Consider the following 280,598-nt stretch of genomic DNA (forward strand, 5'->3'; position numbering starts at 1 on the left):
GAAGATGCTACAAGTCTGGCGAAGGGAATGGCCAAAGCGGAGGTTTTCCCGTGGCGACGTATGGCTGGGAGAACTGGGGGGGGGTGCGGGGGGGTGAGCGACAGAATGAAAGCTTGTGGCTTTGGGTGCCGGCGGAGACTGGGAAATCCCTTGGCGGGCAAGGAAGTCGAACCAGGCAATACTTGGAGACCTGGGCTCCCCTGGAAGGTCAGATACTGAAGCTGAAGCTTAAATACTTTGGCCCCAGGATGAGAAGGTGGAGTTCTGGAAAAGTCCCTGGTGTCGGGAATATTGAAGACAGAAGAAAAGGGCGGCAGGGGAGGGGGCGGGGGAGTGATGGAAGTGAACTTGGAGAGGCTCAGGAGATAACAAAGGTCAGAAGGTGCTTGTGTCCCTGGTGCACAAACAGCACCAAAGTTCAGAAACTTTCAAGGGCTCCTTTAAAGGTCAGAATCCACCGAAGAAGGGGAGGCTGCTTTGACTTTACAGTCTTAGACGCAAGTCCAGAATTCTCTCGTCTGGCAGGTAAAATAAAGCCCATCCTGCGCTCTATGGTCTGTTAGAAGGGAAGAGCTTGGTATTCTAGAGACCTAGATTCAGTCTCCATAGTGGAAGCTCTGGGGAGGGGCACTCCCCAGTGCAACAGAACCCAAACCGTGAAAACCCAGAGCTGTGGTTCTGGACCGTGGCTCTCCCCACCTCAGTTTCACCGTCTGTGAAATGGGGGTGATCACCCTGCTCCTGCTCCCTGTCACAGGATTATTAGCAGGGAATCATTTTATAAAAGTGTTAAAGAGGCAAGATGGTGATGATCCCCATGTGGCCCTCAGCCCCCAGCTACCTGCCTCTCCTCCACTGCCCAGCCCCCCACCGCTAATGGGGCCCAAACTGTCTGCAAAACTATTCCGCTCGGCCCCTCTCTCCGCTGGAAGAAAAGGAGCAGCGAGAGAGCTGTAGGAAGCCAATTACCCTTGAAGACAAACTGTCTGCAGATAATTGGAAATATAGACTTTTAACTAGTAGCATGTCAGCTCCATTCGGCTGAGGCCCCGAAACTCTTTATAACATTTAATAGACACATTTGTGAATGTGCAAGGTTAGTCTCGTGGCCGAGACCCGATGGAGGGCTTCCAGTGGCTGGGTCATCAGGGAAGCCTCCCTGGAGGACGGGGGCTTGAAGGAGGTTTTTCTGGGGCACTTGGGATGAGAAGGGAATTCAGAATCAGCTTTAAGGAGGAGGAAGAGGCTCAGATAATAACTCCCATTTCTAGAGGGCTTTGAGGTTTAGGAAGCATTTTCTCACAAGCGCCGAGGGAGGGAAGGCTCCGCAAGGATTCTGAGTTCCACTTTACAGAAAAGGAAACAGAGGTTCAAAGAAATAATGTCATCTTATTTCTGCTCGTGTGGCTGGACGGGCTCAGAACGGAGATACAGACCCACAGCTCCTGGCTCAAAGACTGCCCAGGTCCAGGGGAGCCCAGTGAACTCTCCCACTCGGAACCATTATGTCCACACTCAGCGATCTGTCTCTGCCCGTCTCATCTGAGAGAGCCTCGGGCACTACATTCTGCCTTAGTGTGTCCTGGTATAATCTCACAGCAAATGGCCCCTAAATATGTACCCGGGGCCGTCTCCGACAGGCCTTCTCATAGCAGACCCCCTTGGTCCCACAGAAATGGGACCAAGGCTTGTACAGGATACACGAGGTCGGGATGAGAGGCAGGAGGGGTACAGATCCACGTGCTCCTCCCAGGCTGCCCCCCCAGTCACACCCCAGGGGAGATGCGTGCCAGGCAGGCTCCTCTTCAGAGTGAGCAGACAATCGCACGGTGCCCCAGTGTGCCCTGGAGGTTCACCTGGCTCTGTGAACAATCCAGAACATCAAGAGGCACAAAAGTGGGTCAGCCTCATTAAATCCACCAGCCCTGGTAACAGCCCTTCCTCTTTCTTAGATTCTCCCGCACCAAGGCAAGGTGTGTGTGATGCTACTCGGCGGTAAGTGGCTCAGGGCGGTCCGCCCGGCTGTTCTCGGACACTGGCCATAGGGCTACCTCTCGTGTGGCTCCAGGGCCAGTGCCGAGGCCGTCGATCGTGTTAGAGAGGGGACAAGGTAGCAGGGAGGTCCCTCGGGGGAAGACGGTGTTACTAACTGAAGTGGAGACATCCCTGATGCCGGAGGAGCTCAACTCTAAAGCAAAAGGAGGTTGAGGGTGAGGGGAACACTGTGGGCAAAGGTGTAGAGGTTGGAGATCTCAGGGGACGTTCAGAGGAAAAGAGAGCTCTCTATGGCACATGGCTGGACCACAGACTATGTATACATAAAGAAAAGCCAGAGGAGCCAAGATGGCAGAGAGAAGCCAGGAACCAAACTCTGCCCAGTTTCCCTTGGAAACAACATTAAATCAAGCCTCAAAAATAATTCTAGAGTGACGGAATCTACAAAAAGAGCAAGTGAAAGAATTTTCCATCCCAAGATCATTTAGAAGAATTTCAGGAGAGATCTGTCTCACTTGGGTAAGCGGGGAGAGGAGCCAGCATCCAAACAAGCCAGCCAGAGGCTCTTAATCAGCACCCCAGGCCCTGGGTGACCAGTTGTGAAGCCTCCAGCCCCCGCATTACAGGCAGGATTAGTGCATGGGCATATTACCAGTCCCAGAGGCCCCAGTGCAGAAAGGCAGTGAAGAGACCCCTGACCTGCAGTCCACAAAGCTCCTGTACTCTAAGGGCAGAGCTCAACTTATCAAAATGAACAAAAAAACAAAAAAGAGCCCTGACCATAGAAAGCCACTATGGCACCAGGAAAGATCAGAACACGAACTCAGAAAAGGGCAACAATGTCAAAATGTCTATGTAGGAACCCTCAAAATGGGAATGTGAATTGGTCTCAAGCCCAAAAAATCCTCTCGGAAGAGCTCAAAAAGGATATTAAAAATCAAGTAAGAGAGGTAAAAGAAAAACCGGGAAAAGAAATGGCAAGAGAAGTAGGAAAAAAGAGTCAACAGCTTGGAAAGGGAAGCACAAACACTGACAGAAGGAAACAACTCCTTAAAATGGAATTGGCCAAATGGGGAAAAAAGCTACAGAAGAAAACAACTCCTTTAAAAGTAAAATTGGCAAAATGGGAAAAGAGGCACAAAAGCTAACTGAAGAAAATAATTCCTTAAAAATTAGAAATGGGCAAATGAGAGCTGAAGACTCTGTGAAACATCAAAGATCGAACAAAATTAAAAGAAGGAGAAAAAAAAGAAGAAAATGTAAAGTACTTCACTGGAAAAACACCTGACCCAGGAAAAAATCTGGAGAGAGAATTTAAGAATTATTGGACTGCCTGAAATCCAGAATAAAAATAAAAGAGCCTGAACAGCATCTTTCAATAAATTAGCAGGGGAAACTGCCCTGATATCCTAAAACCAGAGGGTAATATTATTATAGAAAGAAACTATTAATCACGTCCTGAAAGAGATCTGACAACAAGAATTCTACAGAATATTATAGTCAAATTCCAGGTGAAGAGGAAAATATTGCAAGTAACCAGAAAGAAACACTTCAAATATCAATGAGGGATTACACAGCTTCTACAATACAATATTCTGCAAGGCAAAGGAGCCTGGATTTCCACCAAGAATTAACCCCCCCAGCAAAACTGAGCATAATCTTTCAGGGAAAAAAAAAGATGGAGATTCAATAAGGTAGGAAAATTTCAAACTTTTCTGTTGAAAAAACCAGAGTTGAACAGAAAATTTGCTCTTCAAATACAAGACTCAAGAGAAGCATTAAAAAGGTAAACAAGAAAGAAAAAAGCATACTTATTCAATAAAGGTTAAATTGTTTACTTTCCCTACTTGGGAAGATGATATTTGTAACTTTTAAGAACTCCTGTCCAATAGGACGGTTCAAAGAAGTATAGTTAGAAAGAGGGTGTGAGTATAAATTGACTTTGATGTGAAGATTTTAAAATATTAAGAGATGAAAAAAAGAATCATATTAGGGAAAAAAAAGAAAGGAGGAAGCAGTAGGGGGTAAATTATATCACTTGAAGTATGAAAGACCTATTCCTGTAGAGGGAAAGAAAAGAGGGATGAGCATTGTTTGGACCTTATTCTTATCATACTTAGCTCAAAGAGGGACTAACGCTCAGTTGGATAAAGAAAATTATCTTATCTTATACAGAAGTAGGAGGGGAAATGGAAAGGGAAAGGGGTGGTGGAGGTGGAAGCAGAACAGATTGAAGGAGATGGTGGTCAAAATCAAAACACTGGTGAGGGGGGGAGGATGAAAGGAAAGAGAGAAAAGTATAAATAGGAGGAAATATGGTGGGAAATACACACTTAGCAATCATAGCTGTGAATGCAAATGGGATGAACTCTCCCATAAAATGGAAGTGAATAACAGAGTGGATTAAAAGCCAGAATCCTGCAATATATTGTTTACAAGAAACACATTTGAAACAGAAAGACACAAAGAGTAAAGACAAAAAGACTGGAGCAGAATATATTATGCTTCAGCTGAAGTAAAATCATAATAATAATAAAAGCAGGGTTAGCAATCCTGATTTCCAACCAAGCAAAAGCAAAGATAGATCTAATTAAAAGAGATAAAGAAGGAAACTACATTTTGCTAAAAGGTACTATAAGCAATAAAATAATATCAATACTAAACATATATGGACCAAGTAGTATAATTGCCAAATTCCAAGAGGAGAAGTTACAGGAAAAAAATAGACAACAAAATTATACTACTGAGGGCCTCAACCTTCCCCTCTCAGAACTAGATAAATCTAACCACAAAATAAGCAAAAAAGAAGTTAAGGAAGTGAATAAAACTTTGGGAAAATCAGATATAATAAACCTCTGGAGAAAATTGTATGGGCTTAGAAAGGAATATAACTTTTTCTCAGTGGTATATGGAATCTATACAAAAAGTGATTGTGTATTAGGGCATAAAATCCTTGTATTCAAATTCAGAAAAGCAGAAATATGAAATACATTCTTTTTGGATCATAATACAATACAAATTATATGTAATAAAGGGCCATGAAAAGATACATTAAAAATTAATTGCAAACTAAATACTCAAACTAAAGAAGGAGTGAGATCAAACAAACAAATCACAGAAACAATCAATAATTTCAATAAAGTATGATAATGAGACAACATACCAAAATTTGGGGGATGAAGCCAAAGCAATATGTGAGGGAAGATTTTTTTTAATCTCTAAATGTTTACATGAATAAAACGAACGAATTGGGTGTGCAATTTAAACAACTAGAAAAAGAACAAGTTTAAAATCCCCAATTAACCAACAAATTAGAAATTCTGAAAAAACTATTAACATAATTGACTGCATCAATAACAAAACCAACAGAAATCATATAATTATCTCAATGTTGCAGAAAAAGCTTTGGCAAAATATAGCACCTATTTCTCTTAGAAACACTAGAAAGCATAGGAATAAATGTAGCTTTCCTTAAAATGATAAATTGTATCTATCTTAAACCATCATCAAGCATTATTTGTAATGGAGATAGGCTAGAAGCCTTACCAATAAGATCAAGGTGAAACAAGGATACCCATTATCACCACTATTATTCAAAACTGCACTAAAAATGTTAGTTTTAGCAATGGGAAGAAAAATAAGTTGAAGGAATTAAAATAGGCAATGAGGAAACTAAACTATCATTCCTTGCAAATGATATGATGATGTACTTAGAGAATCCAAGAGAATCAATTAAAATGTTTGAAATAATTCACAACTTTAGCAAAGTCACGGGAAATAAAATAAGCCCACATAAGTGATCAGCATTTCCATAGATTATTAACAAAAACCAGAAGCAAGAGATGGAAAGAGCAATTGCATTTAAAAGAGTTGTAGACAATATAAAATATTTGGGAGTCTACTTGCCAAGACAAACCCAGGAACGATATGAACACAATTACAAAATACTTTTCACACAGATAAAATCAGTTCTAAACAATTAGGAAAATATCAATTGCTCATAGATATACCAAGTTAATATAATAAAAATAACAATTCTACCTAAATCAATTTACTTATTCAATGCCAAACCAATCAAACTTCCAAAAACCCATTTATGCAGCTAGAAAAAAATAATAACAAAATTAATCTGGAAGAACAAAAGTTCAGCAATAACAGGTGAGTTAATGAAAAAGGTGCAAATTAAGGAGTTCTGGCTGTAACAGATCTAAAATTATATTATAAAGCATCAATCATTAAAACTATGTGGTATTGGCTAGAAATAGAGTGAAGTAGAATTTTCCGCAAAAAATCAGTGGAATAGATCAGGTTCACAAGACACACTCGTAAATGACTATAGTAATCTACTGTTTGATAAACCCAAAGACTCAAGCTTCTGAGATAATTACACACTATTTGACAAAAACTATTGGGAAAACTGGAAAATAATATGGCAGAAACTAGGTATAGAACAACATCTCACATCACATTTCAAGATAAGGTCAAAATGGATACATGTTTTAGATATAAAGAGTGACACCATAAGCAAATTAGGAGAGCCAAGAATAGTTTACCTGTCAGACCTGTGGAGAAGGGAAGAATTTATGACCAAACAAGAAACAGAGAACATTATAAAATGCAAAGAAGATAATTTGATTACATTAAATTAAAAAGGTTTTCCACAAACAAAACCAATGCAACCAAGATTAAATGAAAGCAAAAAGGTAGAAAATAATTCTTACAGCCAATGTTTCTGATGAGGGCCTCATTTCTCAAATATACAGAGGACTGAGTCAAATTTATAAAAATTCATTCCCCAATTGAGAAGTGGTCAAAGTATATGAATAGACAGTTTTCAAAAGAAATCGCAGCTATCTATAGGCATATGAAAAAATGCTTTAAATTACTATTGATTAGAGAAATGCAAAGGAAAACAATTCTGGAGCACCTATCAGATCATCTGGGGTCCCTATCACACCTATCAGAGTGACTAATATGACAGAAAAGGAACATGATAATTGTTAAAGATGTGGGAAAATACCAATGCATTGTTGGTAAGTTGTAAACTGATCCAATCATTCTGGAGATCAATTTGGAACTGTGCCCAAAAGGCAATCGAATTGTGCATAACCTTGAATCTAGAAATACCACTACTAAGTCTGTATCCCAAAGATATCATTAAAATGGAGCCAAATCACCTACATGTATAAAAATATTTATGGCAGCTCTTTATGTGGTGGCAAAAAATTAGAAATTGAGGGGATGCCCTTCAAGTGGGGAATGACTGAACAAAGTTGTGGTACATGATTATGATGGAATATTACTGTGCTATAAGAAATCATGAGCAGGCTGATTTCAGAAAAATCTGGAAAGATTTATGTGAACTAATGCTGAGTGAAGTGAGTAGAACCAGGAGAACATGGTAAACAGTAACAACAACATTGTGCGACAGTCAGCTATGACTGACTTAGATCGTTGCAGGATAATTCCAAAGAACTCATGATGGAAAATGCAATCCATATCCAGAGAAAGAACTAGGTAGTCTGAATGTAGATCGAAGCAGATTATGTTCACTTTTTTATGTTTTCTGGTTTTTGTGACTTTTCCCTTTTGTTCTGTTTCTTCTTCACGACATGAATAATGTGGAAATATGCTTACACTATTGCACACATATAACATATCAGATTGCTTGGGGGAAGGAATGGTGGGAGGAAGGTTGGAGGGAGGGAGGGAGAATAAATTTGGAACCCAAAATTTTATGTAAATGAATGTTGAAAACTGTCTTTACATGTAATTGGAAAAAAATATTATTTCCAAAAGTAAAAAAAAAGAAAAATAGGGAGGTATCAGATTGTGTAAGGCCTTGAATGCTACAATAAGCAGTCTGAACTTTACTTAAGCAATAAGCAATAGCAAGCTTGTGGAAGGGTTTTGAGAAGAGAAGGAATATAGTTCCACAGAAGTGCCTGGGGCTTGGGGAGAGTGCCTCCAGTGACCACCAGAGGCAACAAAGAGCCAAGGAGAGGGCTGGCGTCTGGTCCAGTTCTTGGGCGAAAGATGCCAAAATCGAGGCGTGATGATTCCTGTAAGTCAGGAACAAGCAGAGACAGGAGACGCTGTGGTTGACATCATAGTGGAGACCCCAAACGTGGTTTCAAGTTCCAGCCATGTCACCCAGGGCACTCCTTCCCCTCTCTCCAGCAGTCTCCTTTATGTAACGAGGAAGAGGGAGACAACTTGGAGCCCAGTGGATAGAGTGCTGGACAGGGGCAGGAAGCTCTGAGTTCTAGGCTGAGAGACATCCCTGAGCCTCTCTGGCACTACAGCTGGGTTGGAGGGTTGCAGTCTGTCTTCAGAGGTAGTTTCCACACTGGGAGCTATAGCTCTGACAAAAGCCCAGGTCTTTGATGTATTTTGTGTAAAAGAAAGATCAGTGGGCGAGACCCCTCTCAGCTCGGCTCCTTGTAGTGTCCTTTGAGAGTCAGGTCTCTGGGACTGCACAGGACAAAGGGCTGTCTGACTCCTCTTCCTCATGGATGAAGTCTAGGATTTGGAAGGTCCTGACTTGAAGGTCCAAGATCAATGGATTAGATGAAAACATCGAAGCTCTCAAGCTAGCAGGGACTTCAAAAGCCACTTCATCTAATTCTCTCACTTTACAGATGAATCGATCCATTTGGCAGATGAGGAAACTAAGGAAGGAAAATGCTGTTCTGGTGGTCACACTATTAGGGTCAGTGCCAGGGCCGGAAAGAACCGCAGTTCCCACTCTAGGGGCAAAGGTGTCATTGGGGCACCCAGCTAGGAAGGGGAAGCTCTCCTCCCACAATTTCTGCAGATCTGCCAGTCTGAGAACAGGAGTAAGTAACAGGACAGCTGAGAGCTGCGTTCACTGTGCAGCCCCACACTTTATCAAGGCCATCTCCAATGGTAACAGGGAGCTGCAGAGCAGCCAAAAACTTCCACACCCTCTGATGCCTTTGTGGCCATATTGGGGACATTCAGCAACTCCCCAGTCTGTTCAGTGAAGGGGGAGTGGAAGGGGTATTGTCCTGGGCTGCCTCAGAAGGTAGTGAGCTCCCTCTTCTGGCGAGTATGCAAGAGAATATTCAAGTCAGCCATGCTTAGAAGGGATCCTTGCTCAGGTGTGACTAGGACTAGTCTTCCTTTAAGTTCCAACTAAAATCCCTCCACCTATAGGAAGCTTTCCCTAACCCCTCTTAATAATAGTGCCTTCCCTCTGTCAATTGTTTCCCAATATTGTATCTGTAGTTTGCTTTGAATATATTTGTATGCACATTGTCTGACATTAGTTCGTAAGTTCCTTGAGGACAATCTAATGCCTCTTTTTGTTTTTTTCCCCCCTCTCCTCCACCCATTTATTTGATTTTTCTCAGGTACATCAAAAAATAGATTTCTCAGTTATGTTATATGTAAAAATATTTACATGTTATATGTAAAAAAGAGTTATATGTTAAACAATTTTTAACATTTGTTTTTAAAACTTTGAATTCCAGATTCTCTCCCTTCCCCATCCCATTCCCATTGCATCTTTTTGTATCTCCAGCAATTATCATAGTCTCCAGCACATAGTAGGTATTTGATAAATGTCTGGTGATGGTGATGATGGTGACGATGATGATGACAATAATGATGATGAAAATTACTTCTTTCTGATCCTCAGTTTCCTCACTTGAGGGTATTGAGCTGAATGTTCTCTGAAACGCAGTCCCTAAACTCATGATCCTATAAAGGGGAAATAGATCAGTTTGTATTGTACTCACCATTCACCCCGGCCCCAACCTTCCATAGGATTTGAAATTCCCCATTATTTTCCTCTGACTCAAGGCATTGAAGGTCGTTGCTAAAATTAACCATGTTTCCCAGAAAGAATCTTCTACAGGCTCTTATGGGAGTCAAGACGGTGGATTAAGTAGTAAATTGTTGTAACTCTTCTATATTCACTTCCAAAAAAATATAAAATAGTGCCCCAAACAAATCTGAGAATGGCAGACCCGGCATGAAATGGAGTGAGACAATCTTTTAGATTAGGAACCTTTGAAGATTGGCGAGAAAGGTCTGTCTCACTTGGGTAATGGACAAAAAGCTTTTCAGCAGCAAGTCCCACCTCAGTAAAACAGCAGGAGATTCCAAATACCATTATATGAAGCAGGCAAATGCCAACAACTGGACTCCTTCATGTGCCTCAGCTTAACTGGGGGAAACTGGTAGATTCCAGCTTCAAGAACCACCATGTGCTCCAGCACAGCCCTGGGCAAAGAAGTAGCTGCCAACCCTACCAGTGCCTAAGCAAACAGGCAGCCCGTGGTTCAGCATAGCCCCAAGCAAATAGGAAGCCTCCAGAGGCCAGATAGCCCCACATTTCAGTTTAGTCCCAGGGAAATGCAGAAACAGCCCAACAGCCTCAGCACATGTCAGACAACCTCAGCATCAGGTAAAATGCCAGACCCCCGACAGCTGGATTACAGCATCCAGCAACCCCAGCCACCCCCCCCAATCCCCTTATTGCAGCACAGACACAAGAGTCCCCATGCACCTCAAGGTAACTCAGTGAATAGCCAGGGCCTATAGCCACTGGTACAAGAAGCCTCAGACAGTGTTCCTTTCACCCAGGGAGCAGGACTCAAGTTTAAAAGAAAGGGAAAAGATCCCCCCCCCAAAAAAAGAATGTGACCATAGAAAGTTGTTATAGTGACAGAGAAAATCAAGACACAAATTCAGAAGACAACATCTCAAAACACCTATGATCAAAACCACAAAGAAAAATAGAAAGTGGTCTCAAGCTCAAAAAGGACTCTTGAAAGAACTCAAAAAGGAGCTTAAAATAATATGAGAAGTAGAAAAAAAATCGAAGAAAGAAATGAGTGTGATACAAGAGAATCAACAGCTTGGAAAAAGAAAACAACTACTTAAAAAGTAAAATTAACCAAACAGAAAAGAAGATAAAAACTCCCTGAAGAAAACAACTCCCTAAAACAATATAATTGGCCAAAGGGAAAAGGAAGTATAAAAGCTAACTGGGGAAAACAACTCCTTAAAAGTTAGAATTGGGCAAGTGAAAGCTAATACCACTGATGAGATATCAAGAACCGATCAAACAAATTGAAAAAATAATTGATCTAGAAAATAGATTTGGTAGAAGCAATGTCAAAATCATCAGACTACTTGAAAGCCATAATCCAAAGGAGGATCTGAACAGCATCTTCCAAGAAATTATCAAGGAAAACTGCCCTGGTATTCTAGAGCCAGAGGACAAAATAAGCATTGAAAGAATCCACCAAGCACCTCAGGAAAGAGATTCCAAAATAAAAATTCCAAGGAACATTATAGCTGAATTACAGAACTTGCAGGTCAAGGGGGGAAAATGCTGCAAATGGCCAGAAAGAAGCAAATATTGGTGAGTTATAATCAGGATTGCACAGGACTCAGAAGCTGCAACATGAAAGGATCAGAGACCATGGAACATGATATTCCAGACGACAAAGAAGCCAGGACTACAACCAAGAATCACCTACTCAGTGAAATTAAGGGAGAAGGGATGGTCACTCAATGAAATAGATGAGCTTTCATAAGGAGAACACCAGAATTGAACCAAAAAAATTGATCTCCAATATCAAAAACCAAGAGAAGTCTAAAAAGAGGAAAGAAAGTTTAAGGGATTCAATGGAGCTGAAGTGTTTTCATCCCCATATGGGAAGGTGATACTTGTAATTCTTAAAAAAAAATTAACACTAATAGTATAACTAGAAGAAATATACATTACACAGAGAATTTGGGCATAAAGTGAACTTGGGAAAATGACATTAAAATAATTAAGGAATGAAAAGGATTAGTATGTTGGGTATAGAAGGGAAGGAGAGATAGAATGGGGTAAATTATTTCACATGAAGAGGCACAGAAAACCGATTACAGTGGAGGGAAACAGGGGAGAATGGGTGAAGGACATTGTTTGAACTTTATTCTCATCAGTATTGTCTCAAAGAGAGAATAGTATACATAATCAGTTAAATACAGAAATTGATCTTATTGGACAGGAAAGGGAGGAGATTAAGTAAAGGTTGTAGAGATCGGGGAGAGGGCAGACTCAGAAAAGAGTTAAAAGCAAAACACTGTCAAGGAGGAAGAGGGTAAAAGGAGAGAAGGAAAAAAGAGGATGGAAGGAAATACAATACAATTTGCAGTAATCATAACTGTAAATGGGAATGGGATGAAATATCCCATTAAAAAAAGAAATGGATACCAGAGTGGATCGAAAAACAAAATCCTGAAATATGTTGTTTACTTAAAGCAGGGAGACACACATAGAATAAAGGTAAGGGGACGGGGCAAAATCTATTAGGCTTCAGCTGAAGTTAAAAAAAAAAAAAAAACAGGGGTAGCAATTCTGATCTCAGACAAGCAAAAGCAAAAATTGAGCTAACTGAAAGAGACAAGGAAGGAAACTAAATCTTGCTAAAAGGTACCATAGACAATGAAGTAATTTCAATGATAAACATATATGTACCAAGTGGTATAGCATCCAAATTCTTTTTTCCCCTTAAGTTTTTGTGTTTCTATATATTTTAATGTATTGGTTTTTTAAAAAAATGTTTTTGATTATAGAAAAGAGCATTAGACTTAGAGTCCAGGAGATACTGGTCTGAAATCTATCATGTTTAGTAGTTATGTGAACACAGATAAGTCACATTATTTTTTAGAAGAAGAAAAGTAGTTACCTTCTTTTTTTCTTTCTTTCTTTATTTTAAATTTTATTTTTATTATAGCTTTTTATATTCAAAACATATGCATGGGTAATTTTCAACATTGATCCTTGCAAAACCTTCTGTTCCACCTTTTCCCCTCCTTCCCCTCACCCCCTTCCTCAGATGGCAGGTAGTCCCATACATGTTAAATATATTAAGTATATGTTAAATACAATATAGCATCCAAATTCTTAAAGGAGAAAAGTAAGTTACAGGTTCATGACTAAGCAAGAGATAATATTACAATTTTGATTATATTAAGTCTAAAGTCTCCGCACAAACAAATCAAATGCAGTCAAGATTAGAAGGAAAGCAGAAAGCTAGGAAACAATCTTTGTAGTATCTCTGATAAAGGCCTTATTTCTCAAATACATAGAGAACTAAGTCAAATTTATAAGAATACAAGCCATTCCCCAACTGATGAATAGTCAAAGTATATATGAACAGACAGTTTTCAAATAAAGAAATCAATCGAAGCTATGCACATAGAGAAGGGCTCTAAATCACTTTTGATTAGAGAAAAGCAAATGAAAATAATTCTGGGATACCACCTCGCTCCTATCAGATTAGATAATACGACCAAAAAATAATAAGGAAAATGATAAATGTTGGAGAAGATGAGAGAAAATTGGAACTCTAATGGAGTTAGTAAACTAGTAGAATTGGGAACCGATTCAGCCATTCTGGAGAGCAATTTGGAACAACGGCCAAAGGGCAACCAAACTGTGCCTGCCCTTTGATCCAGCAACACTACAGCTAGATCTATGTCCCAAAGAGATCATAAAAAGAGGGAAGTACAAAAATAATTAAAGCAGCTCTTTATGTGGTGGCAAAAAATTGGAAATGTCCATCAATTGGAGAATGGTCAAATAGGCTGTGATACATGAATGTGACAGAATATTATTGTGCAATAAGAAATGAGAAACAGGCAAATTTCAGAAAAAACCGCCATGCCCTTTTTAGGGCTACTTTTCGCCTTTGGTATCCACCAAATTTACCTGCGGCTTCAAGAAGCTGTAGCATGTACAACAACCACAGCCCAATTAACTGCTTCAGCAGATGGACTAAATCAGGTTGAGTTAGAGGGATGTCTACCCCAAGCAAGTGAAGACTTCCCTCGTGCAATGGGTGGATAAGAACTACTTGTCCCAAGGGCCACGAAGGCAGGTGAAGCGGGTGCTGTGGACCGCTTAGAGCTTGGTTAGACCCCGAGGTCATCCTCTGCATCTTGAGCCATCACCAGTGGTCTTGACTCTGCCCTGCCACTGGACAGTGATGACTCTGGAAGAGAAAGTGAGGCTGGCAACTCTGTCCAACTCTGCCTCCCTTAAATCCAATCTACGTGCAAGTCAAAAGTCATAACCCGAACCATTTTACCACTTTTACCTTTCTCAAAGTCCTGTGGGAACAAACAAATGAGGAAGCAGCAGGTGCAGATGCTCCCAGGCCAAAGCCATAGGGTTGTCTTCTCACGGGACTGGAGCAGCATTGGGAACAGGCAGCCCTTGAGTGGCTGAGCAGCCCACCTGCCTGTGTGACAAAGGAGCTAGAGAAGGTGCCCTGAAAATTGTCTGCTTAGCCTACGGTGACCCGATTACTGAAGCAGGAAGGGATCCCACTCTGCGGTCAAAACAAAACCAAAAAATGCACAAAAACTTCTGCAAAGTTGATTCCACTCAACCCTGGTCCATGGAATATGCGCATATTTATTGACGACACAAAATCTAGTAGACCTGAAAGATGAACAGCCTTTGTTGTGAGAGAATCAGCAGGTAACACATCCAAATAGCAGCCCGGAATGAAACAAGAATGGCAATTGAAGCCCAGCTTCCTGAAGCTGGAGCTGGACACACATTTTGCTAGAGTGGCCACAGTAAATGGGGAGCCCTGGGAAGCTGGCACAGGGTTCGCAATCAAAACTAATGCTGTCAACAAGCTTATGCGTGCTTTCCAAAAGCCATGACAGGATCATGATAATCCGATTGCCACTTGCAGGCAAATGCCATTCCACCATCATCAGTGTCTGTGCTCCCACTGAGACAAACACAGAATAAATAAAAATAAATAAGAATTTCATGAAGACCCAGAGTCCTTTGTCATCAACATGCCAGAAGGGGACAAGCTTATAATTGGACAAGCTTATAATTCTGGGTGACTTTAATGCTAAGAGTCGACTCACGCTACCAGCCATGGCGGGGACTCCTCGGGAGGCTGTTGTTTGACCTTCATCCTTTAAGAGGAGCATGACATCGAGGATGCCGTGACACACAAGTGAGTTGGATGTAAGTGAGGAGGGCTGATGGATTGGAAATGGCCGCTTACTTCTGAAGATGCACTTACTATTGTGCATCTCATATGACCTCATCACCAACACTATCTTCTGTTTACCTAAATGTGGTCAAACTTCATGGATGCACCCTTGCAGCAAACTTGGCATCTAATCAACTGTGCGATTGTTGTTTAGTTGCTATTCTTTTTTTTTTTTTTTTTTTTTTTTTTTTTTTTTTTTTTTTTTTTTTTTTTTTTTTTTTTTTTTTTTGCTGAGGCAATTGGAATTGTGATTTGCCCAGGGTCACACAGCTAGTTAGTGTTAAGTGTCTGAGGCCAGATTTGAACTCAGGTCCTCCTGACTTCAGGGCTTGTGCTGTATCCACTGCACTACCCAGCTGCCCCAGTTGCTACCCTTCTTTCCTGAAGAGAACCAACATGACGTTAAAGTTAATATGTCTGACTGCGGCTGATCAGACCAATGCGAGCTCAGAATGCTCTGCCACAAGCCAAATACAAATAGTCCCCATGAATACTGGAGTGGATTTGCTAACCTTACACATCTGGCTTTTGAGCTACTACAACTCTGCTTTGCTCACAGAGCACAGAGCCTTTTCTGATGACGGCACACCTGTGCCCTCAGTCTTGTGCCAGTGTCTCCCACATCATACACATATGGATGGTGTGAGGCTGACTGATGGAGTACCTGTGTTTTCTTGGAGTTAGTTTTTAGGTCAAAATTAGCACAAGCGGCAATTGATTTTCTGATACGATTGTAAGGAGGAGAGACAGGCTGTGAAGACAATGTGTGGTGCAGAGTGCTGTACTGATCATAGACTTATCCTCTCCAAGATGAACATTCACATTCAACAAAAGCAGAAGTCTCACTGCAAGATGACTGCCAGAAGAATTCATGTCAACCACTTCTCTGAATGGGAACAGTATAATGCTAATTTGGAGGAAAAGTTGACACACACATTTAGAACCAGTGAAGCCAAAAAAGGAGTGAGCTTTCCAAGATTTGGTGTAAAATGCTCTACATTCGCTCATCTCAATCAGATCATTGCAGATATCAAGACTGATTTGGTAAAAACAATGGAGAAATTCAGAAACTTCAAGATGAAAAATGGGAATTCCACAAGACAGGAGAGTTTGTCTCCAAAAAGGCTGCATTTAACTCCATCTAAAGTAAAGTACTATCAAAATAGATGCAGAAGTCTTGACTCAATAAGAAGACAGATGAAATCCAGTTTTATGTCGATAGTAACAATCCAAAGCACTTTTATGTCACCCTGAAGCTATTTATGGACTAAAGCCCTCTGGTGTGTCCCAACTACTCAGTGCTGATGGAGCCACATTGATTAGTAAAAAAGAACATGATCCTAGAGAGACAGGCTGAATACTTCCATAGTGTTTTCAACAGACCATCATCAATCAGTGTTAAAGCCATTGACCTTTTATCTCAGGTTGCAGTCAATCCCTCCCTAGATGAAAAAGAGGTTTTAAATGCCATTAGACTTTCGTGTGGTAAAGCACCAGGTGCTAATTCTGTTCTAGTCGAGATTTCCAAAGCAAGAGGTCCATTGCTCATACAAAACCAATAGGTTATATGGCAGGAGGAGATTATGCCCCACAAGTTCCATCTCTAAAAAAGTAAAGGAAATAGACTGTCCCGTGACAACCACAGAGGGGTCTCTCCCTTAGTGATCGCTGGCAAGATTCTTGCCAATGTTCTCCTTGATAGACTGATTCTTTATCTTGAAGACGGCCATCTACCCGAGAGCCAGCGTAGGGGCTGAGGAACAGTAGATACAGTGTTTGCTGTCTGACAACTACAGGAGAAATTCCAGCAGCAGAACAGAGATCTGTTCACAACATCTGCAGTTTGTTTCTATCAGTCACAAAGGCTTATGGAAACTTGTGCCAAAATGTGTGGCCCAGAGAAGTTCTTCAGTGTAGAACATCAATCTCATGATGGGTGTTTGCCATATTGAATAGGGACCATGCTGTCTCACTTTCCCGATCCACCGGTGATTGAAACTAAGCCGACCCCTGTGCTTTTTCGTTTGATCTTGTCAAACACCTTCGATGAGCACCAACACAGCATCAAGGTCAGCAGCCTGGGTACATTGGTGGCGTTCTTCCATTTCAAGAGGCTACGAGCCAAGACGAAAGTGGAGGAAAGTGGGTGCCCGGTTTTGGTTTGCAGGGGACCACCCGATGCAGCTCCAAGATGCACAAATCAGTTCTCTGCTGCTCGTGCTCATTTTAACTTGACGATTAACACCAGGAAAACCCAGGCATTCTGCCTGCCAGCACCACATCACCCAGATGTGGAACCATCGGTGCAGCAAATGGAGAAGTTCTGGAGGTTGTGGAAAGGCTCACTTACCTTGGCAGGGACATCCACATTGACCAGAGTTTGTCCCACACGCTGCCGGATCTAGGTGTTTGGGAGGTTCCAGAGAATGGAAGAGGAGGGTATCGGACTGACCACCAAAGTGAAGGTTCCGGAGCCGTTGTCCCAACCGCGTGGTCGTGTGCCTGTGGAACCCGGACAGTCGACCAGCACCAGGCCAGGAAACTCAATGGCTTCCATTTGAATTGTCTGAGGAAGATTCTGGAGATCCCCTGGGGATGAGACCAGACACTGGTTCTTTCTTGAGCTGATCTGCCAAGTGTTCCAAGTCTCCTGCAGAGAGCAAGACTCCACTGGGCTGGGCCATTGTTCAAACGCCAAACACACTCTCACCTAACAACTATTTTATGGAGAACTTGCACAGAGCCAGTGCTCACAAAGGGATCAGGAAAAGGCTGGCCCAGCATGGCGGGCCCTCACCAGAGAGAGGGCTGTGCTCCCTGGGGAAAGCAGGAGGGAAGTAGCTCGGGAAAAACTGTGAGATCCGCAAAGTTGGAGCATCCCACCCGTGGCCGAGCATCCCGAGCTCTAGTCGGTCTGATCGGCCACAGTCGAACACCACACCCTACTCTAACGTAGTGATGTCCCTCTGGTCCTCTTTAAGAAGGAGGGACAATCACCTGTAAACAAAGGCGGAAGCTGGAGAAGCAGGGAAGCTCCGGGGAAGCATCCCCCACTCTTTCTGCACCAGAGCATAGACCAGACACTGTTCTCCTTCCCTTGCTGATCCCATCCGCTCCATGGATTTAAGTATCTGCAGATGATTCCCAACTCTCCTTCTCTTGACTTCTAGGATCAAACTCCCAGCTGCCCATTGGACAGGCCCAACTGGAACTGCCACAGTCATCTCCAATTCAACACATCCACAACTAACATCAACCTCTTACCCCCCAAACTCTCCCATCCCCCCTCCCTTGTTGCTGTTGAGCTCCACCCTCCTCCCAGTACTCCCGGGCCCCATCTGGGCGTCAGCGTGGGTCCTTCACCATCTCCCATCCCCCACATCCACTCTGTTGCCGTTCTGTCAAATAATAAAGTCACTAATCTTCATAAAGCCCCTACTATGTGCCAGGCACCATTAAGAGCTTCCCAATTGTTACCTCATTGATGCTTTATAATAACCCTGGGAAGATGGTGCTGTTATCGTCCCCTTTTACAGATGAGAGAACTGAGGCAGACAGGGTTACATGACTCACCCAGGGGGACACAGCTAGGAAGTGTCTGAGGCCAGATTTGAACTCGGGTCCACCTGGGCCCCGATTTCTCTCAGATACACCCTCTCCTCTCCTCTGACCTGGGCTGCAGGCCTGCATCCGACCCCCAGACTATTATGTGGTTCCCCTGCCGACGGGTCCACCCGCTCGAGTCCCCGCTCACTCTAGCCCTTGCTCCCCTCAGTCCTGCAGCGGTTTCCCCAGGGTGTGGCTCCCTATCACCCAAGGAGCCCAGGCACAAGGCCTCCAGCAGGCCTTCCCCCCACCCCCCCGCCCCCGCCCACCAAGCCGTACTGCCCACCCTCATTTGGGCCTGGGTCTGTGCTTCTCTTTCCCAGAGGATGATGACGTCAGACTGACGTCCTGACTTGGGCGTGGGTCAGATTTAAGTGGGGCAGAGCTGGGCTTCCCTCTCTTCCCGTACTACTGAAGGCCAGTGGCGGGGCACGGGTCAGGACGCCCAGAGAAGGCACAGGATGCAGGGGCAGCCTCGGACCCTTCCTGTGTGACCAGTGAGCGCCACCGCCTCCCTCACGGTCACGGGAACAAGTGGTTCTCGCCCTGCTGCCCCGAGGCGGCTCCATGCTTGGGGCAGACACCGCTAACCCGCCAGCCACTCCAGGCCCCCAGCTCTCCCCGGCTTAGCCCACCTGCTGGGAGGGTTCCCTGGGCGCGGCTGCTGGGTAGGCTGTTGAGGGGACAGCTGGGCCCAAAGGTGGACGAGCAGAGTCCCCTCTGAAGGGCTGCTCCCCCCCTCCGTTATCCCCGCCCCCTGTGTGGCTGTGGCTGTTTGCCTGCCGCCTCTCCCGTTAGTCAATAAAGCCTTGTATCCTCAGCACTTAGCACAGTGTCTGGCACACAGTCAGTGCTTAATGGATGCCTGTGTGTCTGGCACACAATGGGTGCTTAATGAGTGCCTGGTAACTACCTGTCTGACTGGAAAAGCGCTCTCTGGACCCTCGGCCGTGGGACCCTCAGTCTTCTCGTCTCTCCAATGAGACCCTCCCCCGTGACCCGCCTCGCAGGGCTGTGGGGAAGAAGCCCCTGCCTGGGGGCAGAAGAGATTTGAGGATCCTCGCCAGGAAGGGCCGCCTCAAGCTGCTCCTGACCCCTTGCCCGGGCCCAGCTGCCGCAATCATGTAAAAGGCCTTGAATGCCAGGCTCAGGCCGGGCTTCCTGCCCGGGGCCGCTTGGGCTGAAGCCAGAACCTTGGGGCCGGCCAGTGGCAGAGGCGGGATCCGGCCCCGCTTCCCTAAATGCCCTGCGCTCTCTGTGCCCTCCTAATGCCCACGGGCCGCAGAAATTGGGGGCCTGACCCCCTCATCTTCCGGGTGAGACGGAGCTTGGCCAAGGTCTCGCAGCAGGCGCTGGAGGAGAGCGTTTACCGAGCGGGGGGGAGGCTGGGAGGAGCCTCATTTTACAGCAGGGGAAACTGAGGCAGGCAGCATGACAGGACTTGCCCACGTTACACGGCCGGGAGGTGCCCGGGGCAGAATTTGAATCTTGGGCGCGGGGCTGCTGGGTGAGCATTGGGGGAGGGGGCTGTCACTCTCCCGAGTCGTTGCCAGGCTGCCCGTCCCCGCGGGGCTCCGGCTCCCCAGGCAGTGCCGGGAGATCCAAGGCTGGGCCTGTCAGCGGCCGCTCATTAGGGAGGCCGTGAGACAGCCCGGACTGGCGGCTGTCACACAGAAGGGAGGCGGGGGAGGGCAGAGCCTGCTGACAGCTGCCTCAGAGGGGGGCTTCGGAGCCTGAGCCGCAAGCCGGGGAGGCAGCCCCTCCCCCACGGCCACCCCCGAGCCGGCTCGGCAGCATAATGCCTCCCTCTCTCCCTTCTGACGTCCCCGTTCCGGGAGTAAGATGTATTTATTAAGCACCTGCTGTGTGCAGGGATCTGTGCCGAGCACTCACGGGGAGAGGGCAGAAATGAAAGTAGGGAGACGTGGGGAGGTGGGCCAAGTGTGCGCACTTAGAATTGCCGCAAAAGACCGCCGAGGGGGATTTGATCCTCACAGTAACCCCGTGAGGCAGAGGCTATTATTGTTCCATTTTACAGCTGAGGAAACTGAGGCATCAAGTGACTCGCCCAGAATCCCACAGCTAAGAGAGAGCTGGAGCAGGATTTGAACTCAGGACCTGCTGCCTGCCAGTTCGGGGCTCCATCCCAGTAACCGCATCTTCATGGGGACATTCTGGATTTCACTATTCACCCGAGTGCTGGCTGAGGAGGTCGGGGGCGCTTGGGGCCTTTTCCGGGGAAAAGCTCCAGCCCAGCCCTGAGGTTCCCCAAAAATCCCAATGCAACGGCCACAAGAGCATCCGTAACCAAGGACAGTGGGAGGAGGGATCTGACCCTTCCCAGGGGCTGGACTTCTTCGTCACCGTGGCCAGGGCCTCTGATGGGCAGCTTTCCATCGCCCGGCTTTATGTCTCACCTCCTGTTTATGACCAGAGGGTCCCAGCGAATGCTCGCCTGCCTTTGGTTACGTCTCTAAGAAAGCTTGAATGAAGATACATAAAGGAGTATATAAATGAAAGCATGCACGATATCAAAGAATAAAAATCTAGGTGGAAGAAATACACCTAAAAAATATATTATAGTATAGAGAGATATAATAAAAGAAATCTATATAAAAAAATACTTATAAATAAAAATCTATCTAAGAGAAATCTGCCCATTCCCAGAGAAGATTCCAAACTTCCTAGGAGATTTTTTTTTAAATGATAGCTCCCTATCCTCGGTTAACACATCATAATTTTCAGGCCCAGTACCACCAGCTGGCTCCTAAGTTTCCCAAAGAATTATGGCTCTTATCCCGATGATACTCCTATATCCATTTTGGGATTCACCCACACGGATCTAGCCACTCAGGAGTCCTCCCAGCTAGGTGGTGCGGTGGAGGGACCACCAGGCCGGGACACAAGACCCCAGGTCAAACCCAGCCTCAGACACCTACCAGCTGTGTGATCCTGGGCAAGTCACTTAATCACTGCCTCAGTTTCCTCAACTGTAAAATGGGAATAACAGCACCTACCTCCCAGGGTTGTTGTGAGAATCAAATGAGATAATGTTTGTAAAGAGTTGGTACCTAGGAGGCAGTCCCCCTCCTTAGGAAATTAGGGAGGCTTCTCTGGGCCCTGGAGGTAGGTTCCTGGAGCCCCTGCTCCTGGGAGGCTGAAGCTGCAGGAAAGCTACAGCTGATTGTGTGGGAAGTGGGGGAGGGGTTACAGGGCCCCCTGAAGGGGGACATATCAGCCCAGGTGACAATGGAGCAGGTCAAAGCTCCCACACTGGTCCATACTCGGGTCTGGCCAAGAGCGGCTGCTGAACTTCCAGCCTGGGTGGGATAAGGAGTCTGTCTCCAAAATATGGGGGGCGAGTGAAGGCTCCTTCTAACTGATGACAAATCGGGGGCTTTCCATCCATGGCACTGGGCCGTCAGGGCCGGGAGGAGCCTGGGAAGACACCTAGTCCCTCCTAAAAGGAGCCCCCATGGGGGCATTTAGCCTTTGCTGATTTGTTTTTTAAAAAGTCAGTGTCACAGAACGGATTCTATAAACAGCTGACATTTATGTAACACTTTTGCCAAATCCTTTATATTAATTTTCTCATCGGACCCTCATAACAAGCCTGTGGAGCAAGTACCACCAGGGTATGGTCTCCGTTTTACAGATTAGGAATTCTCAGAGAGAGGGAAGTGATTTATTTGCTCCGGTTCACGTGACTTTTCTGCATCAGAGGCAGGATTTGAATTCAGGCTTCCCCGATTCCACTGTAACAGCGTGCATCTGCGATGTGGAGGCGCTCTGTGGGGCTCCCTTCCGGCACGTTAGGCTTCCATCAATCTCTCAGGAGCCCGGTCTCACCACTGGTAGAATGGGTAGCTGGACAAATGACGCCCATGGTACCTGCTGACTCTGACGACCTGCCAGTCTGTGATTCTTGCTGATGCTGTTAATGTTTTTAGCCAAGACATTATTTATGGATTACATCAAAGTAACTTTCAACCTTGGCCACATCTGAATCCCCACATATACCCACCGAGTAGAGTCCAAATTAATGAGGTTTTTCCAAAGGGCAGATGACCAGAGCGCCTTTGAATTTATCTTATAAGCTGCTTTCCAACAGGCCATCCATCTTCTTACGTGTGTGCTTTAGACCTCCGGCACAGCCAACAGCTCTGATTCACATGGGCATCACTGACTGCACCGGCATCATCTGTGTGAACAAATTCTAGACTAGATTGTCGCATGGGAAGGTGGGAGTGGCCTGTGAGACATCTCTAAGCATGGCGCTCCGAGTCAGAGGTCGCTTTTATATGGGGATAGGTCACTGAATCTTTCCTAGCTTCTCTTTGCTCATCTCTAAAATGAAGAATTTGAACTCAGTGACTTCCAAGGTGGAAAAAGAAGCCAAGAGCCTCTGGGAGGACAGAGGTGAAATCCTGGGAATGAATGAGCTGCCCAAAGAAAGGGTACAGAAGGTGAAGAGAGGATGGATGGTCAAGCTCTGAGCTTTAGGGAAGATCATAATTTGGAGATCTGCATCGGCAAAGAGACTAGTAAAGGAATCAGGACAAGGGCATTCAGAGAAGCAGGAAGAGATCCAAGACAGTATGGCAGCCTGGAAGGCAAGGCCGGGGAGAGTATCATGTGTGTGTGTGTGTGTGTGTGTGTGTGTGTGTGTTTATAAAAGACAAGCAGGCAATAAACATTTCTTAAGCACCTATTACTGTATGACAGGCACTAGACTAAGCACTGAGAACACAGAGAAAGGCAAAAGACAGTTTCTGCTCTCAATGAACTCATAGTCCAATGGGGAGACAACGTGCAAGCCACTACGTACAAACAAGCAATTAATGGGAAAACCAGGAAATGATCTGCAGAAAGAAGGCACTAGAATTCAGAGGAATTGGGGAAAGCTATACAAGGTGGGGTTTTAGCTGAACTAGGAAAGCCAAATGAGGAAGGGGAGCATTCCAGGTGGGGGGGGGAGGGAGAGAGAGGGCCAAGAAAATTCCCAGAACTGAGAGATGCCAAAAGTGAAATCGATCAGAGATGTTGCAAAGGTGAAATGGACGAGAGATATTGCAGGAGTGAAATCGACCAGAGATGCTGCAAAGGTGAAACTGACCAGAAACGCTGCACAGGTGAAATTGATCAAAAATATTGGGAAGGCAGAATGGACCAGAGATACTAACAGAGATGAAATTGACCAGAAATGCTGCAAAGGTGAAAAGGACAAGAAATGTAGCACAGGTGAAATTGACCAGAGAGGTTGTAAAGGTGAAATGGACAAGAAATGCAGAGGCGACACTGACGGGCTCTGCTGCTCACTACTGTGTGGCAGTGCAATCCCTTTCCCTCCCTTCCCCCGTCTGAGCCTCAGTTCTTTACAAAATTCTAAGGCCTCTGACAGCTCTTGGCCCTCTGAGCCTCCTCTCTCCATCTGTCCATGCCGGAGACGCAGGACCTGAGACTGGTGAAGCTAGGCCCTGGGTAGGGAGGGGCTTCCCCACAGACTGCCAAAGCAAAGCAGAGACTTCTGTGAATCCCTTCCCAAGAGAAAGTCCTAACCAGGCCTCCCATTCCACACTCTGCCTAGAAAACCTCCTCTGGTTGATGTCTGGAAATAAAAATACAACACAATTACCCACTTTTACGATGTGCCTTTTGGAGCTGATCACCAAGGTTCCCGTGTTTTTTAAAAAAATGAATTACATAAATTTGAAAGACCTTTCAGGCAGGCAGCTACAATCCAGCGGCTGAAGCTCTGAGAAACAAGCATGTGCTTAAATAGAGATTTAAGCCTGGGCCATGAGCGTCCCAAAGGGAGTGGCTGGCAAGGAGCTAGCCCGGGCTGGCTGTGTATAGAAACAGGGACAGGTCTTAAATCGTGATAGGAGTAATGCAGGCACCTGGAGAAGAGGAAGGATTGGATGGCTGCAAACAGCTACGACCTCCATGCTCTGAGAGAAGGTATAGAGTGGGCAGGGTGAGGGGCAAAGGCAGGCAAGAAGAGGGGAGTAGAGAGTCCCACCCCCTGCCCCAACCCTGGCCCCAGATTTGGAGATAGAGACAGAATATAGAATAGAACAGGATGAAAGCAGCTCCTCCCTCTGGGGGACTGATCCCACACTTACAAGGTAGTCAGTCAATCAACAAGCATTTATTAAGCACCTACCATGTGTGAGATAAGGTGTCAGATGCAGGGATACAAAGAGGGGCAAAAACACAGTTCCTGCCCTCGAAGAGCTTACAAAGAAGAGGCAACATGTAAGGATATAAGCAGAGTAGGTGGGAGGTGATCTCACAACTTTGCGTTCTAAAGGGCAGAGATATATAATACAGGGATGATAATCTGAGAGGAGAAAGCACTAGCAGTTGGGGGGGGGGGGGCAGGAAAGACCAAGAAATGCTTCTAGCAGTGAGAAGACTTTGAGCTGAGTCTTGGTGAAAAGCAGGGAAGTAGGAAGTAAAGATGAGAAGGGAAAGCAGTTAAGACAAAGGCATAGAGGCAGGAAAGTGTCATAGGTAAGGAACAGCCCATAGGCCATTGTCACTGCATCATCGTGGAGGAGTTGGCTGGTTATTTGCTGTCCTTTGTGCTCAGAGAGGACCCGACATCACTATGCTGGAGTCAAGGTTCATTGTGAACAACTGAGGCTGACTGGGCCAATGCTAACTGAGGAGACTTTGCCACACATCAGGTAAAATTAGTCCACATGAACATTTAAGGCGGTGATGTCTCAAAATGTGGGCATCTCACATTTCTTTTGAGATACAGCAATTCTGCTTCACTCCTAGAACCCGGCGCCTTCTCTGCTCGGGGCACACCATGCTGGTGGGCCTTATCTCGCCTGTCTCACAACTGATCCCAAAGTTCTCAAGACAGACCTTGAGAGTGTTCTTCTGACCCCCCTCTGAGCACTTGCCTTGGGCGACTTCCAGTCCTTCCAATAATAGGGTCAGTAAAGGAGGGGAAGGGATAAAAGCAGTAGGAACTCCCTCCACCCCCCAAAAAACCCTTTTGGTCATTTATCTCAGGTTGAAATCCTGACCTGGGCTGGACTCCCCCAGCTGTTCCCCAGCTGGAACCCCTCTGCTATCTCCAGCTGCTCCAAAAAAGTGTTTGGTTAGCCAGGTCTACTTTTCTCTCCTGGCCCAGTCCAAGCCTGGCACCTTAGGGGGTAGACAACCTCATTTGCAGATCATGTCCATTGACTGATTGATTGTTTCTGGATTCAACTGCGGAGACTTTGCCACCGATAATGGCCTGGGCCATCTTGGAAACGGGAGGAGGGCTGTGAAACATCACACCGCTGGAGAGGGGGAAAGAAAAGCTTGGAATGGGCTCTCTGGGGAAGGTTGGAGGAGTTGGGAAGGCTCCCGTGGGCCAACAGCCTTGGGGCTGGGCCAGCTGCTTCCATTTCTCTGAAGCCCCAATCCCTTAGTTTTCAGAATTAGGGACCGCTTCCCAGTCTGCTGTGACGCCGAGCCCTGAGGTGTCGGCGGGGAGGGGGGACACCTTGCTAGAGTCCCAGTTGCTTCAGAGAGGGCTTTTCAACTGGCCACCAAAAGTTTGTACACCTGGGGAAGGATTTGGCCAGCCAGAGGCGAATCAGGTGCCGGCTGCCCAAAAACTAAACAGGTGGGTCGAGGTTGCTGGATTCAAAACCTGTGTCCTGTGAGGGGGTGGGGCTCGTCCTCCACTGGGCACCAGCCATTTACCTGGAGCCACTCAAACAGGTTATGCCTTAGGGGGTGCTCAGTACCACCTTTTGTTTTGGGATTGCAGTGTCTGGGGGCAGCTGGGTGGTGCAGTGGATAGAGCACCAGCCCTGAAGTCAGGAGGACCCAACTTCAAATATGGCCTCAGACACTTAACAATTTCTACCTCTGTGATCCTGGGCAAGTCACAACCCCAAGTGCCTCAGGAAAAAAAAAAAAAAAAAAAAAAGATTGTAGCTTCTCACTCTGGAGCAACTGAGACTCCCATGAGATCATAGACTTAAAGGCATTTTAAGGCCATTTAATCCAATCCTCTCATTTTACAGATGTGAAGACTGAGGACCCGAGAAGCTGAAATGAGTCACCCAGGCAGTAAGAGAAAGAAGCAGGATCTGAATCCAGACCCCGGACTCCAGAACCAGGGCTCTCTCCCCATTATTATACTATCTCCATAAAGGGCACCTTCTAAGCCCTGCTGGGGAGAGCAGCTGGATGAACTGCAGCAGAACCCAACACCTTTCAAAGCCTGGAGGGGATCACCCCACGTCCATGGTTGGGCCCCCAAATGGGCACAGCCGGTGCTAATCCTCCCTGGCTCTGGGCCGCAGGTATACGTGTTTGTTCTAGTCAACAAGCATTTATGAAGCACCTACTATGTGCCAGGCGCTTAATGAAAATAAGCACTGGCAGAAAAGATTAAGAGAAGATGGAAAGCGGTCTGGGAGAAGGCGGCTGCACACCGGAAGCCCCCAAACTGTGCCCGTGGTCCTTAACTCCCTGAGCTCACGAGCCTCCCCTTCCCGCCCACCACTCCTGCCCTCCAGGCTTGCTCAGAAAGCCGGAATCACTTATTGCTGTTACCTCTAAAATGACCCGCCCTCCTGTCCGCCCAGGAGCCCTTGCTGAGGTGACTTCCCAGACTCCCTCCTTCCCCAGGCTCTCCCTCCCCTAGAACTAACCGAAGCTCTCCGAGGGCAGGCCCTGCCAGTGCGTTTGGGATTTATGCCCCAGCAGCCAGCACCGGATCTGGCCCAGGGCAAGCAATGGACAAGTGTTTATTGACCCGACCCCAATCTCACCCTTCGAAGTTCTTGTACATCAATAATGACGCCACTAAGCGCCCTGAGGGCAGGGGCTGGAAACAGGATTTCGGATCCTCGCCTCTGGGAACGGGGCCTTGAACGTCCCTGTTAAAAGGCTTTTTTTTCAGGGAATTAAATTACTTCGTTTGATCAGCGAGATCTGACTCCTCTAGCTCCTCTCACCCGTCCAGCCCAACGTCGCCTCCTCAACTAGGGGTCCTCGATCAAAGGGAGGGGGCAGGTGGGGCGGGTGCCAACCTTTAGAGACCCTCCCAGGCCTGAGCTTCAGCCCTCCCCCCATCCTCGGGGGAGAGGCCGATGCCATCGAACGTGACCTTCAGGACCCAGAGCCGGCTGTCTCTGCCTTGCCCCGCCCCCCCAACCACAGATCGATGAGCCTGATTAATGAACTCCTAATGAGTTCATCGGAGTCCGGGCAGGCGAAGGCCGGGCGAGGCGAGCGGCCTGCGGGGAGCCGGGGCCAGGAGGGATCATCCATCCTCCCTCTGCCAAGCCCATCTGTCACCGGGGAGCGGAGACCCCCAGGGAGGGCAGGGGAGCTTGGCGGGCGGGGGAAGGTCCTCGTCGGGGCGGAAATCGCCCCCAAGGGGAAGGACGGGGCCTCCTGCCCGGCCCAGGGCTGGCCCCCGTCTGGCCCGAGCAAGCAGAGCGGAGAAGGAAGGTCCCGGCCAGGGAGGCGACCAGCTGGCCCCCGCAGACGCGACCTTCGGCCATGGCGCCTCGCTGCTGCAGGACGGGCCCGCTGACCTCTCCACAGAACTAGGGGAGACCCTCCCTCAGGATTAGTCCCTGGACACCTCCTTCCCCCTCACTGGAACCCCCTAAACACGGCCAGGGCTTCCTAAACGTGGTCAGGGCCCCCGAAACGCGGCCAGCGCCCCCTAAAAGCGGCCAGGGCCCCCGAAACGCGGCCAGGGCCCCCGAAACGCAGTCAGCGCCCCCTAAAAGCGGCCAGGGCCCCCGAAACGCGGCCAGGGCCCCCGAAACGCAGTCAGCGCCCCCTAAAAGCGGCCAGCGCCCCCCAAACGCGGCCAGGACCCCCCAAACGCGGCCAGCATACTAGTTTTGACGCGTGTAGACAGGGCCGCTGCCTGGACTTAGATGTTGTCCAACACTGCCCCCTGCTGGCCTCGGGACCCAGCACACTTTCGGACAAGCGAGTCCAGGACTGAGCCCCGCTCGGGGGCGGAGGCGGGGAGGCTGCGGCCTCCGCTGGCCCAGGGTCCGGCCGCTCGGAGCCCGGGGCCTCTGGGAGCGCGCGCCAGCCTCCCACGCTTGGGAAGCCCGAGCTAGGCAGCGGCTAAGTGAGCCAGCCGGCACCCAAGCCTGGGGCTCCCTGACTCCGGGCCCAGCCCAACTCTCTAGGGCTGTTTTCAGCTCCCTGCCGCAAAGCCCGCGCTGGCCCGTGGCTCTGCCCCGTCCGCTGGCGTTATCCGCAGGCGGGGAGGCCCGCAGAGCAGCCGCGCGTGCTGAGGCCCCGGCTCCCGCCACGGAGGCCCGGGACGGCGCCGGCCGGGGGCCGGGCACTGGGACTCCCGTGGCCTCCAGGACTTGGCCCCAGACCCGCCCCTCAGACGCGGCCGCTTGGGGACCGCCGGGCCGGGACAAAGAGCGGCCTTAGGCCCGCGGGAGAGGGGCTCCTGAGGCCACAGCCGCTCCGAGGCTGAAGGGCCGGCCCCGAGCTGAGGCCGGGATCTCACGCGTGGCCCCGAGCTTCCAGCCAGAGGGGAAGGAGGACCGGCACGCTGTGGGCCCGGGGAGGGGCAGGGAGTCCCGGGGGGCTGCGGCCGGGCGCGGCATCCGCCGGTTCTCCCCGAGGCCGGGTTCCCTTGGCCAGTCTGCAGGGCCCGGGGCCAGCCCCGCGCCGGGAGGAGGCCGGGCCGGAGGACAGGGCGGAGAAACCGGCGGTAAATGCGCATCTACGGGAGCAGAAGTGCTTTGCGCAGGGGCAGCTCTCGCTGGCTGCCGGTGACGCGTCCGTGCCTTTGCCCGGCATCCCTGAGAAGGAGCTCCGGGCCCGGGCCCAGGCTGCCGGGTGACCGGCTCAGGCCTGGGTGTGCCCGGTCCGTCTGACAAAGGCCCGCGGGGGGGGACCGGGGGAGGGCCGGGGGGGGTCTGCCCGTCAGCCCCAACCGCCCTCCCTTGGCGCCCTGCCAGAAGAACCCTTGCGGTACCTGAAGGAGTCCGGGCCCCCGGGCCAGCGTCCAGGTGAGAAATTCATCTCCTCGGGCAGATTTCCATCCCACGCGCAGAGAACTCCAGCTGGCTTCGCTCTGCGGCCCCAGGACACTGGCTGAGGCTTCTCACTCCTTCCTTCATTCGCTCAAGCCATGGCCCTTGGGGTGGTCCCTGTGTCGGGAAGTGAGAGAGAAGGGGCACAAAAATTATGGCAAAAATAGAACGCCCCTCGCTGTAGCATTAACCGTGTGCTCTATTCTACAGATGAGGAAACTGAGGCTCAAAAAAGGGAGCCGAATTTCTCATGGTCACCTGTCTGTGAACGTTGAGCTAAGACCAAATCCAGCTTGAGTCCAGAGCTCTTTCCACGGCACTATCCCTTCTTCTCAAATACAGCCTGGGAAAAGAGACAAGGAAAAGGAGGAGGAGAAGGAAAGAAGGAGGAGGAGAGAGAAAAGGAGGAAGAGGAGAGGAAGAGGAAGAGAAGAAAGAGGAAGAAGAAAAGGAGGAGGAGGAAGAGGAGAATCGACCCAGTGAGGCTTTCTAACGGAGTTGTCTGAGGACCAGCCTAATTCCTGCCGAGAAATGAAAGATTAAGAATCTCAAGGGATATAATGAAAAAAGGGAGGGAGGAGGAAAACTGGGGGCTGGTATTCAATCTCAAGCTGAACAAGTAATTATCGAAATTACTGGTACCAGATAAGCAGAGGGGAGGGTGGGCAAAGAACAGGGGCGTAAACTAGATAAACTGGCCTTAGAAACAACTTGGGTTCTCTAGAACGTGAACCCCCACAGAAAAGGACGCCTTGGTCTCCCTGCTATTTCCAAACGTTACTTCTATGTACGAAGCACCCCCTACCCTTTCCAGGTCCCCTCTGTATCTTGCCATCCTGCATTAGAATGGAAGGATCTTTAGGGAAGGAAAAGTCTTGCTTTCTTGTGCTTGTATCCCCAGCACATATCACAATGCCTGCCATTAACAAATGTCCTGTTTTATTTATCTCAATCATCTTTCATTCACTCAAGGAATTCTGGGAAAGCTGGAAAGTGGTCTGGTAAGAAATGGGCAGAGATTAGTACTTTATACCATTCACCACTAATAAATCCCACATAATCTGGAAAGAAAAAAATATATAAAAAGTTAAAGGCGAATAGAAAGCTATATTATTCACAGTTGTAGATAGAGGGATTCATAGTGAGGAACCAGATAGAAGAGATCTAAAAAACAAAGAATACAATTTTATAAAATGGAAATGCTTCTGCACAAGTAAATTCAATGTGACTAGAAGCAGAAGAAAATATATTAATTCAATTTCTAGGTCAGGTGAGCAACAGATGGGAGGCTGATCCCCACACCTTTTCAAATCTCCCCAAAATAGAAAATATGCACAAAGAATGAAGCAAAACCAACTCTTTACGTGATCTAGGACACCAAGAATCCAAAAGAAAGTTCAAAAACTCCAGGAACTGACATTCACTGACCTTAAGCTCATTTACCATCCATCCCTCTGGCTACAACAAGGCTGCACTAATAGACCCAACATCATGAAACAGGCTTACATCAAAACCCACCCCATTGCCCTGGTCCCCCCTCTCTCCTTCCAGAACCATAAAGACATCAATTCCAGGCTATAGAAGTTTCCTTGGGCCTCAACAACCAGCTTAGCCATAGTCCTTTAGAAGTAAAAGCCTCTAAGATGACAGGAAAAGATAATGATGAATGTTGGAGGGGGTGTGGGAACACTGGGACACTGATGCATCGTTGGTGGAACTGTGAACGGATCCAACCATTCTGGAGAGCAGTTTGGAACTATGCTCAAAAAGCTATCAAACTGTGCATCCCCTTTGACCCAGCAGTGTTTCTACTGAGCCTATATCCTAAAGAGATCTTAAAGGAGGGAAAGGGACCCGTATGTGCAAAAATGTTTGTGGCAGCCCTGTTTGTAGTGGCCAGAAACTGGAAATCAAATGGATGCCAATCAATTGGAGAATGACTGAATAAATCATGGAATATAAATGTTATGGAATATTATTGTTCTGCAAGAAATGACCGGCAGAATGATTTCAGAGAGGCCTGGAGAGACTGACATGAACTGATGCTGAGGGAAGTGAGCAGGACCAGATCAAAAATTACCCATGCATATATCTTGTAAATAAAAAGCTATAATTATAAAGAAAAGAACATTTAAAAAAAAAAAAGAAGAACCAGGAGATCATTATACACAACAACAAGAAGATTATACAATAATCAATTCTGCTGGACATAGCTCTCTTCAACAATGAGATGATTCAGGCCAGTTCCAATGGTCTTATGATGAGAGCCATCTGCTCCCAGAGAGAGGACTGTGGGAACTGAGTGTGGCCCACAACATAGCATTCCCATTCTCTCTGTTGTTGTTCGTTTGCATTTTGTTTTCTTTCCCAGTTTTTTTGCCTCCTTGATCTGATCTTTCTTGTGCAGCAAGATAATTGTACAAACATATTTACAGATATTGGATTTAATAGAACATATTAATAAGGTAATATTGGATTACCTGCCATCTAGGGGAGGGGGTGGAGGAAGGAGAATAAAATTTGGAACAAAAGTCTTTGCAAGGGTCAATGTTGAAAAATTACCCATGCATATGCTTTGTAAATAAAAAGCTTCAACTGAAAAAAGACAAAGTAAAAGCCTGCCAGGGGCTGCATCCCAGAAACATCAATGCTGCAAAGCTTTCAGTGCCAGCAGACTCTGAACTGCTAGTGAAGAGATGAATTCAGGAAGAGAAGAAGTGAGACAGGTCACCAGAACAGGACACTGTGCATGTGAAGGCCATGCAACACTCTATCCAGCCAGGGCTGGTTCTGACCACCCAAAAGTCAGTGGGGACACAAACCGAAGAACCGCTTTGGCGGCATCTCATAAATTTTGGCATGTTGTCTCACTATTGTCATTCTTTTGGATGAAATTATTGTTTCTATGACTTGTTTGATGCACCCACTCTTTAAGATTAGATTATTTCCAATTAATTTTTGTTCTCTTTTTCCATGGCCCTTTGTTATTTATTGCATTATGAGCTGAAAGAGTGCATTTAATATTTTTGTCATTCTGCATGTGGTTGTGAGGTTTTTACGCCTTAATATGTGGTCAGTTTTTTGTAGGTGTAATATAATTACCACTGAGAAAAAGGTACGTTCCTTTCTATTCCCATTCAGTTTTCTCCAGAAGTCTATCATATCTAACTTTTCTAAAATTCTATTTACCTCCTTAATTTTTTTCTTGTTTATTTTGTGGTCAAATCTATCTAGTTCTGAGAGAGAGGTTGAGATTCCCCACTAGTACAGTTTTGCTGTCTATTTCTTCCTGCAAGTCACTTAACTTCTCGAAGAATTTGGATACTATACCTCTTGGTGCATATATGTTTAATATTGATACGTCTTCATTATCTATGGTAACTTTTAGCAAGATGTGGTTTCCTTTCTTGTCTTTTAATTAGAACTACATTTGCTTTTGCTTTATCTGAGATCAGGTTAGTTACCCTTGGTTTGTTTGTTTTTTTACTTTAGCTGAAGCATAATATATTCTGTCCCAGCCTCTTACATTTTGGAAAAGAGTGCAAAAAATGAAGTTTTAAAAACTAATGAAGAGGATTAGCAAAAGGGAAGGAGAGGAAGGGAGAATCTATCTGATTGGTTGAAGTGGGGGGGGGGAGAGGGGGAACAAAAAGAGAAAGGAAATAATAAACAAAATTCTAACAGGAAAGGGGCAACTAATGAGAATTGATGAGAATAAGAAGGGAAGGGAAGGGAAGAGAGCCAGTGGAAACAGGGCCACATTTAAAGAAGAAGAAGAAAAAAAAAAAGACTAAAGTAAAAGTAATCAAAAGAACATAATGCTATGTTTACAGAGGGAAGGGGGGAAATCATCATTTGAAAAAAAATTTTAGAGATAGATGGAGGACCTAAAACCTAACTCTTATAACTTCAAATGTGAATGGATTAAACAATCCAAGGAGATGGAAAAGAGTGACAAATTGCATAAGAAAATAAAACCCTACAATCTGTCCATTACAAGAAACATATTTGAAAAGCAAAGATATTCATAAAATAAAACTGAAGGGATGGGGGAAATTTTACTATATATCAAGGGAATAAAAAAAAAGTAGATGTTGCCACCATGATATTAGACAAAGCAAAAGCAACAATTCAAAGAATTAAAAGGAGTAAACAAAGGAACTTTATGTTGAATGGAACCATAGACGATAAATCAATGCCAGTAATAAATTCATATGTTTCAAATGCTTAACATTCAAATTCATAAAAGAAACATCTGAACTTCATGAAAACATAGACAGTAATGCAATAGTGACATGAGACTTAAGTATTCCTCTATTGGCTTTGGATAAGTCTAACAGAAAGATAAATAAAAGGGAAAATATAGAACTGAACAAATTTTTGGAGAAACTAGAATTTTTAAAAGCTTGTACTATCTTCTAAATGGACCAGTGAAACAATATATTTCTCTGCACTACATAGAACTTTTACAAAAATTGACCAAACACTAAGGTACAGAGATTTTGTAAACAAATGTAAAAAAAAATAGACATGATCAATACATCCTTTACAAACCACTATTCAATAACAATAGAAATTGATTCAGGAACCACAAATAAAAGATGCAGACTCAAATGGAGACTTAACAATGAATTTTTAAATAATGAGTGGAACAAAGAATAAATCACAGAAAAAAATTAATAACTATGAAAAAGAAAATGATAATGATGAAACAACACACCAGAATTTCTAGAATGAAAGTGGAGCGGCCTCTGGGGGCAGGGAGATCGGGGAATCATAGCCTTTTAGTTATACATTAACAAAATAGGAAAAGAGAATATTAATGAGATTAATTAAGAGGATGTATTTTTAATTAGAGAATCTACAAAGAGATCTAAAGAAGCAAAAAAGAAGAGATATTAAAAATTAAAGAAGCAATACTTTTTTAAACTGGGTTTTAAAAAACTAATCAAATTGATGATCCCTTAGTCAATTAAAAAGAAGAGAGTAAAAAAATCAAATCAATAGAATAGCAGATGAGCAACAAATCTAGCAGAAATCAAAAAGAATGATCGGAACAGATTATACATACTAACAAAACTGAGAACACAAAAGGAATAGAGAAATATCTTTGAAAATGCAAAATACCCAATCAATCAGAAGACCAGATAGAGATTTTAGATAGCCCAATCTCAAAAATGGAAATAGATCTACATATAAAGGAACTACCAAAGAAGAAAATCCTGATGGATTCACAGGAAAATTTTATCAAACTTTTATTTATTTATTTGAAGCTAAATACAAAATAAGAAAAGAAAAACAAAACATTGTCTTGTACCCAGCAGAACATCAGGGAGGATTCAAAATATGTAACAGTAGATTTGCATCTCAAAAAATCATATATAATAATAGAAGAGATTATATATTCATGACTATCCATCTTTTCTTTGCTTCTCTATAGGTTATTCTTTTGTTCTCTGCTGTGCACTTTTTTAACTTCATTCTTTTCCCCCCCTTTTCATCCTCCTCACCTCCCCTAAGCAGGCTACAGTTAAGCATGGGTATATTCATATATGTGCATATATATGCCACCCATACCCATACATATATCTATATACACACATACCTGCATAGATACACATGTATGTTTACATATATGTAGACATGAATACAAGAATATTAATATGCCTAATGTAGATTTCTCTCTTGATTGAATCTTTAAGTTTGACTTTGAGACCAATGATTACTAGCCCTATTTTTTCCTTGTGAATGCTACTCCTGATCCTTGTTATAGTGTCTGTTTATGTCTCTAATTTCCTATCCCTGTTAACTTTTCTATTTTAATTCTACTTCTTAACTTGCCTTGCTATTACATAGCCTCCTCCCACCTAAGGATCTCTCCCTTCTCTTCTCCCTCCACCCTTTTCCTCTGTCTTTATCCTCTCCCCATTAATCTATATACTTTATCTCACTCCCTTATCTAAACACTTTCTGTACTCCCACCTTATCCTATGCCCCCTTTCCCTCTCTATAAATCCCTTTCCCATTAATCTACACACCTTATCCCACCGCCATTAATCAACATCCCCTTCTATATCCTATGTTATTTTTATTCCCTTCCCCCTTATTTCTCTATAGATTTTGGAGGGTGCTATACCGGTACTTCATGGTACATGTATGCGTATATGTGTGTATCTGTGTGTGTATGTATTATTGCCTATTTAACTCATTCCCAACATGAGTATAGAGTTTTGAAAACTACCAGCTCTCTTCCCCTCTCTAATGGTTCTGTTTTGGTTCTTCTGCATTTCATTTATATAGCATAATTACTATTTTTTACCTTTTCTTAGACAGTTTTACTTTCTAGAATCAGATCACACTCAACTTTATCCCAGTCTTTCTTTTGAGCTATCCATTTACTGATGTCAATCTTAGGCATATGATATACATTTCCATGTAAAAAACATAAACAAGTTGTCCTTTTTGAGTCCCTTGAAATTAATCTTTAATGTTGGCTCTTAAATGTTAAATTTTCTATTGAGTTCAAGTCTGGTTGAGGCAGAGTTTAAATCTCCAATTTGTTGAATGTCCTTTTTTGCCTGTTTAATATTATGGCTAATTTTGCTGGATATGCTGGTTTTGGCCACAGGCCTAATTCTTTTGATAGTTGTTATATATTTTCCCAGGACCTACAGTCCTGTGTAGCAGCAGTGTAGCTGCTGATAAATCCTAGACAATTCTAATTATAGCTCCAGCATGTTTGAATTGGGTTTCTTTCTTATATAATTTTCTTTTTGATCTGGGGATTTTGAAGTTTAGCAATAATATTCCTATATGTTTTGCATGTAGAATCTCTTTGAGGTGGTGTTCAGTGGATTTTAGCTATTTTTGCTTTCCCCTTCAATTCTATCACTCTAGGACAATATTTGTTGGTTGTTTCTTACATTATTGTGCCAGGGTTCTTTTTTTGGTTACAGCTTTCATTCAGGTAGTCCAATTATTCTTAATATTTTTTCTTGATCTGTTCTCCAGATCTGTTGTTTTTCTTATGTTTCATATTTATATCATTTCTCTGTCTCTTATCACTTCACTGACTTCCACTTGCCCAAGTCGAATTGTCAAAGAATTACTTTCTTCTTTAAGATCGTGTCTCTTCATTTCTAGTTGGTTAATTTTTTCCCCATAATCTTTTTTGTTTTTCTTGGATTTTTTTCCTCATTCTCTCTCATTTGATTTTTGAAGTCTTTTTTGAGGTCTTCTATAAATTTTTTTTTTTTCTGGGCAGATAACCACTTAACATTATTCTTTGGGATAAAAAAGCTATTTTGCTCTACTGTCCTCCTCTGAAGATGAACCCCAACCTTCCCTATTCCCACAGTAAATTTCTGTAGTTGGGTTCTTTCTTCTTTGCCTGTTCACTTTTTTAAAAAGAGAACTATCAGTGTAAATACCACTAATCCTTGGGTGCCTCTGACTTCAACTGTCTCCTCTGACCTGGAACCCCAAACCAAAAACTCCATCCTCCTGCAAATGCTTGCAACCAGCAGCATCCCTTGACACTGCTTCTACACTTATCTGCTGTGCTGGTTCCTTCTTGCCCAGGGCCACATCTCAGCGACATAGCTGGGTCTGGCTTTCCTAATTAGCTAAGGTTCTCTCGGTTTTCCCAGACTAAGACCTCTAATTCCCAAGAGGTGAAACTTCCTGTCTTTTGGGATATGGCTGCCTTTGAACCCAGCTAGCCCCAGGGCTTCCAACTTGCCAGTTTCTGGAGAGGTAGTCTGTGAAGGTGTTTACACTCCACTTGGCTTAAAGCTAGATTCTGGGATTTCTCTTAGAGTCTTCTTGGTTGTCCCAAGAAGACCCCTGTTCTGCCCCAAGTTTTACTTGTTTTTCACCAGTTTATATTTGCCTTGAGACACAATTTTGTTTTGTATGGGGGAAATCTGGAGAACCTGTAATTTTCTGACCTATTCCAGCATCTATAGTATTCATATTAAACACATTATTCTCAAAAATGGAGAAAGAACTCTACCAGAATCCTTTTATGAAATAAATATTATCCTAATACCTAAACCGAGGAAAGATAAAGCACAGTGAGAAAATTCCAGACCAATATCATTAATAAAACAATAACGTCAAACAAAATTCTATCAGCAACTACAGATAATTTATCCAAGAAATTATTCATTATGATCACTTGGGAATTGTAACAGAAAGGTAAGAATAGTTCAACATCAGTAAAACATGAGTACAGTTAATCATATTAAAAACCAGACCATTTTAAACTACATGATCATAATAGATACAGAAAAGGCTTCTTTTATGCTTCTTTCATGCTAAACTCGACAAAGTATAGGCATCAAGGGATCTTTTTAATATCATAAAAATAATTTATCTAAAATCAAAAGTAATCATCATACATAATTGGAATATATCATAACATTTTCCAATAAACACAGAAGTAAAACAAGGATGTCTCCCCACTGTTATGTGATATAATTCTGAAAAAGCTATCGGTAGCAATAAGACATGAAAAAGGAATTAAAGGAAAAAAGATAGGTAAAGAGGAGACAAAATTATCTCTGTTTGCCAATGATATGATGTTTTATTTGGGACACTTCAAAGAATAAGCAAAGATATTAATTAAGACTGGATAATAGCATTAGCAAAGTTGCACCAAAATAAATCCTAAAAAAAATCAACAGTATTTCTATATAATAATAATAAAATATAAGAAGCAATCATAGAAAGAGAAATCACATTACAAATAATATAACAAGCGTAAAATATCTAGGAATCAACATCCCAAAGCAAACAAAAGACTTGTGTAGATTAGATTACTAAGCACCCCTTAAAGAATGAAAAGATAACATATATATGGAAAAATATTCAATGCTTCTGGCTAGGCCATACCAATATAATAAAAGTGACAATCCTACCCAAATTAATTTATCCTTTTATAATGACCAAAAGGTTACTTTATAGAGCTTGATAAAATAAAATGACAGAAATGGTCAAATGGAAAGAAAATTATATTAAATTTTTCTGATAAGATCTGGTATATGTATATTTCAGGGCAGTTAGAGAATTTGGCCTGGAGTCAGGAAAAACCTGAGTTCACATGTGGCTTCAGACATTTTACTAACTGTGTGACATTAGGCACCATGGATTATCTAGTTCATGGGCTCATGAAAAGTCAGACGTGACTGAACAATTCAATAACTCTGCCTCTGTGTGTGTGTGTGTGTGTGTGTGTGTGTGTGTAACAGCCATTCCTCAATAGATGAATGGTCAAAGGATATGAATAAATAGTTCTTAAAAGAACTGCAAAGTATTTTCAACCATATGAAAAAATGTTCCAACTCACTAATACTAAGAGAAATGTAAATCAGAACAAAGTTTCATCTCACACCTTGCAAATTGGCAAAAATGGCCAAAAACGGTATCAACTATTTTGGAGATAAGCCCAGTTCCCAGAGCTAAGGCCCAAGTAGCAGACTATGTCCTGAACTTAGCATAACCACAATCCTTTGCACTCAGGTTTGATATCCTTTTCCTACAGGACCCAAGAACACTTGTGTTGTTCCAAGAAATGCCAACCATGAGAACGATCTCAGGACCTAAGAGTGATTGTGGTACGACAATCCCTTTCATATATTAGTGGTCCCAGCATCAGCAGTTGCAGCCCTTCTTGGGGGAGGAGAGGAGGAAGAAAAGGATGGGACTTCCCTCACTCTGAAATAAATTAAACTTCTGTTTGTGTCCTAATTCTCCTGTCTCTAACCTGATGTTTTGTCTCCAGTCACTCACAGGTTAAAGGCTGATGTCTGGACCACTTGAGCGTTTCATCAGTCAGTGTTAGAGGGGTGTATAGAAAGATAGGAACACTAATACTCTGTTAGCAGCACTGGGAAATGAAACAACCATTTTGGAAAGCAAATGCAAATAAAGTGACTAAAATGTCCACAATCCTTTGAATTCTATTACTTCAAGAATCTGTTATAAGAAAAAGGAAAAAAAGTCCTCATATACTCCAAAAATATTTATAGCAGTTCTTTGAGTGATAGCTAAGAATTGAAAACCAAATAGATTCCCATTAATTGGGGAACGACTAAGCAAATTGTGTTATGTGAATATAAGAGAATATTCCTGTATTGTGATAAATGATATATCTGATGAATCCAGGGAAGGTCTTCATTAACTGATGCAGAGTGATGTCAGCAGAGACATGAAAACAATATTCACAGTAACATCAATATCAGTGGGAAGAACAATGACACCAAAAAAATCAAAAGTAAATGTAATGAAATTATAAAGATCAAGTGAGACTCAAATGAAGAGAGATGAAGAGCTACCCTCAATACTTTCTCTGTGAAGGTGGAAGATCCACGGGAGGTCACGTATTATACATGGTTTTACATTTTCTCAATGGGTTAATCAAGCATGATGACTATCCCCCCCAAAAAAACTCACTCTGTTATACGGGATAGCTCTGAGGAAGGGGCAGGGAGAGGTATACATAAGATACTATGGTGATATAAGAAACAGAAAACATCAATAAAAATGATTTTTTTTACTAGTAATCATTTCTTTTTTATTTTATTTTTATTATAACTTTTTTATATACAAAACATATGCATAGGTAATTTTTCAAAACTGACCCTTACAAAACCTTCTGTTCCAACGTTTCCCCTCCTTCCCTCCACCTCCTCCCCTGGATGGCAGGTAGTCCTATGCATGTTAAATATGTTAAAGTATATGAATAAAAACTATTTTTTAAAAAAAATCTATACACTGAGGAAAATTTCTACCTTAAATATCTATGATAAAAAAAACATATCCAAAATCTGTAAGAAGTAGACACAACTCTATAATCTTAAGAGCCATTACCCTATTATAAGTCATTAAAGGATATAAACAGTTAGTTTTCAGAAGAAAAAATACAAACTATTGATGGCCACTTTTTTAAAATAAAAAGTTCTTATTTTAATAATCAGAGAAAGTTAAAACAAGTCTGTGAGAAGGGACCTCAGATGGGAAAACTCATTTCTGGAGGGGGTTGCAAGAATACAAGCACTCTAATTAACTGCTGGCAGAACTATGAATTGGCTCAACTACTTTGGAAAACAATTTAGAATTATTCAATAAAACTTACTAAATTGTTCGTATCTCTGATGCCAGCCTATGTATACCCCAAGGAGGTTATTAAAGTGAAAAGAGACCCATATGTACAAAATTTTTCAGAGCTGCATTAGTTGTAATAATAAACATCTGGAAGCAAAATAAAAGCCTAAAGATTGGAGAATTGCTAAATGAGCAATGGCATTTGTAGGAAATGGAATATTACTTCACTGTAAGAAAGAACAACGAAAGATCCGGAGAAACGTGGGAAGCCTTGAATGAAGTGATACACACTAAAGAGAGCACTAGACACAGTGGTTGAAAAACAGAAATTAAGTCACATGTTGCAAGGTCACAAGAGAAGTCAACATAACATTCAGTGATAATACCATCGACAAAGATACGCCATCTCTTCTTTTTCTTTCTTTTTTTTTTTTTTTTTTTTTTTTTAAAGCAACAAGTAAGCTATTTTTAAGGAACATGTTTTCCAGGAAGGTGTTGTGGGCCAAATCTAATTCGGCTGGCCCAGTGGTTCAAGCTCAGAATCGCAATAAAAATAAAATAATATAATCATAATAAAATAAAATTATAAAATTATACTTGTAGATCATCCAAACCTTAAATATTAAAAATAACCCACATTTATATAGTGTTTACTGTGCCAGCCCCTGTGCTAAGCTCTTCAGCAATATCATCTCATTGGATCTTCATGACAAGACTGGGAAATAAGTGCTATTATTAAGCCCATTTTCTAGGTAAACAGAGATTAAATGACTTGCCCAGGATCACATAGCTAGTAAGTATCTGAGGGAGGAGTTGAACTCAGGTCTTCCTGATTCCAATAATTTATGCAAAATGCTACATTTTAAGGTTTGCACATATTATCTCACTTATAATTGTTGTTTGTCCCTTTGTTCTAGAAGACAACCATGATATCAGGGAGGTCACGTCCTCCGTGCAAGCAAAATGGATATAAGTGTGAAAGGACTGTGCAAAGTCACCAGCCTCACTTTCTCCTCCAGAGCCATTTGGGTGCAGTGGCAAGAAATAGATCAGGACGACTAGAGATGGCCCCATAGAGTGGGAGACCTTGACCTTTTTAAGCTAAGGTCTTTAACAGGCCTCAGTTTGACTGAGGCAATGACCATTCAGTGATTAAAACTAGCTAAGAAAGAAGGCTAAGAATGGCCCCTTTTATCTGGTCAAACAAAAATCCATCTGGGAGAGGAAGACCCTTGGGATTCTGGCCAGAACAGAAACAATTGTTATTTACGTTCATTCTGACCCAACTGGGACCCAAACCAAGTGGAGCTTGGCCAATCAAAGCCAGAGTGATTTAGATTTAAGGCTTGGTCCTTAAAGAGATCAGCCTGTAAACCCCAAGAAATGCTGAGGTTTCAGCAAACAAAACTTCTATTCCTTTGGGCAGAGCACTTGCAGGTAAGGTTATGATACCCCATGTGGAGAGAGGGAAAGAAAGGAGGGGAGAGGACAAGGAAGGAGAAGGGAGAGCTATGTTGCCCAAATGACTAGTTCCAGTTGGGTCCCCAGTGGGATAACTCATTTATAGCACTGGTTTAAGTAAGTGCAGCCTGTGGAAATCCACTCACTCAAGGGGTCCAATGGGTGTGATGACTCACATGGCAGCAGGATGGCTATCAAGAGGAGAAGAAGCAATGATTCTTAGTGGGCTATCATTTTAAATCCCAGGAGACTGGGAAGCCTCATCCAAGGCTCAAGTTCTAGCTCCCTGGACCAACGAGATCTTGTCTTTTAGGAGAAAAAATAGCCAGGTCTCCATGGGAGGAACTCTAGTGGATTGTTACTCCTACTGCACTTCACCCCTTGGTGGCAAGGTCCCAAAGGTCTTCTAGAGCAGGACTTCTTTTTTATTAAAGCTTTTTATTTTCAAAACATATGCATGGATAATATTTCAACATTAGTCCTTGCAAAACCTTGTATTCCAATTTTTCCCCTCTTCCCTTCCACCCTCTTCCCTAGATGGCAAGTAATCCAATATATGTTAAACATGGTAAATATATATATATATATATTAAATCCAATACATACTTACATATTTATGCAATTTTCTTGCTGCACAAGAAAAATCAAATCAAAAAGGAAAAAAATGAGAAAGAAAATAAAATACAAGCAAACAACAAAAGAGTGAAAATGCCATGGTGTGAACCACCCTCCGTCCCCACAGTCCTCTCTGGGTGCAAATGACTCTCTCTATCACAAGACCATTGGGACTGATCTCAATCATCTCATTGCTGAAGAGAGCTGCGTCCATCGGAACTGATCATCATATAATCTTGTTGCCATGTACAATGATCTCCTGGTTCTGTGGAGCAGGGTTTCTTAAATTTTTTTCCACTCATGACCCCAAGGCATTTTTATGTCGCCCCGTCTCGAGTCTGAGCCGAGGTTTTCTGGCCGTACCCATGCATGCACAGTGCAAAGTGCGCATATCTGTTCAAAACCAAAACTGCAGTGAAGTTGCCAGGGCATTGTTGTCAGAAATACCTTGGATTCTTCACGCATTTGATTCTGAATTAACTTTGTTCCCTGTTGCACAGTTTTTCATGAGCCTCACACTGTTACATGACCCTATATGGGGCTTTGACTCACAGTTTAAGAAATTTTGTGCCAGAGGACTTTTCATTACAAGATGGCCTCAGGGATGGTGCTGCACAACATGGCTTTGGGGTGTGAAAAATCTGGCCAACGCAATGCTAAACGTGGGGCTTAATGTGGGTAAAAACAAGAACTGGGAAAGGCAAAGGGAAAAGGCAAGCAGTACAGTGTGAGGGCGACTGGACATGGAGGAGAACAAAGACAGAAATCCTGAGCTTCGTGTCTAGTAGGACCAGATCCCATATGTGGCGTGTGGCAGGGGATGGGTGGGGAGGAGGGGTCGTGGAGGGATCTCCTGATATCAGGTAGTAAATGATAAGCAGAAGCAGCTCCGGGATCCCAGAATCACAGCACAGATAGCATCACATCCAACACAGACCAGCAATCTCCGTCGTGGACAGGCTCATCTGGAGTAAGGGAGCTAAGAGACCCTGAGTCTCTTGCACTATCTCTGCATCACTGTTAATACAAGACCACCCTGTACCTGTACCCTCTCAGTGTTCCCTAGCTCAGCTGCTAGGTCTTCCCCTCTCCTCAAAACCCACGGGTGAGTGGGAGGAGGGGTTGAGAATGTAAAACTTTGAGCATAGGCCCTGGGATGCAAGAGCTGGGAAGGACCATAGAGCATAGAACGTCAGAGTTTGGACACAGGACAGAGGTTGGGAGGACCATTAGAACAGAAGGGCCAGAGCTGGGAGAGTCCTTAGAACATAAGATGACAGGACTCGGAGGACACAGGACAGAGTAACAGAGCCAGGAAGCACTTTAGAGAACATCCACGGACTAGATTCTAGGGCAGTCTTCTCGTGGAATAGACAGAAGCCAGTGATGGTCCGGGACTTAGGTCTCCTAACAGTGCAATGCCAACCAGAATTTGGAGTCTCTTTCTGGGGACCTGTCCTTCTTTTATTCACGTGCCAGGAGCCTCCCAAACTGGGGACCGTCTTCGTCTTGGCAGATCGGATGCAAGGATTCATCCTGGGCCCGTTCCTCCTTTGAAGAAAAGTGCATTTTTTTAACCAGACAAAATGAACATCCCAGGATCACCTTGGGATGCTTTCAGTTCAGACACCTACATTAATTATTGTTCATCCAAACAGTAATTAACTCAGCTGGATAACAACTTTTCAGAAGGAATTTCAATGAACAATTTTCAGCACTACCACAAGCTACCATCAGGCAGAGATGTTGCATAGACAGGAGAGAGAAAGATGGCGATATGAGAAGGAAAACAGACTCTCTCTGTCTCTCCCCTTCCTTTCCTCCCTTTCCCTTTTTCTCCCTCTCCTGCCTTCTCCTTCTCTCTCCTTCCCTTCCTCTCTCTCTCTTTTTCTCTCTCTCTCTCTCTCTCTCTCTCTTGCTCTGCCTCTCTCCCTTTCTCTGTCTCTCTCCTTTTCTCTCTCTGCTTCTCTCCTGTTTCTCTCTCTCTTTCTGTCTCTTTCCCTTTCTCTTTTTCTCTCTCTCCTTTTCTCTTTCTCTTTTTTCTGTCTTTCTTTCCTGTAGTTGCAAAAGCTATAGAGCTCCTCCATCCATGCTGATTGCAGCCCTTCTTTACCTTTTAGACAACATATTCATGAGCTTCTTTGGACAACAATCCTCCGTGGGAGAGCACCCTTCAGTGGATGAGTTTCCCAGAACACACCGAGGTCACACCCAGGTGACCCAAGTGTGTCTGGCCCTCCTCCGGCTGCATTTCCATGCTGCTACCCCTCCAAACCTCAGGGCCTATGCTTCTGTACAAGTGGATCCCCCATGTCTGAAGAGCGCGGCCTCCTCCTCTTCCCTGGCTGTTAGTGCTCTTTTCTCTTGAAATTTCTTTGTGTTCACATGATTAATGTGGAACTGTTTCCATAACTGCACAAGCCTAACCTCTGTCAGACTGCTTGCCATCTTGGAGAAGAGAGATGGGAGGGAAGGAGGGATGAAAATCTGATACTCAGAATCTTACCCAAAATGAATGTTAAGCTGGCAGCTACGTGGCACAGTGGATGAGCACCAGCCCTGAAGTCAGGAGGACCCGAGTCCAAATCCAGCCTCAGATACTTAACACTTCCTGGCTGTGTGACCCTGAGCAAGTCACTTAACTCTAATTGACTCACCAAAAGCAAAGAAACATTTTTTAAAATGTTGAAAACTGTCTTTACATGTGAATGGAAAGATTTATTCTTTTTTGGAAAGTTTTTGTTTTAGGGGGGGGTTGCTGAGGTAACTGGGGTTAAGTGACTTGCTCAGGGTCACACAGTTAGGACATGTTAAGTGTCTGAAACCAGAACTCAGGTCCTCTTGACTTCAGGGCTGGTGCTCTAACCACTGCACTACCTAGCTGCCCCCCAAAAATATTATTCTTAAAAAATAGAGGCAACTAAAAAAATGCCTTCATGCTGACTTGCTTGTATACATGGTCCCACTTGTGCTACAGCAAAAAGAGTTCTGGTTTCTGAGTCATCGGACACACATTCAAATCCTGCCTTTGTCACCCGACAGCTGCGTGACTTTGTGCCAAGGGACTTCCCCTTTCACAACTCAGTTTGCTCATCTGCAAAATGAGGGACTTGAATTGGATGGCCTCCAAGGTCTCTTCCAGCTCAAAAGCTTTAATTCTAGGACCCCTCTTCTCCTCCATCTGATCCTGCTGGACCCCATGTCCCAGGTCACAGAAGAGGGTCACCAGTGTCCCTAGTTTAGTTGGTTGGGAGATGGTGGGAGAGGCCATCCAATCACATCGCAGGAGCCGAGTTTATGGATTCTGACAACTACCATAGACCTCATAGGATCATGAGTCAGAGGTCAGAGGTGGGTTTGCAGGCCTAGACAAGGAGGCTACAGGCCTTCCAGGAAGAGGAGGTCAGAAGGAAAGCTGCTTTTCTCAGGAAAGAGCCTTTTCTTTGGACACTTAGTAAGGAGCTTTGAGATGGCTGCTCAAGGTTCTTTTTGGCCAAAGGCAGGGGGTCTGAAAGAACCTTCTGGCCAATAGAGGAGCTGTGGGTACGAGCCAAGATGCACAAGACGCCAGCAGGGGCGGGACATGAGGCTGAACTGAATGGGTTTTCCTAGCCATGATTTGCTGGCAAGCCAAAAAGAGAAAGAGACCAAGAATATGGAGGAAGAGTGCCGACAGATTCTTGGATCGGGGCTCAGGCCCTGGGTTGCGCACATGACAAAGGGAAAAAGGAAAAAACTAGGATGAGACACTCAGCCCTCACCCAGAATCTGGGGAGGACTGTTTCATCCAGATGTTGGTTGTGTCTGGGCCCAGATGCACCTTGAGGTCCCAAGAGGAGGAGGAGAGGGAGGAGGACTGCTCAGGAGCAGGGGCTTTCTTCAGAGGACCCAGGAACCCACACCCATAGGTTTGGCAGCAGTCAGAAGGACCTAGTAGGGGCTCTCAGAGTTTCCCAGCCATACAGGGCTAGGTTTAAACAATGCAATAGAGCTTTTTATCTCCACAATTCCCATAACTGCATAATTACATTAAATCAAAAACAGATCAAATTACTTAGAGGGCTCACGAGTCCATTGTGAGAAGATTTACACGTTACCAAGGTAAGCAAGAAAACAAACATAAACCACACAAAGCAACAGAAATGGGGGAAGGGAGGTGACTAAGCTTCTAGACTTAACATAAACATACTGAGCTCAGGTAGGTCCTGTCACCTGCTGTAAATACACTGACTTGGGGCCCTCCCTCAGTCTGTGAAATGTGCCCTGACTTGAGTGGGTATCGGGATCACAGTTGTGTGGAAAGGTAAAGAATTTACAGATTAAGCACATATTGATCTGAGACTTTAACTAAAGTAGATCAGGCCTATAGGCCCCCGTCACATGATTTTAGATGAGACCTGGACTGCATTCCATTGTCCAAAGAAGGAATTAAGTGGCTGAAGCTGTATATCACCTTTTTCACTGCATTACACTGCAAATAGGGAGCTAAAGGTTTATATAACCAATCACAACCTATAGAGGGGGGGATTTGGGGGGTTCTTTGTCTGAAATGTATAAAAGTTGTAAGCATCTTCAAGTGAATGACTCTCCTCCTGTGGGTATCTTTGCTGTCCTTTCGGGCCCACAGGCCAGGACAGTCCACTTCTCAAGATTCTAATAAATTCTTTCTGTACATCATTTGGAGCAACTCCTGAGTAGTCAGTTTGGGTAGGTGCAATTGCCCCAAAAAGTTTTGGGGGCTTGTCTGGGATTGGTGTCTTTTGGGGAGACAGGTGCGCACCTCGCAGGCGCCCATGGAGGAATTTGTCCAGGGGTCTCTGACTCAAGCGTGTGAATCCTCCCTCCCTATCAGACAAAAGACCGAAGCAGGGGGATTCAGTGATGTACAGAAACTGATACTTTGGAAGAAACGAATGTCCTGACTGGCCAGCACAGTTTTAGAATCTGCACGTGTGGCTCGGTAAGCTCTTGGAATAGTTTGAGGATCTTATTGGCGGGGTTTTAGGGAACCCGAGGGAATAGCCCTCGCTAAATTTTGTTGAGTGCTGGACTGTGACAGGCCCCAATGTTAAAGAACTACCAGGGGAGGCTTCTGAGAAACTGCTGGACTTAGTTTGGGAATTAAGTAAAGATGGGGAAATCACAGTTCAAAAATGAGTGTCAGGACCCTAGTCAGGGAATTCCAGTCCATTAGGAAGTCGACTTAACGACTGGGAGGAACTTTCCAGATACAAAGGAAAGGACAAAAGAAAGATGGTTAAATATTGCTGCTTTGTTTGGAGCGGCCAAAATATTGGTGGGGGAACTATTTGGCCAAGATTTGGTTCCTCCAAGGAGGATTGGGTATGCCAACAATTGAATTTGTCTGTGAATTGTAAAGACCCTTTTAACCCAGAGGAATCCGCTTATGCTAATCTCTGGCTTGACTAAAGTCTTTTTGAACCAACCCCAGAAACCGGAGTCAGAGAAAACAGAAAGAGAGCCAGGGGCTAAAGAGAAAGTAGTGAAGGAAGAGAAGCAGGATTGGGACCCTTTAGAACTCTGCTCCCTCCTTACATTCCACCCCCAGGTGAGGTACAGCCAGTTGAGTCCCCATTTATGGCTGAAGCTCCCGGAGAGCAGATAAGAGAAGAACCGTATGCTCCTATTTCCAGGGAATTGCACCAGGTGCAGAAGGATAGTCAGAGCTTCCCCTTCAGGATCACTCCCAAGAAAGACACGGAGTTCAGCAGGAGATATATGTAGAGAGGTCCCCCTCCCAGCTGGGGATGCCGCTATGTTTCCCCTCAGGGAAGTCCCGTTAGGTGGGGCTGGGGGGGGGGGGCATTGGATATGTGAATGCACCCCTATCAAGAAGTGAGGTCAGGGCATTTAAAAAAAAAATTGGTTTCTGTTATGGAGGACTCAGTTGGGGCATCAAAACAGATCAATTCCTGGGCCCCAGTTTATATACTTGGGGGGAATTAATGCATGTATTATCAATATTGTTTACTCCTGAAGAGCACTGCTCAATTCGGGCACAAGCCATGCGGGAATGGGAAAGGAGGCACCCACCCCTGAATGACAAGGCTGTCCCAGCTGAACAGAAGTATCCTGTGAATGACCCAGGGTAGGATGGTAATAATCAGGCGCATAGACAGAATATGCAAGATCTGAGGGAGTTAATAGTTGTGGGGGTGAGGGATGCCTTCCCAAAGAGGCAAAATATAAACAAGGCCTTAGCTATCACCCAAGAAAAGGACGAGCCACCTGCGCAGTACGGAGAAAGAATTAGAGAAGGAATAAGAAAATATTCAGGAACAGATCCTGATAGCCCAGAGAATGAACAGATGTTAAAGGTGCAGTTTGTATCTAATTCCTGGCCAGATATAAATAGGAAGTTACAGAAGATTGAAGGGTGGATGTGGTCTTCTTTGGAAACTTTATTGGAGGAAGCTACTAAGGTTTATGTAAGGAGAGATGAGGACCGGGCTAAGGAAAAAGAGAGGCAGAGAAGGGAATGGGAAAAGCAGAGGGATAAGAGAGAAAGAGAGAGAAATAGGATCATGATTCAGCAGATCCATAACTCAGATGCTGCTAAAAAGGAATATAAGGGACCTAGGAGGAGCTGGGAGTCTGCAAGAAACAATAAAGGAAAGGGTACATTGAGGAATTCAAATTTAGAATGTTGGACATGTGGAAAACAAGGACATTTTTCTAGGGAATGCCCAAGGGGGATAGAGGAGGAACAAGTGGCCTCATTAATGGAATTAGAGGATTAGGGGAATCAGGGGCTCATTGATAAGCCCCACCCAGAGCCCTTGATAAATCTAAGGGTGGGCCCCTTTAGGGAAGAATTAGTATTTTTGGTAGATTCGGGAGCAGCTAGGATGTCAGTTGTCCAGGTACCACAAGGAACAAAATTATCATCTAGGACTCTGGTGGTATCAGGCGTTAAAGGAGAGAATTTTACAGTTCCCATATCTGAAGTAATACCCATAGAATATGATGGCTTACAAGTGTGAGGACATCTGTTAGTAATACTGGAGGCTGGCTGGTGTAAATTTATTGGGAAGGAACTTAATCACAAAATTGTCAGTTAACCTTATAATTAGAGACTCCATGCTGGTACCTGTGCAAACTTACATTATGAAAGAAGTAGATAGGAATCAAATTGACTCACAGGTATGGACCAGCCCTGAAAACCCCAGGCGCCTTACCATTCCCCCATTCGAATAATGGTTAGAGAATCGTCACCTATTATTCGGGTGAGGCAATATCCCATTCCTCTGGAGGGAAGAAAAGGTCTCCAACCAGTTATAAAGAGGTTGTTAGAAACGAATCTGATTGAACCCTGCATCTCACCATATAACACTCCCATTCTGTCAGTAAGGAAAAAGGACGGAACTTATAGAATGGTACAGGATTTGAGGGAGGTTAATAAGATAGTTCTCCCCTCCTACCCAGTAGTTCCAGATCCCTATACTTTGATGGGGAAAATACCAGAGGATAGCACTGGTTCAGTGTAATAGATTTGAAAGATGCATTCTGGAGCTGGCAGAGGAGAGCGGGAATATTTTTGCCTTTGAATGGGAGGATCCAGACACAGGGAGGAAGCAACTATATCACTGGAATGTACTCCCACAAGGGTATACGGAGTCACCCAATTTGTTTGGACAAGCCTTGGAAAGGATATTGGAGGACTTTGAATATCCTGAGCAGGGAATTAAAATACTACAGTATGTAGATGATTTGCTCATAACAGGGAGAAAGAGGGATTGTGTAGCACAAACTACCATTGATCTGCTTAATTTTCTGGGCCGAAAGGGATTAAGAATATCCCCAGAAAAATTACGGTTTGTAGAGCGGGAAGTGGAGTATCTAGGGCACCTGATAAGTGAGGGACAGAAGAGATTGGATTCGACCCAGATAGAGGGAATACTGCAGATGACTAGACCCAGACAAAAAAGGAACTTAGGAAATTCCTGGGATTGGTGAGATATTGTAGAAATTGGATGAATGAGTATGCATTGTTCACTAAATCTTTAGATACATATGTTAGAGGAAAAACCTAATCAAATAGAATAAAACTCTAAAACACAAGAAAGTTTTGAGAGTTTGAGAAAGGCTTTACTATCAGCCCCGATGTTGATATTGCCATCTCTAAAAAAAACCCTTCCATCTATTTGTTAATGCTGAACAAGGGGTGGCCTTAGGACTCTTAGCACAAATAAGGGAGGCAGAGACATCCTGTGGCTTTTCTGTCAAAGTTGTTAGACTCTGTGGCAAGAGGTTGACCCACATGCCTACAGGCAGTACCTGCGAGAGCTGTACTAGTGGAAGAGAGCAGAAAATTGACATTTGGGGGAAGTCTTATAATGAGTGCTCCCCATCAGGTTCGATCCATCCTAAATCAGAGGGCAGGAAGATGGCTAACTGATTCAAGAATATTAAAATATGAAGCAATCTTGTTGGAAAAGGATGATCTAATATTATCACAAGATTCAAATCTAAACCCAGCTAGTTTCCTCTCTGCATCCCCGGGAGAGCACGTGCAGTTAGAGCACGATTGTATCAATGTGGTGGACTTACAAACAAAAGTCAGGGAAGATTTACAAGAGGAGCCCTTGCTAACAGGGGCCCCATGGTTCATAGATGGATCCTCCAGAGTGGTGGAGGGAAGAAGACACAATGGGTAGGCTATTGTTGATGGGGATGGGTTATCGGTCATTAAATCAGGAGCCTTACCTAATAACTGGTCAGCCCAGACTTGTGAATTGTTTGCTCTCAATCAGGCATTAAAAGAATTGGGTGAAAGGAGGGGGACTATCTACACTGACTCCAAGTATGCATTTTTGGAAAGATCTGGGAAGAACGAGGCACGGTCAACAGCAAAGGTAAGGGACTGACACATGAAGCCTTGCTGACTGAGACTGACTAATCCGATGGCACCTAAATTTTTAGCTATTGTTCATGTAAAAGGACACCAAACAGGAAATTCCTTCCAGGCCAAGGGAAACCCTTTGGCTGACAAAGAAGCAGTTAGCAGGGGAGGGAGATTCTGTTAATCCTGAGGAAACGATGCTGTTAATACCTGCTCTGGTCAGCATTTACCTCTACTATCTATACCCTGGAGGAGAAACAGAGGCTCCAGGCATTAGGGGCCCAGGGGATGCAAAGGGACGTTGGTTTCTCCCCGATGGCAGAACTGTAATCAACGTTCTAATAGTAGTGAGGGGTGTGTGAGGAAAATGCCACCTGCCTGTTTAATCTCTGATCCAGAGGGACCCCAGATATGGACATGTATAACCTTGAATAGCACAGTACCCGGTCCAACTTACACTTCGATGGAATGGAAGTGGGAGAATAGAGAAGGCCCTGTTAGGGAAATGTTTAATAATTTCTGGAGCCGTCAGGATCTAACTGGGAAAATGGTTGCACCTGCCAATGGGTAGTTGAAAGTCATCTTTGGAGATGTAATTCTAATACAGGAGGAGGGCCCTTAGGTCCCTGGGATGTCAGGTGTTTTCCACCTTCAAGTGGATCCTTTATATTCTGGTATGAAGACCTGCCCTGAAGGGGTGTTATTGGATCTGTGGTCAGGCGGCTTATACCCATTTACCCAAAAATTGGACTGGGGTTTGTTATATAGGTATAATTAGACCTAAATTTTTCTTTCTCTCATCAAGCGTTGGCGGCAATTGGAGATACGGTTATACGAAGATTTAGAAAGGGAAACACGAAGTGCCGACCGCTCCCTAACCCCCATTGATACTTCCTTAACCCAGACAAATGCTGCCAATGGGTGGGGAGATGCCCGGCCTCTGGGGAGAATTATAAGAGTACAGACCGGCAACAGGGGCCCAGGACGGTAGCTGGGGTTACTGAAGGTCGATATATGTGTTAAATCGGCTGATTAGGCTGCAGGCAGTCCTTGAGGTAACAACCAACCAAACCACTCAAGCCTTAGACTTAGTGCTGATCAGGCAACTCAGACAAGGAAGGGAAGCAGTGTGACAACATCGGCTAGTCCTAGACTATTTGCTAGCAGAGGAAGGAGGGGTCTGTGGGAAACTGAATTTGTCCACCTGCTGTAAGCAGATTGATGATAATGGGCAAATTGTTAAGGAAATCACGAAGAACATCCATAAGATTGCACATGTACCCGTGCAGTTTGGAAATCTTCCTTTAGTACTGGCTGGTGGTCATGGTTCGGTGGAAGCTGGTGCAAACAACTATTGGGATATGGGTTAGTAGCTATAAGTGGAATCATCCTGTTGCCACTATGTTTACTTGTATGATTACATTGGGAACAAGAATAGTTCGGAAGTCACCGTCAAGAATCTGACAGATAGAGGATGGCATTAAAATGATGATTTTACAAAAGGAGGGATGGGAGGCAGTAGCAGGGGATGATCCTGATGAGATTAGCAAGCAATGTGTAGGGATGTTCATTGAATTTGGCCCCGATGTAAGTTCTTCATGAGGAAATATATATACATATATATTTATGAATAACAGGGGGGATTGTGTGGAAAGGTGAAGAACTTACAGATTAAGCACATATTGATCAGAGACTGTTAACTAAAGTAGATCAGGCCTATAGGCCCCAGTCACGTGATTTTTGATGAGACCTGGACTGCATCCCATTGTCCAAAGAAGGAATTAAGTGGCCGAAGCTGTATATCACCTTTTCCCCTGCATTCCACTGACCAAGTAGGGGGATAAAGGTTTATGTGACCAATCACAACCTATAGAGGGGGGGATTTGGGGGGCTCTTGTCTGAAATGTATAAAAGTTGTAAGCATCTTCAAGTGAATGACTCTCCTCCTGTGGGTCCTTTGCTGTCCATTCGGGCCCACAGGCCAGGTCCGCTTCTAGAGATTCTAATAAATTCTTCCTGTGAATCATTTGGAGCGACTCCTGAGTAGTCACTTTGGGTAGGTGCAATTGCCCCAAACACAGTTCTAATCATTGGGCTTCTGAGAGGTCAGAGAAAAGTAGCACGGGGAGCCTCTCGTTTGCCAGGTGCTTCTGAACTAAACCAGGTTTTTCCTAACTGCCCCTCCCCCCACCCCCAATCTTACCAGTTGTAGATTTTGCCTATAGTTGCACTACTGGAACTTCTGACAAAGAGTTTCTCATCTGTTTCTCATCTTTGTGTGTCTCTTTCTCTGTATCTTTTTATATTTCTCTGTCTCTGTCTCTGTCTCTCTTTCTCTCTCTCTACCTCCCTCCTTCTTCCCCTCCTCCCTCCCCTCTTTCTTATCCCCTACACTCTCCCTCTCGTTCCCAGAAGCAAGATGCGACATTTCTCCAGCCGCGAAGCATCCCCTGACCTGATGTTTCCAGCCAGCGGCAAAACCCTCTGCCTGGATCCCACAGGCTGGCCTGAGGCAGGGGGTGCTTCTTTAGGAAGAAAGCCTGCACGGCCTTGGAGGAGGTCAATGGTACGGCCCATTCACGAGGGCCCGGCTGCAGCAGGAAGCTGAAGTTTTTTATCCCTGCAACCTGACCTATGACTCCTGAATTCTCTGAGCTTCCCCTCTTGCTCCTTAAAGACACCGGCGGACTCTCAGCCTCTCACATGTGGCAGTATCTGGGCCTTCTCTGAAGCTTCCCCGCCATCACAGCCTTTCTGCTGCAAAGATTGGCTGTTACCCAAGCCCGGCTTCCCGGCCCTTTGGATGGTATCCAAGCCCTGGCTTCCTGGTCCTTCTCTCCATACTGATAAACCCTACTTCTCTAGCATTTGAGCAAAGAAACCAGCAATTCCAATAGTCAGAGGTAAGGAGGAAGCGTGTTCCGAGCCTGAGATAAGGAATGGAGCATCATGGGTGAAAGCTATCTGGCTGGATTGTGGAGCCCATCATCTGGGGGATGAAATGTGGGAAGCCTAGAAAGGATTTGAAATGGGGCTCCACAGGCGGACTTTCAGCTTCCAAACCCAATAACATCGTCCCCCCACACCTGGTCACCCCCCTGCCCTGCTCCATCATCTCAGCCACTGGAGCTGAAGAGCCATCTGTGACTCACACATTGGAAAAGCAAGGCCACAGAAAGCAGGGGATGGAGGGTCTGTTTTGCTGCTCCCTCAGGCAAGGACATCCCTTCGCCCCCACCCACCAGACCTTGGTTTCCTCCTCTGTAAAATGAGCAGGCAAGGGTACTTAGACTAGACAATCCCTGAGCTTCCTTTAAATCTGAATGGCGAATTCTAGGAGTCTATCCTTCCCCTACAAGTCCTTCCCTATGGGAAGGGGGGGGGGGGGGTCGTCTCAGGCCGGTGCCACGGGTTCCTCTAAAGAATCTGAAGGTTTAGACCTTCTCCAAGTCAAGGGGGAAAGATTTGATTATTCTGCCAAGAGTCAGCTAAATACATATGGGCCTTTTAGCAAAGAAAAGGGGTTTTAGCCATTAATAAGGGGAATGACAAATTTCCTAATTGAGGGAATTAACCATCAGGGAGACACCATTAAGGCAAAGCTAATTCCTAGAGAACCCAAAATGTTTTAAGGCCAGATTAACCTTAAAAGGGGGTTGGAGAAATTTGAACTCAAGTTCTCTGATTACCACATTACTTGCTCTGTGTATATTTTATCTAATTAACTATATTACTAAGGGTTTTTTAATTGATTTATTGAATTGAATTAAAAGGCCTGAGTCAAAAAACGGGGGAGGGGGGCGGGAGGACGGGAAAGAGGTTGGGTCCTAGTAGGAATTAAGGAGGTGAGGGACACTGCAGTAGAAGAGGTCTTTTATAGGGGAAATATCAGCTCTGGGAGTGACATCCTCACTTGGCTTTCTGACTGGATACAGTATGTAATGTTTGGATTAGCTTTCTGGAGGTCCGCGGGACCAGCCTTGATCTGAGAGCAGGGGGCAGGAGAGCCACCAGGAGGGGGTCAAAGTGTTGTGCCCCAGCTCCCTTTTGATGTCTTGACCTAGTTTCTCTAATTGTCCTATTTAGTTAGTCTGCCTCAAGTTATAACCTTTCCCTCTTAAGGTTTGATGAGATAAAGATCTACCTCAGTTGCTCTGCCCCCAAACCCCCAGGCTATAATCATTTCCTCTTAAATGGTTGAATGAGATAAAGGTTTTATATCTTTAGGCTATAATCATTCCTTCTTAATGTTTGACAGAATCAAGGTCTACCTATTTTAGACTATTAGAATATCAGTAACCTCTCCAGTACCTCCCTCCATTGTGTCATCCTAGGGGCCTCCCCCTATTAGGTTAGGTACCTCCCCCATTGTCACTGTTCTTGTTACCCTATAAATAGTCTTGCTGCCTAATACTCAGGGCTGGATTCTTTGAAATGATACTCTTGTCCAGCCCTGGGACCACATCCATTCGGTCCCAATATATCTCTCCATTTAATAAATTATTAAATTGTTCTCTAATCTCTGTCTTGCTCAGTTTCTCCGGCATTACAAGAGATAGAGTGTCTCTCTTCCAGGCCTTCTTAGCCCTTATATACCTTATTGTGATTAAATCATTACAGCTACTGAATATGTGGGAACTAGAGAACCATGACATCACCAGGCTAAGCACTAAGTAGATATGGGAACTAGAGAACTGTTACATCACCAAGCTGAGTACTAAGTACATATGAGAGCTAGAGAACCATCATCTCATCAATCCCACTGAGTTAACACCTTGTTGTATCTTTGCTTCAAGCAGACTTGAAGTTCCTGCCTTCTGCAACAATAAATTAGGGGGTCTGGGTGATTTTGTCAAAGCTAGGAACAAAAGGCCCAGTTCGGGCAGATGATCCCGAGTGCTCCTCCCTGCTTGCCTCTGAGAATAGCCAGGCTTCCAGATTGTGTTCAGTAATTCAGGCTCTCCCTGGCAATGCCCACCTAGCTACCCAGGACCTCATCAAGTCCATTCCCCCCAGTAGTTCTCCCATCAGCCCCTGTGATCCTCTCATCCAAGTCCAGCCCTGTGGTTCCTCCCAAATCTGCACGAGAGCTGGTGTGGATGCCAATTGTAGACAGCTGGCTATGTGACTTCTGGCAAGTCTGTTTTTCTGAGCATCAAATGAGCTAACACTGGCAAGGAAGGGGCTTTAACTATTGTTCTTGTTGCAGACATTCCCCCCCACCAAGAGCCTTGTTACAAGCAGCACCAGGTCAGCTCCTTTTGCAGAGGTGGGGGGCTATGGATACAAAACACTGCATATAACAGATAAGGCCAGACTTTTTCCTGAACTGTTCTGCCCCTCTCTTTTCTGCTTTGCTATAAAGCCGGGCTCTCCGGGAGGGATACATTGGGAGATAGAGATTATATCAAAACAAAGGATATTGATAAAATTTTGTGTGTGTGTGTTTTTAAGTACTCCCAGTCAACATTTTTCTGTCCTTCTCTTGACTTCCCTTGTGTTCTCAGTTTCGGCTCCATGTGCGGTTGCCCAGCACCAGGCCTTAAAGACTGCCCCAGGAAGCCCGGCTAAGAATAATAACTCAATCAACGCCATGGAAAATCTCGGAACAGATGGCTGAGTCATGCAGGTTTGTTTGCGGAAACTAATGGGTTTGTGACAGCAAATACAAGACCAGGTCACTGCGGCCGGAAATTACAGCAGTGCTCCAGAAGCCTGGACTTGGTGCTCAATGCCAGCTTTGCAAGGCTAGCACAGCACAACAGGGTGCAACAATTTACCGCCTACTGAAAACGAGACACAATAGAACAGCCCAAACCAGAAGCTTGCCATCCTTCGTGTGACAAATTTAACGGATGACAAATCCCTGTATTCCCTGCACAGCCTCCCAAATCGCCTCAGTCATTCAGCCATCATGGAGCATCACCACAGAAGAAATGATTGCCCGCCATTGCCCTGATATACAATCCTGACCCTAACCATTTCGGGACGACAAAGGTCTCGGCGTTAACTCCTCCTACATCGCCTATAACATGAATGGAAAGCTCCCAGAACACGGGAAGAGGCAGAGGTTCAAGCTGCCCCTACCATCCTGTTTGGCCCTGGAGATGCTGTAGGGGAACCCCCCTTTCCAGCAAAGCTCACGTCCCAATCCCTTCCTCCAATTACGAAGGACTGTCATTGGCTCCTCAGTGAAACAGTCCCCATTAGATTAAAAATAAACAGCCCAGAGTAGGAGAAAGACCTGTCTTCTGGCTGTTTCTGAATTCCATGAATACAAGATGAGAAGAGTAAGAATAACAATGATGGCAATAACACTTTTTCTCCTCCTGTTCCTCTCGTGCTTTTTGCATTTAGACAGCGGCCCCTGGAGAGAGGCAGGGCCAGGAGATGAGAGCTGACATTTATGGGATATTTTCTAACCGTTATCTCATTGGATCCCCCATAACAGCCATGGGAGGGAGAGACCACTCAAAATAATCATTGTTTAACATTTAGAGGGCACCTGAAGGTTTGCACAACACAACCACCCTAAAGGAAAGGACCGTGAGTATCCTCACTTTACAGTTGAGCAAGTTAAGTCTGAATTGCCCAGGCGCACTGGGCTAGTTAACACCAGAGTGGGGATTTGAGGCCATTCTCTCCTACTCTGGGGTGGCTGGGTGGTGCAGTGGATAAAGCACCAAGGCTGGAATCAGTTTAAATCCCTGCTCAGACACTTCCTTGTTCTGAGATACTGGGCAAGTCATTTAATGCTCTTTACCTCGGTTTCCTCATCTGTCAAATGAGCTGGAGAAGGAAACAGCAAACGGCCAAGAGAACCCCAAATGGACTCACCAAGAGTCGAACGCGCCCAAACAATTCCTTGCCTCTGAGCCCCCATCAGATCAACAACAGTATGCAATCCCCTCTTCCTTAGACAGGAATTGAGCACTTGTGCTGGCTCCCCACTAGCCCACATTCTCAAAGCACGGTTTATCATTTTTGCTGCTTTATGTATTTTTGATGCTGTCTTTATATGTCATCGCTGAAGGAAAAATATTCATACTAATACTGTATTCAGTGATTTAGGTTCAGGACTTCCAGAAACAACTTAATTTATCTTTAATCTATATCTAAGCTATTTCTAGCTTTCAGGAGGGGAGGAGAAGAGAGAAATCAGAGGAAAAGAGCAGAGGAAAGGAGAGGAGAAGAGCACAGCTATGACTCTCAAATAGGCAAGTGATGACGTAGTGTGTTAAATGTGGTCATCACCCTTAATACATTTCCCAACTGAAGAATTTAATCTGCCTGATCTTAATTACCATCAACCAAAAAAGGACTTTTCCCACGAGGTGAAATGGCTTTAGAGGAAACATGTTTCATGATATTTTCAGTTTTCCTACAACCGGGTTTTGCTGACCCCAGGGGCAACGGAGCCCACAGCTCCACCAGGGCAGGGACTATCCGTTTCATCTTCGTTTTCCGAGGGCAGCTCTGTGCCTGGCGCAAGTTCTGGGGTCGATAAACGCTGGCTGCCTGATGGACGACCCCTTTCACAGAAAAGGAAACTGGGGCCCAGACTGAGGAGTGGCCAGCTCGCCTCTGAACACTGCGGCAGGGAGTGCAGTCCGCTTCTCCTCGGTGTAACGGAGCCAGCAGTGACTGCTTTCAGAGAAGCCGGGGGAGTCTCCAAAGGCTCCTGAGAACTGGGAAGAGGCCTCGGATCCAGACGTGGGAAGGCATTCGGGTGCTTACGAGAGGCGTTCCGGGGGGGAACGAGGCGAAGCCAGACCCCCGGCGCGGGGAAGGGAGGGGAAGTGACGGAGGACAGGGCGAGGGCAGGCGGCCGCAGGTGGCAAGAACGGAGGAGGGGCGGAGGAAGTGAGTCTGCGGAGTTCCCGAGGCGCGGGCAGGAGACACTGGAGGGGAGAAAGGGAGAGGAGGCTCCCAGAGGGGAAGCTGGGAGAGCTCTTTCTTCATCAGGGACAGGACAAAGGAGGAGGGGCGGTGCGGGGGGGCCACGGCCAGGAGGAAACCCGGGCCGGGGGGCTCAGCTGGGGGCCGGAGTGACCCCCCCGCACGCACTGAGAGGGGACCCGAGCAAGGCGCGCTTGCGTGTCTGCATGAACCCTGACCCTGAGGACGCCCTGCCAAGAAGTGTCCGGGAGGCCAGAGGGAGGCATGAAAAGGAGGTCTTAAGCCCAAGATTCCTTCCCTCCCCCCAGCGCAGGCTCCGGCCAGGATAAACAGCCGCACGTGGCCGCTCGCCCCGCCCCCGGCAGGGGGCGTGGCCCGCAGAAAAGGCTTTCCCCTTCTCCCACGGGAGGCCCTGGAGCAGGGGGGCGGGGCGGGGGCTGGGGTCCACGACTGCTGCCCGGAGCCCAAGGCCTGAGGGGAGGGCTAAGAAGCCGGGGCAGTGGCGCGGGGGACAGGGGCGCGGAATGGCCAAACGGCTTAGGAGGACTAGAGCCGAGCCTCTCCCTCGGAGGCGGAGCTTCCGCCTCCCCACGCGGCTCATAGGCTGATCCCGAGCGGAGGCTGGGGCCTCGCTCTGGGAAAAGGCGGGGTTTCTCCTCCCCCAGCACAGCTCACAGGCTCATCTCATCCAGGGGCGGAGCCTCACTGCGAAGCTGGGCGGGGCTCCCCCTCCAACACACCCCCAGCGTAGCTCATTGGCTGATCTCCTCCGGGGGTGGGGCCTCGTGCCCGGGGGTGGGGCCTCGTGCCCGGGGGTGGGGCCTGCGGCTACTTAAAGGCCGGGCGGCCCGGCCGGCTCCCCAGCTACGCCTTGCGCCATGGCTTTGAGGTCTCTCCTACCCGCGCTTCTACGCAAGGCCGCCCCTCGGCGCGCTCCGGCCTCGGTCTCCTCGGTGGCGGCCGCGGCTCGGTGCGAGCCGCCCGCCGAGCCCCGCGAGGGCCCCGGCTCCCAGCCCAGCTCCGGGACACCCCGGCGCGCACCTGTGCCCCCCGTGGACTTCGGCAACACGGAGGCGGCGTACCGCAGCCGCACCAACGGGGAGCTGCTCCGCAGCTGGCTCGTGCTGCGAATGTGCGCCGTGGACCAGCTGGTGGAGAAACACGAAGAGGTGCGTCCGCGTCGTCCGCCGAGGACAACGCGCATGCGCACAGGGGGGCCGCCTTCCGCGTGACGTCAGAGGGCGGGGCGGAGCGGGGCTGGCCCAAGAGAGACCGCGTGGGGCGGGGCGGTTAGCAAGTGCCCACTGGGTGCCAGGCTCTGCGCTGAATCCTCAGGAGAGAAGCTCTTCTTCGCCCCCCCTCCCCCGTGTGCGCCTGCGCGTGCGGATGGGAGGGGGTCAGGATGGAGGGGGGGAGGGGGGAGAGGAGGGACGGGGAGGACGAGAGCTTCAGCCTCGGCCACGGAGAGTGTGACGTGGGGGCAGGAGGTGTCGCTGGGGCCGACAGCTCCGAAGCGAGTGGGGGCAGGGACGTCCAGGTTGTGGAAGGTGGGGGCCCCGCTGCTCAGCCAGATGGAAGGGTGAACGTAGTAGGTGCTTTATGCGTTGTGACATCATAGTAGGCACATCGTAGGGGCTTTATGCGCAGTATGACACAATAGTCACGCTTGTGGGCGGAAATCAACAAAGCTTCCCCCCTCCCAGCGCCCCCCCCAGGAGGCCGATGGCTCCGTGTCAGGCAGGGGAAGGAGGCGGATCTTGAGCCAGGGGGGCGGCAGCAGACCCGGAGAAGGGCTTCAGCTACCCTGGCTCCCAGGCTGGAGATGTTGCCTCCGTTTCTTCCCTCCTCTGGCGCCCTGGGAGGGGCTTTGCTACAGCGCGCGAGGGCTGGGTCCGAGCCCGGATCGGCCACTTTTTCTGTGCCAGATGCTCGATCCCTCTGTGCCTCAGTTTCCCCCTCTGTAAAATGGGGATTGGGACAGGCGACCTTTAGTTTCTTCCCTCGTTGGTACGTGGTTGTCCTGGTCCTATGACCTCCTGGTACCCACCGAGGCCAGAGAAAAGCCTTCTCCCCCATCTCCTCCCTGGCTCGGAGGCTCTGTGCGCAGCAGGGCCTGGCTCCTCATCCAACGTTAACAGAAAACAGCTGCTCCCTGAGCGCGGGGAGGGGGCTCCGGAGGCCCCATTGCCCCCTTCCCAGCGTCGTCCTCCCTCCCCCTTCACTTCCTCCGGGCCGGATCCCCCCCGGGAGACGGGAGAGCAGCCTGAGAGTAAATGGGCCATGCGTGTTCTCCCTGAAAGTCCCCAGGGGCAGCTGTGAGAAGGGAGGCCGTCTCCCCTCCCCAAAGGCAGCGGGGCTCCGATCGAATCCGGCCTCAGCCTTCCTGCCTCCTCTGCTTGCCTCAGTCTTGTCATCCGGGAAAGGGGGAGAAAACGGGCGCCTGGGCTTAAATGAGATCATATTTGTAAGGAGCTCGGCCCGGTGCCCTGGGACACAGAAGGTGCTTAATAAGCGCCCAGTCCTCCTCTTGGCTCGGGGTGTCACAGAACACCGGAGGAGGCTGCAGTCGGCCCCCTCAGCTCCGGCTCCGGGGCTCTTAGTGCTTACTCGGACCACTCGCTCTTCTATCTGGGAAGGCGGAGAAGGGGAGACGGGCCAGTCCGTGGCCTTGGGCCCTGAGGGCAGGGGCTCCCTGTGTACCCCCGAACCCCAGCTTCCTCCGTACGGGGGACCCCGGCTCTCTGCTGCCCCATGGCAAGGAGGGAAGGAAGGACGGGGCTCTTCAGACTGAGCCCCCAGGAGGCTTTCTTTGAGGGGAAAGTGGGTCACTTGGGAGTTTGCAAAACGGCGGCAGCATGAGCTCCGCGTCAGGAGACATCTGGGGGCCCCTTTAAATGCAGACCAGACGGCCTCCTTGGGCCCCCGGCCAGAGAAGCGATCCTTGGTCCCCGGGCTCCAGGGCAGAGTCCGCGCCCCCGGCGGAGGGACGGAGCCCCGCTCCCCGGGCCGTGGGCAGCCCGCGTCCGCGCCCACGGTCCTCCCGTCAGAGCGCTTCCCCTCCGCGAGCCCTCTCCTGGGCGGGGGGTTTGATCGCAGACGACCTTTTCTCCCCCGGGCAGGTCGCCGCGCCCCCACCCGCCCTTTCCCGAGATGAGCTCCCCCTCCCTCCCGCCATGATCCGGGCCCCGCGGGGCCCCGGCCTGGCCACGTGCCTCTGAAAACGAGCCCGGTTCTCGGTGTCTCCCCCAGGCCGAGGCCGAAGCAGACCCGGAGCCCGCCGGCCCTTCCCCAGGCCTTGCTTTGGGGCCCTCCTCCCTGCAGGACTGGGGGCAGAGCGGCCCCCCCCCCCCCCGGGCAGGAAGCTCCGAGGTCCCTTCCTCGGCCCCAGAGGGTGATTCAGGGCAGAATTTGTCCCTGCAAAGCCTGGCTCCCGCCCACGTGATGAGCACAAGCAAAGAAGGCTCCGAACGGACCTTGCGCTCCTCTGCCAAGGTGGAGCGCGGCCTCCCAGAGACCCCCCCCGGGGGGCAGCTGCTCCCTCCGCGCCGGCGGCCGAGCAGGCTTGGGAGCCCCGCCTAAAGCCGGGGGTTCTCGGGCCAGGTCGGGCCCCGTGGTGACCAAGGTCCCCTCCGGCCGGTTGGAGCCTGCCCGCCCAGGGCGTCGGCTCCGTGGTGGGACCTCGGCGAGCCCAGCGTGGACGCCTGGAGGGAGGGGCGGCCGGGGCCGGGAGGCCGGGAGGCCGGGAGGCCGGAGCTCATGGTCAGCTCTGCTCTCCCCCCGCCCCGCTGTGTAACTGCAGCCCGCGCTAACCGCTTTCAGAGAGGGAGGGGAGCCTCCCCATTGGGTCTGAGAGGGAGGGGAGCTTCCCCGCGCCCGTCTGAGAGGGAGGGGAGCTTCCCCGCACCCGTCTGAGAGGGAGGGGAGCTTCCCCGCGCCCGTCTGAGAGGGAGGGGAGCTTCCCCGCGCCCGTCTGAGAGGGAGGGGAGCTTCCCCGCACCTCAGCGAGGGGAAGGGGAGCTTCCCGCGCCTTTTAGCCTCCCAGAACACTGGGCTCCACTTTGAGAGGAACACGCGCCGAACCCCTTCCCTGCGCGGTGGGAGAGGGGGACATGGCAGTTTGCCAGAGGAGCTTCGGGCCGGCAGGACAAGCTCCTGAGCATGGGAAACTGGGCTCTCGGCGCCGCCATTGCTAGGAATGATCCGGCAATGAGCAGAGTAACAAACTCCATCCACCCGGGGAAACCGAGGCCCGGGAGCCGGTGAGGCCCAAGGGCAGTGTAGGCGTCCGGCCGGATGGAGCCGGGGTAAAGCGTGGCCAACGGGGGCCGACCTATCCGGGACAGCCGGCAAACCCAAGGCCCAGTGGGAGTGAAAAGGAAGCCAGCGGGTGAAGGTGGGGGAGGGGGGAGCCAGAGTCCCTGCCCCCCAGAGGCCTGGGGTTTCTTCCCAGGAAAAGTGGGGGAAGGGCTGGCCTAGGTCAGTGTCCTGCTCAAGGTGGGAATGTTCGAGCAGATGCTCCCATAAAGCAGCTAGTGTTAGATGGGTCTGCGGGCCACACCTTCGCGCCTCTCTGCGCGCCCTGGGGGCAGCAAAGGAGCCGGCACTCTGGCCGCAGGCCTTTCTCCCTCTCAGGTTCATGGGTAAGAGGGCGACTGCTGGATCCCGGGTCATCTCGGCCTTCTCAGTGACTCGGGCTTTTGGTGAGGAGGCGGCAGGGCTCGTTTTAGCCCCTGTCGGGCCACCTGGGCCTGCCCAGCAGGTCACACTGACTAGCCACTGGCCCAGGGCTGGAGAGAGAGACCTCCGAAGACCTTGGCCCTGCTCACCCAGTAAATGCTGTGGCTCCCTGTTGCCTCAGGAGCAAACGCCCATTGTCCACCGGGCCTTCAAAGCGGACCCGCCCCCATTCTCTGGGGGCCCGCGGTCCTTGGGGGTGAGGGAAGGTCACACTGGCTCGCCGGCCTTGGCGCACCTCGCTCCAGCTGTAGGAGGGGAAAGGCTTTGAAAGCCAAACGGGGCCAGATAACCGAAAGCCCCTGGAGCTTGTGACAGGGTCAGGCCTCCGAGATAAAAGTGCCGTCTGATTGACTGCTGACTATTCTATGGCAGGCATAGGCAGGCTGGGGGGGGGGAGGGTCTGCAGGGATGGGGGGGTCAGAAGGGCAGGGTTGGGGTGTCCCAGAGACACTGAGGAAACAGAACAACAACCCCCTTTGCTGTCAGCAGGGAAGAGGGAGGGAGGGAGGGTCAGGAATCCAGGGTGGCATCAGGAAGGAAGGTGGGAGTTTGGGGGAGAAGCATTGCCGAAGGGGGAGGAGCCGGTCCTTTCCGTTTACAGATCAGGAAACTGAGGCAGGCAGGGGGAAGCGGCTTGCCCAGGGTCACCCAGCTGGTTGCCCCCTGAGGCCAGGTTTTGCCCCCAGGCCTGGCTCTGGCCCTGCTTGACCTTCCTTCTGGAAAGGGGCCACCATGATACACAGGCGAGGTCCCCGGCCTCCGTTCCCCCCAGATGCAGGGCCACACATGGGCCCCTTCAAGCTCTGCTTCCAAGGCAACAGCCATTCAGTGACCCCCCCCCAAGGTGTCTGGGGGGCCGGGGCCAGCAGCATGGGGGGGGGGAATGGAGGCCCACAGAAAGCTCCCTGGGCTGAACGGCCCCCGAGCCTCGGGCCCTGGGAGTCTTGGAGCCCGGGTGCCCGCTGAACCTTTGGGTGTGGCTTCTCCCAAACCTTCCTGGGGATTTTCCTGCAGAACTTGCTGGCTTGGAATCTGGGTGGAGGAGCCAGGGGCCTTGGGTGGGGCTGGGGCCCCCATATGGGGGGATCCTGAGTGGGGGGGGTTCCAGGCCCCTCCAGTGGGAGGGGACGGGAGACTGCGGGCACATGCTGGGCAGTGGCGCTCACCGGCTGCCAGCCACACGGTGCTCTGTGCACACGAGAACAGGCCACACAGAGGGTGCCTTGGAGGGGGGGGAGACCCCCCCCTCCCTCTGCCCTCCCTGCCCCTGGGGCCGCCCCAGCTTCAGTGACTCGGGAGTCTGCTCCTTGGCGCAATCCTGCCAGCCTGAATGAGCCTTCCAAGCCACGGCCGGCTCCGGGCAGCCCCTGCTATGCCCTCCAAACGTGGCTGAGCGGGCTCGGTCTCTGACCTAGCGCAGAGTGGGCTCCTGCCTCGGCAGGGTGACTCAACCAGCCCAGGGACAGTGGCCAGGGATGGGGGAGGGGAGGCCAGGGCTCGAGGCTGCTTCTGGGCTGCTCTGTTGGCTCCATCACAGCCTCTGAGGGCAGGCCCAGCGCAGCCTGGGCTAGCTTGGGGAGGGGTCTGGCACAGCCCGGGTTAGCCCGGGGACGGGCCCAGATGGGGGCCCTCACCTCGGCTCGGGGGGGGGCCTGGGTTTGACAGGGCTGGTTTCAGTGACCTCGGGCCTTGCCAGCTCTTCTCTGGGCCGCCAGGAGCTGCCATCGTGCCCCCTTCCCAGAGGAAACCCCTGTGGGGTCCTGGGGCTCCAAGACACCCCTGAGAAGCTCAGGGAGGTGGGAGGAGCCAGGCAGGGTCCCCTCTTCCATGCCCACCCCCTGTGGAGCCTCCAGAGGGAGAGAGGGAGGGGTACCCTGCCCCCCAGCAGGAGGTGGAAGAGACTGGAGGCCCCAGCAGGTGGGGGGAACCCCTTTCCAGCATGGGGAGCCCCTTTCCGGCGGAACCACGACCTGAAGGCCTTTGTGTCCCACAGCTGCTCGGGCTCTCCCAGAAGCTCCTGGGCCAGCGGCTGTTCAACCGGCTGATGAAGATGACCTTCTACGGGCAGTTTGTGGGCGGCGAGGACCAGGAGGCCATCAAGCCTCTGATCAAGCACAACCAGGCCTTTGGGGTGGGCTCCATCCTGGACTACAGCGTGGAGGAGGATCTCAGCCAAGAGGAGGCCGAGAAGAAGGAGATGGAGTAAGACCCGGGCCTGGCCCCCCACCCCTCCTTAGCCCCCAACCTCGGGCTGACCGGGCCAGCTCCATTTTGCAGAATGGGAAACTGAGGCCCCACAGGGCAGGGGCTTGTGCCTGCCCTCCATCTCCAGGGCCAGGACATGGGGTGTGGGGGCCGGGGGGCGGATGTTCCCAGGGAGTGGGCCCTGGGGGAGGTAGCGAGGATGTCCAAGAAGCCCCCACACCTGGCTCCCCACTGCCCCTTCTCCCCATTAGGCCTCAGGGTCCCCATTTGTAAAGGTGGGGATTACCACCATCGCCCTGACTCGGAGCCGGGCCTGGGGTGAGGGTGCCCCCCTCCCTGGGCCCCGGGACAGTGCGGCTGCCCTGCTCCTGCCCACACTGGGCCTGCCCCCCATCACATGGGAGAACCCCCAGGGCTCTGAGGAAAAGCCTGGCCCTGCTCCCCAACTGGCCTGGGTGGCCTTGGGCTCCCTCCCCCTCCTTCCCCCCCTTTCTCCCTCCCCCTTTTCCTGCCCCTCCTCCCCTCCTCCCTCTCCCCTCATGATGCTTTTCACTTCCCCTTCCAGGGAGCAGCCTTTGATCACTCTATCCCTTCCCTCCCTTGACCCCTGACGGTTGTAAAGAAGGCAACCACCAGTGACGTCATAGGGTTTGGCCCCTGCCCGGGGGCATGTGGAGGGCAGGGGGCAGTGCCAGGCTCTGTGCCACCCAGGGCCCGGTGCCAGCTGCGGCTCCACTTCTAGAAATGGGCGGCAGTTTCTCGGAGGCTTGGGAAGTGATCCTGGCCTCAGAGGCTTCAGAGAGAAAGAAATGAGCGTTTATTAAGCGCCCACTGTGTGCCAGGCTTTGGGACAAGAGCTTGTTCTTCCCTGGGGGGGGGGGACTGGGCCCCCAACAGGGAGGACTTCCGAGGGGGGAGGGGCTGTCACCAGATGCACACACTCAGCCTGGCTTCAGACTCCTTCGGGAGACTCCGGGAGGGCTTGGAGGCAGAGGGGCCAAAGGGGACCGGCTAGGGGACCCCGAGGTGGCCATGCGGGGGAGGGGGCCAGGAGCCTGGGCACGGGGGGCAGAGCCTGGGCACCGGGGGAGGGGGGCAGAGCCTGGGCACGGGGGGCAGAGCCTGGGCACCGGGGGAGGGGGGCAGAGCCTGGGCACGGGGGGCAGAGCCTGGGCACGGGGGGCAGAGCCTGGGCACGGGGGGCAGAGCCTGGGCACCGGGGGAGGGGGGCAGAGCCTGGGCACGGGGGGCAGAGCCTGGGCACGGGGGGCAGAGCCTGGGCACCGGGGGAGGGGGGGGCAGAGCCTGGGCACGGAGGGGGCAGAGTAGAGCCTGGGCACCGGGGGGGCCGGGGTCACGCGGTTCGCTGGGTGAGCTCGTTGAACGAATGTGCCCGTGGTGATCAGAGGAGCCAGGAGGTGGGGGCAGCGCCCCCGGGCAGGCTCCGGCCTTTGGCCCGGGCACAGCCCGTGACCCCTGGGGCTTTGTGCCCCCGCGCGGGCCGGAGTTCTTAGCAGAGGGGGCGGGTTCCAGGGGGCACCGGGTTCCCCGCCGCGGGCCCCTCGGCTCTAGGCGGGAATTTCGGGAGGAGCCGCGGCCGGGCATCGGCAGGCAGCCCCGGAGGCGGGGGCGGGGTCCGGGCAGCGGGCGCTGCCAGGGCCGGGCCTGCGGGGGGGCTGCGCGTTGTGGGGGGGGGGCCGCTGGTCACGAGCTGCCCCGCCCCCCTTGCCCCCCGCGCGGGGGGCGGCTCCTCGGGACGGCCTGACTCGGGCTTCTGCGGGGCACCGGGATCCGGGCCATTGGCTGGCGGGGCCCGGCCTCCCTCTCGCGATTGGCCAGGCCGGAGGCGGGGCTCTGCCCCCTCCCCTCTCCCCCCGCCCCCCCCGCGGGCCCGAACTCGAAAGCAGCTGCCGACATTGCCCAAGGCCGGCACCTGGGGGGGGGGGGCGCGGGCCCCGGGGGGGGGGCCGGCCGGAGCTCCGGCCCGCACTCAGCGCCCCAGGGCCAAGGCCCGGGCTGCCCCTGCTTGGTTACAGGCTCCCCACCCCCAGCCCAGCCCGCCCTTTTCACGGGTGGGCTGTTTAACCCCGTTCTGCAGAAGGGGAAACTGAGGCCCGGCCCCGCGTCCTTCCCTGACTGCTCACGAGGCCCTCCCCGCGGGGCCCCGCCCGCGCTCCCTGACGGGGAAGCGCCCCCTCCCCCAGGGCTGGGAGTGAGACTCGCGGGGGAAGTGCCGAGAGCCGCATTAAGCGCCTGCTGTGTGATACTAGGACTGAAACCCCCGGGAGGGGCCGCCCCATCGGCGGGGGGAGGGGGGGGCGGGCCGGGCGAGGTCTGGGCGCGCCTGGGGTGAGTCAGCAGGTGCGGAGAGAGGGGAGGAGGGGGAGGGGCGGCTGCTGGGGGCGGGGAGCCCCTTGGGGCCCTGAGCAGGCCTGTGCAAGTGGGGGGGGAGGGGCCGGGACGTGGTCCTGGAGAAGGGCGGGCTCCACAGGATGTGGGTTGGGCTTGGAGAGAGAGTGGGGGCTGGGGCAGGAGGGTCCCCGGGGGGCAGGAGGGGATCTCCAGGGGCCCGGGGGGCAGGAGAGGGGCCCCAGGCTGAAACCTGCTCTGGGGGAGGGACCCCTCCGCGAGGGAGAGCCGGTGCGGGGACCAGGACTGGTTCAGTGCCAGGCGCTGCTCGGGCTTCGCTTCTGCAAACAGTTGCGCCTACTGTGTGCAAAGGGTTCAGAGGCAAGGCTCCCGGGAAGCCCCTGAGCACGTTTGGGGGAGAGAAAGTTGGCCTGCAGGGGAGAGGAAGAATCCCACAGAAGGCCGGGTGTCACTGCCAGGAGGCAGGGGCCTCTCACCACGCTGACCTGGGAGCTCCCTCCCTGCCTGGGGGCCGCCGGCCTGTGTGGGCCCCTGGGCCGTGGGAGGCTCGGCCTTGCTGGCGGGCTCGGGCCTGCCCAGCCCCGAAGGACCCAGGATCCTGACCCGGGGGACTTGCTTACCCGAGCCCTGCCCCCCCGTGGGGGGCTCCCAGAGCCGGCTGGGTGGGTTTCAAGGGCCCACAGAGGCTGTGCCCCCCCCGCAGGCCCCAGGCCTCCCAGTTGGCGCCGGTGCCAGGCCCTGGCAGGGGATCCGGCGGCCCCTGAGAGCCCGGAAGAGTGGCTGCCAGGAAGGGGCCCCTGAGACCTGCTGGGGGGAGAAGGGGGAGGGGGAGAAAGAGGCCTGCCCCCTTCTGCCGCAGCCCTGCAGGATGATGTTGGGGCCCTGAGGGCTCCTTCTGCTCTCTAGGGCCCCGTCCTCCAGCCCCGGGGCTCTTCCCAGACCTCCCCCTGTTGCCCCCCCTCCCCTACCCCCCCCCCCGGCCTGGGAAAGGGGCTGCTCAGCTCCAGCTGAACAGAACTTCCACAGAGACTTGTTTTCTGAAGGGCCTCCCGGGGAGCGGGCCGGGGGCCAAGGACGGATCACAAGGGGGGGGGGGGCATCCCTGCCTCCCAAGGAGCTTCTGTTCTAGGGGCCAGGGCAGTCACGCGGAGCTCAGTCAAGGCCCAATGGGGGGGGGGGAGAAGGCCTGACGCCCCCTCCCAGCAAGTTAGCCATGGGCTGGGCAACCTGGCGGCCGAGCTGGTGCCCGGGGCTGGGCAGAGGGAGCTGGGCAGCCTGGCAGCCGAGCCGGCACACGTGGGGCAGCCGAGCTGGCGCCCTGGCTGCTCTTGGAGGGGTCCTGACCCGGCCCCTGATGGGCATCAGTCTGGGCCGGTGCTCAGATCGGAGGGGCTCCGTCGGCGGGACGTCCCCCTCCCAGATCGCCGTGGGGTCCCGAGATAGGGGGCGGGCCCAGTGAGCCCCAGTCAGGCCTAATCGGGACTCCCTGCTCAGCCTGGACAAAGGCTTGGGGGGGTGGAGGGGGAAGGGGGGTGCAGGGAGCTCGGGCTCAGGGCAGGGGATGCTCAGGTGGCCGAGCCTCTTCCCCCTGGGGGTCTCTCCGCCGGTGATAGCGGGCTCAGGGGTCCCTAAAGCGTAACCCGAGGTTCTCCCCCTGCCCCCAGCCAGAGAACCGCTCTGGCAAAAGCAGAAGTTCCGAGATTCTCCCTCCTGGGGCCTCCCCCTGCACCCCATCTTTCTCTGACACCCCCTGGAGATGGCCGCTGTCCCCCGGCTCAAACAGGCCGTGCAATGGAAACCACTCCTGGCCCTCTGACCACGTGTGGCCATGGATCAGTCCGAGCCGAGCCTCAGTGTCCCCATCTGTAAAATGGGAGGGCTGGACTGGCCCGGTAGCCTCCCGGGGCTCTGCTTTGATGGACCGAGGACATGAGTCTGTCCCCTGTGGGGGAGGAGGGGGGAGGGGGGGGTCTCCTGGGCAGAGCCCTCCCCCCACGGCCGGCCCTTCTGTAGAAGAGAGAAGGGCAGGGGGGAGCCGGGGAGTCACCTTCTCTGTCTCTTGCAGCTCCTGCACGGCCGACGCCGAGAAAAATGGCAGAGGTCAGTGGGAAGCGGGGCCCCGAGGGAGAGACCCGGGTCTGAGCCGGGATGGGATGAGACCCTGGGGTAGAACGGAGCGGTGCCGGGACGCCCAGGACAGAGCCCGGCGGGGGAGGATGGGGAGAGAAGAGACAGGGTCAGAGAGAAACAGGAGGAGGGAGAGACAAAGGGAGGGAGGGAGAGACAAATAGAAGAGAAAGAGAAAAAGAGAAAAGAGAGAGGCGGAGGGAGGGACAGAGAAGAGAGAAAGGGAGACAAAACCAGAAAAAGAGGACAGAGAGCGAGGGGCCCCCGAGGGGCGGAGGCAGAGGCCGCGCCCCCATTCCCTCCAGGGCTCGGTCTTGGGGGCTCTGGCCCCTTCTGGAGCCAAGGAGGCCCCGCCCCCCAGCGCGGAGTTCCCCCTGGGGCCCGTCTCTGGCACCTTCCTGACCCGTGTAGGACTGGCGGGAGCCAGGCCTTGGCCCCTGGGTGGGAAGGTGGCCCTCGATGGCTCCGTCTGAGACCCGGCTGAGGGGAAGGGAGAGTGGTCCTCTCCCGGCGCCCTCATCTCAGAGGGGAGGGGTCCCGAGGCCTGCCCCGCCGCCCCCAGCCAGGCCGGGGCTCTGGGAGCCCCAGGGGCCCCCGGCCGTCCCCCCCACCCCCCGGGCCTCGAAGCCCCCGCCGACGAGCCGCTCCCGGTGCAGGCGCCTGCAGGCGGGAGAAGCAGTTCCAGGCCCACCGGGCCTTCGGGGACCGCCGCGACGGCGTCATCAGCGCCCGGACCTACTTCTACGCCAACGAGGCCAAGTGTGACCAACACATGGAGACCTTCCTCCGCTGCATCGACGCTTCTGGTGAGGGGCCGGGCGGGGACGGGGCGGGGAGGCAAAGGCCGGGGCTGGCGTGGAACGGGCTGCCACCGGGCCGGGTCCGAGGGGGCCGGGCGGCCGGGGTGCGGACCTTGGGCGGGCCTTGGCTGGTCCCGGGGGCCCCGGGAGCGTCGTGAGGGGCACGGGGCCCGGCCCAACGGGGAGCAGCCGTGTTCCGGGCGGGCCGGGCTGCCTGGCGGCCGATTTTCCCGGGTGAGGGGAGGGGGGCGGGCGGGCCCAGGGACAAAGGGGGACTTGGCTGAGTGACCCGGCCCAAGGGGCCAGTTTGGGAGAACCCCGGCCAGGGGGGGAGAGGCCCCGGGGCCAGGGGGGGAGAGGGCCCCTCCGGGGGGAGAGGCCCCGGGAGGGGGGGAGAGGGCCGGCCGGGAACCTTTGGAGGGGAAGGCCGGGCCTGGGGAAGGCGACCTTTTGGGTCCCTGGGCTGGGAACCCAAGGGGGGGTTGGTGCGACCAGGGGTGGTTGGGGGGAGGCCTTTGGAGGGTTTTTAGGTAGGGCGGGCCCTGGGCCCAATGTCCCCGCCGGGCCCAACCCTGGCACCAATTGGGGGCCCTTTGGCAGGGCCTGGAGGGACAGGGCTGGCCAAGAAACCGGGCCAAGGCCCTGAAAATCCAACTTGGTTCCCCAAAAGGGGGGAGGGGTTTTCCTTCCCTTTGTGGTTTGGGTTAGGGGAAAAGGTTTTTTACTGTTCAAGGCATGGTGGGCTGGCGGGGGCGCCTCTGTTGGGGAGGGGTTAAATCCTGGGGGTTTGGGGCCGGCCCAATTCCTCCTCTTCCTCATTTGGGGGGGAGGGGTTTTCCAGCGAGGGTTCCAGGGGTTTCTGGCTGGGAGGAGGGGGGATTCCCCCCCAGTCCAGGCATTTTTCCCTCGGGGGAGACAACTTGGAGGATGGTTGAGGATGGGGGGAGGAGGGTTGGGAGAGAAGCCAATCAAGACCGGAGGGGTTGGATGGGGAAGTTAGACCCCCAGGTTTGCTAAGCCCCCTTTCTCTTTCTTGTTCTAGGGTTTCCCAGGAGTTCCTGGCTGCCAGCCCCTTACGGTTGGGTGGGGCCCTGCCCCTTTTCCTCCCAAAATGTCCCAGAAAAGACCCGGAGCCGGGGTTGGGGCCCCCCGACCAGGGTTGGGCGGTAAGGGGGGGGTCCCCTGGTTTCCATGAGGTGGGAGTTTCCAAAGGAAACGGGGAGGACCCTTTGGTTAGAGAGGGGGGGCAGAGAACCCATGATGTTTGTGTGTTGGAGAAGAGTTTGAGAATTTGGGTATTGCCACCAAGGGAGAGATAAGGGGATTGTTTAGGGGGAGATGTTGGGGTTTGGGTGAGGGGTTTGGGCTTTTCCCTTCCCTTTTTTCCAACCTTGGGGAGAGCGGGGAAGTGGGATATTTGGGAGGGGTTTATTTTTAGTAAGGGGTTTGGCCTGGAGAACCTTGGTCCGGGGGGAAGGAGGGCCAAACCCCTTTCCCTTTGGGGATTGTGGGACCTTGTTGGATTGAAAGTTTATTGGGAAGAGGGATTAAGTTTTAAGTGTTTAGTGCCCAAATAGAAGTGAGGGAGACCCGGTTTCCTCCCTTTCCCTTTCCCTTTCCTTTTCCCTACCTTCCCATCATTTATGGTGTTTCCCCAAAGAGCCTCCTTGTTGGGTTTTGGGTTAGAGGGATTTCCCAGGTTTTCCCTCGGGTGACCAGTGGTTTCCCTTGCTCCAAGGTTTTGGCCAAGCCAGGGTCAGCAAGGTTGGGACCCAGAGAGGGAGTGTCCTGGGAGGTTGCCCAGCCTTTCCCCACCCCACCCCACCTTGAGACTAGTTCCTTGATTTACCCCTGAGAGATCCCTTGGGGGTTGGGCCCTCCTTGGGGGGCTGGGTTTCTAGGTTTCCTCCATCACCAGTGTAGAGGGAGGGTTTTTAATGTTTGGGTGAGGTTGGGGTTTATTAAACCATTCCCTTGCCCTACGGGCCCCGGGGATGGCAGGTGGGGGACAAACCGGTTGTTCCACCGAGGTTTGTGGTTTGACAAACCCCATTGGGAAATTGATGTTTAAAAGAGGTGGGGGGTGGGGGGGATTATTTAGTGACCGAAGGAGGTTTGGATTTTTTAAGATGGGCCCTTGGTTTTCTGGAGGGGCTCTTTGGTGGGCCCACCGGGGGAATTTGTTGAAAGGGGTCGGAGGGGAGTTTGGAATGGGGAGTTTTGTTTTTGGGAGTTTTTTCCTTGTAGGGGTTTGGGGTAAAGTTTTGTTTTGCCTTTTGTTTTTAGAGGTTAAGTTGGAGTTTTTCTTGTTTTTACAGAGGAGGAAGATTTTGATGAAGAGGGATGTTTGGGGAGGGAGGGGAATTTTGCCGGGGGGGGGAGGGGGTTTAGAGCAAGAGAGGGGGGTTAGATTCTGTTTGCGTTTTGGGGTTTGCGGTTTTTTCCCTTTCAAGTTTTTAAGTTTTCGTTAAGGGGTTGGAAGTTCCCACTGGGAGGGGGGGAGGGGAGGGTGGGAACCCTTTAGTTGGTTCTTTTCTGAGGGAAACTTGGGAGGATAAGGGGGGTGGGAATGGTGGCCAGGTTTGGGAGAGGTTTAAGGAAAGGTGTAAACAGGAGCGCTGCTGGGAGATGGGGAGAAATAAGCCTCATGTGCCCCCTGCAGGCCCCCGGGGGGGGGGAGGGGCGGGCAGGACCCGCCTGGACGGGAGGCGGGAGCCGGGGGTGGGGGGCGGGGCCGGTGCGCCGGAAGGGACCCCAGCCCCGCTGCCCCCTCCCCCCGCAGAGGGCCACGAAGGTGGGCGTGCGCCTGATGGTGGACGCCGAGCGAGTACTCCAGGCCGGGGCCATCAGCCGCCTCACCCTGGAGATGCAGCGCAAGTTCAACACGCGCGAGCCCGTGATCTTCAACACGTACCAGTGCTACCTGAAGGTGGGGGGGGGCGGGGCACGGGGGGGCCGGAAAGGGGGGCACGGGCGGGGCCGCCGAGCTCGCCCCAACCCTCCCCTGCTGCCTGGGGGTCCTGGAGGGTCTGCGCTCCTTCACGGGTCGCCGGGCCCTCGGTCCTGTTTTGTCCGTCCCGCGCCCTCCTCCCCTCCTCCCCTCCTTTGTCCGTCCCCCTCTCCGCCCCGCCCCGCCCCCCGTGTCCCCGGCCTCCCTCAGCGGCGCCCCTCCCCCAGGACGCCTACGACAACGTGTCCCTGGACGTGGAGCTGGCCCGCCGCGAAGGCTGGTGCTTCGGCGCCAAGCTGGTGCGCGGGGCGTACATGGCGCAGGAGCGCGAGCGCGCCGCCGAAGTGGGCTACGAGGGACCCTTTGGGTCAACCCCGAGAGGACCAACGCCAAATTAACAGGTTTGGGGCGGGGCCGGGGAGGGGGCCGGGGGTCCTTCCCGGGGGCGGGGCCCAGGCCCCTCCCCCTCATCCCCATCCCCCGCCCCCCAGGTGCCTCAACTACATCTTGGAGGAGATTAAGCACCAGGGCCGGGCCAGCCTGATGGTTGCCTCCCACAACGAGGACACGGTCAGGTTCACCATTCAAAAGTGAGCGCTCCGGGGCCCCGCCTTCCTTCTGTCCGGCCCCCCAGGGAGAAAGGACGGGGTGGGCGGGGGGCTGAGCCTCCTCGGCTGGCACAGAAGGGGGGGGTCAGCGCCGCCTCGGGCCAGTGAGGGCTGCGGGCCCCCTGGGAGCCCCTGGAGAAGGCAGCAGGGAGGGGGGGTTCAAAGTTGCCCCGCCCCGGCAGGATGGGGGAGTTGGGCCTGACCCTCCGAGAAGAAGGGTGTACTTTTTAAGGCCCTGGGCATGGGGTGGGCCCGGATTCCCTTCCCTGGGGTGGGGGCTGCCCCTGGGAAGTTGGCTGCCCCTGGGGGTTTCTGGGGTTCCTGAGGGGAGTTGGGAGGCCGGAAGGGCGGGGAAGGGCTGAGGGACTGGAGGGGGGAAATTGAGGAGAAGAGGGAAAGGGGGAGCCAGGGAAAGCCTTGGTGAAGGGGGGGGGTTCCCTTGGGGAGCCTTTGTGAGATTTTGGGAGCCCTCCGGTTCCCTTTCTGTTAGGGGCCAGAGTTCCCTTGTTACCCCCAAGTTAGGGGAATTCCTGGTGGGGAAAGGGGGGCCCGGGAAGGGGTTTTAGGGTTGGTTTTCCAAGGGTTACCTGGTTTGGTTTCTGGGAAGGGAGGTGTTGTTTTCCTGTTCCTGTGGGGCCCTTGGAGAAATTGGGGATGATGAAGGGGGCGTAGGGATGGGGGTTGCCTTGGGTGAGAAGGGGAGGTTGTTGAGGGGAGATTTTTTCTAAAGTTTGGTGGGAGGTTGAAGGGGGGGAGCCCCCGGGGCCGGGAAGTTTGGTTAAAGTGTTTGAGTTCCTAAAGAGAGGGGTGGCCCTTTGGTTTTAGGGTTTGGCCCTTGGAGTTTTTGGCCCTTTGGGGGATAACAAGAAAGTAATTGGATTTGAAGAGACTTCAGGATTTTTGGATAAGGGGATTTCCTTTGGTGTTTTTCTCCGTTGGAGTTGGGGGAGTTGAGGGGTGGACGAGGGGGTGTGGGTTGGAGGAAAGGGAGGTGAGCTTTGGGGTTGGGAGTTTGGGGTTGGGAAAGTTTCCCTTGGTTTAGGAGTTTGTGTTTTAACAGAAATCCTGTTTAAAGGGTTTTTCCATTGTCCCTTGCGGGGGTTTTACAGTTTGGGGAGTTTATTGCTTTGGGGGTTCCCTTCCATCAAATTTCTCAGGGGGACTTTTCTGGGGGCCCTTGGGAGGGTGGTGTTCCCAGAGTGGTTTTGGCCCCAAATTTTCCCTTGGTGTTTCCCGGGTTCCCTTCCTCCCCTTGGCTGAGGGGTTCCAAGGGTTTCTGGAGTTGGGGATTCCCCCACCTGGGGTGTCCGAGGAGGATTCAGGGCCCTTGGTCCAAGTGGGTTTCCCCACTGCCCAAAGGCCCTTAGGGCCTGGGTTCCTCCCAAAAGGCCTTTGGGATTGTTGGGATTATGAAGAAATTCCAAAGTGAGTTTTTGGGGAGGGGGTTGTTGGATGGGGTGGGGCCTTGATTAGAGAGGGTGCCCTCACCAAGAAGCCGAAAAGAGTTTCCCCAGTTTCTTTAGGGCTTAGGATGAGGTCCACTCTGACCACGGGTTCACCACTGGGCATGGGAAGGGTGGGAAAACGGAAGGCCTTGGGCAGGTTGCCTTGGCAAAGAAGCGTTTGGGCCCCTTGTGGTTTGGCCTTGGGGCCCTGTGCCGGTTTTTAGGGAGATGGGATGGATAAAGGGGGGCCAGCCCCTTGGCAGTTTCCCGGGTGCTGACTAAGGCTGCCCTGCCTCCCTGCCGGACCTTTAATTGCCCCATTAAAGTTCTTTACCTTCCCGAGGGTTTGGCTTTTTGGTAAAGGATTAAAGGGTGGGGTTGGGAGGGGTCAGAATGGGGTGGGAGGTTGGGGTTGGGAGGGTTAAAGTTTGCCCTTCAAGGGCAGGAGAAGCGTCCTTGTGGGGAGGGTTCCCAAGGCGCGCCCTTCCTTTATTTTAGGGTGGACCCGGTAAGGGCTCTTTGGGGGTGTTGGGGGGGAAGGCCCCTGAGGTTTCCTCCAGGGCTAACCCGAGGTCCGGGCCCAGACCCCCCACTTGGCCGCACCCCAATAAAGCACAGAGCCGAGGAAGAGACGTTTTCTCCTTGTTGCAGGGCCAGGACAACCCTGGGACAGGAGAGGGGGGGGAAAGGGCAGCCGGTTAGAGGGGAAAAGGGAGGGTGGGGCCTGTGGATTTGGCCAAGGGGCCGGGGCCCTTGGTTCTGGAAGTTGAGGGCAGGGGAGGCCCGGGAGTTTACAAAGGAGGGAGGGGCCTTTTGCTGGGGTGTGTTTGGGGGGCCGGGGTTCTCCCAGCGGGTCCTTGGGGTTAAGTTCCCAGCCTTTGGAGGCCCCAGGGCGGCCCCTCCGGGAGGTTTCCTGGCAGTTTAGGAAGGGTTGGGGGGTTTTGGGGGGAGGGCCCCTGGAGACGGGCCCTGGCCCCTTTTTGGGGTTTGGCTGCGGGGGGGGGTTGGGTTTAGGTGGCGTTTCCCACGGGGATTGGGGTCCTTAGACCGGTTTGGAGAAGAAAGGGGGTTTCCGGGTTTTCCTTGCCAGTGGGCCTTCTGGGGAAGAGAGCCCCACCCCAAATTTGGGAGAGTTGCTGCCTTTAAGTGGGGATTTGTTACCCCGGGCCAGCTTGGGAGAGAGTGAAGGAGAGGGTTTTAAGTTCCCTTTTCTGGTTTAGTGAAGCCCCTCCCAAAGGGAGGAGGAGGAGGAGGGAGGAGGAAGAGGAAGGAAAAGAGGAGGGGGAGGGAGAGGGGAAGAAAGTGGAGGAGGGAGGAGGAAGAGGAAGAGAAGGAAGAAGGGGAAAAGGGAGGAGGGAGAGCAGGAAGGGGGGGGGGATCTTCACCTCCTCATACTTCTCCCCCCAATAGAAAGGGGCCTGTCGGTCCACATAGAGCAGGAGCAGGTCGCAGAGGAAGGTGGCCTGCGGGGGAGGGGCAGTGTGATGCACCCCACGCCCCCTCAAACCATTAATGGGAAGGGGCCTGACTCTCCAGGGGCTAATCCCCCCCCATCCCAGGCCCCGCCCCTCAGGGCCCCGCCTCCTCCCAGGCCCCACCCCTCGTGGCTCCTCCCCCTCCCAGGCCCCGCCCCCCAGTCCCCCGGACTCACCGCCCCCAGCAGGGCCATTCCCGTGCCCAGAGTGATTCCCGTGGAGATGACACTGAACTTCCCGGCCTGGGAAAGAGACGGGCCTCGGGACACCGGCCTCCCCAAGGGGGGGGGGGGGGAAGAGAGGGCTGCCCTAGGGCCTCCCACTGGGCCCGTCTCCTGAGGCTGGGGGGGGGAAGGGGGGGCCGTACCAGCCCGGCCTGGCCCAGAGCCCCCGACCCTCCGGCTTCCGCCCTACCTGGCCGGCCACGAGGATCTCAAACCGGATCCCAAAGAGCTTGAAGAGGCTGCGGGCCTCCCTCCCCGGCGGCCTCCACCAGCGCACAGCTGCCCTGGACGGCGGGGACACAGGCCCTGAATGGCGGGAGCTCAGGGGCAGGGCTCCGGCTGGGCACAGCCTGGGGGGAGCTGGCAGCAGCTGGGGGGGGAGGGGGCACGGACCCCCTGGGGGGGAGGGGCCACAGAACCCTGGCACAGACGGCACCAGGGCCCCTCCCCAGCAGGGAGCCCGGGTGGACGCCTACAAGCGGACCCTGGGACCTCCCCGGTCACTCACCGAAAGTTGTGGCCCTTCTCCTGCAGCCAGAAGGAGTAGCGGGGCTGGCACTCGCTGCCCGGGCGGTCCAGGTCACAGTCCCAGGTGATCTGAATCCTCACGACTCCCCCCTGCCCAGATGGAGAGCCCAGTGGTCGGAGCCAGCAGAGGCCCCTGCTGGGGGGGAGGGGGGCTGCAAGGGGCCCCTTGGATCTGCAGATGGGGAAACTGAGGCGCGGGCGCGGGGACGTTCGGCTTCCCCAAGGCCGCACTAGCAGGGCCAGGATTCAGAGCCCGGACCATTTTACAGATTAGGAAAGCGAGACTCGGGGCCCGGGGGGATCTGGGCTCTCCACTGGCCCCAGTGTTATCCCTGTTTCCCAAGCGGGGGCAGGGGCCCCCAGGGAGGGTCCGGGGACAGACTGGGGGCGGGGCTCCCGCCCCGGGCCACTTGCCAGGAGGGCCAGGTCCTCGAAGTCCCCTCCGGCCGCAGCCACCACGTCCCCCACGCGGAAGACCGGGCAGAGCGGGCTGGCCTGCGCGTGGTACCGGCAGCGCTTGAAGTACCCGCCGTCCCGCGTCTCCAGGGTGTTGGCCCTGAGGGACGGAAGCGGGTCCGAGGGGCTCCTAGAGCTGGGGGGGACCAGCCCCGCACTGACGGGGGCCTGTGACCCCAGAATTCTGCCGAGCTCCCAGACCGGTGGGGCCGCAGAGCTGGGAGCCGGGGGACCTAGAAGCGCCCTGAGAACAGGGGGCGTCGGGGCCGGGAGGGGCCCGGGGACGAGAACATGAAGTCCAAGCTCGGGGGTGTCAGAGCTCCCCCAGATCAGTCCTCTCGGCCCCAGAGGCCCCCCGAGCCCCACCCCCCTTCTCCCCCCACTTACGTGAGGAAGTTGAACTTGGGGAAAGTGATGGAGTTCTTGATGAGGAGGGTGAAGTTCTGCGACTCCAGCAGCTGGGGCTTCCTTCGGGAGGGGGACCCCGAGACCATGGAGGCCGCGGCCGGGGCCGCCCCTCCCACCCACGGCAGCCCCGCCCCCTTTAGGAGGGAGGATCCCCAGGACAACCAGCAAGGGAGCCCCAATCTCTCCCGTCTCCCGACCCTGCCCAGGGATTTCTGCGTCCCTCGTCCCTTTCTCATGCCCGCAAAGGGCTCCGGTTATCCCCATTTTACAGACAGGGAGACAGGTCAGGAGGCCGCCGTCCCCCAGCAGGACTCGATCCCGGGGCTCCCCGGAGCAGGGGCTTGGGGGGGTGCCCAGGGAGGCCCCAGGGCCAGGCAGGGCGGGCAGACCTGGGCACGGGGCCGCTCTCCACGGGGCACCAGCCCCAGATCTCGCAGGTCTGGTAGGATGAGTTAAAGGGGACGCACTTCCCGGTTTTGATTCCTGGAGGGAAGCCAGCCCAGTCCTTGCTTTCCAAGCCCGGGCCCCAACCCGGCCCAGGACCCAGAGAGCCAGCCCAGAGGGACCTCGGACCCAAGCCCCTTCCCTCGAGTTTACAGAAGAGGAAACTGAGACCTGGGCAACTGAAGCCCCACAGCTGCACAGATGACCCTCAGTATTTGGACTCCACCCCGGCTGAGGTCCCGAGGAGCCCCAGGGGCCGCCAGCCCTCAGTGCTCGGCACCCCAGGGCCCATGGATGGAGGCAAAGGCTCTTGGGAGATCGGGAGGGGGGGAGAGGGGGACGTGAGACAGGTACCGTGGCTGTGGCTCAGCGTCTCTCCGGCAGGACAGTCCTCGTCAGCCAAGCAGGGAGCCAAGGGCACTGAGGGGTGCTGGGGGGGAGGGAAAGGACACTGTGAGCCAGCAGCCCCCCAGAATCAGGGGGAAATGGGGAGGAGAGAGAAGGGACCGAGCCAGTAGCCCCCTCCCCCCCAGGAATCAGGGAGAGCCAGAGTAACTAATCCAACCCCCCTGATCACAGGGGGAACTGACCCCCAGAGAGGGGAGGGGGAAGGAAGGGAGCAAAAGAAAGGAGGAGAAAAGTTGGGGGAGGAGATATGGGGTGACAGGACACTGGGGGGTCCCCGCTCTGAGATTCAGGGCCCCTTCCTTTCTCACTCTGCTTTTCCTCCCTTCCCAGTGTTTAACGGTCCAAGCTGGAGCCTAAGAGAGGATGGGTGACCCCTGAACTGCCCGACCACAAGGGAGGCCTCCTGACGGTGGGAGCTGTCCATGGTGGAGAGGCCAGCTCTGACAGGTAGTGAGCTCCCCTCACCACCGGGATGCCCTGTTAGGGAAGGCGAGAAGAGATCCCTGGCCCCGCTTACCTCTGGGCACTTGCCCTGCACCTGCTCCGGGGTAGCGAGGAAGTTCGTGACCAGGAAAAAAACGTTTTCTCCCTGGAGGGAGAGAGCGCCAGCTGGGGATGGTCCTGGGGTCCCCCGAACTCAGAGCTGGACCTGAGCAGGGCCTCGGGGCGGAACTAAGGCAGGGCCTTGCCCTCAGGCACTAAAAATTAAAGGGCGTCGAAGTAGCCTCTCCTGGGGGTGTCTTTCTGCTCACGGCCCAGCCACGGTGCCCCCCTGTCCTCCCTGTGGTGACCGGTCTCACCCTGAGGGTCAGCGCCACCCCCAGAAACAATTGCACCAGGTGTAGACACTCCCAAGACGGGTCACACACAACCCCCTCCGGCCCCGCCTCTTAGCTCTCATTTGGCTCATCCCGGACCTCCCTGGAACGTCCCCACCAGGTGTGTGTATGTGTGTGTGTGTGGGGGGGGGGGGTCCAGCAGGGAGCCTGGTGGGAATGTCTCAGGGAGCGGGAGGAAGGCTGTCCTCGAGGCGTAGCGGGGGCGGGGCCTCCACTGAGGGAAGGAGACCCTCACCTGGGGGGGCTTCGTATAGTCGGCCACATCCCACACGTGGCTTCCCAGAGCCTCCATCTGGGCCACGGAGACGCCTTTGAGCTTGGTGATGACGGAGACGCGGGGGTCAGAGTCCTTCTCCTGGTAGCCCTTCTGGAGGAGCAGGGACCACCTGCCGGCAAAGCCGCAGCGGTGGCCAAGGGGGCTCTGGGGGTCCTCGCCTCCCCCTCCCACACGGTGGCTCAGCGGGCCTTCCCAGAAGCCACCATTGAGGCGTCAGGGAGGGACGGGAAGAGGGGACGGGAAGAGGGAGCAGGCCCTCCAAGAGATAAGCCCCACCCCAAAGAGATAAAGATCCCAAAATATGTCTTCTCCCTAAAGAGATAAGGGTCCCCCAAAATATGTCTCCTCCCCAAAGAGATAAAGACTCCCAAAGAAACAAGTGCCCTTCCCAAAGAGATAGGGGCCCTCTTGGGTTTTCCCCACAAATGGTCTTGGAGAAGGACCCAGCGCTTTGGGGCCCAAACCAAGCCGAAGGCCATAAGGGGTCAGACCCAGCACCTGGGAATGCCTGGGGCCCCGGGGCATCCACGCTTGACCTTACACCCCCACCCACTAGCAATGGAGTGCTCTGCTTTCCGCCCCCCCTCATGTCCCCCTCTGCCCCCCCACCCCGACCCCTCACGGACCCTCTGAGGAGACTTTCATTCCCACCCCTGCTGTCACCCCCTTCTCACAGTGATCCCCATCTTTTACCCTCCCCCACAGTGACCCCCCTCTCTTACCCAATTACATATCCCAGGATGCCGAGCTGTAGGACCCTCTGCAGAGCCCCCACCCACCAGTTCCTGGTGAGGACATATTTCTCTGTCTTGTAGTCCAGGAGCCTCCACCCGCACAGGGACCCCAGCACCCCCATGCTCAGCCCGTGAGTCAGCACAGGAGCCGGGAGCCCGTCTGCCCAGGGCAGGCTGCCCACTTGGCCGGGAGCCTGGAGGCCCGTGGGGGAGGAGCTGGACAGGGGGACACAGCCCCAGGCAGGGGAGGCCCCCAGGGAGCTGAGCCTCTACTGAAGACCGTTTTCCTTGTCTGAGACCCAAGACCCCCAGCTGTGAACTGGGTGATTTGGATTACAAGCCCCCTTCAGGGGCTTGGGGACCTTCCCAATTAAGGATTTGACATCCTCAATTCTAAAGCCCCCCAAGCTTTGATACTCCCCATTCTCAGCCCCCCAGCCCCGACATCCCTGTTCTCAGCCCCCTCCTAGCCCTGACACCCCCCCTGTTCTCAGCCCCCTTCCAGCCCTGCCATTCCACATTCTAGAGTCTCCTAGTCCTTCCAGTCAGCCATTCCTTGCCAGAAAAATCCCTGGGGGAGAACCAGGAGTCCCAGCTGCTGTAGAAGTGAGGGCTGGGGGAGAAGTGGGGGTTGACGAGCCCCCACATTTGCCCCCCTCCCCTCTGAATCTGTTTTCTCACCAATAGGATGATGGGCGAGCCCCACCCTGAGCCCCTCAGAGCTTTGTGCCCCTACTCCCTTAACAATCAAGAACAAGAATCAGCAGCTGGTGGGTTGGGGGGGGGGACTTAGGGAGCAGCCGCCCCTCCTTCTTTCCTTTTAAAAATTCAATTTTGTTTCATGTTCATGGTTCTTGCTTCCCTCACCCCGCCCTCAACCAGAAAGCCCAAACACCTGTAGAGGAACCAAGCAAAAGAAACACCTTCTGCATGTGTCTGCCTTCAGAGCAGCCCCCCTAGAGGGGGACGGTCCGGGGTCTTCAGCCTCGTCTGAGCCGCGTCCATCCCGGGGGAGGGGGTCACCCAGTGTTGCTGCTACAGGGAGCCAGCCCTATTCTACACCAGCGTTCTGTCCCATCCCCTGGCTGTTCCCCACTGACGCTCCTTCCCTGGATTTTCAATTCTTTGCCACCACAAAAAAGAGCTGCTATAAATATTTTTGTACGGAGATCCTTTTCCTTTTTCCTGGCTCTCTTTAGGAGACAGACCTCGTATTGGTATTGCTGGATCTAAGGATACGTACAATTTGATGGCTCTTTGGGCTTAGTTCCCAATTACTCCCCAGAATGGTTGGATTGGTTCACAACTCCACCAACAATGCATCAGCGTCCCATTTTCCCACATCCTCTTCAATATTTAACATTTGCCTTTTCTATCAAATTAGCCGATCTGATCAATGTTAGCACCTCAGAGTTGTTTTAATTTGCATTTTTCTAATCAGCGATTTAAAACATTTTCTATGTGACTATTGATAGCTTTGATTTTTTCATCTGAACACTGCTCCTATCCTTTAATGATTTATTCAGTGGGGAATAGCTCTTATCCTTATAAATTTTGCTCAGCTCCTTATGTGTGTAAGAAATCAGGTCTTTATCAGAGGAACTTGCTGCAAAGTTTTCTCTTTTCTTATAATTTTAGCCGTATTGACTCAAGACAGTGATGAAAGAAACCATGATGGAAAATGCTGTCCCCCTACAGAGAGAAAACTGATGAACTCTGAGTACAGATTGAAGCCTACCTTTTTATAAAAAATTTCTTTATTTTTCTCCTTTTTTGCCCTTTTTTTTTTAAAAACAAATATGGAGATATGTTTGCCTAACTTTACGTGTATAATTAATATCAAATTATTTATCTTCTCAAGAGGCGGAAGGGTCAAGAAGGAAGGAAAAAAATTTAAAACTCAACATTTTGGGGAAATATTTAATGAAATAAATGAAAATATATTTTAAAAACAATAATTTTAGCTGCATTTCTTTTGTTTGTGCAAAAACTTTAATTGAATGATTTTTATACTTTAAAATTATCTATTTTACCTTTTGGGAAACTCAATTTTTTATTTGGTCATGATCTCTTCCCCTACATGGAGATCTGACATAGTTTCTTCCATACTCCACCATTTTGCTTGTTCCCTTATGTCTAAATCATATATCCATTTTGAGCTCATCTTGGTACGAGATGTGAAATGCTGGTCTATGCCTTTTCCTACCAGCCTAATTTTCAATTTTCCCAACAGTTTTTGTGAAACAGTAAATTCTTCCCTGCTTCTTTCAACTGGAATTTCTCTTTCTATCTCTCCCTGATGGGTTTTGTTAGTAGCATATAAAAAAAGGCCGATGATTTTTGTGAGTTTATTTTCTTTCTTGCAACCTTGCTGAAGTTGTTAACGGTTTTGATTACTCTTTCAGTTTATTTCCCAGCGCTTTGTAAGTACCCACCATCATACCATCTACCAAGAGGGAGAGTTTTGTCTTCTTGCCTATTCTAATTCCTTCCATTTCTTTTTTCCTTTTATTGTTATAGCCAGCATGTCTAGCACAACATTAAATAATAATGATGATGGACATCCCTGGCTCTCCCTCAGCCTCCTTAGCTGAGAACATTGCTTTTCATTGTACAGAAAAAAAAAAAAAATTGGAGTTCTCTTATGACCTTCTTCTCCCCTCCTCCTCCTCTGCCTCATAGAATGAAGTGACCTCACCTTTTACCAAGGCTGGTCCCTGTCCTTGTTCAGGAAATGCCCAGGCCATCCCATCTCCTGCCCCCTCTCTGTCGTCCCCATTTTGACTTATTCTCCACCTTTCCCTCTCTCCCGACTCATTTCCTGCTGCCTACCAACAGGCCCCCCGGGCCCATCCTGAAAGAAACGCTCACTTGATCCCGCTAATTCTCGTCCTCCATCTCACGTCCAAAAAAATTGCCCAGAAGAGGAACATCTGCTTTCTCTCCCATCACCCCATTCTTCAGCTCCCACAATCCACCACCCTGCCCCCTCCCGAATTACCAAGGCCCTATTGGTGGCCAAATCCGACGGTCTCTGCTCTGACCTCAGACACTGCCCATCGTTCTCTTGATGTTCTTTCCTTCTAGGTTTTTGCCCCCCCCCCCACTCCCTGGTTCTCCTCCTCCCTCCCTGACCGCTTCTCCTCCGTCTCCCACCCTGTATCCTGCTGGGGATCACCCCCCCCCCATCTGTGGACTCCATCCTGGGCCGTCAGCTCTTTTTTCACAAGATCGTATCAGCTTCCCTCTCTATCCAAACCTACCTGTCCTGCCTCGACCTCCCGCCTGGCCCCAATCTTAAATCTCCAGGGGCTTTTCGGAAATATCAAACTGGGTGTCTAACATGGTCTAAAGCAGACCACAAACACGGGTCTAGAGGGGACTCCCATCGAACCTCGGTTCAGACACTAAAGCGACATTCCTAAAATGGAGGTATGTGTTCGGGGAGCAGGACGTGGGCTCCGGCCAACTTCCCTATTGGGAAAGCTGGGCTCCCACAGAGCTCAGCTGACGAGGGAGAGTCCTCCTTCTTATTAAAAGCCTTTTTATATTTGTAAAGTAATTTATAGATTATATAAAGTATATATTATTTATATTTATACATATTTATAAAGTAATTTACATATTATATAAAGTATATATTATATAATCTTATATATTAAACATAAATTTGCAAGTAGTAATTACATGGGGCTAAGAAAGCCCATACATTGAGCATTACTAATTTACCCAAGTTCCCTGTTCTTGTCAGAGGCAGCTTCCACTACCTTAAGGGACACCTTGTAAGGCCCCGGCCAATCAGAAAGCACACCTGCCGGGTCAGGGTCCCGCTCCAAAGTCTATGATCAATGTTCCCCATTGAAGGGTCCTCATTTATGCCTCTAAAAATGTCCTGCCCGCTCACAGGGTCCGACCAGGCACTCCTGGACCCACTTTATCAGCAAGGAGCGACTCAGTACCGATAAACTGGTCCGGCTCCGAGCTCTCGTGCCTCAGTTTGTCCTGTTTGTACGTTTCTGTCAGGACAGCCGGAGCTGCAGCAGGACTCGGGCCTGGGATTCCCATCTTCTGGATGACCCTGGGAGGGGGATTCCTAGAGAACCCTAAGGTTGATTTTACTGAGGGACCTCTCTTTAGGGGGGGATCTCTGGAGCCCCAACTTTCCCCTCTGACCTCCGGAGCCTTGGGAAAGTCCTTTTATCTTGTCTGGCTGGGAAGCCCACCCAAGTCCTTTTGTCTGCCATGTTTGGGGAACTTTTCTCTCTCTCTCCCTTTATCTACTTTAGCCAGGGAGCTTTTTTAAATGAGGGAACCCCAGCTATTGCCTTGAAAGCTCCTGCTGTGGACAGCTAGAGAAGTCCTTGGAGAGAGGAAAGCCCTTGGGGCAGGATTAATTCTATTTTCTGTTAAATAACCAGGATCCAGTAAAAGAGCTGTAAAGATTTCTCTTGTTTGTTTTTCTTATTGCTGCAAGTGATAAAGATCTAAAGGGATGAAGTCTTAGAGACTTTCCCAGCTAGCTTCTCCACCTTTGGCCAAAGCCAGAGGAAAGGACAACTGCATTGTCTCTGTCTCTCTGTCTCAAGTATATAGTTATCCCTTCCACATCACAACTTTCTCCACCGTGTTTTTGATCTGTCTCAGGCCTGCATAAGAGATTAAATGGGAAGTTGGGGGTAGTTTTGTGGAAACTGCAGATAAGAGAAGGCCAGAAAATGGCACAGAAAAAGTTGAAACTCAAAAATGCATAAAACTATATAATAAATCTATAAAATATATAATAACATATTTTATCTTTTAATATTGTAAACATACACTTTTTTGAAGTTAAAATAAGTAAAAAATTAAAAGTTTGAAAAAAGAACTCAAAAATCAGCAGACAATACAGAAAGGTTAATATTTTTACTTAACATTGACTTACATATAGTCTATGTCCAAATATTTAGCTCAAATTTTACCACAAAATACTCCAAATATCTCAATAAACAAAAAGAAAAAATTCCAATTTTTTTCTCTGGTATGAAGGGAGGGCCAAATAATTTTATGCGAACCTTCCAGGTGGCGAGAGCATTCATTGTTCCCCTCACCACCTGGATGTGGAAGGAGAACCAGTGAACTGACTTTTCCTGTTGAGAAACAGGAACGAGGCAATCTAATTTGCAAGCAGGGGATTCCCTGGCCAAACATCTTTTCTTCCTGTTACCCTCAGCGTGCCCCTTCCTATCCACGCAGAAGGACCCCCACTTTCTCCTCCGGTGCAGGAAGCTCGTTCCACACAGAACCATCATTTGCGAAGAAGAGAAGCCCCCGGCCTCTGGAGACCCCAGAGAGAGGTTTTCTTTGCCTTACTGGTTTGCTCTGGCCTGTATCTGGCTTCCATTTTCCCATTCGAGTGGGGGGTTTCAGCAGTTTTGGAAAGAAGAACCTGGAATTCTTCCAATTAACAAAGCCCCCTCTGTCAATATGTGCTCCATGTGCTTACTCGTTTATCTTCCAGTCTCTCTTGCCTGTGTCCTGAGTGACAGATTCTGGCTTGCCAGCGCCAGAGCAGAGGGGGCAAGCTCTCACATGGCTGGGAGAAGCTTACCCCCTCTCCCCACCCCCCACCCTTTATCCCCCCTGCTCCCCGGCCCAGAACAATTTCTCCCGCAGAGGGAAGAGGAGGGTTGAGTCCTTCCTGGAAGCGGAGCGCTTGCTCATGCGCGCAGAACAGTCTCTTCCACCAGAAGAAAGATCTCCGAGGCTCCTAGGCAAGGAACTTGAAGACAAGGCCTTGAATCTGGTTTTTGACTCTTTAAAAGGTGTGTAGATCAGGCCTGATTTTTGACTGGCAAAGAGCAGGTACAAAGATAGCTCCAATTATTGGAAAATAAGGCAACAGGTAAATTGTGTAATTATGGGAAATACAAATATTTCCTGTTGGAACTCCTTTGGAAAAATTCTCAAGATCTTGGGACCAAGGAGAGCTCCTTGTCCAAGCTAGTACAATCAGAAAACTCCTTCCACAAGGGCATAGAGAGCCCCCCTTGTTCTCTCAAATTCCAGACTTGCTAGTGGAAAATGACTGGGGGAAATGTGAGTTCTATTCTCAGCTCCACATTTCTGCGCCCGATTTACCCGTTTTGAGGAGCCTCTCCATGCCCTTTCTGTTGTGAGACAGGGCCAACCGATGACCAGAATCCTGACTGGTCTTTTATACTGATGGCGCCTCTTTTATAAGGGACCGAAGCTGCCACGGTCTCTGATGGTGGAACTCGGTGACCCGCTTCTCTTCCACCCCCTGTCAGGGCTCAGGAGAGCAAGCTCATCGCCTTGCCCAAGCTCAGTCTCTGCTCTTGAGCCTGCTGCGCTGTCCGATGCTCTGGTGCAGGGGTCCAGCCTCTGCAGGAGGTCCAGGGGGCTGAGCAGGAAAAATAGGGTCGGTGTCCAAGGAAGACAGGAGTCGTGGGGTAGTTTGAGTGAGGAACTGATGGAAGTGATGCTCCCACTTCTCTCAGGCTCCTTCAGGCTTTATGTTATACTATATCATGATCATATACTTTTCTTTAGGTCAACATAGTCTTCAGCCATGTGTCTGACTTATTGGCCTTTATATGTTACGACATGTGACATTTAACATTTGAGTAAGTTTTTTATGGTTAAGTGTTAATCATTGATTACATTACGCAAAGCCAATAATGAAAGGTAAATGTTATACAAGGTTAAATGTCAGTGAATTTTGTTAGTTTACTTATGTCATCTTTGTCAATTCTATGGATTGTTTGATTCCTGACTTGAAACCATATACAAAGGCATTTAGGGTAATTCCTGGTTATACTTTAACCATCTTTTGGTTCCTAGACATACTGATTTTTTCTGAGTCTAAGCTGGTAAAGGCCCCTATTTCTTGGACCTTTAGATTCTCTCCCATAATGACATAATGACTATGGAAAGCATAGTGTTCTCTCCTTTATCATTTGTCTCAGTGAGAGATTAGTTTTATTAGGACAGAAATATGTTTGTGAAATTGTTTCTAGTTAACTTGCCCAAGTTCCCCTTGTCACCAGATTTTTTAGATAATATTTTAGTGTCAATCAAGCCAATTATAAATAATATAGGAAATAGTAGTCTGCTAATGAGAATCAGAGAAGGAAATGTTGTTCCTACACGAGTGCTGTGCACATTTGATCTCGGTGCTAGGCTTTGCCAATCAGCTTAGAGATTATAGTTTCCAACACTCTGGGAGTCTTTAACCTTCCCCAGCAAGGTGACTTCCAAAGCTGACTTCTAACCGTTATCCAGCCACCCAAAGCCCTGGCCACGGAATGCCGCTCTGCCCACTCCAACGGCATCGATCCCAAGGGACCTGCTGAGTGCATGCAGCTGTAACGCTGGCCCCTTGGCGGGCCCAACCATGGGATTCATTTGTCACAATCAACGGCAAAGACTTCTCCCTTCCTGTTCTTTGCAACAACACTGAATCAGTCCAAGACAACACTGAGGTCCAGAAATGGAAACTGGTTTAAGGTAAACCAGGGCTCTGGGCTCCGAGTGACTCCTCCCATGGAACTTCCATTCCCACTCTATTTTTTCATAAGGGGGAGCTGCTCTGGCACTCAGGGAATAGTGGACACAGTAAGGCAGTCCTGGGTGTCTCCTGCCATCACCCATGGGCCTGCTCATTTTTGTCCTGCCTGCCCAACTTGCCAGGCGTTCAACCAGCACACATTTAGTGGGCACCCCTTGACATGTACCACATTTGAACATTTACAAACTGATTTCATAAATATGCCCCAAACTGGCCACTATAAAATTTGTCTTGTTACTGCAAACTAACTCACTCATTGGGTTGGATCATTTTCTGGTTCTGTGCCTACAGCCACCTTTGTTGCTAAAGTACCTACATTGTGCCCCATTTTGGTCGCCCAGATCACACACAAAAATACCCATATCTTCCCCCAGCCTTGTTTTATCCACAAAGGGGGGATTATGGATCACTCCCTGTGAAATGCTAGTTAAATTTCCTCCTATTAAAGTAAAGCCTCTCCCCCCAGGATATACATCCTTGCCAACCTCATAAGGCTTCCTCCTTACAAGATGGCCTGAATCTCACCAGGCAGAGACTTTAATCCAGACTGAGCCTTTGGACTTTTTTTGTTTGTTTGTTTTTGAGCCTTTGGACTTTTCGTGGTGCATTCTCAACCCGGAGATAAACTCTACATCAAGAACCTCCAGTAAACCAGCAGAACCTGGGAAGGTGTTTGTCAAATACTGCCGACCAGTCCAGCCGCATCAGAGGTTATAGCAAAGGGCTCTTGGATGCCCTCCTTACACTAAAGTGGGTCCTCCTTGTGTAATAATGGACAAGTACCAAGGGTTGTTAAGTACTGTGGTTAGACCAAGTAGCTCTCTACCCGGGAATAAATGTGCCTGAGACCCTGTAGGAGAATGATTGCTTTTTCCCCTCCTGCCATTCACTCTTGGTTCCATCATCTTTGGAATCATCATGTGTAGAAATGGCCCTTTCCTGCTCTGCTCTAACACTATTGCCCGCCACCCTCTCTACCCAACCAGATCAGGTCAGGGGACAAATACAGCACGGACACTTGACCTGCTGCATTATTCATTATGATTTGCACTGAATGCTTTTGCATCGTGATGATCTTAACTAGGTTAATTACCCTTTGTCTCTGGAAAGTTTTGACCAAAAATTTTTGTGGTAGAGACAAGGGCTCTCGCACAGGTCAGACTTGTCTGGTAGACAGACCCACTAAGGCTTCACTGGCTCCTCCTCCACCTCCCACATTCCTCAGGCACCCCATCCTGCACCCCAATGATGGCCAAAGAGGTAGGATTTTATGACGACATAGCTTTGGTTCTGGTTGCAATATAACAGCTCCCTGGGAAAAGCAGAGGACAACTGGTTCCCCATTTGTGTAGGAGCAAGGTCTAAGGAAACACTGTCCTTTACTTTAACTTTTGTCTTAACTGTGGTTTTTTTTTCATAGATCATTCTGTTTTTGTTTAATGATGGTTTTAGCATTACTGTTAATATTATTATTCAGTCATGTCCAACACTTCATGACTCCTGAGGGGGTTTTCTTGGCAGAGATACTATCTGGTATACTAGATACCAGAGATACTGGAGATTCTTCTCCAGATCATTTTAGAGATAAGAAAACTGAGGCACAAACAGGATAAAGCTTGCCCAGGATCAGCTAGGAAGTATCTGAGGTGGGATCTGAACTCATGAAGAGTATTCCTAACTCAAGGCCGTGCTCCATGGACTATGGTACCCACTAGTGACCCCCTTTTCCTCTCAGTTTAACCCTTCTTGTAACGTTTGGGTAAGGAATAATGCCATTATTAAATCAGATATAAGCCAGAAAGAGCAAAGGTTAGAGAGGCTGGGATTCTTGAGTCCCATGGCTTTAGAGTGGGTTAGCCCATCCACCAGAGCACGGCTGACTGGAGGGGATCCGCTCCAGGAGAGTACAAAGGCATTAGACTATTTTACCAGCAGGATGATTATTCTATCAATCTGCTCTTCTCCTGCTCCACTCCTAGTCTGACAATTGTAAGCCCAGCGGGGCACATTCTAACATGACAGGTTTCACATAGCCAGCAAATGTTAACCATGAGATTCTACCACAGTCAAACTCAGTTCCTCTATCCCTCTTTGGCCAGAATGACATTTGCCTCTCTAAATTAAGAAAACAAAGACCAATGTTAAGATCATTGTAATTATGTATATATATACACATATATAATATCTATAGGAGACTCATTATATAGATAATCATAATATAAGATTATCAATTATATATATATTATGTATAATATATAGGAGACTATTCTATTATATATAATGTATAGGAGACTCGTATAATCATAATATAAGATTATAGCAATTATATACTTTATATATATAATATATAGGAGACTCATTATATAGATAAGCATAATATAAGATTATCATAATTATATATATTATTTATAAGAGACTATATTATGCCACATATAATGTATAAGAGACTCAGCAGAGATTAACTACTTTTTCCTGTTCCTGATGTAAATAGAGCAGAAAGTCTTAGGACAAGAGCAGCCTCTGGAACATACCCAAGGCTTCCTGAGGTGCTGCGGGGACTGGTGACCCTGGGCCACTTTTTTATTTGTACAGAAGGAGCCTTTGTCTCCCTCCCTCCTGGCTGGCGCAGAATGTGTGGAATACTCCACTTAGTACCACCAGTATCAGTACTTGATCATTCAAGGGGCCTAATAGGAAAAGGATTACTAGAAATTTGGGAGTACAATGGCATGGACATAGAAAGATTCTGGTCATCAGCTGCTAAAGTCTGTAGCTGATCTCTTCCAGAATTTGGGGATGGTCTATGTCACGAAATCAATTATCAGCATCTCTGCTGAAGTTGGGAAACTAACTCAGGACACAGCCAAGGCCATAGCTGAATTGACTATTATCTTCCTCCAGGTGGAGAAATGATATTGCAGCATTCTCTGGTTAGATGAGATTTTCTCACTGCTGCCCAGGGCAGAGCGTGAGCTGATATTATGAACCAAGCTTCTTGTTCCTACATTAACCAGAGGGAAGAAATGGATCAGTGGGTAGAGCAGTGGATCTGAAATCAGGAAGATCTCAGTTAAACACTCACTAGTTGTGTTTAACACACTTAAAGAAGAAAATGGCAAACCCTCTAAAATCTTTGCCAAGAAAACTCCACGGGCAGTAGGTTCTACAGGGGCACAAAGAGTGAAACACGAGAGAACAACAACAAAAACATTAACTAGTCAAGGGATAGTATCACAAATATTTATGAATTTCAGCAAATCATGTCAAAAACTCAATGAAATGCCAATGAAACCCATGCATGTGCCAATTGCTTCTGGAGGATTCCTTCTTAGTTTTTCTAGCTCTTTTACTGGTTTCAAGGAGATGGCGTACTTGTTACTATAATTAAATAGACCCTTATTATCTTAGCTCTTATAATTATCCTTCCACCTTGTATTCAATCCTGCACTAATTATACTAAAGCAAGTTCAAATAAGACTCCTAATCAAGCAGTGAAGTAACAATGAAAATATACTGAATTGTATGGATTCTATATTGCTCTTTTGCTTCTGTAACATGCTTTCTGCCAATATAGATTAAGTCTCTAAATGAAGCAATTAGCAAGAGAAATGTTTTTTCTTTTCTACTTTTCCCCTTTTTTCCCCCCTTTTCTACTCCGTTTTGCTGGATAGATTATTCTTGATTGTAATCCTAGTTTCTTTGTCATCCAGAATATCATATCCCAAGCCCTCTTCTCCTTTATAGTGGTGGCTGATAAATTTTGTTTGATCCTGATGGTGGCTCCATAGCATTTTAATTATTTATTTTCTTGCTGCTTATAATATTTTCTCCCTGACCTAGAAGCTATGGGCTTGGGGCTATAATATTCTGGAAATTTTCATTTGGGAAATTTTTTTTCCAGTTTCCTTCAGTTTCCATTTTGTCCTCTGGTCCTAAGATATCTGAACAATTTTCCTTTATATTTTACTGAAATATGACGTGTGCGCCATTTTGTTGTTCTTTTGTTTATGACTTTCAGGTAGTTCAATAATTCTTTCCTTTCTTTTCTTTTTTTGCTGAGGCAATTGAGGTTCAGGGACTTGCCCAGGGTCACACAGCTAGAAAGTGTCAAGTGTCTGAGGTTAGATTTGAACTGAAGTCCTCCTGACTTCAAAGCTGATGCTTTATCCACTGCGCCACCTAGCTGCCCCTTCAATAATTCTTTCTAAAATTTTTTTTCCTTACAATTTAAGTTCCAAACTGTCTTCTTCCCTCCCTCCTCACCCCACACCATTTGATGAAGATTTATAAATATATGTAAAACCATACTATGCATACCTCTATTTATCAGTTTTTTGTTTAAACGTGGATAGCAGCTTCCCCCATAGGTGCTACAAAACACTTGATTTAAGTGTTTATAGTACTCAAAATAATTTCATTGGGCACAATTATGCCTCAAACAATATTGCTGTTAGTGTACAATATTCTCTTGGTTCTGCTCACTTCATTTTTCATTATTTCATGCATGTCTTTTCACATTTTTCTAAAACCAGCCAGCTCATTTCCTGTAGCACAATAATACCCCACCACGATCCTGTACCACAACTTTTCTAGCCATTTTCTATTTAATGAACATGCCCTCGATTTCTAGTTTGTTGCTACCACAAAGAAAGCTACTATATTTTAAAACGTGGCTTTTTTTCTTTTTCCCTGATCACTCTGGGATGCAGATCTAATGGTAGTATTGCTAGGTCAAAGGGTATAGACACCGTTTTATAACTTTTGGGACATACTTCCAGATCACTCGCCAAAATGATCGTATTAGTTCACAGTTCCACCAACAGTGTAATAATGTCCCAATTTTTCCACACCTCCCCCCCCCAATTTTTGTCCGTTTTCCCTTCTATGATTTTAGCCATTCTGATAGCTGTGAGATAATATCTCAAAATAATTTGTTTTCTTTTTTCTAATCAATAATGACTGAGAGCATTTTTGCATAATTACAGAGTTTTGATTTCTTCATAGAAAAACTGCCTCATGTCCTTTGATTATTATCAATTGTAGAATGACTCATATTCTTATGAATTTGACTGTTATCTATATACAATGAGTTTGGAGTATCTGAGAAACTATAAAAATTTGCCCTACATTTCTATTTTTCTTCTAATCTTGGCCACATTTGGTTTTATTTGCACAAAACCTTTTCAATTTAATGTAATCAAAATTATCCATTTTATGGTGTTTCCCTCTACTCACCCAGAGGGTTTACAACTGGGTTTCTTACCTTACCAGGTCTTCTGCCGTCTCCGGCGCAGCCACCGCCCCGCCGCGTTCTTCCTCACCAAACACCATCACACCAGACTGTTAGGCACAGCAAACGTCTATTGCCACTTCCCTCTCTCCTGCGTTCTTCTCCTCTTATATATCTCCCCATGGCGCCGTTACAATTACTTATATAGACCCCATCTGCGTTATTCCCCACCTGGGTTGCCTTGATAAGTTCCAGGCCACTCGGAGTTAATCATCAATTTCTGTCTTTACTTAACGCGCATATCCTGAACCTCTGGCCTCTCCATGCCATGTACATAACATTTTACATCTCACAATTCTACCTCTTATTCATAAATCCTTCTATTCATAAGTCTGGCAGGTAATGTGTCCTGTGTTAGTCTAGTTTTCTTATGGTCTCTTCCTTTACATCTAGATCAATTATCCATTTTATCTTTGTAAATGATATACGACAGGGATCTATTTCCAAATTTCCTTCAACCACTTTCCAGTTTTCCCAATAATTTTTTGAATCAGTGGATTCTTATCCCCAAAGCTTAAATCTTTGCATTTATCAAACACAGGATTACCATCATCATTTACTGCTGTGTATTTATTGTATGTCTACTGTGTTCCACTGATCCACGTGTGCATTTCAAACACAAGCTACCCCGTTAGCGAAGCAGCCCGTGTGTTCATGTGCACTATTTGTGGCAGCCCGTGGCAGAGCTCGGAGCGCTGATTAGCCACTAACTCGACTCTGACAACGATGTCATTTTGGTCTGGATAATTACTGCCTTACTCTAGTTAAATATCTGTTGCTGCTAAATCTCCTTTACTTTTTTTTCATTAGTTTCTTTGGTGTTCTTGACCTCTTATATTTCCAAAGACTCTTAAATTATGTCTGTTTTGCAGGTTATTTTTTCTATGAGATATTTCACTTTTTAAAAGCCTTTTCACTTTGTTTTGTTCATTCTTGATATTTCATGGGGTCATTAGCTTCCACCGCCCTGATTATTCCGCCGCAGGCCTAAGGTGGGGTACAATGTTAGGGTATAAGGTTGGGAGGGAGTTCCCTGCCCCTCCCCTTCTCCACCTGTTTTTGGGCTCAGGGCCACGTGGCTATGCCCTGGACTGGAAAAATGACTACCTGTCACTGACATGCCATCTAGCGGCCCACAGGTATAGGTACAGGTAACAAGAGAGTTATTGTATGAATGTAGACATATGGGACATAAGGCAGGCTCATCTGCCTGAGTTCAAATCCAGACTCAGACACTTCCTAGCTGTGTGACCCTGGGTAAGCCACTTCACCCTGTTTGCCTCAGTTTCCCTATCTGTAAAATGTGCTGGAGAAGGAAATGGCCAACCCAACTGGGGTCCCACAGAGTCAGATGTGACTGGAATAAGTGGACCACCAGCTCTCCAAAGTCACTTTTAGCTGCCCAATCCGTGGTCTCTTCTCAATCCTCGCTCTCCTTGACCTTCTGGCTCTGCATCTGCTAAGGTATACACATAAGTCATAAGGGCTAGCTCTGTATAAGGGTCAGCTGGACATAAGACTCCAGGCGCGGTGCCGGGGATAGAAAAGCCCCAGAGACGCTGCTCTCGGGATGCTTGCTGTCCACTGAGGAGATAACCCCCAGCTAAGAGTGACACAGGAGAGGGCGTGACAGGGGCCTTTGTGACACTGGAAAATCACAGATTCCCCATGTCAGACACTGTGCTGAGTTAAGTGCCTTATTTTCATTATTTATTTTAATTTTCTAAAAATGTGATTTTCTTTTTGATGACTCACAGTTTTTCTTGATTTTGTTTTTTGACTTTATATCCAAGAAGTTTCTCACCTCTCAAACTCTTTTCTGTAAATAGGAAGTTTGACTTATTTTTTGCTCATTTTTGAGAGAGACAGAGACAGAGATGAGAGTAGTTTGGACCCCCCAAACTTCGGAAACTTTGGAGTCCACCCAGTCCATCCGTCCTGACAAAGAAGCCCCCCTCCCTTCATTGCATGCGAGCTGGGTCTTTAGGCTGCAGGAGAAAGATGGCAGGATCTGGATTCCACTCCTGCATCAGGCGCATGGTAGTGGTGGAGAAATGGACCATCGCGCTGTGCCCGTGCCAAGAACTTCTTTATTTACAGGCACCTGCAGGAACATTCTCAGGGGCCCCGAGCACCGGGGATCAGACAGGACCAGCCTTGGACATCGGGGCTGGCACGGGGAGGTGAACCCCAGTGTCTGAAGTGCTGTCCCGAGCCCCTCTGTCCAGTCAGCTCAGGCTGTTCCAGTTCAAATGCTGGCTGCGGCTTCTAGAACAAGAGGAGGAAGCTCTTCTTCCTCCCATCTCTGCCCACATTTACCCGGTGGGATCCAAAGTTCCCATAGTAACCATGGGCGAGTCATTTGAACTCTTCCAGTCTTCGCTACCTCATCTGTAACAGTAACGATAACAATTCTTCTTCTTAACAGCATTTATCTGTGCCAGAAAATGTGCAGCGTATTTTACATTATCTCATTGGATCCCCTGGGAACATGGTGCTCCATTTTCCAGATGAGGAAACTGAGGCAGACAGCAGGAGACCAGGTCCCCACTCGAGTCTTCCTGACTCGAGGGCAAGAGCTCCCTGCATTGCCCCCCAAAGCTGCCTCTAGCACATTTACGTTACTGACCCAGAGCTGTCTTAAGCAAAGCCCTATGAAAACGTGAAGTGTTGACGTTATCGCTACTGTTATCCTGGCCATGGGTTCTCGAGTTTAACGGCTCTGGCCCTCAGTTTCCCCACCTGTAAAACAGACTGGAGTCTCTTCCGACACTGATCCCGCGGGATTCTGGGATCTCTGCATCCAGCCTCACGTTCACCAGGGACACGAAGGACTGACTGAGATCCAAAACGTTCCGGGCAGGCTCGAGCCTGAAACGTTAAAGCCTCCCCGGGCTCAAGAAAGCGGCTCCCGCTGCCCGGAGACCCCGGGGCTTGTGCTCGAGGGCCTGGTGGCCGCCAGCTCACTAAGGGGCATCACCAGTGAATCCCACCTTGGGCCCCCCTAAGGGCAGCGTCGTGAATGAAGGGCCGGGCCCTGCTCGGGCCACATCGGCCCGTTCTGACCTGTTCTAGGAGAGCACGGCCTGAAAGGGGCCGGGAGGATGGGGCAGCACGGGGAGGACCGAGACCAGGCCGGGCAAGGCCGGGCTTCTCAGGGCCTCAGCGAGCCACGGCAGGCCCGGGAGCCTCGGGGCAGGAACTGCGGCCGCTTCCGGGAGAACTCGGGAGAGCGAGTCTCGTGTGCTGGTTTTCCCTCTTGTCCGGACTTTTCTCTCCCAACGTGACTCACAAAGCCGGGGGCATTTTAAAAATTCAATTACAACAAAGCCCAGGCTGCGGGAGGATGGAGGAGGCTCCTGAGGAGCCAGTGAGTGAGGAGGGCCTGTGGCCGAGCCCGGGCGGGGCCGGGGAGGAGGCAGGAAGGTCCCTGCAGAGCCCCAGCTGAGCTCTGGCCATCCCGTGGAGGGGGGACAGCGTCGGCTCCGGACTAGCGGGGGGACACAGGGAAGGGGGAGGAGGAAGGGTTAGCTCGGTTCTGGGCAGAACCAGGGGGAGGGGGGAGTTTGCAAAGCGTCTGATTTAGGCTGATGCCGGAGCTTTATCGTGAAAAGAGCTGCCTCGGGAGGTAGGGAGCTCCCGGTCCCTGCCGTTATTCCAGCACAGCTCGGGGCTCCTCTGCCGCGGCGGGTAGGGAGCTCCCTGCGATCCTGACGCTCCCGCTCCCGCTCCCGCTCCCTACCGCGTCTCACGCCACGTCCTGCAGGACTGAGGAGCATCTTCCAACACTTCTCCCCCGCCACGGCCCACCCGGGCTGCTGTTGGCAGTTCCCACGGCAACGCAGGACGCGCGGGCCCCCATTGGCTACAGGGGGTGCCCGTCAGCTCGCTCGCCGCGCTGATTGGTCCTCCCGGCCGCAGCCCCGGCTACAGCCCGCACGCAGCCCCGCCTCCAGCCACTTGCCCAGCAGCCCGGGACGATGAGCGGCCGGGGGCTAGGCCACGGGATGCCCCTGCTGGAGGCCTTGGCCGAGCGGAAGCCGGGGCCCTGGGGGGACCCCTCGGGCGGCGGAGTGTCCCAGCGGCCCGGGCCCTGGAGCCTGGCCGCCGCCGCGCTGTCCCCCCGAACCGCACGTGGAGAGGAGGGACAGGAGCCGAAAGCGACCCTTCAGAACGGGGAGAAGGCGCAGTTGGAAGTGGTGCTAAAGGTCAACATTGTACGGCGGGGGAAACTGAGTCCGGGCAGCAAGCCCTGCGCTGCCCCCCAGCCTGGGAGGAGCGTTAAAGGCCTCCTTTTGGCAGGGAGAAGGGAAGGAAGGCGGCTCGGCGCAGGCGGGCGGTGGTGGGGGGGTCTCCGACTGCCCCAGGGGGCCGCTGGGGCCGCGAGGACGCAAGGCCTTCGGAAGCCGGGGGGGATGCAGAACGGCGGCCCTCGCATTTGGCAGAGAGGGAAACTGAGGCCAGCGTCTGCCCTTTGGTCTCCCCGGCGGCCCCGGGCCGGCAGTGGCAGGGGCCCAATCGCAGCCCCGAGCCCCTCCGAGCCCTGCCCGGGGTCTCCCTGACCAGACAGAGTCCGGGCGGCCCCGACACCTTGCTCTCCCTCTTCCAGACGGTGCCGGAGGATGACTCCAGAACCCACTTGCCTCTGAAGTACTTCCTGGTGCAGGGGAAGGAGGAGGACCCAGGGGAGCTGAGAGGTTGCCAGGAGGAAGCTAATGAGTCGGATAGTGAGGGGGCCTCTGACCTGGAAGGTAACAAAGGCCACCACACCCCCCCATCCACTCCAGGCCTGGAGGTTCACCACGGGCCCCTCCCCAAACCTCCAGCAGCCTCACACTGGGGCCTTCCCCAGCTCCCAGGCAAGACCCTCCTCCCAAACATGTTTATTGCAAATAGATTTCTCCACTGACTCCAGCCAGAAGAAATATAGAGAATATATACATCTGATATACTTAATATCAATAACATGGTATATATGATAGTTACATAAATAATACATAACTCAAACTAATATGGGGATAATATAGTATAATAGTATGTTATACATACATAGAACATAATAAGTAATACTTTATATGACATATAGATGTACCCAGAGTACAGAATGAGCATAAATGTAAAATATGGAGCCATTGTGGACTGTCACTTCCCCATTGGAAGGAGGTTTCATCATTAATCTTCCGAAATCGTAGCTGGTGAGCCGCCAAGCAGACTTCCGCTTTCTTTCCAAGTTGTTTCACTTGACTAGATCGCTGGGACTATTTCCATTGTTCTCCCGGGTCTTCTCTTTTCCCTCTGCACCAGTTCATACAAGTCTGCCCAGATTTTCAGAAACCATCCATCATTTCATGCAGCCTGATAATCTGTCATCATATGCCTATACCACAACTTGTTTAGCCTGTTCCCCAATGGATGAGCACCTCCTCAGACTCCCATTCTTTGCTACCTCAAAGAGAGCTGTAAATGTTTTTGTCAATCCTTAGAGTTTGTTGATTACAAATAATCTCTCCCTTAATTTTGCCTCTTTCTAACTGGCAAAGAGACTGAAGTGGTTTACCATTTCCTTCTCCAGCTCATTTTACAGATGAGGAAACTGAGGCAAGCAGAAAGTGACTTGCCCAGAGTCACACAACTTGTAAATGTCTGAGGCAGGATTTGAACTCAAATCTTTCTGACTCCAGCTCTCTATCCACTGCATCACATAGCTGCTCATTTCCCTGTTGAGAGAATCCAACTATATGTACATGTGTGTGAATTCTCCCCTTTGTCTTGTTCAGATGAAAGAGGGTTTAAGTGTCAGTCATCCATAACCTTCTTCTGAGTTTGTATAGACTTTTACTTGAGCACCTCAATTATGTGAGATGATATTCCCTAACCTTTTTTCCCTCCCCCAACCCAGTGTCATCTTTTCCATCTTTTTCTTAAGATCAAGACATAACAGAACAATCCCAGGCTTTGTCTAATCAGATTCCCTCTGTGGTCCCTGATGATGATACGGTTCTGAGGGACACAAATATCAGCTCTATATCAGAAGTAGTTTATACTTGTTTGGTCATTATTCTTCATTCACATTTACCTCTTTATGTTTCTCTTAACTGCTATGTTTGCTCTTCAAAGTTTCAGTACAGCTCTGGTCTTTTCATCAGGATTGCTTAGAAGTCCTCTTATTTCCTTAAAGGGCCATCCACATTCCCCTGCCTTCAGTAGGATTATATTCAGGTTTGCTGGATAAATTGGCAAAATTTGGCTGTAAGCCCGTATCCTTTGCGTATCCTTTAATTTCTAGTATTCCAACCTCTGCGCCCCTTCATCGTGATTACTGTTAAATCTTATATGATCCTGACAGTGAATCCTCAGTATTTGAATTATTGCTTGCTGGCCGACTACACTATTTTTTCTTCGACCAGAACGCTATAATATTCCTGGGAGTTTTCATTTTGGAGTTTCAGGAGATGGCCCTTTGTCCTCTGTTTCTAAAAGATGGACAGTTTTTTTAAAGATGTATTGAAATATAATGTTTAAGCTCTTTTTTGGTCATGGCTTTCAAATAGTGCACTGATTCTTATTTTTAGTTATTTGTTTTTTTGTTTTGCTGAGGCAATTGGGGTTAAGTGATTTGTCCAGGGTCACACAGCTAGGGAGTGTTAAGTGTCTGAGGTCAAATTTGAACTCAAGTCCTCCTGATTTCAGGGCTGGTGCTCTATTCACTGTGCCCCTCTTATTTGATTTATTTTATTTGTAATTGTATTTTATTTTTCCAAATACATATAAAGATAGCTTTCAACATTCATTTTTATAAGATTTCTCCCCAAGACAGCAAGCAATCTGATATAGGTAAAATAATGTGCATGGCTTTGAAACATACTTTCATATTCGTCATGCTGTGCAAGAAAAAATCAGATCAAAGGGGGAAAAACAAAGAAACAAACAAAAAGGTGAAAATACTATGTATGCTTCAATCCACATTCAATCTCCATAGTTCTGTCTCAGCATGTGGATGGTATTTTCCATCCCAAGTCTATTAGAATTGCCTTGAACCACTGTCTTGTTAAGAGCCAAGACCATCACAGTTGATCATCACATAATCATCTCATTACTTTGTACTACAAAGTCCGGGCTAGCTCTCTGGAGGGCCTCGGGATCAGTCCAAGTCCTTGGTCTTTAGGAGGAGAAGTGAAGGAGGCAGGCAAGCTGCCAGGAGGCTCGCCAAAGACAAATCCTGGACTCCGGAGTCTGGAGCCTGAAGTCTCTCTCTTCCTTGTCCTGCAGCCAAGTGACTCTGACCTCCCCCCCCCCCCCCAGCCCTCCAATCCTTGACTATTATTACCTCACCACCAAACATTCAGCAAGCACCAATGGTGAGGAAAGCCATCACATCATCATTTCATCTAAATATATGTATATAGAACCATTCTCTCGCATCCGATTAGCTTTTTAAGTGCTCTGCTGTCTGATTCAAGTACACCTTCTCAGAGTTTCAGCCCTCTACATGTGCAATGTTCTTCTGGTTCTGCACACTTCACTCAGCAGCAGCTCTTAAAGTCTTTCCACAGTCCACTGATTCTGAAATTATTTCTTTTCGATTTGTTTTCCACCTCAGTTGTTTTTACTATAAATCTCTTGCTGCTGCTGCTTCCGTTTCTCAATCTTTTGTCTTTTATCTATTAGAATGTGATTTTTAATATTGGTTCCAAATTTTCTCTCTCCTTATACCTCTCCTCCACCCACTAAAGATACAAGAAGTACTATACCCACTATAAAGTGGTTTTTGTTTGCTTGTTTTAGTATTTCTTATCTCAGGGAAATGCTGGGCAGACCCCATCCCTGATGTCCACAGATCTCTCTGTGCACCAGGGCTGGAAAAATGACTCACCATTATTTTTTCCCTTAGATTTCCCCATGACATTTGTTCTGGTGCAATGTCTAGATCTTTTTTAGAGGAGACTTGCTGGGGCTCTCAATGTATTCTGCTCTTCTCAGTTCTGCCTTTTGGACATTTTGAAGCGGGCATTCCAACATGCCTGGAAAACGCTCTCCAGATACAACCGTGCAGAGGCTGAGGGGTTGGTGGGGTAGGAGGCACTTTCCTACAGGCAGCACGGTTTGTGCACTTGATGTCATGACTGATTGGCGTTCAAACCCCACCTCGGGGAAGTCCTGCAAGCTCTCTGTCAAAGGACAGGAATAATGCTGGCCCTGGTTGGGATTTTTATTTTGTTTTAAGGTTTTTAATTTACTTAGTGAATATTTTATTTTTACCCATTAATAGAGAAACAAATTATTAATTTTTTAAAATTTTGAGTTTTAAATTTTCTCCCTCCATCTGTCCCTCCCCTTCCCCTCATTGAGAAGGCAATTTGGTAGAGGTTATACACGTGCAATCATGCAAAACATATCTCCATATTAGTCATGTGGTGAAAGTAAACAGACCGAAATAAAGTTTTAAAAATGTAGACTTTGATCTCTATTCAGACTCTGATCAGCTCTCTCTGGAGGTAGACAGCAATTTTTCATCTTAAGTCCCTTGCAATTGTCTTGGATCTTTGTATTGCTGAGAATGGCCAAGTCTTTCACAGCTGATTATCAGACAATATTTGTTGTTATTGTGAACGACGTTCTCCCACGCTCACGTCCCTTTACGTCAGTTCCTGTAAGTCTTTTCAGGTTTTTCTGGAATCAGCCTGCTCGTCATTTCTCCTAGCCCAATGATATCCATTACTATCATATAACTATCATATACCCAGCTTGTTCAGCCATTTCTCAGTGGACAGGCATTCCCTCAGTTTCTCATTCTTTGCCACCACAAAAGATGTGCTGTAAATATAAACATGTGGGTCCTTTTCCTTTTTATTTTTTTTTATCTCTTTGGGGATACAGACCTAGTAGGGAGATTGCTGCTCTCCAGAATGGCTGGATCAGTTCCCAGCTCCACCAAATGTGCATTAGTGTCCCAGTTTTCCTACGTGCCCTCCAACAGTATCTTTTCCTGTCCTCTTTGCTGGTCTAATAGGTGGGAAGTGCTACTTCAGAGTTGTTTTCATTTGCATTTCTCGAATCCCTTTTCTGTCCCCTTAGTCGGTCTGTAGATGTTGTCCAAGGATTTTTGAAACAAAGTGCTGAAGTGGGAGCAGAGGGAAGGGGCCTGGATTTGGAGTTAAAGGCCTGGGTTGGAATCCTGGCTCTGAGGTTTGCTGTGTGACCTGAGGCTAAGTCCCTGCCCTCCTGCTGGGCCTGTTTCCTTCTCTGGAATAGGAGAGGGTGGAACAAATCAGAGTCCAGCTCTGATTCTATGACTCTGTGGTCCACAGAGCAGGTATGAAACCAAGGGAGGAAGCTCATTTTTTACTAGAAGGAAGCACCAAGTGAGGATCCAGGAGGCCTTCCTGGAGGAGGAGGCAGAGGAGTAGGAAGAGGAGGGAGGGAGAGGGCAGGCATGGCATATCAAGGCAAAGGCTCAGAGGTGGGAAAGTGTGGAGCAGCCAGACTCACCAACATCAGCTGTGAAAAATGGTTATTATGTGGCATGTTTTGCTGCTAAAGGGTGACCCTATATAACATTGATTTTCTTAATCACTCAGACACAACTCTGGTTCAGACACTCCCTTCTGCCTGGACCCTTCCTACAAGTCCAGTCCTGCCTCCAGTCTCTCCCCTGCTTGACAACCTTCTGTGGCTTCCTAGAATTGGGGAGCACACGCCCAGAACAGGGACTCGGGCCCAAGGCCTAGCACACAGTTGGTGCTTAATAAATGTTCCTGGACTGAAACGGAGGCTAGGTCGGAGAGAGATTCTGGCTTTTGTTTTTAAGGGGGGCCTCGAATGATGGTTAGGCCCCTTCCCTCACACGCCCCCTGCATGTCTCCCCCACAGAGCCCAGGGGGCTGTTCGACCTCAGCGGCAGGTCCCAGTACCTGGCGGCCTGTGAGGCCTACGGTGTGGTGCCCATCTCCTCCTTCCTTCACCACATGCACGATTCTGAGCTCATGCTGAAGCACCGCGGCCTGGGGCCTCAGGTAGAGACACCTTGGCAGGGCTGTGGGCCCTGCAGAGTGCCCCGGGGGCAGGGGCCCCGTCTCTGTGACCAGCCTCAGTTTCCCCTTAGCTTCTGAGCACCACAGGGAAACTGGCACAGTGGGCAGAGCCCTGGCCTGGGATGGGGGGCAGGGAGGGAGGGAGGGAGACCAGCCCTAGGCCCACTCCTCCCATTAACTCGCCGGACTCCGGGCCCAGCTTTGCTGCACTAGAGAAGGGAGCTGTCCGTGTCCTGGAGCCAGCAAGCGCCTGCCTCGCCGCCCCCCCAGCCCCTCCCCCTCCTAGGCCTGTGCTGTGTTGCAGGGGGCCCAGGCCCTGGCCTTGGCCTTGATGAACAACACCTCCATTGTGAGACTGAATCTGAGTGACAACTGGCTGAACGAGGAGGGCACGGTCGCCATCGCCGGGATGCTCAAGGAAAACTGCTTCATCGCAGGTGGGGGCTCGGGCCGGGGGGCACGAGCACTATTAGAACCGCCCACAGATGGGAAAGCTGAAGCCCTCCCAGGATGCCCGGCCCAGCCAGGCCTGAGCCCGGCTCGCTCACCTGGGCCGGGAGGGGCCGTCCCCAACCACCGGGCTCAGCCCCAGACCCTTCGTTACAGGTCATTATAATGGCATCAGGGGCTCTCTGGGTTCTGCCCTTGCCCCGCACGCCCATGCTGAGGAGGGGGCTGTCATCCTCCGGTGTCTGGAGCGAGGGTCTGACCTCGGGGGGCCACAGTTCTGGGCTTGGAAGATCTTGGGCCGGGGGGAGGTTAAGGAATGGGGATCATGGGCTCATAATGGAAATCAGGAAGGAGCCGTGGAGGCAGCCATGTCCAGAAGAGAAAACAAAGGTGGTCTCGAGCAGTAATCGCCGGGGTGAGACCTGAAAGGAGAGCGTCTCCTTCCAGAACCCAGGCTCTCTCCGCTGGACGCCACTGCCCCTGCTGGCTCTGCATTGCTCTGACCCCCTGGTGGGGAGTTGGGGGGGGGGCTGCTTTCTGCCGAACCGCCAGGGATCCTGCTGAACCCCAGGGGACACACACTGTCCATGGGGAGAGCGGACACAAGCACAGAGTCCAGGGTTAGTGAGGCAAACATGTAGGAAAGACACGTGGCCAAGGCCATTCCTAACTCCAAGGCCCCAACATCCTTCCTGTCCTCACGGAGCCCTCACCAAGCTCTGCCCTCCTCCAAGGTACACCACCTCCAGGCTGCTCAGATGGGCTCCAGGGCCCCCCACCTTTCCATGGCTCCAATGTCCAGGGTCAGCCCCCCCTGCAGCCATGGGCAGCTCTCTTCTTCCCTTCCAAAGGCCCCTCTACTTAAATCTTGGTACTAAGTTGCCAGGGCCAGCCCCCCCTGCAGCCATAGGCAGCTCTCTTCCTTTCTCCCAGAGGCCCTCTCTGCTTCTGGCCTCAGCTACTGTCTCTGCCCAGGTGTGTGTGGAACGTGTGTGCCCGTGTCTCAAACTCTCTCAGGATCACCCGGAAGCGCGGCCGCCTTCCTTGGGGCACTGGGATTGTTCATTTCAAATCCCCCAGAGAAGGGGGTCCACATGTTGTAAAAGATGCCCCGAGTTCACACCTTAGGCCTTATCATCTGGGATTAAATGAGGGTAAAGAGAACTAGAGCCTCTTCCGGAGAGGAAACTATCCTGAGCACTTGGGTGATCTTCCCAAGGTGACACACGCACTCAGACCTTCCAGTCAGGGGTGGAGGCCAGTCCCGCCCGGCTCTGCCCACACCCGCTGACGTCCGTCCCCCGGGTCTCTCACATCAGATCTCGATTTGTCTGATAACAAAGTGGGGGTCAAAGGCGCCAAGGCTCTGTGCGCCGCCCTGATGGAGAACACGTCTGTGCGCCGGCTCCGGTTATCCGGAAGCGACCTAGGCACTCACGCCACCAAAGACGTTGCCGATGCGCTGATGGTCAACACCAAGATGGAGCTGCTGGACTTGAGCCACAACCTTCTGGATGAGGAGGCTGGTAGGAGGCCACGGCCAGAGGGGAAGTGGGTGAGGGAGTGACCCTCAAGGGAGGGGCCGGTCCTAGACCAGAGAGCAGGGGCCATGTTGACAGCCCCAGGCCTGGAGTCACAAGCCTGGGGGTCAAACCTTTATGACCTCGGGGCTGCCTTTTCCTCCAGCTCACCAGGTGTCCGATTCCCACTCCAGGAGGCAGGCAGGGACCCTGCTGAGCCACCTGGAGGAGGATCAGACTTGCTCTGTTTGGCTCCAGAGGGAAGAGCCATGACAGGAGACCCCAAAGCAACAAATATGGGCTTCACGTCTGGAAAAACTTAGCCATTAGCGCTCCCCCAAATGGGAAGGCTGCCTCAGGAGGTAGTGAGCTCCCCATCCCCGGAGGCCTCCGAGTGGAGGCTGGCGGTTTTGCATGGTTCAGTGATGTCACAGGATTCTTGGTATGAGTGGGACTCCAGGCCCCAAGTGTCCCGGGCTCACCAAGTTCCCTTAGCAGCCCCCTGCCCCTCAGGAAGGGTTAGCCAGTGACCCCAGGCAGCCATTTTCCGGCCTGACGGCCTTTTTCAGGCACTCCTCCTCCCCTCGGCAGGGAATTCCCTCCTACTAAGGGGCAGGCACATGGCAGAGCTCAGTTTCCCCTCAGACTGGGGACAGTCTGCTCATGCTCCCTCCTGAGCCTCATGGGGCACACTGAGGAAAGCTGGGCCCACCTAACCGTGCTGTTTGTGGCAAGGGTTTTACTGAGCCGGAACCAAATGCCTGGAGAGGTCAAAACTGGCATGAGAACACAGTCTGTGTGACCACCTGCGACTGAGAGGAAGGTAGAGGAAGGGTCCCGGGGCGAGCTCCAGTTTATAGATGGCAGAACTCGCTGAAGGGACACAGTGGAGCCAGTCTGGTGGGGCTCAGGAGAGGGCAAGCCCCTGGGCTGGGGCCCCCATTTGGGGCCTGCTGGATTTTCCTTGACTACCCATCCCCTTGGCAGAAGTGAATGGAAGTCCCCGAGGGGACTGACATTGGGACTCTGTTTCTCCTTAAGGGGAGCGACTCGGGCCAGCCTTGGCAGAAAACATTGGCATAAAGGAGCTCAATCTCAGCTGGAACCACCTGCGGGGCTCCGGAGCTGTGATCTTCGCCCGTGGCATCGGGGTAGGCCCCCTCCCCACCCCCACCCGCCAGCTGCTCCGGGCCCCAGACCCACCCACCATGCAGGCCGGGGACCATGTCGGTGACTCAGCCCAGAGTCAGCTCGGACCACTGGGCAGAAGGCTCCACGTTTGGCCCTGGCAGAGGACGATCTCCTCCTGGAGGCGTTCCCCAGGTGGCTCTGGGTGTGGGCCAGTGGGCAGACTCCCTCACCCGGGCAATCCAAGCAGGGCAGGATGACCATTTGGGTCCTGGGTCACACTGGGGACACTTGGATCAGCGGCCTCTGGGCGCCCTCCCAGCCCCAAGAGCCTGGCATTTGTGGACCCAAGAGCCCAGGCCACCCTCCAAATGGGAGTCCTGCCTTCCTATGTGGTCCCCAGAGCTCCCCAAAACCAGTTGGCAAAGCCCTTCCCTCCCCGTTCCAAGCTGCCCTCTCTCCCTCTCCAGGGCTCAGTGAAAGAAAGAACATACCACCTCCCGTCTTCCTTTTCCTCCTCTTCCGCCTCCCCTCTCCCGCTTTCTCAAACTTCCTCCTCTCCCTCCCCTTCCTTCTCCCTTCCTCTTTTTCCCTTCCCTTTTACTCCTTTCCTTCCTCCTTTCTTCTCCTCCTCCTCCCCTCTTTCCTTCCTCTTTCTCTTCCTTCCCCTACTCCTCCTCCTTCCTTCCTTTTTCTTCTTCCTTTTCCCAATTTCCCCCTTCCCCTCTTTTCTCTTCCTCCTCTCGCTTTCTTCCTTTCTCCTTCCCTTTTCTCCTTCTCTTTTCTTCTCATTCCTCCTTCCTCTTCTTCCTCCTCTCCCTTTTTTCTCCTCCCCTTTCTCCTCCTTTCTTCACTCCTTCCTCCTCCTTTCTCCTTCTCCCCCTCCCTTCCTCCTCTTCCTCCTCAGCGCCCTCACTGGCCAGTCTGTCCTAATTCCACAGCTCAACACGTACCTCAGGGTGCTGGACCTCTCCTACAATGGCTTCGGTGACGAGGGAGCGGCCGCCATGGGGGAGGCTCTGAGAGTCAATGGCGTGCTGGAGGAGCTCAACATGAAGTGAGCGCCCCGCCCCTCGTGGCCCCGCCCCTTTCCCGCCCTCCCGGGGAGGGGCTTACTCTGCAGGATCTGCCCAGACAAAATACGGAGAGTGGCTGGAAGTAGGTGGAAGGATGGTTCAAATCTAGAACCTTTGGACACTTACGAGCATGTGACCGTGGGCAAGTCACTTCACTTGTTTGCTTCAGTTTCCTCAACTGCAAAATGGGAACCATAACAGCCCCTCCCTCCCAGGGAGATACAATGTCCAGGCTGCTGCTGGATCGGGGGCATCCCAGAGGGGAGGGCACAAGCCAAGGTGGGGCGTGGAGGGCAGAGGCAGCTTCAGCCGGCGTTTACAAAGTGCCTACTATGCGCCTGGCACTCGTTGCAAGGGCTGCAAAGCCAGAAACGCTTTGACATCGACATTTCTATATGCCACGTCCCTGCGCTCACTTGCCCTTCCCCCACACCCCCCACCCCACTTCCACCCTCGGCCTTTATCCCTACTTTTGGACATCGCCTTTGGGGCACAAGGCCCGGATAGAAGGAAATAGGAAATCCTGATGTTTTGTGAATATGTCCCCCTTGTGGTGACCGCCCTCCCTGCCCTCTGGCACCCATGTGACATCATCCCCCTCCAGACCTCAGTTTCCCCATCTCGAAATTCCCAGGCCCTTTCTGCCCCTGCCTGGGGTCTCCACCACCCTGTGAGCCACTGAGGGATCAGTAGCTGGTTTTCCTCTTCTCTCTTAAGTAACAACCGCATCTCGCTGCCCGGAGCCCTGCGCTTCTCCGAGGGACTGAGTGAAAACCGAACTCTGAGGAGCCTCTCAGTGAGTTGGGCCCTGACCTCGGAGAGGTCCCATGGGGAAAGGACCGGGCCCTGACCTTGGAGATGCCCCATGAGGAAAGGGCCGGGCTCTGACCACCCGGAGATGTCCCATGAGGAAAGGGCCGGGCCCTGACCTTGGAGGTGCCCCATGAAGAAAGGAATGGGTCTGGGGAGTACCAGGAGAGGTAGTGGGCACCCCCCTTCTCTAGGTCCCGAGAGCATCCGGAGAAGAGGATCACTTAGCGGGGCTGTTCTGTTCCAAACCCTGCTGGAGCTGCCCTGGGTGACCCCCAGATCCCCCTTGCTCCGAGAATCTAGGAGGGGGCGCTATGGGACTGTGGAGGGACAGACCCTGGCTGCCAGTCCGGAGTTTGCTCCTTGAATCCCTTAGTTCACTTGAGCCCCCAGTGAGGCGGGTTGTCTCCAATTTACAAAGAAACCAAGGCTCCCACAGGTTAAGTAGCTTGTCTGTGGTCCCAGGCTGGGCGAATGTCCGAGTGACTGTTGAACCCCGAACTTCCCCTCTACCCGAGACTGATCGCCCCCTCTCTCCCTGCAGATGGGCAGGAACCCCATGCGGAGCGAGGGCTGCCTCAGCATCCTCAGGGCCGTCCAGATGAATCCATACTCGGGGCTCATGGTTTTGGATTTCTCGGTAATTAGGAGGCGGGGACGGGGCTGAATAATTCGGCTAATTCCAACATATGGAAGCGTTAAGTGTCTTGTGTGGTGCTGGGCCAAGGCCTCTGGGATCCCTGAGCAGAGCAGGCGACCCCTGGTGGGAAAAGCCAGCCTCGGAGGGAGCAGGGTAGGAGTGATCTGGGAAGCATCTCTTCCATAGTGGGCCGGGTCAGGAGCATCTTCCCCTCCCTCTCCCTTATGCATAAAATAAAGGGGTAGAGCCAGAGTCACAACCTCAGTCCTGGAAGGGGCTGCAGGAGGGGGTCCCCATTTACCCTCCCCTTTGCCTCTGGATCATCCTCCTCCCCATAACAGCTCCCATGGCTGTGGGGGGCTGAGATGGTACCGACCTTCATCAGGGAATCATTCATTCATTTGCTCATTTGTTCCTTCATCAAGCGCCTCCGAGGTGGCAAGCGCTGTGTGAAGCACTAAGGATTGTTGTTGTCAAGAGCAAACTTAGCCAAGGCAGTTCTTGCCTCACCCCCCACCCCCCAGCTTAGGATCTGCCGAGGGAGCCAGCACACACGCTATGGACGGGAGTCAAGTCCGACTCTCCGTGAGCCCCTTGGGAGTTTTCTTGCAGACACAGAAGTGATTTGCATGTCCTTCTCCAGCCCATTGTACAGATTAGGAACTGAGGCAAACAGGGTCTGGCAACGACGGAGTGTTTGAGGTCAGATTTGAACTCAGGAAGATGTTTCCTGACTCCAGCCCCCCCCCCCGTGCCCCCTAGCGCCAGCTATAGCCAGTCCAAGCTATAATTGTCAGGCCAAGAGGCAGGACCTGGCAAAGCGGGCCCAGCCTGGGGATCCCCTCAGCTCAGACCGGGGCCCATTGCGGTGCCCGCAGTACTCACTGAGCCATTCTCCCCTGCAGGACATCCACCTAAACAAAGACTTCGAGGACCTGGCTTGTTCTATGAAAGAGGTCTCTCCCCAGCTCTGTATCAAGCATGGCAACCCCCGGGCCTAGACCGACGTCCTGGAACGCGGCTGCCATCACCTGCCACCCAGAAGTCCCAGGAATCGTCCCTGTCTCCCGAGAGGGCCCAGCAGCAGCCGGGCCCCGGTGCCCTGGAATCATGGACGTGCCCCTCTGGGCCTCTCCGGGACAGAGCTTCCCCGCGCCAGGACTCAGGACAGTCACCCACCAGCCACCCTTGGAAGTCCGGCCCGCCGTCCCTGGGACCCACTGCCCGCCCCCGCTGCTGTCTGCTTGGGGAAAGCTCGCCCATGGCTCTCGCCTCTGTTCTGTTGTCTGAGAGCTCTGGGCTCCCCAGCCCTCTGGAGGCCAAACCTCCGCCCCTCCCCTCTCCCCTCCACCCCTTTCTCACTAAGCCTTAATGTTGTTTCCAGTACCCTCAGTGTCTGCTGTGTTGACTGCATGGGGGGTATCCCAGCTTTGGGGGGCCCCAAATTCACGGCTCCCGCACTCCCTTCCCCCGCCCCAGCTCCGGCTCTTCCCAACCTGGAGCTCACCGGCCCGGACAGGACAGGGGTCCGTACATCTAGGCCAGAGGCCGGGACGCCGCCAAGAGCTCCCACCCTCACAGCCCCTTGGCACAACCCTGGGGGGTGGGCACCCCAAAGACCAGAGGGCTCCCCCTTCTCAGAGCCCGGGCAGGCAAGTACGGGTGGAGGCACCCGACAGGTGAGGACATGAGGGATGCTCAGGACTGGCAGCTGCTGTTGAGAAGCAAGCAGGACACTGGGCAGGCCTGGAACCCACAGGGAGGGACCAGCACCTTGCTTGCAGGCTTCCATGGGCTCTGGCAGGGAGAGGTAGAAAGGGGCCGCGGCTCCTCCCCCACAGCCGTTGCCATGGCCCGCTGACGGCCCCCAAGGACCTCCAGGCGGGCAGCGGCAGTCCCTGCTCCCCAGTCCCTTTTCCCTTTCCCTCATGGACCTGGACTGAACCACTCCCTTTGTCACCCACTCCAAGGGTGACGCAAACCCCCCAGCCCACCCGTGAATGCCTCCATCACAAGAGACTGTGAGCCCCCCAAGGGCAGGAGCCGTGCCATCCATGCCAAGGGCCTGCATGCAGTAGGCACTGAATGGTTGCTCAGCCTCTGGCCAGAGGCAGCCGTCTCAATGAAGAGAATCCAAGCTCTGCAGTCTGAGAATCTGGGCACTGTGTCCCTCTCCTCTTCTCCCGGGGCCTTGGTTTTCCTCACCTGTAAAATGGGGGTGTCCAAGACCACCCGGGAGGTTCTTTCTGTCTATAAAGCCTGGAAGCTTCTCTCCATAGTCCTCTGTCCCTCCCTCTGACCCAGGCCCATTTCCAAGGGCTGCGACGGCGGGATTCTGGTTAGTTCCGCGCTGAGCCTCCCAGGGCCCTCACGGATGAGGCGAGGCTGACCCTCCTCGGAGGCCCTTTACAACGGCCTGGTGGTGCTTGTGCAGCTTCTACCTGTGGGGATGGGGAGCCTGCCCTGGGCCGCTTGCCTCCGGGCACACCCTAACCCTAAATGCGCTGCTCTGTGGTTCCTAGCTCATCTTGCACTGAACAAGTGTCCCAAGAATGGTGGTTTCCTCTAGAAGAAAAGGGGGAGTCGGCAACGGGGCCCAGTCTGGGCACAAAATGTCACATTAATGAAAAGGCCACGGCTGCCTACCACCAGCGCGGGTTAAGCCCCTCCTGCGTTCAAGGCCTTTGGGGGGGGGGGGGTCCTGGGCCGAGCAGCCCTCGGGGCCTCCTGCCTGGCCCCTGTGCGCCCTCCCCCCTCCCCCCTCCCCCCCAGGGGCCGGAGAGCCGCGGGACGGAAGGGCCGCGGGTTCCAGGCCCCGCCTCCCCCTCGTGTGGCCCTGGGCCGCGCCCTTCTGTGACCCGCAGGGTCGGAGGGGAGGTCCCTGGAGCGGCATTTCCATGGGGCTTTAGATGGGCCAAAGGGCCCAACCCCCACCCCAAGCGTGGGAAAGTGGCCCCGAGTCCGTGCCTCAAGCCGTGGGCGTGGCCATGAGTCTGTGCCTGAAGCCGTGGGCGTGGCCATGAGTCTGCCCCAAGCAGTGGGCGTGGTCACAACTCTGTGCCGGAAGCCGTGGGCGTGGCCATGAGTCTGTGCCCCAAGCAGTGGGCGTGGCCATGAGTCTGTGCCCCAAGCAGTGGGCGTGGCCACAACTCAGTGCCGGAAGCCGTGGGCGTGGCCATGAGCCTGTGCCCCAAGCAGTGGGCGTGGCCATGAGTCTGTGCCCCAAGCAATGGGCGTGGCCACAACTCTGTGTCTGAAGCCGTGGGCGTGGCCATGACTGCGCCCCCTGTCGGAGCAGGTGGCTAGGTTACAGAGGCGGAAGCAGGCAGAGAAATGGGGGAGGGGCGGCAGAGCTGGAAGTAGCTTTCCAAGTCCCGCCCAGCACAGCACCCCAGGGAAGCCCCTCCCTGGCCAAGCTCAGGCCTCCCAGGCCTCAGGGTGCCCACCTGTCAAAGGGGAAGCCGCCTCGGGACACCGGCAAACCCCGGGCCGCGCCTTATGCCTGCTGGGACAGCCCCAAGCCCCCACACAAGCCCGGGCCCGGATCCAACGCCCCCTCCCCCTCCCCAGACCTAACACCTGGGAAGGAGGGAGAGCACGTGACCTCGCGGCCGAGTCCCGGGCCAGCGCAAGGGGGTCCCGCCGAGGCCGCGAGCAGGGAAAGGCCGGGCCTTGTGTCTTCTCCAGGAGGTCCCGCCCAGGACGGACCTTAGGCCAAGGGGAGAGTGGCCCCCCGGGCTGCTTTGCCTGGGGAGCCGGACCCATTTTTTGAAAAACCCAAACCGGGGGAGGGGGGTCGCCGGGCTTCGCCGGCCCGAAGCCACGCGGGTCTTTTGGTTTTTTTGGTTTTTTAAACCACCTCAACGCCCACCCACCGCCACGGCAGAGGGGGAGGGGAGGGGGGCCCCCCCGTGACTCGTCCCCGGCGTCCAGCGCCGCGCCCGGCCCGCGCCCCGCCTGATTCTGGCCCGCCGCCCCGTCGGCTCAGCCAAGAGGGGCCGGCCGGCCGGCCAACAGGACGGAACCGCCGGCGCGCCCGGGCCGGGCGGCCCCTCCGGTTGCTTCGTTGGGGCTGAGGGCGGTTCGCCCCCAGGGGGGCGGCGGGCCCGCGAAGCCCGGCCCGGCGCCGCCGCTTCTTCCCCCGGCTCCTTTCCTCCTCCGCTTCTCCCCTCCCCCTCCCCGCGCCCCGTGGGCGCTGCCCGGGGAGGGGGAGGGGCGGGGGCGCTCCCGGTGCCCCAGGCTCGGTTTGCCGTTAGGGCCTCGCTTCCTTGTCCGGGTCCCAGGGGCGGTGGGAGCCCCCTCCCCCTCTCAGGCCCCCACGTGGGAAGGGGGGGGACGGGCCTTGGCGCCGGGCACCCGGAAGGCGGCTTAAGGCCTGCTTGAGCCCCTGCGGCGGGGGAGCCGGGCCTGTGGCGCCTCCCCTGCGCCCTGCCTCCGACGGGAAGGAGCCGGGCTGTGGGGGGTCCCCGCGGCGCGAGGCACCCCGGACCCGGGTCCTTTTAAACGAAAGGCGCCTGCCCCCTCCCCAAGCGGGGCTGTTGGTCCCATCCGGCCTATTTCCCCGGGGGGCCGCCGCTTTGGGCCCCCCTGGGTTCCTTCGGCTTCAGCCCGCCCGCGGGTCCCTCCCGCCCGGCGGACCCCAGGCCGTCGGCCCCCCGGCGCGCCCCCAGCGGCGCCCCGTCTCCCGGCGCGGGCGCCTTGCCCTCCCCGGGAGGTGGGGGGGGGTCCCCCGCCAGGGAGAGTGACTGCCCTTGTGCTTTGCAGCGTGAGTGCATCTCCATCCACGTTGGACAGGCTGGGGTTCGAAAAACCCGCGGGGCGGTTTTCCAAGGAATTCATGATGGTCAGATGCCCGGATAAGACCATGGTGGGGGGCGATTCCTTTAAGCCTTCACGAGCCGGGCGGGCAGGCCCAGGCTGTTTTGTGGGACCTGAGCCAACCGTCGTGGGTAGGTACTGGCCCGAGGAGGGTTTTGGGCCAGGTGGGCGGGAGCAGCCGGCCCGGGCGGTCTTTCCTTAGCGGCGGGGATGAGGGGCGTCCGCAGCCGCCTCAGTGAGGCCTCTCCTCCCGTAGATAAGCTGGTGCGGGGTGAAAGCCCACTTAACTCCATGCCCAGGAAAAGGAGCGCGCCCTTGCATAAAAGCCCCTGGGGAGCGTCCCGGCCCGAGCTCTGGCCCGCACTCCCTTTGTGGCTTTGTGGCTCTGCTCCTGGCACACGGCCTGGGGCGAGGTTACCCAGCAGAGGCCGCAGGGTGCCCGGGGACAAGGACCCAAAGTCCAGCTGTGGCTCCCGGCAGGACTCGCAGCTGCATCATCCCTAGAAGTCCTTGTAGCCCCCTCCCAAACGCCTCTGGTGAGGAGCGGCTCGCTCATTTACAGCGAGCGCTTTGTTTCTCTTTTGGAAAAAGTGCTGAGATGTTTTAAGTGGAGCCTGAACTTGCCTCCCAGTGGCTGATACCCCCGGGTCCTAGTTGTTCTCTCCTGAGTCCAAGAGACTAAATGTAATCCTCCTCTCGCATATGACAACCTTGCCAGTATTTGAAGACAGGTCTGGCTGTAATTACGTTGTGGTGCGTGTTGACTCTGCTAATTTAAAAAAGTCCATTTAATCCTTCAGAACTGTGAAGGGATTTGTAGTGCTTAGCGCTCCCGCACAGTTAAGTCTTTTATCATCTGGCTTCGAGAAGTAGTTCTTTCTCTATCAGCGTCATGGTGGTCCCTGAGTATGCCCGTTTCAGCGTCTAAGCCCAATTAACATAATATGCTAAATGGAGTAACCAGCCCCCCACTCATTCTCATCGTAGATGAAGTCCGTACTGGCACGTACAGGCAGCTTTTCCACCCTGAGCAGCTGATAACGGGAAAGGAGGATGCAGCCAACAACTACGCCCGAGGCCACTATACCATTGGCAAGGAGATTGTTGACCTGGTCCTCGATCGGATCCGCAAACTGGTAAGAGCCCCGGGACAAGGAGGCAGGAGAGTGGGACCCTGGTTGTTGCCACAGACAAGTGGAAAGACGATTGTTTCCAGGCTGAGAGGGGGCTGCACAAAACTTTGGACAAGATTTAAAGTTAAAGCAGAGGCAAAGGCATTCTCAGGAGTGTCCAGTTCTGTGCATCAGGTTTTGCACCAGCGATGGGACCATCCTTCACTTATGCAGCATACATTTGATTGGATTTGAGGGTCCTGGGTTCCATGATATTTTAGGGTTTTTTGGCAAGAATAAACTCAGTAGAAATACTGATAAGACAACCACCCCTTGTGGGCCCCATGAGAAATGAGGAAGAAACCAAATAATTTAGGTTTTGCAAAACCCATAACGTATATGAGCTGTTTAGGGTCACACAGCTTACAACTTCCTGAAGGCAGATTTGAATTCTGGTCCTCCCGACTCAAGGCTTGGTGCTGTATCACCTGCACGCACGTGCACACACACACACGCTGCCCCCAAATCCATGCCTAATAAGGCTCTGGGAACACAAGGAGAAAACCAGAAGTCCCTCGCCCTTAAAGAGACCTTTTACATAGCAGCGGGCGGGAGGGGGCAGCAGGACCAGATTTGAGAAGGGGGAGACATGGAGGAGGCTGCCCAGAGGAAGTGATGCCCACCTGGCCCTCACCGGAACAAGGCTTGTTGGGGCAGGGCTTAGCAGCTGGTACAGAGGACAGAGAAGCCGAGCTTGGGGGAGCTGGCCCGGCACACACCAGATACCAAGGAGACATCCCTGACAAGTCAGCACCCCTGACAACCAGCCAGAGCACCTAGAATTAGGGGTTGGAATTCAGCAAACACTTGTTCTGAGAGATGCATTTAAAGGATAGGAAGGGCAAGGGTTTCAAAAATAAGCCGCCCCCTGCCTGCAGGATGCCTTTATAGGGATTAAAATCATCCCACCTACAAGAGACACTGAGGCAGAGCTCTGAGCAGTGGCCCTTTATTAAAGGGTCTTCAGCTCTTCCTCACAATCTGAGATGGGGCTTCTTCCAGAGCCCCAATTTTATAGGACCAGATATCCATACATTAAAGAACAGCTCTACCAAAGACAAATAATTCTATTGGTTCACCTATGCTGGATAGGGGAAAATAAGCAAAAGACTGTCAGCAGCATCATGAGTTGGTTGGGCAAAAAGCTTCCCTTAGGTGGTCATGGATAATCGCTTTCAATTGGGGGAGAAAAATAACCCAGTGACCTAAATGGTCATAATGTGCAGTCAGGGGACAAAGAGTGGAAACCCTCCTTGGTTGGCACCAACATGAAAGAAAAATATTGACCCGAAAAGTCAGCTTTTGCTAGAATGACTTCTTCACGGGCAAGATCCTCAGAGAGATAAGGGTGTTAACCGGAAGAGAATGTCTTCGGGGCAGGGGTCCTGAAGGCAGTTTTAAGGAGAGGTTCCTTGAAAGGCGGGTCCTGCTTTGGGCCCCTCAAAAAAACCCCCAAATTGCCCTTTTTAAATAGGAAACTAAAAAAGTTTCAACTAAAGAGAGTACAGTTACTACTCAGTAGACATATCAGATCTGGTCTCCAGCTAAATGAGACCACTAAGTTCAAGCTTAAGTAGGAAGTGGTCCCAAAAATCTTAATGAAACCATGCTGCCCCAAGGGTGGGTATGTCAGGAGAATTCCCGGGCTTAAAAGTCAAGGACAGTTTCAGGGTGCCCCCCCATCAAAGGTAGTCAGCGTTGTATTGAACAGAGATTGGTCTGGAATGTTGGGGGGGGGGAATGAAATTCCTCTGCCTGACGGTCATCATGACTGAAAAAAGGGCAGGCCCCCAGTTAACTTCTTAAACAGGCTTGTCCAGCGGGGGTTCTGAAGGAGGGGCTGAAAGTTGGGGGGATTTTAGACACGCGGGCCCCAGTGAGCATTTGTTCCCAGGCTGATCTGGACGGGCTCCAGGGCTTCCCTCATCTTCCCAGCCGAGGAGGCACAGGCCCGGGGCCTCGTCTGGAAAGGCTCGGGTTATTTGGGAAGTCCAAGCTGGGTTTGCCATTTACCCCGGGCCCAGGTTCCAAGCAGGGGTGGAGCCGACAACTCCATCTCACCACCCCACGACCCTGAACACCCGATTGGCCTTCAGGTCGACAACGGCCATATAAATGCGGCGCCGACATCGGCGCCCCCACCAACCTGAACCGTCTGATTGGGCAATGCCCCTCGATCCGGCCTCCTTGGCCCGCGGGCGGGAACCGACCTGACGGAATTCCAGACCAACCTGGTGCCCTACCCGCGTATCCACTTCCCCCTGGCTACCTACGCTCCGGTCATCTCGGCCGAGAAGGCGTATCACGAGCAGCTGTCCGTGGCGGAGATCACCAATGCCTGCTTCGAGCCCGCCAACCAGATGGTCAAGTGTGATCCCCGCCACGGCAAGTACATGGCCTGCTGTATGCTGTACCGAGGGGACGTGGTCCCCAAAGATGTCAACGCCGCTATCGCCACCATCAAGACGAAGCGCACGATTCAGTTTGTGGATTGGTGCCCCACGGGATTCAAGGTAAGCCAGGGTCCCTGGGCTTGGGGGCAGGAAGCCACTAACTCAGCAGGCAGGGCCTTACAACCAGACCCCAGACTTAGAGCCAGAGCAGCATGAGGAGGCACCCAGCGCACCCTGTCGTGTTATAGACAAAAACTATGTCCTTCCTTGGGCATGTTTTTTTGAGAGCCAGAAATCAAGGTCATTTCCTTCAAGTCCAAAGTTAGCACGTTTTTGGGGCGTTATCCCAGACTGTATAGGACGCTGCAGGTTCCATGTGGGAGTTGCTGAAGAAAGTCGGGTTTCTTTCTCTGGCTTGCCCCTGCTCCTCAGAATCTGCTGAGAACCAGGGTGGCCACCCATAGCACCGCCTCAGGCGCCGGCCTAGCTCCTGTTCTTAACTTGACATCAGGTTGCGGCTTAGCCATTGACATCCCCGGGCATTGGCCACTTAAAAATCATAGCTCCCCTTCTTTTGGGGGCACCGTCTGTCTAAAGAGATTCTTCGGTGTGTCCTCCTGAAAATCTGCTTTCAGAAGAGGCAGATGTTTCCAGGGACAGTGCAGACTGAGGGGCTCTTGAGGGGCTCGGGGAACCAAGGAAAGGAAGCCTCCGCCCCAGGGCTCGGCAGGACCCCTCTCACCCCCAGCTGTCTTTGCTGTAGCTTTGGCCACCCAGTGTTTAATGAGGCCGCAGCAGCCACTGCCATCTGTGGACCCAGAGGCTGACCAGAGCTCAGGGGTTTGGGGCAGCCAAGATCAGATTAGGTGTTTTTAGTGGCCGACTTACCTGGTGCTTCCCATCAATTTACGCCCCCCCCCCCCCAAGCAAGCTATTGTTTTGTGCTGATACGAACACCATTGCATTGCTCCTGTCGAATTTCCCATTCGTGCCCATCATGAGGTGTTCCAAGGATTATTTGGAGTAGGGACAAGGGGGCTGAGCCTGGACTCCCTTCCAGCCCTGGCCTGTGGTGATCCGCGACGTGCCCGCTATTCTGTCCCTGGGGGCGGCAGGGAGTTTTGAGGCATGGAGGGATGGAGGAATTGCCTTTCCCTTCCAGATGGGCCCGTCCTTGCGGGGCTCTGAGCCTGAGCTGGGGGATTGCTATTGTCAGGCAATTTGCTTCTGTTGCCACTATAAGGGGCTTCTGACCCACCTACCCCCATCCTCACCTTGCTGGACATTGGCCTAGCGATGCTTCCCTAAGCCGTCATTAAGCCTTGCTTCCTCCTCTGGGTCACTGTCCACCCCCTACCAGAAGCTTCTGCTCCCTTGGTGAAATCAATAGTGATGGGGCCCGGCCTGATCCACTTGTGGAGACCCCTTCCAGAAGGAGCCACAGCGCTGACCCTCCTGGGCGTCGCCTCCTCAGATACTTAGGATCATGTCTGTTCTTCCCCATGCCCTTCAGCATACCCTGGTCCTGGTCCCGTCCCAGAGACCTGTCCTCACCCTCTGGGTGCCTCTGGCCTGCACTGAGGTGGCTGGGGGGGGGGGCTGCAGTCCTTGCCGGGGGCTGACCTCCCCTAGGGATCTGGGCTTTCAGAGAAGGCAGCCTTGGGAGTGGGAGCAGAGCTGAAGGCAGAGGCGTCCCACAGGCCCATCCTGCCGCACCTGCCTCAGTGCCACGGAGCCTGGAGAGGAGTTTCCTCATGGGAGAATAGGCTGAGCCACAGGCTGTCGTTCACACTGCTCTTCCCTCCCCCCACAGGTGGGCATCAACTACCAGCCCCCCACCGTGGTGCCCGGTGGCGACCTGGCCAAGGTGCAGCGGGCCGTGTGCATGCTGAGCAACACCACGGCCATCGCGGAGGCCTGGGCGCGGCTGGACCACAAGTTCGACCTGATGTACGCCAAGCGGGCCTTCGTCCACTGGTACGTGGGGGAGGGCATGGAGGAAGGCGAGTTCTCGGAGGCCCGGGAGGATCTGGCCGCTCTGGAGAAAGATTACGAAGAGGTGGGCGTCGACTCGGTGGAGGCCGAGGCTGAGGAAGGGGAAGAGTACTAGTTGAAGAGGAATGCTGGGGAGCCTTGCCTCCCACCCCCCACAAGTATAACTGGTTACATATTTGTTTACGAATAAATGTTTCCCTTTTGAAGCAGTTTGGTCTTTTCTGTTACCCACAAACCCCTGGGATCCTGGGCCATAGGTGCCCATCTTCGTGGGAGGAGTCTCCCTCCTGGGGGGCCATTGAGTGGAGGGCTCAGGCCCTGCTTGGGCCCCTAGGACTGCTGGGCTTGGTGACTGGCAGCAGTGACCCACTCCCCCTCAGCCATCATTCTCTGCCCTTGCCTGAGGCTGCTGGAGAGAGGGGGAAGCAGGAAGCCAAGCTAGCTCCTGGCATCGGCCCCGTACCCCTGGAGCCCCTGGGGCTGGGGCTCCTGCCAGGATCGGGCTGGAGACGGTGACTTGCAGTCCTGGTCAGAACCACCAGAGAGCGCTCCTACCTCAAAAGTGAGCGCGCCAGCCTGGCAACGAGCCGCTGGACCCCCCTGGCAGTGGAAGCAAGAGCTGGGACTTGAGGGTCAGCTGAGTCCAAATCCTGGCTCTGCTGCTCACTACCTGTGGGCCCTTGGGCTAGTCCCATTCTCTAGGCCTCGGTTTCCCTTCTGTCAAGTAATGGCAAGCCACGTGATCTTGAAAGTCCCTAAATTCTCTGATTCTTTAGTTCAAAGGAATGAAATTCTGTAGCCAAGTCCCAGAGAATCCCCAATCAGCCGAGTGCCCAGTTGGCATCCTGGGGCCCTGTGCCAGCCCGAGGCCTGCCAGCCTGCAGAATGCTTTAAGTATGGGAACCAGGACCCAAAAGAAGCCCGTCATGCAGGCAAGCTGTGTTTGCAAGTTTGCAGACTCATTAAGATCCCTGGGGAAATGTGCAGGGAACTCAATAACCAACACAAGATCAGTTCCTTGAGTGCAGGAACTTGGCACTTTTGAGTTCCCAGAGCCCGTGTGAGGGTGTTTGCTCAGGCTCCCCTTGAGGGCCCCTCGGGCCGGCTCCCCTTTAGCTCTTCTCTGCCTTTGGCTGGAGCCCTCGCCAGCCATGTCATTGCTTCAGTCATTTCAGTCAACTTTTCATAACACTTTAGGTTTTTGTGGCAAAGACACAGGAGTACTTTGCCATTTTCTTCAGTCCATTTTACAGATGAAGAAATTGAGATAAATAGGATTGATGAAGTCCTGAGTAATTAGGTAGAGTTAGCAGAGAAAGCCCTGCTTACCTCAGAAAGTACTGATAAAATTACTCCCCAAGGCAAGCAGGGAAGGGCGCTGATGGGGATCCTCCCGGGGAAGTCATGGCTGGTCCTGCCAGACTTCTAACTTGGGTCAAAGCCCTTATAAATCAGTCCATCCCTCATGTCATCTTTGTTCAATCCGTGGGGGGTTAGAGGTCATCAGCACAGCCCTCTGCCTCTGGGGTCTCTCGTTCTATTAGCTCACTTTTAGGGTCCATGGAATGCTTCCTTTCTTTTAGTTAGTTGTGAGTTTCACTAGGGAGCTTGTCTTTTCCGTCACTTTATTGTTTCCTTTATTATCCTAGTTATACATGTACGTTAATTTTTTAAAATATACATTTCTGTACGAATCTTGTTGGGAGAGAAAAATCAGAAGGAAAGGGGAAAACCATGAGAGAAAAAAAGTGGACCTAGTATGTGCTGATGTGCATTCATACTCCTTGGGTCTCTCTCTGGATGCAGATGGTGTTTTCCAGGCAAAGTTTTTGGGATTGCCTTGGATCCATCAATTTTTAAGAAAATAACCCTTCCCTTGCTACTTATATGCTCTCCCAACTCATTTCCTGCTGTCTGTTTACCTCTTCATTTTGTCTGTGACCTCCTCTCCTACATAAACCTTTTTGCCAAGAGGAACGGCCATAGTGAATTCTTCACATGACCCAAGCCCAGCATTTAGTGCTGAACCCCAAACACTTCCCTTGGAATTAAGGACTGTGCAGTCTCCTAAAGCACATCAGGACCAAGTGACTGGCCCGGGGCCACACTGCTAGTGTCCGAGGCCAGAGAGGAGAGGAGTCTCCCTGACTCCAGGCCCGGTGCAGCACCACCCACCCAGCTGCCCCAAGACTTGCTCCAGTTCAGCCAGGGCAATCACACAGACGGCTCCCCCAGGTCCTGCTCGGCGTATTCTCCTTGTCCCCCCGGGGTCCCGCGGACTGTTTGCTCCGTGTCCACAAGCCTCATCTCTGCCAGATGGGTCTGGCCCTTCCAGTGGGTGGAGCCCTTCCAGAGCTCAGACCAGCTGGGGCCGGCCTGGCTGCGGGGCTCAGAACATCCTGACCCTGGGAGCCCACTCCCCGGCAGCCAGCGCGGCCTCCAGCAGTGCGGGAGGAGGCGACCAAGCCTCCCAGAATGCCCCCCTCATAACTAAACCGGAGCCACGGGCCCCACCGGCCAGGGGCCACACTGTGCTTCTAGAGCAGCTCCGCAGAGTCCCCACCTGGGGCGACCCCCACTAGATAAGGATGTGAAGATGTGTATGGAAGGTGAAGGCCGGAGTCGGGGTGAGAGAGCGACCACAGGCAGCAACCCCCACGTCTGCAGATGTCAAAAACGGTGGCAGCGACCACTAGGGGGCACCCCAGTGCACAGAGTACTGGGCCTTGAGTCAGGAAGGGCTGAATTCAAATCCAAACTCAAGACAAGATCTGTGACCCTCGACAAGCCACTTCAATTTGCCTCAGTTTCCTCATCTGTAAACTGAGCCAAATGAAATGCAAACTGTGGTGTTCTCTTCTTTCCTAAATTATAATCGTTCTCTGGGTGCAGGTTTCTTAGGGAGCTTCTGGAGGCAGCCTTGAGTTTCAGTTCCAAGGAATAATCACCTCCAATGCATCCAGCTGTTAAAAGTTTAAATTCTTTATTATCTCCTTCAAAATAGCCCGGTTAGTTTTCTTAGAGGCCTATCTCGCTCCTTGGTTCCAAGAGCTCTTGCAGCTTGTCTGCCAGCTTCAGCCTCCAGCTCTCTCTGAATCTTGGTTCTGAATCTCCCGACTGAATTCTGGCTCTCAATCTCTTCAACTGACTCCAGGAGCTCCTTATATATGATCTCTTAAAGGTGTGAACCAAAGGTTGACTCCTCCTCTGAGAGAGTGGGATTGTGGGAGCTGTGACTTGTGAATCTCATACTGAATCCTGAAATCTCCCAAACTTGTGAACTAATGTGTGAGCTAATGTGTGAATTCTTAGAGGTGTAAACATAAGCATTGTTTCTATTAATTCTAGTGACTTAACACCTTGTAAAGAGTCTAATATCTCCCACTTTCTTTTGATTTAGAACACAGGTGGTCATGACCTCCCTGACTTCTTAAGGGGGTGAGAACCCCAAAAAGGTGATCACACCTTCCCTGACTGCTCAAAAAAGAAGTGAAAACATAAAAAGAAGGTGGTCACACCCTGACATCTCAGGAAGGGAGATGAAAACACCAAAGGAAATGGGAAATCAAATCAGATTAGTGGGTTTCTGAAGGGGCTCACTTGAAACAGGTATACATAAATCCATCAGTATGGGAGGCATTACACATAATTACATAAATTATATAAGCACATAACAATGTAACAGTGATGTAACAAATAACATGAATCAACATGAGAATTTATACATGTCCATAAGTCCTAGAAATAGTCCAAAAGAAATCCATTGTCCATTAGTTCATGTACCAGGAATCCAATAATTCCTGCAAGCTCTGAAGTACTGCAATAGTCTCATCAACAATTTTTCATCTCAAGGAATCCAATGATTCCTGCTAGTTTTCAAGAACTGAAACAGTCTCATCTTGTGTTAGGGAATCCAATGATTCCTGAAGATTTTAAAGTTCTTTTAACAATCTCATTGTCCGCCATGCTCTCTCAGTGTCAGATGTTTCTTAAATCTTCTCCTTTGGTGGTAGAAAAGGGGATTTTGAGCTACGGCACACAAACATAGTCAACACAATAGTTCCTGACAATAAGTCAAAACTATAACCTTGTGATTCCTTTCTATCTACATCATAGACTTTTATTATGCACATACATAAACAACAGTTTTCATTTGGCTTTCTTTCATTCAAATTATTAAAATTAAAAACTTGCAAATAAGTGTTTGGGTGTATATACAGTTTTTACATAACAGCAAAATGTCAGGATCAACATGATACATGAACAAGCCTTCCATCAGGGGTGATATGAAAATGGCCCATCCCCAGATTCTCTCACATGGACTCATTTTGCTCAGCAAAGCTCAGAGCATGGTCTTTCAGCAATAAAGTATCAGGTCACTTGGCAGAAGTAATAAGAAACTCCACTTAACAAGTACCTCCTCTAAGTAGGTGCTGGTAAATGCTTTTTGACATTAAAGATGTGTAAGGACAGTAGTAAAACTACATACAACACAATGACCACTTTCCAGTGCTCTTGGGAGGAGCTAGCTACAAAGAAAGTTTGTAAATGTTTCTGTCCCATCATCTTCTTCAATGCTCACTTCCAAAATGCGAACTTTCTCTACACTCACCACACCGCTCATCTCTAAGGGCTGAAAACAATTCAAGATTCACAAAGCCTATAGGTCTGTGAACATAATTTTCAATTGTTCTCAGTGAAAGAGATATTGCAACTTTAGCTAACTATAGACAACCCTGGAAAGCTGGGGTCAGAATGTAAAATTTTCTCTCCTAAGACACTTTGATTAGCAGACTTCTCTTCAATTGCAAACAAACAGCTCTCTTCTCCTAAGAAAGAATCTCCCCATCAAAATAGCTGTTCAGAAAGTTTATGGGCAGCACGATCAGGCTCAGAAGTTTTTTTTTTTTTTTTTATTTAATAGCCTTTTATTTACAGGTTATATGTATGGGTAACTTTACAGCATTGACAATTGCCAAACCTCTTGTTCCAATTTTTCCCCTCTTTTCTTCCCCCCAGATCAAGATACCAGTAGATGTTAAAATATTAAAATATAAATTAGATAAAATAAGATACATGACCAAACCGTTATTTTGCTGTACAAAAGAATCAGATTAAATATTGTACAATTAGCCTGTGGGAAAATAAAAATGCAGGTGGCAAAAATATAGGGATTGGAAATTAACGAAATGGTTTTGAGTCATCTCCCAGAGTTCTTTCTCTAAGGGGCTGGTTCAGTTCATTCCTCCCATTGGAAATGATTTGGTTGATCTTGTTGGAGGTTTTGGTCCATGAACTGGTCATTATAGTATTTTGTTAAGTATATAATGATCTCCTGGTCCTGCTCATTTCACTCAGCATCAGTTCGTGTAAGTCTCTCCAGGCCTTTCTGAAATCATCCTGTTGGTCATTTCTTACAGAACAATAATATTCCATAATATTCATATACCACAATTTATTCAGCCATTCTCCAATTGATGGGCATTCACCCAGTTTCCAGTTTCTGGCCACTACAAAGAGGGCTGCCAGAAACATTAGTGCACATACAGGTCCCTTTCCCTTCTTTATGATCACTTTGGGATATAAGGCTCAGAAGTTTTAGTTATCAGAGAAAGGAAGGGTAGATAATAAAGAAGAGAAAGGGAAGGAGAGAATAAAATTATGGTACCAGATTGTCTCTCCAAAAGGATTTCAAGCAAAATACCACAGGAGATTCCTTATTTCTTTCATTTAGAATATGTGTGACTATCCAGTAGTTTTCAGTTGACATTAAAAAAAATTCCCTGTATTATAATGTCCAGCCAAAACGATATTTAGCAGCCTATGCAAAATTTTCTTTCAGAACCTTTTTTCTGGCCAAGAGAAAAGGAAGAGTTTGGAATATTCTAGTCATAGCTTCCTCAGAAGTTATCTCCTGTTCAGGAGACAGAGATTACAGAGGAAAGAAACAAGGCTTCACCTTCTGTCCAGGAGAAAAAAAAAGCAAAGGGTCATTGAGTGTGCTAGGGCTCTAAGCAGAAAAGCAATTCAACCAGCAACCCATTCCTCTTCAGCCTGGGCTTCTCAGACTTTTACAGGCCATAGAATGAGGTTCTTTCCTTGAGACCAGGGCCAGAAGTGCTGGGGATCTATCTATATAAGTATTGTCTGGAATACAAGTTCCTAGGAGTTTTAACTGGAATAAAAAATGAAATCATTACATCTCCTTGTATCCCACAATACAGACTGCATGGGACATCATTATTAAAAAACTTTTTCTCAAAGGAAACTTAACAATTGATTCCAGTTTGGCCACCCACCCCTTTCTTCCTGGGATCTTGAAATGGAATGGAAATAATGTGCATCCCTTTAACTGAGGTTTTTTTTTTTTCTTTCATCCAAAAGGGAACCAGAAGAGAATTAAAAAGGGGCCTGGGAGACCCTCCCAAAGATTCTAGAGGTTATTTCTATTGGAGGAAAAGGGAACCAAGCTAAATAATGTCATCCAATCTCAAAAAGTTGGGATAGCTTCATTTTTAAGATACCCAAGGTGGAAAGGGAAATTAGAAAGAAAGAGACAAGGAAAATGTCTGCTAAGCTCAGGGAAGACTCTTTTGGCCTAAGTAAATGGTGAATAATCATTTTTCCTTTTAAGGGAGAAGACAAATTCAGAATGGAATGTCCTCATTTTAATTCTTTTTTTAAATCTTGGGTTTTTTTGGTTGTAGATAAGAGTATTAAAGATTCTCCTCCTCAGTCCGGCTCCCTGACGAGGAAGTGTTCTGCTGTAGAACAGAGGCATTCTCTTTTTCTGCTCTTGATTCATCCATACTGATGTGGAGAGGAAGGTTCTCTGTGTCTGTCTGCTCATCCTGTTCAGAAGAATCAGTCTCTTCCATCTGCTGCATCTCCAGTTCAGAGGGCAGAAGGGTGGTTAGGTAGGGAATGGTAGATGGCCGGGCACAAATCAATGGAAATGTGCTGACATCATCTTTGAAGACTCTGTGTCTTGCCTGTCTTGGCCATAAAACTAGTAAGTGCCCGTTCCACATCACGCCTCTGTGATGCAGCCTCTTCCCACAGATCCTGGTAATCTGACACAAGTTCACGGTATGTCGGTGTTTTGATGTACGTGTGGGGATCAGGGAATTCAGGAAAATGGCGAGGGATATGAGGTGGGTGACACTTGTTCTGTCCAGCAGTCAGGGCTTTGGGAGTCAGAGGCCGATTGGTGACTGCTGGTGCTGTGATGACCATCCTCTGGGACCGTTTAGCTTATGCAGGGAGAGTTTCCACATTGAAACCCATCTCAACAACCATGACTACAATATCCGAGAGCGTGGGAGGTGTCCTGGCCATGTGCTCACAATAGGACTTAGCACTCCTCCCGATTTCTGAAAGTAGTTTTGTAACATCTGTTAATGTTTCCACAGATGCTTTCTCAGAACTCTCAAACCCAGCCTCTGTCAGCAAGGAGCTCACAACTACCTGCAAGGTCCCCCTCCATGCCAAGTAGTAGTTGTCTGCAGGGGTGGTGGCCTGCTTGCTTCCTGATCTCTCCAGTGTCATTGCCAAGAAAATCCCAAATGCAATCATGAAAAACCAATCAAGCCCGAATTTCTGGATTGAGGAGACTTTTCCACTGGAATCAGGATCAGCTTTTTCCACTGAGATCAGGATCTTGTCAGTCCCACATTCAGGCGCCAAAATGTAGTGTTCTCTTCTTTTCTAAAATATAATTGTTCTCTGGGGGCAGGTTTCTTGGGGAGCTTCTGGAGGAAGCCTTAGTTTCAGTTCCAAGGAATAATCACCTCCAATGCAGCCAGGTGTTAAAGTTTAAATCCTTTATTGTCTCCTTCAAAATAGCCCGGTTAGTTTTCTTAGAGGCCTCTCTCCCTCCTTGGTTCCAAGAGCTCTTGCAGCTTGTCTGCCAGCTTCAGTCTCCAGCTCTCTCTGAATCTTGGTTCTGCCTGACTATAGTCTCTGGCTTTTCAGTCTCCCCAGCTCACTTTTCACTGAAGCTCTAAGAGCTTCTTATATATGATCTCTTAAAGGTGTGAACCCAAAGACTGACTCCTCCTCTGAGAGTGGGATTGTGGGAACTGTGACTTGTGAATCTCCTCCACTGAATTTGTGAATCTCATACTGAATCCTGAAATCTCCCAAACTTGTGAACTAATGTGTGAGCTAACGTGTGAACTCTCAAAGGCGTAAACATAAGCATTGTTTCTATCAATTCCGTTGAGTTAACACTTTGTAAGGATTCTAACAGCAAACCATGCCAGTACCTGCCAAAAAGACCCTTAATGAGGTCATGAGTCAGACATGACTGATAAAACGATTAAACGATCACAAATGGACCCGAGTTGCTAGTTACTGTTCCCTTGAGAATAGGGGTATCCCCGTGGGGCCGGAGAACCATGAGGGAGAGACGGGCCTGGCCCTGGGAGAGTGGGGCCAGAGCCAGCCATGTTACACCTCAGTATGAGGACTAGGGTCCAGGCCCAGCTGTTTACAGGTTGAGAGGACGGCAACAGAGCCATAGGGAGCAGGAGAATAGCCAGGAAGAAACCCCAAAGTGACCCTATGAGGAAGAGCCAGAGGGATGGGGCGGGATCTGGGGGCCAAGCTCCTCGGGATGAGCTCTCAGGTGGAACCAGAGGTACTGGGCAGGATCCGGGGGCCAAGCTCCTCCGGATGTGATCTCAGGTGGGATGGATTGCCTCCGGTGGAGAAAGCCCCTTCCTCCTCGCTGAAGAGCTTCAGGGCAAAGTGACGTTATCAGTCCAGTCCCCATACGTTTTACAAGTAAGGGAACTGAGGCACAGACAGAAATGACTTTCCATGGGTATTGCGTCACAGCTCGCGTCTGAAGCCGGCGTCTCCGACTCCAAATCCTGCCTCAGCCCAGAGCTGCAGCAGCCGAATGCGACTGGGCCTCTCCACAGGCCTGTTTCCCGGCCACGCCCACCACTCCCGGACCCCTCCCCCAACGTCCAGCTTCCTCTTGTGCTGTCCTCCTCGGTGGGACGGGAAGCTCCCGGAGGGCTTAAGCCCCCAGAGCTAGGGCCCGGCCCGGGCGGAGCCATGTGGCCCGGACAGGGTCCTCACAGCACCCGCCTTCCGGGCATGCGGGAGGAGCTACGTGAAGGCCCGCTCCCATCCTTTTCTCCCTCTTCGGGGCTTCATTTCCCAAGTCTAAATCGGGAATAACAATTTCTTGGGGGAACAGTGTGAGGTACAGACACCACGCCTAGAAACGACCTCGGCCCGCCCCGCCTCTCTGGTCCCGCCCCTCTGGCCCCGCCCCGCCTCTCTGGTCCCGCCCCCTCCCAGTCCGCGCCTTCCTCTGGCGTCTCGCTCTCTCCTTCCGAGGCCGCGCTGCATTCTGGGTAACCCGACCGCTCGCCCCCACTTTTGCGCAGGCGCAGGCTCCGCCTCCTCCAGCTTGTACGTCCTATAACGGTGAGCGCGCTCTCGCGAGACCACGTCCGCGGCGTCGCGATGGAGGAGCCGTGAGTGCGGCCGAGGGGGAGAGGGGCCGGGGGCGGATCCGGACGGGAGGGGGCGAGGCCGGACGGGGGGGGCGGGAAGAGCCGGGAAGACGCGGTTCGAGCGGGCGGAGGGAGGAGCCCCGCGTGGGCTAAGACCACACCTTTCCGTCTTTCCTCCCGCAGATGCCCCGGCACTGCTCGGCCGCGGGCTGCTGCACCCGCGACACGCGCGAGACCCGGACCCGCGGGATCTCCTTCCACAGGTGAGCGCGCCCCCGCCGGCCGGACACGTACGTGCTGCGTGCCAGCGTGCGCATGCGCGGGGCGGGGCTGGTGGCACGGGCGCGTAGCGCGCGTGCGTAGGGACCGCCGACTTCACCTCCAACAGGGGGCGATAGTGTGGCCCGGCGGTGTCCGCCCGCCTGCCCCTCGGGCGCTTACACTCTGGGGCCGGCGCACGTGGCACGAGGGCGGGGCCTGTCGGCGACCATTTAGTGAGCGCCTACTGTGCGCTCGGCCTGCCCTCCGGGGGGGGAGGGGTCTAAGCAGGGAGGTAACCGCGGTAACGATTTGTGAGAAGCCTACTGGGTGCCGGGCCTGGGGCAGAGGAGGAGGAAGCGCCGCTCTCTGGGCTGAGGGAGCTTTGCAGCGCGGCCTGGGGGGGAGGGGGCCCCGGGCCCTCTGCGGGGTCACTTGTTTTCCTGGAAGGGGGGAGGGGCAGATTGGATGCCGGAGGGCCCTGCGCGCTGAGACCTGGGGGGCCGAGGGAACCGAGCGCAGGGCCCCCCCCACAGAGCTGGGACACCCGCAGCGGGGGAGGGGCAGGGTCTGCCCCGCACGCCCTCTGGTGTCGTTCTCCGCTCAGAGCAGGGGCCGGCTCCGCGCCGCCGCCCCTACCTGCTGCCCTGGGGATGCCGGCGGGACCCCTGGGCGCCTTTCAGACCGTGCCCCTTGGCCCCCTCCCGCTGCCCGCCTGGCGCCAGCCTCTGCTCCGGCTGTCGGTCCTCGCCCTGCCCCTTTGGGGCGCCCCCTCCCCCCCCCGGGAAGGGGGCGCTGGGGCCGGCCCGCGGTGGGCAGGTGCGGGCCCTTCCTGCGGGTTCCCCCGTAGGATGGTGCTCCCCTGGGGGGCCGGGCCCGTCCGTGAGGATGTCTCCCCCAGAACCCCCCATGAATCCCGGAAGGACGGTGGGGCCCCGGGCCGGGAGCCGGGCTTGGGAAGCGGCCGAGGCCGCCTTTCCTTTCTCCTCTGAAGCCTGAGCTCCCTCCCATTCGCCGGCTCCGCCCCCGACCTTCAGAACTTGGAAACTTGTCCGGAGAGAGGAAGGCGGGATTGCGGAGCCCCAAGAGGCTTTATCTCAGGCAGCGGGTCTGGCAAAGAGCAGGTTCGGCTTTCAAGGATCACGGAGGAGTAAGAACTTCGTGACGGACAGTCCGCGGCTTGTCTTGCTATTTACGAAACCGTTTTAGACGTCAGCCTTACTAAATGACCTCATGTAAGGTGGTCAGAGATCGGCAGCCAGTTAAAGTCAGCCCTTTTACGCAACATTTTTCAGTTGTTTCCCCTCATTCTCCTCCTTGAGTTTTCACCTATCTTGGGGGAGGGGGGGGGGAGCAATCTTTAGAGACCACTTCTGTGTAACAAGCTTATAGATCCCCGGGAAGCCCGTTCCGTTTGGGGACTAAAGCTCTTTTCCCAAGGCTGGTAAGACTCGCTCACAAAATGGTTTCTAGAAACCTGGCAAGTCTTCAAATCAGGGGAATCAGCAGGGACGCACAGCAGGGCCCGAGCCTGCTTCCCCTACCCGTCCAAGCCCCTTTTCTGCCCTTAGAGTTAGTGTGGGCCGTGTGTTCTTTGACCACCACCACCTGTCTTTTTCCCCCACACACAGCAATTAGGAATTTTAAGTTCCAGTATTGTGGCAAATCCAAGTAACAATTAAGTTACTTTTTTCATTTTTCATCTCTACATTCTAAACTAGATGTTCAGCATATTTTCTGTTTTCCCAAAAGTTTCCAAACTCTCAAACCCCTTTTTGCCCATGGAACCTTATTAACTGTCACTACCTTCTTTCTTTTCTTTACTAAAGCCAATGGGACATCTGCGTATTTTATCAGCACAATCCTGGGAGAGGTGAAGACTTTTCAGTATTTGCTAAAATGCCTGACTGAAAAAGTCAGGGGAAAGGGCAGCCAGCCCTGAAGTCAGGAAGACCTGAGTTTGTAATGTTCTTCTCTAAAATTTAATGTTCTCTGGGAGCAGATTTCTTGAGGGGCTTCTGGGAGTAGCCTTAATTTCAGTTCAGTGTTTCCTTCAAAGTCTTGTCTCTTTCCTGGGGCCCTGTTAGCTTTCTTAGAGGCCTATCTCTCTCCTTGGTTCCCAGAGCTCTTGCCACTAGTCCTTTGCCTCTGCCAGCTTCAGCCTCTAGCTCTCTACAAATGAGCTTCTAGTGGGTTTGTGTGTCTGACCCTGAGAGCTTCTTGCTTCTACACTGAGCACACACCAATCATTATATCACTAGGAAACCATTATTTGTTGTAGGATTAAATCAACGCTAAACTAGATTTAACCACTGTCTCTTATAAGAATCCTAACATGAGTTCAAATGTGGCTTAACCCCAATTACCTCAGGGGAGAAAAAGGTCAGGGGATTCAGTAAAACTAGACAAGAGCAGCCCACCTTAATTGTTGTTTACTCCATTAAAAGATTTTTCCATTCAAAAAGAAATGGATGGCTACTCTCCTTTGCTAAAAGGAAAGCCCAGAAGTTGTCCTTTTTCAGGTGGTCAAATGTGGGGGTGGGACACAACTGGGAGTTTTACTAGAAAAATCTCATAAGTATCTGTGACTATTTGAAGTCTCCTAGGCCCCTCTCAGAGAACGAGGTTTTGTTTTAAACACTCTATTTCTCCTTTTCCTAGTGTTACTGTAGGAGGTCAAGGGGGGAGTGTGGAATTTTCAGTTCACCTTCATTCTCTTCCCCCAGGTCTTTGAATCATTTGCCTCCCATCTTCTTCCTCTAGGACAACCATAGTGACCAGAACTTGTTGATCTTGCACTTTTAGTTCTAAACCAAACTATATAATTAAATTCCTTCCTAACATCTCTTTTTGACCCCACTAATCCTTCCCCTCAAAGTCTTGAGGTGAATGATCTTCTCTTTCTTTAATGCTGGCCTGTCTCCCACACTGGTAGAGCCCAGGAAAGGGGGAGGAAGGGGCAGGCCCCATTTGATTTCACCCCCAATTCCCTCTCACTCCCACTAGCCTGAACCTCACCTCTCTTGACCAAAACTGCATGCGCTCCATCCCACCTTCCTCCACCTTCTTCCATCATCATGTCTCTACCCTCCGAGAAAATCTCTTTGTCCAAGGAATAAAGCAAGACAAACCCCCAAATTCAGAGCAGCCAAACACCTTTGGACGAGACTTCGCAGAACCTCCCCACAGCACCCATTCGGCTGTACGTATGTACACAACTCTGCAAGTTGCACAATATGCCATTTCTCCAAAGCTCAGTATTCAGTCAAATACAGATTCCAATTTCTAGTAGCAATACTTCAATCTCGGGCATTAATGTTCATGCAGTTTCAAAAATCCCACGTACAGACAGCACATGTCTATTGAAGTACATGTTTGGGAGAAAACTACTCTCCCATGAAACTCCCCTCTCCTAGACTCCCCACAAATATTTAAAAAGGCAGTAACCCAAGAGCTGAGAGACATGGGTCTTCCCACATGGCTCTCCAGGGCAAAATGAATCTCCAGTGAGCCTCCCATATTAGGGTTCTCTTTTGTCTATCCCATCTATTTCGCTACAGTTAGGAGGAGAGAAGTGGGGGGAAACTGCTGGGCCTCCCATAGAAACCCAGGTATAGTTCCCACCTTACTGAATGGACCTCAAACTTGTAATTCAGCTGAGTGAGCCCCACTCAACGATGCACATTTCAATCCTTTTCTTTCTGTTTAGGACACATTGATTCCTTCCTGTATTTCCACGTACCTATTTTCACCTCCTTTTAGTGGAGTGTTTCTTGGAGAAGTATTGCTATACAGGAGCCACCTGCCAGTGGCTGCGGGAGAGACCTTAGAATGGATCTTTGTGAGAAAATGATGATACAAGGAGGCTGTTGTGTTGTCTGACCTCTCCCCTCTTCCCGCTGCCTCCAATTGATTTCATTCCCAATCCACAAGGAACATCTGTGAGGGCTGCTTTGTAACTCCTTCAGGTTTATGGTTCACAGCTGTGGAGGCTCTCGGAGAATTGACCTGCCCCTGCACCTGGGCATGGTCTTTAACAGAGAAGTCTCCTCTCCTCCAGCACCTTATTTCTCTAACCCCCCATTCTCTTCCTTCTCCCCTAGAGTTTCTTGTAAATATTCTATTTATTACTTGTCTGTTCCTGACAACAGACTTGTGCATATATTCTTTTAATAGCCTTTTATTTACAGGATATATACATGGGTAACTTTACAGCATTAACAATTGCCAAACCTCTTGTTCCAATTTTTCACTTCTTAACCCCAACCCCTCCCCCAGATGGCAGGATGACCAGTAGATGTTAAATATATTAAAATATAAATTAGATACACAATAAGTATACATGACCAAACCGTTATTTTGCTGTACAAAAAGAATCAGACTCTGAAATATTGTACAATTAGCTTATGAAGGAAATCAAAAATGCAGGTGGACATAAATATAGGGATTGGGAATTCAATGTAATGGTTTTTAGTCATCTCCCAGAGTTCTTTCTCTGGGCGTAGCTGGTTCAGTTCATTACTGCTCCATTGGAAAAAAAGCAATGAAGATTTAAGCTTCTTGTGTGTAAAAGTGAAGAAGCTGTATTAATTTCTACATGATAATAGCTGTTTTCTGATTCTGTGGCTAATCAGTGGGCAAAGAGAGCTTAAGTAATCAAAACACTGGAACAAATGAGCATCTTTACATAAGACGAACACTTCTAAATACAAACCACAGATGTGCTTTTAATTTTACTAAATGAAACAGGTATTTCTGTTCTATTATAACTTGTAATATTTGTACCACATCGTTATGACAATCTGAAAGGTACGTAACTCCTGTCTATTAATTAAATGTACCTGACATAACAAAATTAAATTGTATGAGGCAAGTTCTCTTTTCTCATTAGAAAGCTTAGCCATGTTTCATTATGTCCATGGCAATTATTGCTCCCCTCCTCCTCCCCCCCCCTTGGCAATTGGGGTTAAGTGACTTGCCCAGGGTCACACAGCTAGGAGTGTCTGAGGCCAGATTGGAACTCAGGTCTTCCCGACTTCAGGGCTGGTGCTCTATCCTCTATAGCACCACCAGCTGCCCCAACTGTTGCCTTTCATGGAAACATTAACAAATACTAGTCATTCACGTATATGCCTGACTCAGAAATATTGTTTACTAAACTTTTGATTAATATTGGGGGGGGGGGGAATTCTGCCGTAATCTGGTCACAAAAATGTATTCTCTTGGAGGGGGGATCGATGTGTTCACAACATTTCTAAAACAAAACCCAAGCCACTTCTTTTGCTTTCGGCATAATACATAAAGCTAACAAAGTTCAGAACCTCTGGGGAAAACAAAGCTCAAGGGTCAGTAGAATCCCTTCATGCCTCCAGCCAGCCTCCCCATCAGGGGCATCTCCCAGACAAAATACAAAGGATCGTTCTATGGAGATTTAAGTCCAAGACCGACAAAACCCACAACTATCTATTTTAAAAGAATCCCCAGTGACATGAACACATAGACATCACCTTGCACTGAAGCTGCCTTTTCTGAAAGAAACTTCTCCCCCATTAAAATCGTCGGCCCGGGTACAGGACTTTCCTAACTTTCAAAGTGCTTAAACTTGGATGGTTTGAGGAAATGGTGAATGACAAGGCTCACCATGGTAGGCACGGCAAGTAAAACAGCAGCTTTCTTGACCATCTGGTAGTTGAGTTTGCTCACATCTGCCTCACCCAATAACCCTAATCAGCCTCCTGCCAAAGGCAGATACCTTCTGACCTCCCAAGGGACTGCTGGGAGAAACCTCCGCAGGGCTTCCCTTGTTTTCTGCACCTTCCTTGTCCTAGACAGCTGATCCCCAGAGGCGGGGCCAGAGTCCGACTTCTGATTTCTTGCCCTTGGCTGTTCCTGCTTTACCTTCCCTTTTCCTTTCCCGATTTCCTGGATTCTTTGGAGATCTCACCAACTGGTCCCAGAATCTTGAACAATCTGTGAGTGAGGATGCCTGTAGCTGATCCACAAGACCATTGAAATAAGTGGGATCATTTTCCCATTTTGGGACATTGGCCTTCCATCTCCCCACCCCCCCCCAAAAAAGTCTGGATCTTGGACGAGCTCCCAATGTATTTTCAAAAACATCTTACCAAGATTTCACTGACTCACTGATGAATCTTGCAAGGATTGTATTTAACATTGTAAAAAATTCATTTTTAATACACATAACTTTATGAATCATGTTGAGAGGAAAGTCAGAGCAAAAGGGAAAAACCATGAGAAGAAAAACAGAAAAGTGAACCTAGATGTGTTGGTTTATCTTCAATCTTGGTCCTTTTTCTGGCCAAGATCTTGCAGCCCACCTTGTGCCTCCGCTTTTTCCATAACAGGAGAGTTTGGGGTGTCAGCATCATGTCTCCCCCACTGGTGGAGTGGGGAACCTTCAGTGGCTCCCTTCTGATCTCAGGGCTCCAGTTCCCTCATCTGCCAAATGAGGGAGTTGAGGCAGAAACCCCCCGCCCCCGCCATCGCTCTCATGGAGGTTCTGGGGGGGAGGCAGCCCTGGCTGTCCCCTCCTCACTAAGCAGGGTGGGTCTTCTCTCAGGCTGCCCAAGAAGGACAACCCTCGGCGAGGACTCTGGCTGGCCAACTGCCGGCGGCTGGACCCCAGCGGGCAGGGGCTCTGGGACCCGGCGTCCGAGTACATCTACTTCTGCTCCAAGCACTTTGAGGAGAACTGCTTTGAGCTGGTGGGCTTCAGGTAGGAGCCTTGCAGAGCTTTCCTTGGGCCCAGGGGAGGGGGCTGCCCGCAGGAGGGCTGCGGGACTCAGGCTGGCTCTCTTCCCAGTGGCTACCACCGGCTGAAGGAAGGCGCCGTCCCCACCATCTTCGAGTCCTTCTCCAAGCTACGGCGGACCTCAAAGGCCAAGGCTCACGGCTACCACCCCAGCTCTCCCGACCTCGCCCAGCTCCGAAGACGCAGGCGCCGGTACGTCTCCCTCCAGGGACCGCGGGGAGGGACCAGGGTGGGGCAGTGGGAGACCCCGGGGTCCCGGACCAGCATTGCCCTGAGCTTCAGTCTCCCCATCTGCAAATTGACCACCTTAGGTGAGTCCCTGCATCTCCTCTTTGCCGGTTTCCTCCACAGCTGTTCCACAGGTCGGGCTCCTCCACCCCCAGCAAATGGGCCCACCCCGGCCGACATCCCCTGCTTCCCCGGGGACGAGCTGCCCACCCCCGAAGGCCCCGCTGCCCCAGGGAGCCTACCGGCTCTACCTCCCTCGCCAGCCCCCAGTGGCCTAGTGAGCCCCTTTTCTGACCTCCTGGAGCCCCTGGAGCCCCACGGGGAAGAAGCCAGCTGTGGCACCCCGCCGTCCCCAGAGCGGGAGCCCTCGCCCTCGCCCTCGGAGGCCCGGCCTGTGTCCCCTTCCGCCTACATGCTGCGACTGCCGCCCCCCGCTGGGGCCTACATCCAGAATGAGCACAGCTACCAGGTGGGCAGCGCCCTGCTGTGGAAGCGGCGGGCCGAGGCGGCCCTGGATGCCCTGGACAAAGCCCAGCGCCAGCTGCAGGCCTGCAAGCGGAGGGAGCAGCGGCTGCGGCTGCGGATCGCGCGGCTGCAGCAGGAGCGGGCGCGTGAGAAGCGCAGCCAGGCAGATGCCCGGCAGGCCCTGAAGGAACACCTGCAGGGCTTGGAGCTGCAGTGAAGGGACCCAGGCAGGCACGTCGCAGGAGGACTGGATGGAGAGGGACACGTCCCACGGCACGAGGGCCGGGCTGCGGCCTCAGAGTCCGGCCATGGCTCTATAGTATTTCTGGTGGTTGGGGATCCCGTTTGGCCCCGCTCCTCCCGCCACCTCCACGTGTGGTCTGTCTGCCCACCGGGTCCAGGTCCGAAGCAGGCCTTGGGGCTGCGTCCCAGGAGCGCCCACCCCTGCCCTCCCGCACTGGGACCCCTTCTGTGGCCGTCAGGAGGGAAAAGCCAGCCAGAAGCCAGGGCCTTGGTCCCTCTGTTCTCATGTCAAACTGTTCCTGGTGGCCAGTAAAGACACTGGAGACCCAGCTCTTCCGCCATTTATTGAGTGCCCAGCCTCTGCCTCCAGCCCCATGACAGCCAGAGAGCAAGTGACCAGGCCAGGGGTGCCAGGGAGGGAAGGGCAGAGCACAGGCGCCTACTCACAAAGAAAGAGCAGAATAGAGCACAGAAATCTGTTTATACATACACACACACACACACACACAGCAAGGGGCAGAGCTGAGCACAGGAGCCTGCTCACACATGGGAAAGGGCAGAGAACAGCACGAGAGACTGCTTACACATAGGAAGGGGCAGAATGCACAAGAGCCTGCTCACATACACACCCTGCCCCCCTTTTCCAGAGCCTCCTGCCAGATTCTCTTTTCAGATTTATTTATTCGGAGAACAAGTCTCAATTAAGCCCAAAGGCCCAAATTCATTTTTTCCCCCCAGTTTGGGAGCCCGGGCCATAGGGTAACAAGTGCATTTGCTCATCGTTCCTAACACCGGGCAGCAGGGGCACATGGCTCTGCCATGGTGGCTCCTTGCATGTTTTGTAAACTTGATAACCACTGACCACAGCCCAGTGGGCCAGTGCAGACCGCCTGGAGCCCTCCCGAAGGCAGACTCTGGCCTCGAGGTCAGGGCTGCTCATGGGTGGGCCAGCTCTCACCAGAGGGCTGGCCAAGTGCCCTTTCTTGTGGATGAAATGGGGATATTATAATAACTCGGCCCCTTGGAGCTAAAGCCGAGGGGCCCCAGGGCCAGAGGGCACCCAAGGGCTGCTCCTGGCAGAGGCTGGTCAGTGACCACCGCCACCTCTCCATGTCAATGGCCCAGGAGCCATGGGGCTCTGTGTAGATCTCAGTCCTGAGAAGGAAGGCCCAGGAGGGACAAATGCCACTGGCCTGGAAGGATGAGAACGGGCAGCATCGGCACCTGGGACCCCCCATGGGCCTCCCAGGTAGAGCGGCATGTGCCCGCCAGTACAGGACAGTAAAGTGTGGAGGGGCTGGTCACCCACAAACACACCAAGGGTGACAGCTGGGCTCTGGTGAGCATAAGCCCGGGCCTGATACCCCCAGGACAGGGGACCAGCCAGGCTGCCAACCACCCAGCCTTCCTCCTAGGCTCAGAGAGGGGAGATGGGCACATCTTATAGGGTGAGGAGTGCCAAGGTACAAAACTGCCCCAAATGGTCTTTCAGGGGAGGACTTTTGGTCTCTTAAAACGTCTCCGTCCACGCTCTGGGCAGAGGCTCGGTCAGTCGGTCCTGAGAGGCCGGGGCCTTGTGCACAGGGAGCTCCGGCACAAGGAGGTGGTCCCTTAAGTGCAGATCTGTTCCACAGCCCAGCGAGGGGGTCTCCACCTGCCGGCTCCCTTGCCCCGGTCCCTCCGAGCATCCCTCGGCGCTTCTGCCCAGGCCGCCCCGGGGTGCCGACAACCGCCGATCAGCTGGGCCCCCGCGGGGACGTCATATGTCGGAGCCCAGCTCGGCACACTGCTTGTCGGAAATGTGCGTGGCCAGAGACTCGATGATGTCCACGAGCAGCGGCTGGCTCAGGGCCCGGAGGTTGGGCAGCTTGGAAACCTTTGGGAAAGGAAGGACAGCAAGGGGGTTACGCTCCTCCGGGGCTCGGTACCCAGATGATGGGGGAGGGACAAGACTAGCACACCTGCAAGTGCCCACCCCAGCTGGCAGTGCCACAGACCCACTCACACACAGCTGCACGCCCTCCCAATCCCCCCTGGGTTGTGTCCCTGGTTGGGAGGGTGGGGGCTGTGGGGAACTAGGGCCTGGGTTCAAATCCTGACTCGGTCAGCTCACTGCACCCTCTGGGTCCCTTTCCTTCTCTGTAAAGGTGGGGGAGGGTCCCAGCAAATCCCAAGCCAGTCAGGGCCACTTCTCTGAACTGCAGGAAGCCTTGGCCTCCCGCCTCCCCTTCTCCCCAAGCTGGACCATCTCCCTTGTTTGGGAAGGCCGCAGGCCCCGGCCCAGCCCCGCCTCTGGCCGCAGGCCCCACCAATGACCCAAGGCCCGACCTCAGGCACTGATCTCGGGTGCCCCTCAGGACCAGCGGCTTCCCCGCCCACCTGGTGCCCCTCCCCTCGCCCCCACAAGAGGGACCTCCCTCAGATGCTTCAGGGTGCGGAGGACATTTCCACAGGGAGCCATCTTTGGGCAAACAGCGGCAGCCCGTTTATTCCCAGGATGCCCGGCCCCTCCCTCCTCAGCTGAGGAGCCCGGCCCGGGTGGCCCCTCCCTCCCCTCTCTGGGGCCTCATACAGCTTAGCTCCATCACCCCAACTCCGGCTCCAGGCCCGCACCGGGGGTTGCACAGGAACCCGCTCCGGCCCAGGAAGGAGCAGCTCGGGAGCGGGGAGCCGGCCTGGGCGGGGCCCCTGACATCATCCCGGCCGCCCCCTGACCCACAGCCCCCTGCGGCAGCTCCCACCCCCCCCGGGCCCGCCCCTTCTGGCCACGAGCCAAAGGCACGGCCCACCGCGGGGGGCGCTGCAGCGCGGGGCTCGAGGAAGACTCAGTTTGTCACTCGGGCGGGGGCGGCTCGCGCGGCTCCAGGAACGGGGCCCTCTGGTGGGAGGCGGGGCTGCAGGGAGAGCGGCCCCGCCCACGGCCCGGCGTCGGCGCCCGGCCGCCCCTTGGTCACTCCCGACCCAGCTCCGTTACAGTCCGGGCTCTACCTCCCGGGGAAGCTGAGGCCCAGGGCCCCGCGCCGGCAGGCGGGGCCGCACCTGGGCCCCGGGGCCTCCATGGGGCGGCGGGACGGAGGGCGCGGTCCGGGCAGCGGAGGCCGGGCTTCTGGTCCGAGGCCCCTCAGAGCCGGGGCGGGCGGGGCGGGCAGCAGACCCCCCACACCCCGGAAAAGAGCCAACCAACCTTGGTGAACTGGTGCACGATGATGTGCAGGCAGTGCCTCTTCATGTCCAGCGCCTGCGTCTTGTCGGCAGCCTCTAAAATCTGAGACGCGCGCGTTCGGGTCATGTGTGCGGGAGGGGCCTCCGCCGCCCGGTCCCTGTCCCCGCCCCTGCCCCGCCCTCGCCGCCCGGCCCCGCCCCGGTCCCCGCCCCCGCCCCGCCCCCTTACCTGGAGCACGTTCTCCACCGTCACGTTCATCTCCAAGTTCTGCCGGCAGTAGGCCTGGAGCCGGTTGTTGTAGAAGCCGTAGTAATAGGGCGCGGCAAAGAGGTAGCTGGGGCTCGGTTAAGGAAAGCCCGGGGCCCCACACAGGGGTTCGGACGCCCTCGGCCCCGCCCGCCTCAGGGCCCCCCACGTTCAGGCTGGGAGCGAACCCCGAGAGGAGACCTTGGCGCCCCCTGCTGGGCGCCCGTTCCGGGGGGGAGCGAGCCCGCCAAGCCGGCAGAGAAGGCAGGGATCTCCCCCTCCCGCCACACGCCCAGCCCCACCCCCAGGCCGGGCGGCAGGATACAGAGAGTCTTCCGGGGGCATGTTCACCTCCCCGTAGTAGATGTAGCGCAGCATGGACTCGAAGGCCTGCTTGCTGGGCACCATCTCCCCGATGGAGATGTTGACCTGACCGTCCTCCGGCATGAAGGACCGGAACATGGCTTCAAAGTAACTGCAAGGAGGGGGCGGGGCTGCCTGGGGACCGGGACCGCCCCCTGCCGCCCCCATCTGTCTGCCCCCCCCTCCTGTCTGGACCTACCCCCTGATGCCCCGCCTCCCTCCTTGGCCCCACCCCCTCCCCTCCCCTCCCCTACCTGGAGCGGGCGGCCAGAATGGCCTTATGGGCTGGGCGGGGGTGACCGTCCAGGAGCAGGGTGATGTCACAGAAGTCCGTGCCGGCCCCCTCCAAGCAAGCCTTCATATCCTGGATCAGCGAGGTCCCTACAAGAAAAAAACGGGCATGAGGGTGCCCGCCTACGTGGGTTCCTCAGGGAGGCTGAGGGGCCGGGCACCTGGGGGGGGCACCTCCCCAGCACGGGGCAGCAGGGGGGCTTCTCAGGGCTCCAGTCACCTGAGACAAATGGGGGCAGAGGGGGCCCCGCCCCCGCCCCGCCCTCGCCGCCCGGCCCCGCCCCGGCCCCCACCCGACAGACCCCCAAGGGAGGTTTCCTGTCCAGGAGCACACACTAGCTGGGCAGCCCGGGGCATGGGAGGGGCACCGGAGGGGCACCCTCTAGACCCCGGCTTCTTCCTCTATAAACCAGCACCGTGATCCCTGTAGCCCCTTGGCAGAGCCGTGGGGACGAGAAGCGTGCCCAAGAAGGAGCCCCATGGGGAGAGGAGGGGGAGGGGGCGGAGCCCACCGATGTCCACGGGCTGCTCCGAGTGGGCCCGGACGGGCGGCTGCTGCTTCCTGCGCACGATCTCCACGATCAGGGAGGACGACAGGCGCTCGAACTCCTTCATCATGATCACCTGGTTGAAGTGGGACTCCTTGACCACGAAGTTCAGGCAGTGCTCCTGTGGGCAGACATGAGGGAGGTGAGGCCCGTGGAGGCCGGAGTCAGCCCTCTGCCCCCCACCCCCTTCACCCCTCGTCCCCCTCCTGTTCACCTAAGAGGACCAGGATGCCCCCAAGGCCTTCTTGAAGGAGCCCCCTCCCTCTAGGACCCTCAATGACATGGTTACTCCCATGGGACCAGAAGCAGCTTGTCCTGGTTTAGGCCTTGAAGACCGTTTGTTCAAACTGACCCTCCCACCTGGCCCCGGGAGCCTCTCTGGGAGACCCTCTGTCCCCACAACCCCTCCACCCCCAGGGCCCAGGGCCGCCTCCCCAGCAGGACCAGGGACCTCCTTTGCCCCTCTGCCCCCTCCCCCAGCACACCCCCAGGGCCCGGGGACCTTTCTGCCCCTCCACTCCCAGGGCCCCCTCCCCAGCAGCCCCTGAGCCGACCTTGAGCTGGTCCAGCTGCAGCTTGTTGGCGTTCTCGCACACGGTGAGCACGTTCTGCAGGTCCACCGAGGCCTCGATGTACTGCAGGCAGAGCTGCTCCAGGCGGCTCAGCTTGAAGCTCAGGGCCAGCTTGTACACGTCCATGATGAGCAGCACCTCCTGCACGTTCCCTGTGCCCACCAAGGAGGAAGCTGAGCTTGCCCCCCAGGGCCGCCTCGCTTTCCCTAGCCGTACATCTGGGTCCCACCCGGGAGGAGCCCCTGGGGAGTCGCCATAGCCCAGGGAGGGAGGGGTGCAGGTGGGGCCCCCCGCTGCCCTGGCAGGGGCCCCCGGGCTCACGTTTGCACAGGCTCACCTTTGCGTGGGTACTGGATCTTGTCCGTGTACAGGAACTGCATGAGCACCTCGAAGGGCTGCGCCTCGGCCTCACGGATGGCCACCTCCAGCAGGAAGGGCGGCTTTCCGCCCGGAGTCCCGGGCCCCTCCTCCTCAGGCTCCAGCTTCGATTTCTAGATGCAAATGTGGGGGCGCTCATCTGCAAACAGCCCCACGATCCCCCCCGGGGACTGGGGACGGCCCCCTCCTGCCTCCCCACCCAAGACCGCTCTGGACAAAGTCTCAGCGTCTTCAATTCTGGCCTGGGACTCAGTGCTCACATCCAGGCCGGCATTTTACATGACAGGAAACAGGCTGGGGCAGAGGTGACCACCATTAGCACCCTGGACCCTGGTTCCTGCCGTTTGGGAGCAAGGGCCAGGGAGGGTGCAAAGGCTCGGGAGCAGGAAGAGAAGGGCCAGCTTCCCTTCAGAGCTGGGCAGGGGGAGGGAGCTGCAGGAGGAAAAGAGGGGGGACCCCCTCCCTGGCAGGCGTGGGGAACTCCCGCTCACAAAGGTGGAAACCGAGCATGCCCTGTGTGTGTGGGAGTCGTCCCCTCTCCACCTGTGCGCCCAGGTATCAGCTACCGCCGCCCCAGAGCCCCTCCAACGTGGCGGAGCCTGGGGGAAAAGAAACAGGGTGTGGCAAGAGGCCTCTGGGGGGCCTGAGGGTCAAAATGGCCAAGGGCAGGTTGGGGAGGAAGCTCAAAGCCGGACAGGCTCTTGGGTGCTGAGGCCATCCACACTGGAACAGCTCCCAGAGCCCCCACGGCTTTCAATCTTCCAGCTTAAAGTGCCCCCGCTGCCCTGGGCCTCTGAGCCTGACCCCTCTCTGCGGCCTCTCCCTGCTCGGCGGGGTCCCCTCCCGCAGCCCCGGGGGCGGGAAAAGCCTCAGAGAAGCGCCCCGGCCCCAGACCTGGTCCCTTCTGCAGAAGACTCCCGAGCTCTTGCTGGCTCACTTGTTCCTCCGCCCCCTCACTCGCCCATTCTCGCGGGGTCGCTCCCTCTGGTACCTGCGAGCTTCTGTATTCCTCTCCCCTCGATCACCCCGAAGGGCCCCCCCCACTCTCAGCGGTGGAGCCCTCTCTGGCTCTGGGCTGTCACCCACGGTTAGCTCTCCCCCACGCCCAGCCCCGGCCGTGCATGCAGAGGGACTTTGATCCCAGGCCCTAGAACGACATCCGAGGCCACGCCGGCGCAGACCAGGAGCCCTCGTCTTGTGAGCCCAGAGATGAAGCGGCCCCGAGCCAGCTCCTCTCAGCCCACACCTGACTCCCCTGAGGGTGACACAACCATCACCTGATGGCCCGGGGCCCCAGAAAGGGGCTCTCCTGGCTCTGAGTGGGGCTCGAGGGGGGCCCAGACCTGCTGAGAGAGGGCTCCTGGGGCCTAAGTGTGCCCACCACCATCTCCCAGGGGTCTGAGAAGGGCCTCAGAGCAGGGAGGGGCCTGAGAAGGGAGAAGCCTGAGCAGGGAGGGGCCTCAGAGTGGGGAAGGGTCTGGAGAAGGGAGGGGCCTCAGAATGGGGAGGAGCCTCAGAGCAGGGAGGGGCCGGGCCGGAGGCCCCGCCCCCCTCCTCTGGCAGAGCATCCTCAGGCCCCCTCAGAGGAGGAAGCCCATTTCCCAGGCCTCTAACTGCCGGGTGCAGGATTCATACCCAGGCCGCCCTCCCTCCTGCCTGAGACAGACCCGCAGGGCCAGGACTCCTGGGTGGCAATCACACTAGTGAGCAGCCAGCAGCTCCCAGGGAGTGTGGGCCCTCACCCGACACCTGCCTGACTCTGCCCCCGCTCACCTGGCGCCCACGCTCCCGGGCCTGCATGATCTTCTTCCGCAGCCACTTACAGCGCGCGGTGACGATGGCTACGTGCCCTCGGACCCGCTCTTCCTTCTGTCGGGGCAGAGCCGCCATCAGGGCCCGCGCCGGGTGGAGGAGGGGCCACGCCGGCTCTGCCCGCTCCCGCTGCCTGTGACCGCAGGGGGACCCCCAAAGCCTGGGGCCACATGGGGGGAGGCCCCGCCCCCACTCGCACCCACCTCCCCCAGGATGAACTCCACGTCGCTGAACTGGCGGCTCTCCCACAGGCGGCCGTAGTCCTCATGCAGCGTGCACTTGGGGTAACAGGAGAACTGGAAGGAAGAGCGGCAGCCTCCTGGGTCTCCAGCCGGCAGCCCCCGACCCTCGGCCGCTCGGGAAGGCCCCGTGGCTGAGCCCCCGGTCAGGAAGGACCTCAGAGAGGCCCCACCAGGGACAGGGAGCTCACTACCTCCCCACATCCCAGGCTCTATCTTTAAAAAGTCCTTTTTTCTACCGAGCTGCCACCACCCCCACCTCCCAGCCCTTGTCCTGGAGAGCCCCGGGTCATTCCAGTGCCCCTGGCAGGCCCCCCAAGGACCTGGGTGGAGGAGGGGGCGAGCTTGGCCCTCCTTCAGGGGTTACCACTGCCCCAGGGCCCACAGCAGGAGGTCCCAGGCTGGCACCTGCCGCACAGAGGCCAGGGTCAGAGGGCAGGCCGAGGTCAGAGGGCAGCCCGGGCCTTGCCCCTCCCTCGGGTACCTGGAATCTGTACATTTCACCGCTGCGAATGTTGTTGTCCACTGTGCCCCCAAATATGTACATGGCGTCCGAGATGACGGCTGCCGCGTGGAACAGCCTCCCACTGGGCAACTGGGGGACAAAAGGAGAGAGCAGAAGGTTGGAGGGGGCGGGAGGCGCAGCCAGGCCCCCTCAGCAGGAAGGAGGGGCCGGGCCAAAGGCAGGGGCAGAGCAGGGGCAGGTGGGGACAGGGTCCGGCCCCCTCGGCCACCCGGATGAACCTGGTCTTCCCTGAGCAGAAGGCCTCAGACCCAGAGGCCCCAGGGCTGGCCTTTTCTCCAAGCCAGAACCACCGCAGCCCCAGGCCCACCTGGTTTCAAGAAGGGGAGCGTGTCCAGGAGAGCAGGGGCCAGCCCGGCCCAGGCTCTGCCCCCGCCCTCCGGCCCAGCCCTTCCCGGGTCGCTCACTCGGCTCCCTGGGGCCCTCACTGAAGCCCCCCAAGGCCTCCGTTACCTCACTGTCGGGACTCGGCTGGATGACCTCCCAGGTCTGGAAGTCCACGTCGTAGCAGTGAAGCTCGTTGGGGAGGGTGTTATCGGCCGCGCCCCCAAAGACATACAGGTGCCGGTCGAAGGCCACCATCGTGTGCCCGTACCTTCGCTGGGGAGGGGGCGGCGAGCCCCGCAGCAGGTGCTCCGTGGGAATCCGAGTCCAGCTGGGGGGGCGAGGGGGGGGCCGTCAGTCCTGGGGATGCTAAGGTGGTGACGTCAGCCCCCCGGAGGCAGCCGCTAACCTTCAGCGCCGCCTTCGCCCGGTGGCTGAGCCAGCCCCCCGGGGAGGCGAGGCCCCGTCTCATAGGGCCGGCCTTGGCCAGGAAGCCCGAGGATTTCTGGGAGTTCTCCCGGCCTGGGCGGCAGCCCCCCAGCCCCAGCCTCCCTTACACTTTGTCTCTGAATTCGAACTGGAAGAGGCTGTTGGTGATCTTCGCCCCGCTCTGCCCCGAGAACACAAACATCTTGTCCCTGCAGACGGCCACGGGGAAGTTACAGCAGGAAGGCGGGATCTCGCCGCTCTGCTCGATCTGGGGGCAAGAGGGGCACAGAGCAGGTCGGCAAGCCGGGCCCAGAGGGGGCGGCAGCCACTGAGACGGGCCGGGCGGGAGGAGCCCACACCCAAGGACCGCGGCCACTTTCCCAGGTGGCGCCTTCTGAGGGTGAGCAGCAGGCCCGGACTGTGGCCGCCCAGCCCCCCCCCCCCCCAGGGCTGTGCCATTCCCCTGTCCCCGCCCCATCCGCCTCCTCTGAGCCAGGCCCCCCAAGAGCACAGCGGGGTCCCAGGGTCCTCCCCACACTCGTCTGGCAGCTGGGGGCCACGGCGTTCATCGCCCTGAAGGGGGAACGACAGTGTCTGAGGTCACGCGCTCTGTGTCACCACCGTGGGGGGGAGGGCCCAGATCTAGAAATTCCCTGGCCCGGGAGCCCCAGTGTAACAGGCTCTGCACGGCAGGGGCAGGTGGGCCCCTCTGCAGCATCGGGTCACCAGCTCACCCTGCAGAAGGGTGTCAAGGGGGACTGGAAGCCGGACCTGCCCAAGGCTGGGTCTAACCACCGCCCCCAGGGCCCATTGAGAGGCAGGCTCCTCCAGTGCCGGCCCCGGCTCAAAGCAGAGACCGGCAGCGGCCGCTTATGTGTCCTCCCCTGAGGGAGCCAAGAAAGTGGTTCTGGGGGTCCGGAAGTCGCCCCATTCTCCAGAAAGCCAGCTGAGGCTCCCTCTGGGAGCCCCCCCCCCCCCCATTAAACAAAAGGGAATCGAGTCTCAGGCAACAATCCCTTGTTCTCTTCCCGGCTCTTCAAATAAATTCTGGACCGGCCCTAACCTGGACTGCAGCTGTGTCTGGCCCTGAGCCCCGCCCCCAGCTCCCTCCCTCAGCCCCGCCCAGAGCCCTGCCCCCAAACCCCGCCCCCCTCCCCGCCCCTGTGCTTCTTCCTTCAGCCCCGCCCAGAGCCCTGCCCCAAGCCCCGCCCACATCCCCGCCCCTGTGCTTCTTCCTTCAGCCTCACCCCAGATTTTTCCTCCTTTAGCCCCGCCCCTAGCCCCGCCCCCAGCTCCCCTCCTTCAGCCTCAGTGGCTATCTTGGCTCAGCCACCACCACTGAGGTTCCTGGGCTCCCCAGTCCCCTCCCCCATCCCCCACAGCCTGGCCCCACTGACTGGAAGGCGGCTGGCAGCCCCCACGCCCTCCCTTGCCAGCTAGCCCAGAGCTTCCAGTGGCGCTGCTGAATCCTGTCTGCCTCAGTTCCCTCATCCATCAGGTGGGAGCGTTCCCACAGAGAACACTGACGGCGCCTCCCACGTGACCACCCAGCAGGGGTCCCTCTGTAAATCCCGCCCCCTTCGCTGTTACCTCCAGCACCGAACTGAGGCCCTGGCTCCCTGACGAGCCTCCCACACGTAGCTGTCCCCTCCCCCCCTTGGCCACACCTTGGCCCTGGGGCCCGTGCCCAGAACGCTGCCCCCCCCTCCCTGAGGGCCACCTGAAGCCCCCTGCCCATGGAGCCCCTGTGGCCAGGGCTCTGCTCTCGGACCTCCCCTGTGCTTCCGCCCGAGGACACGGGGCCCGGCCACAGACCAGGAAATGTTTGCCAGTCACAGAGGCACTGGGGGCCCGGTCCCCAGCAGGCCGCCTACCTCCTCCCAGAAGGTCAGTTCTCGGTCCTGAAGGCCGATGGTCCACATGTCATTGAGCCTGGATCGGGAGGGAAAGAAGGGGGATGGTCACAGCTCAGGCCCTGCTCGTGCCGCGGAAGAGACCGGCCCAGGCTGGAGGAAGCGCCCTGCCCAGCTCGGGCATCCATCTTCACAGGCTCCCCAGGTAACCGAACCGGCCCGGGACAGAGATGGTGGCCCAAGAGAGGCTGGACGGCCAGGGCCAAGGGGCCGCTCCCCGTCCCCGCCCCCCACATGTCCTCCCGAGGCCTGAGCCTCCAGCCCAGAGAGAGCTGAGCCTCCCCCCTTGGACAAAGCCCGGGGGCCCCCTCTCCAGAAGGCAGCCGTGAGGGCTCCCACCCTCCCAGCACTGGACCCAGCTTTGCCACTGGCCGCAGGGGCCGTCTCGGGCTGGAGGACGGAGCCCAACCTGGGGGAGCCAGCCGGGCCGGCCCCCGCCCACATACCGCGCGTTGCCATCATAACCCGCAAAGATCCACAGCTTGTCACTGTACACAGTCGCCCCGTGCGCCGACCTCGCCACGGGTAACCTGGGGGGACCGAGGGACTGGTGAGGGCTCGCCCCGATGGCCGCCAGCCCCGTGCCTCGGTTTCCCCAGCTAATGACTGGGGACCCGAGCCGGGCAGGGACAGCCTTGCGGCCTCCTGGTCACTGGGGTCAAGGACTGCTCCTGGTGCAGGTGAGCTCGGGCTCCCTGTCATGGGGCCACCATCTCGGCTCCCTCCATGCTCCGGGCCCTGTCCCCCGGGGTCACTGGGGCCTCCTGGGCACAGACTGGAGCACTCGGCCGGCTCCTTCCCGTGCTCGTTTTACACATGAGGCTCACCCGACCAGGATGCTTGGGCCCCCTGCCCCCGGCCTGGCATTCTGCCACCATGGCGCCTCCCCGTCCTAGCCTTCACAAGCGGGCGCCCTCTGGAGGCGTTCTGCGCCATCCCGAGCCTCAGTTTCCCCTCCCCTCCCACTCGTGGGGCCCCAGGCTGCCACTCACCGCCCCTCGATCTTCCACTCCGCCCACTGCCCGGTGGCAAACTTGTACTCAAACAGGTCGTTCTTGTTCTTCAGATTGGAGTTGGAGTAAATGTCTCCAGTGTAGCCACCTGGGAAGACACAGCTCGGTGAGCCCCGGGCGCCCTCCTCTCCTTGGTGTTCGGGCCCACCCAGGGCTCCTGGGAGGAAGGGAGGGCCAGAGGGGGCCTCAGGCCCAAAGCTAAGGTCGGGACAGACGCGGCAGCCTTGCTGGGGAGTGAGCCCCCTGCCGCCAGAAGCATTCATGGGGAGCGTTTGGGAGTCTGCTCTGGTGCAGCCGCTCAGGTCGGTGAAGAAGGGACGTACCAAGCCCGTGGCCCCAGGGGCCCCTGAGTCCAGCTGATAAGAGCACCCCCCCCCCCCCGGGAAGCCGGCTGCTCGCTGGAGGCATACCCGAGGGGGCTGAGAGCAAAGGCCCGGCGGGGGGAGGGCCCAGAACAAGGCCAAGCCCCCTCCCTCACCCACCTCACTATTCCGAGGTGCAAAATGGGCCGACAGTCTGGGCTTTGCCCCCTCCCGGGGCTGCCCAGTAAGGGGGGCATGGGGGTGTGGGGGAGAGGGGGCCAGGCAGCCTCTCTGATCCTCACCAAACACAAACATGCTGCTCCCGTAGACCACGGCGGAGTGATGATAGCGGGGGGCTGGCGGGGTCCCCGTGGTGAAAGCCCTAGAGAGGCAGAGGCCATTAATGCCACCCACGCAGAGGGCAGAGGGCTCATGGAAGCAGGGACAGAGAGGGCAAAGGGCACACGGAGAAGGGCACACAGAGGGCAGAGGGCTCATGGAGAAGGGCACAAAGAGGGCAGAGGGCTCATGGAAGCAGGTACACAGAGGGCAAAGGGCATGTGGAAAAGGGCACAGAGAGGGCAGAGGGCACACAGAAAGCAGAGGGCACATGGAGAAGGGCAAACAAAGGGCAAAGGGCACACAGAGAGCAGATGGCACATGAAGAAGGGCACGCAGAGGGCTGAGGGCACACAGACAAGAGCACAGAGAGGGCCGAGGGCACACACAAGGGCACATGGAGGGTTCAGGATCCACCAATAAATACTGAAGAGGTTTCTGCAGTCACGTTTCACCTGGGGGGTCTGGGTCCCACAGTGGGTGGGGAATGGGGCGTAACGGGCTCTCGGCACAAAAGCTCGTCCCCCACAAGGGTGGGCAGGGAACGAGGTGGGGCAGCAGGGGACCTCGCGGTGCTTGGGGCCCATGAGGCTGGAAAAGGGGACGGCCCCAGCACCGGCTCCGACCTGTGCCCAGCTCCATCATCTCTAGCTGCCCCCTCTCCCCCATGCAACGTCCGGCCCTGGTGTCCACCCCCTCCCAGCTGCCCTGGGTTCATCCTGCTCCCCCTTAACTCCCACAGGTCACGTCTGGTATAGTCTGGTCCGTCCCTGTGGGACCCGGCAAGGGGGCCAGGAGGGGCCAGGAGGGGGCAGGGGGCCTGAAGGGGGCTGCCTTCACGCTCCCTGCCTCCGCAGAGGGGTGGGGACGGGGCAGGAGCATGGAGGGAGCCGAGATGGCGGCCCGTGGCGGGGAGCCCGAGCCCACCTGCACCAGGAGCAGTCCTTGACATCAAAGCGCAGCAGGTCGTTCAGCATCGTCTTTCTGAAAGGGGCCAAAGGGAAAAAGGAGACTCTGACCTTAAAAAGTCCTGGGGGGGGGGGTCAATTCCAGCTTGGCCACTTTCTGCCCGAGTCGCTCTGGGAGTCACTCCCCGGCCCTGCCTCTGTTTCCTCACCCGCTAAATGGGGAAGTTGGACCCCGGGCCTCGGGTGCTTTCTAGTCTGGAGCCGGGGGACCCTGCCCGGAGCAAACCGACGTCCTCTCCCGGTGTGAGCAACGAGGGCTAAAAGCTGCGGCCTCTGAGGGCCCCAAGCCCTGCCCACGGACCCTCCCTCAGCCCCCCCCAGGCCTCCTCCTCCTCATGAAAGGGGCCGGGCTCGGCTTCAATAAGAGGGGCCCGACGGCCCCCAGCAGGCGGCTCTGCCCCCCCCCCCCCGCACCTCCAGCCCCTGCCCCAGGAAGCGCCGCACGGACAAGTGGGGAGCAGGAGGCGCCGTCCCCCCCCCCCAGGGGCAGCAGCGCCTAAAAAAGCAAACTCCGGGTCACAAACAGGCAGCGGGATGGGCGGGGCTTCAGCCGCAGCTGGGCCGCCCGGGCAATACCAGCACCTACTGTGCGCCGGGGCTCCCGCGGCCCCTGAGGGCCCGTCCCCTAACGTGGGCCACGGGGTCCCCAGAGCAGGCGGCCCTGGCTCACCTACCCATTGTCGCCTCCGAACACGTAGATGGCGTCTTTATAGGCCACCACGGTGTGCTTGCTGCGCCTGCCGGGGAGAGGGGGGTCAAGGCGAGGGCCTGGGGGCTGCTGGGGGAACAGCCCCCTGCCCAGGCTGCCTCCCCTCCCCAAATGTACCCATGGCCCCGCCCCTTCCGTGATGCCCCGCCCCCGCCCCACCCTGTCTCCTCCTCCTTAAACCCTCCCCCCAGCCCCACCCCTGTACCCAGACCTCTCCCCAACTCCACCCCCTTGGGAAACCCTCCCCATGGTCCTGCCCCCGCAGCCCCTCCTCCTTTGCCCAGACCCCGCCCCAGCCCCACCCCCATCCTGCCTTTCCCTTCCTAACCTCCCTTAAGGCCCCCCAGCCCCGCCCCTCCCCCAGACTCCCCAGCCCCGCCCCTCCCCCACGCTGCCTCCTCCCCGGCCCCCCCTCTCAGCCCCGGCTCCCCGCGTTCCCTCGCGGCCCCGCCCCCTCGCGCCCCGCCCCCCAGCGGGCGCGCACCTGGCCCCCACGAACTCGTCGCAAGGAGGGAGGCGGCGCCATCGATGCACAGTCTCGAAGGGCCCAAAGTTCAGGGTCAGGTATTCCACGCTGTCCGAGCAGCTGTGGTCGAAGTCCACGCTCGGGGCCACCTTGGGTCGCGCAGCCGCAGCAGGGCCCGCGGCCGAGCCCGAGCCCGAGCCCGAGCCCGAGCAGCCTCCGCCCGGAGCCGCCGCCATGCCCCCTTCGCCCCGCCGGAGCCCCGCCCCGCGCCTGCCGGTGGCTCCCGCGCTGGGACTACGGCTCCCGGCAGCCCCGAGGGCTTGGCCATGGGGAGTTTCGCACGGACTGTGCGCAGCGGTTGCTGGGAATTGTAGGCCAGTTCAGGATGCGAGGCCCGCTGGGAGGTGGGGCCTGGGCAGGTGGGGCCCGCTCCAAGAAGACACGATTTCTTTCCGGAAATGAAATCTGGCCAGGGACTGCCGGGAGTTGTAGTCAGTTCGTGGGTGCCTGTGAGCAGCCCTTGGCGCTTGCTCCAAGAACCCTGGACAGCCGGGCCCGGGAGCCTGAGGGAACGCGAGGCATGCCGGGAAGCGTGACTGAAGGCTGAAAAGACCGAGGAGTTCTTCCCAAAGTCCGCAGCCTCTCTGCCACTGGCCAGGCTGTGCCCCTCACCTTGCACGCACCCCTTACCTTCAAGGCTCTGCTCTGGCTCCCTCCCGTGGGAAGCTTTTCTTGATTCTGCTCACTTACTAGTGCCTTCTCACAGCCAATTACTGGCTTGTGGTGTGTATGTTGAGTGGGGTAGTTTCATCCACTAATTCGCCCATCCTTTCCATTCTTCCATCTATCCTTCCTTCCATCCATCCTTCCATTTATTCATTCTTCCCTCCATTCTTCCTTCCTTCCTTCTATCCGTTCCATCCTTCCTTCCATTCATCCATCCATCCATCCATCCTTCCTTCCATCCATCCTTCTTTCTGTTCTTCCATCTATTCTTTCATCCATCCTTCCTTCCATTCACTCATTCTTCCCTCCTTCCATCCTTCCTTCCATCCACCATTTATTTAACAAAGTCTCCGAAACAAAGCATCTTCTTTCCCAACGCCTTAAAGGGGGGGGGGGGGGTTGAGACAGAAATCAGCCCCAGGGTCTCTGGGAGGGTCCGGGCTCGCTGACTGGCCTTCGTTCGCCCGGGATTCTTTTGTATCCAAGCCCGGGGCAGGGCTCATTGGGCCGCACAGCCTCTCTTGGGCTGAAGGACGGACCCCTGGCCACAGAGAAGGGAGCTCATGAGCTGGCTGGCTCCCTGATGATGGGGGGCTCTGAGAGGCCGCCCTCCACCCCCTTCCTTGCACAAATAAAGCCCAAAGCTGGAAAGGGCCTTGTCCCAGGACATCCAGTCAGGGCCTGACTCGCGCTCCTGTGGGCGCTGCCTCTATTGAGTGCCTGCTGGGTACGGGCACCTCCCTAAGCACGGACAAAACGGGAAACAAGCCAGACTGCTTGGGGATCCCCAAATCCTGGAGGGGGAGCTCGGTGCCATCCCCGCCCCTGCGGGCCTGCAGAGATGGGGGCTCACTCCCTTTCCCAGATGGGTCCTTCTGCTTTGTAAGGACGCCTCAGGGGTCTCCGTGTGGTTGCAGAGCCCCCGAAGTCACAGGGAAGGATGTCGGAGGCACGTCTGGTCCCTTCCTGGGCTGGGGTCAAGATGCAGCTCCGAGGCTCAGGTGGGACGCCGTGACGCTGTCATTTTCCTGTGCCCTCATGGGGGCCATGAAGCAGAGGCGCTCCGGGGAAGCCCCCGCCTGGCGCTGCGGGGCCTCAGTGTCCCCGTCCGCAGCCCGGCTCCCTCCAACCTCCCAGAGAGACCCCCGGGAGGCCACAGTGCCCGGGGAGGCGCGGAGCCGCAGCTTCTCTGGGGGCAGAGGCCGGGGCGGGGCCGGCTCACAGCCCGGAACCTCAGCTGCCCAAGCAGCGCCAACGGCTCCGAGGCCCTGGCCCGGACTCCGGGGGGAGAGGGAGCCGGCTCTCCGGGTTCTCGGCCCGTTCCGGCTGGGGGCCCGCCCTGACCCAGGGCCTCGGTTTCCGAGCGCGCTGCTTTATAAGTGGGGGGTGGGCGGTGAGCGGTGAGCGGTGAGGTGCCTCGGGACCTCCGCAGGGGTGCAGGGGGGGGGGCCGGGTCCCCACGGGCCCAGAGCAGCTGCCTCCGCCTCCCGCTGATTTCCCGGGCATGGAGCGCCCGCCCAAAGGTGGCCTTTGGGCCACAGCTACCAAAGCGTGTCCCCGCCCCAACGGGAAGCAGAAGCCGCCCCCCAGGAGGCTCCTGCGGCAGCTCCCTCCCCTCAGGGACTGCTCCCGCAGCGGCCCCCCCTGCACTGGCAGTCTCCCGCAGCGCCCCCGCCCCCCACCCCGCACTGGCAGTCTCCCAGCGCCCCCCACGGGCCGGCTCCCGCAGCGCCCCCCCCGCAGTCTCCTGCAGCGTCCCCCCACTGGAGTCTCCTGCGCGTCCCCGCACTGGAGTCTCCTGCAGCGTCCCCGCACTGGAGTCTCCTGCGTTCCCCCGCACTGGAGTTTCCACGCGCCCCCACTGGCAGTCTCCTGCAGCGTCCCCCGCACTGGCGGTCTCCGCAGCGCCCCGCCCCCGCACTGGCAGTCTCCGCAGCCCCCGCCCCCGCTGGAGTCTCCTGCAGCGCCCCACGGGCCGGCTCCCAGCGCCCCCGCTGGAGTCTCCTGCAGCGTCCCCCCGCAAGTCTCCTGCCCCCCCCCATGGGTCTCCGCACCCCCCCCACTGGGCTCCTGCAGCGTCCCCCCGGAAGTCTCCTGCAGCGTCCCCCCACTGGAAGTCCCCCAGCGCCCCCCACTGGAAGTCTCCCGCAGCGCCCCCCCCCGCACTGGAAGTCTCCGCAGCGTCCCCCAGGCGTCTCCGGCCCCCCCGGCCGGCTCCAGATGTAAGACCCCGGGAGTATCCTTGGTTGGGGGCCGCCCAGGGCGGCTGCCGCTTCACACAAACCACAGGCACACAAGGAGAGCCCCAGGCCACATTCTGGTCCGACACAAAAATTAGATTCTTTATTGCCTATTATTGCTTGATTGGTGCGAGGAGGAAGATGGGGCGGGGCTGCTCCGGTTCCCAAACTCAGCAGCTCCGGGGGGAGAGAGGATCATCCTGCGGGGGTTAAAACGTGGCCGGACCCCAAAGGCCTAGTCCGAGTCCTCTCACTTACAGGCGCGGACCTAAGGCCCGGAAACGCACTCGGCTCCATCCTGGAGATGGCCGGGGAGCGGCGCTGGGGGAGGGGCTGGCCAGAGGCGGGCGCGGCCGCTGGGGGAGGGGCTCCCGCTCCTCCTGTGCCACCCGGAAGCCCCGGATGCTGACCCGGAGCCGCCCCGAGCCCCAGGCGGGCTGGATCCGGCTCGGGGGGAGGGGCTGGGAAGGCGGCGGTTTGGCAAGAGTCCGACCACGTCCTGGCAGATGTGCCGCAGCTGCGGCGCCCCGGCCGCCCGGGGCTCAGTAGCCTTTGCCCGTCAGCCACGACATGTCCCCGGTCCTGGAAGAGAGGGTTGGAGGCGCTTTCCGCAGGCCGAAGTCTCGGGCCAAGCATCCAGCCCCGCCCCCCACGCGCTCGGCCCCGGGCCGGCGGCTGCGCCCCCTCCCGGCCAAAGGCCCCGCTGTCCCCAGCGCTAAGGCCCTCCCACCCGGCCCCGCCCCCCGGGCCGGCGGCTGCGCCCCCTCCCGGCCAAAGGCCCCGCTATCCCCAGCGCTAAGGCCCTCCCACCCGGCCCCCGTGGGAGCCTCCCCTGCCCCCTGGCTCCGGGCTCCAGCGCGGGGCCGCCGGCGTTCCAGCCTCCCTCGCCCCTCCCCCACTCTCCCGGCCCTTGCCCCCTCCCACGGCGTCCGCGCTGCCCACAGGACGTTCCGTTGCTCCTCCGCACGGGGGGGACCCCACCCTGCGAGCTGAGCCGGCACGTGGGCCTCCGCCTTCACGGGAAGGGCTCCAAGGACGGGGAACTCACTACCCACTCAGGCAGCCCCTCCCCCTTTTGTTCCTGGCGAGAAGCACTATGGAGCCAGAGGACTTGGGTTCAAATTCAACCGCGACCTTTGCAATAATGAGCAACTCATTTTCCCTCTGGTTTTATCTGCAAAACTCGAAGCTTTTCCTAGTTGGCTCCTCGCGGAAGGAAACCCTTCCAGGCTAATAACGCTGTGCACGCAGATGACCGGGGCTCCCTCGCGCGCTCCCCTGCAGCATCACTTAGCTCTTAGATGCCTCCAAGACGGGCCCCATCCCCCCCTCAAAGGCAGCAGGTCTTAATCAGGGCTCGAGGTCTTCCAGACTCCGAGGTGCTCTGCCTGTGGAGGCCGCCCCCCCCAGCTCCTGATAGCCCCTCTCGCTCCAATCCCCTCCCACGGGATTCCCACAGTGATTTCCCAGGGCCCAGGCTGCCCCCGGAGCTCCAGGAGCTCCCTGAGGGCCTCGGGGACCCCACATAATCCCTTTAGCGACTCCCCTGCCTGCTCTCCCCCAGCCAACTGGCCTTGCCCTTCTCCAGAAAAATTCTCCGCTCCAGATCTGCAGCTTGGAAGGGATCTCGGAGGCCTCGGGAATAACGCTTCCCTTTTTACAGAGAAGGAAACTGAGGTCCAAGAGGGGAAGCGATTTGTCTCGAGGTCTCACAGAAGGTGCCAGGTTTTCACTGCAAACTGTGCCCACCTTTCACTGATCTAAGGTTCCAGCCGTGCATAACCCCCTCCAGTGATGCAAATGGCAGCCCATGATAGGGCTGGGGGCAGCGGCCAACTCTGAGAGCTGCCCCCCTCACCCGCCTGCCTGGGCAGGGCCCCCAGCATTCGTCCGGCTGGTTCCCAAAATTCGGACTCCCCTGGCCCTTCCATGGGAGGCCTGGGGACCACAGCCCCTCCCCCAGGGCCCCATGGGAGCTGCCCCGCTGCTCATGGGCATTAGTCAGGAAAGTGCCAAGAAGGGAAACATACTTGCCAAGCCGAGCAAAGAGCCTTTAGGTGTGAAGGCAGAGGAGAGAGGCAGAGAAAGAAAGGGAAGAAAAGGGGTTATTAGGAGTCCCCGCATCAACACCAGGGCTCCGGCCTGAGTCTCGGCCTCCCTTGCCCTGCCCCTGCCTGGAATCCTGTCGTAGCCAAGGGCCTCAGAACCCCCCCCTGCCCCTCCCCCCCCCCGGGCCTGCCTGGCATGGGCTCAGAGGGGAGGGATGAGTCAAAGCCACGGGGTGGGGGGGGGAGGGCGGGGCCTTGCTGAGGCGGGGCTGCCTTGGGGGGAGGGCGGGGCCTGTGCTGAGGCGGGGCTGCCTTGGGGGGAGGCGGGGCCTGTGCTGAGGCGGGGCTGCCTTGGGGAGGAGGGCGGGGCCTGCGGCAGGGCTGCCCAGGGGAGGGGGGCCTGTGCTGAGGCGGGGCTGCCTTGGGGGGAGGCGGGGCCTGTGCTGAGGCGGGGCTGCCTTGGGGAGGGCGGGGCCTTGCTGAGGCGGGGCTGCCTTGGGGGGAGGGCGGGGCCTGTCGGGGCAGGGCCCCTTGGGGGAGGGCCAGGGCCTGTGCTGAGGGGGGGGCTGCCTTGGGGGGAAGGGGGGCCCTGTGCTGGGGGCCCCAGGGCCCTTGGCCCCCCTTGGGGGAGGGCGGGGCCTTGGGGGGGGGCTGCCTTGGGGGAGGGCAGGGGGCCTTGCTGAGGGGGGGCTGCCTTAGGGGGGGGTTTGTGGGGGCGGGGGGGGGGGCCCCTTTTGGGGGGGCGCGGGGGGCAGGGCCTGGCTGGGCCCTCCCCTTCAGGTTCCCTGGGTCCCCCCCAGGGGCAGGGCCCTGCCCCTCCGGGCAAGGCACCCCCCAACCCCTTAATTCCCAGGGAACCAGGGACCCACTTGGGTTGTTGCGTCACGGTTGCCTTTGACCCTCCCTCTCCCCCGGCCCTTGCCCCCGAGGGCAGGGTTGCCTGAATTTCCCCTGCCCCCACCCCCCTTTTTCCCCGCCCAACCCTCAGCCACCCCCCGTGGGATTCTGTTTCCATGGAGGGCCCTCCTTGGCTCCGGCCTCTCGGTCCCTTGCCCTGGAGGGCTCAGGGTTGACCTGCACATTTCTCTGCCCTCTCCCACCTCCAGATCCCTTCCGCAGCTTTCGGCACCGGTGCCGGTGGGCGCCCCATCTGCTCTCCATTTGCCGGAGCGCTCTCTCTGTCCCTGCCTTCGGTTCACTGACTCACAGCCGAGTCTGGGACTAGACCCTCACAGAACCCCCTCCATACTCATCTGAGTTTTTGGTGAGGTGGCAGCAGGAAAAGGGCCCGGGAAGCCCTTTGCCTTAGAGAGAGGTGGCCAGTGGGGCAGCTCCGAGGCAAGCCTGTGCCTCCCCACCCTCCCCGCCAGCTCGCCTCAGTAATCGGCTTTTCTGCCACATTCTGGGACACCTGGAGAAGCTGGAGGCTGCCCTCTCTGTGGCCTCAGGTCCTAGAAACTCCCCTAAATGATCCTCATAGGAGATACTGGAGTCCCAAAAGAGCTCACTCCCTGGTGCCGCCCCCTTGGGGCTCCCTCTGGCCAGAGTGAGGCTGCTTCTCCGGCTGCAGCGGCTCCGGCCCCGGACTCTCCCTTTTAAAACTGTGACCGTCTGAACGTCGCCCCAATTGAGGGCAGAAGGACCTTGTTACCTGAGCCCACTGCCGGGGGGAGGGTCTATTGCTGGCTAGCTCGTGCCCATCCTGGGCCTGGGACGGGAAAGGGGAGACACAGGCGCTTCTACTCACTCCACATCCCGCTTGCGGATCGTTCTCCCCGAGGCCAGAACTTCCGCCACTTTGGAGACGATCGGGTCATAGTTCATGCTGGCTACGGCGATCACCTCATCATTCCTGTGAGGAGTCAGAGCGCTGGGGGGGGGGGCATCCCAAAGCTGGCTCCCCTCCCCCCTCACAGCCAGCATTGGGGGGAGGGAGGGAGGCTCTCCCAAAGCTCGTCCCCTGACAGCTGGCAAGGTTCAGGAGTAGGGAAGCTTTCCCAAAGCTGGTTCCTCTCCCTGTCACAACTGGCAGGGGTAGGGGGAGGGGCAGGACGCTCTCCAAAGCTGCCCCCCCACTCTCTCAGGGTAGTAGCCCCAGGGATTCACTCACTTGGTGTAAAAAGCCACAAACTTCAGCTCGTCCAAGTCCCCCTGGATGATGACGTCATCAAATCCGTCCCCATACCCTAGAAATGGTCAGAAGGACAGAGAGGTGCTCAGGGAGTGGCAGAGCCAGGATCCAAGCACCTCCTCCCTTTCTCCCAGCAGCCCTGGGCTGCCCCGGACGGCAACGAACCCCCCCACCACATCTCCCCTCGCCTGTGATGGACCCGGGCTATCTGAAGGGCCATCCTCGGGAAAGTGGGCTAGCCTTGTTCTCCTTCTACCTAGAGGGGGCGGTGAGGGGCAGCAGTGGGAGGGGGATATGCGAGAGGTAGCCTTATGTCTGGAGTCCGGAGCAGTTTCTCAATGACAGGACTCCGGGCAGTGGAGCAGGCTCTACCCAGAGGGGCTGTCGGTCAGAGCAGTGTCCCAATGGACAGAACGGTGACCTTGGCATCAAGAAACCCCGAGTTCAATCCCACAAGACACTACGTGACCCTAATAAATTATCCATCCTTTCTGGGCACCCACAAAATCAGGTGGAGGAGAGTCAGTGTCCACTGAGGTCCCTTCCAGTTCCAAGTCTGATCCCAGAATCCCTTAGTCCCAGGAATTTACAGCCTACTCGAATATGGACCAAAGGTCAAGTCTGACGGGACCTCCGAGGTCACCGGGTCCGACCCCTCTTTTCACAGAGGAAACTAGAGCCCATGGAGGTCCCTAAAGGATCTCCACCCGGCAGAACTTGGATGGGAAGGAGCCCGCATCCGCCAGCCTCAGCTCGCCCACTGTCTCTACCACAGCCCAAATCTGGAGCCGAGGGGGAGGTACAGAGGGGCCGAGTTCCGGCTCCATCAGAGGCAGGTGTTCTTAAGAAAGATCCATGAGCTTAATTTCCAAAACTCGACACAGTTGGGATCCAATGAGCTTCCTTTGGAATCGTAAAGATTCGTTTTTAGCATTTAGCAGCAGAGCGCTGAGAAGGAAGTCTGCGTACAAGGCCGGGAGAATCCCTGCAAGCTCAGAGGAAAAACCGGTCAGCACCCGGAGCTGTCCAGCAGGAACTGCACTGAGCAGGAGCCGCCAATCGGCGGGGTCCCTTCCACTCAGGAACGTGGCGGAGATTCCACCGGCTGAGGCTGGTTCCCTCCCTTCCCCTTGTTCCCCGCCATGCTGGGGGCCGGCTGACTCCTCCCGAGGGAGCTCTGGGCTCCCTTACCTGCTCAGGTTGGCAGCAGAGTCACCGCCCGGCTCGCCGGCTCTCCCTCCCTCCTCTCCCTGGCACCCAGGGCCCCTCCCTACCCGTGAGACAAGCAGCCCCCACATTACCTGTGTAGCGGATACTCTTGCCAAACATGGCGGTCCACAGGCAGGGCACGGTGCTGATCTCGGCTTCCTGGGCCAGCATGTTCTGAGCCGCCACGCGCCCTGAGAGGAGGAGGAGGAGGAGTCTGTAAGAACGAGGACCCGGGCTGACAGCTACTTCAGGGGGCTCCACTGAGACCACCCTGTCGGTCTTTACAGGACGACCTCAGTGACGGTATCCCAGCAGCCCAAGAGCTGGCAAAGAGCCCAGGTGAAAGCCTCGGGGGGGGGGGGGTCCTTCCTGCACCATCACTGTGTGTGTGCTGTCACACTGTGCGAACACGCGCCATGAGCAGAGACGACAGATCCCAGAATCTCAGGCCGAGGCTTCCAAGGAGCCCGAGTAGCCACTCAGTCCGAACCGTACCTGACCAAGGCTCCCCGGCAAGTGCTCAGCCAGCCTTTGCTTTGTTCCAGGGACACAGAGCTCCCTATCCCTTAAGCTGCACACACACCCCATCCCTGGAGGGTGGAGACACCTGCCCAGTACACCTCTCTCCTCCAGGTCAGTCCCACAGTGAGGCTCACAAGGGATAAGAGGCTGTCAGTGACTGAGGTTCTGGGGAATTTTCTCAGCAAAGATACAAGGCTGGCTTGCTATTTCCTGCTTCAGTTCGTTTTACAGATGGGGAAACTGAGGCCAACAGTTAAGGGACTCATTCAGGGTCACACAGCAAGTGCATCTATGTCTGGATTGGAACTCAGGAATGTGAGTCTTTCTGACTCTGTGCACTGTGGCACCTCCTAGCGCCCTGGGGAGCAGTAGCTGCCTTAGGAGGCACCGAGTGGCCATCACTGAAGGGCTGCACGCAGAGCAGCAGTAGCAGAGTCCTTTTCAGGCACAGGAGGGATCCTGGGCCCCACTGGGTCTCCAGCGCCGACATTCTGGAATTCTGGAAGTATCCAAGCAAGGCAGGGATAAGCCCGTGGGCGAAAGCATGAATGACTGGGCAGTGGGGGACACCCTCAGCGGCTTTACAGGCATATGACAATGGTAATAACATCCTGACCTTTCTATTGCTTTATATTCACTGTTTCTTGGGCAGATTAACTTTTCCTGAAGCCCAGATGCGACTGTCACCATCCCCCTTCTCCCATTCAAGTAATTCCCTGTCACCTCTTGGACCAAATGCAAAAATCCTCTGTTGAGTTTCCCAGCCCCCACCTTCCTAGTCTTCTTGCACCTGCTACCTCCCCATGCTCCACTTCCCCCTCTTTATTTTTTTGATTGTTGTCTTTTTTATTGGATGCCCCCCCCCAGCTGGAGGGTTCCCCCCTCCTCTCTGCTTCCTAGCTTCCTTCAAACCAGCTGAAATCCTACCTCTTGGGGAGAGCCCTTCCTGATTCCTCTTATTCTAGCGCTTCCCTCTGTGATTATCTCAAATCTAATCCGGACACCCTGTGAGCACCTCGAGGCTCTCTTTTACTGGCACAGACTTCAGATGCTTACTGACAGACTCACAAAGCTGCCTCCAAATACAGACCAGGGTTCTCCACTATCCCTCTCCCGTGTCCGGCCCACGGCCCTGCGTTCTCAGAGGTGATCCCAAGCCCTGAATGTTCCTACCACGCTGGAAAGGCTTCCAGGACATCCAGATGGATTCTCTGTCTCTCATCAAAGCCAAGCTGGGATAAATGTGTCATGGATTAAGACCAGAAGGCTGGCCATGGGACATGGGGATCCTGGCCACAGACATTTGGGAAACCATCTGCTGAGCCACGCTCTGATGGGAGAAGGCCCTTCCATTTCTGGCCATGCAAGATTGGGTCTTAGCAGATATTCAAAGGCTTGAGACACAGCGGGTGGGGTGAGGGAAATGACATTCTCATTATTCATTTAACCTCAGGAGGGGGAAAAGGAAGGGAAAAGTCCATGGATCGTGCACCTTTCCCCAAAATGTTTGCTTGTCCTGCCTGGGATTTGAGGTCTTCTTCAAAGAGTAAAACCCCACTTGGATTTCTGCTCAATGACTTAGAAGAAAAGCTGTATCCCATTCATCCATCATTTCACTCATCCTTCCATCTGTCTATTTTATCCACCAACTGAACCATCCATCATCATCCCATTCATTTATTGACCTGTGTCCCCATACGCCATTGACCAATCCATCTGTCTACCGTTTCCCATGAGTCATTCATTCAGCAGCGGCATGTACATCGCTTCGTCCATCCACACATCACTCTCTATGTATCCACCTGTCCGCTCTATCCATCCATGGCACTCTGGACTCCTTCTGGACTTTGCCCCCCAAGGGTCCCTTCTTCATCCCTCTTTTCAGCTCCCATTCCTGTGCTTTCTTCACCATTAGAATGCACGCTCTTTGAGGAGTGTTTATTTTTACCTGCATTTGTGTTCCCAGGGCTTAGCTTATCACTTGATAAATGTTTTCTCTACTTCTCTATTCACTCTTCCTCCATCTATCCTTCCACCTGACGATCTGTTTATCCCTCTATCCCTTTACTCATTCATCTAGCCATCCATCTACCCAGCCATCCATGAAGCTGCCTCCTTCTGGTTCTCTCCGTGCAATGGGCCCAACTCTGCAGCCTCTACCTCTGTCCAAACTGAAAGTCCACAACTGTGACTCAGAGCTGTTTGGTGAGCACGTCTCCTTGTCCCGAACCATCTCAAGAACCCACCGGGCCACACCCCTGGCTTATGTCCCCTCCTCTATAAACCCTCCCAAGACTAATTCGGGAACAGTCGCCACTTCTTAGAAAGACGAGTCAACCAATCGCCCCCCTACATCAATCACCATTCTCTCTGGCTCCCTGGCCACAAAGTCCTTCTCTAACTGCCTCTACTGCCGTCTTCTCCTAAGACAATGGAAGCTCCTTGGGGGTCGGGCCTGCCTTTTTTGCTTATATCTGTCCCTGGTACTTAACACAGTGGCTTGGCTGACAGTAACCACTTAATAAATGCTTTTTCATTCATTAGAGACCACAAAGTCTAGTGGAAAGAGCTCTAGATTTGGACCCCAAAGAAAACATTGTCGTCTCAGCTCTGTCACTGCCTGGCTGTGAAACCCTGGGAACCTCAGCTTCCTTCTCTATAAAATGGAATCCAAATGCATTGTCTACTTCAATGCTGTGAAGAAAGTACTTTGTAAGTAATAACAACGTTCTGGGATGACCAGCCGTAAACACCTTTGCTTTTCTCAGTAATACTGAGACTGCTCGATAGGCCTTTTGATGAAAACTCCTATCCATACCCACAGAAGGAACTGATGGTGTCTGAATAGATGAAGCATTCTCTTTCTGTGTGTGTGTGTGTGTGTGTGTGTGTGTGTGTGTCTCCCCTCCCTCTCTGTGTCTCTCTGTGTCTCTCTGTGTCTCTCTGTCTCTCTGTCTCTCTCTCTCTCTCTCTCTCTCTCTCTCTCTCTCTCTGTGTCTCTCTTCTCTCTCTCTCTCTCTCTCCCCCGTTTCTCTGTCTCCCGCTGTCTCTTTCTTTCTTTTTTTGAGGGTTTCTATTTTCATTGGGGAGGGAGACTATGTTTTCCTTCACAACTTGACTTATGGAAATGTTTTGCTTAACTTCACATGTGGTTTCTTAATTGTGGCGGGGGGGGGGAGGGAGAGAATGGAGAACTCAGAAAATTTAAGAACAAATGTAAAAAATTGTTTTTGTTTCAAATGTACCCGGAGAAAATATTCAATAAACAAAAATAATTTTTTTAAAGAAAGCACTTTGTAAATGAAGACGGTCTAGAAATGGATGTCACCATTATTCACCAAGAAACATTTCCTAATGGTTCCATGGGGAGAGATCCCATGAAAGGAAGTGAAGGAAAGAGAAATGGGGGAGATGAGGTTCTCGGGACCGAGCCCTGCACTGTGTGCTCGGGCCGTTTGCTAGTCCCTGCCCCCCCTTCTAAAACCAGCTAAGGCCCAGGGGTGCCCGCTGGGAGGGTGCTCTGCTCCTGCCCCCCCCCCGGGGCCCCACACGCACCGTGGATGTGGGCCATCTGCCAGTGCGGAATATTCACTTTCTTGTTGCCCCTCAAGGCCAGTGGGAACGTGACGGCGTCACCGGCCGCAAAGACTCCGGGGATGTTTGTCTGCATCATCTGGGGAAGAAAATGCAGGTGGCAACCGGGGCGGGAGAGAGAAAACTCAGACAAGTTATTTAGAGGAGAAGCTGGGCCAAGAACCCTGGCCTGGAGTCTAGAACGCCCAGCTTAGAGCCTGGAACCCCTAAATCAGATCCTGGAACCCCCCACCCAGAACCCAGAACAGGTCCATGGTGGCCGGGCCACATCTCAGACCCTCCCCATCAGGGTCCTGACCCTCTAGCCTCCCCCTCCCCAGGGCCCCCAGCGGGACAGCCTGCTCAGAGCCTCCTATTCCGAAGCCTCCCCACCTCGGCCCGAAGGGGGACCTGACCTTGTTAACAGGAATGAAGCCGCGGGCGTCCATGTTGATTCCGCTCTGTTTGAGGAAGCCTGTGGCTGGCACCGCGCCTGATGGGCCACAGGGCGGCGTGAGGCGGGTTCTCCTGCCCCCTGGCCCAGCTCGCCCTTACAAGCCCAGGAGCCAGCAAGAGGGAGGCAGAATGGGCTGAGGAAGGGCAGGGGGGCCCCTGGCTTTGGGAGCCGACCCTCGGGGCTCCTCTCCTGGTCTCCTCCCATGCCTCCCATTAGCCCCAACTTCACCTCAGCCCCAGCTCTGACCGTCAACCAAGTCCCAACTAAATTCATTTCACCCCAAATCCCAAGGGAGACACCGCCCGATAGACAAGCCTGCACCGCATTCCACCTGCAGCCCTAACCATGCCTGAACCGCAGGCTCAAGCCCAAGCCTCACCCAGATCCTACAACTCAGCCATTTTAGAACCAAATGTAGGGGCAGCTGGTGCGCCGTGGACAGAGCTCCTGAAGTCAGGAGGGCCTGAGTGCAAATGTGGCCTCAGACACTTAACACTTCCTGGCTGTGAGACCCTGGGCAGGTCACTTACCCCCAACTGCCTCAGCAGAAAGTAGATGTGAAAAATGGTTTTTGTTTTGAATGGAATTGGGCAAAATATTAACTAAATAAAATACCATTTAAAAGCCCCAGTAACATTCCTAACTAGGCCCCGGGCAGGCCCAAAGGTGCCCCCCCTCCCCCGGCTGCCTCCAGCCTGGAATGACAGCCGCCGGCCTCCTCCTGCCCCCTCCCTGTAACCCACACTGCACCCGGCCCTGGCAGCAGGCCCAGGCCCGTCCCTGCCTGGCGGCCAGCAGGGGGAGCCCGAGGCCACTCACCTATGCCCACCACGCAGACGTCGGCTCGAAGCACCTTGCCGCTCTTCAGCACCACCTCCTTCAGCTGCGAGGGGGAGGGAGAAGCAGAGGGGGAGGGGACCAGGTGGGGGAGGGGACCAGGTGGGGGAGGGGACCAGGTGGGGGAGGGGACTGGGAGGGAGGCAGGGCCGCCCCAGGGCTAACAGTCCCTCCCCCCACCCCCCAACCCCAGGCTTCTCTCCACAGAATAAAGGCGTGAAACGCGGTGCTTTGTGTAGGAAGCAGCAAACCTGGGACCGGTTCTGGGGAGTGGGGGGCCGAGAAGTCCCCGGATGGAAGTTCTATCTGCTGTGTGACCTCAGAAAAGCCCTCCCCCTCTCTGAGCCAGCCCCTCCCCCCTCCTCAGCCTCCTGGGGATCCAAATCCCACAGGGCTCCCACCTGTACTGTGATGGCTAAGAGCTCAACAAGCCTGGGGGGAGGGGGGAGGCAAGGAGGGCCAGTCTCCATGTGATTTTCTTAAACTAATCCTGCCCAGTGGGCGGCCTTTGCTTTGCTGGGAGGAAGCCCTCCTTGGTCCCCCCGCCCCCAGCTCCCAGGGCCCCAGCAGCACGGGAGGAAGCCCAGAGCTTCGCCCCATGGTCCAGGAGGGGAGTCTGGGGAAACAGCCGGAAAGCAGCCTGACCTGGGTCCCCGGACCTCCCAGCGTTCTTCCCGCTAGCCCAGGCTAGCCCACTCACTCCGATTCCCAAGCATATATTAAGCCCCCAGTGTGAGCCAGAAAGGCAGCATGGCAGGGTGGATAGAGAGCCTGCCCTGGAATCAGGAAGTGCAGGGTTTAATGGCTGAGTGACTCTGGGCCAGACTCTCAGCCACTCCTCAGGATAGTCTTAGGGACGCTGCAGAGGGAGCTTGCTCGCTAGAGTTGTCTCTACCAGTGAAATCACAAGTCCATCCCTAACCCTCCAGACCGTATCTAGGCCCTGGGGATGCAAGGACAAAAGCGAAACAGTTCCTGCCCTCAAGCAGTTTATGCTCCATTCCCCATAACCATTAGGTGATACTTAACAGTCTAAAAACCACTTTCCCATTCACAAAGCACCTCACCCTGGAAAAGTACTCTACAGTTTACTAAGGACTTAGGGTCATAGGATGGTAAATATATTGCCTGAAAGGACCGGGAAGATCAGAAAGCCCAACTTTCTCCCTTTATTAAAAAGGAACCTGAGGGAGCAGCTGGGTGGTGCAGTGGATAGAGAACCAGCCTTGAAGTCAGGAGGATCTGAGTTCAAATCTGGCCTCAAGACACTTAACACTTCCCGGCTGTGTGACCCTGGGCAATTCACTTAACCCTAATTTCTCAGCAAAAAAAGGAACCTGAGGCTCTGAAGTGAAGGAAATGTGCTTGTTGCCTTGACAGAGCCGACTCCATTTGGCATTAAGCCACCAAGTTGTGATCAAGTATCCCCATATCTGACCGTCATAACTTGCTTTTCAATATCAAGCTAAGTTAGCAAACTCTGTGTGTTCATAAGAAAACAACATGCACGTAGGATCCCCGGGGAAGTCCAGACAACCCATGGGAAAATCTGATAAACAACTGTGTCCCAATGTCCCAAATTCAATGAACTGGTAAAGAAATCCGGTTCCTGAGCACCAGCCAAAATTTGGCTGCAATCAGCCAGCATCCCAGCCAGTACCACAAGAAACCCATCAGGGCCTCCCAGGGGGTCGCTGACCAGAGGGCACTCCTAGGTTCTCCACACTTGGGACTCCGGCGCCTGTCAAGTTCACCTGAGGGCAGTGGTGACCGATGGGAATTTCCCACTTTGCCAGGCCGCCCATGGCTTCCAACGGGCAGAGAAGGGGCTTGTCACTGGTTATCAGTACAAGATGTGGGAAGCCCCAGGAAATCCCATCGGCGGCTCGTTCCCCTAGTGGGGTCAGCGCTTGAATTATCTATTCCGTACCATAAACTCATTATTGCAAATATTTAAGTTAATAAAACTTGCCAGCGCTGAGAGCTGTGAAGCCTAATGGCAGATCTTGCCTCACCACCATGTGTTAGAGGTTCTTGCCAGGATTTGACCTCTGCTCTATCTCCCCGACTCCAAGTTCAGCACTCACTTATCACCCTCATTTTAAAAGGATCTTAGAATTTGCCAAACACTTTGCTACTGAGATGGAAAGGGCTCCAAATTGGAGGTCCCAGGACCTGGCCAGGGTGTGGCAGCTCCCTCTGGCCGGGGACGAGTCCCGGGTGTCGGAGGTTCGGTGTGTCCTTGTAACGTGGTTCCTGATCAGTGTTACCTGCCTCTCTCACAGCACTGATTTTCAGTGCAAAGTGAAAATGGCCTTTAAAGCCCATGTCTCTCCATCTTGTGCTGGAGTTTGGGGAGAGGAGTGTGGTTCCTCCGAGCCCCGATCACACCCTCCTCCAACCACACTGGGAAAAGTGACTTTTTGGACACAAGGTGAAGACTTGACATGAATCCCCCTCTGGTTGCATCTTCCCCAACAGTCCAATGTTCCAGCCTGCAGAGCCCTGTGCTAACTGACATCTGACACTGTAGGCCCCTTTTCTCCCCTATAAAATGAAATGATTGGACCAGATCGTCTCTCCCAGCTCAGATTTCCTCGCAGAATCTCGGCTTTTTCTGTTTTGTTTTGGCCACAAACTCCCAGACAGCAGGAGTTGGGATTCATTAACTTGCCGGTCTCTGCCAGCACCAGGGACAGCGTCTCTACCTGCCTCAAGACCTAACAGGTTTTTCTGAATTTGGTTGGAACAGGATGGTGTGGAGGGGCATTCAAAGGGACTCAGGGAAGGGGGAGGAGAGAATGGTGAGCCCAGAGGTCCCGGGGACACCTACCTTCCCTTCCTGGGCCCGGAGCTCTGAGACTTCAGTCTGCATGTAAAACTTGATCCCGTTGTTCTCAAACATCTGTAGCGGAGAGAGAAGGAAGCGGTGGGTGCCCCAGCAGCTCCCTCTCCCCAGGGTTGAGGGTGATTCTGGGTGAGAATTCTGCTCTCCGGCTGCCCAGCCTCTCACCTTCATGAGGGCTCGGCCAACCTTCTCCCCGAGGAACTTCCGGAACGGCGTCTCTTCTAACTCCACGACTGACACGGAGTGTGCCTTGTCGGTCAGATAGGCGGCCACCTCCATTCCTGGAGACGAGAAGGACACGCTGACCCCAGGGGCGCGGGGACCCTGCATCAAGCTCCCGAGAGGAGGATGAAGAGGGACAGTCCCAGCTTCTCAGGAGACTGAGAGGAGTCCTCAAGGGAATGATGAAGATAGACACTGAGCTTTAGGAGGAGGGATGCTCCGATCTGCTAAGGGACCGAGTAAAGACGGTCCCCCAGGGTGTGAGGGGAGCCTTGGGGGCTTCTGGACACAGCCCACTCACCCAAGAAGGCGGCCCCAACAACGACCGCATTCCTCCCACGTGCCAGCTTCCCTATCCTATTGGCGTCCTCTGGAGTCCGAATAGTGAAGACGTTCTCCACTTCTTTTCCTTTGCAGTTGAGTGTCTTGGGGCTACCCTCCCCGCAAAAGAGACAAAATTATTCTACTACCACATCTCTTTATTAGCTTTCCGCCCCAACTTTTCACATTCACTCATTCAACAAACATTTACTAAGTGCCTACTGTGTGCCAGGCCAGAGACTGCAGATTCAGAGGCAAAAAAGGCAATGGCCCCCGCCCTCGAGAAGTCTATGTTCCATTGTCCACAGGGACAGCAATATTGTAAGATCCCCTGTGGAAGGCTTGGCTGCTCTGATCAAGCTAATGATCCCAGACAGTTCCAAAGGACCAATGCTGAAAACTGCATCCGCTTCCGGAGCCAGAGACCTGATGAACTCTGAGTGCAAACTCAATGCTTTTTCTTAATTTTTCTTGCTTTTTTTCCCCCCCACATGACTACTGGGGAAATATTTTATATGAATTCACACATGTAATGGTATCAAAGGTCTTGCTTTCCCTATGAGGGGAGAAGGGAATGCAACATTTTAAAAAATTAATGTCAATGAATATATTTTTTAAAAGAAGTTTTTGTTGTACCAGGGAGGCTGTGGGGGTGAGGGGGGGACGACATGTATCCAGAGAAGCAAATATGAAGCAAAACAGGAAATTCAAGGAGAGAGGAGGGCTAACCCCTGGCTAGGAAGGGGAAATGGAGAGAAAGGAGAGGAAGAAGAGGAGGCTGCATCAGGAAGAGCGATAGGGAGGAGGGAGCAGCTGAGCAAAGAATTCTGGGTGATAGAGATGAGGAAAGAGTGCAGGCCGGGCATGAGGGGCACCTTGCAAAAGGGGCAGAGGTTGGTTGTTATGTATCAAGGCAGCAAGCACCAGGTAATTGTGAGCAATCTGGCAAGAGCAGCTGGGGCCCCGCCGGGAAGGGCTCTCAATACTCCTTGGAGGAGTGGCTACCTTTGTCCTCAAGCTGGGAAGGGGCACAAAGGTTTCAGAGTGAAGGAGAGGCCTGACCAGAGTGAGCCTTACTAATTAATTCATCAAGAAACTCTTAGAATCTTAGCTCCTTCATTCCCACCTCCTCCCCCTTTAATTCTCTTCATTTCCCTTCAGTCTTCCCTCAACCTTCCCCATCAATCCCCCTGAGATGCCTCCACTTTTCCTGGAAGCTCCCCAACTCTGACCATTTTCCCTTAATTCACACCCTCACTTCCTCTCGGAAGTATCCGAGAGACCTGCTGGTAAATGGACAAATCCCGATGGTAAGGTAAATCGTTTGAAGAGAAGAACAGAAAATATAAGGTCTATTGTGCAGTATACTGGGGAATGGGAATGCCAGCCTAGGTCCTCAGCAAAATGCAAATCCCGTGACCCTTCCATTCCATCTGGATTAGGAGACTGGCTGGAGAACAAAGTGGTCAGAGCGCTTTCTCTTTATAGGACAGCGGAGACCAAAAGTCATGGCCCTCCCCATGACTGAAGGGGAATGTGCTTCCCTGGCATCCTCTGCCTATTAAAATCCTACCCTCTTCCAAGAACAGCTTCTTTGGGAATCCTGCCCCAACCCACTAACAATCTAACATGAGCCCTTGTTCTTCAGAGCTGTCAAAAATGCCCTGTCTATACCTCTCATGTGAACCTTCTTGTTCCATTATTATTATAGTTAAGAGATAGGATTGAAAGAGTATAAATCTCTACTAGTCACAAGTCCTGAATTCAAGTGAATCCTGATCCTGCCAGTCACTACTTGTTAATTCACCTTCTCTGGGCCTCAGTTGTCTCATCTGTAAAACTAAGCCAACTGCCTGTATTTTATAACTGACACGGTACTTATAAGGATAGGAGCAATGTTGGTTTAAGGTTCACAAAGGCAGGTGTGAGAATGGTGTCTCTGGTATCTCAGCAGGAAGTACCAACTGCATGGTAAACAACTTGAGGGAAGAGAGTATGTTCTAGTCATCTTGGTAACTCCTTTTGTATCTCGAAGAAGAACATGAACAGAGCAGAATCAGTAGGTGTTGAATGAATGTGGTATTTTTTTTTCCATTTCAAGTACTTCCCAGCAAGCCATACAAGAAAAACCAAGTGGATGAAAAATGCTACTTTCCAGATTATGACATGCAACTGGATAGACTACCCACGGTTCAGTGATGTTTATCATTTGGAGAAAAGTATAAAATGGAGTGGATGTATTGGAATGAGATGAATCAAGAATTGGATGGAGGGGAACAGGCTGGATCATACTGGGGAAACCGTATAGAACTTTGGATACATCCCAAGCTGCCCCATTAGACAATCCTACCTCTTTCAACACAAACATTCTTCTGGGGCTGCTCCGTAGCTGGGAACATAGAACACAATTGTCTCAAAAGAATCAAAATTGTGGATGATCCCAGGGGGAATAGAGAGGCAAATTGAGTGTCAATAGTCTACAAATTAGTAAAAAGAAGTAAAAAGACAGTATTGAGGCACAAAGGACCACAAAAGGAACTGGCCCAGTTACATGGGAGAGCAGCTTGGCATCCAGACTGGACACAGGATTGGATCTGGACTCAAGAAGATCCGAGTTCAAATCTCACCTAGGACACTTTTTCATTTACTATGATGGCCTGAGTTTCCTAATTTGAATAATGGAAGATACTCGTTACAGTCCCTACCCTGTAGTCAACTCCCTTAGGGCAGAGACTGTGTTTTTACCTCTCTTGAGCCTAGTGCTTGGTGCAGTGCCTGGCACATAGTAGGCACTTAATAAAAACTTGCTGAGTGACTGAGAAAAATGATTTGCAGACCTAAGAACCCTCCCCTTCACCCAATGCCACTCACGTGTTTCCCGGGGCCAAGAGCAACTTATTGTATTCCATCTTAAAGCCATCTTTGAATATTGCTTTCTTGTTCTTCACATCCACTGTGACAACCTGAAATCATAAAGAAGAGTTTAAACAGGTCCAGAGAGGGACAAATAGCCCAGTTCAAAATACCCAGCAGGGGGAGGGGGAGGGAATAAAGCAACTGACCTGAGCCAGGATTTGAACCCGGGAATCCTCTTTCTTCCTGGCTCTGTTTTATCACCAGGAAAGTGGGGAGAACAACATTTCATGACTCACTGCAGAAGTGGTTTAGAAGATAGCAAACAGGACTGAAACTAAGATAGGGCCACCAGGGCCTTGTACCAGGGGACTGAAATTCAGTTGTCCATGATGATAGTTATAGTCTCTCAGCAATATAATCAGCTGAGTTTTGCACCTGGCAGCCCTCACATAGTTTCTATGGTCCCACTGACTTGTGAGAGGCTCACCTCAGGGATCAGAACTGAGAAATGCCAGTTCGAGTCCTTGTGTTTACAAAAAAATGAACAGATAACAAAATCTATTGGTATTGGTTAAGTGCCTTCTATGTAGAAGCCCCTGGACTAGTCGTGAGGAAGAGCCCTCGGCTGGGAAGGATCTCAAAGAGCCTCTTTTCCAACTTTCTCTACAAAAAAAAGCAGTCCTGGAGAAGGATAAAAATTATCATAATAATGACACCTAGCCTTTCCATAGCCCTTGAAGGTTTACAAGGCACTTTATATATGTTATCTCATTGGATCTTCCCAGCGATCCTTTGAGATAGATGCTATTATTGACCCCATTTCATAGGTGAGAGGAAGAAAGATTAAGAGTTTTCCCCTGGGACACACAGCAAGCAAGTATCTGAGGCAAGATTGAAACCCAGACTTCTCTGACTCTGACACTCTATCCACTATTCCACGTTTCTTCCTTGAGTTCCTGTACTCCAGTGTTGGACACAGAGATAGAAAACTCTACAGGTCTGAGTTAGACCTCCAGCAGCCACTGGCAGGTGGCTCCCATATCACAACATATGGCGCCCAATATGGGGCATAAGAAGTAGCAGCATCCAAGAGTTGTTTGTGAGTAGGATCCTCCCAGAGTTTCTTCAGTAACCCATGGGGAAGGAAAGGGAGAAGAGACTCGGTAAGACTTTTTTAGTCGGGGTAATTATCATCATTATCCTCTCACACGAAGAGATCCATTCTAAAGGTCTGAGTTCCAGCAGCCACTGGCAGGGGGCTCCTGTATCACAACAGAAAACTGGGGGTTGAGTGTCCACTTTGCCATTTGCTGGGGAAGTCACTTAAAACTCTCTGAGGTTCAATACTCGCATCTGTACAATCAGGACAGTAAAAACCTCCCCTGCTTGCCTCACAAGGGTAGGATTAGGGTTGGGAAAGGACCAAATAAAATAAAGGTCACAAATCTGCTCTGTAAATGTTGTGTCATAGAAAGGTCAATTTGGAAAGTTGATTGTCTGAACCCAAATTTCAGACTTCACATTTATCCCTATTAATTGTTCTCTTCCACATTTGGTCCATTGTTCTGGCCTCCTGGGGGTTCTTTAGGTCCTGGTTCTGTCATCTGACAAACCCAATTGGTTTTCGCCTCTATGAAATGATCTCTAGAGTCCTTCCCACCTCTGACAACCCCAAGATCTACTGTTATTTCTCTTCCCTTGATCCTCCTCACTGAGAAGTCTCACTATGGCCAGGACGGCCCCTGGCCTCTTAAAGAGCAAGCTGTGGAGTTTGACAGATCCTACCCAGGTGGGAAAACTTCAGAATTGGAGTGAGCAGCATTTCCTGCCTCTGGAATCTCCATCTCCTTACAAGATTCAGCTCAGCTACCAGGGGCTACCCAAGGTGTTTCCTGATCCTCTAAGATTAAGGGCTCTGCATCACTTTGTATTTCATTATCTGTGTGCATGTTATCTCCCCCTAGTGGATAAAAAGCTCATGAGGATAGGATTGTTGATTTTTTTTTATCTGTATTTCCAGTCCTAGTAGGAGCTTAATTAATGTTTATCAGTTGGACTGAAATAACCCTGTCTATAGCACAAAAAGTCCTGAGCTCTGCCACTCACTCCCCTAGGCCCTAGAAAAGTTTCTTCTTACTGGATTTCAGAGTCTTCCTGTCTTAAACAAAAGCTCTGTGGACATCCTGGCCCGTAAGGAGCCTCTACCTCTCTCAGGGAGTGTCAGAGGCCGAGAATCAGCGGTTCTCACTCTGATCCTCATTAAGGTGAACAGAACACTACCGCAGGATAACGTCCTGTTCTGGCCCCCGTGTTTTAGGGAGGCTATTGATCAACCGTAGGGCACCTAAACAGGATCAGCAGAGCAACGAAGGGCCATGTGGTCATACACTATGGCAACTAGGGATGTTTAAAGAGGATAAGGAAGCAGTTTTGTGGCCAAGGGCTTGGGCTGGTTCTGCCAGAGCAGAGAGAGGAGAAGGGGGATCAGAGGCAGGTTTGACTCATGAGAACTGCCTAATAACTGGAGCTGTCCAAAAGTGGAAGGGGCTGCCTTAGAGATAGTGAGGTCCCCATCACTGAAGCTAAGCAAGCAGAAACTCTTTACTACTCATCAGAGATATTGTAGAGAGGATTCCTGGTCAAGAACAAATTGGACTGGATGGTCTCTGAGGTCCTTCCCAACCCTAAGTTCTAGGACTAAAAAACATATACTTTAGGTGGGCTATTCTACTCCTCAAGGTCAGGCATTGATCACAGCCAGAGAAAAGGGACTGTGACCCATAGTCTGAAAGCCACATTTCCCCCCACTACACACACACATCTGTCCCCTGCTCCTACTTCCTCTAAAAGCAAAGGGCAAGCGAACTGCTACCAAACTTTCACCTTGTGTTCAGAGTCACGCTACCCAGAAATTCTGACCAATCCTCATTTTTGAGAGCTAGACCTTCCACTCTCCCATCCTCAGTGCAAACATCCTGCTCAGGACACACCTCACCACCTGAGAGAGGATCCATGTGCCATTTGTGTCCCTCCCCAGGCTGATGGACTTCCCTTGTGGGTGGGGGAGGTCTAAATGTCGGCATGTCTATGCAATTCTCTGGGGAACTCTGGAAGCTGTAGCTGAGGCCTCTGGGAGAAAGAGCTCTCGGCAAGAAGTGACCACATTCTAATCTGTTACAAACTCCCACCTGAGACACCGCACTAACCCCTTCCACGCTCACTGCCAGAGGGGGGGTGATCACATTGTGGACAAGTGTGTGACAGCCAGGCACTTTGTCACAGAAAGAAATGCATGATCTGCTCTTTGGTGTCTCCCAGGACCTTGGAAATTGATTTTTTTTTTTTAAATAAATCGCTCCAAGCTCTTTACATGTCTACAAAGTAATAGCCCTTCCTCCCCAGGGCCCCCTTGCCTCCTTGCCGGCTTTCAGGAGCCATCCTCAGAGGCAATTTGACAATTCCGACTCAATAGGAGGCAATCCCTCGAATCCCTGGGGGTAGATTTTGTCCAGGCTGGATGACACCCCAGAGATAGCCGACCAAACCAGCCAAACTCCATGGGCTAGTTTCACCAGCCTTTGAGAGGTCAGATTTATGGCCCAGCCCCAGTTCTTGATAGTCTGGTCCAATGCTTCCAATCTTTATTTCTATCATTTACAAGTTGTATGGTCCAAGGCAGGACATGAGTCTAATGATTCTTGTGCTATCCAGCTGAGAAAGTTGTTGGAAGGAAGTGCTCTGTACACTGCAGAGATAACCATTAATATGACATAGAACACAGAGAAATCAGGTGGGCTGGCTGTGAGTATCTCTGGGACTTGGTAGATTGGGGATTACGGTAGAAAAGCAATAATAAAAGGTCACCCCTCATCCAAAAAACAGATTAAGTAAAATATGTGATGAAGGGAGAAAATGTATGCTTGTATGGAAAGCCATGACATAAAGTGGGGAAGTAACAGAAGTGAAGATCAAAGGAGGAAACCACAAAAGAGAAATCATGGTGGGAATACAACTGACCGGGTAGAAGACCCATAGGATAGGTTCTTGAAGAATAACACAAACCAAGATAGATACATGAGAAGGAAGCATCTGCAGAAGATACTCTGAAAAATGGAGCAGCTGAGAAATCCCTGTCTTGCCATAAAAATCACTTCAACCCTCAGAAAAGGAAGCCATGAAGGGAGGTGCCTTTGGACCTAAGTCTGACTAGTAAGGAAGAGTAAGCTGCAGAAGTATCTTCAGACATGAGGACACACTCGCTCTCTGTCCCCCGACTCTATGCCCTCACCGTATCCCCCTATCTTTTCTGATCTTGATCCCACCCTTCGAACACCTCCAACGCACCAACACCAGGAGGCTTTGAGGAGCCTCTTCTCTCTCGTGATGCTTCAGATACCATTCTTTCCACAGTTGGCCCAGCTCAGTCATCAATGACAGCTGAGGCTCTCTGTCACATTGCTAGGAGCTTCAAGGAATAAGCTAAAACTTGGGCAAATCTCGGTCTCTTTCTTAAGAATAATAGGTTGGACTGGATACTCACTAGTTAACCTTCAAATCTCCTTCCCAGGGCTGATAGCCTTTCCATAGCAATGTTTCCTTCTTCCAACGTGAAAGACCCTCAAAGCCCCCTCACCTGGGTCTCAGTCAGGACTTCAATGTCATACGTCAGAAAGAATTCCTTGGGCCTGAGGGCGATCTGCTCCGGCTGGGAGTCCAGGGACTGCAAAGAGGAGAGAATCAGAATGATCCCTGACCTTCCCATTTGGGTCCCAGCCCTGAAAGGCTGCATAGGCTCTGCCCACCTCCCCTTCCCTGGTCCTTCCTCTGGGCTCATCCATTATTACAAACAGAAGCAGAACTAGAAGTACCAGACCAGGGCCCAGAAGTCCAAGGTTTGGAGCTCCAGAATTTCTGGATGGGAAAACCTGCCCTGAGAAATCGTTTCAGGTTTTATTGAGCAGGGATTCGGCAGTCACTTGCCCTCTTAGCTCTCACCCCTACTGTTAACTACATCTTCCCATTAACTGCCTGACAAACAACAGCAACAACAGCATTTACAAAGCCCTTCGAGGAGCTCAAGGCACATTAGCAAGGTTCCTTCACTTGATCCAGGGACTCTTCCTTGATCCACATTCTTCTTTCTTTATTAATTATAGCTTTTTTGTTTTCAAAATATATGCACAAATAATTTTTGACATCACCAATACAAAACCCTGTGTTCTAATTTTTCCTTCCCGTCTTCTCCCCTCCCGTTAGCAAATAATTCAATGTGTTAAACATGTGCTACTCCTCTATACATATTTCCACAAATATCACACTGCACAAAAAATCAGATCCAAAAGAAAAAAATGAAAAAGAAAATAAAATGCAACCGAACAACAACAAAAAGAGTGGGAATGTTCTGTTGTCCACACTGACTCCCACCATCCTCTCTCTGGGTGCAGATGGCTCTCTTTGTCACAAGATCATCAGAACTGGTCCACCAGACTTTACTTCTCTCAGCTTTTGATGTTCTCATCCTAGACGTTCCCCCTCTCTTGGCTTATGGCATTACCCTGTCTTGGTCACAGCTGCTGCTCTGATGGATAGCCTCCTCTGGACTAAATGTGGGCACCTCCTGAGACTCACTGAGGGGCTGCTCTTCTCTCTCCCACTCACTGGCTCTCTCGGGGACCTTATCAGTACCAGGGGGTCTGAGTCTGATCTCTCCCAGCTTCAGTACTGGACAGCTCCACCTGAACATCCATCTGGGCTTGCTTCTGTCCGCTGTACTTGGTGCTAAATGAGCCTTTCCTAATTGGTCATTTATTCATGTCGCTCAACAAACGTACCCTACCCCTCCTCACTCATCCCACTTGCTGGGTCTCCTCCACCATATTTCCCTTTAATCCAGGGACTGTGCCCTAATCCAGGCCATCGCTGCTTCTCCCCTCTCCGATCCGCTTCTCTATCCAGCTGCCGAAGTGACCTTCTAGAAATCAAGATGTGACCCTGCCAGCCCCTCCTAGAAGGCTTCAGGGAGCGCTCATGGCCTCCCTCAGCCGGGCACTGGACGTCCAGGCCCCGGCTGACCCCTCAGCTTTTGTGCAAGGTCCGAATGGCCGGCTAGCTATTCCCCAGATGGGGGCACTAGGTGGCAGTGGATTGAGCCCAGCCCTGCACTTAGGCCCGTGAGTGCAAATCCAGCCTCAGACACTTGCCAGCTTTGGGGCTCTGTCACCTCAGCCTGTCATCTGTTACCTGAGCCACAGGCGCGCCCTCATAACTGTGAGTCATTGCTCTAGTTCAGGCACCCCGGGGATAACTCTCTGGGCGTCTTATTGGGCATCTTCTGTGCATATCCGAACGTGGGCGACCAGCAGGGCCCCCGGGGCTGGTGAAGGCCAGGCTGGGAGGGGGAGCTGCCCACCTTGCTGAGCTTGGGGCGGTCGTAAGGAAGGTGTCTGTCCATAGTGCACATCACGATTCGGTCGGAGAAGCCCTCCTGTCTCAGGGTCTCTGCACACACCAGGCCGGCCGCCCCTACGGGAAGAAGACTGAGCAACGGACTGCCGTCACCGGCCCCCGGAGGCCCCGGTGCAGCCACATGTGGCCCATGGTGGGGGGAGAGGGACCTGGGAGCCCCAGCCAGAAGGGGGCCAGCTACCTTTTGTGGGGAGGGGAAGTGCGGGGGGGTTCTGAACCCTGGCTTTGGGGGTGAGTCTTTGGGGTATCAGCTCCCTGACACCCCAGGCTTGGCTCTGGACTGAGAGGGGGGCCAATATTCTCAGCCATGAAATAGGCTGGGCCAAGCCCGCCCGGTCCCAACCTGGGCCCCCTGCATGCCCCTGCAGATACCTTGGCATGTGCCCCCATGTAACTACACCAGTACCCTGGCACATGCCCCCACCTGCCCATGCTAGCACCCTGGCCCCCCAGGCCCACCCTCAGGCCCAAAGGGCTCACCCGCTCCCGATCAGGTTTGGTGCGCCACGTGGTAGTTGCTCAGAGAGATGCACTTGGCCATCACTTTGGTCCTCCTCTGGGTCTGCAGGGCCTGTGGGACCCAAGGGTGGTAAAGACTCCACCAACTGGGGAGGTCTAACCTTAACCCTAAACTCGGGCTCCGGAACCTGGCTGGGGGCAGCCCTGGGGGAGGGGGGGCAAAAGGAGGGCAGGAGGGAGGGCTCCCACGAGGGAGGGGTGGAGGCTCCCAGGAGGGAGGGGTGGAGGCTCCCAGGAGGGAGGGATGGGGCTCCCAGGAGGGAGGGGAGGAGTTCCCAGGAGGGAGAGGCGGGGCTCCCAGGAGGAGGGATGGGGGCTCCAGGAGGGAGGGGCAGGGCTCTCAGGAGGGGATGGGGCTCCCAGGGAGGGAGGGCAGGGCTCTCAGGAGGGAGGGCAGGCTCTCCCAGGAGAGGGCAGGAGCTCCCAGGAGGAGGATGAGCTCCCAGGAGGAGGGCAGGGCTCTCAGGAGGGAGGCAGGGCTCCCAGGAGAGAGAGTTCCAGGAGGAGGCGGGCTCCCAGGAGGGAGGATGGGGAGCTCCCAGGAGGAGCAGGGCTCCCAGGAGGGAGGATGGGGCTCCCAGGAGGGAGGGCAGGGGCTCTCAGGAGGAGGGAGCCGGGGCTCCCAGGAGGAGGCAGGCTCCCAGGAGGAGGATTCCCAGGAGGAGGGCTGAGCTCCAGGAGGGAGGGCAGGACTCAGGAGGGAGGGATGGGGGCTCCCAGGAGGGAGGGGAGGAGCTCCCAGGAGGGAGGAGGATTCCAGGAGGGAGGCGGGGCTCCCAGAGGGAGGGATGGGGCTCCCAGGAGGGAGGCCAGGGGCTCTCAGGAGGGATGGCAAGACTCCCAGGAGGGAGATGGGGGCTCAGGAGGAGGCGGGGCTCTCAGGAGGGATGGGCAGGGCTCAGGAGGGAGGGGCGGGAGCTCCCAGGAGGGAGGGGAGGAGTTCCCAGGAGGGAGGCAGGGCTCCAGGAGGGAGGGGCAGAGGACTCCCAGGAGGGAGGCAGGACTCCCAGGAGGGAGGGAGGTTCCCAGGAGGAGGCAGGGCTCCCAGGCGGAGGCAGAGGCTCCCAGGCGGAGGCAGGAGGCTCCCAGGAGGGAGGGGCGGGGCTCCCAGGAGGGAGGAGGAGGTTCCCAGGAGGGAGGGGCAGGCTCAGGAGGGAGGGGCGGGGCTCCCAGGAGGGAGGGCAGGGCTCCTAGGAGGAGGGCAGGGCTCCCAGGAGGGAGGAGATTCCCAGGAGGAGGAGGGCAGGGACTCAGGAGGGAGGCAGGGCTCTCAGGAGGGAAGGGCAGGGCTCCAGGAGGGAGGGACGGGGCTCCCAGGAGGGAGGGGAAGAGTTCCCAGGAGGGAGGGGCGGGGCTCCCAGGAGGGAGAGGCGGGGCTCCCAGGAGGGAGGGATGGGGGCTCCCAGGAGGGAGGGGCGGGGCTCTCAGGAGGGATGGGCGGGGCTCCCAGGAGGGAGGGCAGCACCCCCAGGGGCTTTCAGGAAGGAACTGAAATGTCCAACAGAGAGCCCTGCCCCCGGTGTGTGCAGGCACTGTGCCCGGGGCTGGCCCCGGGGAGGGAGCCCTAAGGGGCCCCGGCTGCTCTGAGCATCCCCCAGGGGGAGCCCGAGCCTGGGCCCCAGGGGACTCTCACACGGAGGCACAGACACATCAGCACGTTGCGCACGCTCACACTCGCCTTTGTGGCACCCGCACAATTCCCGCACATTGACCCGGGTGCGCAGTGCCCGGTGCCCGTCCGTGTGCGTCCTGCGCGTGTGCATGGGCACCGAGGCGAGTGTGGGAGGCGCCGTGTGTGGAGCCCGCGCTTGTGCCCAAGTAGACCCGTGGCCCCCATACAAGCGCACCCCGCCCCTCCCCCACCTCTTCCCCAGGAGCCGCCCCCAGAACCCCCCCAGCCTCTCCCGGAAGTCCTTCCTGCCCGGGTGTGGAGGGGGGGAGGGGGGGTTTTGATCCGGCCCAGGCCTTTGTTAAGGAGGAATGGAGCACTTAGCTGAGAGTGTCGGGAGGGGGAGGGGAAGGGATGGTTGAGGTTCCAGGTTGAGGCCCAGCCCCACCTCCCCAGGGAGAAGTGTCCCGGGGCCAGGTGCCCCCCCAAGCCTGGGGGGGGAGGGGAGGGATCCTCAGCGCCCCCTAGGCTGGATGCCAGGCAGTGCCGGGCCAGTGCCTCGGAGGGGCTGGGTCCACAGCGCCCCACCCACTGGCGGGGCTGGTCAGCGTCCTGGGCCGAGGGGGGAGGGAGGGGGGAGCGGCCTTTCTGCCCTGGCTTCTCACGGGAGTCCCGTCTCCCCCCGTGGGCAGAGGCGGCCCCCATCCGGCTGAGGGGGGGTCCCTGTGCAGGAAGGCAGAGAGCGAGCGGCTGCCATCGCTCATTCGGGGCTCCCCAGACCCCGGGAGCCGCTTCTCTCAGCCGCGTCCCAGAGGAGGAAACAGCCCAGAAGGGCCGCCGGCCACTAGTAGGGGAGAGGCACCAGGGCTGGGCCCCCAGAGGCACCAGGGCTGGGCCGCCCGCCACTAGTAGGCGCCGGAGGCACCAGGGCTGGGCCGCCAGAGGCGCCAGGGCTGGGCCGCCCGCCACTAGTAGGCAAGAGGCGCCAGGGCTGGGCCGCCGGCCTCTGGGGGGTGGGGTCTCCCCTCAGCAGCTGGTGCCCCCCTTTCTCAGCCTCCCTGGCGGGGACCCGGGGGCCTGAGCCCGGGGCAGCTCCGGGAGAGCCCAGGTTTCAGGTGTTCCCCCGCTGGGGCCCAGAGGGGGAGGGGCTTGTCCTGGTGCTCCCGGCCTATAGGCACCAGAGCCAAGGTTGGGGCCCCGGCTCGGGCAGAAGCCTTTCCCAGGCCCAGCGTCCGGGATTTTGCCGAGGTCCCGAAGGCGGCGTCAGAGACGGGCCCAGAAGCGGCTCCCGCGGCAGAAGGCGCCCCCTCCTCTGCGGAACCTGAGTGCGAATCCCGCTGAGACAACGCTCAGTCTCCTCATCTGTGCAATGGGGTTCTTCGTGACCCTTCCTCCCAAGCTGGCCAGGGACACGTGTGCCCAGCCCAGCCGCCTAAACCGCGGCTCCTGCCCCTGAGTGAGGGCCCTGTGCCTGACACTGTGCCCGGGAGAACTGCAGGCGCGGGAAGGAGGCGCAGACCCGGCCTATGGGCCCAGAGAAGGGCGGGAAACTCAAGGGAAAAGTCAAAACTGGCGTCCTCTCGCCCTTCTTCAGAGCGGGGGGCCAGGGGTGTGGAGGTCGCAGGCCCTGCCAGCTCGGCCGGGGCCGCCAAGCTCTGTTACCGGGGGCGCCACCCGGGGAAGGGCCGGGAGGGAGGGAAAGGAGAAGCGGTCGGATCCAGCAACGTGACGGTGCAGGCCAGGGAGGCCGCCCGAGCCCTGCCGCCAAATGCGGGCGCTGAAGCAGGGGCCGCTCTCCGGCCGGGGCCACCCCACCCCCCGGGTCCCGCTCTCCGGCCGAGGGGTGTCGGGTCCTGTCGGAGCCCCCCAGGGCTGGGGAGCTCGCTCCCGGGAACACCCTCCTCAGGCACAAGCCTCTGCGTGGGGGAGGTGAGCCTAGAGCTGCCTCTGTTGCTCACCCCCTGACCCCTGGAAAGGAAGCCTCTCTAGGAAGCCCCCCAGCCCCGGAGCTACAGCCCCCCCCCCCCCGTCCCCACTCACCTGTTTACTGGCCCGGATGTACACCTTCTCCTTCTCAATCTTCACCTGCCATGGTCAAAGTGGGAAAACTGAGCCCCCCGACTCAGTGAATCCTGGGACGGGCCCGGGGAGCGGGGGCCTAATTCAGCTAGTGCCTCCAGGGGCAGAAAGCCTGGCTCTGCCGTCCTCTGCCGCTGCCCTGAGCTAGAACCCAGGGCGGGGCTGGAGCCTAAAAGGAGGCCCAGCTATACCCCTGCTCCTGCCACGTCCAGAGAGGCTTCCGGCCCCCATTCTGGGCTTCCATCGGGTCCTTCTCTCCGTGCTGGGCTTCCCCTCCCTCCCACCTGTGGGCCTCCCCTCTCCCCCAGCTGTGGGCCTCCCCTCCCTCCCAGTTGGGGGCCTCCCCTCCCTCCCAGCCGGGGGCCTCCCTCCCCCCTCCTCTCTCACCTGGAACTTGGGCAGACTGTCCAGGCCCGGGAAGTCCTCGATGTCTCCGGTGGTGATGTTGAAACAGGCCCCATGCCAGGGGCACCGGACCCTGCCCCTGGAGAGAACCCCTGGGAGGAGAGAGCCGGTGCTCAGGGTCCATGGGGCCCCCTCAGGCCCAGAGCCTTCGAGACCCAGCTGTCTCTGCCCTCTCGCTCTATGGGCTGGTCAAGGTCCCGGGGCCACGGCCTCCCCAGACCTCCCCCACCCCCCCTCTCTCTGGGCTTCCCAGGATCCCTCCATCCAGCCCCTTGTCCCCCTGGTCCTCCAGGTCCCCCAAGGCCTCCAGGCCCCATGTCTTAGTCCAGATCTGGGGTCTCATCAGCCTCTTCCTCCCCTCTCGGCCCTTGGCCCACTTCTTAGCCCAGAGGAACCCCCAGAAGCCCCCTCCCAGGATGGGACCCGGCCCACCTTTCACCAGGGGGGCTCCGTAGTGGGGACACTTGTGGCCCAGGGCGTGGAACTCCCCGTTCTCCTTCACCAGGAGGGCCTTGCCCCAGCCCAGCTCCACCTCTCGCATCCTGGGGAAGGAAGGGGTCTCAGGGCCTGGGCAGGGCCACAGCAGCCTCGGTCCAGAGCCCCCCCCCCCCAGCCCGGAGAAGTCGCAGGTCATGGGGAGAGCCCGGAGCCACAAGGGCGAGACCCCCAGGCCCAGCTCGGTCAAGAACAGTGGCTGGCGAACGGCTTCAGCTGCGGTTCCCCGAGGCATCGCCAGAGGAGCAGCAGGCCCCGAGGGGGGCTCAAGGTGTCCTCCAGTGGCTGGGGCCCAAGGGACAGACCCGGGCGCAGGGGAGAGGCGGGAACGTGTGGGGGAGAGCTGCCCCTTTGGGAGGGGGCTGCCCTGAGACGGCCGGAGTCCCCACTCCCAGGGTTAGGGGACGGCCGAGGGCCGGGGGCAGTCAGAGTTCGATATGTCAGGGCAGCCGGGTTCCCAAGCTGGCAGCGCCCCTTCTGTCCCACCCTCTGCCGGGAACACCGCCATCCGGGACCCCGAAGCCGGGGACCCAGACACCTACTGGCCGTTCTCCAGGTCCTTGACATGGCACACGGCGGCCTCCACGCGGTCGTGAGGGCTGGGGTAGGGGTGCAGGGTGGAGGGCCGCTCCTCCGGGTGGTAGTGGCGGGCCCGGCCGTTGGCTTTGTAGGCCAGGGGGCTGGCCTGGCCGTTGGGGGAGGCGTCATCTTTGGCTCGCTCCTTCTCGGGGAGCACCACCTCGATCTTGAGCTCCACTGCGAAGGGGGAAGGCAATGAGGCCGTGACCTCCAGGCCCAGCCGCCCAGCCCAGAGCCCGGCCCACGAGGCTGGGGAGGGAGGGAGGAGAGAAAGGGGGAGGGAGGGAACAAGGGTCCTCGGGCCTCCTCTTGACCACTCAGCCCCAAGTGTACCATTCTCCCTCCTCAGCAGAGTCTGTTCCCCCCCCCCCGCCCCCGCCAAGACCCCCTGCAACTGGCTCATGGGAGGACAAAAGCGAGAGTCAAGATGGGTTCCCCTGAAGGGAACCATGGAGGGAGTGAGATCTGGGATGAGTGACCCAGAAAAGGAGGTGCCTTGAACCCTGACCCTGAGCCTGTGGGCCCACCCTCCCAGGATCCCTCCCTCCCAGGATCCCACCCTCCCAGGATCCCACCCTCCCAGGATCCCACTCTCCCAGGATCCCTCCCTCCCAGGATCCCACTCTCCCAGGATCCCTCCCTCCCGGGTCCATCCCTCTCTCTTGGGCCCCTCCCTCTCAGATCCCTCCCTCCAGGTCCATCCCTCTCTCCTAGGACCCTCTCTCTCTCCCAGGTCCCTCCTTCCCAGGGCCCCTCCCTCCCGGTCCCTCCTCCTGGTCCCTCCCCTGCCCCCCCCCCTCACTAGGGAGCCCCAAGGGCACCCGGCCTCGCTTTGCCTGCGCTGTTCTCTGGGGAGCTGGAGCAGAGCCTTAGGGCCGCAGCTCTCCGGGTAACGTGGAGCCCTTTGTAAAAATAGCCGCAGATAGCCATCGCGTAAGGGGACACCGGGGGCTGCAGGAAGCGACCCAGATCCCGGCTGGCCTTGGGCCCGGAGGTCACAGCCGGACCCTCCCCTCCCCCAAGCCGGAGCCCGGGAACGGTGGGGCCGTAGGGGGAGGCGTAAACTCCCCCCTCGGGCCTGGCCCTCGGCCGGGCTTTGGGGCTGCCAGGACTCTGCCCCCCCCCCCTCTCCGTCTCCAAATGGCAGAGCCAGAACAGAGCTCCCGGGCCCCAGACCGGCCCCCAAGGGCCCCCAAATCCTGCAGTGCCTCGGACCTGTGCTTATTGTCCCTACCCGCACACCTCCGATGATGGGGAGCTCACTCCCTTTCAACACTGTTCTACCTTTGGGCAGCTCTGGTGGCCGGGAAGTTTCTCCTGTTCCCGGACCTTTCTCTGCAGTTTCCCTCTGGTTCTGCACCCTGGGCCCACCCTCGGCCCTTCCCCGCTAAGCAGCAGAAAACGGCCTCGGGCCGCCCCCTCGGGCTCTGACCAGGGAAGGGGCTCCTCCTTCCTCTCTGGCTCCCTCACACTCCCTCACGCCAGCCTGGCTGGGGAGGAGGCCGCCACGTCAGGCCCTGAGGCTGCCTGGAGACCCAGCCGCCCTCCTGGGGACCCTTCCCCTGGCTCCGCTGCCTGAGTGACTCTGGGGGCGGCAGCGATAGAGAGGGAGGGATCCCAGGCCTGCAGCCCCTGCCCCGGGGGCTTCTGGGAGGGCCAGCTAAGAGCCAGCTGCGCTGGGGGCAGAATTCTGGGGGGAGACCCAAAGGGACGCCCTGACAGGCCCCTTGGAGACCAAGAAAGGGGGGCCCGACTTCCCATCTGGGGGTCCCTGGAGATGGAAACAAGGCTGGAGTCAGAGAGGGGAGAAAGCCCTTTTCAGCCGCGGCAGCTTCTGCTCTGTTCTCTCAGCCTGGACACCCTGTTCTAGGGCCCTCCCAGCTCTGCCCCCCCCCCTTCTAGGCCCCTCCTAGCCCTACACCCCCTGTTCTCAGCCTCCTCCCAGCCCTGACATCCTCTGCTCTCGACCCCCCGCCCATGCTCACCCCCTCCTCCCCCCCCTCCTTGCTGTGTGACTCGGGCTCGGGCCCTACCCCTCCTCCCGCAGCCGGTGGGGGGCATGGGGGGGCTGCTATTTCGGGGCCATGTCTCCACTAATCAGCCTCCCCAACCGGAAGGAACGCGCCATCTGGACGGGAGAGCCGAGCCTTGGGAGCGGGATTTCTCCCCTCCCCCACCCCCGCCGCAGCCGGGATTCGAACCCCAAGCCCGGAGTTCCTTTTTCTGAGCCCCGCGGCCCTTCCGTCCACAGGCAGGGTCAGAGGAGGGCGGCCCCTGGCCCGGGGCCCCGGAGTGTCCCAGACTCTTTTTGCCGAAGGGGGCTCTCCTCTCGGGGGCCCTCCCGGCTCTGCGAGCTGCCGGCTGTGGCCCTGCATCCCGAGACTCAGTTTCCCCATCTGTAAAACGGGGGCGGGAGGCTGCCCCGGGTACTTGGAAGCTGGTCCAGGGGAAGGCGCTGTTGGGAGGGGAGCAGGTTCCCGGGCCCGGGCCCCCCACCCCTGCCCCGAGCTCGGAAAGGACCGTTCCGTCTCGGGATGCAGGGCCACAGCCGCCCCCCCGCGGTCTCGGGCAGCCCCGAGAGGTCCCGGCCGCGGCCCCGCATTAACATTCCTGGAGCCGCGTCCCGCCGAGCGCCGCAGGCCTGACCTAGTTTGAGCCGCGTTTCCAGGACGCGGGTGGGGGCGGGGCGGGGGCGGGGCCGGCACCTGGCTTGGGCTTGGAGAAGCAGCCTCCCATGGCGGCGGCGGGCGAGGGCGGCGGGGGCTAGGCCATGGCGGGGGCGCCCGGCGGCGTCCGGGCCCGTCATCGGGGCCCCCTCGAAGGCTCCGTCATCGCCGCGGCCGAGGGGCTCCGTCGCCTGCTGACCTGGGGGGGGGCAAAGTTCCGGTTAGCGCCGGGCCTCCCCCCGAGGGAGCCCCGGCCAGCCCGGAGGGGGAGGGCGCAGGGCCCCCAGCCTCTCGGAGGGGGGCTCCCGAGTGGGAACACTGAGGAGGGGCGCTCCCCCAAGGGGCCCCCCCAGACCCTTTGTAACCCTGGGGCTCTCTGCGCCTGTTCCAAGGCCCCTCCCAGCCCCGACACCCCCAGTTCCAGGCCCCTCCCACCCTGACACCCTCAGCTCTAGGCCCCTCCCACCCTGACACCCCCAGTTCTAAGCTCCCTCTTACCCTTGATATCCCCTGTTCCAGGCCCCTCCCACCCTGACACCCCCAGTTCTAGGCCCCTCCCACTGGATACCCCAAATTCTAGGCCTCTCCCAGGCCTGACACCTGTTCCTGGCCCCTCCCACCCAGACGCCCCTAGTTCTAGGCCCCTCCCACTGGACACCCCAAATTCTAGGCATCTCCCAGGCCTGACACCCCCTGTTCCAGGCCCCTCCCACCCTGACACCCCTAGTTCTAGGCCCCTCCCAGCCCCGACAGCCCTGTTATGAGCCCATCAGCCAATCGGCATCCCATCAGCCGTTTTAGGGCCTCCCTGCACCCAGCTGTCCAATGGGACCGGACTGGGGGGGTCCCAGGTTCTAAAGGGCCGATCCAGAGCTGACTTAATTCTCCTCCTCCCTTGCCCCCACCCCAATCCCGAGGGTCCCGTCTCTACCCAATGCCCCTTGACCCCTGCACCACAAAGCTGGCGCCTCAGTTTCTGACTGGCCCCAACCCCTCGCTTCCCTGTAATCCTTGTCCCTCCCCCCTCAGGTCTCATCCCGAAAGGACCCAGAGGCCAAAAGCCTCCTCTGACCCAAGGTCTCTCTCCCGCCTCAGCTCACTCGGTGCCATAATGGGAGGGGCCCCAGCAGGGGCCAAGGGCTTCGGGAGCCCCAGCTGTGGCCCCGGGCCCTCCAAGCCCCGCCAGTCCCCAGTGGCTGGTTCTGGAGACCATGACAAGGACTCTGAGTGCGAGGAGGCTTTGGTTTGTGCCGGGGCACCCAGGGGTGGGCTCAGGCCCCAGGGAGTGGAGGTGGCTCAGGGAGGGAAGAGGGCACTGGGTCAGAGGCAGCCCTGAGCATCAGTCCTGACTCATCTGCTCTCTGGGCACGTAACCCTGCATAAGCCATCCCTCCTCTGTCTGCCTCAGTTTCCCAACCTGTAAAATGGGCATAACATCACCTGCCTCTCAGGTTTGGGAATGTTGCTTGCCTATCAGAGAGCCCTCAGTTATCATCTGTTATTATACTGGGATCCAGCCCTGAAAGCCCCAGGCTGGCCCAGGGTGCTGAAGGTCACCAGACAAGGGCAGGTCACAGGGGGTACAGGGGTTGGGGGCCCTCCCTGGGGGTCTTGATGAAGGGGGGCTGGGCGGCTGCCGGCACAGCCTCACCTCTCCTGGCAACCCAACGGTAAGCACTCAACATTAAGCACCTACTGTGTGCCCAGTAAGCACCTACTGTGTGCCCAGTTCTGCAGGCCAGGCAGGGTGCTGGGGACACCACGACAAAAAAACCAGCCCTCAGCCTACCCCGGAGAGGAAGGGGAAGGGCAGCAGGGCCTCGCAGCTGCATGGTACTGCTGGGAGGGCCGAACCATTAAGCACCTACTGTGCGCCCAGCAAGCACCGACTGTGTGCCCAGTAAGCACAGATTTGTGCCCAGTTCTGCAGGCCAGGCTGAGGGCGTGGCCCTGACTCTGTCTCCTGCATGTAGGTGCATGGCACACACTGGGCACTTAATCCGTGCCTGTAGATTGAGGTAATGCAATCTCCATCCCCAAGCCTCCAGGAGGGAGGGGCTGGGAACAGGGTGGGCATCCCCTGGGGGAGCTGTGCCCCGCCCCTCTGGGGGAGGCCCTTGTACACAGGCCCGGAGGTGGGAGACGGGGTTCTCCCTTCCTTTCGGGGCCGGGGGCGTTGGCCATTACAAACAGAAGATACCAGCGAGGGGCTTGTGGTCGGCCTGGAGCCCCGGCTCTCGGAAAGGGGGTGGCTGCCTCTGGTGGAGGCCGGAGGACCGCTTGGTGGGGAAGCTGGAGGAATGCTGGGGTGGGGGGCAGATAAAATCTCTGTAGCTTTTCCAACACTCAGACCCCTGGCGGGTGCTCGTCCCTTCAGAAAAGGAAGGGACCTCCCCAGTGGAACTGCCCAGTGGCCCCGGACTCACTAGAGGCCAGAGGTCAGCAGCTTGCCCACGTCCTGGAGCCTGATGGATCTAGAGCCGGCTGGGCCTTGGGAGCCAAAGTGCCCCCCCCTCACTTTACAGAGAGGGAAATCGAGGCTCACCCACGGTCACCCAGCCAATGTCCAGTCTGACAGATTCCGATCCAAGCTCTCTCACTGCCCTGGCCTGGCCTCCCTCCCCGCCCCCCCCGCGGTCTCTCGGGGTTCCACTGGACCCCCCACCCCGAGGCCCGCCTGCCGATGGCTGCAGCGCCTGCCTCCAGCTTCCATCCCCGCCCCCCCCCCCCCCGGCCACATCACTTCCTGGGGATCTGCTGTCCCTGACTCAGAGCCGGACAGGGACTGAAAGGTCTTCTGGGTCAGCCCCCGGCCCCAGCTGGGCTTGACCTTTGCCAACTCAGGTGGGGCGGTAGGGCCAGAGGCCCTCCAAGAGTTCTAAGGTGACCCCCTCGCCTTCCAGAGAGGGAAACCGAGGCCAGGAAGGGGAGGACCTTTGCCCACACCCCGCAGTCCAGGGAGGGCCCGGCCGGCGCGGAGGCTGCTAGGGTTCACTAGAGAGGTTGGGGTGCAGCCGCCCAGACCCAGCTCCTTAATCCTTCTTCTCTCCTAAAATACAATCTGGATTTGAGGCTCCTCCTCCCCCCCTGCCCTCCCGGGCCAACAAAGTCTAATCCCCTTCCCGTGACAGGCGCCTGGTGGGGGGGAGGCTGGGCCGCTGCCAGGGCTGAGGGGCTGGGGGGAGGAGGGGCTAGGAAAGCAAACTAGGGTGACTTTTGCCCCACCTCCATAAAGCTGAGGTCAGCTGAGCTTCTGGGAGATTAGGGGCCCCCAATCCAGGCTCTAGGGCGCCAAGGAAGCCTCCAGAGCGGCCCCTGATCCTTCCTTTTCCCAATAAAAGGAACGAGACCCAAAGAAGAAAAGGAGGGCAGAATTCATACCCAGGCCTTAGAGGGAGCTTAGAACAGGGGGTGTCAGGGCTGGGAGGGAGCTTAGAACAGGGCATGTCGGGGCAGCTAGGTGGTGCAGTGGATAGAGCATCAGCCCTGAAGTCAGAAAGACCTGAGTTCAAATCCAGCCTTGTAGCTCACTTGGGCTGAGCCCTTTGACTCTCTGATTCTCAGTTTCCTCATCTATAAAGGGAAGGGGGTGGAGTAGAGGCTAAGTCCCTTCCCACTCTGGATCTCCTGACACTTTTTGGGCAGAAACAGTTTCCCCAAGTGGCCCGATAGCCTGGGGGAAGGGCAGAGGAGGCCTGGAGAACACCACCAGCTTCCAGCCCTGCCCCCCTCTGGCCATGTTTTCCTCCGAGAACCGAACCAGCTCTGAATCCTGAAAAGGGTGAGACTTCTACACTCTCTCTTGCAATTTAAATCATTATCAAACCCCATCGCCTGGGCAACTGAACCCCATCGTCTGGGCAACTGAGCCCCATCGCCTGGGCAACTGAACCCCATCGTCTGGGCAACTGAGCCCCATCGCCTGAGCAACTGAGCCCCATCGCCTGGGCAACTGAGCCCCATCGCCTGGGCAACTGAGCCCCATCGCCTGAACAACTGAGCCCCATCGCCTGGGCAACTGAGCCCCATCGTCTGAACAACTGAGCCCCATCGCCTGGGCAACTGAACCCCATCGTCTGGGCAACTGAGCCCCATTGCCTGGGCAAAAGACCTCAGAGATCCTCCAAGATTTATGGGGGAGGAAAGACCAGATGCCCCCTGGGGAAACATTGGGTCCATCATCCATTGTCCATCGTCTATCAGAACCAAGACCCAAAGCTGGAAGCGGAGATCCCAAGCCAGAGACCAGAGACTCTTAAGAGATGGAAAGGACCAGAGAGCTCAGACACTGCCTGCCCAGTCCTGCCCAGCGGAACCGCCGGGAGCAACCGCCCTTCACCCCCCTCGTATATCCAACAATATCTTTCTAGGCTCTTAGGTCTAGAACTGGGACATGGACGTCATGGAGTCCAATCTCCTCCTATTACAGAAAGGGACACCGAGGCTCAAGAAAGTTCAGTAATTTGCCTGTAGTCACAATAGCCCCAAAAGGTGGTCCCATAATGCTTTACATCTGCATTAAATCCAAGAAGACTGATGGGAACTGTCCATGAAATGAGAAGCCAGATGGAACTCAGATGAAAATGCCAACTGGAAGAGAAAGTTGAGAAAGAACCAGTCTAGAACCAAAGAAGAGATAACAGACCCTCTGCCCACTCCCCGGAGGAGGGAAGGAGCACTGCATGGAGGCAGCTCACTTCTCACCCCCTGGAGAGTTTTGTTCATTTTTTAAAGTTCTATGTCACACAGCCCGGGCTCTTGGGAAGCAAGAGACTCCAGAGGGGCTCCAGACAGAAAACAAACAAGACAGGAATCATTTTTTAAAGTCCACAGACTTTGGGGGCTGGACGAGAGGTCTCGGGGACCCTTGAACCCAAGCCCCAGATTTTACGGAGAAGGAAACTGAGCCCCATCCTAACAAAATCCAGCTAAGGCAGCAAAAGCAGGAGCCCATGTGGGGGTCTCTGTCAGGACATGCTCCGGGAGCGACCGCCAGCAGGGTTGATTTCTGCCTCAGTCCCTTCTTCCCTTTGCTGCCCAGGAGGATCCTTGCGGCCGGGCTCTCTGACTTTGATTCCCCCCCAACTTTCCGACCGTCTCCAAGCCATGCGGGGCCCCTGATCTCCATCTCTTCGTGTTCTGGGCAGAGCTTCCAGAGATGGTGCTGCTCCTGGAGGGGTCCCGGCCCAGGAGGCCACAGGCATCCTAATAGTTCCACTCAAGTCCCCAAAGCAGGAAGCTTATCCACAAACACTGATTTGAATTCAGGAGATCATTGAATCTAAGAGTATAATGGCCTTGATTTGGATTCAAGAGATCATTGAATCTAAGAGTATAATGGCCTTGATTTGGATTCAAGAGATCATTGAATCTAAGAGTATAATGGCCTTGATTTGGATTCAGGAGATCATTGAATCTAAGAGTATAATGGCCTTGATTTGGATTCAAGAGATCATTGAATCTAAGAGTATAATGGCCTTGATTTGGATTCAGGAGATCGTTGAAGCTAAGAGTATAATAGCGGGCCGGCTTCTTTAAGCCCCACTGACAAGGATGGGAACAAGAACAAGCTAATGATAATGATGGTGATGAGAGCAAACATTTCCACAGTGACTCAAGGTTTTCCAAGTGGTTTGTTTTAAAGATCTGCTTTAAGCCTCACAACAACCCATTTAAAGAGCAGGAAACTGAGGTGCAGATGCAGCCTGTAAAGGTTGGACGGGATGGTTTCCACTCCAGGTCCCGCTGAAATCCCCCTTTTCCTCCAAGCTGCCCCAGCTCGGGTCTTTCTGGGTTAATCATCTCCCTTTTATCTTCTCCCTCTCTCGTTGTCTGCCGTGGTCTCCCCGTTAGATTGTCTTTTAACTTTCCGAGCATTCTACAGGCTTAGCCTCGAGGGTAGGGGATAACAACAGGCGCTTAATAAATGCTGGCTGACTCGACTTTGCGCTCCTAGCGTACCCCCAGTGCCTCTTACCCAGATTTCCCAAGCAAGTGAGAGAACCCAAGCGCCAGAGACAAAGCGGAGTGGAGACCAAGCCCGTATTTTATAGAAGGGGAAACTGAGGCACCAAGCGAAGCAGGCTTGGCTCCAAGGCAGAGTTAAGAGCACCTCAGGAGGGTTTGGAAGCCAGGTTCCCAGCTCCGGGCTCGGGGCTCTCTCCTCCATAAGCAGCGCCCGCTGCGGGGGTGGGAGGAGAAAGAAGAGGGGAGTCCGGGGCTGCGTGTAAAGGCTGCCCCAGTTGGTGACTTTGTCCGCTCTCCCCTCGCCTCCCTTTTTCCCTCTCCTCTCTCCTCCCTTCTCCGCTCTCCCCTCGCCTCCCTTCTTCCCTCGGCGGATCCCAAAGCACAGCTCCAACTTCCAGCGGGCTGCTTCCCGGGGCTGGCCCGGCTCCAAGGCCGAGGTCCCTCGCGGCCGCCTCCCTCCAGCACTGGCCAGCTCCCCGGTTCCCAAGACAACTCTCCTCAGGGGAGTCCTCCGGGCTCCAGAGCGAATTCCTCTCAAAACAAAGCTCCCCCTCCCCGAAAAGCCCCTCGTCGGAGAGACCGGCCCCCCCGCAGCGCGCCCCCCCAGCCCCCCCACAGAGCTCCCCCCCGCCGCGGCGCCCCTCCCTCGAAGAGAGCCCCCTCCAGCCAGCTCCGGGACGAGCCCCCGCGGAATCTTCCCGCAGAGAAGCCCTTCCCGAAGTGGGGTCCGCGGCCAAGGGGCGCCCCTGCGGAGCTCCCCCCCTCCCGCTCCCGGGAGAGCGCCCCGGGCTAAGTCCGCCCTCCGGCCGCCGGCGGGGCGCCCTCCCTGCCCCCGCCCCGGCGCCCCCCGCTCGTGCCGGGGCGGGAGAGGGGCCGGCCGGGACTCCGACCCCCCCCCACCCCGGCATCCCCGCAGCCCGGACCCCGGCATCCCCGCACGCGCGCCCGAGCCTCGCCCGGGCCGGCGCCGCGCCCCCGCCCCAGCCGGGAGAGAGTGTGGGGAAGGGGCTCGGGGGCTCACCGGGGGGGGGGGCGCCGGGGGCGAGCCTGGCAGAAGCGGGCTGAGCTGCCCTCCGGCTCGGGCTCCGCCGCTGCGCTGCCTCCTCCCAGGGCTGGCTCGGCTCCCTCCTGCCAGGCAGCAGCGGGGGAGGGGGAGGGGCGGGGAGGGGAGGAGGAGGTGCAGGGGAAGGACCGGAGGGGGCGGGGCGGGCGCTGCGGCACCTCCGAGCGGGGGAGGGGGCCGCGGAGCGGCGGACGCACGGACCGCTCCGCGGGCGCAGCCGGAGCCTCCGTCCCGAGCCCGCCGCCGTCCCGAGCGCCGCGCCGCTCACTTTCCTCTCCCGTAAAATGAAGGCACGGGACGGGGTGATGTCAAAGGCTCTCCCGCCGGCCGCCGAGCTCCCGGCCTTCGCCCCCCCCCCCCCCCCCCCCCCCCCCCCCCCCCCCCCCCCCCCCCCCCCCCCCCCCCCCCCCCCCCCCCCCCCCCCCCCCCCCCCCCCCCCCCCCCCCCCCCCCCGGCCCCGTCCCTTCCCCCACCCCGCGCACCCAAGTCCTCCCCTTTCCGCCCGCCTCCCCCAGGGCCCCCTTGCCCTTTCCCCCAGTTCCAGGGCGCGCCCCCTCCCCCCCCCAGTGTTCTCCCAGCCCCCTCCCCCCAACTTTGGCCGGCTCTTCCTTGCGCCGGGGGAGCCCCGGGTCCGCGCCAGCTCTGCTCCCTCTCAGTAAGCGGCCCTGCCCCCTTCCCCGCAGGACCCCCTGTTCCCCCCACAGGGGACCCGGCGCGAAGCGGAAGGATGCCCTGCTTGTGACCGCCGGGACGCTGGGCCTGCCTCTCCCGGGCTCACGGGAGGCCTTGCCTTTCCAGCCGGGATCTCACCATCTAGGGCAAGGTTCTCCCCCCACCCCGGCCTCAGTTTCCCCATCTGAAAAAGGAGGGGCTTGCGCAAGCTCCGCCCAAGGAACCGGACTTGAATACAGTCAGACGGGGAAATATACACACACATATAAAAATATAAACACATATCGCACACAAACCTCTCTCTCTTCAGTATCAGTGGGTTTCTTTGCAACCCCATGTGTTTTATGCATTTAAAAAGTGTCCAGGGGCAGCTCGGGGGCGCAGCGGAGAGAGCCCCAGCCCTGAAGTCCGGAGGACCTGAGTTCAAATCTAGCCTCAGACACTTAACACATCCTGGCTGTGTGACCCTGGGCAAGTCACTTAACCCCAATTGCCTCAGCAAAAAAATAAATAATTGATAGAAAAGGTCAGTGGGCTTCATCATAGAACCAGGCCAAGGGGTCCAGGTCCTGAAGAACCCCCAGCCATGGTTCTTGGGCAATGTCCCAGTCACTGCCCCCCCCCAGACCCAGGGAGCCTTCCATGCTCCCTGCCTCCTATCTACAAACCCTCCCCCCCAGCCCAGATGACTGCGCCACCTCAGGGCTCGGGGAATGACTGTGCCCTGGTGCCAGCCTTCTCTCACAAAGAAACTGCTCTTGGGTCAGAGGCCACAGCTGAGGCAGGAGCAGCCAGGGAGGCTTGGGCGCTCTAGGCCCCCCCCACAGGATCCGGGGCATTCTCACTGGCCTTTCCATTTCTCTCGGGCTTTATGGCTGACAAAGTCCTGCCCTTGTAACAGTCCTAGAGAGAAACTGAGGCCCAGCGAGGGAAAGGACTTGCCCAGGTTACTCTTCCTGGCAGCCCGGCTACCACTTGCGATCTCTGAAAGCTGAGGCTGGAATCCTGGGACGGATGGCCCTGCATGCCCCTCACTTGGGAAGTACAAAGGGAGGGCGCGGGGGCCAGTTCCACGGGAGATGAGACTGGGGGACAGTCTCAGGTGGCTTCCGACTCCCGGGACTCCTGGCTCCTGGATGCAGGCCAGTCAGGTCGAGCTCTTCTTTTCCAGGGCCCAGAGACGGGAAGAAAGCTGCCCGAGATCACACAGTCAATAAATGGCGCAGAGAGGCACTTTCTCTGGCTGTGAGGAAAAGCACTTGGAGTCGGGAGACGAGTTCAAATCCTGCCTCGGACACTTAGAGCAAACCACTTTATCTCTCAGCCTCAGTTTCCTTCTTAAAAAAATAAAATAGTATTTTTTAAAATACACACAAAGAGTTTTCAACGCTCACCTTTGCAAAACCTTGTGTCCCAAATTTTTCTCCCTGTTCTCCCCACTCTTTCCCCCCCAAGACAGCGAGCAATCCAATATAGGTTAAACATGCAGTTCTAAACACATCTCCATATTGGTCATGCGGTGCAAGAAAAATCAGATCAAAAGGGAGAGAAAACAAGCAAACAAACAAGAATAACCACAAAAGATGGAAATACTCCCTTTCATCCATAGTCAGTCTCCACAGTGTTCTGGATGTGGATGGCACTTTCCATTGAGTCTATTGGAGGGCACCAAGGTGGTGCAGTGGCTAGAGCACCAGCCCTGAAGTCAGGAGGACCTGAGTTCAAATCTGTCCTCAGGCACTTAACACTTCCTGGCTGTGTGACCCTGGGCAAGTCACTTAACAACAATTGTCTCAGGAAAAATATAAAAAACAAGTCTATTGGAATTGCCTGAAGTCCCCTCATTGTTGAGAAGAGCAGGGAATCCATCAGAACTAACTGATCACAGAATGATCTTGTTGTTACCACTACAATGTTCTCTTGGTTCTAGTCACTTCCTTCAGCTTCAGTTCTGTCAGTCTCTCCAGGCGTCTCTGAAATCACCGGATCCTTTCTTACAGAACAATAGTATTCCCTAACATTCCTATCCCATAACTTGCTCAGCCATTCCCCGACTGACTCGCATCCATTTCCAATTCGTTGCCACCCAAAAAGCCAGCCTCAGTTTCTTTTTTTTTTTATTTCATTTTTTATTGTAGCTTTTTATTTACAAAACATTTACATGGATAATTTTTCAGCACTGACTCAAAGCAAAACCTTCTGTTCCAATTTTTCTCCTCCTAACCCCCACTCCCTGCCCTAGATGGCAGGTTGACCAATACATGTTAAATGTGTTAAAGTATATGTTAAATACAACATACATATGTATACAGTTGTCTTGCTGCACAAGAAAAATCAGATTTAGAAAGAAGGTAAAAATAACCTGGGAAGAAAAACAAAAATGCAAACCAACAACAACAGAAAGAGAGGAAATGTTATGTTGTGAGCCACACTCATTTCCCAGAGTTCTTTCTCTGGGGGTAGCTGGTTCTGGTCATTACAGATCAATTGGAATTGAATTGGATCCTCTCATTGTTGAGGAGAGCCCCGTCCATCACAATCCATCCTCATACAGTATCGTTGTTGGAGGGTATAATGATCTCCTAGTTCTGCTCATTTCCCTCAGCATCAGTTCGTGTAAGTCTCTCCAGACCTTTCTGAAACCATCCTGTTGGTCATTTCTCACAGAACAATAATATTCCAGAACATTCATACACCACAATTTCTTCAGCCAGTCTCCAATTGATGGGCAAACACTCAAGTTCCAGTTTCTAGCCACTACAAAAAGGGCTGCCATGAACATCTTTGCACATGTGGGTCCCTTTCCCTCTTTTAGTATCTCTTTGGGGTATAAGCCCAGTAGTAACACTGCTGGATCAAAGGGTATGCACCATTTGATAAGTTTTTGAGCATAGCTCCAAATTGCTCTCCAGAATGGCTGGATGTGTTCACAACTCCACCAACAATGCATCAGTGTCCCTGTTTTCCCACATCCCCTCCAACATTCCGCATTATCTTTCCCTGTTATTCTAACCAATCTGACAGGTGTGTAGTGGGATCTCTGAGTTGTCTTAATTTGCATTTCTCTGATCAATAATGACCCGGAGCATCTTTTCACATGGCTAGAAATAGTTTCAATTTCTTCATCTGAGAATTGTCTGTTCATATCCTTTGACCATTTATCAGTTAGAGAATGGCTCGAATTCTTATAAATTAAAGTCAATTTCCCATATGTTTTGGAGATGAGCCTCAGTTTCTATATCTGCAAAAGACGTGTAATAACAACAGGGACCTCCCAGGGTTCTTGTAAAGGATCAGATAAATTCGCATTTATAAAGAGCTTTGCAAATATAAACCCTTAAATATGATCAGTTTTCCCAGACTTTCTCCCAGACTTTCCCAGAGTGTCTGAGGTGGGATTTGAACTCAGGATGAGGACGCTTCCTGATTCCAGGTGCTCCACTTTATCCACCTTGATGCCTAGCTGGGAATAATCATAGCTAGGATTTATTTAAGAGTTCATGACTTGCAAAGTCCATTATAAATGCTGATTCATTTCATCCTTCACAACAACCCTGGGAGGTCAGTGTTATTACATCCCTTTTACAGATAAAAAAAAAAAACAAAACTGAGGCTGATTTTTTGTCATGACAAAGGATTGGAGATTGAGCAGATGCCGCTCAGTTGCAGAATGGCTGGGGAAGTTATGATATACGTATGTAGCGGAATATTATTGTTTTATGAAAAACTATCAGCAGGATGATTTCAGAAAAGCCTGGAGAGACTGACAGGAACTGATGCTGAGGGAAGTGAGCAGAACCAAAAATTCTGGAACATGTGCACTGTCTGCCTCAGTTTGCTCATTTGTCAAATGAGATGGAGAAGAAAATGGCAAACCATTTCAGTGTCTCTGCCAAGGAAACCCAAATGGGCTCGTTGAGAGCTGGGCGAGATCGAACGCACAACAATCAAGTTATATTGATTACACTTCTTCCTTTGGTCTCAGCCCTAGGCCAACCACTGCTGCCCCAAGAAAAAGGAAGTTTTGGTGGCTCAGGGCCTGGGTCTCTGGGGAGCTCAGAGCCTGGATTTTTGGGGGACTCAGGGCTTGGGTCTTTAGGCAGCTTTAGGTCCCCCTTTGAGCCTCTGAGTCTTAGAAGCAAAAGCACAAACCCTCTGCTTTGGACTCAGCTTGGATCGCCTGCCAGGCCTTGCCTGTAAATACACTGGTAAACTGAATTAAATTGGAGGCAGAATGGAGAATGACCACATCCATAGAATGGGACCCAAAGGACCAGGTTTAAATGAAAAGATGAATACGTCATCGACTCAAGGTGTGAGATTGGACAAATCTTGTAGCTTCTTTAGCCGATTCCTGTTTCCTCCTTAGCAGACTGAGGAGTTGAGGCAGGAGGTTGGGCCCACCTAGTTCAGAAACTGATCCAAGGGTCCCCAGAGTGGATTAGAACAACGTAGGGCTGGGCTTAGAACCCAAAGAGATCTTAAAGAAGGGAAAGGAACCTGCATGTGCAAAAATGTTTGTGGCAGGTCTTTTTGTAGTGGCCAGAAACTGGAAACTGAGTGGCTGCCCATCCATTGGAGAATGGCTGAATAAATTGTGGTATTTCAATATTATGGAATATTATTGTTTGGTAAGAAATGACCAGCAGGATGAATACAGAAAGGCTTGGAGAGAATTACATGAACTGATGCTAAGTGAAATGAGCAGGACCAGGAGATCATTGTACATGGCAACAAGACTATAGGACTATCAATTCTGATGGACGTGGCCCTCTTCAACAATGAGATGAACCAAATCAGTTCCATTTGTTCAATAATGAATAGAACCAGCTACACCCAGAGAAAGAACTCTGGGAGATGACTAGGAACCACTATATAGAATTCCCAATCCCTCTATTCTTGTCTGCCCACATTTTGGATTTCCTTCACAGGCTAATGGTACACTATTTCAGAGTCCGATTCTTTCTTTCTGTACAGCAAGACAACTGTTGGGACGCGTATACTTATATTGTATTTAATTCATACTTTAACATATTTAACGTGTATTGGTCAACCTGCCATGAAGGGGGGTGGGGGGGAGGAGGGGAAAAATTGGAACAGAAGGTTTGGCAATTGTCAATGCTGAAAAATTACCCATGTATATAACTTGTAAATAAAAAGCTATAAAGAAAGAACAACGTAGGGTCTGAATCCAACTATCAGGGGAGCATTTAACAAAGGGTTTCCTGTGGAGCAGGTCTCAAGCTGAGCAGGGGGAACTCAGAGAAAAAGGCCAACCTGGCCCGAGCCACAAGGCCACTGGGAAAGGGAGAGATATGCCGGATAAACAGGGGCTCCAAGGTGACCTTTGACATAAAACTGTGCAAAGCTCTCTCGTGATGGGTCCTGCTGACAAACATACTTATCCACCGGCGGGGCATTTTAATGTCCTGTTTATCATATACTTGGAGCCCAATCTCAGGGTACACAGAGAACAGTAACAGGCCTTACACAGGACTAGGCAGGACGGATACAACCCACATTTTGAGAGGACAAAAGGGAAGGTAAAGATTTACACGCGAAAGGACCAATAGCAGACAGGAAATTGGACAGCAGGTAAATTAACAAACTGGTCAGCAAATAACAGCTAAAGCTGATTATCTCAAGCCCAAACTGACCAGAGAGCTCCAGGGTTATCTGAAATTGTCTCGGCTTCAGAATAAGATAGGACTAGTAAAGCTGAGCCCGAAAGTCTCCCCTTGCTAAGCTAAGCCCAATTTCTCTGTCTCAGCTAAATGCTGCAAGCTCCGGCCTGTGATGCGGACCCCCTGTTTCAATTTAAATTCATTATCTTCATTAAATGGAGGCAGTACTGAGATTCTCTACCGGGTCACAACGGAGGCAGATGGAGTTACGTGACTGGCTCAGGGTCAGATGGAACTCAGGAGGGTGAGTCTCATCCACTCTGACCACCGAGCCACCATCTCCTGCAGTCACCCATTACCAGCCACCTACTGGACTTGCCTACATGATAAACCTACAGAGATCCAGCAGATCCCAAGCTGCAGACCCCGGGATCCTGCCCATCGAAGCCCACTGGCCTCCAAACTCGCCTCTCTCTGCTCAGAACAGCACCTTCCTTCCAGCCACTCAGTCTGGCAGGGCTCGAGCCACCCTTAACACCTCTCAGACCTGAACCCTCTTCTCTCTCCTCCGGCCTCTGCTACAACACTTCAGTTCTCATCACTCCTTGCCTGGGTCATCGCAGGAACCTTCAAAGTTGTCTCCCTGCTTCCGCTCCCTTACAGTGTTTAATATTCCCAAAACCCCAATCTGATCTGACCATGTTCTTCCTGGACTCAACAACCTTCTATGGCTCCCTATTGCCTCTAGGATAAAACACAAAATCCCTTAGCCCATAATTTAAGGCTCCTTATTTCTAGTCATTTCCTGGTAGTCTGCCTTCCAGGGTAAACCAGCCGCAAGTAGCCCCCATCGTCTAATTTCCATGCCGGGAAGGCACTTCCTCCTCCCCTTTTCTGCTAACTTCCAAGCGGGCTCGGAGGATACATTTCCTAACCTGAGGAAATCCCTTCCTGTTACTTTGTTACTTTCTATTACTTTGTAACTCCGAAGATAAACTAACTCCTCGGGAATAGAAACTGTTTCATCGCCTGTTGCAACTGGGGCTGTGACTTAGGGATCAAGCCACTGGGGGCAGTACGTTTCCCGATTGTTTCCTGGACTAGGCCAGATTGTCATCCTCGGTTATCATAATCGCCTCACCTTTCGTCAGGTTTGAGAGGTTGCACTTCCTTCCCGAAGCCCTTCTCGGGGTCATCCCGCAGAGACCGTCGTCCCCTTTTACAGATGAGAAAACAAGATGCTTCAGATCTGCCCAAAGCCCCGGTCAGGACCGTAACCGGAGTGGGAGCTTTCTGCTACAGGATGGATTTACATAAAGTTTCATTTAAAAAAAAATCTTTAAAATGATGAGAACTAAGGGCAGCTAAAGGAATAGATTAGTTGATCAGTGGAATAGATTAGGTTCAAGGGATAAAACAGTCAACAAATATAGCAACCTAGTCTTTGACAAACCCAAAGATCCCAGCTTTTGGGATAAGAACTTACTGTTTGATAAAAATTGCTGGGAAAATTGGAAACTAATATGGCAGAAACTAGGCATTGATCCATACTTAACGCCGTACACCAAGATAAGGTCAAAATGGGTTCATGACCTAGGCATAAAGAATGAAATTATTAATAAATTAGAGGAACATAGGATAGTTTACCTCTCAGACCTGTGGAAGGGGAAGGTCTTTATGACCAAAGCAGAACTAGAGATCATTACTGATCACAAAATAGAAAATTTCGATTATACCAAACTGAAAAGTTTTTGTACAAACAAAACTAATGCAGACAAGATTAGAAGGGAAGCAATAAACTGGGAAAATATTTTTACAGTCAAAGGTTCTGATAAAGGCCTCATTTCCAAAATATATAGAGAATTAACTCTAATTTATAAAAAATCAAGCCATTCTCCAATTGAAAAATGGTCAAAGGATATGAACAGACAATTCTCAGATGAAGAAATTGAAACTATTTCTAGTCATATGAAAAGATGCTCCAAGTCATTATTAATCAGAGAAATGCAAATTAAGACAACTCTAAGATACCACTACACACCTGTCAGATTGGCTAAGATGACAGGAAAAAATAATGATGATTGTTGGAGGGGATGCGGGAAAACTGGGACATTGATGCATTGTTGGTGGAGTTGTGAACGAATCCAACCATTTTGGAGAGTAGTTTGGAACTATGCTCAAAAAGTTATCAAACTGTGCATACCCTTTGATCCAGCAGTGTTACTACTGGGATTATATCCCAAAGAGATTATAAAGAAGGGAAAGGGACCTGTATGTGCACGAATGTTTGTGGCAGCCCTTTTTGTAGTGGCTAGAAACTGGAAACTGAATGGATGTCCATCAGTTGGAGAATGGCTGAATAAATTGTGGTATATGAAAATTATGGAATATTACTGTTCTGTAAGAAATGACCAACAGGATGATTTCAGAAAGGCCTGGAGAGACTTACACGAACTGATGCTGAGTGAAATGAGCAGGACCAGGAGATCATTATATACTTCAACAACAATACTAGATGATGACCAGTTCTGATGGATCAGGCCATCCTCAGCAACGAGATCAACCAAATCATTTCTAATGGAGCAGTAATGAACTGAACTAGCTATGCCCAGACAAAGAACTCTGGGAGAGGACTAAAAACCATTACATTGAATTCCCAGTCCCTATATTTATGCCCACATGCATTTTTGATTTCCTTCACAAGCTAATTGTACAATATTTCAGTCTTTTTGTACAGCAAAATAACGTTTTGGTCATGTATACTTATTGTGTATCTAATTTATATTTTAATATATTTAACATCTACTGGTCATCCTGCCATCTAGGGGAGGGGGTGGGGGGGTAAGAGGTGAAAAATTGGAACAAGAGGTTTGGCAATTGTTAATGCTGTAAAGTTACCCATGCATATGTCCTGTAAATAAAAGGCTATTAAATAAATTTAAAAAAAAAAAAAAAAAGAGAGAGAGAGAACTAAGGGCAGCTAGGTGGCGCGGTAGATAGAGCACCAGCCTGAAGTCAGGGGGACCTGAGTTCAAATCTGTCCTCAGACATTTAGCACGTCCTAGCTGTGTGACCCTGGGCAAGTCACTTAACCCCAATTGCCTCAGCAAAATAGATAGACAGATAGAATAAAATAAAATAATGAGAACTGCCCAAAGGTGCAGCCGAAAGGAGCTATTTAAAGATAATGCAGACTCCCAGTTTCACAGATGACCCTTTTTTCCCCTATTTTTTTGTGTATGGAAATATTTATGTTTGTCGATATTTATCAGCCTCTTGATTTAAAAAAGGGCTTTCAAGATGATATCTGCAGGCTAGCAACTAAACACCCATTTCCCTACTGTGGCCCTATGGGAAGCGGGCAGAAGCTTGGGTGGGTCCTACCCCCCAAGCAGAAAGAGCTTTCAAATCAGGGGCTTGGGATGGGGGTATTAATGCATACAAGCACTTCAAGAAAGCAGGGCAGAAAACCCTACTGTTAAGGAGAGTGGGGAGCCAGGGGCCACTTTGCACAGTTGATGTTCCGGTTTCTGCCACAGCCAATGGACTCTTCCAGTGATTTGTCGGTAACTCTACAACGACCTCCGTTCTGGAGAAAAAAATAAGCCTGTTAGGTTCCACCTTCCCCGTTATCATTTCCTCTCTCACTTTCTGAAATGTGCTCAATCCACAAATAATAAATCAAGGCCTGATTTGTGGTGTTTGCTGATTTTCAGGGAGTGTCTGTCTGTTTTCCTTCTGGGCTGGGTCCCGCAGGCCCCGCTGTTCTCTGTGATCTGAGTGTAGGCTGATTTCCCTCTTGGAGGAGAAGGTACAGGGACTTCTGGAACGTGTTCTTACCCCATTGGGAGTTTTGGGAACACAATATTCTTTTTTTTTAAGATAAATATTTATTTATATTAATTTTCTGTTAAGTTGAAATCAGAGACAATTCACTTTTGCTTGTTTCTGAATTATAAATGATGAATAAGTACACAATAGATACATGTCTACTGCTAAAAAGTCATGTTCACTGCCTGTTATGATTTATAATTGGATTGCTTATTTTTCTTTTTTTTAATAGCTTTTTATTTACAAGTTATATGCATGGATAATTTTACAGCATTGACAATTACAAACCTTCTGTTCCAGTTTTTCCCCTCCTTCCCCCCACCCCTTCCCCCAGATAGCAGGTTGACCAATACATGTAAGTATGTTAAAGTATAAATTAAATACAATATAAGCATACATGTCCAAACCGTTATTTTGCTTTACAAAAAGAATCAGAGTTTGAAATAATGTACAATTAGCCTGTGAAAGAAATAAAAACTGCAGACGGACAAAAATAGAGGGATTGGGAATTCTATGTAGTGGTTCCTAGTCATCTCCCAGAGTTCTTTCGCTGGGTGTAGCTGGTTCAGTTTATTCCTGCTCCATTGGAAATGATTTGGTTCATCTCATTGCTGGAGATGGCCACATCCCTCAGAATTGATCCTCATATAGTATTGTTGTTGAAGTATACAATGATCTTCTGATCCTGCTCATTTCACTCAGCATCAGTTCCTATGAGTCTCTCCAGGCCTTTCTGAAATCATCCTGTTGGTCATTTCTTATAGAATAATAATATTCCATAATATTCATATACCACAATTATTCAGCCATTCTCCAACTGATGGGCATCCTCTCAGGTTCCAGTTTCTGGCCACACAAACAGGGCCGCCACAAATATTTTGGCACATGTGGGTCCCTTTCCCTCCTTTAGTATCTCTTTGGGGTATAAGCCCAGTAGTAGCACTGCTGGGTCAAAGGGGATGCACAGTCTGATAACTTTTTGAGCATAGGGAAACAAAACATTATTAAGGAGACAGACTTGAGACTTCAACGAAGGGGCAGAAGGGAACTGGGTTATAAGAGGGGAGGACTGATGTTCCTTAAGATGTTAGAGAGTTTGAGCCTTACACTGAGAAGGGCCAGCTTGGAAAATGGGGGAGGGTAAGGAAAGGGCAGAGGTGGGGAGATGGGGGGAATAACTAATGGTCAAAACAAATAGGAAGTTTTTCCTGAAAAGGAGAAAGAGGAAGATGAACTCATCTTCTCCTCCTCCCTTCCTCTTCCTTCCTTCTCCTCCTTTTTTTCTTCCTCTGCCTTCTTTTCTGCCCCATCCTCTTCTTCTTCCTCTTCCTCTTTCTCCTCCTCATCAGAATGACTGAGAGCCACAGAAACTCCGGGGTGAGAGATCATCCTGAAAAGATGTGAGGAAGAACAGAAGTCAGAGTTGCTGAGGAATTGTTTCCTGCTCTCTGGTATTATCTTTCAACCTGACGATAATAATAAGGAGCATTTGTAGAGCGCGTGAAGATTCTTGAAGCATTTTCCAAGTATCATCTCATTTGACTCTCACAATACAGCTGGGACTTAAGTGCTGTTATTATCCCCATTTTACAGATAAGGAAACTGAGACAGAGATGAAATGACTGGTCATCCAACTAGGAAGTGTTTGAGGCAGGATTGGAACTCCCCGGCCCCAAGTTCGACAGCACATCACATAGCTGCCTGATAAATGGGGCAGGATCCAAAAGAACAGAAATCCCCAGGAAAGCAAATCCAAGGAAAGCGCTGGTGTCGAGGAGCTACAAAGGAATGCCCAGAGTTTCGGCAATCACCAGAAGGAATGAGGCAGGGGGACAGATTTGACCTTGGAGGAATCACAGCCCTCGTGGGATGACTGATACTCCACTGGGCCACGGATCTTATTCAGGTGGAAAGTGGGGAGTAGAAGATAATACCACAGGTAATAAAGAGATACTTGCAGGAACATGGGAGGGGGACGGGTCAGTGAGAGCCCTGGGAGCACATGCACATGAAAGGGCCTCCAGAAGCACCTAAAGATGTCCAATGAAGGGACCGAGCTCAGGGTACAAGCAGCCACTCTACGAAGTGGGAAGAAAGGACCTTTAGGAGGGCCGGAGAGCTGAAAGCGAACGTGCACACCAAGCGTCCTCCTTTCCCTTGTGGCCATCAATGGGAAACGTGCTAGAAGCTCTGGACTAGGAAGAGACCTTGGGTCTTCATCCTCCTAATCGGCCTGAGGGATGAACTTGGGGATCGATGTTGGGTCGGTCTAGTCCCTCCTCCTCTAAGATAAGAAGCCTTGTGGGTGACTGTGACTTTGTGAGCCCTGAAAGATCCTTGCTCCAAGCCCTTAATCAGCCACCAGCTCAAAAACAAGCTATAAGCGGCTAGGGGCTCAATCTGGTAAGGAGCAACGCTCAATGCAGCATGGCAAGGGATGAATGTGCCAAGAGGAGGCAACCCATCGGGAGCAGGGAATCTGGTGGAATAAAGGCTTTGGGCCAACTGCTTTAGGTTTGAGCCCAGGCTCCTCAGGGCTTTAATGAGGCAAACAAGAGAAAGTGTAAATATCTGGTAGGAAATTGTATTTGTCCTTCTGTCCTCTCTATAGCTTCTCAATAAACATCCCTTCTGTAAAAGTTAATCAATGTACCAATCAGACTCCCAAAAAAATATTTTAATGACCTAGAAAAAATAACAACAAAGTTCATATGGAAAAACAAAAGGTCAAGAATTTCAAGGGAATTAATGAAAAAAAAATCAAATGATGGTGGCTTAGCCACCATTAGCTATACCAGATATAAAATTATATTATAGAGCAGCAGTTACCAAAACTATTTGGTATTGGCTAAGGAATAGATTAGTTGATCAGTGGAATAGATTAGGTTCAAGGGATAAAACAGTCAACAAATATAGCAACCTAGTCTTTGACAAACCCAAAGATCCCAGCTTTTGGGATAAGAACTTACTGTTTGATAAAAATTGCTGGGAAAATTGGAAACTAATATGGCAGAAACTAGGCATTGATCCATACTTAACACCGTACACCAAGATAAGGTCAAAATGGGTTCATGACCTAGGCATAAAGAATGAAATTATTAATAAATTAGAGGAACACAGGATAGTTTACCTCTCAGACGTGGAAGGGGAAGGTCTTTATGACCAAAGCAGAACTAGAGATCATTACTGATCACAAAATAGAAAATTTCGATTATACCAAACTGAAAAGTTTTTGTACAAACAAAACTAATGCAGACAAGATTAGAAGGGAAGCAATAAACTGGGAAAATATTTTTACAGTCAAAGGTTCTGATAAAGGCCTCATTTCCAAAATATATAGAGAATTAACTCTAATTTATAAAAAATCAAGCCATTCTCCAATTGAAAAATGGTCAAAGGATATGAACAGACAATTCTCAGATGAAGAAATTGAAACTATTTCTAGTCATATGAAAAGATGCTCCAAGTCATTATTAATCAGAGAAATGCAAATTAAGACAACTCTAAGATACCACTACACACCTGTCAGATTGGCTAAGATGACAGGAAAAAATAATGATGATTGTTGGAGGGGATGCGGGAAAACTGGGACATTGATGCATTGTTGGTGGAGTTGTGAACGAATCCAACCATTTTGGAGAGTAGTTTGGAACTATGCTCAAAAAGTTATCAAACTGTGCATACCCTTTGATCCAGCAGTGTTACTACTGGGATTATATCCCAAAGAGATTATAAAGAAGGGAAAGGGACCTGTATGTGCACGAATGTTTGTGGCAGCCCTTTTTGTAGTGACTAGAAACTGGAAACTGAATGGATGTCCATCAGTTGGAGAATGGCTGAATAAATTGTGGTATATGAAAATTATGGAATATTACTGTTCTGTAAGAAATGACCAACAGGATGATTTCAGAAAGGCCTGGAGAGACTTACACGAACTGATGCTGAGTGAAATGAGCAGGACCAGGAGATCATTATATACTTCTACAACAATACTAGATGATGACCAGTTCTGATGGATCAGGCCATCCTCAGCAACGAGATCAACCAAATCATTTCTAATGGAGCAGTAATGAACTGAACTAGCTATACCCAGAAAAAGAACTCTGGGAGATGACTAAAAAACCATTACATTGAATTCCCAATCCCTATAGTTATGCACACCTGCATTTTTGATTTCCTTCACAAGCTAATTGTACAATAATTCAGAGTCTGATTCTTTTTGTACAGGAAAATAATGTTTTGGTCATGTATACTTATTGTGTATCTAAGTTATATTTTAATATATTTTAACATCTACTGGTCATCCTGACATTTAGGGGAGGGGGTGGGGGGGTAAGAGGTGAAAAATTGGAACAAGAGGTTTGGCAGTTGTTAATGCTGTAAAGTTACCTATGTATATATCCTGTAAATAAAAGGCTAAAAGGCTATTAAATAAAAAAAAATTTAAAAAAAAAAAGTTAATCAATGATATTAAAGCGATAACTAACTGGCAAAGGTGAGATGGTATTGAAGAGAGAACTGGTACTTTATATTTGGGGAAAGTAGCAGAATGGGAGCTAAAGCATTAGAGAAAGTCCTATAAAGTCACCTACAGAGCCCTGGGGAAAAGCAGAGACAACCCAAGCTGGGAAGCAGATAGACCTGAGAATGGGAATCCCCAGAGTCTAACTAGTCTAATCAGGAAATCTAGGAACCAGAGGTGGAAAGCTATTGAGGTGAAGGTCAAAGGAAGAATAGACAGAAGGGATGTTGTCATGGAGTATATTACACCTGGACAGAAAGAAGAAATGGATGACAGATTTGGCAAACACATCATAAGCCTGACACAGAGCAAGAAAATGATATTGCAGTGATGGGGGACTTTTCCAGACTTATGCCAGATATCTCTCTCTCTCTCTCTTTGTCTCTCTGTCTCTCTTTTTTCCTCCTTCTTTTCCCCTTCTTTTCTTCTCCCATTCTTCCTGCCTATTTTTCCTCCTCTCCCTTCTCCTTTACTTCCCCTTCTTCTTTTCCTTCCCTCTCTTCCTTTCCCTCTCCCTCCTTCTCTATCCGGTAACAGCAGAGAATCTAACAACTTTGTGACATAATGAGTGAAAGAACCAATAAAGGGAAATCCTTTCACAAAGAGGAAGAAGTTAGTTGTTGGATTAAAAATGATAGAGGAGAGGAGAGGAAATCTGCATCTAATCCAACATGTACCACAGATTTCGGGAAAGGAGATTTCAAAGAACTCAGATGAAACATAGGTAGGAATCCATAGACATATGCTGCAGAAGATGGCATCCCAAATTGTGAAGAGAGAAAGGTAGCAATTCTAATGAGAAATGAGATTTATCTGAAGAAATCAGTGTGACTGTAGAGGACATATAGTTACCAATTTAGATTCCCCCCCCCAAAAAAACAAAACAAAACAAAAAAAACAAATCCACAAACAATAAATGCACAGAAGAAAGAAGCAAAGCCAGGGGAAAGAGAAAGAACAAGGACACAGCAGTCTTGTAAAAAGAATATCCAAATTGCTCCGAATTCAGGCCCTCAGTCAGTCTATAATGATTTATTGAGCACCATCTTTTTTAAGTAATAACTTTTTATTTTCAAAATATATGCAAAGATAGTTTTCAACATTCACTCTTGCAAAACCTTGTGTTTCAAATTTTTCTCCTTCCTTTCCTTACCTCCTCCTTTAGATAGCAAATAATCCAACATATATTAAACATGTGCAATTCTTTTAAATATATTTCCACATTTACATGCTGCACAAGAAAAATCAGATTAAAAAGGGAAAAAATGAGAGGAAAAAAAAACAAGCAAGCAAATGACAACAAAAAGAGTGAAAATCCTATGTTGTGATCCCCACTCACCCCCCACAATCTCTCTCTGGGAGCAGATGGCTCTCTCCATCACAAGACCATCGGAACTGGTCTGAATCACCTCATTGTCGCAAAGAGCCCCATCTGGCAGAATTGGTCGCCCCATATTCTTGTTGTTGCTGGAGCACCATCTTCTTAGTGAATATCATATTAGTTAATGTTACTGTTACTAACTAATCTTGTTAGAGAATATTGTGCTGGGGATACAAAGAAAAGCAAAAGATAGAAATCAAAAGCATTAGAGAGGAAAAAATCAGAAAACTCCCATCTAGAGAGGAGATGATATGCAGATAACAGAACAGAAGGGGGGGGGGCGGGAGACAGGTAGCAATAAAATACCTAAACATATTTTGTCAGAAAAATTAGGATTGAAGGAGGTCTGAGACCTTACTTAGGGTGAAGGCAATAGTAACTGCCAACTAAGAGAAGCCTGAGCTGCCCTGTGAGGATTTTGCTTCTGTTTTTCTCAGCTAAGAACCTTTGTCATTCTAGAAATGACCAAATAGAGACACCATCTATGAATTTGGGTCATCTGGGTGAACTGGGTCCTCAAGAACTGAAAGAGCCAACATGACTGAACCTTGGTCAGTGATACTGGAATAATCATGGAAAATGGGAGAGGTGCCAGAAGACTGGACAAGGACAGATGCTGTCCTGATTCTCAGAAAAGGCAAGAGAAGAGTTGGCAAATTATAGGCAGGGCAAGTTGACTTGGAGTCTTGGGGAGAACTGAGCATGTTTTATTAAAGAAATGTTTAATATGTAATGCCATATCCACAGTTAGCCAGGTCCAAATAGAGACATGACCTAAATATAAATTATCATGTCATTAAAAAAATATAAAGGAGCAGGACATGAGGTACTTTGCACAACCACAGATTATACCCACTGTCTGCCTGCTATGCTTTTCTGTGAAAATTGCTGAATACCTGGGCTTATATTCCAAAGAGATCTGAAAGGAGGGAAAGGGACCCACATGTGACAGCCCTTTTTGTAGTAGCCAGAAACTGGAAACTGAGTGGCTGCCCATCAGTGGGGGATGGCTGAATAAACTGTGCTATATGAATATTATGGAATATTATTGTTCTGTAAGAAATGAACCGCAGGATGATTTCAGAAAGTCCTGGAGAGACTGATAGGAACCGATGCTGAGGGAAATGAGCAGAACCAGGAGATTGTTGTACACGGCAACAACAAAATTATATGAAGATCAATTCTGATGGATGTGACTTTTGTCAACAGTGAGATCATTGATGCCAGTTTCAATGATCTTGTGATGAAGAGAGCCATCTCCACCCAGGGAGAGGACAGTGGGAAGTGAATGTGGAACACAACATAGTAATTTCATTCTTCTTCTTCTTGTTTGATTGCATTTTGTTTTCTTTCTCATTGTTTTTCTTTTTCATCTGGTTTTTCTTGTGCGGCATGATATTTATGAAAGTATAGAAGAACCGCACATGTTTAATATATATTGGATCACTTGCCTTTAGGGGAGGAGGTGTAAAAAATTAGAACACAAGGTTTTGTAAGGGTGGATGTTGAAAATTATCCATATACATATTTTGCAAATAAAAAGCTTTAATTAAAAACAAAAGAAAATTGCTGAATGCCATTAGAAGTTCCACAACCATGCTGATGCAGACCATATAAATTGATGTTCTCTAATCTCCTTTAGGAAGCTAGATGGCGCCATTATGGATAGAACATCAGGCCTAGAATAGGAAGACTTACTTCCCTGAGTTCAAATCTAGTGTCAGACTTGCTAGCTCTGTGCCTCTGAGCAAGTCAGTTAGCTCTATTTGTCCAGTTTCCTTTTCTGCAAAATGGGCTGGAGAAAAAAATGGCAAAACACTGCAGTATCTTTGTGAAGAAAAGTCCAAATGGGGACGTGGAGAGGTGAACACAGCTAAATTACAAATCTCTGTTGGGCTCTCATTCACTAATTCACTCAGTCAACAAGGATCTATTTTTTTTTTATTTATAAAGCTTTTAATTTTCTTTTTTTAACATTGTGTTTTTTATTATAGCTTTTTATTTACAAGTTATATACACGGGTAATTTTTCAGCATTGACAATGGCAAGACCTTTTGTTCCAACTTTTCCCCTCCCCCTCTTCCCCCAGATGGCAGGTTGATCAATCAATACATGTTAAATATGTTAAAATATAAGTTAAATACAATATATGTATATATGAACAAGGACCTATTTAAAAACACCTAATATGTTCCTAAGCTAATGTTCCACAAGCTTTAGCATGGTGGGTCCTCAATGGGGCAGCTAGCTTTTGTTTCCCTCAGGGTTCTAGGCACAATCCTAAGAAGGAGACTTAGAATTCTAATACTATCATTCATGAGCCCCATCAGGATTTAATGCAATATTTCTGCAATTTCTGCAATATATTTCTGCAATATCAACTAATTAATTAACTAGAGAAGATATAGGGAAGACCAAATGGCAACTTCCTGTTCAAACAAGAAGCATATTCTTCACGATCAGCAGGAAGATTTTAGAGAGGCCTTGGAGAGACCTACATGAACCGATGCTGAGTGAAATGAGCAGAACCAGGAGATCAGTGTGCACGACAACAACAAGACTATACAACAGACGTGGCTTTTTTGTACAATGAGATGATTGAAGCCAGTTCCAATGATCTTGTGATGAAGACCGCCATTTGCAACCAAAAGAGGACTGTGGGAACTGAAGATGGATCCCAACATAGCATTTTCACTCTTTTTGTCGTTGTTCATTTGCATTTTGTTTTCTTATTCATTTTCTTTCCTTTTTGATCTGCTCTTTCTTGTGCAGCAAGATAACTGTACAACTATGCTTACAGATGTTGGATTTAACATATATTTTAACTTGTATAACATATATTGGATTACCTGCCATCTAGGAGAGGGGGTGGGGGAAAGGAGGGGAAAAGTTGGAACATAAGGCTATGTGAGGATCAATGTTGAAAAATTATCCGTGTATATATTTTGAAAATAAAAAGTTTTAATAAAAAAGAACCATGTTCTTCACTTCATTTGATCTCTTAGAAGACTGAGCTCACACCTCCCCACTGCACTGAACACTCTTCCGATGGTGGGAATAGCCTGCAAACATAAAGGTACTGAAGCCCGATCAAAGGGAACATATATTACCAGAGAGAACTTCCTGAGCCTGAGAGTCCTTTTCCCGCTTCTTTCTGCACCAGTTCAGCGTTTGTAGATGGATAAGTTGCTTCCTTGCCCATCTGAGCTGGCTTCCTGGTGGATTGGGACAAGCAGGCTGCTGCATTGTCCTTCCTAAACCAGAGGAGCTACACACTCTGTTACTGAATCGAGGTGGCTCTTTGCCCCCTTGAAAGGTGCCAAGTTCATAACCTGGTCTGTGGCGTCTCCAGATCCTCCCTTACCTGAGACGGAGAACGAAGGAGACAAGATTTAAGATACCATGAGTTCATGGAAAAGTAGCGGCCACATGGGGTTAGAGCTCCCCCTTCTGGCAGATCAAAGCAATCCTCTTCACTCAAAAGTCATCCAAGAGCTCATTCTGCTTGAGCCTTGATACCTGCATTGGCTTCCATCTTAGCAAAGAAAGTAAACAGAATCCTCTGCGTCCTGTGAAGTGAGGGGAAGGGTCCCTCATCATCCGCGGGTGACGACTGCATGGGTGGATTGAAACTAAGCAGGGCAGACCCAGCAGTGCTACTACTGGGCTTATACCCCAAGGAGATACTAAAGAAGGGAAAGGGACCTGTGTGTGCCAGAAAGTTTGTGGCAGCCCTGTTTGTAGTGGCTAGAAGCTGGAAACTGAGTGGATGCCCATCAATTGGAGAATGGTTGGGTAAACTGTGGTGTATGAATGTTATGGAATATTATTGTTCTGTAAGAATGACCAGCAGGAGGAATACAGAGAGGCTTGGAGAGACTTACAGGAACTGATGCTGAGTGAAATGAGCAGAACCACGAGATCATTATATACGTCAACACCGATACTGTATGAGGATGTATTCTGATGGAAGTGGATTTCTTTGACAAAGAGAAGATCTAACTCAGTTTCAATTGATCAATGCTGGACAGAAGCAGCTACACCCAAAGAAAAAACACTGGGAAATGAATGTAAACTGTTTACATTTTGTTTTTCTTCCCCGGTAATTTTTACCTTTTGAATCCAATTCTCCCTGTGCAACAAGAGAACTGTTCGGTTCTGCACACGTATATTGTATCTAGGATATACTGCGACATATTCAGCATATATAGGACTGCTTGCCATTTGGGGGAGGGGGTGAAGGGAGGGAGGGGAAAATCGGAACAGAAGTGAGTGCAAGGGATAATGTTGTAAAAAAAAAAAAAAAACTACCCTGGCATGGGTTTTGTCAATAAAAAGTTATTATAATAAATTTTTAAAAAGAGAAGAAAAAAAAAACTAAGCAGGGCAGATGGTGCCCTGGGGCCCCCACTGGCCTGCCTCCCCCTGATACAGAACACAGGCAAGAAGGGACCGTTTGTGGAAGAGTGTGTGCTGGGGTGGGGGAAGAAGGGGCTCAGGAAAGGCTTCCGGAGAAGATGTCACTGAATCCTGATGGAAAGAATTCTGCATGTGTAGCTAGAAGACAGACAGGTACATAGAGAGAAAGATAGAAGGATGGATGGATAGATAGACAGATAGGTAGATAGAAAGACAAACAGATGATTAGAAAGACAATAGATAGAAAGATAGCTAGATAGATAGGAAGTAAATAGATAGGTATATGGATAGCTAAGTAGACAGACAGGTAGATAAAGAGATAGAAGGATGGATGGTTGGATGGATGAATGAGAGAGAGAGAGAGAGAGAAAGACAAACAGATGGTTAGAAAATGGCTAGATAGACAGATGGACATGGATAGATAGATAGATAGATAGATGAATGGAGGATGGATAAATAGATGGATAGATAAAAAGAGATAGATAGATAGATGAATGAATATATAGATGGATGGATACATGGATAGGTAAATGGATAGATAGAAATAGATAGATAGATGGATAGATGGATAGATGGATGAATGGATGGATATATAGATAAAGATAGGTAGATAGACAATCAAGTAGATAGATAGTAGATAGATGGATGCACAGATGAATAGGCAGATATATAGAAGGGATAGGTAGACAGGTAGACATACACACATAGATAGATAGATACAGGTAGATAGAATCACATACAGATAGGTAGATAGATAAATGGAGTAGACAGAGGTATAGATGTTTGGATAGATATAGACAGATATGTAGGTAGGCAGGTTGGTAGATGGGTAAATAGATGATAAATAGATAGAGACAGATGTGGATGGACGGGTGGACGAACAGATGATAGAAGGATATAGATGGATGGATGGATGGATGGATGGACACACGGGTTTAGGAATACACACTTCCATATGTATTTCTGTGTGAGTGCGTTAGGAAGGTAATGTAACTCTAAGTACCATTTAAAACTGGAATGTTTTTGCAATCTCAGAAAGTGGCTTGAGAGGCAAAAACTGAGGGGAGGGGCCCTTGGGGAGAATTCATCAGCTATAAAAGACTTAAGAGCAGAAGGCCATAAAGTTGTTAACGCCTAGGCTCCAACAGCTAAAAGCCTGCTCCCAAACTTAATCACTGTCTTTAGCCACTCATCCCAGCTCCTTCAGTGACAAAATGAGCCCTCGGGGAGCCAGACCAACACTAGGGGGAGGGGGGAGGAGGCGAGGTGGACATAGAAAGAAAGAAGCGAGAACCTTGGGGGCTCTGCTGGGGTGGGGAAGAGCCCAAGGGCTGGTCAGGGATGGGAGGTCATCTCATCACAGAGAGCAGTCCCCCATCTCCCACAACAGGTACCTTGGAAGGACTCCAGGAGAGATAAAATCCCTGCCCTCAATGAGGGGCACCTGAGGGGCCGAGGTACCTCCTGACACTCTGGGTCCTGAGAATATTAAAGCACAGAGGTAGTGAGGGAACCAAGGACGCCTAAAGGGAGGGCAGAACCCCGAGCCCTGGGGCTCCAGTGGGAAGACATGGCTAAAGCCACCGCCTCAGCTCTCCATCTGCTGGCTCCAGTCCACCTCCCACTCAGCTGTCAGTGACCTTCATTTAACTCTGGGCTCCTAGAGTATCTGTTCTCATCCTTCTATCCCTTAGGACAGCTCCTGGCCACATCACACACGGAGAACGGGGCCTGGAGTCAGGAAGATTCATCTCCCTTAGTTCAAATCTGTTCTCAAACACTTTCCTAGCTATATGATTCTCACCAAGTCACTTCAACCTGCTTGCCTCAGTTTCCTCATCAGTAAAATGAGCTTGAGAAAGAAATGGCTCTGACCACGGCACTCCTCTATTCAATAACGTCCAGTGGCTCCCTAGTACCTCCCGGATGTTAAAAAGCATGGATCTAGCAAAAAGGCTTGTTTCTCTCTTTGGTGCCCGGGAGAGCGTCAGGGTTTTGTCCACTGTTCAGAACTCAGGCAAGTGTGACATCATGAAAGGGACGTATGATGAACTTCTCTGGGCAACCGCATCTTGACACAATTTTCCCCAAGTCCTCGTGACTGACGGTCCAATGGCTTTGTTCGGATCTATGAAGGTTGCATCCAGTCCTCTGATCTGCTCCTGGCATTTGTCCCGCAGTCGTCGGGCGGAACCTACTGACGGTTCCTCGGCCCCTTCTGAAGCCGCCCTGGCTCTCAGGTGGATGATCTTTTTCCAGGTGTAGGACACGGTTTCTAAGTCAGCTTCTGTGCTGATGGTAAATTCTTCAATTTCAGAAGTGGAGGAAGCGCTGATGCGGGTGATTTTGTAAGCTCTGAAGCTGATGTGAGACAAAGTAGGGATCGGATCTCTGCAGCAGGGTCCCATTTTGGCCTAACAACAAACAGCAAGAAAACACTCCCCAGCCAGCACCAGCCATCCAGATGTGGAGCTAGCAGTTATGGCAAATGGAGAAGCTGGGGACGCTGTGGGTCAGTTCTCTTACCTTGGCAGCTTCCTCTCCGAGATGTCCACGTTGATCATGAAATCTCATGATTTGACACTCGCATCGCCAGAGCCAACCCGGAACTTCGGACATAATCGGACGCACTGGAACTCGATTCCAACATAGTAATGTCATTTGGGTCCTCGAGAACCCGGAACAATCCTTCAGGATCCTCTACAAAATCCTATTTTATTCCAAAAGCCTTTCCCAAGCCAATCCCTGCCTATCTTTCCTTCTTCTTGACTGTATCTATACTGGCTCCCAGGGGAGCTCCTGGCTGCTCCCCAACAGGGACTGCATCATCCATCTCTGCCTCGGCACTGGCCGGGCCCCAAAGCCAGCACATTCTCGGGCTCACAAGGATTCTCCTCGTTAGAATGGGATCTCCCTTAGGGCAGGGACTGAGTTTTTGTCTCCTTCTGTATCCCTGAAAATCAGCACAGTCCCCTTAAATCCCAGCTCAGGGACTCATTTGTAGCTTGGAGGGTGACTCCCCTCCCCACCCTGTCTCGGGCTCCTCCAAAAGGTGGAACACGTGGATTATGTCAAATGGGGCTCCTGGCTCTGACTTACTGTGGGCTGAGATGGGACTGGGACCAAAGTGTCCAGATTTCAGGTCATTCACGGGTAAGTCATCTCCTTTCTCCTTGGGTCCAGAGACTGCGTACACAGTCCCACAGGACAAAGGACGTCAATTCCTTTCAAAAAGAAGGAGCTGGTTTCTCTGACTTGTTTTTTTTCCCTGGGTCTCCTTTCTCTGATTCTTTTATCTCTGTCTCTCCATGTGTTTTTCTCTCTTTTTTGTCACTGTCTCCTTCTGTCTCTGTATCTCTCTCCTTTTCTGTTTTTTTCTTTTTCTGTCCCTCTCTCTGTTGTCTGTGCTGTGTTTCTGTCTTTCTATCTCCCTGTTCCTGTTTTTCTTTTCCTCTCTTGTCATTGTCTGCCCCAGTTTCTCTTTCTCTGTGTGTTTGTCTCCCTCTTTTCTGTTTCTCTGTTTTTCTCTTTCTGTGTGTATGTGTTTCTGCCTCTCTGTGTGTCTCTTTTATGGTCCCTCTCTGTCTCTCTCTCTCTGTGTGTCTCTCTCTCTCTTGTCTCTTTCTCTGTGTGTGTGTGTGTCTCTCTCTCTCTCTCTTGTTTTTCTCTCTCTCTCTGTGTGTCTCTCTCTCTGTCTCTGTCTCTCTCTGTGTGTCTCTGTCTCTTTCTCTCTGTATCTGTCTCTCTCTCTCTGTCTCTCTCTTGTTTTTCTCTATCTCTCTCTATGTGTCTCTCTCTGTCTCTTTCTCTCTGTATCTGTCTCTCTCTCTCTCTGTCTCTCTCTTGTTTTTCTCTATCTCTGTGTGTCTCTCTCTGTCTCTTTCTCTCTGTATCTGTCTCTCTCTCTCTCTGTCTCTCTCTTGTTTTTCTCTATCTCTCTCTGTGTGTCTCTCTCTGTCTCTTTCTCTCTGTGTCTGTCTCTCTCTCTCTCTCTCTCTCTCTTGTTTTTCTCTCTCTCTCTCTCTCTGTGTCTCTCTCTGTCTCTTTCTCTCTGTATCTGTCTCTCTCTGTGTGTGTCTCTGTCTCTCTCTCTGTGTCTGTCTCTTGTTTTTCTCTCTCTTTCTGTGTATATGTTTCCATCTCTCTCCCTTTTTTTGGTCCCTCTGTGTGTGTGTGTGTGTGTGTGTGTGTGTGTGTGTGTGTGTGTTTTTCTGTATCTCTGTGTCTCTTTTACTGTCTCTCTCCCAATTCCTCTTTCTCTCCCTGTGGCTCTCTTCCTCACTCTCTGCTTGCTTCTCTCCACTTCCCGTCTTTTGTCAGAGGGACGAGAGGTAGGGCCGGGGTCCCGGTCTCAGGGACGGATCCCTGAGTCTGGGCAGGATTGGGGAGGGGCTCCCCCCGGACCTTTTTTGCTCAGATTCAGACCCGAGGAGGAGCAGACAGACTGGGGGATTTCAGGCCGGGAGGGGCGAGGAACTGGCGGCCTAAAGGGAGGAAGGGCTGAGCTTCAGTCCGAAGCTTCTGGCCTACCCCCTTTCCTCTGCTCCTCCCCCTCCCCAGGAGCAGGAACCAGCCTGGCCAGCACCTCCCCGGGGGAGCCCCAGGGGCCTGGAAAAGGGCAAATGCACCATTTCCTTTCAAATTTCACAGCCCATTGTGTGCCCAGACACAGCACTCCCAGCACTCCCCCAAAACAGCTCCGCTGGATCTGGAGCTCGGTGGGCTGGCCTCTGCGCTCCGGGCTCTGGATTGCAAGCTCTGGGCAGTGCCTCTGGGCTCCGGCCACTGGCCCCCGGGCTGCAGACTCTGCCCAGTGAGAAATTACCCAGGAGATGTTGCAAAGGAAGAAGCCACGATAATTAAGACCCATTTCTTGGAGGAGTAGCTAAGTGGTGCAGTGGGTAAAGCGCTGGTTCTGGAGTCGAGACCAGTTCAAATATGCTTACTAGTGACTTACCCAGGGTCACTTGACCCTGATCTCCTCCCCCCCAAAAAAACCGCCTCTCTCTCATCTTGGGTTGTTGGCTCTGAGGGAGAACCTGTGACTTCATAAAGGAGATGGCTTCAATTACAGCATTAAGGAAGATGCTGGGAGGGCAGACAGAGGCAGGGAGGCCTTCCCAAGTCCTGACTGAGTCAGACGGGCTGTGCTCAGGGCCCAGCACCACGGGGACCGGCTTGGGAGGAATCCATTCTTCTGGAGGCGGGGCAGGAAGGAGAGGCCTCCAAGAGGCGCTGTTAGGGCGCCCCCCCTCCCGGGAGCCACTCCCGGCACTTCACCTTGACACACACCTACAATGCCTTTGGGAGTAGGTGGAGACTGAGTCTCTGAGAAACAGTCCAGCAGCTAATAAGGGGCCCAACCTGGGGTTCTCCAGCCACCATCTGGTCCAATCCTTGCATTTTTCAGAGTGGGAAACTGAGGCCTCAAGAGGTGACGGGGTCTGCGAGGTTGCCCTGCTGGTGAAAATGGAGGAAGAGGCTGAGCGCAGGCAGTCGTTGGTGATGAGGGAGAAAGGCAGCCTCAGCCGCCTGAACACCCTGCCTGAGCTGGGGCCACATGAGGAGGAACTCGGGAGATAGGACCTGAATTCAAATCCTGACTCTCAGGATTTGTGTGTAGCCCTGCCGGGCACTGGAGCCATGAACATTGCTTTCTACACTGTATTCCAAGCCACCACGCTAAGCCCTGGAGATTCAAAGCCCCAAAGGAAACATCTTTCCTAGAAGATTCCACTCTAGCTAGAGATAAGTCTCCTATAAATAAATGTGCTTAGCAGGGTGCCTGGCAAGCAGTAGGTGCCTAATAAATGCTTCCTGACCGACCAGATGAGTGATTTTGGTGCTTTGTGAAGCAAGTAACAGTGAAGTCAAGACCTGAAGGCTATTCTAGCTGGAGGAGGTAGATGGGAGGGAGGAATTCCTGGCGGAGGGAATGGCCACTTCAAAGGCTGGGATATGGGAAAAGTAGGGCTGTCTTTGAAGAGCAGACCGAAAGCCACTTCGGCTGGAGCTGAGTGGAGGGGGAGAACTCTGAGCTAAGGCTACAATGGCAGGAGGTGGGGTGCTGATGACGGGCTTGAAGTGTCATAGGAAAGGAGTTTTCATGGCTCCTTGGGATACTAGGAAGCCACAAGAATATGAACCTTAAGTGCCTTCTGAGGTCCCCTGAGAACCTCGGCACCTTCTTCTCCTTCTAGGCAGCAGATAAAGTCCAAGTCGGAGAAGCCACCCCAATGTTCACGGGAACTATTTGTGTCCGACCTCTGCAGAGCCCTCCAAGCTCGGACGGGTCTGACCGGCCACAGTGGGACACACCGTAACCCGACACTGACATGGTGATGCCATTTTGGTCCTCTTCCAGAACGAGGACAAGATAAAGTCCAAGTCCGCTCCCAAATCTCCACCTCCGTCTCGGATCCTCCCAGTCAGAGACTTCCCTCCCCTCCCCCCTCAGGTCGGCCAACATGACTTGACCTACCTTGGGGAGGAGAGCACAGGATATGGAGATATTAAGGATGTGCTCTCCTGCCTTCCGGGCGCTTCCATAATAGGAAGAGAGAGAGAGAAAACTCCAAACCTCCTGCATTGGGAGTGATGGGCCTGAGGCTGGGGAAGCTGAGCCCAGGGCTCTAGGATTGGGAAAAGAGATTTCTTTGGAGCCCACGTGGAGGAGCAACCGAGGCTCTAAACTCCCTGAGGGTGAGGGCCCCGCTAATCTTAAACTGGCGTCTTGGAGCTCGGAATACAATGATGGCCCTTCCCAGGTGGAAGATGGTTGAGGAAAAAAACAACTAAAACTTTGATTAAGCGCTTACTCCCAGTTGGGTTTTACCCGGAATTTATAGGGCTCAGTTTCCCCAACTTTTATCAGGAGAGGAATTTATTTGATTGGAAAGATGTCCCGGGCCCTAGAACTGGGCCACTGACCACCGAGCATTCCAGAGAATCACAGACTTCCACAGGAGCGAGAGGGAACCCGGGGGCATCTGGTCCAACTGAGCCTCCCAAAAAGAAGGCCTCCAGGTCTGCGTCCTGCACCTGTGGCCTTCCAGCCTCATTCGTTCCCTTTAGGGGCAGCTCTTGTTAGAGTTTTCCTGACTTTAAGCCTAAATCTGTCCCTTTGCGACCCCCCCCTCCACTGGGCCGGCCCTTCACATTTATAAATTGTGCCAAGATCCTCCCAACAGTTCTGCAGTAGATGTCATCGGGATCCCCATTTTACAGATGAGGAAACTGGGCTACAGGAAAATGGGACTTGCCTGTGATGGCCCCGTGTAATGTCCCAGGCGGGATTTCGGCCAGGCCAGGGTCCTGATCACTCGTCCTTGTCCCGGCCCCTCTCCTTGGTCTTCCGGCTCCTCTGGGTTCTCTCAGGACTCTCCTGGGCACGGCGGCTCCATGGGGTCCGACCAGGCCCGCACAGTCACCCCCGACGTCCCGGCTGCTTTCATGAAGCTCCACTTATGACAAATGAAGTCCAATGAGAGCTAAGCAGGGGTCTATAGGGTCAGAGCTGGAGGGAACCAACTGAAATACCTTGGTTTTACCAATAGGAAAACTGAGGGCTTGTAAGGGGCAGAGTCAGGATTGAAACCCAGGACTCCTGACTTCCTCCCAGCCAAGGTTCTGAGTCCTAAACCTCCCACCTCTGGAGGCCGCCGGGCCTCCCATGAGGGGCCTGTGGGGGGGGGGGGCATTGCAGCCCCTGATTCTGGGAGGGGCTGATGCTGGGGAGACCTTCCCCCTCTCCTGGTCACACAGCTCTGCTGGGCCAGACTGAGCAGCCCCAGGGGCCTAGGGAAGCCGGTAATGGCTTCTGTCCATTTGCAGAGGAAACCCTCATGAATCAGGGAAATGGGAAATCCAATGGGCCACCTGCGCCTCCCGCTACCCCGCCATTAGCTCTGTTCCTGCCCTCCCCCTCCTCCTGTTAATGCGTCTGGATGGGGAAGGAGGAAGGGAGCAGCGGGCACGTGGAATTTCAAGAAAAGCCTCTCCCCCTGCTGCAATGGGAGGCCTTAGGATGCGGCAGGCCACGGTCCTGGAAGGCCGGAGAGTTGTCTCCTAGCCAGTGAAATCCGGGGCAACTTCCCGGAGGAAGCGGAGGAGCCGTGTGGCCACCGACACAATGCAGGGCGTGTGAGGAACAGCAGGTGCCCCCCTAAACTTCCTTCCATTTGGGAGCCCTTTAGGACGGAGCATCTTTACCCTAAACTGAGTATGTAGGGACATACATCACACGTTTGCTGATACAAGTCATAATTTTTCAACTTCCACATTGTTATGAGACCCCAAAGGGACCGTTTAAGAGGCTGGCCCCAGAGCATCATGGGCCGGAGGCAAATGGGGGAAAGGAGGCCTTTGACATAGCTTCCAGTCCCTACTCTAACAGAGAAGGAAACTGAGGCCAGTGACTGGTCCAGGTCTATATGAGAAATCAGTGCAGAGATGGGACGAGAAGCCAGGCCATCCGACCCCAGACTGTGGCTGCTTTCCTTCCAGCGGGCTGTATTGGGGCACCGTAGGTGGTGGCGGAGGGAAGCCCATTCCCAGGACCAGGACTGAGCAGGCCCACAGAGAAGGCAGAGCCTCCAAGCTACAGACCCGAGCCCCTAGTGGAAGGTGGGCTTCCCCGCCGGGACTTCTGGGCCCTGCCCCCCTTCCCCCCACCCGGCAGCTCCCACAGCGCTGGCAGCTGGGGACCCCAGGAAGGCTCCTGCCGCCCCATTCATCTCCCAGGCAAGTCCCCACACCTCGGGCTAAGGCCTGTTCCCTGCCAGAAGCGGGGCCCGACTAAAGCCAGATCCTTACGTCCCTACTGACTTCTCCCAGCTCCAACACCCCACGTTTTTGAGCTGCCTCCCAGCCCCAAATTCCCTGCTCGAGACCTTCCTAGTCCTGAGTCTTAATTGCTTTAATCCCCCTCCTGGTCTAATTATTGCCTCTTCTAAGTTCCCCATTCCCTAAATTCTAAGACCTTCCTGGCTCTAACAACCCCTGTTCTAAGGCTCCTCCCAGCCCCGACATCCTGTGTTCCAAGATCCCGGGCACCTCTGATATATATCCCCTGTTCTAAGACCGTCCCAGCTCTGATTTTCTGGGTTCTAAGTCCCCTAACATACCCTGTTTTAAGATCCCTCCAGCCCTGACATCCCGCGTTCTAAGGTCCATCCCAGCCCTGACATCCCCTGTTCTCAGGTCCCTCCCAATAAAACCAGAAACCCCGGGTCTCTACCCCAGGCCTCTACAGGCCAGCCTCACCCTGCTCAGGCCTCTGCACCCCAGGCTCCCTCCTCAGAGGTGCCTAAATGGGAGGGTCCAGAAGCCCTCCCCCTCCCCCACGAAAACCACTGCCCCTGTCCAGCGACTCCTCACTGTCTCCGGGGCCTCATTGCTCCATTTCCCAGAAGGGGAAGCTGAGTCTTGGAGAGGGCCCAGGACTCAGTCACAGCCAGCTCGGGGACGGCGGAGCTGGCATTGGGGCCATTTTCCACCAGGAGGGTTCTTTCCGCTCCACTTGGTGGCGTGACCTTGGCCGAGTATCTTTCCGCGCCTCAGTTTGACCTTTTGTTAAATGAGGGCGTTGGCCTCCGGCCTCCTCCCCAGCCGGTGATCGAGGCCGGGCCGTCCTCCCCAGGGCCGGGGGCGTCCTCCCCAGGGCCGGGCCACTTCCCGGGCCATTAGCCACCCAGGGAGCCCCGGGTTTCCGGCCCCTGGAAGCCTTTGCTAATGTCTCCAATGGGCTTCGCCCGCATCTTTGTGCTGGGGGACTTCAAAGCGTCTGGGCGGGCCCAGGCCCGCAGGCCCCTCCCCCCTCATTAGCTCCTTAAAGTTCACCTGGGCCAGCGCCTCCGCTTCTCCTCTCTCGGCTCCCCGCGCTCCCCGCTCCCCGCGCTCCCGCCGCCTCGGGCCCGGCGCCTCCCCATGGAAGATGCAGGCTCTGCCTGGTAGGGCCCCCCCCCCGGGGGCTGCTCCCCGGGGTCGCTCCGCGTGGGTCCGGGACATGAGGGTCCCGGGGAGAAGAGGAGGGAGGTTGGGGAGCCAGGGGAGGATCGGGGAAGAGCCCGAGCGCCAGGCGGGGGCTGCAGGGGGCGGGGGGGGGGGCTGCGCCCCCAGGGCCGGGAGACTGGGAGAGGCCGCTCGGGGAGGCCCGCGGCCGGGGGTGGGGGGCGCGAAAAGTTTCTCCGAAAGGTCCGTCCCGAGGAGCCCCGGAGGGAGCCGGGAGGGGAGGGAGGGCGGGAAAGGGCCGGGGCTGCGGGTGACAAGGAAAAGGAGGCTGGGACAGCACCGTCCCGGGAAAGCAAAGGGATGGAAGGGGCTCGGAGGGGGCGGAGGTCCCGGGGCGCCGGACTTTTGCGGGGAGCTCCGGGGTCTCGGGGAGAGAAAGGGCTGATCAGGAGAAGTGACTGGTTGGAAGAAGTCAGGGGCCCTTTGGGGGGATTCCAAGCTGTTCCCGGATAATCGGGGAGTTCCCCGAAAGCAGGGGAGGGAGCTCTTGGGGAGTAAGACCATCTCAAAAGAACGGGGGGGGGGAGGGGGGAAACAGACCCGCAAAGGAGCTAAGGGTGGGAAAGGCACCTTTGGCTGGTCGGAAGGAACAGAAGGTTCATAGGTTCATGGAGGATATTGCGGCTGGAACCGATCAGGAGGGCCGGCGGCATTGGGGGCGGCTCCCGGGGCGCCCTCCGCCAGGAAGCCCTTCCTGATATCCCTCCTCAGTTTGCCTCTTTCCAGCTCCCCACCCCCTGCTCCCGGGGTCTTCCCTCTGGATCCAAATAGAACAATGAAATCGGGTCACTGGGAGCTAGGGAGGGTCCGGCAGGAGGGGAAGACCGGGGAGAACTGTGGTCGGGGCTGCCAGGTGGTCCGGGCGAGGGCGTCTGGCAGGGAGAGCCACGGGAGGTGGGGAGGGGATCTCGGGGAGGTCAGGGGTCTGTGTGTGGGGAGGGGCCGCTGGCTGACTCGGGGGGGCGGGGGGGGGGGGGGGGGGGGGGGGGGGGGGGGGGAGATCAGGACATTTGACTGGAAAGCTAGAGCCTGAGGACGGATGGATGAATGACAGATAAGTACGTGTAGGAGCAGCGGCCTGGCCTTGGATGAGGACCGGGAGGTGGTTTGGGCGCCTGGACCAGGTTGAACTTGGGAGTCAGAAGAGTGGAGTCCCAATGTGCTCTTAGGCTCCTCCCAGCTGTGGGGGCTGGGCAAGTCCCTTCACCTCTGCCTCGGTTTCCTGCCCCGGGAAAATGGTGGTCGTGAGGATCGAGGGCGGCGGGATCTGTAAAGCGCCGGGCCCGGCCTGGCGCTGACGGCCACTGGCAGCGAGCTGCCCCGAGCACGGGGCCGGGCAAGCCTGGGGAAGACCCACAGGCTGGGTGTCTGGGCCCCTCTGCCAACGGGTCACAGGCCTGGTGCCATGGAAGGACCCCTGGGCCGGGGAGGGGGAATGTCTGGCAAGGGACAGCAGGGTGGGAAGGGAACAAAACGGGCCAGAGTCTGGCAAAGGGCTTCAAATGCCCCACAGAAGCTGGGAGTTACTGAGGTGACAGAGTGAGGGCAGTGACCAGCAACCTGGCCAGAGGTGTCCTGGAGGACGATCTGACAACGGGGCTGGAGCGGGGCAGAGACACTTGGGAGGTTTTGAACCCGGGGGTCAGAACCAGCCCAAAGGGGGGGGGGGCGGCCAGGCAGCTTTGTGAGGGAGCAGAGGCTGGGCAGCATAGTGGGCAGCGACTTTCAGGAGCCCCGGCCAGAGCCCCTCTGACTCTGGGCCCCATGGGCTGTCTTCTCCCGCAGAGCCCACGACCCCCAGGGGCCCGGCAGCCTCCGGTGCCCATGGCCCCATCACTGCCTCCCTGGAGGACCTGGAGCTTTGGACCCAGTTCTACCAGGCCGGCACAGAGATGGTCATCACCAAATCTGGCAGGTGAGGCTGGCTCAGTGGCCCTGACCCCTGCGGGCAGGCCAGGCCCCGTGCCCTGCTCCCAAGCTCTTGGGGTGAGGGGGGCCAGGGAACCCTCTCCAGCCGGGCTTAATCCCACATGAGCTGCCCAGCCAGGAGGGGTCCAGGGCTGGGCCTGAGGCTGGGCTGGGGGCCCAGGGAGCCAGCCCTGGACTCTGTCTGAGGCTGGATGGTGGGAGAGAGTCCTGGGGAGGGGGGAGCACATGGGAGTGAGAGGAAAAAAGGCGAGCTTAGGCTGGGTCCTGGCCCTGCCAGCGGGACCTCCCTCCTCAGCCTTCTCTGGTCCTCAGCCTGTGCCTCCCTTAGCCGGCCCCTCGCCCCATGCCTCCAGTGCCTCCCTCAGCCTGCCATCTCCTCAGGGGCCTTTCCTAGGCCAGTCTTAGACACAGGCTTTCTTGGGGGGAAGTGACCCCTCACAGGGAGGACTCTGCAGAGCCCGGGCTCCCATGGAGCTCTCTGTGACTGGTGGATGTGGCCAGGGTCAGATGGAGGCTCCCAAGGACCCAGGTCTGCCCCCATGCCCGGGGCGATCTCTGGTCCTCCTCATGGCTCTCTGACCCCAGAGAGCGGGCACCCTTGCCCAGTCCTCCCTCCCTTACATCCCACTGGCTTGCCTGTCATGGCCCCCCATGCCCCCCCCCCCCACTATCGCTCTCTGCCTTCTCCAGGCGCATGTTTCCTCAGTGTAAAATCCGGCTGTCGGGCCTGGTCCCATACTTGAAATACGTGGTGCTGGCGGACTTCGTGCCCATGGACAACTTCAGGTATAAGGTACTTGCCCTTCCCTGGGAGGGGAGGGGGCTGCAGCTCGGGACCCCAGGCCTGGGGCCTGGCTATGGGACACGGGGAGGTCCCCGACGGCGTTCAATAACTGGTCTGCGGGGCCTTTGCCCACGCCCCTCACTGCCTGCCCTCAGCGCCCCTTCTATCCTGCAGTGGACCAAAGACCAGTGGGAGGTGGCAGGCAAGGCAGAGCCGCAGCTCCCAGGCCGCTCCTACGTGCACCCAGATTCACCGGCCTACGGCAACCACTGGATGAAGGAGCCCGTGTCCTTCCACAAGATGAAGCTGACCAACAACACCCTGGACCAGCATGGCCACGTAAGTGGAGCCCCTCCCTTCCCCACCGGACCCCAACATCCCCCGCAGGGTCTCTATTCAGCCCCAGCCTCTCCCTCCAAGCCAGAGTCCCCTCTGGAGCTTCCCTGGGGAGGAGCCCCCCCGGGGAGAAGCTCTCCCCACTGCAGAGGCCCCTCTCTGGAACCAGAGCTGCTCCTTCCCATAGGCAGCAGAGAAGGGTTTGTTCCCCCCGGAGGCTCCCAGAACCTCAGCCCGGGGCCTCCTGAGGCAAATGGCAGCACCCGGGGCCTCTGTCTCCCCAGATCATCCTCCACTCCATGCACCGCTACCAGCCTCGCTTCCTCGTGGTCCAAGCTGACGACCTCCTCAACGTCTGCTGGAGCGGCTTCCAAGTCTTCAGCTTCCCCCAGACGGCCTTTGTCTCAGTCACAGCTTACCAGAACGAGCAGGTGGGGCCGACCTCCCCAGGGGAGGGGGCTGCCAGCAGAGACCGGGCCACGGGTGCTGGGGAGGGGCAGCGGAGCAGGGCTGAGGAGCTGAAGGGACGGACTGGGGAGGAGGGGGAGTGTGCCCCTCCTGTATGCAGTCCCTTCCTCTTCACTTTTGGGCTCCTCGGAACACACTGTTCGTGCCACATTCAGCCCCATGTTTGGCGCCGTTTTCAGCCCCATGTTTGGCGCCATGTTCAGTGTGTGTACAGAAACAGGCTTTTCTCATTCGTTGGTTCCCTTCTGAATAAAACTCCGGGGTTTCCTGAAGACGGACATCCTATCTGTCTGGCTTCCTCAGTTTCCTCATCTGTAAGATGGGCTGGTATCTTTGGGGGCCCAGAAAGTCAGACCAGGCTCAAATGGCCCAATCTGATCGTCTCCCACGTGTCCCCTGAACAGCGATTCAGGCCGGGCCTGGAGACTTCTGGGGGAAAGCAGAGCGTGGGGAGACCCCCTCCCCCATTAGGAGGCAGCCACCCCACCCAGTTCCCCAGGCCCTCCTGGGGCTCCCAGCTTCTCCCTCCCTGGTCCCCACTTTACTTGGAGGGGGGCTGTTTGTGACTGTGCTCCTTTCCGGGCCCCTTGGCTGCCCTGAACAAGTGTTGCCCTGACCCCAGGGACTCTGCTCTTGGGGAGCCAGCTGCTCGCTCTTCTAGGTAGGGGCCAGCCCCTCTGGGGGCCCTCACTGAGTGACAACATGGACTTCATTCCTTCCTAAAGATCACCAAACTTAAGATCGACAACAATCCCTTTGCAAAAGGATTCCGGGAGCAGGGGAAGAAGCCAAGAAGGTAACCAGTGCCCCTTTGGGGGAGCCCCCCCCAGGCAATGAGCCCCCCTCCCAGACAATGATTCCCCCTAGGCAATAATTCCCCCCTCCCCAGTGATGAGACCCCCCTCCCTGTCTCTGCTCCTGCTTCCAATGAAAGGAGAGTGACTGAGGCAACCCCATCCCTTGTGCAGGGTCCACAGAGTCAGCCCAGCTGGGGGACCAAAGAGGAGGAGGCTGGGGGAACTTGCCTCCAGCCCTGTGGCCAAGAAATCTGGTAAGAGAAGGAAGGAAGGGAGGAATTGGGGGCGACCGGCTGCCCTGGCCCAGGACAGGGAGGCTTCAGGACCCCCAGGGTGGGACAGAAATGGGGAAACTGAGGCAGCAGGACAATCGGCATGGGCCCCGCCGCTGGAGGGCAGTGCTGGGCCGGGGGCACTCTCTTCCATGTCCCTCTGGATAGGTCTGGCCAAGGATAAGACCGGGGACGTCCAGGACAACACCAGCCCTGGGCCCGTCAGCCGCAGGTACTCCCCCTTCTGGGGTCCCCTTCCGCTCTCCAGGGAGCCCTCACAAGAAGCAGCAGGGCCCCCCCCAGGGCCGTACCCTGCATACAGGTGAGTGTGAAGAACAAGTGGCAGAAATCCTCGGGGAAGGGGGGACACATGGCGGGGGTCTTTCATTGTCATTTTACAGACTGTGAAATAGGGATACGGGGGGCCTGGGTTTGAACCCTGCCTCGGTTGTGTGACTTCAGCTACTTGGTCCTCAGTTTCCCCATCTGTAAAGCAGGGGTGCTGGCCGGTCGTGGCCACAGGACAGAAGGAGGGGCCCCGGAACCGGGAAGCCCCAAAGGGAGTAGCAGCTTTGGGGGGGAGGAAAGTGCGCTGAGCAGGGCAGTGTGGGCCGGGAGAGCCCAGGGACCCTGCAGCCGGGCTGTAGAGACAGGGGGAGGGGACATTGAGGGGAAGTGCCAGCCTCGTGCCGCTGGGCATTCCACAGGGGGCAGCTTCCCAGGAAGAGGCCAGGCTGGACACCGCCTGAGGCTGAGGGGACCGCAAGGGCTTCTGGGGCAGCCTCCCAAGTCAGGGCTCCCCCCTCCCTCACTCTGCTGGGTGCCCCTCAAGGAGGGCGCCAGGCCACAGCAGGGGGTGGGGAGCAAGCTTGCCTGGGGCTCTGTGGGGGTCGCTCAGATGGCCACTTGGGGAGCCCTGAAGAGCAGACCTTGAGAATGGTCGCCATGGAAGCAGCCCAGTGGGAGGCGACACCCCGGGCTTCTGCCCCTCTGGCCTCCCCCTGCTGGGCTCAGGTCAGAGGCTAAGAGGAGGAAACGGGGCTGGATCAGCCTCTGGCAGGTGCTGGCACCGGGTCCTTCTGAAGAAGACGGGTTCAAATCCCACCTCTGACACTCACCAACTATGTAATCCTGGGCAACTCACCTCAACCCTTTGCCTCTGCCTCGGTTTTCTCTTCTGTAAAATGGGGACATTGAAGAGCACGAATCTGCCAAGGTGTTGTGAGGACCAGATGAAACCTCACTTGTCTGGCTCTCTGGGAGATGTAAGCGTGGAGGAGGAGGGCTGTGGCTGTAAAGGCCGGGACTCGGTGCAAGACCCTGGGGACCCGGGATGGACGGAACTGACAGCTCCTCCCCTACAGGAGGCCGGAGTCTTGGTGCTGAGAAGGGCACCCACCCGTGACTGAGGGGGCATGGCTCCAGATGGGGCCGTGAAATGGAGAGGGGGGCAGGGGCCCAGAACTCAGAGGATCTCCCAGGTGGATCTCCCAGGAGGAGCTCTCTGAAGGATCTCTCGGGTGGTTGTCTCAGGAGATCCTCTCAAGTTGATGTATCCAGAGGATCTTCCAAGTGGATCTTGGGAGGATCTCTCAGCAGGGTCTCAAAGGTCTTTCCTAGTTCTCTCAAAGCTGTTTTCTCCCCATTCTTTCAGTGTTTTTATTCCTCCTACGTTTCTGAATATCCCTCCTCCCCCCAAAGTACTTCTACCAAAGACTAAAAATGGAAAAGTAAACCGAGCCCACCAGTAGCTCCACAAGTCCAGGAGTCCCCAGACAGAGTATTCTGTGCCCCCCTGGGTCCCTCCATTTTCAGTCTCTCTCAGCAGCAGCGCATATCAGCGACCATTGTACGGCACCGAGGGAAGGGCATGATGGGAAGTGGGGCCAGTCTGCCTGGGACATGCCTGAGGGGGGGAGGGAAGGGAGGGCACTTGTCCCAAGTCTCCCCTACAAGTAGTTGGCTGTGGCCCTCCACCGCACCAGTGTTACCCTCATGCTCCCATTTTAAAGAGGAGAAGTCCGAGGCAGAAAGGGCGGAGTCGGTGAGGACGCCAGCCCCACCTCACTGCCTCTAGAGAGGGCTCAGCCCTGAGACTTGGGGCTTCTGCACCCTCACGAGATGTGCCCTTTTTCTCCTCCAGGTTCCAAGACTATGGCCCCAGCATCTGGGAAGCCGTTCCCGGGGCCGATCGGCGGCCCGCTGTGGTTCCAGGTCCCGAGCCGGAGGTCAGACAGCTGTCGGGGGGCTGTGCTCCCCTAGACAAGGCTGGCCCCCCTGGGCCCCTGTACCCGGCCTACAGCTCAGAGGCGGGGTCGGGGCAGTGGCTGGTGCCCGCCCCAGCCCACGGACAGCCCCGGCCCTTCCCCTCCCTGGATGGGGCCGCCCACGGGGGCTCCCCGGACTGGGGCCAGTGCCCCCTCTTCTCCTACGCTTGCTGGTGAGAGGCCGTGGATGCGGGCCTGGGGAGAATAAGGACAACGCTCGGCTGTTCTCCCACCGCTAACCCCGGCCCCTGGGCAGACCAACCAGAGGCAGAGACTGGGGGAGAGAAGAGGCCGGGGCTGACCCGAAGGAGGTCTCGGGGAGAGGGGCTCTCTTGGCCCCTAGGAAACTGGCGTGGGCAGAGGCTCCGGCCACACCGGGAATCCCAGCAGATCCGAGCCCTCCCCAACCTGGACCTGTCTGGCTGCCCCTCCATCAAACCTCCCTCTCTCCTCCTCTGCTCTGGCTTCCTCCCTCTTCCCTTCCTCTCTTCCCTTTCTTCCTCTCTCTTTTTCCTTCTTCCTCTCTTCCTTCCTCTTTCTTCCTTCTTTCTCTCTTTCCTTCTCTTTCTTTCTTCCTCTCTTCCTCTCTTCCTTCCTCTGAATGGAAGGGAACCCCAGCAGTCGGTCTGGGTGGAAATGTTGTGTGCCCTCAGCTGCCCCTCTGCCACCAATCCACAGACACCCAGCCCTGGTGTGACCCAGACCCCCCCTTCTCCGCACCCTGCTCTGTAGCTAATAATTATAATAATAAAACCCCCGACTGCCTCTGCTCTGAGTGGGTTCTCTGTGCGGCCCCCCCCAGATGTCCCTCCCCCCTGGGGAGCCTAGAGCCATGCAGGAGGCCCCAGTGGTCTGGGCCAGCTTCCTGGGCCCCTGGGGGGAGGGGGCCCACCTTCCTGCTGGGTGGGATAGACTAGCTTGGCACAGACCTCGCAAGGGGACTAGAACTGGAAGGGCGCCCCAACCTAGGCCCAAAAGCCGGGCTCCCCAAACCATCTCTTGCTGGGCAGGAGCCGGGTCAGCTCAGCAGGAAGCAAAGCTTGCTCACAGCCTGAACTGTCCCGGAGGGACCCAGGCTGCCTTGAGAAGCGATGGGCGCCAGGAGCAGCAGTGCTGTGCTCAGTCTGGAACCGGCAAACATTAGGCACCTACTGTGTGCATCCCGTTGCAGGCAGGAGATTCCAGAAAAGGCAAAAAGCCAGCCCTGCCCTCAAGGAGGGAGAACCTGGGGCCCCAAGCCTTGGGCTTGGCCCCTGAAGTCTCAGCTGCCAGTCTCTGAGTTTGAATTCTGCCAGTTAAATGGAACAGGAGAAGCTGCGGGGAAGCTGCGGGAGATCTGCAGTGAGGGCCCCAAGAAGCACCGGGGCCTGGGTCTTTCTGGCCAAGCAAAGCCTCGGGCCTTCTGAGGCCCTTCCTGGTGCCTCCATGGGTCTCCTGCCTGGCCTTTGTCTCCAAAGGAAGCCGTGCAGCCTCCAAGCTTCCTGGGCCTCCCACCCACTGTCGCCTGCCCTCTGCTCCCTGATTTGGGGTCTAAAGGACCTGCAGGCTCCCAAAGGGCCCCATGGGTGCCCGGGAGCCGCCACGGACACAAACATCCTCCGGGGGCCGCCAGGTCAGCGCTTACCTGTGGTTTCCACCTGGGAAATTTGCACGGGAGCCTGGCATAAAACATGGGGACAAACCCAACCTTACTGATAACAAATCGGCATTTCACAGCCCCCAGGGACCAGTTTGAGAGAAGGAAAGTAGCTGTGGCAGGAGCAGGATTGTCCGGGCAATAACCCGCTCTCCCTCCCCAGGGCCGAGGGCCCTTCCTGCCCCCCAAGGGCTGGCCAGAGAGCAGACTGTGCGGGAGGCGGGGAGGCCTTGGGGCCCAACTTAGGAAGGAAGGGAGCTGAGCCCCCACCTAATGGCTGAGTGGAGGAGGGCCCCTCCCCAGCGGCCGGCCGAGTTCCTTTTGCTGACCCTGGGGAGCCACAGATGGCTTCAGAGAAAAGGAGCGATTTGGCTGCAGCCTGAATTTAGGGAGATGCTTTTGGAAACCCGGGTAGAAGGAATGCTGGTGGGGAAAGGTGGGTGAGAAAGCTTTGGGTGCAGAGCTCGGAGTTTCCTTACACAGGCATTTATTAAGCACCTACCACGAGCATCCGGAAAACCGAAGGAGCTTCCAGGCCTGACCCCCAGTTAGTGGGGTCAGACCCAATCCTCCTGCCAGCCCTGGGGCCCAGCTCCCAATTCTGGGGACCAGCAGCGGCTCAGAGGCCTGGGGGAAGCTCCAGCCAGCTGCCCATTTGGCTCAAAGCTTCAGCAAGGGGCAGGAGCCAGAGCCGAATACACTGGGAGGGGAGTCTTCCCGGCAAGGCATGATGGGGGACACAGTGGGGGGGGGGGAGGTCAGTCCACTAGCCCCGGCCATGAAGAAGCCCCATGACCCTTGTTGGAGGCTGTCATAGGGGAGGGGGCTGGCACTTAAGCCCTGGGAGACCCTCCCAGAAGTGAGCATTCTCCCCATCCCCAGCATTGGCCTCTTACTTGACAAAAAGTCTGCAAATTACTCTGCAGAGGGACCTAGGGGTGATGGGTAAAAGCTACAGGGAGGCCGCCTCCGGCTCAGGAAAAGGAAGAAACATTGCAATGGGAAGCGGCCCAAGTGAGCGGGGCTGCCTCAGGGGGAGGGCCAGCCGGGAAACGTCAGACACCCCCAACCGGGCTAAGTGTTGGGATCCAAAGAAAGGAGAAATCCCAGCTGCGATCGCCAGTCACATTGGAACAGGGAGTCAACAAGGAAGGAGCTGTGGAGGCCCGTATAGGCTAAAGCAAGCTGAAAGGGGAAGGGAACCTGTGGGGGACCTGCACCCTCCTCCCCGCCGGCTCGGGACCCCTCCTCCCTGAGGGCTCAGGGTCCCTCCTCCCCGCCGCCTTGGGACCCCTCCTCCCTGAGGGCTCAGGGTCCCTCCTCCCGTCCTGTTCATCGTCTCCTCAGACCATCTAGAGCTAAGGGAGGGCTCCTCAGTCTCCTCACCCTAGACACTTTCCTTCCAAGGCCCTCAGGGTCCAGAGGGTGGGGGGGAGACACCGCTGGCCGCCTTTTAAGGGAAGGGCCCGTCCTCGCTGTCCCTTCCATCTCCGTTTGCGTTTTGCCGCTTGGAGTTTCTTGGAACGAGGCTCCTCCGAGAGCCCCCTCCCCGCTCTGATCGCCCCCCTCCTCGGGGCGATCCTGGCCCCGCGCTGCCCGGAGCGAGAGGCTCCCCGGGTCTCCTCCGCCCCCCTCCCTTTACGGCGTCCCCCGCCAGAGCCGAGGCTCCCAGAGGGCAGGGACCAGCCATCCTGCGGCCTCTCCAGCAATTCCCAGCGCGGAGCCAGAGGCCTTTAATACTGCCTGACGGACCTGGGCCCCCTTGGAGGTGGGACACTCCTGCCACCTGGTGGCGGAGATGGGAATAGGCAGGATTAGGAGCCGCCAATCCACCACAATTACCCTGGACAGACTGGGGGGTGGGGGATGGAGGGAGGTGGCGGGGAAGGGGAGGGGGACTTAGTCTGAACAGGAGCATGGCCTACCCCGGCCTAGGCCCTCAACCAGTCCGGTGCCTTCCTCCATCACAACTCGGCAGCCAACCCTTCTCTCCTTCATGGGGCCTTGACCCCTTGCTTGGACTACTCCCACGGCTTCCTTATTTTCTGCTTCGTCCCCCCCTCCCCACAGCCACCATTCATTTACCTAAAGGTCCCCTTCCTGAGGGGGCCCCAGCCCTCTCCTCTCCCCAGGATCAAAGCTCTTCCTGTCTTTCTGGCCTCCTTCTGCAGACTCTCCACTTCATAGCTGCTCCCCAGGACTCAGAGAGGGAAGAGGGAAAAGAAAAAGCTCGTACAGGCCTTCCCAGCGATCCCTGGAGGTAGGTGCCCTTATTGTCCCATTTTCTAGTTAAGGAAACTGAGGGAGGTGGGAATGAAATCGCTTGCCCACACACAGTGAGGCCCAATTTGCCTTCAGGTCTTCCAGGCTCCGATGCCTCAGGACACTCTCAGCTCTGGCCTTTGCTAAGACTCGGTGGCCTTCTCCAGGAAGCTTCAGCTGCTGGTGCCTCTGCCCCCAGCCTGTCGGTGTGCACACCAGCTCCCCAGTCTGCTCCAACCCCTCTGGGGGCTCTGGGAGATCCTGGGAGCTGCTCGGGAGGACGTTCTCACCACAGCTCCAAGCCCCCACAGGGCACCCCTCCCCCACTATCAGCAAAAGCCCCCACTCATCAGCCAGACTCCATTAGCATTAGGAAGGGGCGCTTACTATGGGCTTCATATACCCCAAAGCTGGGGACGTCCTCTCCCGGACAGAGAGTCCCAGGGGCTCCATCTCAGGCGGCAAAGGGGTAACGAGGCTCCCGGTTGCACTCATAAGGGAGACATCACTTTAGGAGAGGGGCTTTTGAAGAATAGCGAGGTTGCCCTTGCTCAGCATGTCGTCTTTGTCTGGGCCTCCCGGGGCAATCGGCTGCCACCCAACGTGCCCGGCACTGGGCTAAGCGCTGCAGATATAAAGAAAGGCAAAACCCTTTCCCTCAAAAATCCTTGGCGGAGCCGACCAGGTGCACCCGCCACACCCAGGATGCGGATGGGAAATCCCAAAGCTTCAGACAAGACCCCCAAGGACTTCCTCCGGCTTGGGCTAAGAAGCTGCTTGGATTCTGAACTAACTGTGCAGAAAGCCCCCCAAAGGTGGGCGGCCTCTCAGCCGATCCAACCTGACTCCCCTCGTTGGATCACTCCATTTCATCCGGTGATCCCAAGGACTTCCAGGTTTCTCACAGGTTTTCACACCTTTATTTGGCAGGTGGTATATTTGGCGGATATGGTATTCATACCTCAGATGGGGGCAGGGGTGTGACTGGACTTCTTGAATCAAGAGATTTCCCACCTTCCCATGTATCATGGTTTTTGTCCCCTCTTAGGGATCTCTCTTAGCAAGTGAGGGCAGGGACCTTGTAGTCCCAGCGCAGAGCCATCAGGGAGCAGAGGAGGTCCTGAATAAATGTTAGGGAAGGGTTACATTAAAATATGCGATTTTAAAAAAGACGGATAAGATATGAGAGTAGATGAGGAAAAGATGAATGGAGGGGAATGGAAGAAGACTTCATGGAAGAAGGAAGATTTCAGTAGCGCCTTAGAGGAAAAATAGGGAAGGGAGAACATGGAAAATCATGGTACCAGGAAAACAGAGTGCTCCCACGGGGAGCACAGGAGACAACTCCAGGGGCCACGGGCTAAGGCAGCAGGGGTCGGGAGGAAGATGGCCGCAAGAGACTTACTCGAAGTCACCGGGGGTCTTTCACCTGAGGGTGAGGGGTTAAGGGGAGCTGCCCTCGGGTATCTGAGAGATGCTAACCGGAGGAATGGAGCCTGGACTGGTAATCGGCGACAGCTGCAGCAGGAGGGAACTCCCTCCGTCAGAGCAGGGGACAGACACCCTTTTGGCAACGGAAGAATATGGGGAGGTCGATCCAGGGCCTCTGGCGCAGTGGGGTCCGAGGCGTCTGATGTCACACGGAAGGGGAGGCAGCTCTCTTTTCGAAGGCAGGTGAAGTGGAAGGTGTTAAACACCTACTACGTGCGTGGCACTGTGCCTCAGGCTGGAGGGCTCCTCCTTGGACTGGGTGGCTTCCCATGCCCCTCCCTGCTCTTACACGCCCCGGGCTAAGGAACCCCCACAGCCCCAATATGGGGGCAGGCAGCCAGGGCTGAGTCGGCCTGCAGGCTCCTCGCCTACCAGGAGGTGGCGGCGCAGCGCACACAACACTACGCTCGGAGGCAGGAAGAATCCTTTCAGACACTTAATAGCTGTGGGACTGTGGACTTAATCCTATTTGCCTCAGTTTCCTGAAATGCAAAGTGACCTGGAGAAGGAAATGGCAAACCAGTCCAGTGTTTTTGCCAAGAAAACCTCAAGTAAGATAGAAAACATTTCGAGATGTAAAATGGATAATTTTGATTACATTAAATTAAAAATGAACAAAACAATGCAACCAAGATTAGAAGGAAAGCAGAAAGAGTAACAATGTTCACAGCAAGTGTTTCTTTTTTCTTCTCTTTTTTAAGTTTTTTTTCACTTGATAGTATTTTTCCATCTACATGTAAAGACAGTTTTCAACATTCACTTTTTGTAAGATTTTGAATTCCATTTTTTTCTCTTTCATCCTTCTTCCCTTCTCCCCAAGACAGTAAGCAATCTTATAGAGGTTATAAATGTACAGTCGTTTTAAACATCATATTAGGTGTAAAAGAAAAATCAAAATAAAAGAGAAAAACCAAGAGAAAGAAAAAAATTGAAAATAGTATGCTTTGATCCTCATTCAGTCTTTATACTTGTCTCTCTGGATATGGATGACATTTTCCACCCAAATTCTATTGGAATTAACTTGATTCAGTATATTGCCAAGAAGAGCTAGTCTCTCCTAGTTGACCATCAGCCGATCTTTTTTTTCTTAATAATAGCTTTTTATTTTCAAGATATATACAAAGATAGTTTTCAACTTTTACCCTTGCAAAACCTTGTGTTCCAAATTTTTCTTCCTCCTTTCCTCTCACCCACCTCCCTTAGACAAGTAATCTATGTTAAATATGTGCAATTCTTCTATACATATTTTCATGATTATCATACTGCACAAGATAAATCAGATTAAAAAGGGGGGAAAAAAGAGAGGTAGGCAGAGTATCTCTTATGCAATACAAAAATAGTTTTCAACATTCACTTTTTTTTTTTAATTTAATAGCCTTTTATTTACAGGTTATATGCATGGGTAACTTTACAGCATTAACAATTGCCAAACCTCTTGTTCCAATTTTTCACCTCTTACCCCCCACCCCTCCCCTAGATGGCAGGATGACCAGTAGATGTTAAATATATTAAAATATAAATTAGATACACAATAAGTATACATGACCAAAACTTCAACCTTCACTTTTACAAAACCTCGTGTTTCAAGTTTTTCTCCTTCTTTTCCTTCTTTCCCCCTTCCAAGACGGCAAGCAATCCGATATAGGTTAAATATGTGCAATTCTTTTTTTTTTCTTTTTTATTTAATAGCCTTTTATTTACAGGTTATATGTATGGGTAACTTTACAGCATTGACAATTGCCAAAACTCTTGTTCCAAATTTTCCTCTCTTACCCCCCACCCCCTCCCCCAGATGACAGGATGACCACTAGATGTTAAATATATTAAAATATAAATTAGATACACAATAAGTATACATGAGCAACGTTATTTTGTTGCACAAATAGAATCAGACTCTGAAATATTGTACAATTAGCTTGTGAAGGAAATCCAAATGCAGGGGCATAAAATAGGGATTGGGAATTCAATGTAATGGTTTTAGTCATCTCCCCAGAGTTCTTTCTCTGGCATAGCTGGTTCAGTTCATTGCTGCTCCATTGGAAATGATTTGGTTGATCTCTTTTGGAGGATGAGGTCCATCAGAACTGGTCATCATCTAGTATTGTTGTTGAAGTATATAATGATCTCTTGGCCCTGCTTGTTTCACTCAGCATCAGTTCGTGTCAGTCTCTCCAGGCCTTTCTGAAATCATCCTGTTGGTCATTTCTAACAGAACAGTAATATTCCATAAAATTCATATACCACAATTTATTCAGCCATTCTCCAACTGATGGACATCCATTCAGTTTCCAGTTTCTGGCCACTACAAAAGGGGCTACAAAATTTGTACAATAAGGTCCCTTTCCTTCTTTTATGATCTCTTTGGGATATAAGCCCAGTAGTAACACTGCTGGATCAAAGGGTATGCAGTTTGATATATGTGCAATTCTTCAGAACATATTTCCATATACATCATGTTGCACCCCCCCAAAAAATATCAGGGCAAAAGGGAAAAAAACACAAAGAAAAAAAATCAAGCAAACATACAATAGTCTCCATAATTCTCTAATAAAAATTAAAAATACATGTCATTACATAGAATTCCCAATCCCTCTATTTTTGTCCGCATTTTTGATTTCCTTCACAGGCTAATTGTTCACTATTTCAAACTCTGATTCTTTTTGTACAGCAAAATAATGGTTAGGACATATATGCTTTAACATACTTAACATGTATTGGTCAACCTGCCATGGGGGAAGAGAATGGGGGGAAGGAGGGGAAAAATTGGAACAAAAGGTTTGGCAACTGTCAATGCTGTAAAATTACCCATGCATATAACTTGTAAATAAAAAGCTATAATAAATTTTTTTTAAAAAAATACATATAATTACAAAAATTAAAATAGTGAGGGAAAAAACATTCCATTTCCCAATTAATATATGGGTAAAGAATATGAACAGAGAGTTTTCAGATGAAGAAATGAAAGCTATCTCTCTCTGGATATGGAATGCATTTCCCACCCCAAGTCTATTGGAATTGCCTTCAATCACCTCATTGTTCAGAAGAGCCAAGTCCATCACAGCTGATCATCATATAATCTTGTTGTTGCTGTGCACAATGTTCTCAGTTCTACTCACTTCACTCAGCATCAATCATGTCAGTTTCCCCAAGCCCTTCTGAAATCATCCTGCTGATCACTTCTTATAGAACAATAATATTCCAATACAGTGATATACCATAACTTATTCAGCCATTCCCCAACTGATGGGCAACCACTCAATTTCTAATTCCGTGCTAATAGAAAAAGGGCTTCTGCTTTTTCTTTTTTTTCTAATCTTGGCTGCACTGGATTTTTTGTGTGCAGAAACTTTTCAATTTAATTTAATCAAAAGTATCCATTTGTATATTGCAATCTGACAGGTAAATTAAGCCTTACTCTCTTAATTTGCATCACCTATTTTGCATCACCCTTTCTGTTTGAATCATGTAACCATTTTGATCTTATCCTGGTATAGGATGGGAGATCCCCATACTGTTTTCCAATTTTCCCAACAATTTTTGTTAAATAGTATATTCTTATCTCAGAATTTGGAGCCTATAGGTTTTTAAATCGGTAGATTATTAAAGTCATTGAATATTGTGAGAACACTATCTGTGATTTCAGATGAAGAAATTAAAGCCATCTATAGTTCTATGAAAAAAAATGCTCTAAATCTGATTAAAGAAATGTGAATTAAAACAAGGTACCATCTCACACTTCTCAAATTGGCTAAAATGATAGGAAAAGGTATTGATAAATGTTGACGGGGATGTGGGAAAACTGGGATACTAATGCATTGTTGGTGGACTTGTGAAATGATCCAACTACTCTGGAGAGCAAGTTGGAACTACTTTAATGTGAACCCTTTAATCCATCAGTACCACTACTGGGTCTGTATCCCAAAGAAGTAGGAGAGGGAGAAGGACCCACATGTGCAAAAAAGTTTGTAGCAGCTCTTTTTGTGGTGGCAAAGAATTGGAAAATGAGTAGATGTCCATTGATTTGGGAAAGGCTGAATAAGTTATGGCTTATGAAAGTACAAAATGATGAACAAGCTGATTTTAGAAAGGCTGGGAAGGATTTACATGAACTGATACTGAGTGAAACAAGCAAAACCAGAAATACATTGTACACAGCAACAACGGGATTGTGCGATGATCAACTGTGAAAGACTTGGTTCTTCTCAGTTCAGTGATCCAAGGCAATCCCAATGGACTTTGGATGGGAAAAACGCCATCCACGTCCAGAAAAAGAATGTGAAGACAGAATGTAAATCAACACATGCCATGCTCACTTTTTCTTCCTCATAGTTTTTCCCTGTTGTGCTGATTTTTTTTTTCTCCCAGTATGATTCATAAGGAAATATATTTTTTAGAAAAGGACATGTATGGCCCCAAAAAAGTTGTTTTTACATGTAACTGGGGGAAAAAATGAAAAAGAACTACATTGTAATTAGAAAAATAAAATACTGAGGGGAAAAAAATACATGCCATTCCCCAATTGATACATGGGTAAAGAATGTGAACAGGGAGTTTTCAGATGAAGAAATTGTTATATGAAAAAATCCTTTTAAATTACTATTAGAGAAATGCAAATTAAAACAACTCTGACTACTGCATCATAGCACATCTATTACGTCAACTAACATGACAAATAATTAATATTGGAGATGGTGTGGGAAACTTGGGACACAAATGAATTGTGAACCAATTCAACCATTGTGAAGAACAATTTGGAAATATGCCCAAAGAGCAACCAAATTGTGCATACCCTTGATCCAACAATACCCCTACTGGGCCTGTCTCCCAAAGAGATCATAAAAAAGGGAAAAGGACCCACATGTACAAAAATACTTATAGCAGCTCTTTTTGTGGTGGAAAAGAATTGGAAATTGAAGCAATGCCCATCAACTAGGGAATGACTGAACAAAGCTGTAGTTTGTGAATATAATACTATTGTGCTATAGGAAATGAGCAGGCAGATTTCAGAAAAACTTGGACTTACATGAACTGATACTGAGTGAAGAAAGCAGAACCTAGAGAATACTGTATACAGCAATAACATTGTGTGATGATCAACTATGACCGACTTAACTCCTCTCAGCAATATTAATGCAAGATGATTCCAACAGTCTCATGAGGGAAAATGCCATCCAGATATAGAGGAAGAACATGGAGTCTGAATGCAGATCAAAGCAATCTAATCTTTTCACTTTTTTGGTTGTTTTTTGTGGGTTTTCCCTTTTAGTGTCTTTCTTCTTTCACCACATGACTAATGTGGAAATGTTTGCATGACTGCCCAAGTATAATCTATATAAGATTGTTTGCTGTCATGGGGAAGCAAAATGGGAGGAAAAAAATTTTTTGAAACTCAAAACTTCATAAAAATGTTGAAAACTACTTTTACATATAATTGGAAAAAAGTACTATTTACAAAAAACAAAAACCTCAAACCTCAAATGGGGTCACAAAGACAAGTCTCCACTCCAAGAGCTGTAACCCTAACCTGAGGGCAGTTACAACACTATAGGCCCACCAGTTCTTTTCACTGATGACCGCAGCTATCCTATTCCCCACTCCCTCTCCAGTCCAGGTGACAGTCACAATGATTCGGGACATTTCTGCTATGAAATGTCAACGTGCCTTAATGTTTACAAAGCACTGTTCCCGAGTCTTAGATCCCCTTATCTGTTGATGTCTGGGGGACTTTCTCAACCAAGATCCATCCCCTCAGACCTATTTCACCTACTTCTTCCACACGGTCTCAGATGCATTCATCATTGCCCCTTTGCTCGCACCATTTTCATGCACTGCCCAGCCCTTCCTTCCCTTCCATCCTTTCAGCCTGGCCAGAAGGAATTTCTCCCCTCCAGTCCTGTCATTTTCCTTGGAGTTCTCTTTCGAACTTACTCCCAAATGTCTTTCACATAAGTCTACATACCTGTCGCGAGGGCAGTTTGGGCTCCTTGAAGGCAGTCCTGGGCACCACATGGTCTTCTGAAACTGGTTCGCAACCTCATGAGGTCTTGTAACCGAATGTGGGGGTCATAAAACTGATTATCAGGAAATGTTTGTATATTATGTACCTATACATCCGAGGTCGCACAGAAACTTCTTGGGCAAAAAGGAGTCACAAATGGAACAAATTTAAGAAGTTTCACTCTATTAGCTAATTATGTTTACTGTATTAACCCAATTGATCAATGATCTAAGTCAGGGGTTCTTACCCCTTTTTGTCTTCTTGCAGAAACCTGTTGAAGCCTAGGAACCCCTTCTCAGAAGCTTTTAAATGCCTAAAATGGCTGGGGTTACCAAGGAACACAGGCTGCTGCAATGGACCCACCAGAAGGTAAAGCTTTGGGTCACTTTGTGAAATAAGGTGGCTCGAGAGGGCTGCAAGGACAGAGAATGCTGTGATGGGAAGCTATTGGCCAGCTGTGAGAGCCTGTAAGTCATAATCCCAACTGCCTTTAAACTGTGCCATGAGAGTTCTTGGGGTAAAGATGCTTTTTCAAACAAGAGATTCCAAACGTGACTCAGTAACCTGACCGGTGTCTCCATGAGAGCTGGACTGAAACCTGCCTGCTGGGTGACAGTCACCCGACCTCTCTGGGAGGCGTTTCTTCAGTTTCAAACGGGGATAATTATTGCCCTAGCCTGGCAGCTGTCAGGATTCCATGAGACAGCAACCTGGAAAAGCTTCGGGGGGGGTGGTAGAACGCTAAAGCCATTTCCCAACATCACCAATTGAGCTGGAAATATCACTGGGAGTCCGGCAGTTGCTACCAACCAGATCTCAGCCCTCACTGAGCTCGAGTCACTGTCGCCTCTCATTTCCAGACTAACTAACAATTTTGCCTGTCACATGTGGTTGTGAGCATGAAATATTTTTCCTTAATTTCATTAACACTCCTAATTCTGGCAGTACTTTGGAGGGTGGAGGGCCCTCCAGATGTGGGAATGATACAAGTCAAAGTGTTCCAGGAGGCGCCTTTGCTCGGGGCTGGCTCCCGATTCCCCTCTGGAATAGCTGGGACTTGATGGAACTCTACTTCCAGACACCCAAGTGGCACTTTGTGGTTTATAAAATCCCATTCATTCCTCATCTGATTTCCTTGAATTCTAAGTATCAGCACCTCCCTTTTACAGAAGCAGCAAAGTTGAAGCTAGTGACTCCCCCAAATTCATGTGTATGGAGAGCACAAAAACCTCCCCTCTCTCAAGTTCAGAGTTCTACCTCCTCTGTCAAGGGGGAAGAAAGTAAGCAATGGAAAGCAAGGAGGTTCTTGCCAAAGCACTTTATGAAGATCCATTTGGCAACATAAACAGGATAGACCAGCAGAGAATGGGGGTAGGAAAGAGCATGGAGACCCCATGGGAAAGGAAACAATTTGTTTCAGTTTACAAAATAGCCTGAGAGATTGGCTAACCCAGGAAAAGATATGGATACATGTTGGAGGGAAACCTTTGACCCAGCATTATCTTTTCATTGAGAGATTAAAGGACCCATGTGCGCAAAAATGTAGCAGCAAGTAACAGTTGGAAATTGGGCGGACACCTATCAGGTGGGGAATGGCTGAATGAGTCATGAACTATTATTGTTCTATAACAAATGTTAAGGAGGATGAGTTTACAAAGGCCTTGAGACCTACATGAAGTGATGCTGAATGAAGTGAGCAGAGAGAACACTGTACTCAGTAACAAGACTATGATAATCAATGGGATGGATGTGGCTCTTTTCAGCAATGAGGTGGTTCAGGACAATTAAGAGTCATCTGCATTCAGAGAGAACCAGGGAGACTCAATGTGAATCCAAGCATAGTATTTTCGCCTTTTTGGTTGTTGGTGTGCTTGGTTTTTTCTAGTTTTCTTTTTCCCTTTTGTTCTGCTTTTTCTTGCGCAACAAGGTGAATATGGAAATGTATAGAAATGCGCATGTAACCTGTATTGAATGCAGGGGGAAGACAAAGGAGGAAGCAGGGAGAAAAATTTGGAACCCAAGGTTTTGCAAAGGTGAATGTTAAAAATTATTTTTGCTTTTTATTATTTTCAACTACATGCTACTTAAAAGAAAAAAAAAAACCGCCGAGGAAATGGCCTGTGTTTAATTTTTCAGCATGTTCAATGTGAGATGAAATCCAGGTGAAAGCGTGGGGCCGATAAGTAGAGAGCTGGAAACCTTGGTTTCAGTGAGCACGCTGGTCTCCCCGTTCAGCTCCATCCTTTGCCCACACACCAGATCTGGGAAGTGAGGGCAGCTGACACTGTGGTGAGGCTGGAGATGTTGGGGCATCACCACTCTGAAGGCCTCACCACCCCTGTATTAGCACAAGGTGGCCCTGCACTCTCCACAGTCTCCATGGAAGGGTGTGTGGTGTGTGGGTGTATCCGGGAGCCTCAAGAAATCAGTGAGTACATTAAAATGAGGAAAACAAACCCAAAGTGCCTCGAATTGATGCAAGGTTTATTCAGACAGTGTACAAACAGGCCACTGAAAACACTGGCTTTGATGTTGGGCCCAGTACTATGGAATCAATGGAGTAGGAAAATAAAAAGGCACTAATCTGTTAAGAAAAGACACTCGATGTATTCTAAGAATAGAAGTCATTTAATACTGTTAATTTTATAGCACAAAATAAAACAAGCTATGATCCCCCAAAAATAATTTTAAAAGCTTACACAGAAAATATTATTGCCTGAAGTTCATGATTTTTAAGTTACAGGTTGAAAGAGTCATCATCTGTCCCGTTGGGGGCTGGAAAGCACAGTGACGCCCATCTCGGAAGCCAAGCAGCCGTCCCTCGTGAAGAGGGACCTCATCTGCTGAGGAAAAAGTTGGGCGCCTGAGGCCGGCACCACGGACCGCCCTTGTCCCAGGGCCCCGTGCTCCTCGGCGTTAGTTGGCAAGGCTGTGTGAAAACCAAACTCCACAGCCGTCTCCTTCCCCAGACGCAGCTGAGCAGCTTTGGGTCCGAGGCCCCGGGACCCACTGTCCCTGGGCTCCTCCCAAGCAGTTGGAGTAGCCGAGCGCAGGCCCAGGGAGCCAGGGGCATGGGGAGTGAGTCTCCCTTTGAGACCAAGCCAGAAGCAGAAGACAGGCACATGGGACTAATGACCCAAGTTAGGCGACATCACCCACCTCGTCAACTTGGACTGGGGATCTGGGTGAAACTCAAAGGGCCAGGAGCTCCCTCTTAGTCCACAAATGACAGAAGAACAAGGGGTGGTGCGTGAGCCCTTTAACAGTGCATTGAATCCAAAGCCTCGGGACACCAAGTCCCAACAGAACCACAGTGATGGCTCACAGAACACCCAGAGATCGGGGCGACACACAAAGCAGGGAGGGTAGCAAGCAGCACAAGCAGTGGCTCAGAGGGAAACGCTTGCCCACGGAGTGCATGCAATCCTCCCAGGGCAGAGAACAGACTCACAGCAGACAGGACCGTTGGGAAACTGTGTCTGCGAGCTGAGGGGGGCACTCAGAATGGGGCCAGGCCATGGGAGGCTCTCGCAGGGCCTGTCCCTTCTGAACTTCTCTCACACCCCTTCTTCTGCAGAATGTGGCGGTGACTTAGGCTCATAGGATTGGAGCAATTTAGGAGTTAGAAAGGACACTAAAAAGGCATCCAGTCCCATAGAGGAGGGAACTTGCCTCCAGTGACCAAGTCGGAGAGCAGCTGAGGCGAGACTCAACCCCCAGGGCTTGGCTCCAAATCCAGCTTTCTCCCAGAACAGAACAGAGCGCTCTCCCCAGTCCATTCCAGTTCTAAGAGTCCTGGTCTCTAGGACTCTGCTCAGCCTCTTCACAGATCCTGGATTATGCTTCCTGGGCTCCAAAACATGCTCTGCAGCACTAGAAACGTGTACCTCCTTGGGGGATCTGTGCATTTTAGTGTAAAGAATAAATAAGGGGGTTACCCCCTTGCCCTCCAACATTTTCTGATCTATTGCTTGGTGACCTACATGAACCCACACAGGACAAGATGATGACTAGGAAGAGCAAGTCAAAGGAAAATTCATCTACAACTAGCGTGCAAGCAAGCCCTGACTCCTCGGGAGGACCGAGGGGCTCGCTGCGAAATGGAGTTAGACATGGCCCAGGGAGCACTTTGTGTCTTTCAGAAACCAGATGGGCTTTCCCCTTTCACAGATTGCCGGGGCTGGGAAGGAGACTCTTTGGAAGGTGTGACCAGGGGCAAGTCTGACAGTGAACGCACAAAAGGGTTGAATGGATTCAAGGCTGATCCTGGGGCCGTTCGAGGCAAACACCGTGCTGGACCTTGGCTTTTGGCAGAGGAGGGGAACCAGAACGGGCACATTTTCAGTAGGACAGATTGATAAATAGCTTCAAGTAGTTGTGGAAATGTTGGCTGAAGAAAAGGCATTTTTGAAGTAGGTCATTGCACACACAGCCTATGGGGACTAGTCATCGGCTGGGAAAACCCAGGCCAACTCCGATCGGCTCAAATTTCTCAATTTTATCGTTCAAGTTTCTTCGTGAATTTCGCAATGCTCGTGAGCGCAACCGTGCTGAACTCGGCTGTTGGGCAGCCACCTCTTCTGTCCTATGTGCGGCGCAGGGGGAAGCAGAGCTGGCTTCTGGGCTTCAACCCTCCCTTCTGGACCTCAGTCTCCTCAGCTATAAAACTTGGCTTGTTTTGTGGCGAGGAATTCTATGCTGCATCTCTTCCAGTTGTAACAATCCAAGAGTCTATGAGCTTTGGCTCAAAAACACAGAACACATTCTAAGTTGCAAATATATAAAGACTAAAAAAAATAAGTCAGTAGGAAGGGCAGACCAAAAGACCAAATGTACTAATTAAGGGGCTCTTTCTATGTTTATAGTCAGTGCTGATTTTCTGTTTGAACCTCTGCCTTTCCTTTTACTAATATCTGGCAGAAAATAATATTAAAAGTTTGAATTTCTGTAAGTGTGTTAAAATTTCCCAAGTCGCATATTTGCAACAGATCAAGTCTGAATGCCTTTTCCTATTGCCATGTGTAATCAAGGGTATTTTAAAAAAATCTAACAAGATTATCCTGCATTACAAAAGCTCTCCTGGTAGGTCTAGCCAACTAGTACCCTGCTTTTCCTGGATCCCTTGAGTCTGCCCAAGAGGAACCCAAACTCTGGGTATCTCCAGCTGGTGACAATGCAACCTAGATACAGCCTGGAGCCTGACTGCTCTCTCCAGCCTCTCAAAGGGCAAGGAGATTGCTCACTTTCCACAGAGGTGGATCCAACTCCTAGGCTCAGAGAACAATCTCCCTTAGGGAAGTTCTTGCTGGTTCACCTTTAAAATGGGCATTCATTGAAAGCAGACCAAAAAAAAAAAGAAAGAAATGGCTCCGTGTGTGTATGTATGTGTGCATGTGCAGATTCAGGATGGTTTCACTAGGGAGAAGTAAAAGGACGTATCTCTCCTTGAAGTCTGTTTTCTACCGTTTACAACACTTGGAAAGTTGGAATTAAATATAATGGGGTTTTTTTGTTTGTTTACCACATGGCAAAACAGGCTACCATTTACAACAATGAAGACGTGACATAAAGATGGGCCTTGGCTTCAATGTAGTTCTTTCTTTAAATCAAAGAAACTTCACCTTCGAAGCTCAGAGGCAAGCAGAATCCCCTGTACTGAGAAAACTCATAATTTATAACTGTTCAGAATACACAATTCCAATGATTCTTTTCCCAAGTCCCAATTCGGCTTTTACTGTGATAGGACAGAATTCTCTCATCTTCTAGTTCCATGATTTCTCCTCTCAACAACAAGATGAAGATGGCACACCAAGTTGGAGGGCGAGCTATGCATCAAGTTCAAGTATAATTGCCAAATGCTTTCTTTCTTCAACTGAATTTGACGGGATGAAGCCAAGAGAGCATCCGAATGAGGGAAACAGACCCTTTCCTCAATGTCTTTTTTCCTGTGTAGTTCCGCTAGGGCTTTCCAGCTAAACTCCAAAAAGATCCTACAATTGGCTAAGTCTGAGACAATCCAGCGACGATACGATGGCCGAAGGCTGCCAGCTGTGTGCATTCCAGATGTGTAGAAAAGACCACCGAACGGAAGCAAGCTGGAGAGCTGGGCCAGGCTCCCTAGCTTGCCTGTGAGAGAGAATGGAATCCCATTTCAGAGGATGCTACTAATGAGAGCCAGAACATGAAGCAGGAGCAGCAGCAGCATACGGTGGGTAACAGGAATCACTCGTTTTCATCTGGATTTTGAGGGTCAATGATCTTGACGTGTGTGAAAGGAAAGAGCCCTTTGCGGCCATTGACTTCTCCTTCCCACTGACCATTGATGTTCATTCTTGTCACTTTCACAATGTCACCCACCTATTAGGAAAGGAGAAAGGGAGCATTAGCATTTTCTCTTCAATAAAAGACAACTAATATAAAGTTGCAATCTCCTACCCGAGTTCAACTCTTATTCTATTAAGTGCTGCAGGGCCCAAAGGATACTTGGATTTAATCCGACCCAAGCTCTACCCTCAGTTGAGACAAGGAAGACCAGAACACATCATTTTACAAGAAGTTCAAAATGTCACCTGAGAGCTGAGTAAGGAAAGCATATTTCAACAATACTGACTCCAAAACAATTTCTAGAAAAGAATTTAATACAAAGAGGAGGGAAATAAAGAAAAGGGCCCATCAAAAATAAACAACTTGATCTTCATCAAGTCTGTGCTGAACATTAAGAATCTATAAAAGATAAAAGCTTTTTAAAATAATTATTTTGAAAAAAAATTATTAAACAGCTGCTTATTACTTTTACGCTTTCACGTAATACAAAAATAGAACCTTCCTATTTGACTTAGGCCATTAATACTTTGGATTAACCTTTAAGCGAGTTCTAATATGTTTACTATAAAAAAGACAATTCACTGACTGATCAAGGTAATGATCCCCTTGACATACCTATGTGGTAGATGTGAATTTACTTTGCTTGACTCTTATTTATTTGTTACAAAGGAAGGATGGGAGTGGGGTGAGGTATGTGTGTGAAAAAGGCAGAGAGGAAAAATTAAAAACAAGTCAAACAAACATTTTAAAGTACATGGAAGAGAGCAGAATGAAGTTCTGAGGGATTCACAGATGAGCTGGGCACCATGTTTTTATGTAACAGATTCTTGGTTTCATTAACACAACATTTTTTCTAAGTTCTTTGGGTGGAATTCCTAATAAAAAAAGGAAAATAATAGGACTTTTGTGCAGAACCAGCACCACTCAAATCCTTGCCCTGCCCCTGGCATTGCTTCTTTGATTGCTTATTACCAAAAGAACTCCAGCACACATCGCAACTTTATCACGGATCAGCATAAAAAAATTAAATTGGGGGGGGGGGGAGGGGGCGCTAGATGGCACAGTGGATAAAGCACCAGCCCTTAAGTCAGGAGGACCTGACTTCAAATCTGGCCTCGAACATTTAACACTTCCTGGCTGTGTGACCCCTGGGCAAGTCACTTAACCCCAATTGCCTCAGGGGAAAAAAATTTAAATGGAAATTTCTTGGGAATTTTGCAGAAACTGCAGAAGACATGCAAATGACACAGAAAAAGTTCAGAAACTCAGAAATGCATAAAACTGATGAATAGTATTGTACAATATCAATGTATTTTATCTTTCAATACCATGAGAATTCAGACTTCTCTTGTATGAAGAAAAGACGAAATATTTTACAGATTTTTCAGACTGGGAGCATTGCACCCTAAATGCAACAACGTGGAAGGAATAACTGGAATAGAGAAATTAGCATTTACCCGATTAATTTTTAATTAATCTTCTCAGGAGATATTTCTTATGATTGCTGGTGACCTGGTAAGACTGACCAACCTATGCCTGCCAACGAAAAGCCCAGCTGTGGTACCAAAGGGACAGTGACACAGGGACACCCAGAATTCCCCTTCTCTTGATTAAGACTGGTGACCATCAACTTCAAGTTTACTGAATCTTCAATTCTGGGGTAGGGACTTTTCAGTTTTTCCTTCAAATCTCTCAAGATAGGAAATGAGAGTCTGAATCAGAGCCTGAAGGTGTATTTATGGAAAATGAAGGACACATACAAAAAGGGAAGGAGAGGAAAGATACCAAAGGTTTTGCTGAGTGTCTCAAGGACTTATCCTGCTGAGTTATTGCATGGACACACATATGAAATCATACTAAATCCAACCATGCTAAATATAATTTATATGACTTAATGAGGAAGAAATGAAGAAAACAAGAAAGTTCCTCAGTGCTCTCTCAGGAGGTGGACTGCATTTTTTTCATCAAGAGTCCTTTGGGGGGCAGCTAGGTGGTGCAGGGGATAGAACACCAGCCCTGAAGTCAGGAGGATCTGAGTTCAAATCTGACCTCAGACACTTAAAACTTCCTAGCTGTGTGACCCTGGGCAAGTCACTTAACCCCAATTGCCTAGGGAGGGGAAAGAGTCCTTTGGAATTGTCTTGGACCACTGTACTAGTCAGAGTGATCAAGTCTTTCACATTTGGTCATCATCACAGCAATGCTGTGCACAATGATCTCCTGGTTTTTTCACTTCACTCTAATAGCTCATAAAGGTCTTATTTTTTTTGGAACAACCCCACCCCACCCCAGTCATTTCTTATTACCACAACAGTACTCCATCATGCCTTGTTCATCCATTCCCCAAATGATGAACTGGTTATTATTCATTCTTAAAAATTAACTGTGTGATGACAACAAGATTATACGAGGATCATTTCTGACAGACGTGGCTCTTCTCAACAATGAGACAATTCAGTCTAATTCCAATGATCTTGTGGTGGAGAGTCATCTACACCCAGAGAGACTGTGGGGACTGAGTGTGGATCACAACAGAGCATTTGACTTTTTCCCCCTTTTTGATCTGATTTTTCTTGTGCAGCAAGATCATTGTATAAATATGCATACATATGTTGGATTTAACACGTATTTTGACCAGACAGCTCCCACACTCCCAATAGGGAGGATCAAAAATGTTTCTATCAGCAGCACATTATCATTTGCGACAAGAAAAACTGAAAATAAAACATGTCCAACGGATGAGGGAACGAATAAGCAAAATGGAGAGTATGTGAACATGATGGGATATTACTAAGGCACAAGGAGTAATGTAGGGGAATAATTCAGAGAAACAAAGAAAGACTTGTATAAAGTAATACAGAGGGAAGAAAGCAGAGGCAGAATTGGACTAGGTAAACAATGACAAAAGAGCAACTTTATTAAAGGGTGCTTCCTGCTCTGATACAAGACAATGTCTGCTCCATGAAAACAAACCGCGCTGAGGGAAGGCTTAATGCAGGAAGAGGACCTCAAAGAAGAGACTCATTCAGGAAGCATGGACAGGAAACGAAGAGCTTGGGGATCCACGCCAGGCATGTGCCTGCAAGCGGACAGGGCAAAGGCAGGCCGGGGGAGCTGGCAGCCGAGGAAGCCCTCACCAGCAGGTTAGGGAGCTCACACACATTTTTGTCCTGGAGACAACGCCTGGCGTTGTCTGCCCTGAAACGTCAGCCCTAAAAATAAGTGCTGCCTTCTTTTCCACCTGCTGCTGCAGCTCCTATGGATCCCAGTTCTCTGTGCAGAGCTGAGAAGCCGTTCCTTCCTTTGTGGCCTTTCATCTTCTCCCATTTGCTCAGTACTGGAACCTTGCCTTGGTCTCTCTCAGCTCCCTCCCAAGATAACCTCCCAGGTGACACGGACCGGCTTCAATGGGAGCTTTGGCTACTAGCACAGCGGGCTCCTCCCTCACCTGACGGACTCACTTAGCTGGCTGACACCTTGTTCCCTACGGAAGCCTGCCAGGGGCTGCCATCAGCCACTCTCTGTCTCGTCCTCTTGTCTTTCTCCACTGCTTCTCACGAGACGCCTCCCCAACTCTTATCTGATTCCAGACCCAATTTGTCCGTCTGCACGGCGTGTCCCAAACAGACAGGCTCTCAGTGGGACGCCGTCCTCTGACCAACAGCTGCTCAATCCCTTGGTTTTTCCTATGGAGAAGTCAAACTTCTTAAGAGAAGACTCTTGCAGGTGTCCTTGAAGCTAACGTCCTCCACCACTGGCAGATACCTGTGACTGATGTCCATCCCTTCCTGTCTCCTCTGACAGGCTGAATGATTACTTTGGTCTTTCAAGAAATCTCAACAGGCTCATTGTTGCAATAGCAACAATAAAAGCCATCTAAGGCCATTCACGGCAAGGTGAAGAAATAGAGTTTAAAAACAACATCTTCAAAACAACAACAACAAAAAAACACAAACGGAAAAAAAGGAAAAAAAAAATCTTCAACAACTTGATTAGCGCTGCTTTTGTGTTCACAGAAGGCTAAGTGCTCCTGCGACACAGGTCCCCACATGGGGACAGACAGCTGGGCAAGGACCAGCCTGAGTTTGGAGGCTCCTCCCAGAGAGCTGCCCTTGGATATAAGTCATGAAGCCATCTACTGAGTTGTGGAGGGGCTGGGACTGGCCCTGGGAGACCATGTAACATGAAACATTCCAAGTGAGCTCACCCGCAGAGGGGGAGCAGCAGGGGCAGGCTGCAGAGCGCCCGCCCCCCCCCCCAGTGCAGTGGTGAACTGGACCAGCCAAGGAAACCAGTCCATTTTCCTGGTCCAGCCTCCTTGGCTCCAGAAGCACAGGCCCAGGCCGGCAAGAGTTTTCAGAAGCAGGTAGTAAGCTCTCCAGTCTGAAACTGCCAGGACCACGGCAGGTTCCAAAGGCTGCGTGGTGTCATGTGGGTCTCTAGAGCCCTGCTCAAAACCTCACTCTCTGGTGAGTCTAAGGCTCCTTAGCCGTCTGCAGACAAGTGATCCTCTGAGGCCCCTTCCTGGTCTGTGGGACGAGAGCCGCTCTTAGGGGGTTAGGAGGGGAACAGTGCCCTGCCCTCCCTCGAACGTCCCAAGCTGCTCTTAACTTCTTGGGAGATGAAGCCCCTGGCAGGCCTCCTGCGCAGCTGTTACAAGGAGAACAGTGTGCAGACCCGCCTGGAAGGGTTACAGGAGTGTGGAGCTGTGAAAAGATTGCCGCCCCCACGGCGCCCAGCAGCAGCTGGCCCCCTCTCCGGCCCCTTCTCTCCTGCCCGTCCTCTGCCCAATGGGCCTCCAGCAGCTGCACCAGACGGCCCCAAGATTCCAGGGCCCCCAGAAAGGCCTCTAGCTACCCCAGGTGCAGGTCGGCACTGGACAAACTGGCTAAGGCAACAATGCCTGTCGCAAAGAGCGGGGTTGCGGGGTTTCCAGTGTCCTTGGACCGCTCCTTGCCAGCTCATTTCCAAAGAGCTCTCATTAACCCACCTGGCCCATCCCTCCAAGTCCCTCCGCAGCCCCTTAGGGTTCTCTCCCTCCACAATCTTTGGTCAGGTACAGTATCTGTGCTGTGAGGACAGGGCCTTTTCCATCTTCAGCTCTAGGACTGGCAGTGCTCACGGATTGGGGAACCGAGGCCCTGGAGCCTAAGGTCTTCTAAGGGGCAGGGTTGGCACCCAAACGCAGGGCACCTGCTACGAGGCCCCCCTCGCAGCACAGCCTGGGGCCAGCCGGGACTAGAACCCAGATCTTCTGGCAGACCCAGGCTGTTCTACACCATGTTGTGGGCCAGTCCACGGCCTGTCTTGGGGGACGTTCTGCAGAGGTCACAAGAATCCATGAAAGAGACCAAGAGGAAGCTTGAAGTGACAGTGCTTCCGGCTGTTTCTCTATGAACTACAAAACACAAACCCAGCATCCTCCCCCGGACTCTAGACTTGACCCTCACTTCAGGACCAACGTGACCAAAAGGGCTGGCTTCTCCGTGGTCCAAAGAGGCAACAGGAGGAATGAAGAGGCCACCGAGGGACAGAGTTAGGCTTCACACCGAGAAAATGTTCTGAGCACAAAAAGCCACATGGCTCCCTCGAAAGAGAAGCTGAGGCAGGGGGGCCGGCGGAGAGGCTCCAGTGGAGAGGCCACCCTCCAGGGAACCAAGAGGCTGCCGTGGTCCCCTTGGAAGCTCCCCAACTCCTGGATTCTATCATGTGGCACAAAAGGCTCTGCCAGAAAGACAAGGGAGCTAGGCCCAACCTCTGACACTGAGGGCGTGACCCATTGGGCCCATAGCCTGAAGATGATAAAAACAACAGGGGGCTCTGAGATACCACTACACACCTGTCAGATTAGCTAAGATGACAGGAAAAAATAATGATGAGTGTTGGAGGGGATGTGGGAAAACTGGGACACTGATATATTGTTGGTGGAGCTGTGAACGAATCCAACCATTCTGAAGAGCAATATGGAATTATGCCCAAAAAGTTATCAAACTGTGCATACCCTTTGATCCAGCAGTGTCTCTACTGGGCTTATACCCCAAGGAGATACTAAAGAAGGGAAAGGGACCTGTATGTGCCAAAATGTTTGTGGCAGCCCTGTTTGTAGTGGCTAGAAGCTGGAAACTGAGTGGCTGCCCATCCATTGGAGAATGGTTGGGTAAATTGTGGTATATGAATGTTATAGAATATTATTGTTCTGTAAGAAATGACCAGCAAGATGAATACAGAGAAGCTTGGAGAGAATTACATGAACTGATGCTAAGTGAAATGAGCAGAACCAAGAGATCATTATATACGTCAACAACGATACTGTATGAAGATGTAATCTGATGGAAGTGGATTTCTTTGACAAAAAGACCTAATTCAGTTTCAATTGATCAATGATGGACAGAAGCAGCTACACCCAAAGGAAAAAAAAAAAAAAACACTGGGAAATGAATGTAAACTGTTTACATTTTTGTTTTTCTTCCAGGGTCATTTCTACCTTCTGAATCCAATTCTCCCTGTGCAACAAGAAAACTGTTTGGATCTGCACACATACATTGTATCTAGGATATACTAGGACATATTCAACATATATAGGACTGCTTGCCATCTAGGGGAGGGGGTGGAGGGTGGGAGGGAAAAATCGGAACAGAAGTGAGTGCAAGGGATAATGTTGTAAAAAAAAAAAATTACCCAGGCATGGATTCTGTCAATAAAAAGTTACTATAATAAAAAAATTAAATTAAATTAAAAAACAAAAACAAAAACAAAAAACCACAGGGGGGCCTCTGAAAGATAGAGAAATGACAAAAAACCTGAGGACTCAAAGGGGCAAACCCACGTGTGTGGAGCTGCTGCCACCAGCCAGGCTAATGCCATCATGGATCCATAAAACCAAAGGCCCGTCTGCCCCAAGGACCGAGGGGCCCAAGTGTGACTCAGTTCTAGATTTGGGGCCCAGCCGCCCTCCTGGGATAAACTCCTAGTGAGGTAGCGGCCTCCCAATGCTCATCAGCCCCTTGGGGCCCTGAGGTCCGAGAGACAGCTGGGGTGGAGTGGGTGGTGTGTTCAAATCCAACCTCAGACAGGTACCGGGGAGGGATGGGGAGGTGGCAGCCCTGGACAAAGCACTGAAATCCTGCCCGCTTCCGCTTCTCCATCTGTGGGCAGCCAGATGCCCACAGGCGTTAGGAAGAGTCACGTTCAAATCCAACCCCAGACACCCAGAAGCTGGGTGACCTTGGGCAAGTCACTCTATCCTCTTTGCCCCATTTTCACCACCTGTCAGATGAGCTGGAGAAGAAAATGTCAAAATGCCTCCAGTATCTTTGCCAAGAAAACTCCAAATGGGGTGATGGAGAATTGGACAAAGCTGAAATAAGTCACTTAACAATGAAAACTGAGTGGGGTGGGGTTTGGTAACAGGGTGGCTGAAAGACGGAGTGAGAAGACGCACAGCACAAAAGCGGGCGGCCGTTCTTCCAGAGAACCACCGAGAGGCCGAGACACGAGTGGATTCTAGAGCGGGCTCTCACTTCTCCTCGCGGCACAACGGTCCTATCTACCCAGAACCCGAGGTTGCAGCTGGACTCTGGCGACTCAGCAGAGGCCGCTGGGAGCCGTGTGTGCTCCCTGCAGTTCTGGCTCCTCCCAGGCCCCACAGACAGCCCCCCGGTGACTGTCCCGGCCCCCAAGGGTCTGGGGCACTGCCAACACACACACACATTTCCCTGCCCGACTGCCCCGGGGCATCCCCGGACTGGCTGGCCGCACTCCCACAAACAGCCGGAGCAGACGGCACTTCTCGTACTGCGGCCTCTGCTAATCCTTTGGGAAAATGAATCTGATGATGCCATTGTGGAAGTCGCTTCCAGAAGGGTCACCTGGGGCACACTCTGCCCCCCTGCCCCCTCCCAGAAGGACAGCCAGAGTCCGCTCGCTGCTTCTCTGGAAACGAGCAGAGACGTCGTCCTGTGGCAGATGAAGGTGAGTGGTCCACTTGCCCCCCCCATCCCCCACCCCTCACCCCCATTACCCCGCCAGGTCTCCAGTGCACTTTAGTCCCATGTTATCCCCCAGCCCCCGGTGTCTCCTTCAGGGCTGCATTACTGGAGGCTCAGCTGTCACCAGTGACTGGCCCCCAGGGAGAGGCGGCCTCATCTACCCCCCAACCCCCTTCCATCAAACTCTCTTTCCTTCCAGGCCCAAGTCCCTCAAGGTCTCCCTTAGCCTCCTTTCAAGTTAATAGGTTTCTCGTGCCAGTAGCACAAAGAATTAGAGAGAAATGGGGTAAATCACTACCAAGGCTTCAAAAGAACCTTCACGGCCAATGGAACGAGCCGATAGGGGAAGACATGAGGTCAGCCAAGCCTCTGACGGGCTGCCTGAGCCACATCCTGCCCTCCGAGGCCCAAACCTTCCCCTGGAGTCCACACCGGAGGCAGGGCGTCTCCTACACCAGTGAAAGCTCCCCCTGCTCCATTTCATGGTCAGTGATGGCCAGTGGCCTTTGCCATCGCACCGGCCTCCTTCCTGGCCACAGGACTCCAGGTCGGTAACTCCTTCCCGTGTCTCCCCCTAAATTCTCCACTGTGGACAAGAAGTGGAGAACACCCTCGGAGGGACTGTCCAGTTCAGAGCCTGGGGGCCTCCAGCTGGGAAGGCCTTAGGCAAGGGGAAGTCTTGAGCGCCTCTTCTTCGAGATTCCAGATAAAATTGCTCGGGCGGCAGCAGCTCACGCCCAGGCCCTAAGCTCAGGCCCCAGGGCCCCCTCTGTTCCTGAGCCAGCCACAGACACTACAGAACCTGCCCTGATCCTCTCTTCCTCTACTCTTCTGGGGCAAACATGGCAACCTCTGACCTGACAGCCATCCCATCAGGGGCCCAGTGGTCAGGGGGCTCAGCCACCCAGATTCTCTTCTGGGCTGCCAAGTCAGACATGTGACTTCCCAATCCCTTCTCACCAGACTCTGGGGCTCCTCCTCTCACCCAGCAACCCACCCGCCAAGCCAGCTCCCCCGGGAGTCTAAAGCCCTTCATGGACCAAGCTCTCCTCACGGTGACCCCGCGCTGCAAGGTTCAGTGTCTCGAGCCGTCTTTCACAACGGCCCCCCACCTCCATGACTGACTCGACTTCATTTCTTAAACCAATCACCCAAGACTAAAGCCCCCATTCTTTATTTCCACGGAGGAAGCTGACACCCATTGATTTAAATTAAATACTCCCCCAAGGTCACACAATCCTGCCTCTTCCTCCATTGCCCCATTAAGCCTTGATCAAGTGTCAATAAAAAGACTTCCCAGGAATGTGACCCACATCATGAGGAGAACTATGAAGGCTGAATGTGGCCGGAAGTGTACAATTTTCACTTTTCCCCGTTTTTTCCTTCTTTGTTCCAATTTTCTTGCACAATATAAGAAATACAGAATGACGTTTAAAATGATTGTACACATACAACTTACATCAGACTTCTTGTGGCTTTGGAAAGGGGGGAGAAAAGAATTTGGAACTTTCAAAAATAAATGCTGAAACTTATCTTTACATAGAATTGGAAAAAATAAAATCCTATTGAGGAAAAAAGAAAGAAAGAAAAAGCTTAGCAAGTGACCCAACAAGACCGAGCTGTTGGGAAGATTTCCTTAAATAATCAAAAGAAATTCCCCCCCAAAAGAAATAAACTCCCAGGAATGCCTGATGACATCAGGAAAATTCCCAACAGATTCAACTGAGAAGACCAGGAAAATAGAGGGAAGAGAGGAAGGTGAATGATGGGGACCATGGGTTCCCATCTTTGCTTAAAGCTTCACTGAGTGATCAAACCACTTTTCAGGGCTAACCTTAGACTAATACACACAGACACTTCCCCCCCCTCCCCCCAACCAAGGCTGATGGCTTTACCTCTAAGGCCAAGGCAGTCTTGTCATAGGCGCACGGGACTCTCTTCTGAATTGCTTTTGCAAAGACAGGTCCATTCTGGGTGGAGGGCAGGGGGCTCATCACTGCCCCCGGAGGACTGGAGACCGCTGGCAGAGGATTGGCCGTCTGAGGCTGGGCATAGGCGTGAGCAGGTTCGGGGATCCCATAACTGTTGGAATTGCGGTTTCCGTGCTTCCCATGGGGGGAAGACCTGACCAGCTTTTCTACATAAGGCACAGGAATCATCCCCACCTGCCCATCCTTGTTGCGCGCACTCCACCACTGCTCCTCGGGTTTCTCAACGATGGCCAGGATCTCACCCTTCTTGAAGGCCAGGTCTTCGGGATCATTCCCAGAAAACTCATATAGAGTCCGCACGTATTCCACGTTTTCTTCTGTGGGAGGCAGGTTGGGTGCTGAGGCAGAGCCCATCGGCGGGCTCGGATACCTGAAGCAAAAACAAACAGAACCGAGTGTGACTCGAAGAAAAATGCTATGAACAGCTTGGAGAAACTGAGGGCCAGAGAGGGGAGACTTGTTTCAAGGTCAAAAAGCCAGGGAGCATTTCAGCCTCCGGGACTCCCCAGTGATCTCTCTCCATTGAAAACCTCAGGTTCGACACTGAAAATGAATCAACCCGGCTCCAAACGAAGCGACTTCTACTTCGGAAGCACCTCAATCACCCCCCTCCCAAACGGACACACTCGCCCCTTTCCTGGAGTAGGCAGACTGGACATTCGGGAAGGGCATGATGGCAGTGATGCAGGCCTCAGGACCTTTATTCAAATCTGGCCCCAGACACATATTTACCAGCTGGGTGACCCCTGAGCAAGTTACTGTACCAGTTTATCTCAGTTGTGAAATGGGTTCACTAACTGCCCCTACATTGCCAGATGACTGTAAAGATCAAATGAGGTTTTTGTAAAGTGCTTAGCACATGGTCAGCTTTATATAAATGTTGGCTATTATCTATGAATTTATACATTTATGTTATATATAATTTCTGGATGGCTCTAACTATTGGAAAGAAGTCTAAATCTGCCTCTCTGCAATCTCCACCCACTGCTGTTCTCCAAAGTTAAAGAGAAGGGGCAGCTACCTGATGCAGCGGAGAGAGCACCAGCCCCAAAGTCAGGAGGACCCAAGTTCAAATGTGGCCTCAGACACTTAACTCTTACTTGTTGTGTGATCCTGGGCAAGTCTCTTAACCCCAAATGCCTCAGCAAAAAGCAAACAAAATCAAAGAGAACTGTCTGTTCCCTCTTTGCAAAAGCTTTTCTGTTCCCACTGAGACTTCTCTTGTCCCAGTTCTTTCCACCCACCCCCACACGGCAGGAGCTCCAGATCTTTTGCCCTCCTTAACATCCCTGTCCGGATACTCTAACTCAACGTAAGATCAGGAGCCAGTTTTTCTAAAGCATCTCACTGATTTAACAGGTGTTTTGTTGTCCAATTCCTCTATCTGCCAGGTGTAGCAAGGAGTGAATGGAGGACCTCTTGTAGAACGACAGTAAGTTCTCCAAGAGGGGAGACACCAATACGGCTGCGTGCGGGCAGGAAAAGCTTCAAAGAAGGGATGGACAACGAGCAGCCCGAAGGACGTGAGTCTGAGAAGTCAGGAGGAGGGTAAACAAGGCATGCTCCACCCAGGCAAGAGGACGGACAGACGGAAATAGAGTGAAAGAGGCTTGCTAACAGAAGGGCCGCCCAGAGACCACTGCGGTGGGAGGGACTTCCTCTGGGGGTTTCCGCAGAGCTCAAAGTGAGGAAATCGCTCCTGCTACCAGACCAGGCCACGGGTTAGACCCCGACCCTCCTCCCTAGAAGTCACTACATTTTTTACAGAAGCAGGACATGAGAGCGGACAGGCCCTAAGAAAGGAGCTCCCTCTACTTCCTCATTTTGTAGAAGGGGAAGATGCTGGGGCGAAGAGCCAAGGGTCCTGCCCTGATCCAAGGAGATATCCCAGCCCACCCCTGCCGGTCTCAGCCCCCCTTTTACTCCTGTCAGTCAGTACAAGGGAGCAGCCTCAGCTTCTCTCCTACCAAAGATGAGACCCTTCCCAGGCTCCCTTGGCTGGAATCCTGTGCTCTTCTACTTTCAATTCCCTTTTTTCAGACAGTCAGCAGACTCTCGGGGACCATGGAACAGGCGTGGGCACTTCTGTGTGCCCCATTGCCTCTTACGATCTGAAAGCCTAAGGATGCCTCCCCAAGCAAAGCCTGCAGCCCACATTCACAAAAGAAGGAAAAGCTCGATCTTGGGGAGACATTTGGAAAAACCAGATACTTCTAGGACTCCCTGAAATCCAGCCAAGGGCCCTAGATATAGAGAAAGCCTCTGGTCAAACCAAAGTCACAGCCTCCATTTTCTGCCTGGCGGACAGAAGGCCCATCTCCTGGGTGAATGACGGCACCCCTCGGACTCAGACACAAAGTGCTTTGTGAATCGTAACCCCGAGAATATCCTCCCCACAAAATATATGCCAGGCCCAGGGAGATGCAATTATAGAAGATTTCTCAAACAAAAGAAGTCAGAAGAAAGTCAATACTGTTTACAAAATGCTTTACAGCCCAGAGGGAGGCCTCGAACCCCAAACTCTAAGATTCTGTGAGCCCCATTTTACAGGTGAGGAGAACTGAGTGGGGGCAATAAAGAGATAACTGGAACCATACAAAGACCTTAGCCAGCCTCTTAAGGAGCTAAACGTTAACTCCACTGAAACATCAAGGTCTTTCAGGTCAAATACTAATTTTCCAATTTTAAGTGGGGCTTAAATTGAAAATTGGTTCCATTATTTTGGCTTTGTCACCAGATTAATTATAACCCCACTGTCAACAATGTCAAGTTCTTCTTCAGAAAGCCCTATTTAAAAACTTCTAATTGGGCCAATCTTTAAGTAGGCCACTAAGCAGATAGACGAAGATGTAGGTGGGACCAAATATAGCTCAGCTGGAGCTTACACAATCAATCAATACAAAAAGGGGTCACTTGCCCACTGAAAACAAGTCTCCCCATCCCTCCTTCCCTCCCTCCCTCCAGGGCCCTTTCAATTCAGTCTCCTTGTGAAGTCATTGGAACATCTGAAAATTAGGAGTATGTTTTTCAAAGAACTAGAGGGACAACAGAAGGTGAGTGAGCTAACTCATGAACATTTGACTCTACCTGGGGAATGACTGACAGGTTTCAGCATAAAACATGGGGAAAGGGGATTCCAACTATTAGCTCCTTCAGGCAGAAGGACGGCCCCCAACTCCTAATCAAAGGTCAGCAGCTATGGTTTATTATCTGGACCTCTGGCCTTCCTGCCTCAAGTGCTCCAGGTGCAGAAAACGAAAGGGAGGCCTTCACTGTCCACAGAGGTGTACCTTTGGGGTGACCAAAACAACGGAGAAGGCAGAAATCCGACCCATTTTGCTGAGCAGGAGAGCTGAGCCCAATCCTTAACAGGTCAGGCTTTTTAAGCCTGCAGGAAGCACTGACCCCAGCCTGGAAGCTTTGGCAGCTTGTCAGAGCAGCAGACTAGCAACTTGTGAAAGTACTCAAATAACGGGACTTCAAAGCAAGTGCCTTCTTTTGCAATCCTCTGTGTTTTGTGCACTTAAAAACATTATTCGGAGGCCTCCGCAGGTAGTGCAGGCCCCTCCAAAAGGCGAAGCATGCCCGGCCTCCCTCAGGAGTGCAAGGCTTGGCCAAGGCCACATGGTCAACAGCCAAGCTGGGTGAGGCACAGAATGAGCAGAAAAGCACAGAGGAGGGAGAGGTGAGCAGGGTACGAGGGAGAGGCCGCAGAGAGAAGCCGAGGGGCTGTGAGAGGCTATCTCCACTCAGAAACCTTCAGGGGCTGAGGCTTCAACTAAGACTCAAATGACCTGAGAGACAGGGATCCAATTCCGCCCTCGAGGTCCTTTGCCGGCAGCCTGTAGCCCGGAGGCCCCAACAAAGCACTCACTGATGGCAGTCTCAGTGAGCAGAGCACTAGAACGATTTCCACAACAACATTACAAGACCAATGGGAAAGACCTGAGAGCAGTAGCGGAGATGACAGAGCCTGCTCCCCAGCCCCCACAGAAAGGTCCTGGACTAGAAGGACACAAGGAGATATGGAGAGGATCTATATTGTTACAGGGCTGGTTCTCTCCCAGTGGAGATGGGGGGGGAAGAGAAATAGAAGAGAAAACAAGAAAATAAAAAGTGGTTTACTGAGGCAGCTTTATTTTTTTAAGATGCCCAGAAGCAGGTCAGAAAGCATGGCAGCTTTGAAAAATGTGCTGAAGTTCCCACGTCCTTTGAAAAGCAAGTGGTAAGAAGAGATCTGCAGGTTCTGGCTCCGTTCTATGTTTATGGAAGTGCCCGTTTTATTTAGTGGCTAAACAATAATAAAAACGACCAATTTTATACAGCGCTCCTGGGTGCCAGGCAAGTGTGCTCACGGGCTCCACAATCTCATCTGATCCTCCCAACAACTAGCTCTGAGGCAGATGCTGCGATTATCCCCTTTTTAACAAACGAGAAAGCTGAGGCACATAGATTTGGTTGGGGGGGGGGGGAGGTTCTGAATCTGGAGGTTCAGATATTTAGTAGTAAGTTGCTGAGGGTCAGAGTTGAGAAGTGCCTGGAGTTTAAGTTTAGAGTAAAAATAAATAAAAATTTAAAAAGAAACGTCCTCTCTAAAAGCAGATCTTCATTTGTAACTGAGGCACCATCACACGGGGGCCTGACACTTGACTGCCTGACGAAGCCCACCCCCTCTGCCTTCCTGTCTCCCCGGCCGCCAAGCCCACAATCTGCTGCAGAGGCCCCGCCAAGGCTCCAGCCTACTGCCCTCCGTTATAACATCTCCCAGGCTGGGTGTGAGAAAAAGGGGGCGGCAATCCCAAGTTCCGACCACTCTTATCTGTTGAACTGAATGGAAGCTCCAACACTCCCACAGGACCAACTGGGTCCTGAGACCCAAGGACCCTTTGCTCTGAGTGCGAGGGGGCCCGTGGCCCAGCACCGCTTGCTCCGGGGCCCTTGGGAGAATAGGAAGCGCGCCCTCCTACCTGCCTCAGAGCCACGAGGCTCCGAGGCACCATGTGAATGGAAGTTATTATTGGGAGGAGGTAGATTTCAAATCAAAGGGGGCACAAAAAATAAAAAGGTGCAACTTGTTCTTTAAAAAAACAGACGAGCCTGTAAAAGGGAACTGTCTCAGAGTCTCCTGTGCGGTCAGCACATTCCAGCGGACATTCCTCGACAGGCCACGACAGGCTGCCTCCATCAAGCCGCGACAGAGAAAGGTCCTGGGCTGCAGGCAGGGGAAGCCAGGCTGGACCAGGATCCCACAGGCCCAGCAGCTGAGGCCTCTGTGACTAACATGCAGTTTCACGTGCTGCCTTGGAAGGGAAGGAAGGCCTCATGTCTGGGGGAGGATGAGCCCGGCATAAAGAGGTCCCATGGAGAAAGGGACCTGTATGTGCATGAATGTTTGTGGCAGCCCTTTTTGTAGTGGCTAGAAACTAGAATGGATGCCCATCAGTTGGAGAATGGCTGAATAAATTGTGGTATATGAATGTTATGGAATATTATTGTTCTGTAAGAAATGACCAACAGGATGATTTCAGAAAGGCCTGGAGAGACTTACACGAACTGATGCTGAGTGAAACGGGCAGGGCCAGGAGATCATTATTTACTTCAACAACAATACTATATGATGACCAGTTCTGATGGACCTGGCCATCCTCAGCAATGAGATCAACCACATCAGTTCCAATGGAGCAGGAATGAACTGAACCAGCTACGCCCAGAGAAAGAACTCTGGGAGATGACTAAAAACCATTACATTGAATTCCCAATCCCCATATTTTTGCCCACCTGCATTTTAGATTTCCTTCACAAGCTAATTGTACAATGTTTCAGAGTCTGATTCTTTTTGTACAGCAAAATAACAGTTTGGCCATGTATACTTATTGTGTATCTAATTTATATTTTAATGTATTTAACATCTACTGGTCATCCTGCCATCTGGGGGAGGGGGTGGGGGGGTAAGAGGTGAAAAATTGGAACAAGAGTTTTGGCAATTGTTAATGCTGTAAAGTTACCCACTCATGTAACCTGTAAATAAAAGGCTATTAAATAAAAAAAAATTAATAATAATAAAATAAATAAATACATAAATAAATAAAAAAGAGGTTCCATGGAGAGAGGCGGGACAACGGGTTCCACGAAGGAGTGCCCACCCCCCCACGCTCCCGTCAAGCACGGGAACCTAGGGCCCGGCTCCCTCCCCACCACGATGGCCCCTTCTATCTCACAGGCTACATGTGTAAACTTTGTTACATCCTGGATGATAAACCCAGGAATTACACAGACTTGAAAAAACCCATTCAAATTGCCCAATTTGTTTAAACGAGAAATTACCTAACTCTAAATCAGTGTATAAAATACCGACAACAGCAAAGGCAAGCAAAGCCCCCCAAATAAAACCGCCCAAAGCTGCTTTCATCCCTGGGGCTTCAGCTTTGCCTCCTTCCTGCCCTGGAGAGTCCCCTGGGCTCCTGGCCGCCCCCCTGAGCTCATCCCGGTCCTCAGGAGCTTCCTCAGTCTATTCTTCACTAGGAGAAGCTACCTCCAATACAGAGAACACTCCCCGGGGCTCCCTTCCTGCCTTAAAAGTCACAGTATCCCAGGCTAGACTTGAACTCAGAAAGATGAGGCTTGCTGGTCCTGGGCCCGGCATCCCACTAGCCGAGCCACCTGGCTTGGACACAGACAACTTGGGGATCTGTCTGCGTGATTGTTCATGTTTGTCCCAAGGATTTTGTTTTCTTGTTTTAATGGGAGGAAAAAATACTTATTAGAAAAACCATCAGGATCGCCCCGAAGTTCCAACTTATTGGTATTGGTGGACGGCCCAGCCTTAGCAGAAAGCCAATAGCAGGAACTTGTCTAAAAGCCAGGTCAAGTCAGTGAAGGACCTGGGAAGGCAGGAGCCAGAGAGGGGAAGCCAAGCCCACCTGCCCTCTTGCAGTCAGCCCTGAATGTCTCGGCTCCCACCTCGGCCATCCTTGCGAGCTCCCGCGGCCCACCAATCAGCTCTCCCGGGATAGCCCAGGGGTGAACCAAGCTCCCCAAAGCCCCGTCCAGTCCCTGACCTGCTGACCTCAGACAGGCCAAGGCAGGGCCAAGAAGTGAGGGGCAGGCTCCACAAACACAGGGCCACGTTTGCAAGGGGAGACATCATGCCGGCCCCTCACACTACCTCAGCTGAGCCCTTGCCTTAGCCGGGGGGCTTGGTGGGCACAGAGGGAGCACTCCATGAAAGCTTGGGGGCTGACTCCCTCTCCTATCTCCCACGGCAACGCCAGACACCTGCGGTTGCCAGGAGGCGGGTCCCCTGGTCACAGTTGCATCTCTTTGGTAAGGCAATATTACTGCAAATCTCTGGAGCCCACAAATGGCGGTGCCCCCGAATCAGGGCTACGGAAGGACAGATGGGCTCTGCACTCCGCCAAGACCTGTGAGAGTCAGGGGGGGCCAGGAAAGCCCCTTCCCCCCCCACCCCCATGGGGGTGTGGCTGGCTTATGGAAGAACTGGTGCAGGGTCCCAAAGGAGAAAGGGGAGGACCTGGCCTGCTGGGAGCTCTCCTCGAAAACAAGGGTCGGCAAACTCCTTTAGTAAATGCAATTTTCTCCTACTTAAAATTATAAGGGCTGCCCTTCACTGGGGGCACGATGCCAGATCTGGCTGCAGGCTGCCGCCCCCAACCTTAAAAAGATCAGAGAAAAGCATCGCTTGTGTCTGCTTAGGCTGAGAAGGCGCTCACTTTTAAAGTCTGCAAGATCCCCCTCCACCTTTGAGCAGGGCAGCCTAGAGGGCCGAGTCAGGGAATGGGAGCCATGAGCAGGGGAAGCCCTTCAGCATCCCGGCCGCCTGCCGCGCCACTTCCCTGGCCAATCCCCTGTTCTTCCCAGCTGGCGCATGTGCCCTTTCCCAGCCCCAGTCATCACCCAGGCACTAAGGGGGCCCCCTCCTTCCACAAAAAGACTGGCCCCAATTCCCACTTCTCCTTATGCCTTGTGGGCCGTTCTCTGGGGTTTTGGACTTGAATCCAATTAAAATGATGGGAAGAGACCATTCGGATCACAGATGGGCCGCTTCCCCCCCCCAACCTGTCTAAGATCAGAGGTCGGTACATCTGAGGAGACGGTGGGACTGCCCACCAAGGGCGTCGATCCAGAGTCCGAGAACTGCCCAGTGGGCTAAGTGCCCCCCAGCACCATTCCATATTCACCAAGGGCCCCATCTCTGGCAGCCTCTCAAGCACGGCCCCGGGGCCAAGGGGCTTTTTTGCCAGATCCCTCCTGACCCAGAATCCCCACCAAGAGGAGCTTGCCCTCCAGAGGTTCTGCCAACGTTTGGGCGTTTGTGGAAGACCCCTGGATATGCCGAGTCCCAGTTAGGCCAGGGCCGACAGCCTGTCCTCAGTGCCCCACTTGTCTGTCAGGCCTTCCTGATATCTGCTAAGGGCATCCTGAAGCCACTCAGGTCAAAGCTCCCTCCCAAGTATCACAAGCTGAGGCTTGGCTCCCTTCCTCCATTCCCAGGGCCCCTGCCGGACCGGCCCCGCCTCTGAGCTTGCTGGCTCTGCCAAAGGGGCCCAAGGGGCCTATTTACCCACAGGCCGGGTCCGAAGGTCACCAGCACCTCCAACAATGGCTCCTCTCTGGGTCTACCATCAAACTCCATCCACTATTTGGCTGAATCCTGTCACTTTCCCAGGCCTCCGCTCTCCCCGCTGCTGTCCCTCAAGTCAACTCCATCCAAACCTTTGCACCGGCCCCTCCCACGCCTGGAAGCCTTAAAACGTGGTTGTTAAAAATGCGACTTCTTAAAACCCCCCTTTCTCTCCCATTTCTTACAGGAGGAATAAATCTAGTACCTGCAAGCGTCCCCACAAGCAAGCACAGTGCCAGGCACATGGGACTGATGACTTCCCATCTAAGGCTTGGAAGCTGGTTTCTGAGGGGACTAGCTCAGCTGTGTTAGGAGCTGGGACACAAACACTAATTAAGCACCGACTGCATGCCCTAGGCTGAGTGCAGGGGAGACAAAAAGCAAACACACAAACGGGATGGACACAGGGTCAAGGGGCAAGGATTCCAAAGGGAGTGGGGAAGTCTTCCTGGACAAGCTGGGACGTGGGTGGAGCCCAGGGGAGACAAGGGGCCAGGCTGGGGAGATGCTGGAGAAGGCCTGGAGCTTGGAGCAGAGGCCTGAGGCAGGCTGATGTCCCTGCCCCCCCCCCCCGACCCCCAACAGTCCCAGTATGGGGCCAGGAGAAAAGGAGAGGATGCAGGCTTTGGCAACAGCTTGGACAGGGGATGGTGGAGGAGCGGAAGCCCGGTTCTGGATGGCTCCCAGACACCCCGAGGCCCTTGCTCAGCAGGCCTTTGCAGCCTCAGGGCACGTACCAGACGAGGGCCCACCTGTCTTGAATGAGACCAACCCTGGCTCTCCAGAAATAACATGTTCCTCTTGAGCTCGGGTTCACCAAAATCCCCGGGTTATTCTCACCAGAACTGCCCCAAGTCAGGCCTGCCCCCCTGTGTGGGCAGGCTCATCTCCCCGGATCCAGCCCGATGGGATCATTTTCCTTCTGATTCTCTCCTCTGACTCCCAATCTCCTGCATTAGCTCCCTCTCCAGTCCTAAGACTCCCACAAAAATAAGCCTTTTTCTCTCATTGTCCAAATCACTGATGACACTGAACCATCCTGAGCTGTGAGCCCTTAATGTCTGACCTTTAGCAAGCCACCAGGACCTCCAGAACGACCCCGATCCATATTCCATAAGCATGCCCCAGCTTTCAAACTGCCCGACTTCTCCTTCGGGGGGGGAGGGGGGGGGGACAAGAGCGAAGTGTCTGATGCGATACCTAAGCAGAGTCTGGCACTTGGGGCTCAATCACAACAGCAGGCCTTCACTAATCGGGGAATTGGCTCCAGATTAAATCTCATTAACGCCACGGAGCTGATCTGTTGTTAGATTAAGCTGAAATTACGAGGCATCCAGCCCGGCCTGAAGGCCCCACCATCTGCTGCAGCCTGAAGGACTTACACAGACATTGGGGCCCAAGCGTCTTAGCCGCCCCAGAATCTGCCCGGCCCCCCCCCTTCTCCTCAGGCCGTAATCCCTGGTACCGTCAGCCTCTCTGGCAGCTTTCTGTACAGGTTCTGACTCCAACAAATACCAGCTACGGGCTCACAGAAGCAGATTTAAGTGGGATTGCAAATGTCCTTCCCGACAGGTGGGACCCCCTCACTCGTCTCTGTCTCTCTCCCTTCGGCTCTCAGTGATTTTCCTCAACAAAGGTCAGACCATTTCACCCTCGATGGCTCCCTACTGCCTTCTGAAGGCACAACTCACTGGCCCTCCTTTCCCAGTCAAGCTGACCCTAACTTTTCAGCCTTGTTCTGCTCTCTCCCCTCCCAAGCAGACCGGCCTTCTTGCTGCGGCCTCTGGCCGCCACACCTCGGCCCGGCCTGCGACATCCTCCCTCCTCGGCTCCCCTCTCCCCACAACTTATAAGAAGCCCCATCTCCTGGGATTCCTCATTTCCTTCAAATTCAGCTCCCCCACTAGCTCTGAAAGGAAGCCTTCTCCCCACTCCCAGGGTCCTCTCCCCCAATGACTTATTTTACATTTCCCCATAGACGTGTGGGGTGAGTGCAAACATTTGTGTCACCCTGAGCTCCATCCTGTCTCAGTCTTCTCCCCAGCCCCAGCAGAGCAGGAACTCTCCAAGGGCAGGGAAATGCTTTTTTTCTCTGCCCCCATTTCCCCAGCACAGGGCTCCCACACACAGTAAGTCCTTAACAAGAGACTGACCCAGCATGCGGGGTGGGGCCTTCACACCCCTAAGCCAAATGGAGCTCCCTGCCTAAGGCATCCAGGAAATCTGCAGAACAAATCGATCCACGCTCTCCCAAGAATCCCGCTTCATCAGCCTAGAACAGACACCCCGATACTGGGCTCCCATCATTCTTGGGATCCTGGCTCTCCCTGAGTAAGACTTGGGGACAACTGTCCCCAAAGGGAAGGGGCTGCAGAGGCCAGAACTAGGAGGAATGGAGGAAAAGACGCCTCTAACTGTCCCTGGCAGAAGCTGCAGCCCCCAATGCTCCCCTCACTTGTGAGAGGCAACTCCCAGGGGTGACGCTCTCCCTGCTCACACTCGCCGGTGTTCAGTCTCAGCAGGGCCAGGCCTGCTCATTTTGGTTGCGGCCTCCTGCGGGGCAAGAGGAACACAAACTGTGGCTTGGAATGGCCGGCCCGGGACGCAGAGGTGGCGAGCTGCCCGTCACCGGGGGCGAGACAGAGCAGTCGGACCCTTGCATCCCCGGCTCTGCCGGCCGCGTCCCAAACACTCCCCGGGCCTTTCCTTCTGTCCCCATAATGTGGGGCTGCAAGCGAAGAAATGGGTTTTATTAAGCCGATGAGCCCCCGCCAATGGGAATTAACATCGTTTCTATCCCGAGTGCAACTTGGGTCGCAAAAAACCCATTTTCTGAAATAAGCATTTAATCAGGCCTTGGAGCTGGGCCAGCCTGTCCGCCTCCAAGTCCCTCTCGCAGACCCCGGTTCCTGCACGAGATCGATCCGGAATCCCCCAGGGGCGATCCCAATGGGGCCACGCAACTACCAAGCCCTGAGTTGCAGGGCTCCCCCCATCTTTTACTGAGGGTCTCGGGCAATCGCGGCAGCCGTGGGGCCGAGCCCACCCAGCTCCGCCGGCACCCTGGTCCCTGAGGGCCGCAGGCCCGGGGCCACCCCCCCCAGAGCCCCGGGGGCTCCCCTGAGGCAACAGCTGGCGCGGGGGAGCCTCACACCTCCTAGCCCACGTGACCCAGAGGAAATCGAGGCTGAGGGGCCGGCTGGGTGTCTGCGGCCTCAGCGTGGGGAGCAGGAACCGCAGGCACCGACGGGGCTGAGCCCGCGCTCTGCCCGCTGCGCCCCCGGTGAGCACTGAACAAATGCAGCCGCGCAGGACCGGCCCAGCAAACTGCAGGCCGGCGGGGAAGGGGGGGGCAGGGAAGGCCTAGGGAGCTGGCACCTCGCCCTGGGGCAGCCCCTTCCACCCCTCCCGCCTCCCACAGGGGAAGGTCAGAGAGGCAAGTTCTCTGGCCCAGCCAAGTCTGGCGCCTGGAGCCTGGAAGCGGCTCCCAGCATGCCCTGGGCCGGGGAGGCTCTCCCAGGATTACCTGGTCCTGGGCGGGCTTTCTCTCTCCTTTCCAAAACTGTTCCTGAGGGAGGGCGGCGGCACGGAAGGGCCCCCCTCCCCCTCTGCCCCCGGCTCAGCGGCAGCCTCCCCTCCCACCGTCCCCCTCCCTCCCCCATGGCGGGAGGAGGCACCTGGCCCCTCGGGCCCAGATTCCCTGGCGCTTCCAACCCGCCCCTGACCCTCGTGCCCGGGCGAACTTCTCAACAAGACCCGCCGCGGGAAGGTCGTCCCCCCCGCCCAGCTGTGGCCGAGGCCTGTGCGTCTCCCCGGGCAGCGCCCCCTCCCCCACAGCCCCGGAGCCGCCGCAGGCGGGGCCCCGGGCAATGACTTATCCAAGGTCACCCGCCCCTCCCCCCGCACCTGGGCGCGGGCTCCAGCAGCGTGGTCGTGTCCAGGTAGTGGATCTTGTAGAACTCGAGCAGCGCCGGCAGGTGCTCGAACTCCTGGTCGCCGATCTTGAAGCGCCGGTTGGGCAGCGAGTTGATGATGTAGTGGGAGACGCGCGAGTTCTCCGACACGGACAGCACGTAGTCGCCGGGGCAGGTGGACGAGTCGCGCACCAGGAAGACGCCGTGGCGCTGGCCCTGCAGCCGGCCCTGCGCCTCCTGCCGCGACAGCGGGCCCACGTACCAGGCCGAGCGGTCCGACGAGTCGAAGCGCGCCGCCGCCATGGCCGCCGCCGCCCCGCGGGGCCGCGCGAGACGGGCCGCGCGCCGGCTACGGAAGCCCGCGGGCGCTCTCTGGCCGCCGCCGCTCGCGAGGGGCCGCTCCCCGCCGCTCCCGGCCGCCGCCGCCGCCGCCCTCGCGCCCTCAAAGGCCCCGCCCCGCCCCCTGCCCGCGGCACCGCCGCCGCCGCGCCCGGACCATCGCGCGCCGGGGCCCGGGCCCCCGCTCCGCGCCGCCGCCCGCCGCCCGCCGGCCTCCTGCGCCCAGCCGCAGCGCCGCTTGCCGAGAGCCACAGCAACAAAATGGCGGGCGGCCGGCCACCTCCCCAGGCTCTACGGGGGCGCCCTGCACGCATGCGCGGCGCCGGCGCGGCGCCCGCCCCGCCCCTCGGAACCACCGCCGATTGGCCGGACCCTGCCTCGCGGCACCAATGACTTCTCGGTCCTCGCGCTGCCCCGGAGCTCGCGCCCATTCGCGGCGCCGCCCTCCCGCCCGTCCGCGCGAGCCGACTGCGGCGCGCGTGCGCGGCCGGGGGTGGGGGTGGGGAGCGTGGAGGGCGCTCGGAGCTTCCTTTGGTTTCGAAAGGCCGAGCCGCGGTGGGGAAATTTCTGCCGGGCCGGCGGCGGCAGGGGCGGCCAGGCAGGCCGGAGCCGGGCGGCGCCCCCTCCCCAGGCGGCCTGTATGTCACTGACGGTCCGCAGCCAGACCGGGCCTTTTCTCCCCGGCAGCCGTGTATGTCACTGACGGTCCGCAGTCAGACCGGGCCTTGTTCTCTCCCCCCCCCCCCGGCCGCGGTGGGGAAATTTCTGCCGGAGCCCGAGCGGCGGCGGGGGCAGACCAGGCCCGGCTGAGCCAGGCCGGGGCGCCCAGGCAGCCGTGTATGTCACTGACGGTCCGCAGCCAGACCGGGCCTTGTTCTCCCCAGGCAGCCGTGATGTCACTGACGGTCCCAGTCAGACCGGGCCTTGTTCTCTCCCCCCCCCCGGCCGCGGTGGGAAATTTCTGCCAGGCCCGAGGGCGGCGGGGGCGGACCAGGCCGAGCCGGGCCGGGCCGGGCAGCGCCCCAGGCGCCAGTGATGTCACTGACGGGCCTTGTTCTCTCCGCCCCAAGATCAGTAACGACTCGCCCCGAGACCAGCCTCCCCGCCCCGCCCCCGCCGCGGGTCACGTAGATAAGTGACATCTGACCCCGGCCCCGGGTCTCGCCTCGCTCAGCGAGTACCAGCCAAGGCCCGCCCGAGAGAAGAACCAGGCGCTCCCAGGAGCCGCCCCCGCCGTCCCGTATTTATTAGTAATGATCCGCAGCCAGACTGAGGCCCCCCCAGCCGGGATCGGTGACAGGGCCCCCCCGCCAGAAGGTGCCCCAGGAACTTCACGTGGCCCCCCAGGAGGAGCGGGGGGGGCAGCCCCTCCCGGGGGAGGGGTCTCCCTGTCCCCCAGCCGGGGCTGAACCAGATTAAGGGGGACGGAACCGTTGGCTGGGTCAGGGAGTGAGGGCTCCCGGGCAGAGCGGGCCAGGGCGGCGGCGGCGGCGGCGGCGGCGGTGCGGGTCGGAGTGGGGGGAGGCGCGGGGCCGGGGGGGGGGGGGGCCGGGGGGGGGCCGGGGGGGGGGGCCGGGGGGCGGGAGGCCGGGTCGGGCGGGGGAGGCGGGTCGGGGGGGGGGGCTGACCGGCCGGGAGCCGGCTGTGCCCCTCCGGGCCTGGAGACGGTGGCCCAGTGGCATCGGCCCGTCCCCAACCAGGGGCGCCAGCCTCCCCCCGGACCCCGCCGCAGGCCCTGCTCCGTCCCCCTTTTACAGATGAGGACAGTGAGGCCCGGGATCACCCACCAGTCAGGCTCGGGCCGTAGGGCCTCCGGGTGCGCGGGCTGGCCCGCGGCCGGCCCTGGGAAGGGCCCGGAAGCTCCGCGGGTTCCCAGCTCTGCCCCACTTCTTAGTGATGGAGGGAACCTGCGCCCTTACCCGCCCCCTCCGGGGTATCCCAGGCCGCCGTCCCATGAGGCCGCGGGGGCCCGGACACATCCCGGGGAGCGCCCCCTCGCCCCGGCTGGGAACGCCCCGCGGGGGTCGGGGCCCTGCACAGCCGGCTCGGGCTTGGCTCGCTTCCCTGGGGGTGACGGAGCTTCAGGGAGAGCATCATTCCTCACGGGCCCTGGATCGGGCCCCAGGCGAGCTGCCCGGCGGAGGGGACGGGTCTCCTACCTGGCGCCTCCCTTTGCCTCCCCCAGGTCATGCGTGAGACCCCCGGGCCCGGGCATAAAGCAGCCTGTAACGGGACGCAGATTGGAGACTTCCTGAGGAAGACGGGCCAAAGGCTCAACGGCCTTCCCCCTTGGTGCTCAGCCAGGGAGACTGGATACTGGCCAGAGGGAGAGTGAGAAAGGGGGACAGAACCACTTCTCTGCGAGAGGGCGTAGGGACACACACAAGCCCCTCCTTTATTCCTTGATGAGCCTTCCAGCCGCCAAAGCTGGCAGATCCAGGAGAGCAAGAGGAAGGAGGCTCTGAGACATGATTCCCTGAAACAAGGGCTAAGCTTTCCCTTGGAGTTGGCTGTGCCCGGTGCAATATCTAAGCAATACGGCCCCAGGATTTTGAGCACCTGCATCTCTTAAATGCGGCCTTCAGAGGGAACCCACCTTGTTGAGCAATATTCCCCGTCATCCCCCAGCTAAGTTGTAAACCTTATAAATGCAATTTAAATTGCGAAGCAGTTGCTGCTCAAAGCCCAGTGAGGGGACAGCTCAGATGTTTACCGGCTGGTTACCCTCTAGTGGCCAACGGGGATACAGCAGCCCCACAAAAGGAGGAGAGGCTCCTGGGCTGGTGGTTCAGAGTGAATAGCACCTGGTGGAAAATACCAGTATCATCTCCCTGGGGGGATAATTGATATAGAGACACGCTGTCATCCAGTAGGCCCAGGGAAGGGAGGGCAACAGCCAGATTGGGACTTCTTGTACCACGGTGTCCCCAGTGGCTCATGCAGGACATAGAGAAATGTTGGGAAAAGCATTTCCCTATCAAAAAGAGGTGGAGGGGATAGGAACAGACAATTTCCGGATGAAGAAATTGAAACTATTTTTAATCCATATGAAAAGATGCTCCGAGTCATTATTGATCAGAGAAATGCAAATTAAGAGAATTTTGAGATACCACCACACACCTGTCAGACTGGCTAGAATGACAGGGAAAGGTAATGGGGAATGTTGGAGGGGATGTGGGAAAACTGGGACACTGATGCATTGTTGGGGGAGTTGTGGCTACATCCAGCCATTCTGGAGAGCAATTTGAAACTACGCTCAAAAAAAAAAAAAAATCAAACTGTGCATCCCCCTTTAATCCAGCAGTGTTTCTACTGGGCTTATATCGCAAAGAGATCTTAAAGAAGGGAAAGGGACCCATATGTACAAAAACTTTTGTGTCAGTCCCTTGTGTAGTGGCCAGAAACTGGAAACTGAGTGGATGCCCCTCAATTGGAGAATGGTTGGGTAAATTGTGGTATATGAATATTATGGGATATTATTGTTCGGTAAGAAATGACCAGCAGGAGGATTTCAGAAAGGCCTGGAGAGACTTACACGAACTGATGCTGAGGGAAACGAGCAGGGCCAGGAGATCATTATATACCTCAACAACGATACTGTGTGAGGATGTATTCTGAGGGACGTGGCTCTCCAGCAATGAGATGAACCAAATCTGTTCTAATTGTTCAGTAATGAAGAAAATCAGGTACACCCAGAGAGAGAACAATGGGAAATGAGTGTAGCCCACAGCAGAGCATTTCCAATCCCTCTGTTATTGTTTGCTTACATTCTTGTTTTCCTTCTCAGATTTTTCCCTTCTTTCTAGATCCGATTTTTCTTGTATAACAAGATAACTATACACATATGTACACATATATTGTATTTAACATATACTATAACATATTTAACATGTATGGGACTATCTGCCATCTAGGGGGAGGAAGGGAGGGGAAAAGTAGGAACAGAAGATTTTGCAAGGGTCAATATTGGAGAATTACCTCTTCATATATCTTGTAAATAAAAAGTATATTAAAAAAAAGAGTTGGAGGAGGGTCACTTACTACCCTGTATGACTTTTGGTCAAGTCATTTTCCTCCTCGGTCCCTCATTCTCATCTGGATGAGATGGACTCAAGCTAAACAGTCTAGGAGCTACTCCAGAACCTGTAACATCAACCAGTCAATTAACAAGCAATTGTTAAGTGCTTATTATGTACCAAGTGCTCAGATAAAGAAAAGTCCCTGCCCTCAAGGAGCTTCCACTCTAACCAGGTAACTCCCCATAAATCAGAACACACGGGATACAGAGAGGAGAGGATGGCACCAGCAGCTGGGAGGACCAGGAAAGGCAAGGAATTCCAAGAGTCCTGAGTGGGAAGGGAGAGCATTCCCGACTAGGGATACTTCCTTGCAAAGGCTCAGAAATGAGAAATGATGTGTTCGTCTGAGAAATGGTAAATAGACCTTAGTGACCAGGACCTGGAGTGAATACTGGGTAGGGTCTTAGATGCTTTAGATTTGCTTTATTTGATCCTGGAGGTAATAGGGAGCCACTGCAGTTTATCAAGCTTGGGTGAGGGGGGGGCTGACATAATCAGACTCATTCCCTGACAAGGGACTGACAGGTGGAGTGGAATAGGGAGAGATGGAGGCAGGGGAAACAGAAAGTTAATGCAGTGTTCCAGGTGAGAGGTGATAGGGCTTATCCAGACTCTGGAGGAGAAGTGGGGAGAGGTGGATGGGAGAAACAAAAGGTAGCCATGGCTTAGAGAAGAGAGTGAGGAGTCAGGGATGAGACCAAAGCTTTGACGCTGGGTTCCTGGAAGAGCTGGTGTTCCCCTTGAAATGCAAATTAAAGTACCTGGGAGACAGCATCTCCCCCATCTGACTGGCTGAAAGGACAGATGCTTAAGGGAACGTGGGGATTAGGCTCGTGCTCTGGATGGAGTTGTGAACAAAACCATTCTGGAAAGATTTCTTGAATGGGGGCAACAGTGAAGGGACCGAGCATATATTAAGTGTCCACTGTTTGCCAGGCACTGGGCTAAGTATTCTACAAATATCTCAGACTTCACAATTATTCTGGGAGGCAAGAGCTTTTGTGGCTCCCATTTTCCAGATGAGGAAACAGAGGCAGGTGGAGCTTTACCCGGAGTCACACAGCTAGGAAGTATCTGAGTCAGGATTCGAATTCAGGGATTCCTAATGCTATTCCCAGCATTCCATCTGCCATGCCATCTACCTGCCTCCAGGGGTGATCAGTGATATCAGAAGCCACCAAGAGGTCAAGGAGGAAAGCTTGGGGGGAAAACCAATGGATGGAGCATTTAGAAGACCATAAGGAAACATGGAGAGAATAGAGTCAGCCGGGTGGTGGAACAAGTAAGCTGTGAGGAAGTGGAGGCAATGAGTGGGCACCACATGGGCAGTTTAAGCAGGAGATGGAAAAAAGATCCAGGACTAGGAGGGCAGGGCCAAAGGGAGATCTTCGAGGGGAGGCTTCCGCAGCTGGTGAGTGTGGAGAAGGTGCCCGTTGATAAGTAAAACTGGAGACTATAAAAGGGAGAGATGGTGGGAAGGACAAACTCTCTGAAGGATTTAACAAGCATTTATTTTTTAATATAAATTTCTACATGTTTCAATTTTAGATGTCTAAGGGATGCATCCTTGTATCCCTCCTCCCAGAGAACTATTTCATGTAACAATATTTTTATTTTTTTTATTAATAACTTTATTGCCAGAACCCCTGCCAGGGTAATTTTTTACAACATTATCCCTTGCACTCACTTCTGTTCCGATTTTTCCCCTCCCTCCCTCCATCCCCTTCCCCAAATGGCAAGCAGTCCTATACATATTAAATAGGTGTAACAATATTTTTAAAGGAAAAAGAACAGAAAGGAGGGGATGGTGGTAAAACTCAGCAATACAGCAAAAAATTATGACAAATATGCCATATTCCACACGCAGATGCCTTCCCCCTCTTCAGAGGAGTGGGCGAGGACGCTGTCTTCTCTTCTGGGTAATTAAGTTTAAGGGATTCCTGGCTTTGGCAAGGTGAAGCTCAGCCCTTCTTCAGAGACAGAAAGAAAGGCCTTCATTCCCTGCTCTGGTCAAAGTAAGAGCCCATCTCCTTTTCATAGCCTTGCTGCTTCAGTCCTTGGAGCTTCCATCTCTCCCTCTTTATTTGGTGGCTCAGGCCTCTATCTACAAGCAGGTCCTTTATCCTAAGTCTCAATAGTCCGTAAATATCTATCAAGTGGCTAAGTGTTTTGTTGTTGAGCTAAGAGCTAGTGGTGCAATTACAAGAAAAAACCCGATACCTGCCTTCAAAAAGTTTACCATCTAAGAAGATAATCCATAAAAGGAAACTGAAAAGGTGGAAACACAACACAGAGAAGTCACTCAGCAAAGTGCTGCAGAAGCTGAGGTCTCCTTGAAATGCAAATTAAAACAATTCCGAGGTGCCTCCGCACCCAGCAGACTGGCTACCTGGACCAAAAAGAAAATTACAAAGAATTTGGGAGAATATAGAAAATGAGAGAATCACCGTTGGTGGAGTTGTGAACTAACCCAGCGTTTTGGTAAGAAATACAGAGATGTGTGAGCTGAGCCCTCTGCTTGCGTCGGGGTTTGTTGCCCCCTGGCATCCCGGTGGTGAGTGCACTGGGTGCCCAGCCTGGAGTTAGGAAGACCCGAGCACCAAGGCTGAAGACGTTATCCCAGTTTGAAATGAGGGATTCTGGCCACTCCTGTCATTCAGCGCTTTCCTGCACTCAGGACAAATGAGGGGCCAAGGCGTCCCGCTGCATCGGGGGGAAGGGGGGAGATGTGTCTTGTCGTGCTGATGATCCGTGTACAGCCCCTGGACCCAGATAGCTCTGGAGGAGAGAGTGACCTCAAGACTTCAAGTCATGTCATGGGACCAGCTCTCCGATGTCACGGTCCTCTGAGAAAGAAGAACAAACAACAGACCTAAGAGTACCCACTAAAGACACAATGGTGATCAGCCTTGGTCATTTCCACCCAGTGCCATTGCACATCCATACAAAAATTAAAATTGCACCTAGACCTACCCATTATCTCCTTCATCCCCAAAGCAACCACAGAACATGTCCCCATTTCAGAGGACATCTCTACCTTTGAAGGGTTTTGCTCTTTTATATTGTAATTTTCCTGAATCAAATGTTTGACTTTCTGTTCCATCTCAACTCAAAAGCCGGTGGAATTAAGAGTACTAAATCATCGAAAGCTTTTTGTATTTCAACAACTCAACTAATG

The 280,598-nt window shown here is 52.8% G+C and overlaps 8 protein-coding genes and 1 pseudogene across 10 annotated transcripts; 4 read left to right on the plus strand and 5 right to left on the minus strand.

Moving 5' to 3' along the window:
- Positions 1-60,418: 60,418 nt before the first annotated feature.
- LOC105749676 (proline dehydrogenase 1, mitochondrial) lies at positions 60,419-75,428 on the plus strand. Its single transcript, XM_031949043.1, has 8 exons — positions 60,419-60,814; positions 66,376-66,584; positions 71,023-71,057; positions 71,741-72,038; positions 72,927-73,050; positions 74,547-74,813; positions 75,062-75,231; positions 75,320-75,428. The coding sequence occupies exons 1-8, from the start codon at positions 60,524-60,526 to the stop codon at positions 75,426-75,428; spliced, it is 1,503 nt and encodes a 500-aa protein (XP_031804903.1). The 5' UTR covers positions 60,419-60,523.
- A 173-nt stretch (positions 75,429-75,601) lies between these two features.
- P2RX6 (purinergic receptor P2X 6) lies at positions 75,602-96,777 on the minus strand. Its single transcript, XM_031949055.1, has 13 exons — positions 95,511-96,777; positions 81,905-82,055; positions 81,348-81,419; positions 80,777-80,852; positions 80,368-80,461; positions 79,958-80,038; positions 79,529-79,814; positions 79,095-79,204; positions 78,777-78,870; positions 78,539-78,604; positions 78,227-78,350; positions 76,931-77,049; positions 75,602-75,808 (listed from the first exon to the last, which is right to left on the minus strand). The coding sequence occupies exons 1-13, from the start codon at positions 95,576-95,578 to the stop codon at positions 75,602-75,604; spliced, it is 1,548 nt and encodes a 515-aa protein (XP_031804915.1). The 5' UTR covers positions 95,579-96,777.
- A 1,530-nt stretch (positions 96,778-98,307) lies between these two features.
- LRRC74B (leucine rich repeat containing 74B) lies at positions 98,308-112,578 on the plus strand. Of its 2 annotated transcripts, none has more exons than XM_031949027.1 (10): positions 98,308-98,907; positions 100,147-100,288; positions 105,408-105,550; positions 105,873-106,005; positions 107,338-107,544; positions 108,580-108,689; positions 109,608-109,723; positions 110,460-110,538; positions 111,097-111,192; positions 112,098-112,578. In XM_031949027.1, exons 1-10 carry the CDS (start codon positions 98,560-98,562, stop codon positions 112,191-112,193), a joined length of 1,470 nt encoding a protein of 489 aa, XP_031804887.1. In that variant the 5' UTR covers positions 98,308-98,559; the 3' UTR covers positions 112,194-112,578. The 2 variants fall into 2 exon arrangements, with proteins under 2 accessions (XP_031804887.1, XP_031804888.1); XM_031949028.1 differs by lacking the exon at positions 98,308-98,907 and adding an exon at positions 99,449-99,745.
- Positions 112,579-116,056: 3,478 nt separating this feature from the next.
- On the plus strand, positions 116,057-121,780 carry LOC100914278 (tubulin alpha chain). The gene is given in 7 exon segments (XM_031949061.1): positions 116,057-116,141; positions 116,998-117,146; positions 119,077-119,179; positions 119,182-119,275; positions 119,277-119,364; positions 119,366-119,695; positions 121,389-121,780. Coding segments are annotated over 7 exon segments (1,146 nt in total). The 3' UTR covers positions 121,686-121,780.
- Positions 121,781-128,275: 6,495 nt separating this feature from the next.
- Positions 128,276-129,329, minus strand: LOC100914022 (annotated as a pseudogene).
- Positions 129,330-130,968: 1,639 nt separating this feature from the next.
- Positions 130,969-139,350, plus strand: THAP7 (THAP domain containing 7). Its single transcript, XM_031949031.1, has 5 exons — positions 130,969-131,064; positions 131,227-131,306; positions 137,882-138,037; positions 138,125-138,265; positions 138,425-139,350. Exons 2-5 carry the CDS (start codon positions 131,227-131,229, stop codon positions 138,981-138,983), a joined length of 936 nt encoding a protein of 311 aa, XP_031804891.1. The 5' UTR covers positions 130,969-131,064; the 3' UTR covers positions 138,984-139,350.
- Positions 139,351-139,670: 320 nt separating this feature from the next.
- On the minus strand, positions 139,671-153,863 carry LZTR1 (leucine zipper like transcription regulator 1). 2 transcript variants are annotated; one of them, XM_031949029.1, is made up of 20 exons: positions 153,626-153,863; positions 153,107-153,169; positions 152,392-152,448; positions 151,428-151,507; positions 150,803-150,911; positions 150,257-150,340; positions 149,772-149,829; positions 148,026-148,165; positions 147,598-147,799; positions 147,106-147,216; positions 146,586-146,678; positions 146,344-146,439; positions 144,530-144,683; positions 144,175-144,344; positions 143,585-143,741; positions 143,036-143,162; positions 142,744-142,893; positions 142,401-142,506; positions 142,194-142,274; positions 139,671-140,885 (listed from the first exon to the last, which is right to left on the minus strand). In XM_031949029.1, the coding sequence occupies exons 1-20, from the start codon at positions 153,841-153,843 to the stop codon at positions 140,769-140,771; spliced, it is 2,373 nt and encodes a 790-aa protein (XP_031804889.1). In that variant the 5' UTR covers positions 153,844-153,863; the 3' UTR covers positions 139,671-140,768. The 2 variants fall into 2 exon arrangements, with proteins under 2 accessions (XP_031804889.1, XP_031804890.1); XM_031949030.1 differs by lacking the exons at positions 153,107-153,169; positions 153,626-153,863 and adding an exon at positions 152,582-152,728.
- A 2,897-nt stretch (positions 153,864-156,760) lies between these two features.
- On the minus strand, positions 156,761-195,549 carry AIFM3 (apoptosis inducing factor mitochondria associated 3). The gene is made up of 20 exons (XM_031949033.1): positions 195,403-195,549; positions 188,454-188,613; positions 185,712-185,925; positions 185,107-185,216; positions 184,657-184,766; positions 184,231-184,275; positions 180,588-180,633; positions 180,007-180,167; positions 178,231-178,317; positions 173,613-173,704; positions 170,722-170,852; positions 170,364-170,479; positions 170,184-170,255; positions 167,333-167,396; positions 166,473-166,549; positions 166,039-166,156; positions 162,054-162,152; positions 160,732-160,807; positions 160,369-160,473; positions 156,761-157,155 (listed from the first exon to the last, which is right to left on the minus strand). The coding sequence occupies exons 2-20, from the start codon at positions 188,482-188,484 to the stop codon at positions 157,116-157,118; spliced, it is 1,794 nt and encodes a 597-aa protein (XP_031804893.1). The 5' UTR covers positions 188,485-188,613; positions 195,403-195,549; the 3' UTR covers positions 156,761-157,115.
- Positions 195,550-246,607: 51,058 nt separating this feature from the next.
- On the minus strand, positions 246,608-273,412 carry CRKL (CRK like proto-oncogene, adaptor protein). Its single transcript, XM_031949034.1, has 3 exons — positions 272,995-273,412; positions 260,352-260,817; positions 246,608-250,501 (listed from the first exon to the last, which is right to left on the minus strand). The coding sequence occupies exons 1-3, from the start codon at positions 273,303-273,305 to the stop codon at positions 250,367-250,369; spliced, it is 912 nt and encodes a 303-aa protein (XP_031804894.1). The 5' UTR covers positions 273,306-273,412; the 3' UTR covers positions 246,608-250,366.
- Between the last annotated feature and the right edge of the window lie 7,186 nt (positions 273,413-280,598).

The sequence above is a fragment of the Sarcophilus harrisii genome, chromosome 1, assembly GCF_902635505.1.
Source record: "Sarcophilus harrisii chromosome 1, mSarHar1.11, whole genome shotgun sequence".
Taxonomy (NCBI): domain Eukaryota; kingdom Metazoa; phylum Chordata; class Mammalia; order Dasyuromorphia; family Dasyuridae; genus Sarcophilus; species Sarcophilus harrisii.

Coding starts and splice junctions, on each gene's coding strand:
- LOC105749676 (XM_031949043.1), top strand. CDS start 60,524: ATGGCTTTGAGGTCTCTCCTACCCGCGCTTCTACGCAAGGCCGCCCCT. Junction 66,585..71,022: donor GCCGAGAAGAAGGAGATGGA/GTAAGACCCGGG, acceptor TGTCTCTTGCAG/CTCCTGCACGGCCGACGCCG. Junction 74,814..75,061: donor CGTACCAGTGCTACCTGAAG/GTGGGGGGGGGC, acceptor CCCCTCCCCCAG/GACGCCTACGACAACGTGTC.
- P2RX6 (XM_031949055.1), bottom strand. CDS start 95,578: ATGGTGTTTGGTGAGGAAGAACGCGGCGGGGCGGTGGCTGCGCCGGAG. Junction 80,853..81,347: donor TGCAGGGCAAGTGCCCAGAG/GTAAGCGGGGCC, acceptor CCTCCCCCCCAG/CACCCCTCAGTGCCCTTGGC. Junction 78,351..78,538: donor GAATGGCCCTGCTGGGGGCG/GTGAGTCCGGGG, acceptor CCTCCCCCGCAG/GCCACCTTCCTCTGCGACCT.
- LRRC74B (XM_031949027.1), top strand. CDS start 98,560: ATGAAGGGCCGGGCCCTGCTCGGGCCACATCGGCCCGTTCTGACCTGT. Junction 109,724..110,459: donor CTGGAGGAGCTCAACATGAA/GTGAGCGCCCCG, acceptor TTCTCTCTTAAG/TAACAACCGCATCTCGCTGC. Junction 110,539..111,096: donor GAACTCTGAGGAGCCTCTCA/GTGAGTTGGGCC, acceptor CTCTCCCTGCAG/ATGGGCAGGAACCCCATGCG.
- THAP7 (XM_031949031.1), top strand. CDS start 131,227: ATGCCCCGGCACTGCTCGGCCGCGGGCTGCTGCACCCGCGACACGCGC. Junction 131,307..137,881: donor CGCGGGATCTCCTTCCACAG/GTGAGCGCGCCC, acceptor GTCTTCTCTCAG/GCTGCCCAAGAAGGACAACC. Junction 138,266..138,424: donor CTCCGAAGACGCAGGCGCCG/GTACGTCTCCCT, acceptor TTTCCTCCACAG/CTGTTCCACAGGTCGGGCTC.
- LZTR1 (XM_031949029.1), bottom strand. CDS start 153,843: ATGGCGGCGGCTCCGGGCGGAGGCTGCTCGGGCTCGGGCTCGGGCTCG. Junction 151,508..152,391: donor AAGGACTGCTCCTGGTGCAG/GTGGGCTCGGGC, acceptor CTGCCTCTCTAG/GGCTTTCACCACGGGGACCC. Junction 142,507..142,743: donor ATGCCCCCGGAAGACTCTCT/GTATCCTGCCGC, acceptor ACCGAGCCCCAG/CTACCTCTTTGCCGCGCCCT.
- AIFM3 (XM_031949033.1), bottom strand. CDS start 188,484: ATGGGAGGCTGCTTCTCCAAGCCCAAGCCAG. Junction 184,276..184,656: donor ACAGTCTGCCCAAGTTCCAG/GTGAGAGAGGAG, acceptor TGACCATGGCAG/GTGAAGATTGAGAAGGAGAA. Junction 173,705..178,230: donor AAGTCCTGACTGAGACCCAG/GTGAGGGGGCTT, acceptor TTATGATTTCAG/GTTGTCACAGTGGATGTGAA.
- CRKL (XM_031949034.1), bottom strand. CDS start 273,305: ATGGCGGCGGCGCGCTTCGACTCGTCGGACCGCTCGGCCTGGTACGTG. Junction 260,818..272,994: donor CTGCTGGAGCCCGCGCCCAG/GTGCGGGGGGAG, acceptor TTTTTGCTTCAG/GTATCCGAGCCCGCCGATGG. Junction 250,502..260,351: donor AGACTGCCTTGGCCTTAGAG/GTAAAGCCATCA, acceptor CTTTCCTAATAG/GTGGGTGACATTGTGAAAGT.